Source organism: Macrosteles quadrilineatus, unplaced genomic scaffold (assembly GCF_028750875.1).
Source record: "Macrosteles quadrilineatus isolate MER2022 unplaced genomic scaffold, UCM_ALF_1.0 Scaffold_8__2_contigs__length_117827958, whole genome shotgun sequence".
Lineage (NCBI taxonomy): Eukaryota > Metazoa > Arthropoda > Insecta > Hemiptera > Cicadellidae > Macrosteles > Macrosteles quadrilineatus.
In genome coordinates this window covers 116,959,746-117,185,299 of record NW_026542601.1, presented here as the reverse complement: position 1 = coordinate 117,185,299, position 225,554 = coordinate 116,959,746, and the positions used below count along the sequence as shown (strand labels likewise).

Sequence of the window (225,554 nt, the reverse complement as noted above, 5' to 3'; positions counted from 1 at the left end):
ACAGCATTGTATTGGGTATTAACCAAGTTTTGAGTATTGCCTTGTTTAGTTAGGCTAGGGTGAATGTGTGCCTTCTATCGTCATGTTCATGTATTGTGTATCTGTGTTAGTTTAAAAGGCCTTGTACTTATACCATTATGCATTTTTGTTTTTATTTTTTATTAGATAGTTATTTTTATAGTGTAAACTTGTTGCTTTTTTATGTACTAGATTAGAAGATGGAAAAGGACATATTGAAGTGTTGTAAGCTTTAGTTACTGTTAGGATGTGTTGTTAAAATAGCTAGTTCCTTTAATAATGTTGTCTAAGAAAATTAAAGATTTTATTTGTTCTGTTGGGATGTTTTTATTCTAGTAACCTTGATGAACACTATTTTTTTCAACTTCTACTTCATTGAACTGATTGCTGTGACATTATAATTTGTTCAAAAATATTAACACCTATTAGCGTAAAGTACTGCAAAAGAATAATAACATTTTGCATTTTTGTCATTGGCAGATTTAAGAAATTTGAAAGAATGTGTATGTTAGATAGTTTAGTACCAGTAATCCATATTACTTTTATTATGATTATCAACAGCATGCCACAAGTCTTGAGTTAGCCAACAGTTAGCATAGGAGCTTAAAATGTATATAAAAATCCAAGTGAGATATCTAAATGAATTTTTAAATAATTTGTATGGTTTCATAACAAACTAAACTAGGTGCTAACAGTAGTGTGCCATATCTATGTATGCACTTATTAATAAAATAAAGGTTTTCCATATAACACCATTTTCTAGCCCTACTTAAGCGATTTTTACAATTAATTGAGGAGTAATATTTCAAGCTTTAAAGTTGTAAAAATTGTTTAAGTAGGGCTAAGATTGAGCTTGATCTAGCACCTTGTGAGCGGTAATTAAAAAAGTAATTCCTTTAGGCCTTCGTCCCCTCACTTTTAATTGATTTCTAGAGTCCATTTTTCAAAGATCTGGAAAAATCTTTGTCAGCATCTACCTAGATGCTGACAAACTTTCTTTATAACTTTCTTTAGTTTAAAAGTTACCAGAATTGTAAATTACCTCAGTTCCTTTAGTTGAATGTTTAACCCCAGTCAAATTGTAAAGAAGAGACTAAACAGTTTATGAAAGGTATTTTACATAGGATACTTTTTTGGCAACTATGAGACCTGATTGAGGTAGATAAATCACTCTGTCTGTATATTATATACTAGCAGCCAGCGTCACTTCATAATCTGTGATATATTTGAATTAATAAATTAATATACAATAATTGAATAATTTTCTATTGCAAATCCTATCAAAACACAAAATCTAACAGAAGTAATTTTCTTCTTAATATTTTATACAAAATAACATTACAATATGTTAATTGAATTCACTAAAACATCACCAACTGTAACGATAACCCCATTTTTGTATGGATGTAAACAAATTTTGAATTTTGTATAAAACTAGCTGTAACCCGCGGGCTTTGCCCCGTTTAACTTCTCAATTTTCAAGATGATCTCGTTCGCATGGCTCAATCACGTCCTTGTTGAAGTTCGTTCGCTACGCTCACTCACCTTTAGGTTGGAGCTCGTTCGCTGCGCTCACTTGCCTTCAGGTTAGCTCGTTCGCTAAGCTCACTTGCCTTCAGGTTAGCTCGTTCACTACGCTAACTCGCCTCCAGGTTGAAGTTCGTTCGCTATGCTCACTCACCTTTTGGTTGCAAATTAGCTGTTGTCATAAATGTAAAAGAAATAATATAGTGCTGCACCCTGTTGGTAATCCTTGTAACTTTAATGCTATTGAACATCATAGAACAGAACCAACTTGTTTAATTGAAACAGCTGTTAAGAGTCATTAATTCCATTTCTCATAAGGTTAACATGGGAAACTCCAGAGCCACTGGGGCAAAGCCGATTGGACGGATCACGAAATTGATGGTGTATAAACCTAATCCATGAAATTCTACACGTATGTACCAAGTTTCGTGGCAATCGGTTCAGCGGTGTCTTAGTTTATCACTGCCAAATATATATATCTTCTTCTATATAAATAAAATTAGAGTTTTGTCTGTACATTGCTCAGAATTATATATTTTTAGGTTATTTTTACGTCTTATACATTAAATAAGCAGAAACGAGTCTTATCTCAATTTCTGTCTGTCTGTCTGTCTGTCTGTCTGTCTGTCTATCTTTCCCTTTGTCTGTAACACTCAAGATGGCATTTTACGCTATCTTCTCCTGGAAAACGAGAGTACCTATCAAGATCCAAGTCATTTTAATGTATTCACTGGATTGGCGAGATTGTCTTTAGCCATTAAAATATGGCCTCACTACTTTGTAAATAATATTACGAACGTTCAAAAATGTAGTTTTGTGCGATTTATGTCAAGTTTTCGTCCAATTTTTATTGCATAATCATCTATGAAATAACGAACAGCTGTTCGAATCAAGATTATTTTTCCTAGCTGTCACTGATATGTTTACAAATGTTGTTTACAAATACCGCAACCTTTTTCAATCACGTTTTGAATGTAAATCCCAAGTGATTAAAAACGTTTTTCTTACATAACGGATTTAATTAATCGAAAGTGCAATAATATAGTGTAATAGTGTAACCGTGTAAATGAAATTAAATAACTAGGCATCATCCAGTTCAGGAATCAGAGATTCTTTGTGTATAAATTGTTCTTGAGTTTTGATAACCAGAAAGAAGACCTTGAATCAGTGTTGTATACGGCTGGGAAACTTTAAATTTAATAATGATCGTCGCCAATGGCTTAGAAATATGGTTTCCACTCATTGACACGGCGCTTCAATGGCGGTTGTGTAAAGTGTAAAGTAAAAAATCACAACTGCAGTGGGTCATTGTAACAGAGGTTTACGGATGATACTAAACTCGCTTTTCTAATGTGTTATTTTCTGTTCCTACCATAGACTATATATATATAGTCAATAGTACCTACTCACCGTGTGATGCAATCGCTGGACCATACAGCCAATAGGCCCATAGCCCATCTCTTGGGTACGTACGCCTACCCAATTATTCATAACAAACTGTTCGACGACGATCCTTGATACCGGTACTTTTCTCTAGAATACACGGCCTACCTACTTAAGAAATAAAATTACAAACGTCCAAAAACCCAAAGTTGTGTGATTTTTGTCACATTTCCTTCTAATGATGTTAGATAGCCTTTACCCAATCATTGTTTAGAGAATAGGTACGTAATCTATTAAATAACAAAAAGTTGTTTGTATGAGGTTGTTTTTTTTTTCAAACTGACACCGATAAGTTTACATTAAAAGTTGTTTACAAATAAACCAATAGGCCTAAATGGGAATTAACTTTGATTGCCGTTTTAAAACGTTTTACGAGAAAATCCAAAACCAAGAGATCAATAACCTCGGGACTTTATTAACTCATATAATTGGTCGGCTGTACTATATTTCTCAACTGTGAACGTTGGTTGTTGGTACCGGTTCTATTCCTTAGAACCGTTGGTACTGTTGGTAGTAGCAAGAATCATTTTTAAGTACCAACACATCACTGTACTTTACAAATTAGTTATCGTTGGTGTTGCACCTTATTTATTATTACAGGCGTATTCAATTTGATGGGAAACGGAAGCCTGGCGAGCTCTGGCCCTAATCCGGGGTCGAACCCTTTTACGCTTCATTAGGCTTCAGTTCGCACACCAACTAGCTTTCCCCCCAAGAATACCTCTCTCCCCAAAAAGTACCTGACCCGTGGGTAAGAGAAGAGGATGACTTTGGTGCCCCGGTGGGGGGAGGGGTGCAAAGGGCTTTGGGGAGGAAACACTTCCGTTACTGAGAGGGCAACTGATGGGATAGTGACCTTCCTAGAATTGAATTCTTATTGTTGAGATATTAAGTTAAACAAAATGTATTGCAGCCAATTCTTTGAATCACTAGAGTAATAGCATAAAGACGATTCAGGAAATGAGCTAGCTATTTCCGTCTTAAACCAAACTTAAGCATGAGTAATATATGGACGGCTCAGGAAATTGCCAAATAGTTTCTAATACATAGTTGTTTCTAGCCTTTATATTTTCTACTCCCTTAGTGCACTGTTTTATTTTACAATAAAAACCAAAAACTTAGCTGTGTTTTTTTGGGAATTTTATTATCACTTCATTATTATTGTATATTTGTTATTGTGAATATTGTTTTATATAATTTATCATCTATTTAGTCAATCAAATTCATAAGAACAATAAATAGTTTTATAACCACTATAGTGTACTATAGTGTACTATTTCTATAGTGTAGTTACTATAGAAATAGTCTTGTTGAGTTCACAATAAAAGTATCTTTAATAATTAAAGTATTTAAATAATGATGATTAAATTTAAAACAATAACGCAGGCCTAGTAACTAGTGTTGCATATACAACATTCGGTTGTGAATTTTCTTGTGCTTTGCCTTGAAACAAAAATTAGTTATATATGAGCGGTCTCTGGAAGATCACGCGGGTTTGGATGAATAGTTTAATGATGCCTATTGATTTGTTTCTATTGTTTCCGTACAGATTGATCAGTTTGTTAAGCGAATTTTCTATTCAAAGGTATAGGCTATTAGCTATCACTGGAGATCTCGTTGTAAGACTCCCAGGACCGATTTACTTTTTCGTTTTGAAGGGTCATAACAGCCAAAAACACCACCCGTCCACATTTTTAGATATATGTCCGTCAGCACGATAACTCAAGCAAATATAATCTGATGTTGATGAAATGTGGTATAAACGTGTAAACTTTCGTTAAATAATACAATAGGCATTTCCCATTTTTGACCCTAAAACATACAGTTTTTCTATTTCTTTCTAAACCATTTTGTAGGGCTTATAAAAAAAAATCATTTAGTACCACAAAGCGTTGGTTGTACGCCTAACGGGGAGATAAAATTCAATAAAAATGGTAAAGTAAATATTACTCTTTGTTATTATTTTTTTTTTTTTTTTTAATCAACTGTTGTAGTTTGCTTGTTCATTGACGGATACTAATCGGGGAAATTTGTTTATTTCATACCAAGCTATCGACATTTTAACCAGCAAACACACCTCTTTACTATCACTTTAGCAGCAAACTTAGGTAATCATTAAATCACTATCATTAGACAGTTTTAAAGGAATATTTTTGTGTAAATCTTGCTAGGTAAGCGAAAATTAGCTTAGTCTGCAGGTTTACTGCGGCGGGAGTACGTTATTTTATTATAAGATTGAATTTGTCTGTTGAAATGACATATTATGGAAGTACGTTGTTCATACAATTAAAATTTTTATAGTATTACATTCTTATCATTCGTTAGGTAGTGTTAATTTCCCCATTATGTGTAATTTTAATATTTAATTCCCTTATTAAATGTTCCCTACACTTAATTTGTCCTCACATATTTGTAATTTGTAAATAAACCTAATGTTGACAAATATTCTTTTCAAGCCAGCACAACACCAACTCCCAAATATAAGAGCCCCCATAATTATTTTAAGAACCCCTGAACATCTTAGTAATAATCCTACAGTATATTAATTACTAGCAGAGTACCCGTCCTTCTTACGGGGCTGGCGTAAGTATGAAATGCTTATTGCAGTTATACTCGTAAATAATATACTACAGTATTTCGTAAATTCGGTAAATTCCGAATAGGTAGGCCTAAATATAATAACAGTTAAAGCAAAGTTAGAGAGGTTAAATTATAATTTATTTTTTACATTTTAAATTGACATATTTGCTTTAATATTACGGTTTAAACTTCCGCGAGGGCCACGTACATTTCCTAATCATGTACTTTTCACTGCTTACGCTTCTTCGAAACTGACCAAAGTATACATTTCATTATCTAAATCATCGTATAACATCATAGTAGCCACTAGTTATCTCTCCCGTGAAATTATTTTACGCACCGACCATGTGTATTGTACGCAGTCTAGGAAACCACTCACGACGTCTGCATTTTGGGACCTGGACAAAAGCCCTGCGGCACATCTATTACGCGTCTAGGAAACCACAGCCTTACGACTACGATCAGAAGGTGCAGTGTTTCCCATTTCGTTCGATGTTTGGATTTAACTTAACCTAAAAAAAATGTTTGAAGGACTAACTATTTATATGATTTGTAGGGAAAATATAATGTGTAACACGAGTGCAAACTACCTCTGCCGCACTCGATAAACTTTCAACACTCGCCCACGGAACACGCGTAAACATTTCTCTCGTGTGCAACAATGCGCCACTTCGCCCACTAGTTACACAAATAGGAATAATAATAAGCCTATAAAATGATCTATCATCATGCGAAATTTCAAACCCAATTCGAGTCATTTCTTGATTGAGTCCTAAACAAATAACGAACACACACACTTACAGCTTTATAATATCAGTACGGTATATAATGATGTTTCGATTGCCAATGTACTAATGCTGCCCAGGTTCTTTTAAAGTCCTATAACAAGTACAGTTGGATTTTTTTAGCTAGAAGCAGTTAAGGTGTGGTGGAATATCTTTGAAGATGAACCTATTTGGCAGTAGTGTGATCATGTGTTCAGACCTGTCAAATTTTGAGGTTAAATAAAAACAAACAAACTGACACAATAATTCTTGGAATTGACAATTAAATAGTTAAATATACTTTTCCTACAGTTACCTAACAATGTATATGTTCTCTCACTTATTTGAGAAAGCAAAGTGGCCAATTCGCTCATCAGTGAGACAATGTTAACATTGTCTCACTCTAATTACTTTGTCTCACTCCAGATTTGCAACGTGAAGGCACGAAATAGTGAGCGCGTAACATGCAGGCAACGTCGTATGCGCGCGAAATACGTTGGCAGCACTGGCTGTAAATCAGCTGGTCAGCTGTTGTACTGTTGTATTTGTCACGTCACATGAAATATTATATTAAAAGTTCACTTCTATGTAAAAATAGGTTATCTTTCTTCACAAATTTATTTGTTTTATGGTAACTGTAGGAAAAGTATAATGTGCAACTCGAGTTCAAAGTACAATTGCCTCACTCGAGAAACCATTCCTCACTCGCCTACGGCTCGTGAGTAAGGATTTCTCTCGAGTGAGTCAATTGCTCACTTTTCTCACTAGTTGCACAAATAACTATTAAACTTACTCTAGCCTACTTTTATATAACTACTTGGCAATATACAGTATAGAATATTAAGGCCTACTGTGAAATAGAGACGTGATTCCTAATTCCAAATCAGCTAATGAATAAGTTGATACTTAATTATTTCCGCCAAATTATAGGTGATGGTTGCTTTGATAATAGTTAATTATATGAGTTAGTATTAAAATATTGAATCTTCTAGCATAAGTTTATTAATTTCGATCATTATATTAATAGAATAATATGGTTGCTGTGACTGGGATACACATAAAATAACCGTTGGGACATACAGTAATTATGATTTACGTCTAGTTTTGAAATATCTTAACATCTAAACATAGACTCGCCTTTTGGGTTTCATGCTAGAGATCAGAATTAAATACTCTAGAGATGACGAGATGAACCTTTATAGACTCACGTTTTGACCCATTCAAATTATAATTAACAGCTAATTGTATTGCTGATAATTCATTAATGCAATCACTAATCAAATAAGTTCACCTCATACAAACAGGATAACATTATACAATAGGCCAAGGAAGCAAGCATAAATTAAACAATGAAATATACTAAATCATTTCATTTGATCTTAAATGGCAATTCTTTCGTAAGTAATACAAAACGGCCTCTAAATGCTTAATTATTAATTGCCAACATGCCAGTTTGTTTGTTTTGATTTAACCTCAAAATTTGACACATATAAACACATTATCGTACTACAGCTAAATAGGTTCATCTTCAAAGATATTCCACCACACCTTAACTGCTTCTAGCTAAAAAATCCAACTGTAGGTAAGAATATTTTTGTATATATACGCTTCATAGGCTACACATATATTTTTAAAATTATATAACAAAAAAAAGATCTATAATTTTAGCATTATTATTAACTTTCAAACGCCAATCAATAGATACTTTCTTGGAAGCTCTGTTTTCTGTTTAGAAACTACTTTGCATCTACTTGTAGTGCATACAACACACGGCCACGCTCTCGTGTTCTTCTCCTCTCGCCACAGCTCACATTCACCCTCTCTCTCCTTCTTCCACCCCTCTTTACTCGACCACCCCTTTCTCCCAGCGAAATACCCGGTATAGTACTGTTGGGGAGAATAGGCTTATGTCGGGTAGTCTTCTCCACTCGCCTCGACACTCTAATGACCCCTTAATTTACGAGTTCGATAAGCCGGGTCGCCAGCGCTCCTACACTCCAATTTGATTGATGTCTTAACTGTACAATTTTGGCTTTTTCTTTCTTGATTCCAAAATGTTAGTTTATGCTAAGAAAACGATAACGCATTTTAGTAAAACATTTATTCAGCAAACCATAATGAATTGTTTAAACGCTTTACGTTGTTTATGTATCAATAGTTCGTGGCCTATTTTGGTAATATTTACTATAAATTACTAATCGTCTATAGTACTTCATTTCATATAGTAAGCCGTCATTTCGGGCCATCATCGGTCCAAGCAAATATACATTGTTATGATGAAATTTGATGACATTAACATAATATTTCAGATACTAATTTTGCAAGTACTTTGTTATGCTTAACGCGTAGCAAATCCCCTAATTAAGTTCTGTATTTTTGTGTGTATGTCTGTTAGTAAAGCATTAATGTCCTTATTTCTCTGTGTTTCACGAAAAGGACAAAAGTACCTTTATAATGAAAATTGTCAACACGAATAAAGTGTTAAATTGGGAGGTTGAGGTAGTACTTTAAATACTTTTAACCATTGTGGAAGGTAACTTTCAATTATAGGCCTACATTAGGGCTATGCCTCAAAGATCTATAAAGCATTTTTTAGTTTAATCATTGGATTTAACATATGGACCAACACGACCCAGGTTACATTTAATTTCGAAGCATTTGTTTTTGCTTGAAACTGTCAGATACTGTATTTGCGAAGGTTTATATATAATAGTTTTGCCAGCATATCTGAAAATATGCAAACCAAAATCTGTTCTTAATAAAAAAGGTTTCAATAGCTGACTACAATAAGATCCCCGTGCGTAGAACACAGCTAGTCTATTATATTATTAAAGTGATACAATCAAATTTTATGTAAACGCTTAAGGCCATTTACAATATAAAAATATAGGCATATGGCATATCAAAATGAAGCTTAGAGTGTGTAGATTTGCTGAAAAGTATTGATATGGACGAATTCCCTAAGGGCTCTGCCCCACAGGCTGATTTCCAAAGGGCTACGCCTTGCATGTTTTGGAAGTTAACATTATTCGATTAATTTAGTGAACAACAGCTGGCCAATGCAATTGGCAATATAGTTTGTTTGTTTACATTTTTGTTTACTTATTTTTTTATTTACTTTTATGTTCTTAAAGGAGGTACGGTGAATGGACAGTGAAACTATTTCTAGCTGTTTGATTCAAGTGAGTGATTAAAGGTGTTCGAAACACGATGAATATGAGATTAACAAACCATGTATGTTGTTCGTTCCAAGAGGTTATCACCGATCTTTAACAGGTCGCCAATTCATTGAAAAGTATTTAAGTAAAGTATTAAAGACGTCGTGAAAGAGAGCGGCGAGTTCAGATACAACCGTACCCACCTCGGCCACCTTAGACGTAAGGTATGAAGGTTCCACTGCCTTTAACATCCTTTCAGATGACAATTTCTCGAACTTGGGCCCTTTAAATGAAATAGGGAAGGTCAAAGTTGATTAAATTAATTTAGGCTTCTGTTTACCCATGAATTCGTGGGTAGAACCTCTAGTATATATATATATATATATATATAAACATCCTCTTTTATACTTATAGATAATAATGATTGACAACACAGAATTCAGTACAAACTCTGACATTTTAAAAGCCTATAGGTCGAAGGGCTTTCACGGGATCTAAACCCGAAAAAGGCACATCTAGTCTAGAGGATAAGACACCTTTAAATTGATACCCAATATGCCTATAAAAAATAAATATTTAGGGGTCGATTTGCTGAATACAAAAATCCAACAAATTCTTTTAATAGATTGTTGATCTAAAATCAACTTATTTACAGTGTATTGTAAATTTAGTAGCTTTATTCACTTCAACTGTACCCTTAAACCAGTTGTGTATTATTTTGGAGGAAAATATGTGTAGGCCTATTCCATTATATTTGATTTTGAATCTCAAGGTTTGATTTTTGATTCACCCACACCTTTCGCACATTGTTCACTGAAGGTAAGTGACATACTCTCAGTGGCGGATCCAGGGGGGGGGCGAAGGGGGCGGTCGCCCCCCCTCGGGGTTTTTTTTTTTTTTTTACAACGGTACAATATACACATTGCGTATAATAATTTGTCTATGTCACACTAAATTCCTCGTCATCTATTTAGGGGATTACAAGTAGAGGATTGTTTACAAAACTACGTTTAAGGTAACTGAAGCTATGAATTCAGAATGGTAAATAATGAGAGTAGGGATTCCACTTTCGCAATCGCAACGCCTGACAGTTGGCTGCACTGGCCCTGGCCAACCTCTCCCCCCACACCCCGCAGCCAGTACGTCACGCCCTCTCTACTCCTACTGCCTGACGGCTTGACTCCCGCTCTTTTTACCCGCGAAATATTACCGTTGTCCGTTGTCGTAGTACTCGTAGTGACAAGAATTTTAAAGTTAGTGCAAGTGTTTGCGTTGTACTTCACGTTATAAAATTATTCCATTAAATAATCATGAAAATAATATTAGGAAAACAAGTTGATGGTTGTTTTAAACTGCCGTTCTCAAGGAAAGTTGAATGGCTATTTGAATATTTGTTTACTAAACTTTGGACAAAGAAATGGTCTAAAAGCCGTCATTTTGGACACTTATATCACAAAATTTTTTCGGGGGGGACCCCCGAACCCCCCGCTTTCTCTGGGGGGTATTCCACACCCCCCAGACCCCCCGGTTCGCCCCCCCCTTGTCACTGTTCTAGATCCGCCACTGCATACTCTTGTTGTAAGTAGTTCTCGATACTTCTCTGTTTAAGGAAAATATGTGACGAGAAATAGTGGGTGGATTTCCCTGAGGGGCACTGTTTGGATTTAGATATTAAAAGGGATCAAATAGGGTTTCCTTCCTGCATGATCACTCCAGAAGTAATACTCTTCAGGAAAGCCAAAGTTAGATCTTGCTCTAGAAGTGTTGGAAAAAGGCTCTCCTCCATTAGGTTGCCTTAAAATAATGGATTTTGGTGTCCAAAGTCACAATTTATCTTTAAAACCTGTTTAAAAATATACTTAGGCCCTATGTTGATAGATTCTATCTGAGCATAGTAAAGGGGGGAATGGTTACCATTGCACCCCCCCCCCCACACCTTTCAGGACCGCAATGATCTCTAAGGGTGTACATTCATTACAAACACCACATTAGGAACATAAGCTTCACCATGGCTTTCCACACCTTACTTGGAGAGATCTGTAGGAATTACCCGTGGAGCAGACACTCAATATTTTCATAGTCCGGTAACCAAGTTTTCGTAATATACAAATACCATTAGATGCTTCCAAACAAAACAGCTGTTACAACCCTACTTGCGTTGCGACCAGAGAGCACAGTTACGACGTTGTCACTTCGAAGGCCGCGGCCTGGAGTCAAGTTAAAGGCGGCCGTGGGGGCAGAGCTCTCCCGGCTCTGCATAATAATTACCCAACTCAAATTATCCAACTTTTTTAATAATAATACACCTGCTTATAATAATAATAATGCACTCTTTTTTAAGATATCCTCCAAGCATAAATAATCCTCCTTTTTTTAGTAAAATATCCTATTAACATTGTTATTACTAAGAACCATTGATACAATATGCTATGGTAAAATCAATGGTTAAACGTAAACAAGGTGGTTATTTTATAAGATTGGCTGCTCCTTCCTATCATGGTGGAAATCCACCCACCCTACGTTCCTGTTCCTATCACTGGTTATAGCTCAGTGGTGGTATTTACTCAGGGGAGGTATAGAAGAGGCTACGATGACAGCTGTGGACTTCTTATTAGCTGAAGGAATGCCATTACCGTAACAAAACGGTTAGTGGCCATGGGCCTCGGTGGTCTAGTGGTCAGCGTGCCGGGCTGATATGCTGAAGGTCCCAGGTTCGAATCCCGCTGGTAGCACTAACTTTTTGTCCAAGATTTTTTCATTATCAGCAAGTTTGGTTGGTTTGGTTCGGTTATGACAGTTTAATTTTATTATAAGTCATTATAAAATTTTAATTTAGCGATTTCTAGTTTTATTTAATAGGTAAACAGAATTATTTTTTCATTTTTAATCATTTGTTATATTATTTCATTATCAGCAAGTTTGGTTAGTTCGGTTAGGTTATGATAGTTTAATTTTATATTTAAAAAATTATAAAATTGAATTTGAGGCATTTATAATTTTATTTTAGAACAGAACTATTTTTGCGATTAGTATTAGTAAACCTTCATTGCCAAAGTGCTCTCTACTACAGCGCTGTTCACGGAGGAATTTTGAACTAATGCCTCATTCGTACCTCCCCTAAGTCAGACCCCTCGGCCCTCAGTAGTCAGTGGTTCCTATCCCTATCGACATGAAACAGCTGCTTGTGCTTATGGTTCAGCTGATCAGCTGATTTCAAAGCCTAAAGTTGGAATTGGGACACCGGAACAAAAAATGACATCATAATAATGACAATATTGACACTTGCACTACTTAATAGTTCACTTGACATTGATAAACAGTAACAGTAGTAACAGATAAACATTGCCGCAATGATTTGACATATATTTGGTACACTGTGTATATCTTCGTCTTCGTCTTAGATTTATGATATGTTTTTTGTAGACGGTTATGAACTGATATTGGCGAAACCCAATTAACAGGTAGGCCTGATTGCACAATTTCAATAATTTAGGCCTAAGTTGTTTAATAGTCTATTTATCACATACTAGGCCTAAACCTGTTGGTTGCTTATGTGGGCTATTAAGCTACAGCTACAGCTTCACAGAAGTGTATTTTTTGCTAAGTCCTATGATTATGCTAGATTCCAAAGGGTACAGTTTCTTAACTGGGCTACGCTAATATCGATTGAAACTATCGATTCGATTAGTAAAACCTTCATGCGATTTTTTCACCATCAGCAAGTTTGGTTGGTTAGGTTAGGTTATGATGGTGGACATATTAATAATAGATATTTAAAAATATTGATTCTCTATCTTATTAATAAATATTTTCAATTCGATAGTTTCAATTGATATTAGGGTAGCCCAGTTAAGAAACTGTACCCGATTCAAAGATGTCATCCGGCCATTAGTTTCCACAATAGACTACGTCAAATAACTTATTGGAAATTGTGTTGATTTTCTTAAAGAAAAATGTTTGATTCCAAAACAAGCTAGGCCTAAATTTGAAATAGGCTAATGTGGAGACGAGATGAAGACCAGCATATAAGGAGAAAACCTGGTAATATTTAGATACCATAAATCCTCAAAATCAATTAGGCCTAAGCATCAGAACAACAATAAGTCCTAGGTTTGTTTATATTTTTTAATATTTTTATCGTGAATTTAATGTATGTTTTGGTTACCGGTATTTCTTTTTGTAAGTTTTGATATTCATCCGATAATATATTGTAGGCTCTATACAGAACTGCAGCCGTACCTAAGTATAAAGTATCCAGCTCCTTCGTAATCTTACAAAAAAATGATCACATCAATTTATGACTAGGCTATAGTAGGCTATGACTAGTCAAATAGAACTGGAGGGTCGAGGTAATGTTTTTAAATAGACCAGCTGTTATTAATCAACCGCCAGTTCGATTTGAGTTAACTATCAAGTCATTACAAAGTTATAGGCTATTGTCTGGATAGGAATGCTGAAGGTTATATTTTATTTCTTAGTCTACCCAGAAAAAAAACACTTAATAGTCTAGGCCTAAATGTTAATACCATTGGCTTGGTGGTCTAGAGTTAGCTTTCTGCCAATATTAAGCTTAATTTGTAACAATATTTTTAGATATGGGGCAAAACCACAGCTCATCATTTCCTGGGAGAAGAAAGTCAATTCGAAGATCTCTACGATCCCCTTTCCCAAGGCGATCAAGAACGACTCAGTCTCTCAGTGCAACTTTCAACTATGTAGATTCAGACGTTAAGGTAAAGAGCTACAGTAACTTACTAAGTTATGTTTTATTAGTTGTTTTGATTTTAAAATATATCATTTTGTATTTGCTAAGTGAATAATTTATTTTTATTTTTACATTTTTTATACATATAGAGCAAGACACATAGAAGCATTGCACGACGTCCAATGATTTATTTGAAGCTATATTTTTTGACTTGCACCACAACCCTAAAGGGCTGGCTAGGGAGATTCCAATCGCAGAACAGTGATACAAAATTGTTTTTGGGAATCCCTAGCCCGGTTTGACTTTTGATTGTCTTTTTCCATGTAGGTAGCCTAGAAACATTGAATCATCAACAATCTTAATTTGAGTTAACCACAATTATTTAGCATTGATTTTATATGAAATGCTAGAGACCAGGAGATGATCTAATTTAAATTTATGCCATGATTTGCACTTTTACCTCAAAATACAACATTACGCAATCATGATATTTGAGGTAATTGACCCAGCTAACGGTCTTATAAGACCAAGTTGGAAAAATGCGAGGTCATTGACCTTTTATTTCACATCCATCCGGTAGTACTGTTTCAGAAGAGAAGCACGTTGATAATTATTATAAATTTATGTTCTCGTTGTTTAAAACAATTATTTCACAAACCTATAAAACATTAGATAACTCTTGAAGATAACAACATATAAAAACATCATTATTTTTCTCTTTTTGTTCTTCTGTTCTCTTTTGGGGTTTCCTCCTTTCATCCACACATTCAACAAGTTGCCATGTTACTAATCACCCCATTAGCCTCCTGTGGAGCAATTATTTTTCATACGAGATCCAAGGTACCCGTAGGCTATCGTAATTAAGGAAAAGTTTTTTACTTCAGTGCGTTATGAGATCTATTTATCTTGTTCATTTTATGTTAACTAGTTGTTTCATAAATAAAAATGCATTCTGTATGTACAAGTTTAATTTCTTTTCGATTAACTGTACGTACACAGAAATATCGAAAAAGCCAAATTATGGGTCCGGTCCGCACAGCGGGCTAGATACGATACAAGACCTTGGGATCTTGTAACACAGTGAACGTGTTAACCGTTTTAACCCTTTGAGCTGCCCCAATAAGCTTAATTTTGGATTCTTAAATTGTGATACCAACTAAAAAGTACACTGTTTTTCTTATGAAGTGATGGATGGTACAACTTGATAAAATGTTATTAGGGGATATTAATGTATATTTTTAGTGGGGTCTCTGAGGTTGATGTTCTAAAAACTGCCGCCATTTTGTCCTGGGTTGATATAGAGACCCCTGGTTTTCGCCGATATTCTTTAAACTAATTGCTTTTAAAATGAGGTGTCACTTGATGAGTCTCTACGTTAAAAATGTTTGAGCTGCCCCCAAAAAACACATTTTGGGTTTTCGGACAAAATTTAATACCAACAAAAAAGTGAACTTTTATGCCATAGAGGTGTGCAGAATTTGGTTTTCTTGGTGTAACCCACTAAAAAGTTTATGTTAAGTTTATTTAAAACCTCTTTAACTCGACAGTTTGTGTAACTCGACAGTCAACAGCTGAAAGGCCACACAAAAATGTAATTTTTTAGAACTCTTAGTTTTAATTGTTGAATATTTAACATTTCTTTGAAGATTGTTTACTAAAAAATACTTGTGTAAGTAATAAACATATATGTAAAAATTAGTCTGTTATTTATTAATTTATTAAAACCCATTAAACATTTCAATGTTCTAGTTAACTCAAAAACCCCCAAACTCCCAAGGCCCACAAATTGTCGATTTAGTGAGTTTTTACTGTACTGTAACTAAAATTTTCAAAAGTTTTCTTGTTCCAGAATAAAAGCTCTTGGGAAACATGTAATGCCTTGAGCAATAATTAACGAGTTTACCGTTGTAAATTCATTTAGTCCATTACATAATGACCATGTGTTGTTAACTAAATTAGTTCATAAGTGATTCATTAAATGAAGCTTTCAGTTAGAACCGTTACAAATGTTTTTTTTCTAAATAAGTTAGCGTGCTACAAAAATATCAAAAATTTTAAATTTTTTGTTGATATTAATTGAATTTAGGGATATATTTGTATTAATTTTAGGACCTTTTCTGTTTATTTCACTTTCAATATATAATTTGTATATAATACATGTAACTATAAACAATTAATTTGAAGGTTTAAAGTTTTGGCACAATTTTATCACCTAGGCTAACACAATCCAAAAATAACCTAATCCTAAACAGCATTTGTTGATAATTAATTATAACATACTAGCTTTGGGCCTGTCCCTCGTTTGAGGATTAAGTAGTCAGTTCCAGCTGTATTTAATTCAGTACCTACAGTTGGTTCACATGAGTTAAAAATTTTCATGAGCTGCAGACAATACCATTACCATATGCGTGCATGCAAATTCTGAAACTTGTAATGGGAAAAAATGTCACCTTGTTTATTAATTACCTTCTTTACCATGTGAATATATTTCACACATTTTTCATCAATAAAATGGCAACTTCGACGATGTGAAAAGCCTTAATGTCAAATCGGGGGATGGTTTTCAGGCTTGTAACTTTTTTATCTTGTGAATAAACATATGTAAACATTGGACGATTTCTGTGAAATTTAGTATAACTAGTGTACATGTTGCTCGAAATCGAGCAATCACAAAGAAGTAAAAGAGTTATTTAAAAACAAATAACTTATTTAAGAACAAATATAAGTCATAAATTCCAATGATTTTAAATAAAAGGAGTCAGCTCTAAGATTACGTAAATAATGATAATACTCACAATATACTTAACAGTTCAATATAATCAACATTTCTTTTAAATGTTTTATCATTTTTCAAAAGCTGATCTGGCTTTTAGTGTATTGTACAAATGTTTCCCACTTACAGCCGCAATAGGTTGTCCATGCTAGCTGCATGGTATCACATATTGTTGCCAGTACGTTTACAAATTTCAGTCTTTATTTTAATAGCACCAAAAGACCATTACCTGATTTTCTGCATAACCTATATGTCTTAATTTTACAATTAACATTTTAATTTCTGACAACAGCTGGAGTTTAATAACAATGTTTGTTTCCCATCTTAATCTTATGGAGAAATACGAAACTTTAAAGGACCCCAGGGCCTCACTCTCTCATTATTTCCCTAAATAGAAAGTTTCCTGCACAACTTCACGTTACGCTCTTTCCAATGACACGAAAAACATGTCAATCGGTTCAGTAGTTACGGAGGAGTAATTGTCACAAAAAATCTGCTTGCGTATTAAATAAGTAATAGATATTAACAGGGCATTTTAGATAAACCCTAATATTGCATTGTTTTATTTGTGTTTATATATTAAAACAAAAATAATTGCTTGACTCCCTTTTGTGTGACCTCAGTTGAGGGGCAGTAATAAAAGGACTAGCTGTCAGGTGAACAATATCCGGCTTAGGACACGGATCTCTTAGTTTGCCATGTGATATCCAAAACTATAACTGTAGTTAAACTTTATAACATCTCAAATCTGTAAGACCTGTAGTTTGTATTCTAAAATTCCACATATGAATAAAGGCACACTGAACAAGATACTCCTCTGGGTTACTTTTAAAAACAAGTATTTTTGTTACTTATATTCCATTTACTAACTTTATGTTAGTCCACATTTTGTGAACTTTGGACACAAACAGTTGTATTTCCTAAATCAAACGCCTTAAGGTTTCTATTTTTTACAGGGTGACCAACTCAACTTGAACAACGCGACGGCCGAGGAGCTGATGACTCTACCTGGTGTGACTCGCGCGATCGCACAGAACATTGTCGAGTATCGGCAAGCCATCGGTCGCTTTAACAAGGTGGAGGACTTGGCGTTGGTGTCTGGTGTCGGAGCCGAGAAACTCGGAACTATCCGACCTGAGATCTGTGTACATCGTAGGAAGTCCAACAGGTAGGTTCTCATCCTCAGCTCTAACCCGGACTCATTTATACATGCATACTTCAGGCTAGACTTAGAAAGTTGCGGCATTTTTAGATAAAATCTCTGCTCTACCACTGGACCAGCTCGCTCCACAACAAATAGGTAGGAGCATTGACTTTTGGAGTAACTTATACATCCCATATTTATGGGCCAGGTGTAGCCAATTTTGTATTCAAATAAATTTAAGTTTAATACGCCTCTTACAAAGTATACCTCGTTATTTTTTGGTACAATGACACTTGATGCAACATAAGAGATATGATGGGGTTTACAATAAGTAGTCCTTTCATTTTAGGCTTGAAAATTTTCCGTATTCGAGAGAAATCAGTAATTTATATCAGCTCACTCTTTCGGTAACTTCAATCAATTACGTTAATTTTTAATCTAAAACTAGCTACAAGTTTTTTGAATGGAATTTCCAGTTTAGTCTACAGTCCCGAGTGTGATTTTAGGACACTGACACATTTATCGCTGAATTGGTGATGTACGGCAACATTGAATGAAAATTTAGTAAAAAATTAAATTGGTTGGGCAGTTTGTGGTTAGATTGTTTTTTTTTATTAATTCTTAACACTAAAAACAAAGGTGAACACAGATGAGCTATGTCTTTCGTCATTTACAGTAAAAGTACATTTTAAAATGTTTTACCATTGTTTTCAATCCCATGGATTAATTTCAACATACAAATTTACATATGTTAAATAACAAGCTAGGTTACCTAGATTTTTATTTCCTCCTCTACCACGAGTCCTTGAACCTCAGTTTAAGTTGTAACAATAACAACATGAGTTATTTAAGAGCATGTCATGAGGCTGTCCCAACAATGGATGAAGTACATAATTGATCAAGGTCTGCACTCTGCAGGTTATTGACTGGAGTATTGACCAGTGAACTGTACATTGTTTCGGAACCTTGTTCTTGTTTCAAGTTTATTTTTAACTATCAAGTTTATTTTTATCTTTAACAGGAAATACAACCACAAATAATATTTGGTTTGCTTGTCAAGAGGGTTTTTGTAAGCTTCTTTTGCTAAGTAATTTTTTATAGTTATTAATTTCTAGTAGATTAATTTTATTTTCATTTCAAACATTGTGTTCTAAAAGTTTGCACCAATTTAATTATTACTCTCAAATATGCAATTTTTTGTTCAATGCCACAAGATAGGCTGGACTCCCAACTATAAATAGCTATTGCATTTTACTCTCGATGAAATCGTGGACAAAAGACTAATAAACAGTTACCTACATTAGCAGCAAAATCAGTACTGCTCTCTATGTTGTGTGAAGAATGGATCATTTTGGTGGAACATCAGCGACCAAAACATTTACCCTGGCAGAGTTGAACAACTTAAGGCATAACCTGAAGCTGTGGAGGAGTTTTAATGTACACCATAATCACCTATTTCTAAAAAAACTTAATCCATGGTCAACCTGGAACCACTAGAAAATTTAAGACCGGCTGTTCAAATTTTGGGATTTTCAGCAGCATTTATTACAACAACAACAAATTATAACAAATTATTCCAGACATATCCAACTACAGGGATACGAATTACGAGACGCATCTATGGGTTCACTTTAGGCTGATCAAATGGTCTTCAGTGAAGTAATAACTGAATGAAAGACTTTTGATCTGTTATCTGTAATTTTACCGTTGTGATTCTTGGTTTTATTAAATGGGCCCAGGCCCAGAGGGGCATGAAATTTTCTGATTTGTTGGGGGTGAAAATCCCACTGCAAGGAGGGGTGTAGGGGATGCTATTACCTCTTGGGCTCATAGTGCGTCACATGCAAACCGCGGGCGTGTCTTGGTGTTAGTAGATGACAATGGTTTGTTTGTAATGATTCTTTGACAAATCTAGAGAGAATGCCAATCTTGGGAGGAAGGTTTAATTACCTTTCTTTGAGAGGTTTAATCACCTAAACTCTACTTTACATGATCATGTTTCCTCACAATACAAAGTTTCATTTTTATTTTCTAATGTTTTTACTAATTTGTCAATTAAAAAAGTAAAAAAGGCATTTGATTTCTGTATAATACAATATATACCAGTTCTTAAACAAGTCCTACTCTGTCAGCAGTAACCAGTCTTCTCGGGCCCAGTCTATGGACAGCCTAGCCAGCAGTGAAGGATCTCCGCGTCCCCCGCCACCCGTTGACATCAACAATGCCAACGTCTTCTCTCTGATGACTCTACGCGGCGTTACTCAGGAGTTGGCGGCAAACATTGTCGACTACAGAGAAAGACGAGGTCCTTTCAATGCACTCCAGGATCTGCTCAGGGTCAGTCTGACTTAACATCTCTTTTGGTTTTGCCACATTTTTCACCTCATTATAAAGGATTGGGCCAAACCTTTGTTTCTTTCTATCTAATTTTGATTTGTTGCTAGAAGCATCATTCATTGCCCACTGAATTGTGTCAGGGTTTAGAATATCACTGGATGTCAAACCAGCAAACTATGGCTTTGAAGGTGATCTCGAAAACCGTTTGGCTACTCAGATAAATACACTTTATTTGTCAATACTAGAGGACCCATGCTGCTCCGCAGCTTTGAAATAAATATCATATCCGAGAAATAATCAAATTTATGATTTTTTGGGGAATACAGTATCTTGGACTTAACTGATTCAAACGTTCAATAGCTCAATTAAAGCCTATAATTTACTGATTATTTTGAGTCTTAAACATATAAAAAAACCATAAACAATACTGGAGCTATTAATTTAAAAGCTTTTCTATTTATCCTCTATACTCCTCACTTGTCCAAACCATCTTAAGTCTTGCTTTTTCTACTCCCCCTTTTTAAGCTGTCGTCAACTACCCATCTTCTTACCCATTCATTTCTAATTGTACCACTTTGATTTTTTTCACCCTCATAGCTCCTAAAAATACACACAACAACAGACCAGGGTTTAGGCTGTTAATTTACACTTGTGTCTTGCAGGTGAGAGGTATGAGCGCTTGGCTACTCAGTAATCTCCGTAGTCAGGTAGTGGTCGGCCCTCCTCCCCCCGGCACGCCCATCCCACTCAACAAGAAGCTTAGTCTGACACTACTCAACGGAACCTCTCTATCAAGGTTTGCAGGTAGGACAGACATGTCATATTTATACACATATATCAACAACCGATATACATATATAAAAAAGAGCCATAAAGGAAATCAGGTGTTCCAATTTCAAAGGAAGTCATTTACAATCACAAACAGGTGTGCTTTAATTTTTGATGAAGTTACTAACAACTAAGTCTACTAAAGATATTGGGGGAACAAGCTGGTCTAGTGGTAGAGCTCTGGGCCGTAGCCTGAGGTCCTGGGATCAAATACCGCCAATCACAAATGGATTTTATCTATGTGATAATACCACGACCCTCTAGTAGTAGCCTGAAGTCATGTGTAAAACATTTCCAGGCTAGAACCTAGTGTCCTAGGATGTGAAGGTGGCACATATTGCAGCCGGCTAAAAATCTACCTTTCTCCATGTTTTTATTTTTTTTATAACCCCTACTTGACATTTTTATTGCAGTTGTCTACCTCTAATCGAGACAAATAAATAGAAACCAGGCCCTTCTCCACATTTAAAAGATTTTAGACTGTCCAACGTCTATCTGACTACCAGAGAAGCTTAACTATAAATTACCTGAAATATTTGAAGTAGAAGGTCATCCTTCCAAAAAAACGTTTACGTAACCCATAGAAACATAAAATACTGTCAGTTCCCGTACTAAGACCATGATCATCAGGTAAATTTATCTCTGTGAACATGTTCCCAGCAGACCGCAAGCCCCAGATGAACGGACATGTCCCAGTGAAGGACATATTCGAGCTGTTGTGTGCCTACTCGCAGCGGCCCCTGGTGGACGATGTGTTCCAAGGTATGAGGGACGGCCGCTCAGCTCTGCGGCTGGCCTCATGGAATCTCACTGCGATGACGGTCGACAAGATAGACAACCCAGGGGTCAAGGAAGTGGTCTGTCGCACACTGCTAGAGAACCGGTGAGAACACTAAACAATGAGGTGTATCTTGTATCATGAATTGATTTGTATCAGTTCAATTTCACTAGCAGATAGGTTAAGGGGGGGTTTCTAAAACATAACTTTTCCCTTTTGCCATTGGGTCTTAATACAGTAGACTCCCTCTTATCTGGACATCGGTTTAACCAGACTACACCCGGCGGAAATTACATTTCTTTAACCAGACAATTTTTATCAGCACATCGGTTTAACCGGACTAGATCGGCAGGAAGTGGGCGGAACTGTAACGACTGTTCTCGTGGGAAAGATTTGAGAACAGTGACCACGTGTCCAAATGCAATGCTCTCCTAAATTTAAGTCAACTACTGTATAGAGTATGCATTTAAACGGTCATTTTTAACTAGTTTTCGTGGACGTCTGTTTAACCGGAAAACCCGTTATCCGGACTGGCCTCGGTCCAGAGGAGTCCGGATAAAAGGGAGTCTACTGTAAGTGACTAAAGTAGGGTCTCGATCATCTGATCTTTGGTTATCCAACCCTCCGCATTATCCTACCTTTAACACATTGAAGTAGCCTACCATATGCTTGTGTGTTTTCCCTTCTGCATGACTGTAAGCCATGGCTTCTTAGTTTTAGTGATAGTGTTTTTACTAGTTTTTTTATTTTTTAATTTGTCATTTTAGCTTCAAAATGAAAGTGTTAAGTTAAATGTAGCCTACTTATTACGTAGTTATTAAAAGTTTAGTACCGGTACTCTAAAGGTTTTCGTTTAGACACAACTTTTAAAGTTTTTAAAACTGCTTCATTATGTATTTCTTTGCTGCGGCTGCTCTAGGTGGGAAATCGAGACTTAACTGTACTTCATAGTTAAACAGATCTTTCCTAGCAAGATCTGTAGGTGTGTGGCTTGTTTTCCTTACACATACAAAATAATTCATCTTCTATATCCACCTCAAGTAGGCAATGTTAGGAGCCACAATACATCTAGTCAATGAAAATTCAATACATTGGCAACAATTGTAGGGTTTGTGGTTATATTGGCATACCCCAGATATACATGAGAAATAACCTAAGACCTAGCTAGGAATCACCTCTTTCACTCCCTATTTCATTAGTATTCAGTTACCCTTGCAATAGTGTATTTTTAGATGCTCATCTGAGCTTCAGCTGTTTATGAACACTATTATAATATACTCAGTACTGACACAAATGTATCAATGTGTAAACAAACACACAATTTTTTATCTAGTGCTGTCCTTGTATTAGCCTATACAACAAAGTAAAATGTGAAATTTCAAATTAATATTTTTTACAGATTCTCCCTGGTGGCTACTCAAGAAGTATTGGATCCTGCAGCCTCAGATAAGGTAAGAAATACTATTACTAGAGTTTGTTAAATATTTCCAACTATGGCTGGGTAGATAATTGTTCCAACTCATACCGACGGCATGTACTGTTTAGTGGTTTTTGGTAGATTTGAGATTTAATTGCTATTGGATGGTTTTGTTTGGTAAAATGGCCTTTAGGAATATAAAGAAATATAATTAATTGAAACCACAGAGAAGTAAGATACAGAAAACATGCTTATGAAACAACCATGCGATTTTAGCTCGGGAATGGTGGTGCGGAAATATACTAGTGCCGAGCCAGGAAGAGCCCGAACAGCTATTGTTTACAGTTGATACGAGTACTCTTCCGTACTGGTTACAAATACTGATTACATTGTAATCATGATTACTCTGTCTAGGCCTTTAGTTTAACATACAAAACCATTTTGTTACCGATTCCTTCTGTCTGTACTCTGTACTGTACTCGTAAAGTCACCTGACAACTGAACTAGCGATTTAATTGGCTCTGTAGTACTCAGTTCCTTATAAAGCGCTCCTATTGGCCCAAAAATACTGAGTTCCTGTCTCTGCTGTTACTTGTTACTTGTGATACACTCCTTGAGGTACACATTATAAGTGATTACTTTGTACCTGATACTTTGTATTTGGAGTAACAGATACTTCCGATACTGACCAGTACTGATTACAAAATACTGATTACTGTAGTACCGTCACAGCACTAGCGAGAACGCTATACTACGTGGTGGTGAGGGAGGAGATGAGAGCGGATGGGGACGACCAATAGAATTTGAACTAGACACAAACAACTGGTGCTAGACACGACTTAAGTTTACCTTTGAATGTTTCCTCTGTATCTTACTTCTCTTTTGTTGAAACTTAACTAATCAATAAATTGCTCATTGTGTGCTAACCTAACCACATTTTATATAGAGAGAAATTACACACACTCCTTACAGCGTGGTGAGCAAGTTTAATAAATACCTTGCAACAATTACAAACTCAGCTTATCTCATATCTTGCCTCAACATAGGGCCTATGTATTTGTATTTGATTGTCTTAAAAGGTCACTGCATCATGTACAAAAGTGCAGGAATCATATAAAGTCATTTTTTCAACAATTATCTTCTACTCGTTCTTAGCCTTAAACTAGGCTATACACTTTTTGTGCCAACTCAATATAATACTATCCATATACCTAAAACTCGAAACTCCATGGTAAAAAATTAAAAGTTAATTTAATATCTTTTATTACGCTCTAATACAATACCCAATGTGTTTTATCTTCTAGCTGTAAATGTCCTTGTGTTACAAATACCACAGTAAAGGTACTCGTAATCTGAAACACATTCATCATATTACATTAAATCCACAACAGAATTTGTGAATTGCAGTAAACCAGTCAGAATAAATTGGTAATTGGTCAAGCTCATTAATTCTATGATTCAACTGACAGAGTGTGAAGAACACTGATAGTGGAGGCCTTCTGTTGTACTTTTTTTTTACTTGGCCTAGCCCAAGATTGTTTTCCACATTACTTCAGACCAGGCCTAGAGGTGCAGCATTATCACTTAGATAAAATCAAAATCCATTAGTTTTTGGCAGGATTTGAACCTGGGACCTCGGGGACCAAAGACCCAGGCTCTACCACTAGGCAAGCTCGCTCCCAGTATAAAGCTCGACTGACTCATAAAGAAGTGACTTTTTTACTGTATTCAAATACATTTAACCTCCTTTATATATTTTAAACCTATTGTAATTTCAAAATAAAACCAATATTAAAACATACCTCCTCCATTACAGTCGTTTTCAACCTTCAGAAAGCACGGGTTCCCAAAAGTTTTGAGGTATCCGTCAGAGTTGATGCCACAGATGGGTAGGTAGTCGAGGGGACAGAACTGGTTACACTCAGATTCTTGTGGGCGTGGGTACGGGTACGGGCTTGGGTACGCCACTGCGGCAGCTGTTGATAATTGTAGATTAGAACCTGGTCACCAAGCTCTGCTTAGAGAGTAATATCAGAACACCCGTGTTTCAACGTTATTTGAAATATTTGCATCCAAGTTGTTATTAAGTTATCATAAAGTGGCGCGGGTACACCTCATTCTCCTGTATAGTATCTCCCTTTAAAATTCCTTTAACTTTACAGTACTTTATTAGACACTAAATTAAAATAAAATTTTATCAATATATATAACTTATATATATGTAAATCAAAATTTGAATCAAGAATATTTATCTAAGTTTACATCACTAGTACTATATTACAGACGTATTAAACTCACCTACGACTGTGAGTAACAACAACGCTCTCATGTTAGATATAAGTTAAAACTTAACCGTTACAAATCGCCACACAATCAACTTAAATAACTTCCAGTTTTGCCACGCACAGTATAGCTTCCTGTACGTACAGAACGCAAATTGTTATCTGGAACTCAATTGCACCTCAAATATTGATAACAGCCTCGTTAAATCATTTTTATTCTAGATACATTTTCTGTCATTTCTTTTCTGATAAGAGGTAACTTGTTAGGCCTAAGTATACCTTATTAATGTAATTTTTGCTGTAAGTAGTGTATATGTATGTACTAATTATTGGTGTAGTTCAAAACTATTGAGGAAGGGTAAATAAACAGTACTTTTTTAATTTTTAGTTAAATCTATGTTTTACATAATAGAGCCACGGGAGAAGAATGAGAAGTATTAAAGCGACATTAAAATACTTCAAACCCATTAAATTCCAAGAGCTAGGTTTGCTACGCAGAAATGTTTACATAACCAGAATTAATCTCATAAAAAGGATTTTTTGAGAGGATAGCAGGCTTACCTGAAGGGTAAAGAGTCCAAACTGGCACAGGAAACACAAAACTTTACACTTTGTGTATATTGTGTAAAGTTTTGCGTTTCCTGTGCCAGTTTGGACTCTTTCCCATTCAGGTAGGCCTGCTATCCTCTTAAAAAATCCTCCTAGGCCCTTATGCTCTATGTTACACCCTTGATCTTATAAAAAGTTCACTCTCAATGAAAATGCCACTATTATTCATGTTATTTGTGGATGCTTATACCAGCAAGTTAGTGTATAGTATAAGGTCAATTTTTTATTCCTCCTTGTTAAATTATGGATGGAATCAGTGTAGCTCTTACTAGTGGTTTACTTGATTCAATCATAAGTTTGACAATTTACAATATTAAGCATTAAACACTCGATCACTATTTGTTCATTGAGCAACCAACATGTTAATTTGTTGATAGTATTTCAGTAAAAAACTTGATAATCGATCTAAAGATTTAGTTGATGGTTTTGTTATCAAGTTGGTTTTCCTACGACCAACTTAAAAACACCTAAAAGCGAAGTTAACACATTTTACGATTTCAGATCGCATGTGAACTCAACGAACCACGGTTGAGACGAGTGCAGGAGTGGAGAGGCAAGAGAGGTAAATGGAAAAATACTACGACTCTGTCCGCAGATGGAAAGGTAAAGTAATAAATTTACATTTCTTAATACTTTTAAGCAAAATAGTTTAAGTTACCTTGCTGCTGGACTCATCTTCCGGCGTCACCGCACGTGTCTCATTTCCAACACTGGCCGGTTTTTCAGTAATGTACCTGTTTATCGTATTTTTATCAAAGTGTTTCCTTTGTAGCACAGACATAACAGCATGCATGTGTTTAATTTTTTTTTGTTTTCATGATCAACATTTTCCAAACATGTCTTGAAAATGAATCACATAAATAAATAAGAAAATTGAATTAAGTTTGGCTGGTTTTACCACTATACACTTAATAATTTATAATCAAATAGGTGATAAGCAAGCTATGTCAAAGTGGTTTGCTGGCAAAATAATTTAAATTTTTCTTTAAAACACTTAAAAATATTTTTGCACATTCAACAAAATTTGTTCTTATGTTATAGAGGAGTTGTGGTTTTCTATATGACTCGGAAACTGGTATTGGCATCCAAGACATTCAAATCATCCATGATGACGCTACTGCGTTCGCCATACTTGCACAGTTTGAAGTAAGTAAAATTTTAGAATTGATGATAAATCATCATAATGACCCTTTAAACATACTGTACTTATCTTTATAATCCTTTGTAATTATCTTTATTTCTTAACTTAAAAGTTTTTTTTTACTTTTGATTTGTCTTTTATTTCTTTTACAGCAGGGTGCCAAACAAACATACGGTTTTAAAATGCATTATATGATCCAATTGTATGACAAAGGGTGTAATGTGAAGCACTATTTTCTTTTATTCTTTAATATTTCTCGGGAACCGGAGTTTTGCCAACGGGTGTCAGGTAGATGGGGGGGATGCCTTCGGCCACCTCTTGGTGCGGAGATTTGCCAACGGTGGTGGTGGGAGAAAGAGAGTGACGGAGGAAGGGAGAGCGATTGTCAGGGACAGGGTTGTCTACGCTTGGCAGTTATGCGCTTGTCGCAGTGGGTTAGGTTAGGTTAGGTTAGGTTAAAAATGCAATACATTTCCTTTCACAGTCAGGGTTGCATAACTCCATTACTTTGAACCAGCGAGCACAGAATATCTTTGAACACAGTCAGCATCCTGCCTGGTTTGTCCACCCCTAGCGGAAGCCACCCTCACGGTCAGGTGTAATCTCTCTCTCTCCCCCTCCCCCTCTCACGCAACCCACAACCGTTGGCAAAACTCCGCAGTATGTGGAATTCATGGATGGGGACCCTTTCTACCTGATACCCGTTGGCAAAACTCCTACACTCATATTTCTCCTTAGCTGTCTCATAATGTAAAAAAAAAGTAGGGTCTAGCTAATCGAAACCCTGCTACTACCAACAACTTAAAAAGGATAACTAGTTTGTATAAATAACAGTTCTACACTAAAAACGTGAATACATGAGTTTAAGTTCAAGGTCATTGCCCTTCAGCTACTTTTCATATTTTACTGTTTATGTTGTTCAAAAGAGGTGGGGACATAATTTACTAGTGATCCCTTGGGTAAAAATAAAGAGAACAAAAATTGCTTTGTTAACCAGATATCCGCCATTTTGTATTTTTCACATAAACATTTTTATCTTTGAACATTTTCAACTGAACTTTATGAAACTTGGTATGTATGTTAAGATAAAAGAGACCCATGTTAGGATAAAAGTTCAACTTGATCAAACCTAAAACTTGAAAATGGCAGCTATTTCAATTGTTTTTACTTAAATTACTAAAAAGTGGCTGATTTTATGAAGAAATATCAAGAACACTTTTATTTAGCATTTTTAATTCCCTATCGAACGATACCAAGTTCAAAAAGATCAAATAAGACATAGCTGAAATATTAAGATTTTTAGTTGTAAAATGGGGCAAACCTGACTAGCTTAGCCTTATTCTACCCCATTTTACAACTAAATACTGTAATATTTCAGATATTTCTTATTCATCTTATTGAACTTGAAATCGTTTCATAGGGAATTAAAATTTCTAAATAAAAGTTTTCTTGACATTTTTTGTAAAATCAGCCGTTATTTAGTAATTTAAGTTTAAAAAATTAAAATAGCCGCCATTTTGAAATTTTAAGTTGAATCAAGATGAATTTTTTCCCTAACATGGGTCTCTTTTACCTTAACATACATAACAAGTTTTATAAAGATCGGTTGAAAAATTTCAGAGATAAAAATGTTTATATAAAAAATACAAAATGGCGGATATCTGGGGAACGAAGCGATTTTGGAAAAATGTTTAGTTTTTATTATCTCACCCAAGGGATTATTAGCAAAATTATGTAATCTGACACTTATTCAAAATAAATCATGGCTCTGTCTGATTGGAATTTTAGCTCATTGGAACAGGGTTCAATCAAATTAATTCTGATTTTCAGAACTGTATTTGTACTCGCTGCTGATTGAGAATTATTTTATAGTTTAAATGTAAAAAAGATTGTAGATTTAATGAAAGCACTATTTGATTATGGAAAGATTAAATTTGACGTGAACATGACCAGTTGTGTGCACTGTGCAGGTGGATGCAGGTAGTGTCAGTTTGATGAACATTCACCTCTCCGCAGACGACATCAAGGTGCGAGAGTTGTGTCAACGGCTGCTGTCTCAATGTGAACCTGATATAGCTATTGGTGACTTTACACCCTACCCTGACGCTGGTGAGTGAAGATCAACACAGTTTATACAGTCAGTTACAACAAACAATACAGGACCAAAACATTGTACAGTGCGGCGATAAGACCGCCGCATTTGAGACAATTTTTGGCTGCTGAAAAAAAAATCCTGAATGAGTTAACAGAAAGCTGCCAACAAGCTGAAACATTACTAAGCAGTTTCTGTAGTTCCAATTTTTTTTCCAGATCATCTTTTTAAGATACAGAACTGTTTCAAAACTCAGCTTACGGAGGTTTGATGTGTATATTTGGTTTTATCACAACCATGACACGATGTCAGAGGAATCAATCAGTTAGGCCTGAATCCACTTACAATTTGAAGGTTAAGATACGTAGGGTAATTGAATAGAAAATGTGACCCCCTAGAAAATTAACCTCTTACATAGTCACCACCTCATTTGTCACAAGATTTTAACTTAAGTCAAAAACTTGATGGCAACTCTAGCTCCTCAAAGTAATAATATTAGTTCTAAATATTTATGTTCCTGATTAACATTAGGACAACCTTTTTTATAAACCACAAATGTTCAAATTTGCTTAGTTCTTATGTAGGAGAAGCATCAACAAGAAGTAGTTTGTGGTATGAATGCAAGGGATGGTCCACATTGGTACTATACTCGATTCACAATATTTAGGCGGTTTGAGGGGAAATACCCCCACCACTTTTTTGTACTTAATGTACGTTTCTAATCGGCTGTTGAGCTATAAGCTATTATTTTAAAGGTAAAGATAGAGTGGAGGGGATAGATTTCTTCTCCCACAAACCGCCTAAATATTGTGAACAAAGTATAATTAGTATTCACGCCTTGTCTCTTGATTTGCTACAAAGCTTGCTCACAAAGTAATGGGTACTTTCGTATTATATCAACCACACCTAAATTGGTAAAATAAAACCCTTTGGTAAGGTTAGGTTAGGAAGATTTTGTTTATTTAAACTAATTAAAACCTTATTAGGCAGTTGATTTATCGGTGTGGTTGGCTTAATACGAAAGTACCGAGTAATGTTTAAGAAAATCTCATACGGTTTTGATGATAACTGTGTATATTTACTATCCTGTATGTATGTTCAGTATGAGTGTATATCGATAAGCTTAGGAAGACGTATTTTATTATATTCCTATTACAGTATGACCAGTTATTCTAATTTGTTGCTTATACTGCGATCATTTTTGCAGAGTTTGTTGAGGAGGGCTACACAAGAATACTGCAGACTCCCACCATCACCAACAGCATGGCGCCAGGAACCTGCGGTGTCAACTATATGGACAACATATACCTTAACAAGCGCTCTCTCTCTAGATATACAGGTAACGTAAGATTACACGGATATGAAAAGTCAAGGAAGTTAATCATTTAAACTCCAAACATTATATCAGTTATCTTTATAATGTATATTTTACCTGATACTCAAATCATTTTTCAAACATTTTTTTCCGAACACATACACAGTCAAGATAAGCAAATAAAGTAGCAAATTACCTGATTTGAGGTGCAACAGGTCAGAGAATCCACCTGAGCTGTGCTAGAAGTCTCTAAACCAAACTTGTCTACTTTGGGTCAGGTAAAATATATCAGGACAAAATCAGGTTGCTTTGGAAAGTATTGATTAAAAAAATATTTATTGTTAAAATATAATTGGTTTATAGCCTACAATACTAAATATCATCCTCTGGCCATTTTGGAGAAATCGAGAACAACTGTTGCAGTCACAGCAAAATTGTGAATCCCTTCATGAATACTTCTGAGGTTACCGTGAAATCAAGAACATCTTCCGTAGTCCCAACGGATTCGTGAACATCTTTTAGGATCTTGCAAATCGTGCAGACATCATCATCGGCTCCCTCCATGTGGAAAAACCATGAACATCACCTATAATTGCAGCGAATTTGTCAATTTTTAATCATGCGCTTTTTACGATTGTGATAATGTAAGCTCGGCTCAAAAATGAAGCCCTTCGCACGCCTTTAGCATGAAAAACATGACCTTAGCCCAAAATTTATTCCTAACCTAAACAGATCCCTTAGGCCAACTTTTGGCCCAATCCAACCCAAAAATATTGGATAGTCGCAGACCCTTAACTATCACAGCAATCACTGCCACAAACAGGTGTACTCCTCACCGGGCTTACCAGACCTGTCCGAGAAAGTAAAACCTTCAATCTACGATCAAGTTTCCTGGCGAGAGAGACTACTCTGCCATTAACCATACCTAACAGTCCACGTCACTAACTGCTCTGGTCAATCAAAAGCCCAAGTAACATAGTACTAAACTTAACAACTCCCATGCTACCTAAAATTATTGACTTTAATGAGGTAATTAGAGGTAGAAAACAAGTTTTTTCAAAAAATGTTTTAGACTAAAGTTATGTATTTTTCAACGTAGAATCCGATTCTGTAATCAAAATTGGTAGTTTACATTTTAAAAAGTCAACTTCCGGTCTGAAAAAGCCACTTCCGGTGTGGTTTTGGATTTGAAATTATCACAATTTGGTAGACCGTGCCCAATTTAGCTAGTTCTGTATTATTTTTTGTTTGTAAGAAATGGTTTCCATCGTTTTGAAAGGGGTGTACGGGTGGTTTTGGACACCCGGTATATATGGGGAGGTATGGGGAGTTTTTACAGCTTTAAACAGTTAGAGTGGAAAAGTATTAGGTTGTGTCATATCTGGGTTTTGTTTGGATCTGTTACTTTTATTTGTTTTGCACCAGCATGAGTGTGACATAGGTCATACTTGGATATATTTTGTGTCTGTAGCACAACTGCAGCATGGTTTTGAATTAACTAATCGCCTGTCATTAATTGATCATCTGTCACACAGGAGTGGCTGGTATTGTGAGACAAGGGTTAAACCACGTGGCTATACCACGTGGGTGGCAGTGGGGAGGTCCTGCCAGTGAGCATTGCCCTGTCTGGTGTGAGCTCTACACTTGAGCTCTCGGCCCCGCCGCTGTTGGTTAAACTGCACCTTCGTCTGCGAGGTCTTCCACTGAGACACAACTCGCTGGACGATCAATTTGCTTTCGCACCACACACGGTAACAACAGGTGATGGAATCTCATTTCAGATGATGATGAGGATGCTTGGCGAATATTTTAATTTTGTTATGCTATTCACTCGGTTAATGTTATCAGATTTGATTCTTACGTGTCTTGTAGGATTTAATTTTGATTTATAATTTAAACAATCGTTTGTTTAGAGGTGTATTACCCCTAGCGCTATTTCTTTTTTTAACTTTTTCATAATTATTTATCTTGTTAGCATTGGAAGTAACTATAAGAGGTCAGTATTTAACAAAACTCCAATCTAATCTGTTTTCCTAATGTAACCCAATTTTCCTATATGGAGTATTATCCTAATGTATTATTTATTTTGCTTATTTTTATCAATATAAATTCAAAGTTCTTAAACACTTTGATTAATGTACTGCTTGATAGTCCTCGCTAATACTGTCCATTGACGGTTTTAAGTATTTGGTATAAATAAGGACCAGGTATCCCAAAGTTGTATTTTATAATATTTTTTTTCAATATTCAAACTACTAGAATAACTTTTAGACATGTGAACATCTTTGCCAATATCGTGCAAAAATCGTTATTTACTTCCTCTCTGTGTGACGCAGAGTTTTAACCCTTGAAATATGTGTACTTATTGGATACGTTTTTGATGCGTTTTTCCAAACACTTTAAATCTAGAAACTTGTTTTTTGGTCATAATATAGTCTACAGTATAGTATTAGTATGACTTGTGGTTAAGTCTCGTAACATATAATTATCCTAGGTAGCCACAATATTTTACTGTATCATCACTTTGCGTTGCTATATTATTTTCATTAGTATTATATCTGATACTTTAAGCATTTAAAACTAATTTAAAAATTTAAATTTAAAAGGTTATTATTAGTACACCTAATTTTAGTAAGTTTGCTTAACGTCAAATTAGGTTAGCTTATTATAGTTGTACAGCTATAAAAAGAGATAGTTAAAAAGTACCTGCATTTCTGATGGGACATGAAACTAATCTTTCCTAACCTTAAAAACGTATGCAATAAAATTATTGCGATCAAGATGACTTAAAGTACATAAATTATTTTATAAAAGTAATATTTGTTACATAATTTTACTGTTTTATGGAAACAAGTCAATTTATTTATACTGCTAGTCAAATATAAACATATCTTTTGATTGAGTACTGAATAATAAAAATCCTTTTATACAATAATTTCCGTAACGCACAAGCTGAATGTGATTTGATGAAAATCTCTGTGCTTTAAGTGTTGTAGACGTAAGTATACCTATGTACCTTTTTCAATCAGTAGCTATCTAATGTAGTAACCTTTTCTGAATTACCAATTTTGTTGGCAATCGTATACTAAGTATGTTAATATTGTAGTTAAAAGTGTTAGGAACATATTTCTGAATTTTTTATATCCTTTTAAATTAGCGAATCATTCAATTTTTTTGCATTTAATCTTATTTTGTTTTTGAAAATGGTTTTGCAGCTGTGCAGTTTTATTGTTGAAGCAAGTATTTTAAATGTAGGAATTAGAAACAGCATTCAAAGATTCCATTTTCTGAAATTTCCATGCCTGTAATTCCACTCTTATCAGAACAAATAATAGATCCTTCAGAATGTTTTGTAAGTATAACAATGTTTGAGTTTTTTTTTTTTAGATTTACTTCACACTCTTGGTATCTTTAGTTAATACACATTTTATTTTATTTTTATTCCATAAAAGCCGCATGATTCAAATCCAAAAATCCGGTGGTTTATGTATTGAGAATTCAAAAACAAAATGCCTTCTTACTCTTTTGCCTGTTTATTTTTTCTTACACTAATAATGTGCGAGTTTTCTATGTTTGTTTTAGTATTGGATTTATAACCAATTGTGCATTTATATATTTATTATTAGTTAACACTGTATTTAGCCTACATATTTTTAGGTGGCTTTGAATTGCAATTCATAAAGAATCCTTAGTTGGTTTTTCTAACAGAGTGGACTACATCCATAGAACTAGTTAATATTTAAGTTTTTAGAATTTTTGTTACGCAAATTAAACTGCATTGGATATGTGTTGTTTGTCAATGTTATTTGTTTGTTTTGCAAATTGTAAGCCACATTGTGTGAGTTCTTCCCAAAATCACAATTTGTATTGTATGTTACCATATATATTCTTCATATTTGATAGCTTTGACTCTATTTTTTCATCTGTTAACTATTTATTGAAAGAATAAGAGTCTATATCTTGTTGTTGTTATGTCTTCATGGAATATGGTATAGGTAAATTATGATTTTATTGCAAATATCTTTATTTCGGTTCTTAACATTAAATGTTTAAGACCAATGTATGGTTTTTTCTTCATAACTTAAAATATGTTGACTGGTGCTTGAAAGGTGGCTGTTATAATTTTAATGTTTATCAATGTCTAGTCTTTAAAAAGTGTGCAATTATTTTATATTACTCTTTTGATATATGTTAAGTTGATAAGGTATTTTTTTATTTAAATTTACTATAAAACAATACAGTTGAGAGCTTTTCTATATCCAAGCTACAAAGACATTGTGAGCTATTGTTTTTTAACCAACCAATATTTAGTTTATATTTTTAAGTTGGCGTTTATTGAATATTATTTTTCTCGCCGGTTGAGTTACCCCAAAGTTTTAGATTGTTATAAATTCAAATCGTTTATTTATACCGGTTTCCTCTTTCATATTCAAACATTTCTGGATGAAACCAAGCCTTCTATAAAAAAACAAATGGATCGGATATCAATAAATGTGGCTTGGTTTCTTGGTTATAAGCCACAAATATAGGTAATAAACTGATTGTTTGTAATAGCTATTTTATAACCTGCGATAAGACTGTCCCTGGCCTGCTCTGTTATGACAATAGTCCTTAAACCAAAAGAAAAACATATTGATGATTCATAATTTTGGTTAGAATGCCTTAAGTTTTTTTTTAGAAAAAGGGTAAATCAGGGTTAGGTGTAAAAATTTTTAGGAGTAGAAAGCAGTTTAACTCGACATAAAAGTAATCCTGGTAATTAGAAAAAAATCTGTCATAAATGCATTTAAAAATAATATAGGTTTTAAAATATCATATCTCTAATTTAACTGGTCTGGACTTTTTAGTTTTTGCCATAGGGAGATGCTTTAAAAACTTATTTTGGATTTGGAATTTGGAGTTGCTCCTGCTGTAAGAACCTTTCTAACCTTAATCAATAAATTGATTTTTCATTTTAAATTCATTGATAACTAGATTCAAATGGTTATCCATTACATGAAAATAATTTAATTAACGAGTAAAACATTAATTATATAATAACATTCATAATTCTCAGTCTGCCATATTTTACAAAATTATGTTTTAAATTACTTAGGCTACAAATCATCTTCCTTTCCTCACTATCGTCAGATTTAACAAATACTGTGAATTCAATATACCTATTTACTATGTAATTCATGGACTGTGATTTTAAGCTTCTTATTAAATCTTACTTAATCATTATTTTGATCCAGTCAGCTTAATATTTTTCTACCACATAATTATGTACCTTTGTAGGGTAAGATATTGAAAAATATATGGGTTTTCCATTTTTATACGTTTATTGTATCAAACATTCTTCAGGACGAATATTGTATCTTTCATCAGGGTAGAGATTTTTATGGAATAATATATTTAATAGTAGAAGCATCACTGTAGGTTTTCCACTAAGTCTGTAATCAGTTTAGTAGGTATAGATGTAGGTTAAATGGAGTATTAAACACTATAGACTGTAATTTAGGTAATTTTGTACAAGTTTTTAATTATATGTCAAACAGTTAACCATGTTTAATAGGTTGGTAATAAAAATAATTCAGTCTTGAAGTTTTGGTCCAAAAATGACATTTTTATTAATTTACATTGGCAGTACAGAATATTGTGAGCTTCCCGTTTGATTCTGTAAAAAAACTTGCAAGGACATGATTCAATTATTTTAAACTGTGATGAATTTGGGAATGGAAGTCTAGATTTTCAAAGGTCGGTCAAACCAGGTTTAAAATCTTGGGTAGATAAATTGACCTTTCTATTTTTGCCGTGGCGGAGACTATTATTCAGAGTGTTGTTTAACCTAGGGCGGAGTAAGAGAGAGTCTACTATAGTCCTCGCCACCCTAAGTTGAGGCAGCCAAAGGCCGCACGGCGTATATCTAGTGCCGCCTTTGGCTGCGTCAACTTAGGGTGGCGAGGACTATATATCGACTGTGTTGTGAACTGCAATATCAGGGTGTATACCTTTTAAAATTAATCTTTTTGGGGTTACCTTATGAAATTAGTTTTTAATTTGTTTAAAACTGTTATCATAGACAAAATATTCTATCATTAAGTACTGGGTTATATTAAATTTTATTGTTGTATTTTTGTTGTTTAATTTTTACAATCCCTTCTTAAATGGTTCTCAACTTGTTCTTCCTGGTCCCTTGTATTTCAGTACAGAACATTATACCATAAACTAACCAACACAAGTAGACTTTCCATCCCATTGTAAATTTTGAAGCTCGTTTTTCATGTCTGGTGACCATGATCACTAGTGTCGACTTTACATCATTTTATGGTTAATTTTATGATTTGTGCTTTACTGTTTGGTTATATAACTAGGGGAAGAGTTACTGTTTTTTATTAGATATTTTTGTTTAGTTAAACGAGGTTTTAAATGTCTGAAATAACAAGAAACAAATTGTAAACAAAACACAACCACTACAGTGCACTGGAACAATAAAACTCCCTTCTAGGATGATAAATATGCTAAGGGAGTATGTATGATTTTGCAGAGTTGGGAAATAAAATTCGTCATATCACTTTGCACATTTATACCCCGTATTATTTGGTAGTGGGTGGTCGACTTCTTATTAACAGTACTGAAAGAGACCAGTGGATATTGAGTGAGTGAGTTGCTTATTAGCCAATTTCCCATGTTGGGAATAATTAAAAAACAACTCTAAGCTGATTATGGCTATAAACTGATAGCTAGTGTCACCCGACATGAACTAGCCACGAAAAATGTGCTTCAGAATTTACAATGGGGTGAGTACTTGTGTTGGTTAGTCTATAGCAAAACCTTCTCCCTGCCTTTTCAGGTTTAAAAGCACATAAGGCGGCAGAGAAATAAAACATTGGTTTTGTCCATCAAATTTGCAAGCTCTCAGAAAAACGTAAAATACTATAACAAAATTTACGAAATATAAAGAAAACATTTGATTTCAAAATAAGTCGAAATACACACATTACATCATTGAACACAAGTTATCGAATGGTGGAAACACGATTTTGAAGCTTAGGATGCTCTCCCTGTGTTGGGTCAGGACTGTTGTTGGGCCTCGGATCAATCATTGACTATGGAGTTCTATGAAGTTTGAATAGTTTTAGGGTTGAAGCGTTTGGTCTCCAGTGAGAAAGACAGCGTTGTGGGATCAAATGTGTCCTTGAAAAATGGAAATTTAAACAACTATTTCTTTAATCTTAAGTATTAAATCTACAACTGAATATGTTACAATTTTAAATTTTCTTTCTATGATGTACTAGAGCTCGCCCCGTGGTCAAAAACGACCAAAAGTATGTATTGTGCAATCTTCTCTATTTTCACCACACGTTGTGATTAAAACGTGATTGAAATTTCTTCCTTTTGTTTTGATTTTCTGTTTATATTTTGTTGTTATTTCCTCACCAGCGTGGCAACCCATAAGGTCTTCTTTAATTTTAAATTAATTTTTTGTTCTAATTTTTTAGCCTATTTTAATTTTAAAGGAATTCAAATATCTTCTAAAAGTATTCTTAGATTTTCCCTGCGATGTACAGGAGCTGAGAAAAAGGTTTTCAATAAACATGCTTGTCTAATATAATACTCGAGGTCGTCCAATGGTCGAAAACTCAACCAAAAATATGTTATAAACATACTTCTTTATTTTCACCCCTTGCTATAAATAAAACATGTGATTAGAATGTCTTCTATTTGTTTTGATTTTCTGTTTATATTTCGTTGTTATTTTGTCACCAGCATGGCAACTTATAAGACTCATATGTTTTATTTACAGCGTGGGGTTAAAATAGAGAAGTCTGTACATTTTTTTTGGTTGAGTTTTCGACCACTGGAGACATCTAGTCTCTTTATATTATAGGCAAGCATGTTTCTTATAAACATTTTTTCTCAGCTTGTGTGAAACCTAGGTAAAATCCAGCATATTGTTAGAAAGATATTTTCCTGTAGATGTGCAGCATCCCTTTAAAAATTGAATATATAAGCAGAAAAAAAAATAATTTGAAATTAAAAAAAAATAACATGGACTTTATGGGTTGCCATGCTGGTTACGAAATATAAACAGAAAATCAAAACAAATATATGAATTTACAATCTCATGTTTTATTTACAGCATAGTACAGAGTGATGCATCAAGGATTTGGGCATCATTAATTATTACGCATGATCTTAGCCCGTTTCAGCACAGTATAGTGCCAACTCGTTCTCAGGATTCATATACAGATGCACATAGAATTGGAAATCTCCAAGGAATTAGTAATTGGAAGTCTCCAATTATAGAATTACACAAGAGTGATCCTGTCTGTACTAGTAGTAGTTGGTTCGTCCCATCTTGGAGTATGGGTCTGTTATATGGTCTCCTTATCAAATTGGACACATCCAGATACTAGGCCTACTACTGGCAAGAACACAAGATTGTTTCATTAGGATGTTTTTGGACCTAGGCTTGGCTTCAGATACCGGGACACCTATCCGTGAGCTAGAGGTGCAGCTTCCTTCATATTCAACCATTACATTAAGATCTTTGGTGCTGTTTTCCTCAAACTGCTGATCAATGCCCTTATTGACTGCCCTGAACTTCTCCACAATAAGCGCAATATTAATCTTGTTGTGTGCCCAGAGGAACACGCTCCAGAACTCTCCACTTTCCAGCAACACTATCAGCCAACACTTTTTCTTTTTGCATACTACAGTGGCCTGTGCAGATTGAGATTGCAGCGAACAGGAAGTCAGATGGTGCGCTGATTGACTTTTTTCTGGTTCAACATCTTCTTTCAAAAGGAGGGTCGGCGTGGTGCTAAAGTGAGGGTTTGTGAAAGTTTTCATTTCATGGTTCCATTAATGGGCTACAAAAAGTTATATGAATTTCTTATTGGTTAGTTGTTATTGTTTTTGCTCAGCATTTAAATTTGTTGTTTGTTATGTTATCACATCATTATTGCTATTGCTGTTATTTTTTTGTTGGTTGTTATTTCACATATTTTATTCTCTCTTTTCAACATTTAAAGCTCCTATTGTCTTGTTTTAAAACAGTCATAAGTTTAAAAGTTTTGTAATATATAAGATTATTTATTTATTTATTCTTTCAACGGTAACACCATTTTTACATTGGAATATTGGAATATACATTGGATTAAATCACTTTACAAACATAGCATAATTATATATTTACCCATGATATATATATTTCTATCTGTTCTAAAATGGTGTAACCGTTGGGAGAAATATTTTTAATCTATGGTTCGATGTCTGAAATCCTGCCGACGGATCGTTGTATTGTATCAAAGAAATTATTCGATGATCAAGCAATAAACACCTCTAAACCTTAACATTAGTCTGGTAGGAAATTTAATACTGTCATATACACTGTTCTTATATACCAGTACAGCTACATGAGAAAGAATTTAAAACTTTCTCCTGTTTATGTAGGACACGTCTCGGGAGGGAATTTTCAGTTCCAGCTCCAGTATTGCAGTAGTGGAGTAGTGCGGTTGGTACAACTGAGTGCAGGACACTGACTTTACGTTCCGTCCAGGCCCATCTGTTTGGAGCTGTCACAACTAGTGATGTTAGATACCGTGATTTAAAAATATCGGTGACTTCGTTCCAGTGACAAAGAAATATCGGGGGAAAATATCGGTGACTGAAATATCGGTGACAGCTTTTAAGACCGCACTGGTTTGTCACTGGGGCATTTACTATCGATGCTGTGGCGATACGTCCCTTGACGATTTAGAATCAGCTGTTTGTCACTGAATTTTAAATATTTTGGTCAATTAGGTACCAGTACCTTTGCTTTGGGGTTTTAAAGGAACATCTACTTGTTTGCCTACACTTTGTGAAATAAAATATATCGTAGCATTGACAAACTAATAAACTTTGGTTTGATATTAATTAAAATTAAAAATATATATAGGCGGTCCATAGATACTAATAGACATAATAGGCCTAGTTGAGGAGGTTAATATTGGCATTTGAAAGCATTTAGAATACGTTGAGTTTGAATAATGTTGGTTGGCGTTGTTGTCCGAAAATATTGTGTATTGTCTAGTGTCGGATGTGACTCATGTGAGGTGGTTGGTTATGCAGGGATTGGTTGATACGTGAATACGCGGGCACCTCGTCACAGGTGATTTTGTAACAGATTCTGATATCGTCAGAGAGAACAGTCTGCTGACACGCCCCTCCCTCCAAGCCGCCGCGCCATCGTCGAGGAGCGACTTGCCGCTGTCACCGATATTCCAGTCACTGTATTTTTGAGCCTCTTGTCACCGATATTTCAATGACAAGCAGGTATCTCAAAATATCGAACATCCCTAGTCACAACAACAGTCTGTTGGTTTTCCAGTTTGTTTGTGTTTATGTGTTCGTGATGTTGTTACTTTATAAAATAACTTCTTTAAATTAAGTGTTCAAAGTGTTTTAGAACTTAAATAAGTGAATTTGTGCGAGCTATTTATGTAAAAACGCTATGGGGTTCACTAACCTTAATATTCAACTGTTACAGGATGTGTGTAAACTTTCTTTCATTGGGAATGTTTGCTCCGGTTAAATTATTGTATTTTTACGCAACTAATTTAAAAATCAACACGGTTTCTATTCCCTAAGATGACGACTATTTTTTTATAAAAGGCATTTTTGTGATCTTAACCTCAAAAAGCAAGTATAGAAAGTGTAGCTTTGTTGCTAGGTTGTGAAACAGAGTTGTGAATGAGAAAACACAGTGTTTGCATTCCAGTGTGTTGTGTTAGAGGATTAGGCCCTACCTAGTATTGGATTACTTACAGGAAACATGCCGAAGGAAAAATGAACCTCGATGTATCATCAGATAGCCTGGTAAGTCTTTATGAGATAGCCTAAGTTAACTTAAAGCTAACTTTGGCTGGTTGTATAAGGATTTTTGTATATAGAATGTTTCTGCAACCCATCAAATTGTACTTCATTAATTGGGTACAGCATATCATGCATTAAGTTAGTTCACTTGATATTCCAGCAGGAGCAGATCGTTAAAAAGAAAGCCTTTTGCAAAAATCTTTGCCAGCTTAAATTTGTTTGTGCAATAAGTTTTTTTGATCATTTGTACAACAATGTATCCTTTCAGTGTCCATGCCAGTGGCATTTTGAATTACAGTAAAACAAAACATTTAACTGAGAGCCTAAATAAAATGCTCGGTTTTGTACATTGTTTTTCATTGTAAGTTAGGTAGGTGGTAGGTTTACACCTATAATGTTGATTGATTAATTGTTTAGGGACGAAACTGTGGGGTTTATAAACTTAGGCTACTTAACTTATTGCTCCAGCGGATTGAAGATCCCAATGTTATTACCTACACATTTTATGTAATTTATAACACTGAAAAAAAAAACATTAACTTAATGGCTTTTTTTATGAACTTTGTTGTTACTCTTTGAAATAAAACATCTCGCTAAGATAGCAGTTTTCCATACATGTCTGAGAACCTAAATAAAATGCTCGGTTTTGTACATTGTTTTTCATTGTAGGTAGGTGGTAGGTTTACACCTATAATATTGATTGATTTTAAGTAGATTAAGTTAATTGTTTAGGGACGAAACTGTGGAGTTTATAAACTTAGGCTACTTATTGCTCCAGCGGATTGAAGATCCCAATGTTATTACCTAACATTTTATGTAATTTATAACACTGAAAAAAAAAAAAAAAAACATTAACTTAATGGCTTTTTTTATGAACTTTGTTGTTACTCTTTGGAATCAAACATCTCGCTAAGATAGCAGTTTTCCATACTTATGTATCATTAACTTAAGAAATATTCAGTCACTTAATGTTTGTGAGCTCGGAGAAAACTTTGCACTCTTACTTTAGAAAAAAATCTAGTTTCGGGTGATAGGCCTACCTATATTTAAATTAATGTAACTTAGATAAATAGGTTCCCATGGTCACGTTACCCTATTGTAAATAATTACCAAAATATGTTTAAATTGAAAAATAGTTGTTACGCATTATAAGTTGCAAACTTATAAGTTACTAACTAGGTACGGTATGTGTAAATTATGTATGTAAGTTACTCACAAAAAACAGTTACCTACTCAAGTTTCATTGTTAACAATGTAACTTACGGAACTATAGAGTTACTAAATACCTAGTTTTAAAATCTACAATAAAAATGATCTAAATTAGCCTTTTACCCATTTGAAGATAAAAACTTAAGTTACCTCAAAAATTACATTCCAATTCTAGTCTGTTTGTGTTCAGTGAGAATGTTTTAAATTTTTTAACTTCTTTTTATGATTGTTTGCTTTTGTTAAAATTAATTATAACCCACACATTTTTATGAAGAAAAGTAGGTACTCACACACCCACAGTAGGCCTATTGTTTTTATCGGATAAGTTTAGGCCTAATCATTCATTCCCCAATCTGGACCTTTCATTGAACCCTCAGTGCATTAAATTATATGCTTGGTCCAATACTGACCTGTTTATCATAAGAATTAATCTAACTTTCTAACTTTGATTTGTTAACTAACCTATGAGTCATTCTTTTATCTGTTGAAAATATGATGTTGGATAAAACTGTAGGTTCGGACTATACAAGTATTTCCTCTAGCGTACCATTTTTCTTGTTTTTGAGCTGTTGGTAAGGGTCTACTCATGTTTAAAATAGGAACCCTGCAGATGGTAAGTGAGTATTTGTGCCTCATATTTTTATTTAAGGTAGGGAAAACTATCGAAGTTGTATTTTTGATGAGGTTGACATGTAGAATTGCTGTAGCCTATATTACAATCAAGGAAGCAGTTAATTCAACCTTAGCTTTGTTGTGAAGCTAAAAAATATCTAAAACTACTCATGTCGCATCTAATTTAGTTACAATCTCTTAGGTTCTATTTAATTCAGTACCGTACTTACAACTTTCTTCATACATTTAGTATAAAATGTTTCTAAAAACCTTTCTGAATAAATTATTTTTCCCGTAGAAAATACACAGTGAAAAACATTAATACCCCCCAACCCCACCGCAGCAGACCTGCAAACTAAGCAAATTTGTATTTGCCTGATTTGATTTTCACTTAAATCTAGATTTAGTAACAGCTTTAATGAATACCTGTTTGCTTCTACGGAAAGGGCAATAAAGTGTGTTTTTTAGTAGAATATTAATAGCTGATTGTAAAATAAATAAATTTGCCACAAGTTTGTTTAAAATATATCCACAAGCAAACCACAACTCAGTTTACTTATTGAACAATAACATCGGAATTTTAAGTTTACAATAATTTTCTAAAAAATGTTAGTAACCAATAGCCCTAACCCTAACCGGACAGCAACACTTCACCATATCAAATTACAGTATTAGTTTTTTAAGCTCTTGAAAATGGCTTAAAAGAGAGAAATTGTATGTTTTAAGGAGGAAAAAATGAGAAAAACCTATTTTTACGCCAGAAATCCCTCATATTTAACTCTGTTCTTTTGGTCTGATGATGCTGATTTGCGAATTTGTCAGAATAAACGTAAGTTTACAAGTTTGTACCAAATTTCATCGAAAACACAGATTTTTGTGTTTCAACGCCATTGAATATTTCAGTGAATTTCCCATAGGGAATAATAAACTATTACCGTAGGTCTCATGGTAAGACCTGGACCCGGGTCTGATTTACTTTTTCATTTTGATGTCTCCAGAGGCCAAAAACACCCTCCGTTCAAATATATATATATTTGCCTATATATCATAGACTAAGTAGGCTATGTTTTATCTATGCCTATCCTACAGTATATGGGTCCGTTAGCATCATAACTCGAGCGAAAATTATCCAATTTCGATAAAATTTTGTACAAACGTGTAAACCTACATGTATTCAAACAAGTTCGCGAACCAGCGTGATGGGACCATCGGAACGGGAAATATTGGGGGTTTTATGGCGTAAAAATTGGGTTCTCTCATTTTTGACCCTCAAAACATAAATTTTCCCAATGTATCTCTAAACCATTTTGAAGTGCTTAGAAAAAAATTTTGTCTATTGAAGTGTACTTTTGTACGGTTATTGGTCCGGAGAAAATTCAAATAATATTGTAAACGTAAAATTCTCATATTATTCTTAGACTTAGGCTTTATAACATTTAAGAACCGTTTCCATAACTATTTATTTTCGGATAAATATAAATACGAATCGTTATTTTCAGCGTATATTAACAACTCGGGCAAATGGAAATTCGCTTAGTCTGCAGGTTTGCTATGGCGAGGGTATTTAATATTTTGTAAGTACACGGTCCAAACCCCGGACTTGTTACGTGTGTACACAAGGCTTTGCTCGGTTCGTTTCCGCATGTGTACCAACCGTCGTTGAAACACCGGAGAAGCAGCAAGCAGCGGGACTCGAGAGTGCGTGACATACGTGTGGGAATGCGTGTGAATACGCTACACGCCACACGCCATCAACCACCAACACCCGCGCAACCCATGTAGACTCCTTCATACGCAGTATTGAGCAAAACATAATAATAACCCCGCCGATAAAACCTGCAGATGAAGTGAATTACCTGATTGGATTTTCAATTAAATCTATTTAAATAACATTAACATTTAACAAGTAAGCTATGTTTGCTGTTACAGGGAGTGATAAAAGTGTGTTTTTTGCAAAATTGTAATAGCAGCTTAGTATAAAATAAATAAATTCGCGAAGTTCGAAATAAAAGCATTAACATGTACAGTAAACACAACAGATTGCCTACATTATTCTCCACAAAAATAACGTGGGAATGTTAAAATTTAAAATGTTTTTTTAATTCTATCCGCAATCAATAACTGGAAAAAACACTCCAACATAAAATATTATTTTTTAAGTTCTTCAAAATGGTTTAAAGTGAAATTGAGAAATGTTATGTTTTTGTGTCTTATTTATATGACATGCGCAGTCTACGCTATCAACATGTACCCACCAACGCAGGCTTCAAATTATTGTACAATAGGACGAGAAGTCAATGCTTTATGGTGTTTGACGTCAATATCAATTCATTCCTGTCTTTTGAAATATTTAAACTGATTAGGTTCATTCGTTTTAGCGAATTTCCCATATAGAGATCTCAAAATGAAAAATTAAATCGGTCCCGGGTCCAGGTCTTACCATGAGTACTATTACCGTAGGTTCATTCGTTTTGTGTAATTTTAACAGTCGAGCACCTTTTAATAGTTTTTTCCTAAGATAGGAAAAAGTTAGTAAAAGTGTATTTTTTAGCTACCCCAATATTGTACCAAATAGTCTTAGAGAGTGTGATAAAATTCCCAATTCTTAAATACACAAGTCGACACCAAAACCTCTAAGATTTACAGTATTCTTCACGCCTTAATTTTCGCTCAAGTCTCTACCCGCAGATACCGCGCAGGTCAAAAGTCGCCTCTGTCCTGTCAATGAATACATTCATTGGTCCTGTATCCTGCCACGTCCCCAGCGTCGGAAGGTCAGCCCCATCGATATATAACTACTACTGGATTGCGCGCTGTCCATAAGAGCTGTGTAGAGAAATTCGGTCGCGTACAGGTGTGAGTGGTGGGACGTATCGCGGTGTTGCAGGCGCCCGGTAGGGGCAAAACAGCAACTCGCGCCGCCACCCGCTGCTATTCCCGCCAAAAAAATATTCTGCCACTAGCAACCCCGCCAATTCTATAATAGTTTTTTTTTTTACAATTCGAGGTCATGTACGAAGAAGCAAAAGTAAACCACCTGTGAATGAATCATCCTGCCAGTTACTAGTGGACAGATAGCACTTTCACGTGGTAGTTTGGTTAGCAATGTATGAATTAATGAAATATGAAATAATGATTTATTCCACCATAATTGCATTACATACAAATGAAATAAAAACTTGGAATTACGTTGCCACAGCATCCAGTTAATGTGACAACGTTCAATAAAAATTAACAATATAAAGTACATTCTATAAACTTTCAGTCCAGTCCACACATGAAAAACACCTTGCCGCTCTCTGTGGCTTCTCGATGACAGTTGTTAAATCAAACAAAATAACAATATTATTACAATAATAGATATTTAAAATAAAAATATATTAAAAAATGAATCCTATATAAGCAGTATAAAATCATGTAAATCGACAATTTAAAACAAGATATGCAGATTGGATAATTACAATACAAAACGTTAAATTTGCAAAGATTTAGAAAAAAATTCTTTATGTTACAACACTATTTTAAAAATCTATATTTGGCGTCTCAATTAACCACTTTTTTTATTTGAATAGAAAATGACTTTAAATTTGCACTGCTTTTGAAATCGTGAGGTAATTGGTTGAAATATTTTGGCCCACTGTACTGATAAGACTGTCTAAATATTGATTTGTTTACTTTTGGCAATCTAAATAATCTTTGACTGCTGCTTCTTGTGTTGTATGAAAGATTGTTTGTTCCATTATTCCCACATCGAATATAAAAAAAAGTCTTAATACTTTATAAAAGAACAGGTGTTGAATTGGAAGTATTTTTAAATGGACAAATAATGGATAGGAGCTATCTCTCTTCTGAGACGGAAGGTCAAATTTATTTGCTACAGTCATGCTAAAGAGCAAACCATTGCACTGTCAAATGTTGGTATTCGTCAAAGCTAACAAAATTAGTACTTTTTAATCATGCGTGAAATGTAGGCTACTCTGTGTGGTACTGTATTCAAATACAGTAAATGGTTTTTATACAACTGTGCTGTATTTTTATTGTTTAATTTATCAACCTTTTTATAAACCCATAACCCAAACCATCCAAGCAATTTTTTTAATACAAATACTATGTTATCGCCCAACTTTATAACAATGTAAATACACGTTGTACTGTATAGCAATTAACTTATTACTAACTTATATAATTTCGGTTTTTAATATAACTATATAAGTGAGTCAAAATATCCCCCGATGAACATTTTTCGTGAATCAATAGTTAAAATAGCGTAAACAAATGCTATCACAGCGTCAGTGCGATGTAAAACCACATCGCGATGCGATGTAAAACCAAGCACCGTGCGGGTTTCTTGCCCCTTTCTTGCCCCTACCCGACGCCTTCAAGTGCAGAACGCAACCACTGCTTTCGGCTCGGGCTAGCGAGCTCAGCCAGCAATCCAGTAGTAGTTATATATCGATGGTCAGCCCAGACCCGGGACTCTGTCTCAAGGACGTCCAAGTTGTAGAAATCCCCGCACCGGCGCCGCGCCAAACACTTTCTCTGCCTCTCTACCACGTCATGACGTCATTGTCACCGACTTTCAATCGATCGTTGTGTAGAAGTTCTTAGTGAAACCACAAGAAGGGGTAAACACTCTCTGTAGGTTTAGAGGTACTTTATGGTGAAACCAAGTCGACCTTCTGTGATGGTATCGGTGGCCTTCCAGAACTAATTAGAAGTTTGAAGGATTTAGGTGTAGAATCAAATTTTATTTTGTCACACACCATGGTTTATGCAGTAGGGGTGTTTTTGTCCGACGCAACGTATCTATTTTATTATTTGTTTTCTTATTAACGGCTTTTCATATTGTTTGGGGTAACTGTAATGTTTTCTGAATTTTATTTGGTACATTAGACAATTTACAGATTCAACGGTCCTTTTCGTGATACAGGAACATTATAGCAAACTGGTGATCGTTCTGTAAAACTGGGATGTAAACAGAATCACAGTAAGATACCAACATTTGTGAATAATCAAACCTCCGAAATGTACTGGAAGAGGCAATGTAATGGGGATTGGGTGGGGGAAGGTTTAAATACTTATTGGTTAGGTCATAGCCCCAATACAGTGGAACCTTAACAAGACTATCGTGGGGATTTCTAAATAAGAATTGTTTTTCAATGACTTCTTACTGAGGTTTGCAATAACATGGGATTGGGATGGGGGGGGGGGTAAATTCTATGAGATTTTAAAATATTATGATCGAGGTTCAACTGCTTAACTGTAATTTGAAAGAGGAAACAAGCGTGTTTAAGTTCACTTGCTGGGATGTCTGATTAACTTGGTTTCACGTACCCTCTCCACTCTGAATAGGTGTATGATTATGTTAATGAAAGGCGAATCAGTGTCCTCTGCAAATTCTTGGAGGGAAAGTTTTTTTCAGTATGATTTGCGTTAAATTTCAATATAATGATGTGTTTGTAATTAATCAAGCGCAAATTGAAGCTTTCGCTGGTTTCACCGTCAAAATCACAAAAATTTTGGTTTAATTTGAAACGTGACTAATACTGGTAGCATGTTTATTACTTAGCTCGCAAAAAATATGAACCATAACCTCTTTGAGTGCAGGAAATCGTAAGGTCTACTGCTTCATTCGGTGTACACTACTTCGATTTTCACTATTACTCTTTCGATCGATACATCACTGTTCACTCGTAATTGGTAGACATACGTTTGGCAATGAATACAATATATCAGCCCGTACATTAAGAAGTTATTGTTATCCAGTTTCACTGCGTTAACCAACGGCCTGTGGTTCTTACCTAACATGGTGTTACGTCCCAAACTAATTACTGTATTGCAGTAGCACTATAAAACGTGGTCTGACAGTGTGAAGTCAGTGAAACACTTAATTATAGGCCACTATTACACTAACACTGTTTAAACTTATTGCAGGCTTGTATAGACAAGCGGTATTTCATAGTTGTTACAAATTCGTATGGATATTCCATATAAATATATATGATTGACTCCTTTCTTCTATTTTTTAAATTTTATATTTTAATCACCTGTGGTGTTTGAGGGTTCTTGGTTAAATCATTTTACAACAAATAGTATATAAGTTGTTATAAGGCTAAATTAATAACCTTCATATCACAATCAGTCAGTGAGGAATCGTCCTTCGCCTTCGCTCATTTTCCTTCGTGGAGCTTGAAGTTTATCTGGATCGTCAGATTTCAGATGGTGTACTTTTATCCCGCTACGGTAGATTTGAACCAGGTGACTCCGCTAACGGATTTGCTTTGACCGTCACGTAAGACGTCAGACTGTAACGTCTAGGTCTGGCTTGCCGTGACGTGACGTGTTGGTTTGAACGTTACACGGGGATGAAACTAGCACAGACGTTAATTGGTGGAATGGAAAAAAGTAGCATGTCTTCCTGCGAATCTATACTTATAAAAGGCAAAGCCCTCACTGACACACTCACTCACTCACTCATCACTAATTCTCCCACTTCCCATTTACCTAGGAGGCTGAAATTTGGTACACGGATTCTTTGGGCATTAAATAGGAAAACTAAGTTGTTTTTATTCTGATCGGACTCTCGGGCTCCGCCCCAGTGGCTCTGGAGTTTCCCATGTTAACCTTATGATTTTTCATATTTAAAAGGAATTAATGAATCTTATCAGCTGTTTCAATTAAACAAGTTGGTTCTGTTCTATGATGTTCAATAGCATTAAAGTTACAAGGATTACCAACAGAGTGCAGCACTATTATTTTTTTTTTATTTATGACAACAGCTAATTTGCAACCAAAAGGTGAGTGAGCGTAGCGAACGAACATCAACCTGGAGGCGAGTTAGCGTAGCGAACGAGCTAACCTGAAGGCAAGTGAGCGCAGCGAAGGAGCTCCAACCTAAAGGTGTGTGAGCGTAGTGAACGAACTTCAACCAGGACGTGATTGAGGCATGCGAACGAGCTCATCTTGAAAATTAAGAAGTTAAACGGGGCAAAGCCCGCGGGTACAGCTAGTGCTATCATAAATGTACTGCAGTTTGAAATAATTTCAATGTAGAATGTTCACGAATCATGCAGTTTTCGTTGTTAGGTTCGAAAGTGTACTTTTTCGTTTTAGAGCCTCAAGAAACCAAAACACTGAATATATTCAAATTGTTACAAAAATATTCATTTACTGATAAATATACCTACAGTAGAGATAGGCTATGATCATAGAAAAAGCTTGCAACAAAGCCACATTTTTGAAAAAAAAAAAAATTATTACTGTATCATCTATTTTATTCAGTCCACTATACCACCAATATTTATTTTAAAAGTACTAACTGTAATTAAGGGGTAGCTCTGTATAAGAACCATTCAACTTGGCTTTCCGCGTGACAAACCTTTTAATATGTCGCTGTGATAGTTAATATTCTCATCCCAATCTTCTCGCCTCATGTTGCCATCCCATGCTCTGGACCACGTGTCTACTGTCTATTGTCTATTGTGATCTCGGCTTTCACGCTCCTGCTTATTGTTTTATACTTCAGTGCAATGAACTTGATATTCAATTTTTATTTCTCAACAAAAAGTAGTTAGTATTACGTTGCTTCTCAATTTATAACATGTTGTGTTGCACCAGCCTTAAAAATACCTTGATAAAAAGGTCAAGTTCATATTTGATTTTTTTTAAACAAGTAATTGTTGAACGTATTTTTACCACAGGAGCAAATTGCAAATTTTTTCACAACAGAACGTTTTCCAGTTTTATTTCGTTTCTTGGATTCGTGTTACATCTGCCTTACCAGTTGAGTTGCAGTTTAGAAATTACCACCATATACTTATACCGGAAAAACCTTTAACAGAAGTTGACGTACGTAAGTTGACATATCCTACTAAGAAATCATTAAAAACTGTATAGAGCTAACTGATTCACGCGTGAATGTGACATAACTGAGTGAAACAGATAGAAAATTACAATGAAATTAATATCTGTATAATAAAAAGTCCCTATTCTTGTTTGACTCATAGTGTTGCATTAGTTCATCGCAGATAAAACTGTAAATTCATGTTTTATGTTAACCCTTCAACGTCGTTTGACGCACCAAATACAAAATCGACATGTTCCTACAAATTAAAGTGGATTAGAGCCGGGGTAAGTGGAGACGGTGAGTTGCTAGCTGCAAGATGACTGTAAGTACTTTCCAGTTGCACTTACTGCCTACTTACCCTGGAAAGTATCCCTGCAGACGAGGTAATAACTCTGTCTATAAATAAATCACTCCGAAGGTTGGTAATCATGATAAAATAATTGACCCAACACAATAAGACTATTTCCAACAAGCAAACCATCCTATCACAGCACGTGATTGATACTGCATTGTTTACATACGGCAACACGTTGTACACAGAATGTAGCCTGATACTGATACGTTATCGGTCTTTGCCACCGCCACCTGTGGAAGCTGCTATCAGCACGCATGCGTCGGTATCGCAGTTGCCGCCAAAACTGACGTCCCGTCCCGACGTCTCCCGCCAGTTCTCGTGTCGCAGCCGACGGTGTCAGGTGTCGCCGCTATCGCCACGGAGTGCTAAACGAGAATTTGTGTTTGGTTATGGGAAAAGTGTGTACTGAGTGATTATTTAGTGGTGAATTTAAGTGCGGTTTTATTCTGTGAGGTTTAGTGCCATTTAATTAATTATTTTGTAAACTGAGATAGGATTCTGTCATATTGTTTATCATTTACCAACTCTGGCATTGACATTTTGCAATATAGCCCAACTTATTTTAATATTACACACACTACACACAGGATCTATTTTTACAATAAATTCAATATATTATCTTTTTCTGACGTAAAACGCGGATTTTGAAAACTTGACACATCAAATATTACAAAAACACAAATAAATCGATTTGATCTCTATTATGACAACATAATACATTGTTAGTCTTGTTTCTAATAATTTTACTTTGTAAAAGTTGTAGTTTTTAAAACCATCCGTTCAATGGTTTTTCCAAAACTAACATGATGACATACACAAACTCTCAGCTTTTGGTCAGGGTTTTTTTTATATTTTTGGTGCTTTAACACACTAAACCCCCTGATTTCTTCATAAGCTAGTGGAAAATCAATTATTTTACCTAAACAAACGACATACGAGTCAATAGGCAGTGTTTGTAGCAATATGCAACTGTTGATGTTGCACAGTGTACAGTATTTGACTATTGACATACCGACTGATAGTACAATCGCAGCTAACACTATTACAGATAACAGCCAGCTGGCCGATAACGTTTGTTAGATTGCCAGATGATCTGTCGATCTGTGTTGCGAAACTTTATTTTTGTCCCCACACGTGATTTAATTAGTGTTTGTTTTTTATAGTGTTGTTTTTGACACCTTCTATCAGTGATAGGTTAACGGGTTAAATAAAATGAAAATAGTGTTGTGAAAGTGCATTAAAGTAAATATTTTGAAGTGAAGACATTTGAAGATCATTTGGCGCAATGAACCTTTAAGAGGGGCGTAGCATGCTGTGGGCGAACCAAAGAAATCTCTTCCACTCGGCCCCTGATTTGAGAGTCGTCACCCCCAAAAAGAAGCCCCCGACGTCAAACGGTAGTATTCTCAAGGGGTTGTTACTACATTGCCACTGTCCTAGTCCAGGTCGACGACGGAACACCACTCGCTGGTATTTTAAGGTAAATTAAGTGTTGGTTGAAGTTAAGTTTTGTTTTGTTTCGGGAATATAGGATAAGCTGCCGCATCTGATCATTTAGGACGGTGTGTGTTGTCGTAAAAACCCATGTAGAACTTTTAAGAGTTACATTTTCAGAGGTCCAGAATCTATCTCGGACTAGGATTGAACCAGTAACCTTAAAACTAGAAGGCCAGCACTGTTTCAACTATTCGGTTATCCAGACAATCGATTAGCTAATATTAGCGGTCCTGTGTTTGGATTACGAGTGAAGACTATTTGCATAAATACAGTATTCCACAATACATATCTGTAGAAAATACCCCACCAGTCAAATATACAATTTCTGGTAGTACGTTGACAAACGTAAACTTAGGAATGTTTCCAAAACCGCACTATTTTTGTCGATTTACGAAGGTACTTTCGTATTATACCGACCACACCAATAAATCACTTTCCAAAAAAGATTTTAATAATTATTTTAAATAACAAATTCTTCCTAACCTATAACCTAAAGCGTTTCATTTTACCTTAGGTGTGGTCCGTATGATACGAAAGTACCTTTACTTACTCTAACATAATTGGTGAATATTTTTACAATGTTACCTAGAAATACCAACGACATTGAAAAACAAAAGCGAGCAAATGAGTGTTCCACTACAGCTAGAGCGGTACAATAGAGACAATTACTGGGGTTCTCACAGGCCGGATGTGTATACATAATACAAGGTCACCAGGAACATCCTTCATGGCAAGGGTATGTTATCAGACCGCGTTGATAAGGGGAATCAGGAGCGCAGGACGAGGTAAAGAACCGGCGAGGCTGGGTTTAACAAGTTCTGTTTGAGAAAATTCGTGGGTCCTGGAGCATTTTCAAAGCGTGTTTTTTTGGCTCATTTGAAAGCCCAGTGCCTACGTCACCATTGACTGTTTTGGCCATTGGAATTTCAGTAACCCACTTCACCTTTTCTTTTCCTTCACTTTTCACATCTCACCGTCTACGTGCCTGAAAAAGTTTCCAATAAAGGACGTTTTAAGGATTAATAGACCATCAACCTCTCATTGATTCTCCCTAATAATACTGTAATTTCCTTTCCTTAACCATTCGTAAGAAGTACAGTAGAAAATGTGGAAAGTTTTTGCTCATATTCAAAAAGGGAGACTAAACTGAGTAGAATAAGGCTACTCTTTATTTGAAGACTATATAAAAATTGAGGGTTTCAACAGTTAAAATACAGAATGTTTTAGGGACTGGTCTAAGGTTAGGGCTCGGAATATTCTTATGGGAATAACAATGCAGCCAATTCACTAGGGTTTTAAGTTACCGGCTACTTTTGATTTTTAATTTCTTCCATCTTTAAAATTATAACAAATTGTTTTAGTATATGAGCTACATGATTTCGTTCTGTATTGTAAATACAAATACTGTAATTATCATTTTTTAGATACTAAATCCATCAATTTGACTTTGCTTCTATTTTGTGAGAGTGTTGAAAATGAATAAGAGAAGAAATAATATTTCTGCCCCACTCGTTCTGTAGTTCTAAGGGTGAATTTTCCACTATACAAAGGTGGCAAAATGCAATTTTGCGCACTCTAGCAGAGCATTGCCCCAGAGTCTCAGAGACAGACTTATTTAGAGACTTGTTGTTCTCAGTTTTCATTAGAGTTTTGATTAAGTTGCTTGGGCTGTGACCCTCGTATTAATTAGGCAGCGTGTAGACGAATTAACTCCACTTTGTGCCTAGAGCTCCATTCAAAGATATAAGATCTGTCGCAGCATCATGTTTGAGAGTAAATTTCTTTTATTTTGTGATTATAAATGTGTGTAGGTTTTTTTATTGGAATAATATTTGGAGGAACGATAACGAAATAATTTGAAAATTTAAGTCAGTTAAGTACCTAATTAGAAATCAAGCAATTTCACATTGCATATACGATATAAGGTAATTTGATAAAAAAACAAAGTTTAGCACTTATATAACTTGACTCTTTTTTGAGATATGTTTTTTGAATTAGTGTGGAATATATCTGGCGTTTTGGTAACTTTTGTGAATATTTATTAAAGAATTTATGAGTTTTAACCTTTTTGGTATGTGCTCAAAGTACCTATTATTCATTAATGATGTTACATAAATTATGATATATCATATAAAATCATATCATAACATATTAAATGAATGAGATGTTGTTCGAAAAGTAGATACACTTATCAATTTTCTCCTTAGAAATATTGTATTTCAATACAATATTTACCCATAATTTTAGCCAACCCTGTTTATAAGTTAGTATTTGAACGAATAAATATTTTGATAAAATAAACCACTGTAGAGTTCAGTTTAATAAGTTGCACACTTAAACACGAAACATTAGCTCAAACAATGTAATTTTAACAATTTCTCAAAATTTTACTAAAGTTTTTTTTTTTTTTTTTTTTTAACTATGACCACATTAGGATTCAGAGCGTCTTTTGGGCATTAACCATAGATATTTTTAAATTTGTCGCAGGTCTGAAGTCCAGCATTTTAAAAATATATTTTTAAATTATCATATTTCCTTGATTGGTTACGTACATTCGTGTTCTACGTAGATTACCATGAGCCTCTCAGGAGTTCTGATTGGACAATACAGCTTATGCCCCCCTTCCCCCTACACTTGCTCCTCAATATGCTGTGGTTTGGGATAAGCTGGTATTAGGGAGGCCTGATGTTATGCGATGGTATAATATATTGTCCAATATTGAAGTTCGTTAATATTATCCAGTCATAGTTCAACATTGAGTACATTGATTTTACTTACCCACATGTTAACAAATGTCAATATTTGGTGATGTAATATAGGAATAGAGGGATACACAAATCGAAATACAGTATAGTGTGTTTTGCTTGTGTCTTTGACTATAATGCTTGTGTTTAGTTGGTAATGGGTCTTCCTCGATGTCTGGGCTCCGAACCACTTGGTTGTGGTGTGACTGGTGTGTACACTGTTACTGTTATTTTGTTACTAGTGTTTGACAGGGTGTGAACCAGTTTTTCTGGGGGGGGGGGGTTCCTTTACAAACGTCCAGTTCATAATAAAGCTCGTGGTAGCTTATTATCCCAAATGTATTTTTCAATTTAGGTGACAATATGTGAACAGTGTCTGGTTTGTAAATTGAATAATCAGGCATTGTTAACAAGTGTGTTGTGTGAATAAAAAAAAGATTAAAATCGAAGTACCAAATGGTTGGATACTAAAACGTATATTCAAAGAGAACCCGTATTAAATTAGGAAATTACAGTGACTCATGTTGAATGAGTGCAAGAATTGAAATTAACGTATGTTCATATAATGGATTTAGTGAAATATTGATACGAGACAGAGGCATTTAAAATAAACAAAATTATTCCAAGATGTAATACCCTTTAATATCTTTGAACTGAAGTGTGCTGCAAATCTACACTAGATTTAATCCTTAATGAATGTTGCATTGTTAAAATTCAATTTCACAGTCTTGCTTCTCACTGCACAGTAAATTGCTACACGTCTAGCTGAAATGTGTTAAATACTTTTAACTTCACGTCATAAGTAAATTAGATGACTAAATAATGTGTAAATTATGCATAAATTAGGTAAATCACGTGTAAATGACTTCATCGTCGTTGAAATTTAATAGGCTTACAGTAATTTTATTAGGCATACCACATACAGAACGATGTAGTTCCTGGTGAATGTTTTTTTCGATTCTTACCTCAAACCCCTGTTTATGATTCTAAAAGTATCAGTATTCCTTTATAAGTATGCAATACTTGTTGAAATATTCTTCAAACCGTTTACAGTTAACGTTACATTCAATAAAAAGCATAGTTATATCTACTCGCACTTCCATATAAGCAAACAACTGTCTATTTTTAGTAACAAATGGAAAGCTATATTCCTAGAAAACAAGGGAGACTGAATGTTTTCTATTCTTATTTGTTCTGAAGCTGGGGAGGGAGACAGGATATTTCTGTCATCTGAGAAGTGGATAAGGGTTTTACGCTGTTTCTCCCAATCGGATAAAACAAGGCTTTAGGAAAAGTGGCAATATCTTCATGGCGTGGGTTTTAGGGTTAAGACTTTTGAGTCGCTTACATATTTATTTTAAAAGTAGCGTATTAAAGGTAATGTATAGTTTTAAAATTATTTTTTTAGCTAACCACAAATTTTTGATCTTCAAAAAAAAATTGTCAAAAGAAAATTGGCGTTGCCACTTTGAAAACTGATGTTTGTAGTTGGCTTCGAATAAATCGTCATTTTCGTAAGCCGAGACAAACGTTAATTTGATCTAGTATTATTTTAAGTGCAACACTTTAGGAAAAAATATGTATTCTAAAATACAACAACTCAAACTAGCACGTTTTACCTACTTTAACCCCAATCAATAACTCTTTCCACGAAGATGAAGGTCTCAATCAAGAAAGTATCGCGAAAACAAGGCTAAGGCACTGTTTGCAACGTAGTAATCATATGACACACAAATACAGGTGTGTGGCAGTCATAGCTTTAACAGCTGTTCTCCATGTGTATAGTGAGTGAAGCAAGAGTGATTCACAACAATCATATTGTTGTAGACCCTGCATGGCAAGGTCGTCTTAAAATTAATACAAGTTTTCAGCTACTTTAAATAATATGATTTAATAAACCTTTGATCTACTCAAACCTTGATGGTTAAGTTAAATTTACTCAATGATAAGTGCACATTCTCTAAGCTTTTAAACATTGTGGTCTCGTATGTGTTATACTAGCGGTTTTGGGAGCGAGCTGGTCTAGTGGTTAGAGCGCGGGACTTAGTTCCCTGAGGTCCTGGGTTCAAATCCCGCCAAATCACTAATGGATTTTATCTAAGTGATAATGCCGCAACCCTTAGATCTAGCCTGAAGTAATGTGAAAAACAGTTCAGGGCTTGTGCCTAGCGTCCTAGGACAAAAAATACTAGCGATTTTAGTATATGCATTAAAGAAAGGAAATATTTTCTTACTATGTGAAATTCAAGTTGGTTAGTGGTTTTTATACAATCCGGGTTAGCCTATAATAAAGTGATCTTGTTATGTATATTTTTGAAAAGTCCTTTACTGTAAAATATGTGTACGGTACTTCAGAATTTAATTGAACCAATTAACAAATTAACTAATGGAATTAGTTTGATGCAATAGTTGAATTACTAGTTAAACCAGCCATGCTTGTTGCATATTTCTATTTCTATGCATTCTATTTGTTGACTAATCGGATCTCTTTTGGATTTATTATTTTTTATCATAAAAATTGCATAATGAAATAAAGACACAATTAAATCCACGCCCAGGTTAAAACAACACGGTCACATTGAATTAGGTTTGCTACTAAGAGGTTTGCTAACACAAAGTTAGGATCATACTAAATTTTAATGTTGTAAACTAACGAATTTTGCCAAAGTCCATGAGTTCAGGCAATCTTTTAATCTTCATAGATAGCGTTAGAATTAAGGCTACGGTCAGGCTTAACTGCAATATCATATTCGAGGTGTAATCGTGCCATATTACCGGATCTTGTGCTCAAAGTACCTATAATGTGACAAAGGTTTCATCCATTAAGACTATGATATTGTTATGAAGGTAATATATTGCGCCACACACTTTTATTTTGTCTGTAACGAATTGTTCAATTCTGTTAACCTACTTGTTTATTTGATTCATCATTGCTTTTAGGGTTGATTTTATGACAATATAAAATTAGGTTTACGTCATTAAGCCAAATTTTTAGTCTGGGTGAGTAGTTTCGAAATCACGGCATCTTGCTTCATAAAATCATTAGAGCACAATGTCGTTGTCAATACACAAATAGCATTGACTTTATATGTACACGGTGTGGATATAAAGTCAATACAAATTAGTCAAAATATAACACACACGAACACGGATACGATTTTGCTACTTGATTCTACTTGTCTATATTTTTAGGAGATCGGACTAAACCTACATTTTTGTAAGCACTCAAAATTTAACTTGTAAACAGCAACAATTATTTTGGGAAAAAAACATTCGAGATTTCCCCTTCCAATTTACAGCCTACTGAGAAATATTTGTTTGAAAATTTATTTAAATAAAATTGAGTTACATTTTTATATTTAATTTTATTTAACGTTTGGTGTTGAAATAAAAAAAAAGTATTTCGTCATTTTCAAAAATAAAAAATGGCTATAATTTTTTTACCGAATATTAAATAGTAGACTTAGATTTTTTTCTGGAACTACGTTATATATTGTAGGCTATGTACTCAGTAAAGATAAATATCCCGATTTTATGACACAACGTGACAATTTTATTGCAACAGAGCCCATCAGACCTCTCGTATCAGGTGACAACTATTTTAATTAAACTCGGTGGTTCTTGCTTAGTGAGGTAACATACCCACATGGAATGTTTCCGTCTATATGCAACCTTCGTGCTGAATTACATGTGTATTCATGTTAAAAAAACTATTACTGTCGACCATATAAATAGTAGTTAATTGGTCAACGTGAAAATTAGCTAGAAACTAAGCTCTTTAAATTATGAAAGATTGAGACCAATCTCGATCAAATGTTCTAGTCATTGCCATACTTGTCTTATAGGCTCCATCCTAAAATAACTGATTAGCTTAGTGGTTAAAGCGCTTGCCTTCAAATAATAATGTTGCCCGTTCCATCAATAGAAAGAAATTAGATTTTTGGTGAGTCAAAACTGAACCCATCTGTCTATAATCGTTGGGCTTTAAAATTGTCATGACTAACGAACCAGCTTATCACCTCCAGTAACAAGTCTATCATCATAATATTTAATCATCAATGAAATATGCACAATTTATGCGTCAGTGTCATACAACTCTTATCTAATCCAGTGCAATCGATGTTTGGCGATTTAAGTACAATAGCCGACAAGAACGATCGTTTCTTCCACAATTCTTTAATCCTTTCTCCATGACTTCTCCGTGACTTATTTCCCTCTCTTCTGTCCATTTCGTTCCTGGGACGAAACTACCCACTTATTTACCTTAAGTCTAAAAATTTCATATCTTCTAGTTAATTTTTTGTTTTTTGTAAATAATATAATTTGACCTCTGGGCCAATGGAGGTTATTGATTTGACTTTTTACTAGTGAGAATTCTATTGGCAAGTCTTGTGTGGGGAAGTCTTATAACATGTCCTAAAGTGTTTGTTTACGCCTTTTTAAGTCTACTCCTGCTGCCAACTTTGATATGTTTTTGTGGGTTTTAGCGAATTTCCCATATAGGGAATAAGCTATTACCGTAGTACTCATGGTAAGACCTGGACGCGGGACCGATTTTTTTTTCGATTTGAGATCCCTAGAGGCCAAAAACACCATCCGTTCAAATTCATATATATATATATTTATATATATATATATTTATATATTTATATATATATGTGTGTAAATATATATATATATATATATATATATATATATATATGTGTGTGTAAATATATATATATGTGTGTGTGTCCGTCAGCACGATAACTCGAGCAAAAATGATCCGATTTTGATGAAATTTGGTACAAACGTGTAAAAGTACGTTTATTCGAACGAGTTCGCGATCCAGCATGATCGGACCATGGGAACGGGGGTTTACGGGGGGTTTTATGGGGTAAAAATAGGTTTTTCCCATTTTTGACCCAAAAAACATAAAATTTAGCAATTTCTTTCCAAACCATTTTGTAGAGCTTAAAAAAACAAATAATTTAGTATATTGAAGCGTTACTATGCGCCTAATGGTTACGGAGAAAATTAAAAAAAATTGTAAATTTAAAATTCCCATGTTATTCTTATGGAGAATAAGTAAACTGTTGTAGTTTGCTTGTTTGTGAACATATTTTGATCAAATTTGGAAAATGTTTTTATTTCTTACTAACTATTCACATTTTACAAAAAAAAAAAAAAAAAAAAAACAGTTTTACCCTCCCTGATGCAGCAAACCTAAGTACTTGTTAAACTAATTCTATTTAAATCAAGAATAAATGTTATATTTTTAAGTAGACATTTCAGTGTAAATCCAATCAGTCAAATGGAAATTCGCTTATTAGTCTGCAGGTTTGCTGCGGCGAGGGTATTTATTGATTGCAGTCGGTATCCTTCGTCTATTAATTTTACGTTCTTATTTTAATATTTCAGCCGATAGCTTATTAAGGTATTTAGGTAATAGGTATAAATTATGAATACAATGCCATATTGTAATAAAACTTTTATAACAAAGTAATCCAAACAAACTATCATATACAGAAATTGTTGGGGGCGTAATGGGTGAAAATGAAAATAATTAATAACTCGAAGGACCAGAACTAATTAATAGTTCAAGAGAAAAATAATTAAATTAGAGAAAATGGCGAATCTGCAATTTGAAGGGCACTGAGGTCCCGAGATGGAATAAAATGTCTTGTGAGGGGCAAATGAGATTAGTTTTAGAGTCTAATTAAAACACACACAAAACTTTAAGGTTGTACCTTGAGTCCAATTATCCAAAGGTGGAGAGTATGGCAGCGGCGTCGTCTATGGTGGAGCGATGGCGGATGGCGGAGTCCTTAGACCGAGTGCTTCTGTTTTGTAGAATTTTGGAGAACGCAACGCACCCAAGTTCATGATCACAAAGAGCTCACTAATACGCGGAAGTCGCGGTGAAAACGTACGGAAAGTCTAGAAGTAATACACGGACGCGGACACACTGTCTTGAGGTTTGAAGAGTCTGAAAGCACTAGATCACAATTTAAGTAATTTAATCACAAACAAAAGGGGGAAATTAAAATGTATATATAGTTAAATGTACTATAGAGGAGAGGGAGGCCAGATATAATTAATCTATAGCCTAAAAATACGTTTAAGAGAGGTAAAATGGGCAATTAATGTCCCGAGATACGAGAAACGGAATACACCGTGAGTTATGGACGCCGACCGTGGACAGACAGACGCCGATCGCCGGCTTCACACTTTGAAAAATGCAATTGCGGTTTAGAGGGGTCTAGGAATTCGATGGCCAATAGGAAATGCGATTGAAGCAAACACGGCGTCAGGTGATTCATGGGTATGTAGTACAGGAAAATAGGCCTTACTGTGGCGGGAAATTCGAGCAGGCTTAGCAATCTCATTTGAATATTGAAAGCGGGAGTCTATTTACAATAAATTGTTACTGAGACTAAATAATATTACAATAAATGTGGTGATTTATATACACATTAGCATGATTAATTAACCAGTGACTTAATTAACATAATGATTAATTTCTAAATACTCTAAAAATATGAATACCGAACATTCCGGCCCCCTTGAAGCATTACAGCTTCAACAGACAATTAATTAAAAAACACAAGAGCAAACGTAAACCACACTTAAATCTAATATGTACATAGAGTAGGTTTCTTGGACTTAGTCTTCATTGCATGGCAGAGGGAAGACCTTGTGAACAGGCCGTGTGAAAGTCCCAGAAGCTGTCTTCACTGTGACGACTCGAACTGTTCCATCAGCGCCAGGGTGAGTGGAGACGATGCGTCCAAGAGGCCAGGTGAGTGGAGGTGAATTGGAGTGAATGAGCACCAAGTCTCCGGTCTTCAAATTCTCATGAGGGGTGGTCCACTTGGATCGCTGCTGGAGGGAGTGGAGATATTCAAGCTGCCAACGCCTCCAGATACGCTGGTGAAAAGCCTGGACAAGCTGCCAACGCCTCCAGATACGCTGGTGAAAAGCCTGGACAAGCTGCCACTGACGAAGACGATTGAAGGGCACTTCAGACAGGCGAGGTTCCGGCAGGGCAACTAATGGAGCTCCGATGAGGAAATGTCCAGGGGTCAGCACAGAAATTTCGGAAGGGTCTGAACTAAGAGCTGTAAGAGGGCGCGAGTTTAGCATTGCCTCTACTTGAATGGACAAAGTTTGAAATTGGGTTAAAGTTAAAATGGTTTCACCAATTACCCGTTTCAGATGGTATTTTGCACTTTTAACGGCACTTTCCCATAAGCCACCTTGATGAGGTGCAGAGGGGGGGTTGAAATGGAAGTTAATTCCTTTGGGGGTGGTGAAATGAACAATTTTGTCCTGCGAATCAGGTGTAAGGATGGTTTCACGGATTACCTTGTGTAATTCCGAGTTTGCACCAACAAAGTTGGTTCCGCAGTCAGAATACAGATCGGAACAGAGTCCGCGTCTCGACACAAAACGTGTGAGAGCGGCAATGAAGCCTGAGGTGGTAAGATCGGTGACTACCTCTATATGAATAGCTTTGGTAGCCATGCAGATAAAAATACACAAATAGACCTTAATCTGTCTAAGAGCTTTGAGACTGCAAACGCGAACACTAAATGGTCCGGCGTAATCTACGCCTGTAGATGAGAATGGACGAGTAGGATTGACCCGATGAGCAGGTAAATCACCCATTAGAGGAATTTTGTTTCGTGGTTTATTTTTAAAGCACACAAGACACTTAAATATGCGCGAGCGGATAACGCTCCTGGCCGATAGAATCCACACTTTTCGGGCGAGTAGTGATTGAGTTAGTTGCGGACCTGAGTGCAAGTGTACCTGGTGGTAAAAGTCTATAAGCAAATTCACTACAGTATGAGACTTGGGTAGAACAATAGGGTGACGTATGTCATGAGCAAGCGAACAATGTGACAATCGGCCACCGACGCGTATGAGACCATTAGGGTCGAGGAAGGGGGTGAGTTTCTGTAATTGTGCAGAACATATTGAGCCTTTGTTCAATAATTTAATATCCGCACTGAAATGGAGTTTTTGCACTAGTTTAAAAATTGTCACTTCCGCTAGATTTAATTCACTGAGTTTTAAGTGTCCAGAGAGTTTGTTTTTAGACCTGGAATAGTTTATGAATCGTAGTACATAAGCTAGCACACGGGTTAGTTTCAACCAAGATGAATATTTAGACAATAAGTCCCATTCCGAAGGGGCGACTGTTGCACTAAGTACACTAAGAGGAGTTTCTTTAATTTCGTCCGTGGGAGTGAGTTCAGACGGCGAAAAACATGAGGGGGGCCAGTTGGCCGCAGGGAGCTGTAACCATGGTGGGCCAGTCCACCATAAGGGATGGTCAATGAGAGATGAGGCTAGAATTCCTCGTGAGGCACAATCAGCGGGGTTTTCCGTCCCTTTTATGTGCCGCCACTGATAACTGGGAATGATTTCTTGCACTTGGGCTACACGATTAGCCACAAAGGTCTTTAGTCTGTATGGAGGGGTTTGTAGCCAAGTAAGAACTACAGATGAGTCACTCCACAATACAGTGGTATTCGTAGTAAGAGAGTTAAATTGTTTTTCACAATAATGCACTAGTTTTGATAAGAGGTGAGCTGCATACAATTCCAAGCGGGGTAAAGTTACCTTTTTTAACGGGGCAACACGAGTCTTAGACAATATTTGTTTCACAATGACTGTTTTGTCACTAAATTCACACCGGAAATACACTACAGCGGCATAACCGCATTCCGATGCATCACAGAAACCGTGAAGCTCGATATCAGATGAGTGGGCGAGCGGAAATGCTCGGGGGATCTTAATTTGACCGAGGTGGTCTTTAGTGTTACTAGTGAACACATGCCACTTATGTGCGAGATCAGAAGGGAGAGGGTCGTCCCAATCAAGACCTTGAGTCCATAGTAATTGCATGAAGCATTTTGCTACCATGATTAATGGGGACAAAAATCCACAGGGGTCATATAGTTTGGCAATAAAGCTGAGCACGGAGCGCTTAGTCAGCTTTTCAGACGGGGGGTTGAAAGCGTAACAGAAACAGTCTTCTTCAGGAGACCAATGGAGACCTAGGATGGAGTACTGGGGAAGCTGAGCGTCTTGCAGGAAACTTGGAGTCTCTAGATGTTCCGAAGCAAATTTTTCTAGAAGAGCAGAGGAATTGGAGGCCCACTTGCGAAGTTCAAAGCCACCACGATGTAGAAGTTGGATAAGTTGGTCCTGTAGTTCAAGAGCAGCCTCAACGGAGTCAGCACCCGTGATAATGTCGTCCACGTAGGTGTGATGACGTAGAGAGTGAGAAGCCTGAGGGAAGGCATCACCTTCGTCTTCCGCTAACTGCATTAACGTTTTAATAGCAAGGTAGGGGGAGCTGTTCATGCCGTAGGTGACGGTAGTAAGTTGAAACGTAGAGATTTCCTTTGAAGGGTCGTCACGCCACAGAATCAGTTGAAACTTTTGATCGTCAGGGTGCACTTGTATTTGGCGGTACATTTGCCGAATGTCACATGAAAACACAATTTTATGAGAGCGGAAGTTCAAAATTACGTCACAAATGTCAGTTTGTAATTTACGTCCTGTCAAAAGAATATCGTTTAAGGAGTGACCGGAACTGGTTTTGCTACTGGCGTCAAACACTGTCCTTAAATTGGTCGTGCTAGAGTCCTTCAGTACCCCATGATGAGGTAGGAAGTAGTGTGGGTGTATGTCTTCAACAAAATCTAGTTTTGTCATATGGCCGAGAGTTTGATATTCAGACATGAACGTCTTATACAAGTGTGAAAACTGGGGTTGAGCTTTAAATTTCTGCTCAATAGACAACAAGCGCTTTTCAGCAATGGGCCTAGATTGGCCTAGAATGGAGGGGTCCGTCTTGAACGGAAGTCGCACAACATAACGACCTGATTGATCACGAGAGTGTGATTTTTTATAGTATTCATCACAAAGAAGCTCTTCCTGTGACTTAACCTGGAAGTGAGGGGGTTCCTCCTGTTGCCAAAAACGTTGCAGGGAAGAGTGTAGTGAATTATCACTAACAGAGAGAAGAGAGATCGCAAAACCTGACACGGGTTCCGAGTTAGTTGCACAGGGAGCTTTACCCATCAGAATAAAGCCAAGATGAGTACCTATCACATGAGGCATGTGCGTGCCGAGGGAGTAACTTTCATGAGTCCAGAGGAGGGGTAGCAGAGAACTACCTATAAGCACGTCAATGCCACCAGGCAAGTGAAAAGTAGGATCAGCTAGAACATAGGGCTTGATTTTTGTTAGCACTTCCGGTGATATAGGGGAGCGAGGTAAGTCGACGGAAATCTTATCAAGAATATGGAATTGATGGTCAGTGGCTATTACTCGACCTGAGAGAGTTTCAAGATTCAAGTAAGTTGACCCTTTAGTACAGGAAGCCATTTGAGAAAGACCAGATATTTTGAGTTGAGAAGACTGGCGTTTTATATTCAGGAGATTCGCAGCGCGTTCTGAGAGCAGATCACACATACTGCCAGTATCTAGTAGAGCACGAAACACATGAGAGATACCCTGAGGGGAAGTCAACTTGACCAAGGCGGTGCCGAGTAATACAGTATAATTACCCGAAGTCGTACATGAGTTATTTTGGGCAGAATAATTGCTTACATCCGCGACAGTGGCGGAGATAGAGGCTTGTGAATTAACATCACCAGTCTGAGTGTGAGATGGACCTGAAGTGGTCGGGGAAGTTCTTTGACCTTGAGGTCGAAAAGACATCTGAGAGGTTTGATTATTATCACCAAGGTGTAAGAGAGAGTGGTGTCGCTGTTTACATGTGCGACAAGTGAACTGAGAGCCACATTCTTTGGAGCTATGTTCACCCAAGCAAGAAAAACAACGATTATGTTTTTTAACAATGGCGTGTCGCTCTCGAGGAGATTTATTTTGAAATACGTCACAAGTGTAAACTTTGTGATCATTTTTGTTACAAACAAAACATTTGTTATAGACAGGACTATTTTTAGTCTGAGAGCTATGAGAGGGGGGAGCATTAGATCTCGAAGTAGCTACCATGGCTAGGCCTACGTCAGACCGGAAATGCACCTTTTTTGGTATGGTTTTGTGAGGTGAAGGTTGAACGCTTCTGTGGGCCGATGACATGTTATGTATGTTAGCATCTTCTGTCTGCGAACATTCTTGGTTAAGAAATTTTATTATTTCACCAATTTCTGGTAATGAATGAGTAACTGGATCTTCGGTTTGACTGGAACGGAACGATTCAAGTTTTTTACGTAGTTCCTGGTCCATTTTACGCAAAAGGAGTGCGGACAATAGGGGGTTGTTGTCACTAACGTCACAATTTAATGCCTTAAGAGCTTGTGTGTGTTCCGTAAACAGGTTTACAAATTGGCGCAAACCTTTGAGTGAAGTTGCCGTAATGTTTGGCAGGTCCAACAATTGGTTAAGATGCAATGATTGCAATCTTCGATTGTTGTGATATCTGTCACGTAACAATTCATAGGCGACTAGATAATTAGGAGCGGTGAGATTTAAACTCCTTATTAAATTGAGAGGCTCTCCATTTAAGACAGAGAGTAAGTACTGGAATTTCATAACAGAGGATAATGAAGCATTACGGTGGATTGCAGTGTCAAAAAGATTGATAAAACATGTCCACGTTAATGGATCGCCAGAGAATTTTTGTAAGTCCAGTTTAGGTAATCGTACTTGTGAGCTTGGATGAGTTTCTGAAACAGAAAACGATTCACTGAACGCGGAAGGGGTTTTTGGTGGTTCTGAGGGAACCAGGGTTTCAATCGTAGCTTGAATGTGAGAGAACATGTCTTCAATAGCATCTTGATCATTGGAAAGAGTCTTATCATCGATCCCTTCATCTTCCAGAACGAAGGCACGTTGAAGGTTATTTTCAAATTCACTGCGTTTCTTTTTTATTTCCAACGCGTAAGCGGATAATTTCTTAAGTTGTAATGGTGTTAGAGGGTCGATTTGAGTTGATAATTCATCTACTGTAGCCTTAAGTTTTTCAAAACGTGATTTAATCAGCGCCGTAGAACGGGTGTAGATTGCGGACTTAAAATCAGATGCTTTAGGAGGCATTGTGAAGTGTTCACTTGAAAGTATTCACACGAAAATGGAAGTTGTGGGTACACAAAAGGCTTGTAGCTAGGCCTATGAATGGTATTAGCTTAACAATGTAGTAATTAATTGTCCGCTGAATAATATAGAGATAAAATATTATAAATATCTAAAACATATATCCACCTACTTTGTAGCTTAATTGAGGCAAATAGTGAAAAACACTAAGTTATCAACACGTTAAATAGCAATAAAATATTTTTAAATGAGTGTGGCAGGTTTAATTCGATTTTCAAACCATAAATCAACAATTGAGCTTAGTTGAAAGTATTCAAGTACGGTAATAATAATGCACAATAAAACAAGAGATATGATAGAACAAATGAATGAGTCACATGAAAGTTCACCGTTATTTACAAAAATAATAAATGGATCTAAATAAGTTTAATGAGAGTAGGCCTCATTAATGAAACAGTGTAGAATAATCCTTAGTAAACAAGAATTGCAACATAAAGAGTAAGTTATTACCCTAATAAATGAGAAAGGAACATAAAATTATAACCATCAATGAAATATGAATCACAATACAAACACGCCAGCTAACAGCTCTGTTTATATGTACAACACTAGTAATAAGAACCAGTAAAAACGGTTATTTTGAACTATTTATTAAAATGTTAATTGACAAGATAAAATTACCTTAAATATAATATCGCACGTTTGTCAACCAAAATTACAGAGATGAACTAATTTAACTTTACTTCATTTAAAATCAAAATTCAGAAAGCATAAACAATGTTAAATAACAATGACAAATTATTGTTTATTTAGTATGATATTCAAAAGAGCAATATTGATTCAAAGAATAATAGTAAATACCTAATAATAACCTAATAGTTGGTTATTAATAATATCAATCAACCTTATTACACAATACACCTTAAATGAGAAAATGTAAACAACAACAAACGCTGTACAGTGAGTGTGAGATATGCGTCTGCTACTAGTGTCGGCCGTCTGCACGCGACTAAATCCCGCAACTAAAACTAAATCCCGTTTTCGGGATAAAAAAGCCAAGTAGGGAAAAATTGTCTACTACTAGAGAGAACAGCAAATTGTACATGATTGTGACCTGCGCAGACGCGCGAGTGGAGAGAGATTGCTAAACCACGCCCACGAACGGAACGAACGCGAGCCGATATTTTACCAATATGGCGAAAATTGAAAATTGCAGATCGCTAAAAATATGGTTGATAATGAAAATTGGCTGAAATTAATTACCACAGGACTTTAGACAATGAATCCGGCTCGAAGGACCAAATGTTGGGGGCGTAATGGGTGAAAATGAAAATAATTAATAACTCGAAGGACCAGAACTAATTAATAGTTCAAGAGAAAAATAATTAAATTAGAGAAAATGGCGAATCTGCAATTTGAAGGGCACTGAGGTCCCGAGATGGAATAAAATGTCTTGTGAGGGGCAAATGAGATTAGTTTTAGAGTCTAATTAAAACACACACAAAACTTTAAGGTTGTACCTTGAGTCCAATTATCCAAAGGTGGAGAGTATGGCAGCGGCGTCGTCTATGGTGGAGCGATGGCGGATGGCGGAGTCCTTAGACCGAGTGCTTCTGTTTTGTAGAATTTTGGAGAACGCAACGCACCCAAGTTCATGATCACAAAGAGCTCACTAATACGCGGAAGTCGCGGTGAAAACGTACGGAAAGTCTAGAAGTAATACACGGACGCGGACACACTGTCTTGAGGTTTGAAGAGTCTGAAAGCACTAGATCACAATTTAAGTAATTTAATCACAAACAAAAGGGGGAAATTAAAATGTATATATAGTTAAATGTACTATAGAGGAGAGGGAGGCCAGATATAATTAATCTATAGCCTAAAAATACGTTTAAGAGAGGTAAAATGGGCAATTAATGTCCCGAGATACGAGAAACGGAATACACCGTGAGTTATGGACGCCGACCGTGGACAGACAGACGCCGATCGCCGGCTTCACACTTTGAAAAATGCAATTGCGGTTTAGAGGGGTCTAGGAATTCGATGGCCAATAGGAAATGCGATTGAAGCAAACACGGCGTCAGGTGATTCATGGGTATGTAGTACAGGAAAATAGGCCTTACTGTGGCGGGAAATTCGAGCAGGCTTAGCAATCTCATTTGAATATTGAAAGCGGGAGTCTATTTACAATAAATTGTTACTGAGACTAAATAATATTACAATAAATGTGGTGATTTATATACACATTAGCATGATTAATTAACCAGTGACTTAATTAACATAATGATTAATTTCTAAATACTCTAAAAATATGAATACCGAACAGAAATATAAACTTATTTAACATTTTATCCAAATTTTATGCTTGTAATTCACTTATGAATCTATTTTCAAAACTCATAAAAACTAAGCCTCCATAAAAGTAGAATGAATACAATATGGATTTAAATAATGAGCTTTTTATACATAAAATTATCTGAATGAGTTTCCAATGAGCGACGATTTTTTTCTCGACCCACTGCGGACTTTAAAGGCACTGACGTATTAAAGTCATTGTACGAAAGTCACCTCTAAGAAGCTCAGGTGGTTTTACAGTTGAGTCGAGTGATGCGGTGCGATTGGATGTTGAGGGGGGCAGGGGGGGGGGGTTCTCCAATTTTAAAAGAGCCCCCTTCATCCTGCCCATCAGATGTATTGTGCGAGTAGTCATTGTTTGAGGAATATTACGGTGAACCTTACATTTCAGCAGTAGAAGTTTTACTAGCTTGAAATTGACACATGTTTCAAGACCTTGAAATTTGTAGAATACATAATTACTTTTACATTTTTAATTGGGATGTTGTTATTTGAATTTAAAAAAATTTTAAAATCGAATAAAACACAAACATTGACACTGCCGTACAATGTTAGTGAAAAATTATTTCCATGAATTTATGTCTAAGTTTGAAGATGTTGTTCATGCAAGCCCACATTCAAACTATATCAGAAAAATTAAAAAAAAGTATTTTTGTCAAATTACACTCTTCCCTTAGGAGGTTGGATTTAATTACAGAAATACTTTACAGTAAAGGGTTTTTATCGTTATATTGCACAAATAATAAACAATAAACATAGTTTTTATTAACATATCTGTACGGTTTCGTATAGCCGATGCCCCTTTTTATTTTATTTTTTAGTTGGCAACATGTGTATCATAAAAACCTTGTTTCTCACATAAACATTTGAAATTGTGTTACCAACCTATGGAACTATGTTTTCCTTGTCTTGTTTTGCAGAACCTGTCAAATATATGAATTAATACATATGTATTTTTTCAGGTATGTGAATCATAAGTTCGTTGTATAGGTATGTATAAAAATTTATCTATTAGCGAATTTACCATATAAGGAATAAGCCATCACCGTTGGTCTCATGATAAGACCTGGACAACAATTTTAATTTTTTTTAATTTCTTCAGTAACTGTCAGGCATACAACAACGCTTCAATATAGGACAAAATTATTTGTTTTTTTAGCTCCTCAAAATGGTTTGGAAAGGATTGCAAAAATTTTATGTTTTTGGAATGAAAAATGGGAAAACCCCATTTTTACCTTATAAAAACCCCCAACATTATCAATAAACCCTTGTTCCCTAGTCAGATCATGCTTGTTCGCGAACTTGTTCGAATAAATGTAGGTTTACACGTTTATGTATTTTTATTAACATAAAGTGTATTTATTTTTTTATTTATAACTTTTTTATTTTAATTTATAACTTTTTTATTTTAATTTGTTTAACTAAGTACAAATTAACTTAGCAGAGCTGATATTTTAGGCTCGGTAAATACGCGTTATCAAAGCACTAACTGATGTTCTATCATGTCATGTTATGGAAGAGTGGATTTTCTATGTTGATATTGCTAACTAAGTAGAAGCTAATATTTCTATGCGGATCACTGCAATTGGATGTTTTTGTGCATAAGATACTTTTGATTCGAAAAAAGTATATTTTCCCATCCAAGGAGGTAATTTCCTCATTTATATTTCTATTCTAATCTATAAAATGTAATTGAGGTGTCTAGGATAACATACATAACGTGAAATTTAATTTTTTTACGGCAAGGAAAATGTAGCACATAGATTCAAGTAAACTTTCTTTTGAAGGACAAATATTTTAGGATAATGTAGCACTAGGAGATGACCAAGGTCAACCTGTGAAAGCACGGTTGTAAATGGAAACAGGTCGGTGCTCGGAAGTCCACTAATGGAATCTACATTTACTACTTCGATCTGTTGTGCTCCTCTGCCTATACAACCACTGTACAATGTAGTTTAAACTGTAATTTGAGTTCGCAAAACATTATCAATGAGTTTGAATTAATAAATACAATTTAAAAGATCATTGAGAACACTTTCCACATCACGCTTTGTAAAATAAAACTGTTTCTAAAAAAATCTGCAAAGGCCTGTGTAATTTATTGGACATAGAATAGAATTGCGAGCTGGATAAAGTCTCTTACATTTTTCAATCCGCTTAATGGATCTAATAGAGGCCCTATTTTTAATTTAGTGATAAGCATTGGGAGAAAACTTGAAACAAATTTCACAAAATCGGGGTTTTGAACGTCCGTATTTTTTTTACAAAGTAGTGAGGCCATATTTTAATGTCTGAAGACATTCTCGCCAATCTAGTGAATACATTAACATTATTTGGATCTTGATAGATTATCTCGTTTTTCAGGAGAAGGCCACGTAAAATGCCTATTTGGCCGTGACAGACAGACAGAACTAGAGATAAGACTTGTTTCGGCTTCTTTAATATATAAAACGTAAAAATAACCTAAAAATATATAATTCTGAGCAATGTAAAGACAAAACTATACTTTTGTTTATATATATATATATAGATAGATGGATAAATATGTTCCCTATGGCGATACAGTATTCCTTTTCAATCAGCTTAATGGACTTAATAGAGGCCCTAGTTTCAATTATAAAATACATCAAGAGGTCCGTAACTATTTTAATTTCACGTAGGAAGTATGGTGATGTAAACTAAACTAAACTAACCAAACCAAACTAACCCTGATGTAGGACCTGACCTTACTTGTGTAGTGCAGGTATTAATAGTGGAGGTCATCTTTTTAAAAACCCCCGTGTGATTTTACAATTTCCGAACTAGGTTTTTAGAACGAAAGTTGATTTAGAAGTTATTTTATTAGAAGTAGTTGCGTGAATAAGGTTGTTATTTTACTTTTTTTTAAGTTTGAACAAACTTAGGGCGTACGATGGACAGGTTTGTGAGGAATTTATATATTTCCTTGTCTGTGATCCAATCGACAAACTATTAACATTATGAGGATGACCTAGAAAATGATAACTATCAATAGTCCCAGCAGTTAGATGATTTGAGTTTAAATTCAATTGTTTCAAATGACTCTTGTCAATGACTACTAAAACCTCTAGGTTTTCGTAGTCACTGCTCTCGTGCATCATTAACTGGAAATAATGCATTTTGATATTTTTCAAATAAACTTGTACGGAACTTCGATATAGTTTTACAGTATGTTGTCAATATTTTAATCGCGTATATACGCACTAGAATAACCTATGGTTCATATATACATTATTATGTAATTTCTGTGCTACTTTAATTGAAAAGAAACCACATAGTAATTTTTTATACTAAATTTTCAATGTTCTATTCGCTTAAAAAAAAATATAGTAGCCCTAAATAGTGAACTGCAAAATATTATATATGGCAAACCAATGATTGGAAAATATACCTTTATAAAAATATTTCAAAATCAATTTACTAATTAAATTGCTGAAAACAGATCTGTCATCAGGGGCAACAGGTTAACTTACTAACATAATTAAATAGGCTAATAGTTTAAAATAGCTTCTTTATCAGCATTGTACGTGTTTTTAAATTTACGCATTGTTATAAGTCCAATAACACTTGTAAAATTTTACACATACTGTTAATTCACAAGACGGCAAATGATGGTGATCTATTTCGATTGGACTCACCAATAATAATCATACCCAATAGGCGAATAATAATTTTAGCAATGTCAGTATGATCTAACAATGTAGAGCTCATTTCACTGAAACTTGAAAACTAGTCATACATTCACACGTTCCTTTATACACTTTCCTCTATCACAAATACACAGTTTGGATGCGCAGTTAAAGGAAAACAATACAAAACCAATTATTTGAAGAATATTTGGAGAAATTCCCATGACCCATGTTGAGGTGTGGAGTTGTGTGAAAGTATCACAAATGGAATGTGGTATTGGAATGTCTGATATGCTATTGATAGCGACGCTGCCCAATTGGTAAAAATACAAATTACCATAACAATGATAATGCGACTATTTTTATATGCTTGCGTATAAGGGAGCAATCGTAACCGTAATACGTAGTATTTTACATGTAAATAATAAATGTAGGGATTTTCTATGTGCTTTGACGTGACGTGATGTTATTGTATTGCATTTGTTTTATGCTATAAAGTGTCATAATATAAAATATTGTGTAATTTCTTATTATGGACACAACTCGAACATTGGAAAGGGGGTAGCTACTTCGTGGTGGTAGATCTACATTTAGAAGTTCAGGGAATATACAGGTTATTTTATTAACGCAATCCAAATATTACAAGCACTGTGAGACACTTGTCTTAACAAGATCAAATAGAGTATGTATTTAGGTCTACGATTTTTGTCTACTACGAATCCGGTTTCCTTAAATTTGGATTTGTCAATAATTTGATTTATTAGGTTCTGAAATCAAACATGGAAACTTAATTTAAAATCTTTCTTTGCACAAAACAAATTATTTACTTTTAACCTATTCTCCTAACTCATTGAGCTTGGGAAAACACAATGTTGAGTATTGTCAACAATAAATTTTCCAATAATACTAATCTTTATTGGTAACTATTACAACAATGCTTATCAGCTGATCAGTAATGAAGTAAAGAAAACATGGCTACTACCATTAAATATGCTTGTTTTGCCGTTAAACAGAGACTCACAGTATTTGTAATGATTCGATAAGTAGCCAGTGAACACGGTAACATGTAATATTTTATTTGTTGTGAACAGTTCAGTTAATATTTAACCTTTACAACAACCATAGTAGCGACTGCTAAATAATTTAAGACATTTAGCTTAGTTTTATCATTTATTTTGCAAACTGTTTTTTTTTTCATGCTACAATGCAATGTCTACTTGCGTACATCATCATGATACACATTGGATTTTCACTCCAATGTTTAACAGTAACAATTAGTGATGTATTTTCCTCATTTTCGCCCCAACTTAATTCCTGTATACATAACGCCAACTCGAAGGAAATTTTAACGCAGTATGTTGCTATCGTTAAGTGTGTGTGGGAAGCCCGTTCAAAATCATATTCCAATTAGAATGTGTTATTCGTGGTTTTGTACACAAAGGCTGGGAATGTTTTATTATTTGCGCTATTTTGGTAACTTTGTAACAAGTATTTCCCAGTATCGAATTCAAGAGTTTATTTTGGGATGTTGTAACATTTGATAGCTAATCGTATAATGTTTCGGACTTTTCATAGAATTATTAAAGTTTCATCGGTACGGTGAAAATTGAATGCTCCCCTGTGTTTTTATCGTAGTAGATTAATGTAAATGTGAAGCCATTGTAGCTTTCTAAAAATTTTAGTTTCTTGAAGTTCTTTGTATTTTTAAATAATTAAGTGAAACTCCATTAAACATTTAATATTCTACCTTACTGTTTTGATAACGAATTAGTTCAATCATACTAATGAGAGTGTGTTTTATTCTGCTGTTGGTTTTTTATAAAGTCCGGGTGAACCCTGTTATTTAAAGTTGCTCAGTAAAGTAATCATATATAGAATTTAAAAATAAGTTATTGGTCTTTCATTTTTATAGTTTTTCCAAGAAGTAAGTATTTAAAAGGTCCACAATTTTAATTTAAAAAAAGTTTATGGCGTGATTTTAATAATGAACTTTATTAAACGTAAATGAAAAAAAACAACCAAACCTCCCAACGTTGGCATATGAATGAAGGACGCGTAAATATGTTTTAATAAACTGCAGCTATCTTAAGAATTCCATGTACTGAATGCGGTATGCGTTAATTTAAAAACCTACAAATATTTGTTTGGAAATAGCTTATACGGATTATAAATTACAATTGAGTGTGTTTTTAGTTCTATTTGTTCGTTCATATTGTTCACTATTTTGCTTCAAAACTTCTTTTAAATTGAATATTGACTTAGAACCTCAATATTAATTCTCTTATGGGGATTATTATATATTTTTTGTTATCAGCGTTGTCTTTTTGTTTTGGTTCGAAATAACATTATGATAAGGGTTAAATATATTAAAGGGATTTTAAAATGACTCCTTATCAAGGGTGGCTTGTTATCGAGGTTCCACTGTACTGTAATCTTTATCATTGGATTTTGGCCGTGTATTATTAACACTATTCATCACAGCTGAGATTTTGACTGTAGGAAGGACTATCATGTTTTATTTAAAAAGGAACTGATTATGAACTGAATTTCACTATAAATAAAATTGCTCTGCAGCACTGTGTACCTTAGGATCATGAAAACCATGTGTTTGACAAAAGAGCTTGTGGCTAGTCTACACCGGCGGATATACTTTAACTTTGTGTAGAACTGGATATGATGTTCCTTTGATGCTGACAGACTAGCTTAGTGTATATACATCTCGCTTTTACATTGATCCTGGGATGGTAAAGAGGTTGGTTTCACTGGTAAAATCCTTGATACAACACCTCCTAAATCTCAACTTAATACACATTTCTCACGTCTTGTGTCGGTTGCGGTGTTTTGGTGATATTTTATTGTGTTTACATAAGTACGGATATTATTTACTACATCACAACGAATGGACGGCGATTGAATTATTTGTATTGTTAATTTCAATAAAATATAATTAGGCGTGGACAGTTTAGAGAAGTTCGGACTCTAGTAAGAATAGTAGGCCTAGGAGAAACACAAGATGTATGGAGTAAAAGTTTCTTCCATACATCTTGGGAGAAAACCCCTTTTTAATAATATTAGCCATGCAATTACGGCTGTTTGAAAGTCTTATCGAAGTTTAAATCTTTGATAAACTAATAATGATTGTTTAACCCATTGATTAAGCGTTAAATTTAATAATCGCCGATCTATCTTATGTCTTGCTGAATTTGATCTTGTAAATTTGAAGTCACATTTATAATTTGACTAGCAGAGTACCCGTCCTTCGTACGGGGTTGGAATATAAGTATACAATGCTTATTGCAGTTATACTCAAGCTTTGCGTTTGCAATAAGGGAGGACACAGTTTGATAAAATTTGCTTTTTAAAATTTACAGTATTCTATAGTATTACACATATACCATAGCCATAATGTTTTACCACTTCACCTAAACAATAGAAAAAAATAAATGATCAACAATTCGCAAAATATCACAAATTATTCATGAAATGAAAAACATAAACATAACTGTAAACAATCCTACTTTGACAGTTCTCATTGCGAATCACAGTTTTTTGTTGCTGCTTGGTTCAAATTAGCTGTTTTCATAAATGCAAAAAAATATAGTGCTCCCTGTTGGTAAATCTTATAACTTTTTAGTGCTTTTCCATATCTTAGAACCAACTTTTTTAGTTGAAACAGCTGACTAAATTCTTTAATTCCCTTTAAATATGAATACTCATAAGGTTAACATGGCGAATTACAGAGCCACTGGGGCGGAGCCCGAAAGGATTTTTGAGATAAGAATATGCCTATATGTTAATCGGGAATGTAAGCTATCATCATACCAAATTTCAGCCCAATCCGTCCAGTGGTTTATGCGTGATTGAACTTCAAACACACAAACAATCACACAAGCTTTCACATTTATAATATTAGTAAGATTACATTTTTTTATAAGGTTTTAGGTTTTATACCATCAGGAAAACCTTATAACGTATTGCGTATAATTTCATTAAGGTAGTTAAATCAGTCGTATGTGAGGCTTTATTGGGTGGTAAATATTTCAATTTACGTGTTTAGGAAGGTAGCAATAATCGAGTTTGCATTGTTAAAAATGTACTGGTTACTAGGAAGAAGTAAATACTTCAAGTATACTTTTAAATTCAAAAATATTGCTCCGCAGAAGACTGCAATAACATTATACAAACTTCGCTGTAGTATATTAGCCCGCGCACCCGGTCACTGAACTATGTGTCTCGGAAAAAGGAATTTTTCATGTAAATGGAACATAATCAGTTTATTTTTATTTGGCTAACTAATTATTTGTTACTTAACGTTGCTTATTTAGCCTTTTGAATTTGTATTGCTTTGACAGAATTTTTGTCATAATTAATTTCACTACGAACTAGTAATATTACTGTTTAATCAGATTTATTGACATATCTTCTATCAATATGACATTACTGTTGGATTGTTGGAGTTATGGAAAAAGTTTAAGTAAAATTGATAACTGTTATGACCTAGTATTTCAGTTTAACACATAATGGGCTGTCTTTATCTAAATAAAACTAAGAAAATAATTGTCAAAGAATTTACCACATAATATCACCAAGAGCTTTAAAGCTATATGTCTGGTGGTTCGAAGCCCATCTGAAACGCTACAGCCAATCTATTTTGTTAGTTGAGAAGGACATTTAGTGGAGAAACAGTTGTATTGTATGATATCGACTGTTTGAAACATTTGTGTCCCGTTATATTTTTAGTGGAGTCTAACCATTCTGTATATTTATTTAGAGTCAGAAGATTCATTCTTGGTCGAATGTTACCATTGAATAATGACTTAAACCCAACGTGGTTATGGAGCGATATGGTATAGTGGTAGCGGGTTCAAATCCGACAAATCATCAATAGATGTTATATAAAGTAATACCGAAACCTCCTCTACGTCTAGCCTGAATGTGAAAAACAACTGTAAGCTAGAGCCTAGTTAAAAAATACAATTAAAGTGGTCGCCAACCCACATGCCAATACAATCTCTTGTCAACCCGGTTTGACAAATGGGTACTCAGCGTTGTCATTAGTTCTTGTGACATTTGGTTATGACAATCGAAATGTGTTTAGCTTAACCCTGCAAGCAAAATCATAGATTAAGCATACTGCCTTGTATGCTTAATCTACGATTAAGGGGGTATGATTAATCTATGGTAAAATGTACAAACTAACAATGGGAACCGTGATTTTTACACTACATCGTGTTATTGGCTTGGTTCCTTTGTAAAGCCGGGTTTTCCTAGGCGCGGAGTCGGCCAGCGGAGAGCGGACAGCGGAGAGCGGACTCAGCTTGTCTTAGGTAATTTAATGTTACTGTTTTCCTAGCAGCGGAGCGGAATGCCATGTTAATTTCAATTCCGCTCTCCGCGTTCCTCTCTCCGCTGGCCGACTCCGCGTCTAGGAAAACCCAGCTTTAGTTCGTTTAAACAAAGTCACTAAAACTGTCCTTCCCAGGAACTGCGGCATGTCGTGCTTCTGAATTTAATTACTTCTGTCTGAAGTCTGAGTGCGTCTTGTGTTTTAAGAGACACGTCTCGTGTTTGAAAGACAACAATAATAGCTTACACACGTAAACTGCAGGTAGCGCTAAATCAAACTCAAGTTTTCACTATTAAAAAAACTAATGAAGTAAGTGATCTTTTCCCTCTTAAGTTTGTGTTTAAAAATATATATACAGTAGTTTGGTCGTTGGTAGAAGGAAGTTCCCTTGTGTTCCATACAATTCGTGTTATTATATAAAAAAATCTACAATGTCTTGATCTCGCACTTAAAAAGAAAATTTTTGATACTGTAAAGGGTCCCCTTGTTTACATCGATTATTTATCTGAGTGTGGGCTAGTCCGTTACTCGATCAGAAATATTCTACTTTTACCCTTCACTGTGTATGTATTTTTCTACATCTACTTACTAGAATAACGTTTTTACACTGTCAGTCAACAAATACATCCGCGACAATATAAGTACACCATCTTTGTCCAAACGAATGTTTTATAGTCAGTGTACTTGTATTTACTTTTTAAGTTAGAAACAAGTATGTATGGATACTAAGAACACTCATACTCGTCCACTAATTATGTTTGTTCAAAAGTCCGTTTCTGTTTTGGTTACTGCACATTTTTAATTTACTCGCCCGGCCATGTTTATACAATAGTTGTAAAAATTAAAACATTACCAGTCCTATTTTACTTCTCTGTGGTATGCCTAAACTGAAGTTAGAGCCGAACTGAAAAACATCATTGAAGTTCCAAAACTCTGGAAATGCATTATGGAAACACAACGGAAGTTGTAGGTGTGACAGTGATAGCTGTGACCTTGGCAAGGTCGACTGTTATCACTCGACCTTGACTGTGCGTTCGCTTATCTCATGAATAGTAACCATGCGTAGCTAGATACGCTTGGAATGAATAAACATACGGTTAGACTATTATTGCCTCCCAAAGTAAGTTGGTTTAAGTAGCTCCTTAAATTAATCCTTGTATTTCAAGGTCATAATGTCTTTATTTATTATAATACTAGTGTACATGTTGCTCGAAATCGAGCAATTTCAAATAAGTACATGAGTTGAGGAGTTACAATTAAACAAATGACTTGTTTAAAAACTAATAACAAATTTCCGATGATTTTAAAAGAGTCAACTAAAAGATTATTAACTGATAAAAATACTCACAATATACATAACAGTCCTATTCCAGTTTAAAGGGTTAATGTTTAACTATCAAACTGTCCATGGACGGGAAAAGGTAAGCTTACAATTTAAGACAAAGTAAAAAGGCTGTCAGCTTTTATAATGTACCGTAGGCCTACCTAAGTTATTTAGTCAATTTGTAGGTGTAGGGTGTAGGCTACTTTAAACTCTACAGAACAGAGTTAGGCAAAAACTGGCAGAACTCTGAAATGGAGTTATTTATCATAGACATACTCATATGCCAAATCCTTAAAATAAAAATTCAATAATTAATAACTTATATCATTAAACACAAACCAACATCCAAAACTATACACATTTTTAATACAACATAGATAATTTACACATTGACTGTTTACAATTAACAACATGTGTTCTTCTTCAGGCATTTGACAGTTCTGGTTGTTTACATTTAAATGTCAAAGCAAATGTAATATTTAATTTCTGACAACAGCTGAAGTTTCAAAACAATGTTTGTTTCCCATGTTAAACTTATGGAGAAATACGAAACTTTAAAGGGTCCCAGGGCCTCACTCTCTAATTATTTACCTAAAATGAAAGTTTCCTGCACAACTTCACGTTACGCTCTTTCCAATGACACCAAAAACATGTCAATCGGTCCAGTAGTTTCGGAGGAGTAATTGTCACAAAAATCCTGCTTGCGTATTAAATAAGTAAATAGATTGATCATGTATATAATAAACAGATCATTACTTTATGCAGGCAAATAAACTATTTTACATACTGTGTTTTAAAATTGGCCCCATAAAGGAGGTTTTGGTACGTTCTCCATCAGTTAAAGTTTTTCCTATAATTTTTTCTCATGTGGAATAAACTTTGTTTTGTATTTCATGATAATATGACAATATTCTCATTATTTTTGTTTTATTTACTCGAGAGCTGACTATTTATAATTTCATAGGTTCATTTAAATTAATTGGTTTTGAGGTTGGTGATATAGCGTACAAATAAATAACAGATAAAAATACGCTCTTTGTTCCTAAAAGAATCTATGTAGATTTAAATAATGTTTTTAAGGAACACAAAGATAAGTACGCTATTGCATATTATTGTAAAAATGTGCTCAATCTAATACTACAGTAAATATTTTAATTTATTCAACGTGCCGTATCTAGATATCCTGAAGCTTTGGGCAGCTAAGTCTTCCAAGCTCGTAACAAACTTCACCATTATCTGGTATCATGTTGATTATACATTTTTAAAAGGCCATTACACGAAACAAGTCTTTCCGAACTTGGAGAAGAGTTGCGTTAAAAACTCACCCGTTTGTTTCTTGAACTTCGATACTACTGCGAATTGAAAATGTTTGAAGTAAAACTTTGTTGAAACTAACACTTAAAAAATTGGCGTTCGAAGCGTTACAATTTCACGTATTTTTCTCTCAATCCTTGAACCACATTGACTATTTACTTTACCACACTATTGATGTAAAGTAAGTAAACAATGCGGTAAAGTGCATTTTCTCTATGCTAAATATTGAATTGGAAAAGCTAGTTTGAACAAATTCGGTCATAGGTAAAAAACGTTTCGTCTTTACATAGTCATGCGGTGTCATCTGTTCTCTTCTCGACCGTTACTCTACCAACCTTCCAAGCTTGTAGGGCAAACATAATACCGTAATCTCAACTCATTCCTCGAAATGTCAGAGACTGAATTACAATTTACCCGAAACGTGTCCGCGATGACTAGAACCTGGAACACCGCTGCAACAATTACATTACAACTGCAGCTGCAGCTGAGTCTATTGTTGCACTGTGGGATGCAATGCATCAGCTGTAGTTCTCAAGCATCTCGCACATCAGTTCTGAGAATTAGCACTACATGTGTTGTGTGATGTAGATATATTTGAAACATGACTGTATATGAGGGGAATTTATGTATATGTGTGCGAGACAGATCAACTATGAATTGTATGTATAGTGCATTGTGCATGAAAACTTTAAATTTAGTTTCACTATTCAACTAGATTTTTTTCAAGTTTCATCAAATTTGAATTAAACGTAATTTTTCAGACTGCGATTACAAATCTTACTTGACACACCCTTACTATCCTAATAGATAAGGTAAGGAAATATTTAACGTTTCTGTCTGCTAAATAAGAGTTTATTTATGTTCTCTATTAATTTTCTATTCAACCAACTTTAAAACAAGTTTATAAAGGTCTAAGGTCTGAGACTACAGTATTACCATTGACTATTGGATACTGAAGTAGACTTCTCAACTATATGGACCAGCTGTAGCCAATTTTTTATTAAAAAAGAACGTAGTTGTGTCAGCCAGTCACAGAATGCGCTAGTTTCTAGAATTCTATTTCATACCTTATTTTTTGTTGCTGACCAAATTGACGGGTCATAGAAGTTGCTATAACTCATCATAAGTCATTCCCTAAGTTAGACTTTTGTAAAAGTCCCTAATTTAGATCGCTAGGTAAAAAGTATTGTGTATTTGACAGAATTTAGTGATTTAGGTCAGCGCAATCTGTAGGTGTCTCAAATCAACTACGACGATTTTGATTAACAATCTGGCTAGAAATTTAACATGGGGATGGAATGTGTATTACTTAACTATTGCTTGTTTTCTGGTTATTACCACGAAAGAGTAAAGCACAAGTCGTAATTCGTTATTGAAATAATGGAGATTAAGCGTTACCAGAAACACACAAAAAAAGGCTTTACAGTAAGGGGAGAATATTCGCATTATCGAATTCGATGATTTTACTTTTGGAAGTCGATTCCCTACATTCCTTAACTCCCAACTCTTCTTTGGTACCAGCTGTTAAACTTGGTATGATATGATGAAAGCGACATCAAGTGATATGCTAAACTGCTGTGCGGTTGTGGTCAGGTCATACCACAAATAGGTTTGGAGCCCACTGGTAACTAGGGACCATTTTGCTGTTGGAAATGCACCGATTAACATAAGTAGAATTCAAGATGGAACACAGCGTAGATTTCTTAATAAATTTAAATCTAACTTATATGCAACTTTTCAATCCTTTTCAGTATACATTTTTTACTAAGAGGCAACTAGTTTGCTAGTCTTTCCCGTTAGATATGTAAACACAGATTTTAGATTTTTAAATGAAGTAATCTTCCATCTTTTCCATTATGAAAATGATTTAATATGGAAGGAAGGGTCGCTGAAATAAATCTTTCAGTTACCTGAGCAGAAAGGACAGAACGTTTATTACTTCAATAATGTCGAATAATCGAACTCTGCCGCTGAAAATGTCTTTTAAAGATTACAGAAATAGCATCTTGATATTTATTTTGTAGCTTACTTTAAAGATATTTTTTATTTGGTTCGGTCAAAATATATATTATTTATTAAGTTTCTGTGTACTTTTTATATTTTGAACACACCAGCTTAAAACGTATCCAGCTGTGCGAAACACATTTGTTTACGTTTAAAATTAAGGCGATGTCCATTTAAAAGTCATTTAATGATCCAATTGAATAATGTTGACCTTTGGCAAAGAGAATTTCCAGGAGACTATTTTTAAACTCTGTTTTTTTTAAATACCAGTATGTATAGTTTCCTAAGTGCAACAACCCACAGCAGATAATGCAGGATTAAAACACAACTTGAACCAAACAGAAAGAAGTACTGTAAATACGGTACATGGGTATGAACATAGTTCTATAAAATCAGGCGATGATACGGTCGTTAGTACCTTTTAGACATTCCATCCCCATGTAGCCAGGTTTTTAATAAAATTTGTCTTAGTTGATGTGAGCCACCTACAGATTGCGCTGATCTAAATTACTGATTTATGCCGATAGCATAATCGTTTTTACCAAGGCAAACTGATGGAATGACTTATTATGGGCTATAGCAACTGTTGAGACCCAGCAACTATGTCAGTAACGAAAAATAAGGTACAAAATAGAGTTTTAGACACTAGCGCAATCTGTGACTGGCTCACACAACTACATTATTTTTTAGTAAAAAAATTGGCGACAGCTGATCCATATAGATGGGATGCCTTTTTCTGTATCCAATAGTCAATGTTAGTACGTAACCGTGATTGCCTAGAGAAGTAGAATCGGTTATAAGCAATGCATTTTAACATAATAACAATAATCATCGTAAATTTGTACTACATTTGTATCCTCAATCCCTTGGGGCCAAATACCTTATTGGATATAAATAAAATTGATAAGGGAGTTAATAAGTAAGTAGATAAGCAATGTACTTCAAAATAACCACTTTTAATGAATCACAGTTAATTGAAAAATATTTTGTTTGGTATGTTTACGCTTGAACTAGAACTATTGCACACTCGGAAATGATAGTTCAACATTACACAACTGATGCTAATTGCTGGGAATGTCAAGTACAGAAACTGTAACGACTGCAACAATGGTGGAAATAACGGTTACTTTACCTAATAGTAATAGTTCCAGAAACAATAACTTACAGTTTCTCTCTTTGTAAATCAATATTAAACATTTCACTGATGAAATATTATAACTTTTGCTTTGTTTGAACATGGTTTATTTTAGTTAGTCTTTTATAGTATATTTCGTACCTAAGGCCGAAAATGAGGTTTTGCTGGCTCGAGACAGTTTTAAAAATCGATCGAGAGCTGCAAAACCATTTCGGTCCGTGGTACGAACGCTATTTTTCACCACACTATACCCTATTACCACTATTCACCACCATTAATGCACACTGATAGTCAACACAACTACAACTTTAAGGTTATGTGAAGAAATAATTTGAGGAATCAGCAAAAAATAAAAATAAATAGTTGCTAGGCAACGGTGACAATAACACAATTCTATTGCAATGGATTTTGATTGTGTATTTAAAATGCATTCATGTTTTAAGTAAGTAAGCGGACAGCTGATTTTGTGGCCCCGGGCTGTAAAAACCTGCTCGGTCCCCAAATTACGATGACAGCTGACATGGCCAGCAAAACGTAACTTTCAGCCACCAATTAATTATATTAATTGTAATACAGCCAAAAACATAATAGTGTGGTGAAAAGGGTTTTTTCGCCACAATACTTTGTTTTGATGGACTTTCCACGCATGAAAGTAGTCCGGAAAACAGCTGTTAGCCGCCTGCTTAGTCAAATGCGGTTTACTAAACTTATTTCTAAAGAAAAAAACCACAATTTTCTATAATAAGTAGTCCATAATATTAAAATGCCAGGTTACGAACGAAAATATTACCGATCAGAGAAGTTATGAGTAGTGGAATTTTATAGTTTTCTCATAGCTGGGTTACTTTAGAATAGTATGGGGAAACATATCGTACGTCACTCGTCCAGAATATGCTTACCGGACTAAATGGTAACGTAATATACTGTTGTTTGTCTATCTGATTTTCCATCGCGCAAACCACTGGACCAAACAAGTTAAAATAGCTTCTACAGTATACCAAAGAAAGTCACAGATTTATCCCGTTTCGATATTTTATCTTCGGACTAAACCCTGTACTTCAAAGTTCTTAGATGAGATTTGGGAAATTAAATATTGATTGGTCACTATCGTAATAAACTGAAAACTTTGAATATTTAAATTAGTTTACGCGTCTCGAACAATATTGATATTGCACTTACAGAGGTTGCATAATGTTTAGACTTCATGTTGCGTTTGTGTTCATTCATCTCGATATTGTTTCTTCTTTTTATATACATTTTACGTGTTAGCCTATTTACTCTTTTTGAATAATGCCAGAAGATTATAAATCATAAACATATAGTTTAATTTAGTTTAAATAATTTTAATAGTAATAAATACAACAATAAACTGTATGCCTACTTTTTAATACAATCGTGCATTTTGAATTTATTAAAAAAATTAAAGTAAAAAATCTTCTACGTTTGCTAGACTAAATGCATTAAAATAGTCTTAAGCTGATCATTACGGAAATCGGATATAGGAGTTTGCTTCCTTGAGAATTTAATCCATGCATGAACGCATTACATGACGCAATGCCAATCTCCCAGTGATTGGCGGATTGGCTGATAGAACAGTCGGGAAAGTTGACACGGGGAAAGTTGCTTAAACATTGTCGAACCGGTCCTGCCAACCTTGTGTGACGCCGTAAAAAAATAGCATTGGCAGCCTGACAAGTCAGTGACTTGGTGATGATGACGTATTATTGGGAGAGTTGTCAAACTCAGAGGAGGTTCTCCTGCGTGAGGTCTGTCTTCGTTTGATTTTATTTGTGGAGCTATTATGCGATGGGATTTATATCATCGCGTATTAAGCCCCCATACACTATCGAACATGCCACCCGACCTGACAACCTGACCTGACGACGGACCCATCATCCAACCTGACTTATGTCGGGTGTTTCCCACACACTATCGAGCATGTTACCCAACAAGTCAGGTGAAATATTAGTTCTGAGATGGATTTTGAGACGACTGTTAGCTGTTTCAGGGGGATTTTTTTAGCGATGATTTTAGGGATTTTTAGAGCCTATGGAACTAGGCTCTTAAATTTTCAATTTTATTTTTAACGAACTTTAAATCACACTCTGGATACAGTTCCTTGCACTTTTCTATCAGGATATCGTGCCCCTATGTGCATGTTTGTTGCAATAGAGAGTTTACTTTTGACAGCCCACAACGCCTTCTGGTCTCTGTAGAGTTAAATAAATTCTGACCAGAACTGTTTATTATTATTAAATGACATTATGGAAAAATGGGACGGTTATTACATCACGCACAACTCGCTAAATACAAGTTTACTAGAAACTGTGGCTAGGCGGGCGAGCAATTCGACGGTTTCTCACCACACGGTCCAACATGTCAGGCGGACGGCTCGAGTCGGGTGGTGCTATCGGACCGAGCATCCGACCTGACATATCCGTCGAGCATGTCGGGTCGGAACCCACACACTGTCCAATATGTTCGACAAGACGTCGGATCCCGACATGTCCGTCCAACATGTTGGATAGTGTATGGGGGGCTTTAGCGTGAGCTACCTACAGATTGCACTGATATAAATTGCCGATTTCTGCCGATTACACGATGGTTTTTACCAAGTCAAACTATTGGAATGACTTATTATGAGATATAGCAACTGTTATGACCCAGTAACTATGTAAGTAACAAAAAATAAGGTGCAAAACAGAGTTTTAGACACTAGAGCAACCTGTGACTGGCTCACACAACTACATTAGTTTTTAGTAAAAAAATTGGCGACAGCTGATCCATATAGATGGAATGTCTTTAGCCATTAGTTATATCATTTACCGAATTACCATACCGAATAGTCTATATCGGTGCCTTTTACAGTTTTGAAAAACATGTCACGTACATTTTAGAAGATGCAGATATATTGGCTTTGACTTTTACATTCTAACATCTTCTTTGATAATGATAATAATGCTTATAGTAGTAATAATAATATTTAAATTTTTGAAAGTAAGTATAATATTTTAAATCTGTACAGGAAGATCGGTTTTCTACAATCGTGACAAATCCCTTTAGTTTTTACATAGACTGATATTCTCACGGTTGTATAAGACGTCGGTTGCTTTATTCCTGGTAAAATCTGAGCCTATAAATTAGGTTTGTCAAGCGTTATCGTCCTCGTCTGACTTTGGTTCACGAAGAAAACCTCAGAGTCCTTTACTTCAGTAAAAGAAATAAATATAGGTTTATTATTTCTATTGTTTAGTAGTAAAAAGAATTACTATGGTTCTTGTTTTACCTATTGTCTGAGTCAGAATAAAACTAATTTAATAGTGTCTCCTTATTTGTAATTTTACTTGGCTGTATTTTAAAGTACGTATTATTTCCCTTGGAACACCATTTTCTTACACCAGAAGATATTTAGTTCGAATCGTATATTGTGTTGTGTTTTCAGTCGAGTAAGTATTTAGGTGTCCAGTGCAGTCTTTTGCTTGCAATATTGAGCGGAGCAAGCATATTAAATAACAATTTGTTTAAGTCAATTATACGTCTGTTACACCAGAGAGAAAAATAATAACAAACTATAGACTGTCAGCCGTGCTGTGGTTACCATGGTTACCATAGGTTCTGGCGCACGCCGCTTGGAGCGCCGTGTAGTTACGAAGTGCGAACGCCTAACTACATGGCGCTCCCAGCGGTGTGCGCCAGAACCTATGGTAACAGAAGCACAACTGACTGTCTTAATTCTTTTTGTCTATGGTTACACAAAATTGGGATGTCTACTTACTGTATCCAAAGTCAATGTTAAATCTAGTTCACGTAAATGATATGTCTCCTTGTAGTCCAGGCAAACTAAACAAACTTACATAGGGATCGTTAAAAAAATTGCAAGAAAACGTTTTATGGTTTTATTTTGTAGAGTTGGGTTTGCAGAATGACATACTAAAAGTTGCCAAAAATTGGTGCACGAGAAAACCACTAAAATCACAATTTAAAATGGCGGCTTTTTCCAACATTGGACAAATAAAAAAAAAAACATATTTCACATGCATTTGTTATGCACATTTTTTGAGATATTGACTTGGGACCACCGCCTGTATTTATTGGGTGGTTAGTACTTCATTTTTATATCAAACATGTTTTTGGCCGCCATCTTGGATCCGCCATATTGGACATAGATATTTTTTTTCAATATAATGATAGTGTTGTGACACATCATTATCAACTACATTTTTACACTGATTTCAGTGCCTAAATCCGTTTTTAAATATCTTTATTCATTTAGAAGATATATTCAAACGAAAACTCTTCACCATACATTTCTTATGGACGTTTCGTAGTTTGATAATTGTTTTAAAATTATTTTTCTTATATCTCCAGTTCTTATTGACGCTTGTAGTTCGTTCTAGGCTTAAAATATTCAGTAATGTATGGGCTTTCATTTGAGCTCTTGATCATTAAAATCAGACGAGTTAAAGACCAGCTACGAACCTCAGAACAATATTAAATTTAACTTCTTAGAAATACATTTTTATTAAAAGACTAGCTGACCCGGCGAACTTCGTATCGCCTAAGTTATAGGTTTCCCCTAAGACAGACCGATGGAAAGAAAGTACCGTTACGTTTAATTTTCAAGATGATCTCGTTCGCATCGCTCAATCACGTCCTGGTTGAAGTTCGTTCGCTACGCTCACTCACCTTTGGGTTGGAGCTCGTTCGCTACGCTCACTCGCCTCCAGGTTGAAGTTCGTTCGCTACGCTCACTCACCTTTTGGTTGCAAATTAGCTGTTGTCATAAATTAAAATAAATAATAGTGCTGCACCCTGTTGGTAATCCTTGTAACATTAATGCTATTGAACATCATAGAACAGAACCAACTTGTTTAATTGAAACAGCTGTTAAGATTCATTAATTCCATTCTCATAAGGTTAACATGGGAAACTCCAGAGCCACTGGGGCGGAGCCCTTTTAAGAATTTCGAAACGGGAAATAGTTTACGTCCGATTCGCATACCTACAGAATTTACACACCAAATTTCATAACGATCGGCGAAGTCGTTCCGGAGGAGTTTGCAGACAAACACTGTGACACGAGAATTTTATATATTAGATTTATAACTCGGGTTGTTAACACGTCACCAAGTTCTTTCTGGTCTCAAATTACTCAGTGAATGTTTAGCTTTGATTTTATTAATCACTAAACAAAATCTGACAATTTTAAAATGAGTCATGGTTCTTAATTTAACATTAAAATGTATTTATTTTGAAATTTGTCTTTAGTTGAGGACATATATCCCGAACCCTAATAACTCCCGGAAAGTAATCCATAGCTTAAATAAAAGTCAATAATTTGGCGAATTATTTAAGACTATAAAGAGTTTTTTTAGTTATTTAGAATTGGGGATATACGTCTTTAACTAAAGACAAATTTCAATATAAATACATTTTAATGTTAAATATGGTCCATGACTCATTTTAAAATTGTCAGATTTTGTTTAATGATCAATAAAATCAAAGCCAAACATTTACTGAGTAATTTGAGACCAAAAATAACTTTGTGTCGTATTAACAACCCGAGTTATAAACCTTTTAATAAAAATATATTTCTAAAAAGTTAAATTTAATATTGTTCTGAGGTTCGTAGCTGGTTTTTAACTCGTCTGATTTTAATGATCAAGAGCTCAAATGAAAGCCCTTACATTACTGAATATTTTAAGCCTAGAAAGAACTACAAGCGTCAATAAGAACTGGAGATATAAGAAAAATAATTTTAAAACAATTATCAAACTACGAAACGTCCATAAGAAATGTATGGTGGAGAGTTTTCGTTTGAATATATCTTCTAAATGAATAAAGATATTTAAAAACGGATTTCGGCATTGAAATCAGTGTAAAAATGTAGTTGATAATGATGTGTCACAACACTATCATTATATTGAAAAAAATATCTATGTCCTATATGGCGGATCCAAGATGGCGGCCAAAAACATGTTCCCTATAAAAATGAAGTACTAACCACCCAATAAATACAGGCGGTGGTCCCAAGTCAATATCTAAAAAAATGTGCATAACAAATGCATGTGAAATATGTTTTTTTAATTTGCCCAATGTTGGAAAAAGCCGCCATTTTAAATTTTGATTTTAGTGGTTTTCTCGTGCACCGATTTTTGGCAACTTTTAGTAGGCCTATGTCATTCTGCAAACCCAACTCTACAAAATAAAACCACAAAACGTTTTCTTGCATTTTTTTTAAGGTCATATCCTATATTTCTCCGATTATTGCCAAACCCTAAGTCAATACTACATCTGTTATACGTAAAGGGGATTAAATTTACTTACGTTTTGTATTATATAAAATAGCCTTGTTTAATAAATTTCAAGTGGTTTTCATCAATCTCTCAAAAACTTTCAATTTTCACCCTGTAAATACTTATCGCTTCATTTTTCTAACGATTAGTTTCGTTTTGCAACCCGAAGTTGTGAAACAATTGTGCAATCAGTACAATGGTATTCTGTGCAAATATTCGACTTTGTCCTAAACCCTGGTTCTCACGTTCTATAGCCGAGTATCTCAGTGGCTTTCTTGAAGACTATTACACTGTGTGGCCTACATATCTCGATGTCACTGTACCACTCATATTGTCACTGGGACAGCCACCGTGGATGATTGTTTTGGTTCTGGCACCCAGAATGTCTTCCGTTACAACCAAAGCCAATTGTATGGAGTAGAGAAGGCGTTGGTATGTTTGAAATATAAGGCTTCTTACTAATATTATAAATCTGAAAGTTTGTGCGTTGCTCAATCACGCATAAACTACTGGACGGATTGGGCTTAAATTTGACATGACAATAGCTTACATTCCAGATTAACATTTAGGCATATTCTTATCTAAAAAATCCTTCGGGCTCCACCCCAGTGGCTCTGTAGTTTCCCATGTTAACCTTATGAGTACTTATATTTAAATGGAATTTAAGAATCTTAACAGCTGGTTCAACTAAACACTTTGATTCTGAGATGTTCAAGAGCATTAAAAAGTTAACATGTTTACCAACAGGACGCAGCACTATTATTTTTTTAAATTTATCACTGAAGGCAAGTGAGCGCAGCGAACGAGCTCCAACCTAAAGGTGAATAAGCGTAGCAAACGAACATTAACCAGGACGTGATTGAGCGATACGGACGAGCTCATCTTGAAAATGAACGAGCATTTGACATAAAACCACATTAGGACAGGACGACGTCTGCGGGGCCAAAAAATGTTGGTACACAATGAGAACTTTACTTTTTTCTATGGTTTAGGTGCAGTGGTAGAACATTAGGGCTATGGTATATGTGTGCTACACTCATCGATGTATATACATCGATGGCTACACTATAGGATACCTTATAAATTAAAGACCAAATTTTTTGTAAACGAGTCCTCTCCCATAACTGTAATAAGCATTTTATACTTCATATGCCAACCCCTTACGGTACGAAGGACGGGTACTCTGCTAGTTGATAATATGTGTGGAAGGGAAGACGTTGATATGTTTGAAATAGAAGGCTTTGATAATATGTTGGGAAGAGAAGGCGTTGATAAGATTGAAATTAAGTTCTCCCCTGTTGGTGGGATTATTTATGAGAATTAATATGTGACAGTTTTCAATCCCATTTAAATATGTCTAGATACTTCTACTGTAGTTTTGAATATACTCCGGTGGCAGAAACATGGAGAGTATGTTAAATGATTGCTGCTTTATTGAGTGTTATTCAAACAGGATAAATAAAATTCACACTTGAAATTAAAAAAAATAATTTGAGTTCCTAAGTAATGGTGCTTTGAAAGCTATATAAATCAAAAAGCTTCATGACCACTTTTATTTGTACTCACTGTATGTAAATTGCAATTTCATAAACATTCCGAATACAAAATAAAATTATAACATCACACTGAAGCTTATAAATAATTCTACACCTCACCGATTTACATATAGTCGAACAGTTATACTAGGCCTATATACATAGATTTAGATGCACTTCACTCAAGTATAATCCTCAATTTATGCTCAAGGTTCACGCTGTACAGTATTAAAACATATACATTTACTTACGCACTCATAATGTACTAGGTGACAAAAGCTACGCACGGTAATTTACTGTACACGTAAATTTATCGAAAATTAACTCGGAGATATAAACATACAAACTAATTTTGAAGTTTGTATTGGCAAGCGAATCGTTGAGTTTCAAAAACATGGATGAACACAAAAACGAAAGGGTAACTCTACTTTAGTTTGTTACCGGTATGGAGTGAACTGTTTGGCAAAATCGCATTAGTCTGTCGCTTGTCTGCCATAGGCGGTTGTTGCCAGACAATTCAATCAATGATTATTGCATGTAGCTGGAGGACTTCAAACGCAACAGTGTTAGTTGTTTTATGAATGCTTTATGTCCAAACGCTGCACTGAACTTTTTTTTATTAAATTAATCTGTTACATTGAGGTTGCTTAACAAATCCTGTTTTGGATATTTTGATTATTATAATTTTAGGTTTTATTGTTGGTGTATCCAATCCGATTTCGATCGAGCACCACTTGCAGGGTTTTGTAATTCAGAGCATTATACCATTATAGTCAATGATTATACACTTCGTGCATGTTTTCTATGATTACAGCATTTGTGTGAATACAGTTTTAAAGTGTTATTAAACTTGTTGTTATTCGTTAACATCATGACTTTCTCTTGAAAGCTACAGAGTTAAACCAAGAATTAAATGTGTATCTTTAAATAAAAACCGCGCTGTCTAAATAAAAACCACTAGACCATGGTATGTGAATCTTTAATTTTCATTTATTTGTTTTTTGAAGTTGTTTATGGTATTTTTTACTTGCACCATTTGGATCCATGTCCAGAATATACCTGTGTGCGGCATTGCTTCGAATTGCTAAAAGCATAACGGAGCACCTTTCCAAAAAATAATGCGTTTCCAAGGAACTGCTAAAGAAGGTTTGGCATTTTCTCAAAACTATTTTTTTCTGTGAATACTAATTGTATTTAATTAATGCAACAACTAATCAATTGCATGTTTTTCTGTTGCAGGTAAGACCTCAAAGGATTTAATGATTCCAGAACGTAGTAAGTTTGAATGTTATTTATAAAAGTATGAAATTAATAGTATACATCGTCAAATTGTTTCTCGAGTAAATTGTAGGAGACACCTTTTTAACCCTATAGATGAACGTGCTCGTCCCAATTTATTTAGATTTTTTTCCACTGAAAAATAATAATGTAAAAAAACAATAGTTAAAACCCGTATTTTCTCGATTTAATGGAACTAAGAAATGGTAAAGAATACTTTGTGCGCTATCAATTTATTTAATAAACAGTAAAAAGAGAAGGTTTTGTTCCATGATTCTATCAAACAAAACGAATTTTGTTTTATTTTTTTTGCCTCCTGATCACAAACAAAATTCTTACTAGAGGTTAAAATACCTTAATCCGTCAACGTGATAATGTCCCCGATGAAAGGCGACTGGTGAACGGACGACCTCTTCGGAGTAATTCAATGTCCATCCCTCGCCTGCAGATGACCCCTTTGATGTGTTGAGTTGAAACCGGTCGCCTTTCATAAGTCATAAGTTCTTTATTCCAGAATTACAAAATTACATTGCATTGGAATAGTCAAGTTTATAATACCAAACTTCATCGGTGACATGATCCTATTGACGAATTAAGGTATTTTAATCCCTAGTATGAATTTGTTTGTGATAATAGTGCGGAGATGTTCGTTTGATTCAAACTCACAACAACAACAAAATAACAACAAAACAAGAAAATACACAACAATACGCAACAAGAAAATAGTTGGCAAAAATTGTATTGTATTCATATTTTGAAATTCAACCTGTGGCCAAAAAAAGGCAAAATTTAAAATCAATAATTTAGGTTGTCTTAGATTCGAATTATACACAAGGTTGTTGTAAGTTTTCGAGCGTTTTTATACAGAGTAAAAACAAACAATAATAAATTAAATTTATTTCTATTGACGTAAAGTATTATAAATTAAAGTAATTTATTTTAATACACATTTTAAGGATGTACGAGGTTTTAGAATGACGAGTCTATTTTAACAAATTGTTGCACGATCTTATAATATATTTAATCAATCGTTGTTTCTTTAAAAAGTTGGTTTTAACGAATACTTGCATTCTATTTTCACCATGTCTTTCTTACCATAAAAAAATTAAAATAAACCAATTAAATATATCAAACTCTCTCATAGCAGATACTTTCTATACGTACAAAAGCTTCTACTGTTAGAAAGACAATTAAATCCAACTGCTTAAACTACAATCAAGCCGTTAAAAACTTTGAACTGCAGCTGGTAACCCAGAATTTCTACAGATTATATTCGTGTTATGTCGCCCGTATGCAATTGCAATGCACCTTTCCCCAGAAAAAAGTTAATGACTCCGCGATAATAGCTGAAGATTGTTCGGTAGATCTTTTGATGTCATGTCAATGAGACTTCCAGTCATACAATAGAATGTAAAATGTCAAGACGTTTAATATCTTTATTCTAGACTTTTTTGTAGCTTGAACGGGTTGGTTTCAAACGTTTCAAATAAGATGTTAGGTGCTTGGAGATATTCGGTGCTATGACACAAAAATGTCATTCGTTACTGTGGGATTCCGTGTTGTATATTCTTTTGGCATCTATAAATTACCCTGTCGCAGCAAACCTGCAACTTTTTTGTGTTCACGAATCGGTGAAATAGTAGTTGATTTACTTCCTACGTAAATAATTTCTTCAGTAGGCTTTTAACGAAAATATAATCTTTGGATTAAATTTGACATATTTACATGATAAGAAAGAAACTGTTAGATAAAGACAGAATTGGAGAAAATTGCTGCAATTAAACATAGTTTACAAGTGGTGTAGGGATAGGGTTCTAAATGCTGTTGTTAGATGGTAATCTGCCGTTATTATTGTTATTGTATGTATTCCTGGTGCAGTCATTAATGTTTGCCCTGTTTTCTGTATTGTTCTTTAGGTAAATCTGTATTTCTCTGAACAATACTGTATCACGGAATGAGCTTCATTAAATAAAAAACATCCTTGTTTAATAACGCATAACTTATAATTCTGATAGTCGTTTTACGTATTAGGCTAATTTTAAAATTTAACTTTTACTCTTTTTTTGCCAAAGGCCTTTCGACTCGAAAAATATATATACGTTATATTGTTTACTATGTTAAAAAACATGTTTATAACTCTTAGGAAATTAAAAACACAACGATTCTGAAGATTCTGAAGACCCTACAACGAAATGTCCCAAATGTAGGTCTTACTACGAAAGAACGGTGACAGCTACTTTCTTGCAGGGATATTCTCTCTAACCGAAACCCAAGTTTACATTGTTTATTTAGTGGGGAGATGAGACATGTGAACATGATGTCGAAATGTCAGGAAGAGACAGTATGAAGATTTCCACTTAGTGCATTAAGATAGACAGTTTCAGCCTTGAAGATAAGTGCGTCCTGTTACTCCCCTGAGCACGATAGCGGGTTTGCACCATACAACATACATACACTGGGGCCGTACTTCCGTCCGCCGCGCGCCGGTCGCTGAAATCGTTTCGACAGTATCGTTGGAATTGTCGCTCAAGTCTAAGATATAATTTAAACAAAAATCCTTAAGACATTAACTAGAATGCTGCTCCGCAGCGTTAAAATAAATATCATATCCGAGAAATAATCAAATTTATGATATTTGATTGAGTAATATAGTATCTTGAACTTAACTGATTCAAACGATCAATAGTTCAATTAATTAACGCCTATAATTTACTGGTTATTGAGTCTAAAACGTATAAAAACCATAAACAATACTGGAGCTATTGATTTCATTGAAAAACCTTAAAAAATAATCTTTATGTTGTTTGTTAACCTTGCGTTTGCTTGAAACTCGTCCGATTTGAATAACTAATAGCTTAAATGATTAAGTCGGTATTTCATTGAAGGTTCTTAGAAATATATAGGATTATATAATTGTAACTGGTGAAATACATCTCAAATTGAAGTAAGAATTCGAAAAATGAATCAAATTGATGTGTTAGGCCGAGTAATACAGTAGATAAATATATGCCGATGCTAGATGTGAAATATGTGCGTGCATACCTTCAATTAGATACCTCAATCGTGAAAATCAGTCGGGTTAAGAAGAGTCAAACGAACTCGGAAAGGAATATGATCTACATCTATATTAGTGTATATACGTATGAATAAGCTGAAATAAACCAGAGGCCCTTGATCATTGGACAATAAATAGTCGTGGACATAAAACTCCTGGTCTTAGTCAAAAGCTATCTTGGATCTTTGGATTGGAGCTCATCCTCCACGCATCTTCTTTAAACACACCCTGCGCTGTTGGCTTCATGAAATTTGACCCAATTAGCTGACACAATAAGTGGTGTATTTTTTTACTTTACTTTATGATAGATTGATTTTTTTTTCAAAAATGTTTCTTACATGATATTTTGTGGACAAGAAATATTATAGCATGGGGCGTGGCATGGCATGTGAGTAGTCCGCCCCATCTCCATATCCACGCGTACTACAATACTGTAGACAGATATGTTGTAGTTGTAGGTCGATACCCGACCAACCGGTGTGAATACCAGCATGTTACAACACAATTGCATCATATGCGATATGCCACAATGCAGGTTGCTCCATAACTACCAGATTGCTTGACTTGACAGGTTTATTATTTGTAATCACATTAATACAGGATTACCCTAAATACCCCCGCCGCAGCAATCCTACAGACTATGCGGGTTTTCATTTGCCTGATTGGATTCTCATGAAAATAATTTTTTTAGAGAATACATAGATTTTTATAAATCAACTTCGATATAGTTTCAATTGCGCAATTGAATTATAGTTAAATTAATATTGTTGCAATTGTTTTTGTGTAACTTTTAAACTACTAAACCACACTCATTAAATTTGTATATATTACTTTCGCCCAACGAAATAGGTAATGTTCAAAACGATGTAAATAACAATCCACTGTCAATTGTTTTAGATTGGTATCCAATGTTAATGGTAGGCCTAATAGTCCTCGAGTAATGCAGGACCTTGAAATATGACCTAAAATGATATTTTGTTAATTTAATCTCTGCTAATCCCCATTTCGGTACATTCATGCCTGGAACACAAATTATTACTTATCATAAGGCTAAAGCTGGAAAGTTGAGACTGAAGAAGAAGAGACTCTGTTGAGAATTATTATAATTAACAGTTAATTACTAATTAATCAAAATTCAATATGCTATTCAACGCTGTTTCATGCAATAACTTTCATACGGTGAACGCCAGCTCGTGCCACGTCCGTTACTTTCTAACACATTACCAGCTGATTTCCAATACGGGAGAGGAACAGCTGATTGTTTTGCGCGGGAAACCCGGTTATTAGGCGGGAAGTGTGGCGCGCTAAGAGCTAATTTGGTATGCCACTTTACCCATACATTGTTATTATCTGGGAAGTTGCAAGGTGTTGTGGGACTTTCCACTGTAATGTTGGAAATAATTGAGTTTTGTAATAATTTTCAATCACCGCCTCAGATAATACAATATTGAGAGGCTATAACAAATGACAGAATATCGACTTAAAAGTTCTTAAATTTGTTTAGTGATTTTGAGATTTTTTTTTATTTGTAGGTATTATATACGTTTAAGGAATAAAAATGAAATAACCGATTAATAACAGTCGGTATTAAATTAAATTAATTTCTTTTCCGAGTGGAACATTGTAAAAAAAAAACATTTGTGAGTCCAGATTGTGAATCTATAAAAAAACGGCACGCTAACAAAGTGCAATGCCTCATGGTTTTACTTGTTGTATTATTTTTTATTTAAATATAATTCGACCAATTAAACTTGTCTTATTGCAGGAAGATGGCGAATTTTCTCCAATGATTTCTGACTTAATGTTTACAATAATTTACAGTTCATGCAATCAGGACTCGGTAAAGAAAGTTCGCTAGTAAAACCGTACTGTCTTTGACTATCTTGTATATGTATGTATAGATAATGGTAAAACCACTCCATTTATACCTAATAATTGTTTCAGCTCTTCAATTTGTAAATAATGCCATATAATTTTCACCTTAATTGTTCAATAATCCTGAAGTTTTCCAGTGTAATCCATTAACTCTGAAGGTTTTTCAGGATGGATTACAACACAGACAACTACTTCTAAGAGTAATTAGTTCTCTATTTATCTCATTTGTGGTTATGACTTGTTTGAGGTGGTTATTCAACAATGGTTTTATGATAAATCTTTACATGGTACTTGTATGTTTATATGCTATACATATAAATAATATTGTTTAACTATTGTCGGTTGGTTGAAATCAATTCGTTAATCCATTTAAAAACAATTTAAAAAATTATAATGTATTATTCGTTTTCGCTTTAAATTTTGACTGATATAAACGCCAAGTGTTTCAATATTGCTTAGATTACTTTTCGTATTTTATTCAGCTGTTATGCATAGATAGCAAAAATGTCAAGTGGGAATTTCGTAATGAAAAAGGCGTGGCATTATTTAGATCCTGTGCGTCGCATTGCAGCGTTACCATGTTATCTTTCATCTGGACGTTTATCTGTTAATTAGTCTACAGTGGTCCTCTGTCGTGGTGAAATCCTTTAACAGACATTGCAATTAGCACTTTAGAAACCTTGGATTTAGTAGGAAAATTGTTAGCTACTAGTTACGAATACTGAAACATACTATGAAAAATACAAATAAAAGATGAGTTTGACAATTTACTGTATAAGGGTAAAATCGTGCTTAGAGTAGTTTAACTTTGGACAAGGTACGTTTAAGGACTACACAAAATTGTAACCGTTAAAGGATTTATGAAGTACGGAAAGGAGTAAATTAAGGTTTAAACGCACTAGAGGTTGGGCAACATAATTTAAGGATTGCTTGATATAGAAGTAAGCTAACGTTGAGACAAATGTGTAAACGCAGGACGAAACGTGTTAAGGAGTAGACGAATGTCCACACCTTAACAGAAAGGCACATTGTGTTAATCATGGCACTGACTTGCAATATTTACGTTTACGATATGTCAAAGGTGTAAAATGGAAGGACAACGTGTAATAACGATTTAGCGAAACGTCATATTAAAGAAAGGATAAAAACGTAACCAAGAAGTTTAAACCGAACATTGATGATTTCTTGAAGTCCGTAATATATAAACGTAAGTTAGAGGTTGGAAAAAATACTATGAGAATGTGATGAAAGTGTAATTTTACATGACAATTTAAAGTCCATTGGTAACAAGACAAATCTGTAACGGCGAGTTGCAGTTTGGGCAAAGTGCGCATACGTTGGGACGAAAGTGTAAGCGTACGTTAAGATTCTACAAATACAGTACCATGAGGATAGGTAAAAGGTGTAATGGTCGTAAAAAATAGGAGAAGAGTTAACCGCATGTTGAGGGTAGTTTGTATATTATGAAATGCTCTGGCATGCAAAACGTTGTTTAAAATAGCCTAGTTGGGGGATGGGAGCCTCATTTTGTTTATTTTCTTGTTTATTCGCTTGTGATTGACAAAAGTCCCATTGTCTGGCCAACCTTCATCCCCATCACGGCGAGACGACTTGTGTTGCACGGAGGTCACACGAGGTAGGTCAAGGTCAGCCTCCTACGTCTCGATCCTGTGTATACTGTCTAAACTATCTATCTCTCTGGTTCAGTGTATCTACTATCGAAAATTTCATTACACTTCAATGTTTACGTCATTGACAACGTAACTCAATATGTACGTGTTTCATAAAGATCAAAAGGTCAGGTGTTTAGAGAATTTCCCATATGGGGAGCTATCCATATATAAATCCCAAAGTACCCATGAACTTTTGAGAAAACTACAGGTTACACCCCCATAAACCATATACTTAAAATGTTCGTCATGACGAGAAACCTTTCTATCTAAGGGAACTTTCCAAATACCTAATGTTGAAAATGCCACAGCATTACTAATTTGTATGTAATTCTTTCAATCTATTGCCTTACTAAAATCAGGTGTGATTATTTGTTTGTAATACTGTATTTTGTTTAGTTTATTTCAGCTTAACTTAATCAATCAATACTTATAAAGTCATACGGGGTGAAGCCCGTGGGTAACAGTTAGTTTTAATGATGAATCCCTTATAAAAAAATATATGTAGCACACAATTTAGGGATACAAATCTTCTTAAATCTATTTTGTAGTAGAAACTGTGGCTGTTTTAGTTCTTTTCTTTGAATATCCTCTTAATTTAGCACAAATTCCACATTATTTCAAATGTGGATCAAAAGATGTGATGTAAAACATTTGGAATATTTTGAATCGAGGTAAGGGTTTGTGTACAGCGAAACTGCGCCTAGTCGATTGAAATTCGCTCCGTGTTTCTAAACCTTTCCAATTTATCTTATCTTTCACTTTACACGTGCTTGCGCTCCTACTCCTGGTATAAATTATAAATTGAATTTTACCGTCTTGACTCAACAAGTTACTACATGTTATAGAGTTAATTCACTTGTTCTTAACGGCAATGACATGGTAAATTGAATTGCAAGATCCTAGCATTGGCTGAGCCAATCATACCTCCAGGTTACGGTTACATTTATGTATTTTGTGTTGTATAAACTAACCAAGAGATCATTATTTATTTTATTTAGGTTTCATGTCTAAAACAAATCTCAAATAGTCAAAACAACTCTTATCTTTATGTTTAATTATTTTTTTTATTTAAATATTAGGTCTACAATAAACCACGTTACATATTTATTTACCTAAATCCAATTATAGGACTCCCGCGAATTCATATGCAATATAGGATATTCCTATTCATTATGAAAATAAAAATTTATATAAAAAATATTTACCTATTGTAAATATTAATGATATTCCAGTAAGGTTACAGACACAAGCGACTCTAGTATTCCTACTTAGTAAATTACGATTGAGTGCAGTGTATTTAAATGCTTGACTCATGAAATTTTGAATCGTGATTTATGCTTAGAGGAATAGGCCCTTTAAAAAAGGCGTCCTACACTCCTCCATAAGGATTAAAATAAAAATTTGAGGTTAACGCAGAAGCATTAAAATTTGTAACATTCGCAAATGTTTCCAAACGTTTTTAGTTATACAGTATCTAATAATAATATAAGAAATAAATCTATAGTCCAATTATGTTGAACACCCTAAAACTTCAGTACTGCTTAACATAAAGAACAAATAAAGATACTTCTTTCTATCCTACAATAAACATAAACTTCAAATATTGTATCTACACTATTTTTTGTTTGTAAATGCTGCAATTTAATTGGACGTAAGTCTGTGTCGTAGAATTTAAATGAATAAATAAATAAAAGTCAACCAAGGTCTCAGACTGAAGAGACAACTCCGTGGTTTGTACCTTCACCATTCTACATAACAACTTTATGAAAACCCAATTACTCGGTAAATTCAATCAACTCAAACTTGGTCTGAGTTTGTAGTAGCAGTTCAAGAGCTTAACTAAGGGAGCAATCAATTTGCCTGGAGTATTTACCTCTTTACTCAAGAGTTTCGCCTAAGATGCTATTATTTGAATAGAAATCAGAGGCAGTTACTGGTGCAACATCGTTTTCCACGCTCATTAAAATTCAACTCTTTCCAGCTCCACTCACCCCCCCCCCCCTCACCATTTACCCCTAGTTCTCCCCCTCCTGTTTTCCTAATTTCAGTTTAAAATCCTCGCACCGCTTTTCACCTTACCTCTAAACGTGATTCTTATCTTTTGCAAATTTCCCGCGTTCAGGTTGGAGACGTGTTGGTTTAATTTTGATTTGTGTCTGAGAATTGCTTTTAATTTAATTTAGGTGTTAAATTTTGGGACACGTTTTAAAAACTTCTACATTATTGTATATTAGTGAGTTTGGAACACCTTTTTACAGTGGGATAAGTAAAACATTTTTTTAGAATTCTGATTTATGTTTGTCCAATCCACAACCAATCGGCTACCATTCTTTGATTTCCCACTAAGTTATGACGGATCAGAGTGCCAACTTAAAAAAAATAAATACGAGGAGAAATAATCATTGAATATCGGCCTTCTATGCTCAAAAACATCAGGTTGGCATTAGGTCAGACTTTTTGCGGAAAAAGTACTTAGGGATTAGGGAAATCATGTTATCGGTTTGTTATTTATGTATCATAAATAATGTATGCATATCTTTTAGATTAATTTCTGCAATGCTATACATATATTGTTAATCAATTTTGCATCTCATTAGACAATTTACATATCTTTAAGTTCGATGGCTATTGACGATTGATATTGGCGGTGTATACATTGGTGGTTTATATTCATTGACTGATGTCATTTAACTCACTACCATTGTAGACATTTACTTTTGTGGAGTTGAGAATAATTGTCCGTAAAGTTAATATATATTTTTTTTAATTTTCTGTTACACTTAAGTTTAAGTTTCAAGTCGTTACATATGTACCGATAGTACCGACATGTTTAGATTACTTCAACATAGGTCATAGACTTCCCATGAACTTCGGAAATTTATCTTACCATTTTATCAAGAAATTCGCTTGAATCTTTAATAACAGTATAATCTTCTTTCAGTAAACAGACAAAGTACCGTAATATAGAACATGTAATACAGTAATTCTATAATGTATGATTTACTGTAATGTTTATCTCTAGAATACTGTATTTCACTATTTCTCAGAAATAGGTTAGTACAGTGTGCTAGATATACCTTGTTATCGACATTATCATTGTTACACAGACCCACAATCAGCCTAGAAATGCTGCTTTTATCTTTATTATATACGTAAATGAATGATGACAATAACATTTATTTGTCGACATTGACACACTTAAAGTCATATAATAAAATCCCGCGTTGCAGCAAACCAGCGGAGGTAGCCAATTTGCGAATTATTTTTTAGTTTTTATTGAAACTATTTAATCAAGAGATGCAGATTTACTGCTATATCCATGCTCATTGTAAATAACATTAAAATAGTGAGAGTGCTTATGCTTAGATTTTTGCAACGAGAATACGAAAATATATATTTTTAACTTGTAAAGCATTAATACAATCAAATAAGGTAATTTTCCAAATTTTATGATGATATAAAGAAACAATCTATATATTAATTTGAAACTGTTTTTCTTTGTGACAGCTATTTTGAGAGAACGGCTGGGCGTAGAAACTCGGTAGAGGTGTCTAAAGAAAGGTCTTGGTCTGTAGATGAGCCATCAAAAGAGAAACATGGCGAATTCCCTTGGGGCTCTGCCCCAGTGGCCTTTGAATTCCCATCCCATGTTATTCTTATGGAGGAAAACAGGGTTTTTGTCTCAGCTAATTTGAGAGAACGGCTGGGCGTAGAAACTTCGTAGGGGTCTCTAAAGAAAGGTCTTGGTCTGTAGATGAGCCATCAAAAGAGGAACGAGGTAAATTCCCTTGGGGCTCAGCCCCAGAAGCCTTTAAAGTTGCCTCTTCAGATTTGTTTACATTACGACCATATGCATAATTCTACACTACTTTTTAATGAAACAGCTGTTGATATTTAAATTGTGATTTATTGAATTTGACAAAATGAAGTACAATATTTGCAATGGGTTTTTCTGATTTTAAAATGGATTTTCTTCTGCATCGTGTCATTTTTTGCAATATAATGTTCTATTACCAAATCAGTGGAAAATCCTAATATCACAGTAACTCTTAAAATTATTTCTTTTGGAGTTAACTTATATCTATTGTATGGGTTGGTTTCTGCCTTTTAGCGAATTTCCCTTAGGGAAGTAGCTATTACCGTAGGTCTCATGGTAAGACTTAGGCCCGGGACCGATTTACTTTTTCATTTTAATGTCCCCAGAGGCCAAAAACACCATTCGTTCAGATTTTTATATATGTAAATATATATATATATATATATATATAGATTTATATATATATATATGTGTCCGTGAACACGATAACTTGAGTAATTTTTATCCGATTTTGATGAAATTTGGTTTGAAGGTGTAAGGCGGGATAAACTTGAATGAGTTCGCGATCCAGCATGATCGGACCATGGGAACAGGGTTTTATGGGGGGTTTTATGGGGTAAAAATTGGTTTTTCTCACTTTTTACCCTCAAAACACAAAATTTCCCAATTTTTCTCTAAACCTTCTTAAAGAGCTTAAAAAAACAAACAATTCAGTATATCAAAGTGTTTTTGTACGGTTATTGGTTACGGAGAAAACTAAAAAAATGGTAAATTTAAAATTCCCATGTTATTCTTATGGAGAATATTGTAAAATGTTGTAGTTTACTTGTTTATGGATATATTTTGATCAAACTTGGCAAATTTATTTATTTTATAGTAAGCTATCAATATTTTACTAAAAACACACTACTTTATTAGTTTCCTTGTAGCAGCAAACCTAGGTACTCGTTAAACCTAATGTTATTTAAATAGATCAATTGAAAATCAATTCGGCCAAATGGAAATTCGCTTAGACGGCAGGTTTGCTGCGGCGGGGGTATTTTACCACTTCTTGGAGATTGTACGTAGGTGATATTCGTTGGCATATTGCATCTGTAGACGAAACTTGGGCTGGTGTAATAATTAGAATGGAAAAGAGCGAGAAATCCTGGACAATTTGATATAGGCTAAAAATAAAACTGAATTAACACTGTTCTACATTTCTTGAGCAATCATTGAAATGACCGCTTTGCAAACAATGGAAACATAGAAAAAGTCATAGAACACAACCAAGTAGAAGAAATAGAAATAATTTGTAGAAAAAACTAAAAAAAACATGATCAGCTTTTTGAATAAAGATAAGATATTTACAAAATATTTTGATTATATCTAACTGTTGTGTAGATTGTGAGTATTTCCATAATCTTTGAGTCGCATGTAATGCTTCGCAATTGCTCGAATTCGAGCAACAGGTACACTAGTACTTAGTTAAATCACTTTTTATCTAGGTAACCAGAAAATTGTATACATAAATATGTTTATTTTTTTATTTTATCAATTTAAATATTTTGTACTTTTCTATTTGCACAAAATAGTTAATCTACATCTTGGGTCCCTTCTCCTACACATGTTCAGATAAGACTGGTTCGTGAGGTAAATACAAGATGTTGTAACTTTTAATTCCTAAACGATAAGTATAAAGACAAATTTATTGAGCCAAATGAGACTCCAAATTGTGCTACTAAGAACGTTTCCAACAATATCTGTTAACTTACACATTTTACTCACGAACTCAACGCATTTCGTCACACCAGCGAAAAGCAGGTTATTTTTGACGAGTGTTATACCCACCGGGTATGAGGACTTAGGTATGTTCTGTGTGGTGGAGTTGCAAAGTCGAGTACTGTACTCAAGTAAAGTTGTAGATTCAAGGTGAGTTCGCAGGATGAGGTCACATTTGACCTTTGGCACGAGAGTCGTGTTGGTCTTGTGCCTGGGCGGAGTCACTCCGTACATTACTTCTGTAAGGAATAATTCCCTCGGCAATTTCGTTCTAGACTCTTTCGAAGCAGAAGGGTACCAAGGAACCTATACCGAAAATTTGTAACAAGAATTAATTTATAAGCGTCCTCCCGTTGGGCCATGACTACTTTCATTTACTATCGTCATCCCAATGAGAAGCCCATTTACATTTTCAGTCCAATGTACATTTTTAATATAGATATTGACACTTAACCAACATATTCCACTGCACAAAGTATTTAATGCATTTCGTCACAGCCCCACGCCAATGGTAATGACGAAGAGAACGAGAGTGCATTACAAACAGCTGTTACACGTTGTGTGGGCCTGGTTGATGGTTAGTTCTGGTTGTCTGGTTATGGTTGCACCGATATTAATTGCCTGTGTGGTTGTATGGTTGCGCTTACTGCTCTCTGTTTGCTCTCTCCATGTTATGTTGATGCTCTTGCTGCGAGGTAATCAACTAATAGAAGCTGGATACGGAACGTTGCAGAGTGTATTGGCTCTTTTGTTGGATTTATAGCAGAGTTTTTAGACACATATAAATGTAGGATTTTGAGTAAGTCTATGTTAAACCTGCATTTCTATTTGCCTTTTGCCATTTTCATCTGTATTTCACAATCATAAAGTAAAGTATAGAGATAGAGCTAAATAGGTTTGGCAACTATTTAACCTTTCGCAGTAGGTATATTATCTGGTAACGATCCCCGACTAAAGCCAACTTTGTACAGTTAAAACGTAATACATAGCTTTAGAAATTGAACATATATAGCGTCGAAACACTTAATGAGCAACATCTATCTTAGTAGTAGTGTTTTGTCTTTTGTAGATTATTACTAAGCCTTGGTAAAGAAACAATAACCCGGCCGCAGCAAACCTGCAGACTTAGTGAATTTCCATTAGCCTAGTTGGATTTACACTAAAATGCCTCCTTAAAATATCACATTTATTCCCTATTTAAATAGAATTAGTTTAACGAGTACTTAGGTTTGCTGCAACAGGGAGGGTAAAAAGTTTTTTTTTTTAATTTTAATAGTTTAGTAAGTCGATCAAAATATGTTCATAAACAATCAAACTACCACAGTTGACTTATTCTCCTTAAGAATAACATGGGAATTTTAAATTTATTTTTTTGAATTTTCCCCGTAACCATTAGGCGCACAATAACGCTTCAATGTACTCAATTATTTGTCTTTTTAAGCTCTACAAAATGGTTTGGAAAGAAATTGTGGAATTTTGTGTTTTAGGGTCAAAATGGGAAAAAGCATATGTTTACCCCATACTCCCCATAAACCCTTGTTCCCATAGTTCCCGGGTCCAGGTTTTACCATGAGTAATACGGTAATATCTTATTCCCTAAATGGGAAATTCGCTGAAAATAAGCTTTGATATTACGAAATGGTATTAGTTGAAATTTATCATTTTAATAGATTTAAGCTCAAGCTCATACAGATGGGTATCCGGAACAAATTATTAAATCCCCTAAATTTGTAAATACTGCATTTTAATGTTTAGATTTAGCTGCCGTAATAAGAGCATCGTATGTAAAGAATACCTATTTCAGTTTTTAGGAAACAATAAAATCCCGTATGTCTGGAATTTCTTGGAGGGAGATTTCCAATACAGATCTGTTTTACTTGAAAGATCAACCTGCGTCTTCAGGTGGGCTCTGATTTTTCCGTCATTGTTACAAGCGTTATGAGTTATGAATATGCAATATAATAGTTGTGAACCCGATCCCCGAGGGCAGAACTTAACACGTTTTTCTATAGATCAGCTACGACTCTATTTGTACTTTAAATTTTGGAACTGGAGCCATAACTCTTCAGCAGACACTGAGGACCATGTTCTGTAGTATGGTTGTGTGATTAATTACAACTTTAAAGTACTGTCAAAGCCGTGAAGGTGAATTTACAAAAGGTCACCTTCGACCTTTGGCCCGAACCGTGCTGATTTGGGTGGAGTCACACAATTTTATTCGACTTTATTTTTCGATTATCCCTGGTATCCATTGCTCATTTCGATCTAGGCGCTACCTAAAAACATACGATTAGTACATTTAATGTGCGTCATTTGGAATTAGGCGTTAATGAATCCTTAAAAAGCGGTACTGCCGATTGGTTAACTGCATAGTGACCCTGGGACTCCTTTTATATGTAGAGATCGTCGTACATCTTTTGCAATATTAGCTATGTGTAAGTAATGTGTAAGTAATATGTTTGCAACATTAATAACTATGTTTTTCTATAAAAAAAAACTGAGCTTAAGTCTTTAATCAAAAAGTTCGTGCCGCTAGGAGAGGGTTTATCGAAAAACTGGGGAAGTTTATTTTTGGCGAAGTTTCTTTCATTCAAGTATGTGGTTGATAGGTGTGCGGCTTTCAGTCTGCTCAAAAGTTAGTGATCCTCATTAGCCTCACACGTAGATTCTGAGACCTAGTAAGTAACAAGATACAAAGCATTTATTTAGGAAAGGAAATGTCAACGTATTAAATCGTAGTGTTTGATGTTTGTATTTGTTGTTTGTTTTCCATCGCTGTAGACACGGGCAAGACAGGGTAAACACACACAGACATTGTTATCATTGTGTGAACTCTGTTATCAGCAGGTTGCAGTGTCGATGTTGACTACGGATGTTTGTAGGGTTGTCGCGGAGCGTGTGAACGATAAGAGGGTGTAGTTTCTTTGTCACCAGTCTCAACTTCAATCCGTTTTACTTGGTGTAGTATAACTCTCTAAACTATAAACAATCTCTTCGGTTTTGTTTGTTTCAATGGTGGTTGTATAGCGCTTCATCAGGTAAAGGGTGGACCAAAAAAACAGGGACAATTTTAAAATGTTATTACTCAGCTGTTTTAAAGGCTGGAGAGTTCATTGATGCGACAAAAGAAAGTTTATTTGATGCCATTTAGTGTATAGTTACTATGGATCATCAATGGTTACCGCAACATCGTGCCTTTGTCATGGATACTTTTTTGAAGAATAATTTGACTTTCATTTCTACTCAACGTCAATTTCGTTTTCACATCAACATTGACCGTAATGGTGCAACCCCAAAGCGAAAATCTATTTAAAGTTGGGTAAGTAATTTCTAGAACACGTCTTCTGCACTCAAAGTCAAACCTAGTAAGATACCTCGGACTGTTCGAACGCCGGAAAACATTGAAATGGTTCGAGCGAGTGTCCTGCGTCGAGCTTCCAAAGCCAACCGTTTGCAAAACATTGCATTGAAATTTAAATTTGCATAGGTTTAATTTTGAGTACAAAAGCCGTGTTTAGGGCATTGCTTACTCATCTTTGAGTAGTTTATTCGGTTTGGGACTGCACCATTATGGCCAAAGTTGAAGTGAACACGAAATTGACGTTGAGTAGAAATGAAAGTCAAATTATTCTTCAAAAAAGTCTCTATGACAAAGGCACGATGTTGCAGTAACCATTGATGATCCATAGTAACTATACACTAAATGGCATCAAATAAATTTTCTTTTGCCGCATCAATGAACTCTCCAGCCTTTATAACAGCTGAGTAATAACATTTTAAAATTGTCCCTGTTTTTTTGGTCCACCCTTGCATTTCATACATTACCTCTGAGTGAGCTCTAAAAGATGAACTTCTTTATTTTAGTTAGTGTTCCAACACGCACTAATTAATAATATTTCTCTTGGCCTAATGCTATAGCTTTGACTATTAAAACCCTTTGCGGTCGAATGGCGAGTATAGGTCGCCGCCCGCCATTTTGCCGATTGCTCAAAAATGGCGACCTACAAGGACCAAAAAAATTTATTCAAAAATCAAAAAAGTTAATTTTTTTTCGAATGGCGATTATAGGTCGCTGGGCGCCATTCCTGACTGCTTGAATGGCAAGCTAAATTCACCGGAAAATGTGGAAAAAATTAATAAAAAACTAGACATTCCATCTTCATGTTAAATTTGTAGCCAGGTTTTTTATTAAAATTGTCGTAGTTGATGTGAGCCACCTACAGATTGCGCTAATCTAAATTACTCAATTCTGTCGAGTACACAAACTTTTTTTACCAAGTCAAACGTAGGGACTTATGGTAAGCCATAGTAACTGTTATGACCCATCAACCATCAGTATCCAATAGTCAATGTTTACAGTAAGCAATCAATCATTTTGTTTTACAGAACGTTTTGATTTGTTTAGCAAACACACATTCTATTGTCGAATTTTCCATTTATTAATCTAATAATTATAAACAGAGTGATTAGTGAAATTATTTAAATCAGCGATTACTCAAAATATTATTTTTCCTGGTTCCTATAATTGATCCAAATGTAATTTTGTTATCGTCTTGTATTCCTCGTGGTGTTTTCTATAAGTTAAATATTACACAATTCCACTTATGTTTAATAACTTCTAATATTGTCAGTGTTGACGTCAGTCAAATAAGTTGTGAACGTAACTTTACACGTAAGTTTGAAATAACAACTTGTGTATTTGTAAAAGTGAAGTTTAGAGACTAGTTCTTGAGGCAGTTGTTTATACAACCATTTGCGAGGTTTTTGCACCTTTAAATTTGCATGTAAGGTTATTTTTTTATTATTTTAGAAATACTTTCTAGTTACCTAATTTGAATACTGCTAGTAATTATTTACAAATAAACCAACGACATTAAAATACAGTATTTTTAGGTAGATCACTTTTTACGTGCGAACTAGAGGTGAATGGAATAACGCATCAACATCAAAATATACGTTTACAGTGCTTTATTCAACGTCAGTCAGTTTCCACCATACGAGAGCCACACCATTCATCAGCCCCCTCCCACCCCCACACACCACACTCACAATTTACAAGCCACACTTTTGTTTGTAGATAACATTTTGCCAAAATCCTCTCCTCTGTTATATTTTTGAATCCGTCGGTTCTGCCAGAGCATTATAACAGGCGTGGGGGCTTGTCATGTTGCATTTTCCTGCCCATTGAACTATGCACTCATCTCATTGGCGATTTTCACGTTTTTTTTTTGTATTATTTTTGTTAATGTTTCAATACAATTTTTGTAGTTGAAGATTATTTACAGATATCAGCATCGTCACAAAACTTTACACATAGATATGCCAAATGTTTTTTCTAAATACCAAATTATGCAGAAATCTGTAAGGGACCTAAAGTTGTTTTACATCAATACGATACTTATAATAAAAGTGATTTCAATTCTAGTTATGCTTAAGTTGCAATTGAATTGCTATTGTATTCCTTGTCTTACTAGTATCATTGACTTTTGGATCCTGAAGTAGACCCCATCCATATAAACTTGCACAAGCCTATTATAAAATAGTTGAATGAGTCATCTCACATGACACTACTATCTCAAAATCTATTTCGACCGTCAGTTTTTTTACTGAGTTAGTTGATGATTAAACAAATTATACAGCTTTTGATATCTCCATTCATACTTGGCTCAAAAAACTTCTTTGTATGGTCGCCATTACATTGAAAAAGTATTAAAGTACAAAATATTTCGTGATGCTTCTATTATTAATGTTACCTTTCATTTTTTTACAGTAAGTTTAAGTTGGGTTATGTCTAGGAAAGGTTTTGGTCTACCGTTGTCTTATTAGATGAAAAAAAAAACTATATTTTTACCAAATGTTTGCTGTAGGTCAAATTGCCGAATAATAAATTCAAGGCTGAAAACATAGTCATTGTTATGTGAAAATATACTACGTACATTGTTCACGTTTAATAACTAACAAAAATGGTGGTCCTGCAGTAGACAGTTCAATGTCTAGATAAAAATTACACATAAATGTTTAAATTGGTAACATAACATAAGTTACCAACTTCATACTTTTAGTGGAAAAGATAGGACCCGTATTGGCATGTGTATCGATCCATTACACGTTTAGACTGCTCTAAAAACATAATTTCAAAGGGCGAAGGTATAATATCGGTTCTGGAGCGCGAGGGCTTTGTACCAATCATACTGCATTGCTAAACGGCGATTTATATTGTTCTTTCATGATATTACCTTGCCTTTTGTCTGCAATATCATCGGTAATTTATACGATCTAAAGTACTTGCTTGTATTGATATTGGTCGTGTTATAGTTGAGTTCCTGTTGTAAGAGATAGTATTGTATGTATATGAGTATTTTTGTGACCAAATTGTTGTGAGACTCGTATAGTCTGTACGCACTTTGTGTATTATTTGTCAAAAGTTTGACACTAGTAGGGTAAATTAATTTGAACAAGACGAATAATACTTTTAGTGGAGGGAACACAATAACATAATAACATAAGTACACACGTACACAAATACACAATACACAAGTTTTCACCTGAGAGCCTGATACAAACCTCCAGGACATTTCAAAGACATGAAGGTGTGTTAGGCAGGTTCATGATCTAACTCCATGTAGCCTATAATTTCAGCCAGATAAATTATGTTTGTTTCCATCCGAAGCAAATAGAAAGAAGATGTAAAGGGTTGTAGCTCCGAGAGTACATCTTGAACCTGGGACCGACGTCTCCAGATAAAATGGACATTCATAAACACCTCTTGTATGCTACTATACATTGTAGGAAACCCCTATTTTGTTTTTAACCTAAGAATGTAGTACAATGCAAAACAATTGGGCGATTTAAAAATCGTTTTGTTTGAAGCATTTCTGTGAGAGGGCTGTTATAGTAAGTTACAGATATCATACGTTTGACAGATTTAGTAATTCATGTCGCGTGTATGAAGAGTTGACCTGTGTCAGTTAGGTAATCCCTGTAATGTTCAGCATGTAACAAGTGAGTCACCGATCGAACCAACCCTCTACCACCCCATTGTGTACCGAGGCACCTCCCTTATCATATAAATGACTCATCATGGTGAATCATCTACTGTCGCGTGTATCTAATTGAACAAAGTCTGCTTTCAAGGGCGGGGTTCTGAGAAATAATACTCTTTCGGGTTTACCTGAAAATATTATGTTGAGAAAATAGGTGCGTTACGATGAAATTAAGTTGTATTTGAGAGATTTTGGTTTCTACAGTTTTTATCGACACATGTTTTTCGTGGTGAATATTTTTTGATGTAAAACAGGGGCTTGACAATAGAAACATAAACATGAAAAACTACAATGTTTAAACTTTTTTAATTTTTTCTCATGTGTGTATTAATATTTACACCTTCTTCAAAATTCCAACAGTAAAAGATAAAAAGTATCAAATTAATCACTCATATTCGTCCAATATCATCTTCAATCCGAGTCTTTAACCGTGGCCTACCAATAGAATTGAAAAATACTTTTAAACACTGAAATTAAATATAACTTAAAAAGTTAAATGCTTTAGAGCATTAAAAACGTTTAGCCTAATGTAGCTTCAAATTTGGAGATTAATTAACTAGAAAAAACGCTCGTCCAGATAGGAACATCGATTGTTTCTATGAAAGCCGTTCAACAAAATGTAACAGTTGTTTTGAAGCTGAGGACATTACTGTGATGTTAACCGTCCATTACACGTAATTACAGTTTCAAACGAGGCATTATACCAGCTGGGTTGAAAAATAACACGTTTAAACACTAGCCTAACACCATCGGCTAAGCGATTATAGCTTTGTTTAGTGTTAAACACTTTCAGTATATGGTTACTGAACCGGACAACCAAAGTTCGTTGCGCGGGGATTTAAAGCTAACGTTGTTTGATGAAAATTAAAATTTAATTGTGATGCGACAAAGTTTAAATAGTTTTATTTTTTACTTTTTGTAAATGTTTGCAGTTGAAAATAAGTTGTGTAGAGAGTTCAGGTTAGCCATAATTTATGGATACTACATCGCATTGTCGTTATACACTGTTTTATATATTTGTCATTCTTTTATAGATCTGCAAAACTCCATTTCGATTGGTTCCCCCTAAATATTTATTGGTGATATAGTCATATATCAATCATATATATTCACTTATACTCCACGTTTAAAGTCAAATTCAAATCAATTAACGTCATGTCGTGCAACACATTGACAATGTATGAGAACGTCAAAATTACTTTAAAACATAATTGCTTAGGAATAAATACAGTCCATTGATTTACAATTTCAATAACCTCGTTACATGCGTTTCAACAGTTTCTTAAGATCTACAGGTTCTAAACTTTTAAGGCGATGTAGTAACATATTGAACAGTCTTATTACTAGCCCAAAATAATTATCAATTGTGCTCTGATAATTTTATTGGTTTATCCTAAAATGATTATTTAATATCGTGTTATGATGATGACCTATTTTGTTTGTAGTAAAATAACACTTGATTTCAAGAGTTATAAGACTTTTAAGAACTAGCATTGAGATGTCTGTTAGCACTTTAATCTCTTAAAGTTTGCATTATAATGTAATATAATATTATTGTGTACCTAAATTTTAAAATATGTCATCACATCCATTTCACATTATTTATGTTCTGTATTGCGTCATAACGTGAATAACCTACTAGAAAACTAAGTAGGTCGCAAGAAGTCTTCAGTAATTTCTGACTCACAATAGACAGCTTACCCAAAGTGAAAAACTCCATGAAAACAATAGTGTATGACATCACGTAAACTAGTAAAACTGAGTGACGGACGCGCCATTGTATACTTACTGAACAATGGTGTTTAAATACTGCAGTAATTTACAAGAACATCTACAAACTTTAATGATGTTCGGGTATGAACCGATTTCAAAAGCGTTTGAATATATTTAATTAAATATTTAGCTGGCGTAGACACAAACAAAATGCATTTCCTTTACATTCTTTGAATATATTTAATTAAATATTTAGCTGGCGTAGACACAAACAAAATGCATTTCCTTTACATTCTTTTTTATCATTACACACAGAAAACAATAATGTTAATAAAATTTTATTATTCTTTGCAAAATATACTGTAATAAAACAACAAAGGTTAATGGCAGATACATTAGTAATACTGCAATTAAGGTCAAATTTAGATCTTTTAATTTGTAATAACATAACAACTTATGAGTTTATAAAATGTCTGTTTGAAAAAAATGTTGTCAAGAACTATTTTTAATAATTATGTTCATACTATTGATTTATTATTATTTATTTAACCAAGTGTTTTCCAAACCATCCTAGCGACTCAATTTTATTTCCGGAACGCAACTGGGAAAGTTTAACATAAACTTGAGTGGAGGATGAGTGTAGAATGTTGTGAGATGATCAGTGAAGTTTTGTTACTCCTTGCGATCAGAAGTTGTTTCTAAGCACAATGATCAAGAGTATCGAACCAACAAAACGTTCCTAGAATTATCACAACCTGCAACTGTTTTTATTGTCTGGCGAGCACTATACTGTACTTAGCTACAATACTATTCAAGCCGTACAATAGATTGCTACTATCTCACCCTACCAGTAATTTTATCTTCCCTGGTTGCGCCTATTGGCCCAGTAATTCCGCAAGATTCCTGGGATGCTGGACATCCTCTGTATGTCCTGGGAGTCTTCCGTGTTGTTCTCTTCGCTTCTCACGGTACGGCGTTTCGTCAGTTTGCTCCACATATTGCAACATTTCCCCATACACTTTGGTTCTTTCATTATGTGAAACGTATGAGGCAAGAACTGTATTTGGTCCTTGTGTTTGGTGCAGAGGAAAAGTTATTGAATGGTTAAAGTTTGTTGAATCGTAGACATCGTGAATACACCTCAGGGTAAAATTAAATTCAATTTTCTTCCTTAATAACTCCACTCTGTGAATACAATTTTTATCTTGTAAAATTATTTCACCAATATGTTGACCAATTTATGATCAATAAAATATGTATACCCTGGGTAAATTATTTAACAAATTGTATTCATCAATAAACCAAACTTATAATTTGAAAATATTACAAATCCAATGTGCTAAAGTATCCGATTAAATAAGCATTAGATCCATTCAACTCTCTGAAGAATTAAATTAGGTCTTGTGTTTGAAATAAGCTAGTTTAGAACAAAATGCTTTCACATAAGATACTTTTGTACAGGAGAAATTATAATGCAAAATTGCATTTCATTTAAACATTCGTTGGGAGACACAGTGCACAAGAATAATTCCATTATATGATTTTACATTCCACATTCAAGTATGTAGCATAATTGCAGAAAGAATCCTTTTCCGTTTTCAATGAATAAACTCCATCGTTTATTTGAAAGCTGGAACTGCAGTGTAATTAAAAGTTTTTTCTTTCATCGGTTGAATAGGCTACCTTACAAAACAAGTTGAACCAAAGCCACTTTTAAAGTCATTCAATTTTATTGTACGTTTAATTGCTTCAGACTGTTTGAATTTAATGTTGATTATAAAACACCACTCCATATTTATTTGTTCTGGATTCTTTACAGTTATACGCTGCAATTGTATAAACCAGAGAATCAGTGATCATGATAAAATAGCACCCGGCATACTGGATTTTTAGTTATTAATGGTAGTTCACTGCTATGTTTACAGTAGGTATACATATATTTATACTAGCTGTACCCGCGGGCTTTGCCCCGTTTAACTTCATAAGTATTCGCATGGCTCATTCACGTCCTGGCTGAAGTTCGTTCGCTACGCTCACTCACCTTTAGGTTGGAGCTCGTTCGCTGCGCTCACTTGCCTTCAGGTTAGCTCGTTCGCTACGCTACCTCGCCTCCAGGTTAAAGTTCGTTCGCTACGCTCACTCACCTTTTGGTTAGAAATTAGCTGTTGTCATAAATTTAAAAAAAATAATAGTGCTGCACCCTGTTGGTAATCCTTGTAACTTTTATGCTATTGAACATCATAGTACAGAACCAACTTGTTTAATTGAAACAGCTGTTAAGATTCATTAATTCCTTTTAAATATGAAAAATCATAAGATTAACATGGGGAACTACAGAGCCACTGGGGCGGAGCCCGAACGGGTTTTTGAGATAAGAATATGCTTTAATGTTAATCGGGAATGTGAGCTATCATCATGCCAAATTTCAGCCCAATCCGTCCAGTAGTTTATGCGTGATTGAGCAACAAACACACACACAAACTCACAAACTTTCAGATTTATAATATTAGTAAGATATGTGTCTGTTAGCACGATAACTCAAGCAAAAATGGTCCGATTTAGATTAAATTTGGTATAAACGCGTAAACCTACTTTTATTCGAACGAGTTCGTCAACCACATGATTTATGGGAACAGGGTTTATGGGGTAAAAATGGGGTTTTCTCATTTTCTCCCTGAAAACATAAAATTTAACATTTCTTTCCGAACCATTTTGTAGACCTCAAAAAAAAAATAATTTAGTAATATTAAAGCATTGTTTTGTGCCTAACGGTTACGGAGAAATTCCAAAAAAGTGTTAATTTAAATCATGTTATTATTATGGAGAAAAATAAACTGTTGTAGCTTGCTTGTCTATGGGCATATTTTAATTACATTTTGAAATTACTACTATCAATATTTTACCAAAAATGCCTATTTACTTCCCTGTAGCAAACCTAAGTACTCATTAAAATTAATGATAATGAAATTGGAAATAAATCTGTAAATTTTAAGGGAATAGTTTAGTGGAATTCCAGCCAGGTAGATGTAAATTCGCTTAGTCTGCAGGTTTGCTGCGGCGGGGGTATTTTTGTATTTTCACAAGAACATTATATTAGCATTGACTATATAACACTAGTGTATATAGTGTATATAGTAGTGTTATATAGTCAATGATATTAGCCGGCCGATGTATGCAGATACCATTTAAATCGCCATACATCCATTACATCCATGTGTAATTTAAGTAGTTTTGATGGTCCTGCCTTTGAAAGCTAGTTGGCTAATCGGTATGTCCTTTAAGTTCCTCATACTCTTATGGTAGACTTTGGAAGTCTGATACTGTAGAAGTGTGATGCTACTAAACAAAGATAATTCGATAATGTGATAAAATTCATTTTTAACTAGTAAAGCCGCCCCTGTACGCTTCTTTTTGATTTTGTTGGCTTAAGAAGTTTATTACACTAATGAATAACAAATACTTCCATAAATTTGAGCTCTAGTTGTTCCCGGATACAGCAATAAAAAAATCTAAGTCATTGTCAGCTGTTTTATGGCGAATACTGGTTGATGGAATTCCCTTTGGTTTTTTTTTATCTGTTACATGTAATTGAGTAAAATTGCTTTGAAAAATTCTCCCGACTCCAGTAAAAAGCCTTTTATTAACTGGCCAACATGTTCGATAACTTGTGAATAAATCGTTTGTGATTTACTTTTACCGGTGTTTCTACTCGTACAGTCGATGGTTGAGGCAGTAAAATGCTGTTAAGGTTAAAAGGGTGTATGTTTCGATATGCTTTTCTACTGTAACATGTGTTTGTTGAGCTTTTAATCTTTATTGCTTCACGGTATCACAATGCTGTTCTGCTGTTAAAGGTCACGTTTGAAAGATTTAATTTATCTGAGATTGATTTATTAACTTGCTTATCTAATTTCAAATTGTTTGGGAACAATATCCCTCACTTCCAACTCTGTATTCTGTAAATGAAGCTCGATCTAACGTTATTCTGTTTTATAACACACATTTACCTATGATTAAGGTTTTTATAATTCTATTTGCAAGGGTTAGTATCATCGTCATAATCTATATCAATTATTTACCACACCTTTCCCAGTTTATTTGTCGCTTTTAGTTTAGTTTCGCCATATTGGGTTGTAAGTTCTATGCTTGAATATAATCAAATTAATTGTTTGTTGCAGGTAATTATCCTCATCCTGAAACGGTTTAGTAAGTAAATATTACAAATATTACCAATTAAATTTAAATTTAGTAACCGTAGAATTAGTAGGAGTTCGTAAATAGAGATGGCAAGCGCTACATCAAACATCTTTAAATGAAAATGCATTTGCACCTATGAGTGGAACGTATCCCGTCAACCGGCAAAGACGAATTAATATTCTATGGTACGATAATAACCTGTACTGATAAATTGTAAGGGACAAAAACGGGATGCGGCCCCAAGACATCGCTGCAATACAGTCATACGAGTGGATTCTGTCACTGACCTCCAAATTTTGTTTAGGGATTTTTGACCTACATCACATTCTTTCAAGCCTCCAAATATTCTGCACAAAATGTTTGTACAACAGAAAAATTAATCACTCAATTAGTTCTAATACCGTTAGACATGCGTTTATACGAGTTTTAATCTTTCTTCGCGTCTTCGGTGGAGCACAGGTCCTCCCACAGCGCGGCAGGTGGCCATAAAGGCGGGAGAGGGTGAGATACTGGCGGGAGATGAAGGGAAGTATCAGATGTTCCCCTCACACATCACCGACCTCACGACAGACCACCATGCTGAACTCTGGTTATCCTGTATGTGAAGTACAATGTATAGCTGGGTATCTGAGTGGTTATAGTGCTATAGCTTTCTAAGGTTGTCGATTCGATCCTGAGAAAAGGCAAACATTATTTGATGGTGAAAAACTGGACCCGGCTATCCTTGATCGATGGGCTTTCAACAAAACTATACAGATCAACTCACTCAATTCTACACTCATCCTTCACTCGTATTTGGGTTGAAATAAGAGTTGCTTCCCTATCTCAATTAGTAATAAATGGTGATATATAATTAAAGAATTGTTTTTGCCTAAAAATTTCACACCTCACTAGTCACTAATTTAAATCCAAGATATGGTTTGATAAGTTGAAGGCAGACCTCTAAAACAGCGTAAACATCAGTTTCCACCTTAGTCCATCATAAAGGACTTGAATACAGTATACCTTTTAAAATCCATGTATTGTATAATCTATACATTTAATGAACAACGCTATTTGCAGCTTTAGCATTCTATACAACAGTTTGAATCCCCTCTGATCCATAAGCTGTATATTCTAAAATAAAAAATCCCTTTTTCATACGGGCTTTTGCACGTTATCTCTAAAAGTCAGGCTCCACCCGATTTTCATGAGCCCACACAACTGCATTCATATGGCCCTGGGGTAGTAGAAATGTGTCTCTAATTCGCCAAACTCAAATGTTTTCTTCTTATCTCTACATATCTTTAGTTTCATGCATTTCAGTAACTCTATTTCCCGATTTTCTTATTCAATTTGGTTTGAATCCTGTTTGATGTAGGAAAATAAATTCCACCTGACATTTGTTTATGTCCCCAACGAGTTCTGCCCACGTTCACTTTCGTTATCAATAAAGGTCAGTTGACACAGTTTATTTGTAAGCTGTTTCTGATAACATTTTTATGTTAAACAACGAAATTCGTTGAACGTACTAAACACCTAAACAGGTTCAAAATTGTTTAATGCGATGGATAGAATAGACAACATTTAATCAATTAAAATGATCATAGCTATAAAATATTAATGCTCTATCTGTTAAGAATATATATTGTAGAATAACGTCAATGATTTTAGCCGTTATTTAATTCAATGACCTAACTCCCAGTATGGGGAGTGCCTGCATTTTAGTGGCAGCAAAACGGCTACGTCTATGCCCAGCGGGTTTGCATTTTACTCCTATTTCATAAATAACTAACCAACGGTGTCAATTTGTTTTTTTATGTAGTATATTTTATTTATTTGTTTGGTAATTAACTGTTAGTAACCCTTTACCACAACATATTAGTAAATTAACAAATTAATAAAGATAACCTGGTAATTTTACTGTGAAATTTTTATTTCCTAGAACCCACTTTTCAGTGGCATTGTATTTTACTTGTTACTTGATTGGATTATAATAATTCTGGGGTCTGATAACGTTGGGTGGCGTTTTTTAATGATTCTTTGGACTCTGTTAGTTAAAAGTTATTTAAATAACGCATTGCTAGTATTATGTTACAACAATGTGTTGGTACAACGGTTGAGGTAATTGTTGTGATTGCGGTAATCAGCTGTTGTCATTTGGCGGTGGCGGCAGTCGTACCAACCGCGTACCTTTGACGCGAAATTTCCCTGCACTCTGTGTTCTCATACCTCAAACAAATGTTTATCGGAACAAATAAATATAAGGACATGGATGAATGGTTATAAAAATCGTCCTTTCACACGTACCTAATTTTGTATTTTACAAACTATAGGCTAATACACACAAACGTGGTTACCTACATACCTTTTCATTACTAAGGAATTTATATTATTATATTTTGTGTTACTGGATATATCGGAAGTTAGTTTTAACAGTTTTAAATAATAAAGAAGGTAATGGATGCCAAACGGCCATCTAAATTATCGGTAAGTTCAGTCTGAATCTGAGGACAGTTTTAGCACTCCAATAAATTAGTTTAGATTATTGTTTTGTTTTTATTCATAAGCCATCTTGATAAAATTAGCTTAAAATCATTATTTTGATATCAATTTATTCTATCTGTAGCCTACAGTGAAATTAGGGTAACCACGAAAAGCATGGCTTATGATGTACATCACAATTGAATTTGTATCCAAAACCAACAGTCGAAGGACACTGATTTAGTTCCTGAACAAATTTAAACATACATTATAACGAATTCAAATGTGACATGATTGGATAAACCCTAAGCGATGGCTACTTTAACAATTACCTTTTCTGATATAATACCGGGTGTTTCAAAACGAAGTGGGTTTTAACGCTTTATAACTTTTATACTATTAAACTTACCACCAAAAAATACGCATCATATGTCTCCAACTTTTTTTCACCACTAGAAATTCGGAGGTTGCTTGACGTTTTTGCAAATAACTTTTAAATGGTGAGGAAATCGACCAAAGTGGAAGGTAATATTCCGAAAGAGAATAAAATTGCCGACAATCTACTATTATGCATTTTTTGAAAATATTCAAGAAAGGTACCAAAAGTTGCCTCAAAAATGAAAAAATTGAAAATCCCCGTCTTCAATGTAGACAATAAACATAGCAAACATTAAATTTCACACTTTTTTTATTTTAAGCCAAATTTAGGCTACATTTATTGAGTATTTTCATGAATTGCATAGTAGTAGATTGTAGGAAATTTTATTCCTAACCTCGGAATACTACCTTCCACTTTGGTCGATTTCCTCACCATTTAAAAGTTATTTGCAAAAACGTCAAGCAACCTCCGAATTTCTAGTGGTGAAAAAAAGTTGGAGATTACTTTTTAACTTTGTACAATTAAATCTACAGTTCTGCTGGATCAATTTTGTTAAATGATGTGTCTTTGGAAGGCATAAACTCTTTGAGCTGCTTTTTCATTTGATGCATATTTTATGGCGGTAAGTTTAATAGTATAAAAGTTATAAAGCGTTAAAACCCAGCTATTCATTTTGAAACACCCGGTAGTATACAAGAGGTAGTTTATAAAGCATTATCGAGGTCGTACCGCTGTCGACGAGTAAACAGGCAAAGTGCGGGTGATTATTTGTCCTACGAAAGTAAATAAACACCATAGAGTGCGCTTTATTTACTCTAAGCAACTAAATTCACATTTTCAATCAAACTTCGTCACAATGTTAGCTTTTAGACAGTTTACGGAGATTTCTCTTCTACAGTAGACCCATGTAATATTTTTGTTTGATAGAACACATGATATTCCAGATGGATTTAAAATGCAAATGGTGCTGGTGGAACGAACCATAGACAAATGCGCATTTCTGGAATGGGTTAGCATTCAAATCTGAAGTTGACTGTTTCGAATCCAATTGTGTCCGATAGTGAACCCAGATGACATTCGTTGGACTTGTAATCCTACTAATATTATAAATGAGAAAGTTTGGATGTATGTATATTTGTGACAAGTAAAAGCGAAAAATACTGGTCGGATTGGGCTGAAATTTGGTATGATGATAGCTCACATTCCCGATTAACATATAGAAGCATTCATACCTCAAAAGTACTTTCGGGCTTCGCCCCAGTGGCTCTGGAGTTTCCCATGTTAACCTTATGAGTAATCATATTTAAAAGGAATAAAAGAATTTTGTCAGCTGTTTCAACTACTGTACACTAGTTGGTTCTATGATATTGAATAGCATTAAAAAGTTACAAGGAATACCAACAGGGTGTCGTATTATTATTTTTTTACATTTATGACAACATCTATCATATTAAGGCCATACAGGTTAAATTTTGTAAAAAACTCCAATTGAAAATAAAAATAAAAAATTCTTCATTTATACAGGCAAAGTATACAGGCCAATGGCGTGGTTTAACCCAAATAACATCGGTGGATATACCAGCTGACGACTGTTTGACACATATGTTTATCACCAGTTACCTCACACAGGTGATGTGCCGGTTATCACTACGCAACATAGCGATTAGTGATAGTGACTCAAGGTCGTGTCAGAGTCACTGTCAGGGAGGAGTCATGATGACTCATCGCCGAGACCGACACCAGTAGAGTGTGCGCCGCGGTGCAGGATGGTATCCTAGTGGTCAGTGATGGGTTCTGTGTTCTACGTGGAGGATCTGTTCGCTCCAGAGGACCTAGGCGAGTTGGTACATTGTCCTTACTGCGGATCTGGGCCTTGCTACTGTTGTCCTGGCGGAGAGGTAAATAATTGTGAGGTTTAGAGGTTATGTTAGCTAATGTTTCCTCAGTAAATGGAGTTTCTTATGCTGTGAATGGTTGCAATATGGTTAATGGTTAATCACTGCTTAGGTTATTTGAGTGTCAATCGAATACACGGAAACGGAACGGCTTCAGGTTAAACAACAAGTAAAACTGCATACAGTGGAAATAAACTTAAATACATGTCGTAATACTCTTTGAAATACTTACTTTGACCTTGAAAAGTTCATCTTTGTAGTTGGATTTATCATAAATCAAGTAAGATTATAACTAGATGCACGTCAATTACTTGTAAATGTTTTGCACGATACATACAGTAGACTTGCATAAATATATGTTTTTATGTAGAAACATGCATAAGGTGAGGTTTACCAATAGCATTACCAGTACAGTAGTTTTAGTAGGTCTATTGACTACAAACCATAAGTGATTGACATTAAAAGCTGCTTTGACAACCTCACGTTTAGCTCGAATGATTAGATGCCCTAATCGGTCATGGGACGGTTTGGTTCGCATATTTCACGCATTTGAAAAACAATCGTAATGTTTCCTATAAATCCTAGTGCTGTTAACACTTTTCCATTGCGGTAAGTGTTTCACATAGCATAATAAGTGTGTTCGATTTTTCATATAAACTTTCACAAGCTTAGACACGGGGAAAACAAGATTGGTGACAGTCTTTTTACCTAAAGAATAATACATTTTTTAGCAAGGTTAAGTTGGGTATTTACATGAGAGGAAGGGGGGTATATAATAAAAGTAGGACCTACTAAAACGCGTATAATTTAGAAAAATCTTACATTATAATTTTTATTGTTCCTAATTATTGAGTGATCAGTTAATTAGTTATTATAGCCTGATCAGTTTGTCTTGGTCAGTCCTAAAACTGACCACTTATTATTTTAAACTACGCACCAGACTTGGCGTCATGGCTTTTTGATGGTTCTAAACTGGACCCAGTTATCCTTGATCATTGAACCTTTAGCGGTCCTTGATAAATAGTTAGCTTAAATAGCTGTTCTCGGTTAAAATTTGCACAAGAAACCTCATCCTGCACTCATCTTTCATTCATATTGGGAACGCGGGTTCAAATATGCTTTTGGTGTCCTTTTAACCGAGCTGAAATAGTTATGGTGATTACACTAGTGTATCCGTTGCACGAAATCGAGAAATTCTCAAGTAATAAAGGAGTTAATTCTAACAAATAACTCTAACAATATTTGTTTATTGATTTTTAAATTCCACTTATTTAGTACATTCTGGATGTTCTCACACTGTTAACACAAATTTCAAATGAGTGCTTTAAAATTACACAAAAAACATTACAATCGGTTAAAAACTCTAGAGGGAGTTCTGTTTAGAAAATAACCCCTTTCAAATTAACTATGCATTGAATTTATATTGATTAACTTAAATAACTCCAGTGCACCTCTCTTCAGTTCTTAGTGTGAACAAGTAAGCTATATAATTTGGGACCAACAATTAACTTCTTCCCGATTTTTTAAATATCCAGCAACAAATAGTTTTAGTATGACAAGATAGTGAATTCTCTGTGTATTCGTTGTTTTATTAAAATTATTAAATTCCATAACAACACTAATCGTAAGGGACATTTGAATCTTAGGGAAAATGTTTCTCTTGTAATGTTTTGCGATAACTCCCTCACTTTAAACTCGATCTAACCCCAAAACCATCTTACTAGACCAAACCTTTTGGGGGACTGTCACCAACCTAGATAACACATAAGATAGAAGACAGTCGAAAATTTAACTGTAAAACAGTTTTAAATTCATCCTGTTCGAAACCAAGTTAGGTGTGTACCCAACCTAGCCTAGACCATGTTTGTAACAATGTAGTAACGCCCTACAGAGGTCGTGGGTTATTGTTGTTCCTGCCACATTGTTATTGTTATTGTTGCTGTGGAGGTTGACAAAGGAATACTCATTACACGGTTCGTTATTGTTATATTGTCCTGTGATACCCGTGTAAATGAATAGAATGTTGAAATAAATTACGTACTAACTTTACCGTATAAAGGGTTGGTTTGGTCTTTTCAAGAATATGAGATAATCTTATTACAGTACACTGATGAAAGTAAATAACATTTATTTGGTGCATTTTCTGTAATGGGAGGTTTGGACTTTTTTACATACAGTATTATACAATTCAAGGCTCAAAGAATGCAGTAAGTATACTTTTCTGATTATTTAATACCGTAAGTTTGTTTAATAAGGTTATATTTCTGTGTTTAGTTTTGGGATTTGTACACATAGCCTTTATGGAGAACCCGATCGCTCTTTGTAGTAAAATGTGTTTACTTCAGTGTTAAACATCAAGACTTTTAATTTATCTCCTATATTATTTGAATGAGTTAATCTGTAGCGTCGTGTATAAATAGTGTAATCTTTCTTAGTTTTTTATGTTCCATCCCATCACCTAAATAGCAAAGTCTAAAAGTATAAACATTTCACAAGCAGTTTTCTGATAGTGTTCTAAAATCGGAATTCTGTTTTGTTGTTCACTTCGTGTTCGGTTAAGTTTGAGCTAGCTGAAGGGACATTATTATTTTCTTTCGTGGTATAGATCTTCTTCTAGTACTTAGTTTTGGTCTTCTAGTATAGTTTCATTGATCATATCCCTGATTCATTAAATTCTAACTGTTTAAGGCCAGGTATAAACCTTAATCAATCTCCTCATATCGATTCTCTTATGAATTCAGAATATTTAAATTTTGGATTTTTCTCCTGTCTAAATGCTACAGTGCTTTTTTATACAGTGTATATGTTGGTGAACAAATTGGAAAAAAGTGGTACCTATGCATCAAAACTCACATTACGCATACTGAACTGAATGATGAATAAAATTGCCCTTAGCTGGTCCTTACAGATGACTAATACATAAGGCAGTATGCTTGATTTCCATAGATATGAATAACATGACTTTTTATATATTTTGATATCTTTACTGTAGAACTTAAAAGATTTACTCTGGGATTCTGTGATATATCTGTACACTAATTTCCACGACCGTCTGTCGAGATGGATAAAGTTGCCGGGAGATAAAGCCTTATATTTCCCCTGCGACGGACATTTTTACTTCCCTCTCTAAGTATTGAAGATGATTCCGCCTCAGGGAAATGCAACGATTCTGAGACTGTTTTTTATGTGAAGAACCTTATAATATTAGTATATAAACATGTTATTGGATATGAATAGCAAGTTATTGCATGTGAATATCCGAAGTTTTATTATCTTTTCAAATAGGATGGTTGCTAATCATGTAATAAATTTCTGAATCCAACTTTCCGAATGTGAATAAATGGTAGATACCTAAAATTGTAAGAGTTAGTAGGAGAATTGAACAACCAACAAGTTTTTCTCTTGACATTTCAACCAGGAGTTAAGCTCATAGCATGATCAACCCAATAGACATTTCGTACTGAAACATGTCTTTACTCTGGTATGTTAAGTTTCAATGGCTACAAACCCGTTAATATGTTAGTTTAAACCGTTAACAGTTAAAAAATGCTCCTATAATCTTGATAGCTCATTTTTTGGTCTGTAAAATAGTCTTTATTTGTTTGGGAGGTTATTTTTTTGGAAATTGATTGTTGTACTATGTAACAATAAATACTAGAGATCGTCCAGTGGTCGAAAACTCGACCAAAAATATGTAATGTACAGACTTCTCTATTTTACCCTACCCTGTAAATAAAACATGTGATTGGAATTCCTTCCATTTGTTTGATTTTCTGTTTGGTATTAATTTAAATAATGATTTTTGACTTCGTTATGGGATAAACAAGCGGTTCCCCAACCCACTTGGCAAATAAATTAATATTGGGCTTTGTATATTTCATAATTTTGTTTCCATTTTCGTGAAACCACCAGATAAGAATCTACTTGTTTACATGGGTTGCTAACGGCAGGAAATTGGCAATTACTTATCAGTACATTATATGAGTCATATTACTCATCGGGATTTCGGTGAAGTGTAAGAAACGTTTTATGTGCCATCGCGCAGGTAAAAAATGAAGAAGTATTACTGTAGTAGAAGTATAGAAATAACAAGTATTGGTAGCCTAGATATGTTTATAGCAAAATCAGTAATTATAAAATAATAAATTTGAGACACACGTATTAATGTGTTTACTCGCAATTGAGTTTGTTAGCAAATTTCCCATATAGGGAATAATCTATTCGCGAACCAGCGTGATCGGACTATGGGAACGGTGGTTTATAGGGGGGTTTTCCCATATTTGTCCCTAAAACACAAGTTTTCACAATTTATTTCAGAACCATTTTGTAGAGCTTAAAAAAAGAAATAATTTTGTATAATGCAGCGTTGTTGTATGACTAACGGTTACGGAGATAATAAAAAAATAATAAAATTTAAAATTCCCATGTTATTCTTATGGAGAATAAATAAGCTGTTGTAGTTTGCTTGTCCATAGATATATTTTTATCAAACTTGTAAATTTGTTTTATTCCATACCAAGCTATCAACATTTCAACAAAAAAAAACATACCTCAATACCTTCCCTGTAGCAGCAAACCTAAGTACTCAGTAAAATCAATGCTACTGTATTTAAATAGTAAATAAATCTGACAATTTTAAGGGAATATTTTAGTAGAAATTCAGCCAGGAAAATGAACATTCGCTTAGTCTGCAGGTTTGCTGTGGCAGGGGTATTTTAGTTTACAACAAAAGTTTTTTTAATTTGAAATTTACAGTTTCGTATTTATTGATTTCTTTTATAAACATTTAATTGTAAACACAAACTATTTTGGAGCCATTGGACAACGAACCCCGCATATTCTATTATTTTTAGTTTTAACAATTAATCTTCAAAACTGCCACACATAGAAGTGTTAAGTATAGCTTAAGAGTTACCTTTGCGCTGGGTTAAGTTTTTAGGTTAGCGCGCATTGTCTACCACAACAATGAAATGTGCGTTGTTGTCGCTGATTCATATGTACTGCGTCTCATATTTGCTAGAAGTGCTGAATTTCTTCGCAGTGCTACTTGCACTGAAATGCTTACTCTGTGTATGTTCATGACTAAATGAATCATGACATGACTACTCGTTGCCGATTATTCTATTAGAATTAAGTTTGGAATTATGAAGAAAGTTGCCAGTAACGTTGTTTCGAGTAACAAGTAATGATAACGTTACTATTCTGACCAATTTATCTCCTGTTTAGAATCCTTTATCAGTCAAATAGTATTTTAATATATATGTTCAAAACGTGATCAAAAATAAATGTTATAAATTACAGTATAATTTTTGTGTCAGTCTTATGCTTCAAGTGACTAGTGCAAAATGTCCAAAACATGTGTAAATTGTATTAAAAACAACCTGTGTGTCGAAAAAGTGACTTGAAAATTTTTGTCTGATTTTTATTACATTACGTAAAATATTTTTGATAGGCATCTTACACGTGTAAAAGCGGCTCACATTTGTTCTTACATTTGAAATGGTGGACTCCAAAATTGACCATTGCAGGATAAATAGTGAGGCATGAATAAATAGACTAACTAGAGTCTTACTCTGCCAACGGCCTGATACTAACATGCTGCTTTAACAAACTAAGAAAATCGTGTACATCGTTAAAAACATATCCACCTACAAGCAGTTTTATAGGAAAATGTTCAAGCCAGCAATCATTGTACCTTACCCAATAGCAAGTTGTCAATAGGCAACCTAATAGGCAAAATTGTCAACCCATTGTGTTTTGGCAAAACGATTTATCTTACACCTGTCGCAAATTTTAGCAAATTGGACATTTTGATTGACTGTTGTATGCTGATGAAGCGTCAGTTTAGCCTTGAATTGCGCAATAGAAGGATGGGAACCTGACCATTCCCACGACATGGCGAGGGCGGTGGTGTGTGATAAGATATTACACCTAGGTGTTGGACCGTTTCCTGCCAGCAAAGTGATACACGTCCGTTGGATTGCAACGTTTCTTTGTTTCATCTGTATATTGTATTTCTCTCTTTCTGTATTCTCTTCGCTGAGTTTCTGGATTAAGACATTGTAGACGTAGTTTGATGAAGATGGGAGATGAGTGTAGGACGATGTGAAAGCGTTAGAACTGAGTAATAACAGTTGATAATCCCGGGTTTAACTCATGTTTGTATGTTGCATCAAAGGTTGTATATTGTGCTTTGTCAATTAAATTGTTTACAGATTGAAATTGGTGTTGTTAAGTGGGTCGTTTGAATAAGTAAAATTAGAATTTGGGAATTTTTGTTACCTATTAGGTCGTTGAGGATGCGGATTTTTCGTTGATGTACGAAATTTATCTTTTGGTAGCTCGGGTTCAATTCCCGAAAACCACGAAAACATTGTATTTTGGGACTCGGTATAGGAGGGGAGTTTACCATAAACTGCAAGTCTACTTTTGTAAAAAAGGGTACGTTTCTTGAACTAGGAGGGCTTATTGAGGAGTCCAAGCATTTTTAGTTTTTCTGTGGCCTACAAGGAAAATAGGTTCGTGTTGACACAAAGTGATTAAATTATCATTAGCCTGTCTGAATCTTTCACTTCTTTCTTCATATCAGAGATTATTCAGTTGCCCAATGAAGGCACTACTATGTACTGTACTATGTATTGGTCTAGTAGCTTTAGCCAAGAATTTAAATGCAACGATGAATAACGGAAAATTGCAGAAACTGGGCGAATCTCAACTGACTTTACCAAAGTTACCGAGTAATTAGTAGTGGGTGGCTTGACCAGCTCAGGTCGTAGTGGACAATCAAGTGATGAGGTCGATACAATAGCGATAACAAGCTTCAAGGCCGAGTGTGGGAATCATTATCCAATTGGACGTGAACGGCCTCCACGGTCCTGCAACGGTGGAAACATCGGTGAATCATAGGACTTGGCGCTATACCGCTCCATCGTGCCTGCCCACCGCCAAACCTACGTGCTGTGGGAGCTTGGCAATGCTGTGTTGCATGGACATTGTTTGGTCCTAGTTTTGGTGCGTAGGGTTTTCTAGATGCAATAGATCTATGTAAATGTTGATGTCTTCCTGTTTTCATAGAAATAATTTTTAACTATCCGTACTAAAAGTATTGCGTGAATAGGAGAGTTTGAGGGGAGAAGAAGACTATCAAGAGAGCTTTCAAGACGTGTCCCTTTTATAACCAGCCGTGATAACAGTTTTTGAGGTTATTCAAAGCGCATTGAAAATACGGAATAAGGTAGGAGTGAAGACAGGCTCCTTGTCGCAGAGGTCAGAGATGAGGTTTTGCATGACGTCGTGGAAAGAAAGGTTACTAACTTATTGTTAACTGATACTTTAATACTTTCTTATTAAATGGCGACGATACAAAGTAGGTATTTTAAGCCAAGTATGAATGGAGATGAGTGTAGGATGAGTGGCGCGATCTAATAGTCTTGTAAGTGACTAAGGCCGACATTCCTTAGACACAGCTGTTAATTCATAGCCCATACAGCTAATGGCAACTAAAGGACCTACAGTTTATAGTGGAATCCGAACCACATTTTTGCCTTGGTTTATATACGAATTGGTCTAATTATCAGGATAGTACTGTGGATAGTCGTAGAACTCACGATACATGTACGCATAGGTGTTAATAATTGAACACCTTACGTCTAAAGTATTAAAACGAATAACATGGAAACAGTCAAATTTTACTTTATTTAACTTATTCTCCCCCCCCCCCCCCCCATTAAACTGACTCGAGTCGTCCTGTTAAGCTTTGCAACAATTGGAAGTGGTCTGTTACTCATCTCGTGAGCTGCAACTGTCGTAACATCGCGAACGGCTGGACAAAGCGGAAGCTAATAACATGAAGAATCCCGTTTAATGAATTGTTGCCAGAAGTTCTAATTGGATGTATTATTCATCTCTTCCGCCGCACTGACGACTTCCTGACAAGTAGTTCCGTCCTGGACCACGGGTATTGTGTAGGGATCCAAAAGACATCTTAAGGGGAAAAACTACGAGACGATTTTCCTTTCGTTTGAGAAATCATTGAGAATTATTAGGGAAATTTATAAATGTATTATTGCTGTGGAAAGTCCGTCCGACCTACGCGGAACATTTTTGCTATGTAAATCCCTGTCGATGTCAAGGTATTGGTGCATGTTTATGTCTACACATAATAGTAATGAATAAAGATTTGTTAGCCTATACTTACTGTGTTGTTATTACTGTATTACTATTTTAAATGAAGAGTTGGAGCAGGTATCTTTCCTAAGTAAAAATATTGTGCTTACCAAGTTTGTAAGTTTAGACCATAATAGCCTTGAGTTTAGACTTCTCAATCGTGCTCGCTCTCATATCTTAAGGTTCGCTGGTTCGATCCAAGCAAGATCGATCCTAAAACCAGATACCATTCATCATTAGGCAATTTATGTAACAAAGAATAACCAAGGAGACCAAGGTTTGGACTACACAATGAATGTAAACACTCCAATGTTGTTAACAGAAAAATAAACCGAATTGTATTAAAAATTAATTCATTACTTAAACAAACTATCTATTATGTAAACATGACAGTCCTGGACACAACCTACGAATATATTATTCTAGTTCCTTCCAATTCATAAGATGTGATTACACTAACGTAAGATTGAATTAAAATGGAGTTTGAAAGATTTCACTAAAAAATGTATGAAAGTATACGCGTTCCCAACTAAAACTTGACCCAGAAATTGACCTGGAAAGTGTTTGAGGTCACAAATTAATGAATGGCCCCTGGCGTCAGTTGTTGCATCATTGTTACCTCAGAACAGCTGATCACCAGCTGATGTATTGTTGAGCACGATCAGCTGTTACGCTACAGTCTACACCTGTCAAGTGTAACTAGTCTTGTGTTGTCACCCGTGTAGTGCAGTCTTTGTTGTGAGTCGGTGTCTCTGATATCTTTTATGTTTTTCATCACCTCCGTTTTCCGTCGAAAAGGAAGGAAGGAATCTTGTCATAAGGTGATATTTATATTTGAGTTGTGTTTATAGCAGATTAGTAGTTTTACCGTCCTTTTAATAAGGTATACACCCAAAAGTACCTTTAGCGTCAAATGAAAACTATCTCACATGTGCTCGGATTACCACTGATTATACAGTATTCTATTTATAGCCAGTGACAATAACATAAGTTAAATATATCAATCAGATGTGTGACAAAGTTGTAAAATAAAAAGTCAACATTCTGACTTTCTTACTTTTTTATGTACACCAAACAAAAAAATTATCTATGATGAGTGGACTCCGGGTACCGGCATGTCAACCGAAGCTTTTTGTGCAACAGATCTAAGTAAGTTTGAGACCGTCAAAAATACAGGAACTTTCTCAGGCTTTTCGCATTGTTCGTTGGTGTACAGAGATACAGACATGCAATTGGATTTGTGGCGAATGGTTTATTAATTGACAGATTGTAAACTGTTTATAGGTTTTTAAGGGTGTTGTGTAGTATTTTGAAGATAGATCAATTTGTGTTGCACTTCCACCTGTAGCCTTACTGACTTGTTCTGACTTTTGTTGTTATCCCCAATCTGTTCGTAAATCATAAGACAAACCGATTTCATAAGTTTACAGTTATTTGAGGATAAAAACACGTGAGATGAGATACCATTACATGGTTCAATGGTTTTTGGTTTGTCATAAAATGTGTATAATCTTTATAAGAAAATTAAGATAGTTGATATTATTTGACTTATTTTAGGAAAAAGCAAAACACAATTTCCACAGCTGCTTAGCTTTGCCAGTAGACAAAGCTCAAGGTTGCCAATTTTTTTTTCTTATTATTTGAAGAAAAGTTTTAGTTCGTCCATTATATACATATTGCACTTTTTATTCGTTTTTACACGGTTAAAAACAACCAAAAACTTGAAATAAATACAATGAAAACCTAGAGTTTATTTTAAATAGGAAGATATTGCATTACATTCCAGAATGAAATTATAGCACAATTGGTTATCTATATCTGGTATGTAAAGGAAAATATAATGCCAAGCTTTTAAATCTGATCCACTGCAGTAGTTATTTATTTTTAGCCCCTACTGTAATAGACTACTTACTTTACTCATGGGTCTTGATTATTGGTTTGATTATAATAGTTGTTGCAATAATTTAGTAATTATGTATTTTTCCTACAGTTACCTAACAATGTACATGTTCTCTCATTCATTTGAGAGAGCAAAGTGGCCAATTCGCTCATCAGTGAGACAATATTAACATTGGAGACAATATTAACATTGTCTCACTCTAATTACTTTGTCTCACTCCAGATTTGCAACGTGAAGGCACGAAATAGTGAGCGCGTATCATGCAGACAAGGTCGTATGCGCGCGAAATACGTTGGCAGCAATGGTTGTAAATCAGCTGGTCAGCTGTTGTACTGTTGTTGATCGTGTTGATCATTAAATGTCATATTAAAAGTTCACTTCTGTGTAAAAATATGTCACGTTTCTTTACTAATATGCTTGTTTTGTTGTAACTGTAGGAAAAGTATAATGTGCAACTCGAGTGCAAAGTGCAATTGCCTCACTCGAGAGAAATTTGCTCACTAGTTGCACAAATAACTATTTTCCCTGTAGAATCAAACGTGCAGAATATTAAATTTCTAATTACTTTTTTACACGTTTAAATAAAAGACAATTTTATTTACACTTTTTAGAAGTGACATAATGTTAAATTATACTTATTCTTTGTTAAGTGATATATTAAGCTAAACAATATTTTACTTTTGTTACAAAAGTGGCATTAGCTCAATGAGTAGTTAAGTGTGTTAATCGGTGTGTTTGCCACAGCAGCAAACCCAAGAATAAATATACTCATTATCTATTATTTATATGTGTGCAAGTATAAATTTGCGCTGTTATATTATATTCTTTTTTAAATTCTCCAACAGAAAATTCGACAAAACCTTGTAAATTGGTTAGTTAGCAGGTTTGCTGTATCAATTACAGTATACACCTGTTGCCACTGAAAATATACTATTTAGTTGACTCTAGGTGTTACATAATGAGTTATGCCCATACGTGAACTGCATTTCCTTGCTCAAACTTTCTGTGACAGTTTTCTTTTCTAGTGTTGAATGTAAACAATATAAAGTGTACAGAGACTTTTAACACTTGTTGACACATTTGTCACACAAACTACACAAACATTAGTGAGTATGTGCGTCATAACCTACTCCATTTGCGGCGAACTGTTGACATTGTCTTTGACTCTATTACTGCTCTTGTTAATGTATTGATGGATTATGGGAAATTATCATACACATCCTGTTCAAGATTGTATTCAATAGGACTTGTACGTTTTGATTGGCACCAAACAAAGGTTTTTAATGTTTTTATGACACTTCACATGTTTTATCGAGTGTGATTCTTTTCAAACCAAGTTAATAAAATACTCTATAAATTTGGAATATTTTGCAAAAAATCTGTTTGAAATCTAAAAAAATCTTGCCTATGACCACTACATTACAATATTTTTTTTTCATTTTAGGGTCTCTAAAATTCAAAATCCACTCTTGTTTTAGTTATGATACAGTATGTTTTATAGCCTAGTTAAAAATAACTTATGCATATTCTTAGGGTTTTGTTGACATTTGAATCAACTTTTTAAGCTACATCATCATAAAAACACTGTCTGTATTGCGTTGTATACTTTTAGCTTAAATCCATAAAACTAGTATTCTTCTTACCAAATTGAAGTACACGTTGAATGTAATTTATCGGGATGTTTGAAGTTAAAATTCATCATGTTATGCACCTTTTTTCATGCAAATTAAAAAAATTAATGGAATTTACTTAGGCTGTTATTGAAAGATGAATTTACTATAGATCATTATTATAAAGAAAGTGTAATTTTGTTTGTAGATTAAAATTAGTTACTGAATTAAAAATGAAACGTTTTGTAACACCAATTAGAATTTTTCTAAAAATCTAACAATTTTGTTTTAAATTTTGTAATTTAAGAGATTTTTTTGTTAAAAGTCCTATACCGTATCATGGTAGAGGGGAGTTTTAGCTTGATGGATCAGCGTCCTACTGAGACTTCGCTTTTTTTCCGCGAAACAAATTTACAGTTCCGTAGGGAGTCCGAAGATGGCTTTTCATTTCGCCCCTTAGACTTTCCTCTGAGCGATATTGCTGTTTATATTCATCGAGAAAATGAGAAGTCTGTTGATGCTTTGGAAAATACAACTCGTCAAAATCTTTACGTAGAACACAGTTTGTACAAAGAGGGCAAATGTGTCTGGTGTGAGAGGACAAATGGAAAAAAATCAGATCTATGATTAAGTTTTGTCATTGACAGTTCTATTTCTTGAAGTGGAGAATATCTATTGTTTGTAAATATAAATAATGACTTCATATTGTTCTACTTATTCCTTATAGACTGCAAAAGGTATGAACGCAGGTTGGATAAATAAGTAGAATACTAATTTGTATATTCTATTTTGTAAGATTTTTTTGTATGTTGTAGATAAAGATAAAACCTCTGTGTTTAAAACTTTTTCTAACCATTCTTATTTTATTAATTTTTTAGAGTAGTAATTTTGAATTTGCTGTTTGAGTTATACAATTGAATTATTCTATTATAAAAAAACTGTTTTTATGGAAAGTTGTAAACAACTTGATTCACCATGAACTTGTGAGCTTTGCTTTTTAAATTAAACAACAACTTCAGGGTATTTATACTATTTAATCTAAAATCGATTATTTCTAAATTGAATACACATTAACGAGTCTTATGCTTTACTATCTACGTATTTATTTAGCATATAGTGTTGTAAGTAAATCATACAAGTTTTTATAAAGAATCACGAGTATCAGACTAGTTTAAACAAAATGTCACACAGGTAATTATCACTTTGATAGACATATTTTGAGCGATCATGTAGCAATAATTCATACAATACAGTATTTAAATACGCACAAAAATAACTCATACAGTATTTTTTATGTGTTAACTTCATTCTAGCATAGAAAATATTACAAATTTATTAAAATGAGATTGTTATGCACTGCTACAGAAAAATACTATGTTAGTGTGTTGGAGTGTTGTAATTTTTTTATTACGAAGATACTTCATTCCTCTGTTCTTTTACATAGAGACATCCGCTTCATTCCTCTATTCTTTTACATAGAGACATCCGCTTCATTCCTCTATTCTTTTACATAGAGACATCCGCTTCATTCTTCTATTCTTTTACATAGAGACATCTGCTTCATTCTTCTATTCTTTTACATAGAGACATCCGCTTCATTCTTCTATTATTTTACATAGAGACATCCGCTTCATTCCTCTATTCTTTTACATAGAGACATCCGCTTCATTCTTCTATTCTTTTACATAGAGACATCCGCTTCATTCTTCTATTCTTTTACATAGAGACATCCGCTTCATTCCTCTATTCTTTTACATAGAGACATCCGCTTCATTCCTCTATTCTTTTACATAGAGACATCCGCTTCATTCCTCTATTCTTTTACATAGAGACATCCGCTTCATTCTTCTATTCTTTTACATAGAGACATCCGCTTCATTCTTCTATTCTTTTACATAGAGACATCCGCTTCATTCCTCTATTCTTTTACATAGAGACATCCGCTTCATTCTTCTATTCTTTTACATAGAGACATCCGCTTCATTCTTCTATTCTTTTACATAGAGACATCCGCTTCATTCCTCTATTCTTTTACATAGAGACGTCCGTGAGTTATGAAAGATACTGTCGTTTGTCACACTCCGCTGGTGACATGAGAAACCAATTACGTGTGTACTTTGTCATAAAAGAAATTGGATCATGTGCGTTGTTTTCTCAGGATCGGAAGCATGCAGTAATGAGTGTTAAGTTCTATAAACATTTCAATTTATTCAGTCTCTAATTCTACATAGTGTGTATATTTTTGGTCCAACTATTCGCGGATTTTGATTTTTTTCTTGCTAATTAATTTGATCTTTTTTGGAGGGGTGTAAGTTTGATAGTATTTCCTTATTCAATAATGAGTTTGCAGAAAACGTATGGATATAAATTGACGTTGGCTTTTAAAATGCATGGATTTTATTACAGTTATTACAATATTCAACAAAGTGATTGTAGGTAGTAATTAATGCGGGTAAAAATTCAAAACTCTTTCTCAGATTTCAGCACTGTTGGTTTTAAATGAGAGAGCATAGCTCAGAGGTATTATTTTAGACTGTTAGGAGAAACAGTAATAATAAAATACTTGTTATGATGGAAAATTTCCAAAATCTGGTTGAAAATCTAGATTCAGAGCCGCAACTTATACTGTACACTATTTAATTGACTTGGTACACATTAATCGTACAAGTCCAGGCAATGTTTCCTTTTATTTTGTTTAAATGGTTGGGGCTCACCTCAAACACTTATTTATTACAATTATCAAACAAAACTCACAATGTGAGCCGGTAAAGTTCAAAAGTTAACTGTATTGTTACATTTTTTTACGGAGAACTGGAACATAAACACAAGACATCGCTGCCTTGGTTATATTATGTCGTGATATTCAACTGATCCACCAAAATCAGTTTTTAAATCGTAATGGATTGTTTTTGAGGTTTTGTACACTGGTAGACGCTCCAGAAAACTATTAGTAATTAGCGTTTGGTTATAGCCAGCAAGAGGTGTGTTCATGTGTTTATACTTTAAGTAGACAAGTTGATAAATAGTTTATACAATATTTACGTTTGGTTTGTGTTTACAGCAGCCTACCTGGAGATTGTGGGAGGAAGAAAGAGTGGATGGTGCCGTTTACACTGTCTATCTCAAGAAAGTCCGCTACCATCGGCCCACCAAGTCTGTGTCATCTGTGAGTATACAGTTTTGATTTACATTCTTTTTTAGTTCAGTTCCTCTGTAAAAAGTCTGGCTTTATTTTTTTTTCTTGTATTAGTTGTAACTAATCAAGTGAATTTGTAAGTGCTCAAGCAAAACGGCTGGCTACAGTGTAACGGCTAAAGTTGTTTAGTTATTTTTTTAGTAAGTCAAAATTAGTATTTAAGTGTCATCAGGTGGTGCTTTGGTTACCATCTAACCAAGCTAACAGCTCAGAGGGAAAAGGAACCATGTGTACATTTCCGAAACCAACCACTAGTACCACAAGAACCACTAATAATAATTTGATCATTACATTTACTCAATGTGAAATGTTTCAATTATCAATACAATGAATTATATGTTTAACGATTTCTAATAATACCTGAGGCTAAAAAATTGCTGTCGCTGTTATTTAATGATAAGAAATAAAATCTTAATACTATGTAGATTTTTTTCCTATTAAAACTCCCAACAGTGTGTACATTAACACTTTAAATATTAAAATTACTTTTTAATATTTAATGAACGCAAAAGCTGTTACATTATTGAGAAGCTAAGCAATCAACTGGCAAAACAGTAATCAATTTTCTAAAAGTTTCAAAGTTCCAAAGTCGTTTGCATTAAACCCTGGCCTCAGGCTGCCTTTAAGCTGGGTGGTCAATTTCATGCCACATAGCACACAGTTTTAGTCCTGCCTTCTTATAGTGGAAAGCTACAAGAAAACGGGTTTAAATTGTAATAATACTTAGTGTAACTAGGCTTACAGAGGTGTATTACATAATTTTAATAGTATTGTTAAATAAATAATATTGTAACATTAGTATGTCTAACAATAAAAAAATAAAAAATGGTCCTTTCTCTTAAGCGCGTTTAAATTTAGGCTACAACTGAGCGTAATCACACGTTTAAGTATTAAAAATCATTAGTCAGATTTTGGGCAGTAATTCTAAAGTCAATCGTAATACGAAAGTACTAAAACCAAGTATTTTTTTAAATAACCAAGCTGAATTTATTCTAAATCAATAAAAGGATAATGACTTTCTTTGGTTTCCCATAGTATAATTACTTTTCGAAGAATGTATTCAAAGACATTTTCTTATACATTTATTTTCTTTCACCAGCCAAATTTGTATGCTAACCTTGTCTTCTAGCATAAACTTGTTTGAAGGCTAAATATGTCTGAAATGTAGGTTATATTCAATAAGTGCGGTGTATTATAAACACCGGCTCCCGTGCGAGAGAAATAATGTTTGCAAACTGGAAGCTTGGCAAAGCACTTTGAAATAGTGTGTGGCATGAAATACTGCTTGGGAAAGCGCTGAATACATCAAAGGGATGTCCCGGCTTTTCTGCTGATTACGACTAAAAGTAATAAACTGTCTTTGTCTGGGACTGGAATTAATATAATTTCATTCAACGCAACATATTGTGTTGAAAATTTCATGTTATTTTCAATAAAGTTTTTAAAGTCGTACACAAACTAAAAATGGTATAGTAATCATAATTCACCATATATCTGGTAACATTTGCAACTGAAAATTTAAAAATAACTATTATAGATAGTTAAAATTTAATTGGTACCTGAACTAATTTAATTGGTATATGTTACGAATGGTAAACTTATTTTCCATCATACAAAAGTCTCGTCACATTTCAGTTGTTAAAACAGTTTTTCTTTTTTAGACACACATTTTATTACTTTAATAATTCAAAAGAAAATGAGGAAATTGTTCTTAAGGATCTTCTACATACCCATTAACTAACCTAATACGAAGAACTTGAAGTAAAATGGAACTTCAACATTTCCCCAATCAAAATTACCTGATTCCACTAGGGTTTCTTTAATTTTCTTGGTTACAGCCAAAACATATTGAGTGAGTGTCCTAGTGTCCATACTTAATCGTCAATATGTGTAACGAATAAACTAGATGTTTTGTGATAAATGCATTTTACGCTGAAACTAACGAATAGCCGTTGGCAATCGAATTAAGTTGGAATTCGCTAATTAATTAATATGAGTCCCTGGCGGTCATAAACCAATTAGTTGCCATGTACAGCCTGAGTTAATCTATTTACGGGTAGAATTTATTATTGCTTGTTCAGTTGCATGCTGTGTTAAACTACCAGTTATGTGGTTCAATGATTGTGACAAGATATGAGTGATGTACTAATAACGACATTGAGGATATTGCATTATTGCATTACCAATCATTGGATTTTGGTTTGCTACTTTTGGATGTTAAATATTTTTCACATCACAATGAGATATTGGCACACCACAATGTATTGTACAATACATATACGTATTGTACAATACATTGATGTGGTTGCATACAAAAGGACTGATGAAGTTCTAAGTAACGAAACTAGTCATACTAACACACAACACAGTAAAGTAAACAACACAGAACAGAACAGAACAGTAAAGTTAAGTTAAATCAACTGAGGTTGGATAAGCTAATTTTATTTGATCGATAATATATTCCAACCAAGAATCATAATGAATAATATACAATGAACAATTAACTATACAAACTTTATTATCTTCTCTGTAGCAGCAAACCTAAGAGCTCTTTAAACTAATTCTATTAAAATAGGGAATAAATATTAAATTTTGAAGGAGATATTTTAATGAAAATCCAATCAGGCAAATGGAAATTTGCTCAGTCTCTAGGGTTGCTACTGCGGTGATATTTTTAAATGTTGATACGTCTTAATAACATAATAAACTATATGAGATAAATGTTATGCATGGCTTACTAGAAAGAAATCCTTTTAATAACGTTGTATGTGTTCTTAATATGTTAATGTTTGCGTTACTAGAGAATCTGTTTACATTTACGTCGTAAAGTAACCTTCTCCAATACAAACAGTACAAATGATTTGCTAGGTTCGTTTTCAGTCAAACATTGTCTAGTAAAATTAAGTGATGTTGATTTTTAAATTTAATATGATAATTTGGAGTTAATATTGTAATACGGGGGCTCTTATTTACCCCACGTTTTAATTTGAAGTATCAACTAATTTAATAAATATATTAAACCTTGATTATAAGTGAGTTAAGAGTCCTAACTTAGAAATAAATATATATTCGTTCCCGGTGTTTTATGTCGAACAAAATAAACATAATCAAAAACAAGGATCCTTTGAAGGAGACTTCTTTTTGTAAACAAAGAACAACATCATATTTGCCAAGGGCCTTAAGCATTCTGTTTTCTTTGATACTTCTTCTGAAAGATTTTTCATCCTTTTAACATAAGACGATTTTCTAATCAAATTCTATAAAATGTTCTTTTACAAATTAGATACTTTAAATTTATATGAGTTATTTTTTATATTTTGGATGTGATCATATTCACATGATAATGTTGATAAATCAGTTTTAAGAGCTTTCCACCTCAGCAAAAACAATCAAATTCAGTCACATTATCTAACTGACATTTTATAAATGTTAATGCACCAACCCCACCAGGCTTGATAAACACACATCTGTATTTGTTATCGCTTTATATTATTTCTGTTACCTGTTCGTGACACATGAATGACATGCCCTACGTATTTGAACCTTTCTGTGATTGGATTGGCTTGGCGTGTTTACTCACTGGCAAGTTAAACTGGTATTTTGAACAGCTCTTGATAGAGAAAATTTCATTAAACTGTTCGAGAAAAATTACACATACCTTCTCACTTTATCCTACAAAGAAACCCATTAAGGTTAGAACGTATAATTAGCAGGTTGATAATAATGTTTATCTGGTTGAGTCCAAATGAATGATCTAGGACACCTATCAGATGTCATGAGTAACATAACTGAAACGTCAATTACAATAATTAACAAGGATAGCTCAACACGAAGGATTGAACTCTGTGCTTGATGATTGTTTAACCCGGGAAAATGCTTTTAACGGAACTAGTTAACTATACTAGAATATTGGGTTTACAAATGTTATTAGTGTTAACTCAGAACCCTAACTCGGTATATAATTGTGTAAAAAATTGGTCAATGGTATATTTTCAAGCTATTTTTTACATTTGATTAATATCTGAAGATAACTAATACAGTACTATGTTAAAATGTGAAGACGGTTTTTGCCCAATGATTCTGAATCAACCAATTAACAGATTTTTATGATTTTACTTTTGAAATAGAGATAATTATGAGTTAAGAAGAGAATGAATAAATGAATTCTCACAGTAAAACTCCACATAATTCACCACATAAATTCATAATAATCATTACGGAATTTGAACAGGTCTGTTTTTCAAGTAGAGTGGCCAGTTTTAATCGTTTACAATGATTTTTTTCATTTAGTATAGATTGGAGTGAGTTTAATTAGAATGTCAAAGCACATATTATAGGCTAACTTTAGTTTCAGTTATTTGGAAATTAAATTTGAATAATTTTTTTTGTATTTGCAAACTAAACTGCTGCAAACACTCAGCCTAGAGTATGTGAGATGAATTCAGCATTTGGATAAAGATAACATGTATGTCGTGGTAATTTATCCATACCATAATATAATCAATTTAATTTTCTTTAAGTATAGCAGCCAACTGTAACATTTTACGTTTGTTTCAGTAATTTGTTTTAACCGGTTAAACTAAAAGCTGATTTAACATTCAGCTAATGTAACGCAATTGAATAAAGATTGCAAATAAATTAGTAATTTATATACGTTGTAGCCTATATGGCAATTTACAAACGAAGAACACAAGAAAATCCAACGGGTTCTAAGAAAATCCAAGTTGGTACAACTGTTAAACATTTGATTATTTGTTTTTTTTGTATAGTCTAAGATTTAATTTAATTTCAGTTTTCTTTGGCTAACATACGGGATAGTTTTTACTATATCAGGGTGTTTTTTATATATATATTTTGAGGACTACTTAGTACTTTCCTATACACTATTGAGACACGGGTTGACGGCTGGTATTATATATATAAAATGATTAACGAATTCAGTTCAAATTAATTATCTTTTCAATTATTAACAAGTTAATGAGTTATTGAAGTTCATTAGAATCTCAGCCATATTGAGCCAAGCTGCAGACTGTAATCCTCAGTCTGGCTCTCAGAGTTGATTATAATCCTGCTCTGACCTCATGTATTGGAACACATGATGGAGTTACTAATTGCAATTATTTGCAAGTTCATTAGTTACATTTTTGTACAACTTTTTCTTCTAATTATAAAATTGTGTTTGTTCCTTCTGATTATTATATAGAGAAGGATTATTTTCGTGGGATTTATGTTTTTTATAACACATACATTAGTAAAATTTGTAATTTTGGGCTTTACCAAAGCTACTTCATCGATAAGTAAGGTTGGATGTGCAGAATCTTGGAGGGTTAAAAGCTTTACTTATATAAGTTACTTTTTAGTAGTTTTCATAAGAAGCCATCCAATATAAAATGTGATTGTCCATTTAATTTTACAATCTTTAAACACTTTAGGTACCGGGTATGTTATTATTTTAAACGTGCGTGTATTTAAAATTTATTCATTTTATTTTGTTTGTATCCAAAAGAAATTAAAATTACAAAAAATGGCATGTTATGAAAATCAGCCGACACAAAATATCCAAAAATACAATAGCCTTTGCAGCCCTTATAGCCAAGTTTGTTGAATGTTTCCGTTCTTTGTTCGAAGGCCAGTTGGGTTATTATCAGCTACAACTTTGCCGAAACTCGTATCTGGTTTTGAACTCCCACCTGAGCTAAAGTTACTATAACTTCAACTTAACTCGTATAAGGGTAGGCTACTATGTCCCCTATTCCTGATAGCTTATTGTCTTTTTCAGTTTCATTTATAAATATTTTGAATGTGTTACTCTAGGTTTATACGTTTTTTTAATAATGTCGAGGAATTTATGTTAGTGTGAAATTCCCTCAAGAAAATTATCTTGTGAAAATTTTCGACATTTCCTTAACTAGGAGTATTTTATGAAAATAAAAAAATCAAATTACTGTCAGTAACAAACGTACTGGTAATAATTGACAGCTTGGCCTGATGCATAATTATTTTGCGTATGATGAGTATTTATAAGGACTTTATTTATATTATTGGCTAGTTATTTTAACTTTTTCAGCAAACAATAAATTGTATGATAAATCAAATTACCTTATTTATATACCGTATTTAAGCACAGGTGTTTGGCTAAATGGGACTTCTAAAGGTTACCAGTTCAATCCTAGAAAAGTTCAACTATTTTTAATGGGTTAAAAATTTGACCAAATTGTCTCTTATGATTGGATGTTTGTGGCTGATGAACCAACTAATTTTAGTCATACGAGGTTGACATCTCTTTCTTTAAACGCCAATCTTCACCACCCACATCTTCACATGACATCCCAAAAATTGAATTTACCCAAATCAATAACTATGCTATAACCAGTCTCATAAATTATCTATCTCTTGTTAAAAATTGTGTTCGAGCATAAAAATATCTGATTTAATTCTCAACTAATTTATTTTATACTTTGACATCATTGTAATACTCGTATATGGTGGTACAATCCTCTCGTGCACGTTCAGTATATCACTGTGATGTGGTGTGTGCTGGAGTTCATTAATAATCAAGAACAGTTACAATGACAAAGGTCAAGAGTGAGGCAGTGTTCATGTCATGAACATCTCTCGTGTCATTGTTCATTGCTCAACCTACCACTTTGTCTTTCACATTCACACACATACATTCACCACTAGTTATTTAGTAAAACCACTTGAGGTACTTAACGAATATTGTAGTTGTAGTGTGGAAATATTCATTATGTTTTATTCTGTTACTGCTGTGCATATAAACCCCAGAATAAATACATATAGGCCATGTAAAAAATAAATAAATAAAAACAACGACTGTCAAGTAGACAAAAATTTACATTGCCATTGATTTATGTTTTATACGTTCTGTTCAAGATTTAAAATAGTTATTACAGCACAAAATGATGCTGTTAAGTATTCTGATTTATATTTATTAGCGACACAAAATTAAACGTCATCTGATTGTCACATTTCCTTTCTGGTTTTTGTATAAAAATCCTCCCTAGATCCAGCTAAAGCGAACTAAATTTATTTTAGTCTTTATACTATTTAATGCAAACAAAAAGGTACACCTGTATTCAAAAACAAGTAACTAATATTAACTAAAAAGACCACTTTACAAGTGCATTTTAATTTTTAATTTGATGAAAGAACCTTTTGAAATTTGTGTTGGAATGTTGTTAGTTGTTGGATAATTTAGTTAGGTATAACAAATAAAAAAGGCTTTTAACATTAGGTGGAAAATAAAACTGGTTCTGTGGTTATTCTTTTTATTGGCGATTGGTGATTTATATTAAAGTAATACTTATCATTGTCAATATTACACTAGGTACATTTAGGTAAATTATTGTTTCAAAACGCTTGTGCCAAAAAGTGTATATTATAGATTAAAGTAACTAAATAATGTTGTTTGGAGTTATTGTAAACATTAGGATGCTTTTAAAAAATTAGCGGTTTGTATTTGATACCAAAAACTGTATTAAGTTCCTATAATTTTGCTCCAGTTCCCAGGTGAAGTACATTGATTGACCTTGCATACTAATTGGACATGCATACTGGAGGGGTTTTAGAAGCTTCTAACCTGACAAAAAAATGTTCACCTGTCTAAGCAATCTGAATTTATTTTAAATCTTCATAATATTTGATCATATAAACTCTTTAACTGAACTGTTAAGCCAAATTATAGAAGGTCCTTAGCGTAAGCCTATATACTTTTATTTTAATAGTCCCAACTTTTTTATCCCAATATATCATAACTGCTAATGAAAAATAGCATGATTAAAATTGTATTTTTCAATCAGTTTCAATTAATTGTCGATGAATATCTTATTTCACCTCAATCCTTGACTGTTGCAATTCATCGTCTATATTCTATCTGTGAATAGAATCTCAATAAATTAACTAATTTGTTCTAAATTGTTGTTGTTGTAATTTGTTCAATTTCGCTTTCAACGTTGGGTGTATTTAAAATTAAGGATCCTTGTATCTCACTCAAAATTAAATATTTTGATCTGTTTCCAATCAAATTGAATTAATTTTCTTAACCAAAATACTATTAAAATTCTTAAATATTCTAAGAAGTGATTCAAGACTTTTTCGATATTAAATTGACGAGCTGGTGGCCCAGTCAGTCAATGGCAGGAATATCGTGGGTTCCGATCCTGGTACTAACTGATTACATTTTATCAGTACAGTTCACAACTGGCTTTGCTGAATGCACAGGCCTGAGCTCTATGTGGACGGGCAAAATGTAAGGTTAAATAAGGCCGCAAACCCCCCCCCCCCGCCCCCCTAAAAACAAACTAAAATCATATCATAATGTTTTTCAACCACAAAGAAATTTTTTCAAACCTTTCTCGCACAATGTTAGGGTTAGTAAAATTTTATGAATTTTACAAAAATAAAATGCATTTAAAAATAATCCAGATATAATAATATATTTTTAGGTTTTTGTAACAAACAATAGTGGATCCACAGTGGTATTTTGCTGTGTTGGACCTTGGGTGTGCACATAATATATCTGTCAATAACAAAAGGCCAGCTGTTTGTGATTTATTGCTACAATTTTCTGCAAAACATTTCTCTGGGCAGCAAAATATTGCAAAATAATATGTTTGCTTTGTATGGAACTCTTGTAACCATTGAATATAACCACTAGAATATTGGGATTTTTTTCAATTTGCAACTCTATAGAATTAAGACAATAAGGGGGTTTCTCTGTTACACCCCTTTTTCAGCTGTCCTACTTAATCGATTTTCACGATTGAGGTGTCATTTCAAAGCTTATGATCCAGCGCACCTGGGAATGGTCATTCAAAAGTTAATTTCCTTGAGTTTCAGTTATTTCTTGAGTTCACTTTCAATGATCCAGTGTTGCTTACTAACTTTTTGTATGATGGTTGGATGGTAAAATTAATAAATACTTAGTTATGACAAAATTTATTTCTTGATCGTTTCGCCAAGAGGGGAGATCATTAAAAGGAATGATTGAGTGTGTAGACTCTTTTTAATTCACTTTTGTTTCCTCAACTTAATATATTTGTGTTTATACTTTCCGGTTTTTTTAATAATTAAAATATCTATCTACATTATTTTATATGAAGTTAAATAGATTTTAAAAATGCTACAATCATTTAAAGACCAGGAGTTCAATTACAAAACTGAAACTGCGTTGTTAAAAGTTTGTAAGAAAAGTTGAGTTGTAAAAAATGTGAAATGTTTACCATTAAGTTTAAATTTTATGCAGATTGTATTCAAGTTTTCTATCAGAAGCCAATATTGGTGGTAAAACTTTGCTGTTGTGGTAGGTAATTACCAAAGACGCGTAGTTGGAGGCTACAAAAGTTGTGACGCATCCGTTGTTGGAAGTTTCAATCAATTTGTGGTTGCGGTTTGAAAGTTGGAGAGTCCCATTACAAGTTTCATACTCGGCGAAGCTGTTTGGGTCGAACTTGAGTCAATATGTTTTGCATGGATCTTGTATAAAATAATGCTTTAACTCAGTAATTGTTAACTTGTTAACATTATTGCGTGTACAAAACATAGTTCCGTCTGGTTAATAAATAACCAGACGTTATGTATTAAAATAAAGTGTCATCAGTTTTTTTTTTATGTTCACTAACTATTCAGTATTGAATTTCAAAAAGATCCTAATGTGTCCTTTGCTACAACAATTTTACTAAATACCTAAAATATTCTCCAAATTTATAAATCAACTTCACTATCAATCACAATCTTTGTGAAATGAACTTCACATATATAATATTATATTATTATATCAGGCGTTACTATTGTTACTGAATTCAATCTATGCCTACCCATCACAGTACTAAGAGTAGGAAATTTGATCTAGATTTTTAATACGTGATTGATCTCTTTACCACTGGTATGAAAAACAAAACGCATTATTTCTTAATTGATAAACAAGCTGCTGAGAAGTAAGTCACTTTATAATAAAGCTAAGTTGATATAGTTATTTGTGTAACTATTGGTGAAAGTGGCACTTAGCTGCACACGAGAGCAATGTTTAGCAATGTATGAGGAATGATCTCGCGTGCAGCAAAGGCCTTTTTCACTCGTGTTACACATTATATTTTTCCTTTAGTCACTATAAAGCATATAAATAATTAGTCTTTCAAACACTATACAACACGTTTTTAGGTTCAGCTGGCAACACAAATGGTGCCCTAGAGAAAGTAGTACCCGCGGTCCGTATCACTCCGCTATTTTTCCTCGGCAAGAAATGTGCTCCGCGTTTTGAGAATATAGTTCCGTATGTTTTTGTAATTTGAACTGGTTTCCGCGCCTAAAAAAAATGCTTTAAAGGTATTTTCTTGTTTATTAAGATCGTAGTAATGTTTTAAAAACGTTTAAAAGAAAAGTCCAGAAAGTTCAGAAATACCGAAACTATAAACACGAAATGACAGGTTAAATCGTAGTTATAATAGTCAATCAGCTGCTCATAGTATTATTATCTTTAAGTGTTGCCAACCTATTTCCAAACGTACACGGATTACGCGCATAATAGAACCCATCGACATATGATAGAACCACAATGTTTTGTGTTGTTTCGTTGGAATCCCGATGTGCGGCAAAGTATAAACCGTACGGCAAAGTATAAATATGCAGCAATTAGCAGCTTTCTGTACCTACTATAAACAGTACAAGGAAGCCAGCTTTGTTGGGTGACTGTAGGAAAATTGTATTTTCAACATTATTGCCACCAGGACTGATGTAGAATGATATGATAGGTTATGTACCTTTTATTCATTCTCCAGTCCTAATTTAGTCAAAGGGTGACTAGTTTCGGGTCAGAAATTACCCATTTTCAAACCCATGTCATCAAATTGATTGGTCCAAAAATCCGAAACTAATCACCTTTGACTATATTTGGACTGGAGACGGTATAAAAGGGTACGTAACCTATCATATCATGATGATTGTAGTTGTATGATGGTTAAAAACTGTATCCAACTGTTTTTACCCTTGGTCTTTTAAATGAGCAGTCCATAGCACCTCAATCATCCCGCATTAGTCTATTTTATATTATTTAGTTAAAATATTCCTGACTGCGATTCCACTTTGAAGAAAGTGCCGTAAGTAACTGAGTCTTTATGATTGTACTCTTTGTTCCAAACTAGAATTAAAAGATAATACATCTGGAATACCTGTATAAATCTATTGTAAATTACCACTTATCCAAAAGTCTACTATTCTTGATGTAAAACTAAATTTTTGATTATGAAACACAATTATGAAGTTTCTTGCATTCACTTTTGTTGCAAAACTTAAATGCGAGTATCTTCCTTTTGAGTTTGTGGAGTTGAATAGAGGCTGCTATGCTTGACAAATGTATACATCGGAAGCCGAGAGAGACGCTACACCAAAGATTGACACTTACCCTACATTATGAGTAGCTTGTAGCGTCTACTTGATTCACTCAGTGTTCGGAACAGTATAGCTCACTTGTCAAACACAGGAGCTGCTTTCAATTTCAAATCTTTTCAGAAAATTGTTTCAGCTGAATTTGAACACTTGTCTAATGACATCATTATCATGAAACATAAAGGAGGTATCATATTTTCTCTGTTCAGAAACTAAAAACAGAATTCTATATCTCAATTTACACCAGTAAAAATCCTGAAAATAACTTTAAATTCGAGCCTTAATTGCTGTATTATTGTTCAAAGCTTACCATTAAATATAGAATTTTACTTTATATAAAATGTCAAATTAAGTAGACATATTTTTGTATACCATATTCACCATAACAAATGTTTCATAATCAATGGTATCTCCAGGGGATAAATGAGCGTACTTAGTATCATAAAATACTACTAATGTATAAAATGAAATTTTTTTAATCAGCTGTTTGAGAGATAAATTTGCGAACATATGAAAAATACAAACACTGTAGATTTCATAGAGACCAACCAATTTATCTCCTAAAACTCTACCACTGAATTTTTCTATGCCAGAGGGGGAGGGGTAGGTTGATATTGAGACGGGCATAGACTAGATATACAAGTATGATTATCGTCATCATGCCAAATTTCACTTTTTTTGGTCCAGTGGGTTTTGCATGGTGAAAAGACACCTTTCCTTAAAAGTATAGATTTTAATGTTAAACCATTGCAACTTTTTTGTTTTTCCCTATAAAACATCATAAATACTCTCACTGATTGCCCATGATAAAGGTGGTTGATAAGCCAACCGGAGAAAGCATTTGTCCGATTTTCTGATAGCATTTATTTTTTTACGGCAACATTTACCAAAATAGCTGTAAAATCCTACTTGTTGTTTTGTGATAGTTTTGCCAAGATTGTGGTAATATTAAGATATTTCCAAGATATTCATGTACGGTAGATGGTGTGAGATATAAGGGAAACGCATGTATTGTCACTTCTCCTGTCATGTATTGAAGCTCCTTTGATGTTTTACAAAGCTCACGGCTCACCTCGTGCTCTCTACGCTCCCAATTATGCTCAGTCTCTAATGATTCACCGTGTTAAGCTCGGTGTTTCGTATCAGCTCGCTGAGCGGAAAACTGTTTCATCCAAAAATATCCCTGAGTAAAATATTTCTTCCATTTTCTCTCCTCCATCCTGTAGCTGGTACCATGTGCTTTTTAATCAGTTATGCAAATAGTTTTATAGTATTTTGTGTTTAAGTGTTTGTGGTTGGTATTAAAATTTTATAGTTAAAAGTCGCTGCAGGGCCGCTGCTGATATTTATTGGTTTTTTTTAATATGCTAAATATAATATGAGGTATGACATCACCATCAGTAATTTAAACTTAAAATGTGATATAGATTGTGTCATTAGTGAAGGGATGAAAGAAAGAGGCAGAAACAACATTGAGAGAAACCACTAGACGCTAGGGATATTACATTAATCCAAAGACAATGAATTGTCAAGATAGCTCCAACATATAACAAAAGCAGTGGTGGTGGAGGAAGGGTCTTGTCCCAATCATGCCTATTTGTTCTCTTACACTTAAGATCTTCATAATTTCTTACCCACATGGGTCAGTGTAGAGTTTGACGTTTTTATAAGAATTGGCCATACAATTAGTTTGCACTTGGGCTACGCGATTGGCCACAAAGGTCTTTAGTCTGTAGGGAGGGGTTTGTAGCCAAGTAAGAACTGCAGATGAGTCACTCCACAATACAGTGGTATTCATAGTAAGAGAGTTAAATTGTTTTTTCACAATAAAAAAAAGTAATTATTCTAGATTTAAGTTATCACAGTCTACATTTAAACTTTGAATTATTACGTCTTTCTACTTATTGCCTGCAAGGATGGGTGATTCCATCAACTATTGCAGAATGGCTGGATATCAAGGTGTTATTCCAACCTCAAAGATATCTCCTAGATAAACGCATGGTAGGTGAATGATGTTGTTTGCATTTTTTATATTCTTTAATGTACACTCTAAGTATCATACCTGCTATCTCCCAGCAATGCTAGTTGCCACCTAGTTAAGTTAAATGCAGTTAAATTAGTCAATCAATTATTTATATTGAATCCATCCACTTTTGTTTCAGGATTCGGAAGATGAGATTTCCCACCTGGAGTGGGAGACTGTGAAGGTGAGGTTTATCAAGGCAGGGACACTACAGCGGCTGGTAGAGAGTCTGGCCACAGACGAGGGAGAGTTAGAGTCCACCTACATCAGTGTGTTCCTGGCCACGTATCGCACCTTCGCCACACCCAAGCAGGTGCTCAGTCTGCTGCTAGATAGGTGAGTGGTGGCCGTTATAATGTAATAGAATAAATAATACTATTCCCTACCTGTCACCTACTACCTTGGTTATAGATGATTCAGAATACCCTATTATCTATATAAATAAAATTAGAGTTTTGTCTGTACATTGCTCAGAAATATATATTTTTAGGTTATTTTTACGTCTTATACATTAAATAAGCAGAAACGAGTCTTATCTCAATTTCTGTCTGTCTGTCTGTCTGTCTGTCTGTCTGTCTTTCTGTCTTTCTGTAACACTCAAGATGGCATTTTACGCTATCTTCTCCTGGAAAACGAGAGTACCTGTCAAGATCCAAGTCATTTTAATGTATTCACTGGATTGGCGAGATTGTCTTTAGCCATTAAAATATGGCCTCACTACTTTGTAAATAATATCACGAACGTTCAAAAATGTAGTTTTATGCGATTTATGTCAAGTTTTCGTCCAATTTTTATTGCATAATCATCTATGAAATAACGAACAGCTGTTCGGATCAAGATTATTTTTCCTAGCTGTCACTGATATGTTTACAAATGTTGTTTACAAATACCGCAACCTTTTTCAATCACGTTTTGAATGCAAATCCCAACCAAGTGAGATTAAAAACGTTTTTCTTACATAACGGATTTAATTAATCGAAAGTGCAATAATATAGTGTAAATAGTGTAACCGTGTAAATGAAATTAAATAACTACCGTAGGCATCATCCAGTTCAGGAACCAGAGATTATTTGTGTATAAATTGTTCTTGAGTTTTGATAACCAGAAAGAAGACCTTGAATCAGTGTTGTATACGGCTGGGAAACTTAAATTTAATAATGATCGTCGCCAATAGCTTAGAAACATGGTTTCCACTCATTGACACGGCGCTTCAATGGCGGTTGTGTAAAGTGTAAAGTAAAAAATCACAACTGCAGTGGGTGATTGTAACAGAGGTTTACGGATGATGCTAAACTCGCTTTTCTAATGTGTTATTTTCTATTCCTACCATCGACTTTATATATATAGTCAATAGTACCTACTCACCGTGTGATGCAATCGCTGGACCATACAGCCAATAGGCCCATAGCCCATCTCTTGGGTACGTACGCCTACCCAATTATTCATAACAACCTTTTCGACGACGATCCTTGATACCGGTACTTTTCCCTAGAATACACGGCCTACCTACTTAAGAAATAAAATTACAAACGTCCAAAAACCCAACGTTGTGTGATTTTTGTCACATTTCCTTCTAATGTTAATAGATAGCCTTTACCAATCATTGTTTAGAGAATAGGTACGTAATCTATTAAATAACAAAAAGTTGTTTGCATGAGGTTGTTTTTTTTTCAAACTGACACCGATAAGTTTACATTAAAAGTTGTTTACAAATAAAGCAATTAATGGGAAATAACTTTGATTGCCGTTTTAAAACGTTTTACAAGAAAATCCAAAACCAAGAGATCAATAACCTCGGGACTTGATTAACTCATATAATTGGTCGGCTGTACTATAGTTCTCAACTGTGAACGTTGGTTTTTGGTACCGGTTCTATTCTTTAGAACCGTTGGTACTGTTGGTAGCAGCAAGAATCATTTTTAAGTACCAACACATCACTGTACTTTACAAATTAGTTATAGTTGGTGTTGCACCTTATTTATTATTACAGGCGTATTCAATTTAATTGATGTCTTAACTGTACAATTTTTGCTTTTTCTTTCTTGATTCCATAATGTTAGTTTATGCTAAGAAAACTATAACGCATTTTAGTAAAACATTTATTCAGCAAACCATCATGAATTGTTTAAACGCTTTACGTTGTTTATGTATCAATAGTTCGTGGCCTATTTTGGTAATATTTACTATAAATTACCAATCGTCTATAGTACTTCATTTCATATAGTAAGCCGTCATTTCGGGTCATCATCGGTCCAAGCAAATATACATTGTTATGATGAAATTTGATGACGTTAACAAATATTTCAGATATTAATTTTACAAGTACTTTGTTATGCTTAAAGCGTAGCAAATTCCCTAATTAAGTTCTGTATTTTTGTGTGTATGTCTGTTAGTAACGAATTAATGTCCTTATTTCTCAGTGTTTCACGGAAAGGACAAAAGTACCTTTATAATGAAAATGTCAACACGAATAAAGTGTTAATTTGGGAGGTTGAGGTAGTACCTTAAATACTTTTAACCATTGTGGAAGGTAACTTTCAATTATAGGCCTACATTAGGGCTATGCCTCATAGCAAAGCATTTTTTAGTTTAAGCATTGGATTTAACATATAGACCAACACGACCCAGGTTACATTTAATTTCGAAGCATTTGTTTTGGCTTGAAACTGTCAGATACTGTATTTGCGAAGGTTTATATATAATAGTATTACCAGCATATCTGAAAATATGCAAACCAAATTCTGTTCTAAAAAAAGGTTTCAATAACTGACTACAATAAGATCCCCGTGCGTAGAACGGGCACACAGCTAGTTTTATATAAGACAGTTTGAACGGACTATGCCAATGATTGAGTCTACCTATTAACAGCAAGCATCACAAAATAATGGTAATACAATACTGAGAATACTATATTACTTTTGTAACTTAGTCTGAGCTGTTTAAACAAACGAATCAAATAACGCTTATTGTTTATTCGTATAAACAGCGAGCATATTGAAATAATAGTATCTTGGAAAAGATTACTGGGAATATCCTACTAATATTATAAATGAGAAAGTTTGGATGTAGCGATGTATGTATGTTTGTGACAAGTAAACGTGAAATATACTGGTTGGATTGGGCTGAAATTTGGTGTGATGATAGCTCACATTCCCGATTAACATATAGACGCATTCTTATCTCAAAAGTCCTTTCAGGCTCCGCCCCAGTGGCTCTGGAGTTTCTCATGTTAACCTTATGAGTAATCATATTTAAAAGGAATAAAACCATTTCGTCAGCTGTTTCAATACACAAGTTGGTTCTATGATATTAAATGGCATTAACAAGTTATAAGGTTTATCAACAGAGTGCAGTTTACTATTAATTTTAATTTAAAACTTCATTATAGAATTTCTTTTTCTAATTTATGTCAATAGATACTTTTAGTGCAGCCGAATTTTGTTTCTAAAAGCGTTGGTGGATGTGCTTTTTTAAACAACAAATGTAAAGATCAAAATGTATTTTGTGTCCTCTTCCCGTTGCAAAGAACGGGTACAGCAGCTAGTATATTATATTTGTAACTTCTGAATTGTTAGAAAGAGCAAGTGAAATAATTGTGTCGCATCATTAGTGACTGGGTTTTTGTCCGGTAACAAAAATAATATTGTTTTTCACCTGCGTCACTGTGAAGCTAAGGAACGTTCCCTACTACTATTGCAAAGTAATGGTGTATCCCATCTCTACTACTACAACTAGTGGGTTCAAATTTGTATCTGAAACCAAAACTAGTTTTAAAAAGAAAACAAGTTTTAGTTACTACAGTCTACTTCTGGTTCTGATGTGTTTGTTTCAGCCAGAAGTCGTCATCATATTTCTATTTCATAACTTTTCAATCGTAAAGTAAAAGGGCAACTTTTAACCTGTTATGCTACCATCAAAATTGATCCAAGGAAAAAGTAGGAAATTGAAAACGATTGTAAAACACTCTATGATTTCTACTTCTGGCTGAAAGAAAACACATCAGAACCAGAAGAAGTCAATTGTACTAAATAAAACTTGTTTCTTGTCTAAACATATTTTTTAAGATATCAAGATCATAAGGAGTTTTATTTGCTCTTTTAGAATAGTTTTTACTGAATACAACTGATTGAGAGTTCCATGAGAAATTATCATTAGGTATTACCAAGGGAATATCATTAGGAATTAGAAATTACCTATTTATTACTTTTTAATTACAATTACAATGCTTTTACTTCACCATAAGGAAGACAGTGTACCGTGTATTCAATTTTGACTTCTTTCAGGTATGAACAACTGGCCAACAACGAGTTGGACCTTCCAGAAATGGTTTCAGACCAACACAGGAAGTGAGTGTTTCTAGCCATAGTCCACTTGCAAATGTGGGTAGGGTAAATTATAGACTGTAAAGTAGATACTCAATTGTTATTGTTATAGCTGAGCCTGGTGTAGACGTCAGAGCTGATTATTTTCACTGAAGTCTAGATTTTACTATTTTAAATGTATGTTGTACACAAAAAGTGTATACCGATGCTTCTAGGTGTCGAGATTGCTTCGGCAAAAAACCATAAACAAACCAAACAAGCAAAAAAATTTCATGAATGTGTAGTTAATCTAGTAATTATCATCCTAGTTCAGTGTTAGAGGGATGGGTTTTTTTGGTTGGTCTAGTATATCCAAAAATATGTAGAGTTATGACCACTTTTCATCTGGAGTCAATAAAGTGCTTGAATTAGGGAGCAAATAATACAATACATTGATTTGTAATTCCATCAATATAGCTTAAAAGACATATACACCATAAGAAATAAACTCTAAATTCAAAAGAACTTTTTAAATAAACATCTAACCATCGTACCACCAACTGTCTCTAGTTTGACGGGTTGACACATTTTTCTTACATTCTATCCCGACTATCCCGCAGGACCCTGGTGCTGGCGTTGCACGTGTGGCTCGACTCGTACCCGGAAGACTTCAGAGATCCTCCCCTGCACGCCACGCTGCATCAGCTGCTGCACTTCACACAGGCGCATCTACCTGAGTCAGAACTGCAGCACAAGGTCAGGCATCGTCTGGAGAGGTTCATCAGGGAGGATGAGATGCTGGGTGAGTGACAAACTACTGAGAACACTGTCAGTGACGTGTCATTATGTCAAGTACTGATATGCACATTTATTTCACACACAAAAACATTTTCAATTTAAATTTCCACAAGTCAAGACAATTTCCAAGTAAAATCAATTATGAAAGTATCAAAAATTAAGAGATCATTCCACTATAATAATTCCATGATCTGTACATGGGTAATAATAATTGGGTTAATAATTCCACGATGATATATTTTAGTAACAAATCAGCTACGGTTGATCGATATGGATCTGTCTGCTTCACCATCAAAAAGTTTTAATGGTTTAATATATACCAGTAACGCGGTAACTAAAGTGTTCCTTTAAAGGTTAACTTTCACAAAAGTTCACTTTTTTTAATTTGACTCTTTTAAATGTTCTGGTTGTCAATTCCAAACGTCCTTCATTTTTGCTAAGCATTGGCTTAAACAATTATCTAAATGGTTATTGCCCAAAGTAGCCGAGTGGTTATAGTGCTTGTCTTCAGATCTGAAGGATGTTTGTTCTGGAAGTAAATGGCAAGAGACATTTTACTTTAAGTTGTAAATTACATATATCTTGTTACAGAGTCCTGTCCACTGTTCACGCCAGACAGTCTGTACCTACACTCTAACGGGACTCACGCACCACCCTACAGCTTCCCAGACATCCCTGAGCGACATTTCGCTGAGCAGCTGACAAGGATGGATATGGTGAGCTGGATTTACATCTGTTGCTCTTTCAATATTCTTTTCATATACTTTTTTGTCAGTAAATTACCTGTATGTTTCAGATTTCAAATAAATATCTAGTAATGTTAAAACTTGATTTAATAATCCTTATTTGTGGAAAAACAGAAACATTGTTCTTGCTTTATCCACTTATTTGATTATTTAAAAGACTGGTTAAAATCTTTGTCAAGAGAAGAGAAAGAACAACTGTTAAAGCTGTAAATTGGTAGAAAAATAGGCTTCTCTAAGACTTTTACTGCCTAGCCTAAATTACTCACTTTTCATGGAATGTCCACAAATGACAAATGCAATGTATAGTGTAACAATTAAAGCTACAAACTTCAAACAACTGCACAATCATAAATAACACTGTCGTAATGTTCTGTGTAACTATATACAGATTCTTAACAGTTTCTCCCAAACATCTGAACCATCAGATGTGTGGTGACTGATGAGTTAGACTTTACGTGGTTATTATATATTTCTGTTACATGTATCTTGCTGAAATTCAACATGTCTGTGTAGAAGCTGCTGCAGAGGCTAGTACCTCACCAGTGTCTCGGAGGCATCTGGTCACGCAGGGACAAGTCACGTAGCCAGGAGGCGGCTACAGTGTTGGCTACGGTTAACCAGTTTAACGCGGTCAGTCTGCGAGTGATCAGCACGGTGCTGATGGACCCTAATTGTCGGCCAGTGGAGAGAGCTACGCTGATAGCCACTTGGATAGACATTGCTCAGGTGTGTGTGAGATGTTGATGCGCTCTCCAGTACAAGCGCGGCTAATAGTAACACCAGTACACACGTGTGGACTGACAGTTCGCGTCTTACTTCTTACTGGAAACGCTCTTTTATATACCTAATAAAGTTCATATAGCATCAACATTTTTAATCAAAATATAGGTAAATAGAAATATATACATTTCAAAATAATTACAAATATTTCAAATTGAAAATGTCCTGTTGAAAATCAATCAGTCAATCACTGGCCTGATCTTCACCCTCTTGAAACATGACGTGCCTAACTTTACACCCTCGTAGCTCAGGGCCAACTGACGCTAAGACAGTCAAAACACCACCATTGTCCTTGGAAGGTAGTGGGTGAACGTAGATGGAACGTCATGTCATTCGCTCGTGGATTCACTTATTCCTACAAACTTTTTCAAATGTGCGAACTCTGAGTCTGCGGCGTGTGTCCTGGAGGGGTTTAAACATAGTGATTGGCGTGAAAAATTTACTATTTTATTGAAATTACGTTCTTCATTTTCATTTTAGAAATGACAAAAAACATCAGTTACTAAAAATATCTTTTAAGTGCATTATTTCACCTTTCATAAATGGTTTCTGATGTATTTGTCGACTGTTTTGGCTCTACTAACACATAAGAATAATGTCTTCAAGATTTTCAAAACCACTGAGTTAGTAACCAAAGTATAATTACTTTTGTACTGCTCATACTTAAGAAGATTTCATGGACATGATAGGATTTATTCAAATGTTTGACAGTCATTTTTTCATGTTTCAGGAGTTAAGGGTTCTCAAAAACTTTTCATCGTTAAAGGCGATCATCTCAGGTCTTCAGTCCAATCCAGTCTATAGGTTACAAAAGACTTGGCAATGCTTACCAAAGGAAAAGGTAATTGATATTTCTTAAACTAATTCAGTAATACTAGACATTCCATCCCCATGTTAAATTTGGAGCCAGCTTTTTTACTGAAATTGTCGTAGTTGATGTGAGCCACCGACAGATTGTGCCGATCTAAATTACTGATTTCTGTTGAATACACAATCTTTTTTACCAATTCAAACTAATGGAATTACTTATTGTGAGCTATAGCAACTGTTATGACCCATCAAATTGGCCAGCAACAAAAAATAAGGTAGGAAATAGAGTTTTAGCAACTAGTGCATTTTGTGACTGGCTCACACAACTACGTTCTTTTTTAACAGAAAATTGGCTACAGCTGGTCCATATAGATGGGACGTCTACTTCTGTATCCAATAGTCAATGGTAATACATTTTATAGGGAGAAATAGTAATAGGCTACATTGTTATACGTCATTGATCACTTTTATTTTTTTGTCATCATACAACACCTTATAATTTAGTACTTTATTGACAGTAGTAACTCCAATTGAGATTATCCATAACACCAAACTATTAAACAGTTGTTTGGTATATATTTGCTCCAATTGTAGTATTGATTTTCTTTCCTTGGTTCACTCGACAACTGTAGGCTTAAGAGTATTGATTGTGATTGTGTGATGAGTGTGTTGTTTGGCCACCAGGTGGAGGTGTTTGAGGAGTTAGCCAGGATATTCAGTGAGGACAACAACCAGTGGGCTCAGCGGGAGTTGTTGATGCGGGAGGGAACAGCCAAGTTTGCGGACACTGTGGGTGAAAATGACAAACAACTGCAGAAGGTCATCCAGCGGCAGGCCAACAACAGTGGGGTACGTAATATTATCAGAAAAATTTGAGTATCCACCTACAATTTTTGTTGCAAGAATTTAAACATTTTTTAATAAACGTTGCTGATCAAAATATTAAACTGCCATGGCCACTTGTACCCAAGCTGGTACTTGGCCTCGCCAACACGTTGTCGCCTGTTCTCTCGGTCCTCTGAATCTTCCTCTACTAGTCTCATCTTTTCGATATCCTTCCGGATTTGATCCCACCACCTATCTTTTGGTCTTCCTACTGGTCTCGTTCCCCTCGGATCTCCCCTTAGTACCTTTTTCAACAAGTTCTCCTCATTTCTCCTCAAGATATGGTCCACCAACCTTAGCCTTCTGCTTTTGGCCTCCTACAATTATGGGGTCTCGGAATTATTCTCTTAACTCTTGGTTTTGGCGGATTCCCCATACTCCATCTTCACGTACTGGATCGTATATATTGGAAATATTCACAATATATTTTCAAATTCTTTCTAAAACTGTCTTTTTCTAAAAGTTTTGAAAATTAAATTCTGTTTGTCAATTACAGAGCATCAGTCATGGGACTATTCCGTACTTGGGAACATTTCTGACAGACTTGACCATGATAGACACAGCCATTCCTGACACACTGTACGAAGGTCTCATCAACTTCGACAAGCGCAGGAAAGAGTTTGAAGTTTTAGCTCAGGTATGTGAGTTTCTATTTGCTAAAATAAACATTTTTTTGTCTTTTTAGAGAAGCTTTCTAGATATACTTTACCAGAAACTCAAAATATATTTTTGAAATTAGTATCTCTAAGTTTTGTTGCATAATTTAGCCAAAAATTTCAATTTATATTTTGTCTGTTTTATATTCAATACATTTTGTCTACGCAAACAACATTCTCATTCAGATGCTAGGGTTTGATGTAGGCCTAAATACAAATTGGAAAAACAATTATAGCTTTACTTAAACTAAATAAAGTCAATTAAGGAAGAAAAGGAATTACAACAAACTCGTCTGAATAGAGTCCTGGCAGTTTAAGACACCAAAAACAATGTATAAAACAAACTTAATATTTTGCTTAATAGTAGTGTCAAGAAAGAATAATTCTGCAGAAGCCTAAAAAAAGGTATTGAAATATTATGCTTGTTACATGAGTTTCTTTTCTTGTTCATCAACTTGGTCCCATTTCCTTCATAAATTTAATTTCAAAGCCAAGAGGTTCATTACCGTACAAAAAATATTTCAAAATTTTATCCAGATGTACTCTGGTAAGAAAACTCAATTAGACAGTATTCTACTGGACAAGACATCATTCGCTAAGCCTATGTAGACTTGTAAAATTTGTCAGAACACTAAATTCAATCAGCCATGATCTGTCATCTTATTACAAGGTTTCATCTTCCATTGTACAGATCAAGTTGCTGCAAGGCGCAGCCAATGCGTACAACATCCACGAAGACGTAGCGTTTGACCGATGGTTTGACTCCATCCTCACCTTAGATGACAGAGAGGCTTACCAGCTGAGCTGTCAGATAGAACCTCCTGCGGTGCCTACACTCACCGTCACCACTCAGCGACACAGGAAGAAACCTCCCAACAACTGGTGAGTGGAGGGTGTTCAACGTGACGTTTAGAACGAGTTGCCCGTTGACTTTGAATATTAAAAGTAGACATCCCACTTAAATGGATCAGCGGTAGCTAATTTTGGATTTAATTTTGATTAGAGCATGGTTGGATGAGCCTACCACAGAGTAAGCTGCAGTTTGGAATTCTATTTTCACCCTTACATTTTATTACTGTGATAATGTATGTGACATTAAGGATGTATGGTTTACATTAACTTTGTAAAGGAATATTATTTCAACCTCAATATTTGCTTGACAATTTTAGTCCGGGGTCTAAAAAATATGCAAATAAAAAATCATGGTTTCTTCACGGAGCATATTGAATGAACGATCTCTTCTTTTATTTTTGTATTACCTGGAAGTCAAAAAAAAGGGAACACATAATCAAAATTGTCAAGTCGAGAACAAAGTTGTTGAATTTTAATCCAGTGTATCCAACCGAAGGCTTTTGTGGTGATACTATTACATTAGCTGTAGTAAAAAAAAAACTAAAAAACAGCCTCAGTAATACATGAGTTTAAAGAAACCACAATAGCATTGAGTTCGAAAGTAAACCTCTGAATCTCTAAAGAATTCTCAGTTTTTGCTGAGAAACGTGTAATTCTTTAAACCATATATTACCAATTCTTTATTAGGAAAGCACTATGTATCTGATTCAAAAAGTCTACACATCAAAACTAGTTGTCTATAAGTATAAAATACTGAATAATTTTATTTTGTAAAGACAGCAAGATGTAAAGTGCATGACAGTGTTTGTTACAGTATGGGCCACAGAAAGAACGATTCAATAGCGTCCACGACCAGCAGCAGCTCTAGCAGTCAGTTCTACGACTTGGAGAGTTTACCTTCCTCCCCTAGAAACTCTCTTGACAGGAAGGTAAGACTGCTTTTGTAAAGATTACGTTTGTTAGGTCTGTTGTCTGATAGATAGTATTGATATTGATAGTTAGCATTCTTATCAAAGACAACAAAAACTCCAAAGCAAGTTGAATGATGCTTTTGACCACTAGTGTGGTTACTACAATTTCCCATTCTATAGTAAAATCAAAAGCCTGTTTCAATGGATGTTTCAAACCTGGTTGACTTTTAGTGTTTTGATGTCTATAGGTCATTTTATTAGATTAGGATAAATTGTACCATGTTTGATCTACTGACAACCAGTAGTAGTTGATCAATAGAGTGTCTTATTTGGTAATTCATACAGAGACGCTTTAGTGTATGGGCTCAGGGCCAGGGGCGCAAGGAAGGGAACAATTCCCAGTGGCGTGGAGGGGGGAGGGGGGGCGCTATTATACTTTAATGCCTTACTTAATTCTTTACTTTAAAATAGTGACCATACACATATACATGTAGGTATTTTAAGTATTGTCACTCTGGCCCATAGTGTGTCACTTAAAAAATGCAGGCCTGATTACATACATAATTTCCAAGTTAGGCAAATAACCATAAGTAATAAGTAAACGTCAAAACACCCTCTACCAATACAAGAAAAATACCTTGAAGTTGTCCTACAATATGGGGTCTCGGAATGATTCTCTTAACTCTTGGTTCATTTCCAAAGATGTTAAATTTATTAGGGAGTATATTTGAACTATGTGGTGACATAGTTAATAATGAAGCAATAGGAGGCATTATTTCATTGCTTTATCTTTCAACTTATGGGCTTGAATTTTCAAGGCGTCGCCATCCCAGATGTCGTCCTCGTCTAGTAATTCTTCCCTACCCTCCCTGGACGTGAGTGTGGGCAGCAGTGCTACCAACACGACAGGCAACAGCGTGTCAGTCAGTGCTGCCAACCGCAGTCCTGCGTCTTCACAGCTACGGCAAGTCACTCCGGACTTCTACATAATCAAGGTCACCTTGGAAACTGACCTTGTGGAGACTGATGGTGTGTATTGTCTAGAGTTAGGTTTAAAAGAGACATAAGCAATTTTTTATCGGTTCTGATCCCTTAATGACAATTGTATGCTTTCTGCTCAAGCTAACAAAAATTAATAGGCCTACCAATAACATATGTTAAAAGTCAAAGTTCACCACCTCTTTATATGGAACATTCATTCTGCCTAGGTACTGTTTATTGGTTCCTATTAACTGGTCACAATTACACGGAAATATTTCATCCTGACATAGATGTAATGTACTTTTAAAAGTAGGCCAAAATAATTGAAATAAAATATTTTGTTAGAAGTATCTTAAGTAACATTTTCCACTGCACGCTGATGTTTTATGTGTGAGGTAAAGCCAAGCATGTGAGAATAAGTACGACGCTAAGCTGAGGACACAAATTATTGGAGCAAGTGTCAGGAGATCACGTTTGGAGAGATTGTGAATGATAGTTTTCATCTCAAAGCAAAAATGCCTATATCTGTTTGCATTTAGATTGTTAAAAGCTATTTGTTTATTAAGAGCGCAAAGTACGTCATTGTTGCTCAAGAACTGTAGATTGCCGCACAAAGATTTTGCTGAATGCGGCCATACATTTCGGGAGCGGCAATGACTGTGCTTGTTTGTAAATACACACAAGATTTTTTCACTGACAACATATGATCACTTATGTGTGACGCACAGATAAGCTTTTCAGTTGTATAAAATGTCATTTTTAGGTTTCCCTCACACAAATGAGTGCAGGAATGAATAAAGCAGAAATAAGTATTTTTGCGCACTGTTTACAGGTGTGTCATTTCCGTACAGTGGTAGGAGAACCATTAAAAGTAGGTAGATGTGCTGTACTATAGCATACCGTATAAATTAAAAGAACCTAATTTTCTGAAACAGTGTCCTCTCTCACAACTACAATAAGCATTTTATACTTGTATGCCAACTCCGTACGAAAGACACCCGTCCTTCAGAGTTCCCACTTTTCTAGTTGGTTCATAAAGGAGATTCCCTTAACTATTTATAAGGTGTGATTAGCTATATGGTGTATTTTTGACGCAATGTTATTGCAGGTATTGTGATGTACAAGAGTATAATGCTGAGTAACAATGAAAGAACACCTCAAGTTATCCGCAACGCAATGCTCAAGCTGGGGATTGAAGGCAACCCTGACAACTACACTCTTGCTCAAGTACTTCCAGATAAAGGTAAACTTTACAAAAGTCTTATAAATCAATTTTAAATTGTAATTCTTTAAAGTACTTGGACCTAATCACCATTGTGGGATTTGCTTCAAGATGGTTCATGGACTCCTGTTGAGTACCTGCAAAAAATATTTCTGTATAACACTTACCAAAAAAGTCTCTCCAAAATACCCTTTTATAAAAGTCAATGGGATAAAGCTATTAACACTTCTACCTTCTTATAAATCACTTTGGTAAAACAACGGGTATAACATATTCAGAAAATATTTAAGACAGTTTTCATTTTTCAAAGAATTTTCTAACAATGAAAAGTTTGTATAACTTAGAACCAACGAATTACTCTGGAAAGCAAATCTAATATGACCAATGAAAAATAAGAGCTTTGGTGAATCGATGGCTCAGTCAGTAGCAAAACGGACCATGAATTCATATAAAAAAGGTTGTATCCTTGTGCCCACTTGCCACTAATTTTATTAATACATTTCACCCTTGTACTGTAAAGGCTTACTCCTTGCTTCGCTGGATACATTCCATGTACAACAAAAAGCAGGCTGCCATACTTAAAAAAATTATATCAATCAAACTTGTTAAAAAAGGTGTAAAATCTTTCTTGTATTTTCTATGTATTACTTAAAGTAATTTACTACTTAAGCATAACTTTTATTTAGCACCTAGAATTGTTCACTATTTTTAACATTTTTGTAATGTTTTCTCAACAGAAATGCTACTGCCGGCCGACGCGAACGTGTACTACGCTGTCAACACTGCCTTCAACCTCAACTTCATTCTTCGGTCCAAGTTGAGACTATTAGACAGTCCTGCCACGCTACCCAAGCCTTCACGGACCAAGAACGGAAAAAAATTCCCCCTCTCCGGCTCGTGATACAGGCTTTAACGTGGAACTCTTTGTTTCACTGCCTTAATAAGTCAGACTTAAGATATATTGGTGAAAATTAAGGCACAAACAGTGTTTGGAAAATACTGTTAGTTCTTACCTAGATATTTTCACCCTCTATTTTATTGGAAATTTTAATTAAAGATATTTTTTTAGAAACGTACCCTGGAATGTAGTCATACTGCCAATGTGTAAGATTTTATCGTTTAGTTATAAATAAGGAACTGAGAAACGGGATAGAGACTTTAGCTAGTTTCATAAAATTTGCATAACAAATGTATACCATTTACCCTTGAAACTTCCCCTTCCTCAAAAATTACAACCCAATATTCACAACTGTGGTTTCATTTTGAACCATAAAATGTATTGTGATACTGTACTCCATTATTGACCTTTTTACTTCCCCTTCCATGTCCTTTGGTTTGTATTGGCCTTGGTTCTTATGATTAAAATGTTATTCCTTTCTTTATAACCTTGCTACTTATCAGTAATAGTATAAGTAAATAATACTCATCAATTGTAAAAGATATTTGTTGATTAGGTTTGTTTCAATTGAGTAGGTAATGGGTTTAAATAATGTTATCAATTTATCATATTGTTACTGTACAAGTCATTGTTCTCTCAAGTTCAAAGCGTTATATGTCTCAGTTTTTTGTTTTATTTATTTTAAAAACATAGGTCTTACTAGCAGCAATTAATTTATGGATGTGCAGAACAAAACCTACGCAACTTATTTGGATCTCATTGACTTCTAGTGACCAAAGCTATGTTGTTATGAAATGTTGAGGTTGTTGTCATGGTGTTGTTGATATAATGTTAGGTTGTAACTGTGGAATTGTAGTGAGTACTTGTTATTTGTCACAAATATTTATTTAAATTGTGAATAAACTGTCTTTTAAATTTTAATAATGATAAACTGAATCTGTACAGTTAGTTATAAGAGTTGTTGAAATTAAATTTATTTTTGAGGTTAGTGCAATGTAAAACAGTCAATTACAATGGACTATTAATTATTTTTTAAACTACTGCAATTTATAGTGTTAAATAGGGATGGACGGGTTTGAATTTTTAGTTCGGGACGGGACGGGACGGGATTTTTATTTCCTTCCCAATTTTCGGACGAAATGACTTCGTCTCCTGCGTTCGCGGACCTTTTGCTCGCAATAGCGGCGTCATCGGCACTCGCGAAGCGGTAAAATCGCCGACGATCGGACCAAATCCCGTCCCGAAAAATTCCCGACGGGACCCGTCCATCCCTAGTGTTAAATATTCTTTACATACATTAATTGTAATTGTTTGTATTGAATATCTGAGTTTTATAGCTGTCAAAATGTAAACGTGATATAGGATTTCCAACTGTGTTCATACTTGAAACAAACATATCTGCTACAAGTTCAAAACTAATTTTTTTACGTATAAATCAAAATACTGTAGCTAAATTTAATCAAAGAAAATGTGTAAAATATCAACTTGATTATTTCAGTCTAACCAAATGTAAAACTAAACAACAAAATAAACTATATACAGTATGTCCTTTGTATTTAGTTATAATACAAGTGTTGAAAAAGACAAGTAGATGATGACCAACTTTGTTGTGTTAGGGTATGTAAAAACTCTGTGATCTTGTAAAAGTGTTGATAATTTTTTCTCACACATTTTTTGTTTGTACATTTTTATTAATCCCTAGAAATAAAGATACACGTTAAAAATATTTAACCATACCCTAATATAAAGTATTCACCTTGCAATTTGGTTAAAAAACAAAGAAAAATGATGGATGACAGTTTTCTGCTCACTAATTGTTTTAAAACATTCTTTATAATATTGTTTCTTTGGCTTTATATTTTTGTCCTTTAGAGATTTATTCAGATTAGTTAGTTGTTTGATTATTTTCCTCAAGACTTCTAATAAATGCTAAAAGTAAATTGAGAAGCTAGTATCCAATAAAACCTATATTTCACTGAAAAAATCAATCAATTTCTTAATGTCCATCTTTTCTAGTTATTCTTGAATTTAAACAAGGAGTAAAAATTATCTATTGCTGTTAAAATGTTTTTTAATTTATTATTGTTGTACTATTACAAGGAATTGATAAAAGAATAAGCTTCAAGATTTGCTTATAAACATAAAGAAATTATGTTACTTGTCCGAAAGTGAACATTATTTAACAAATGGAACTGTCTAAACCATATGTTTATGTTAAGTTCAGTTTCTTTTCTAATATTCGTGTGATTTACATATAAACGTAGGGATAATATTTTTTATTATTTTGAAAGAAGATGCATATTCCAAACTGATTTGATGTAGCCTATTATTCTTGATAAATATGTATTAATTCTGTGTGACTATGTTTACTGTTATAAATGTACTTAAGTGCTTACACGTCTGTGATAGTTAGAAACAAAACATTAAGTGCAATGCTGCAAGTTCCAGTATTTCAAAAGTCCTAACATTCGAGACAGCAGAAGTATTTCACAGTATTAATATAATTGTTGTTTTGTTATTAATGTGAAAGTCTTAAAGTATATATATTTTTTGGTTCTATTTGATAGTTATTAGTTTACTGTTGTAATTTATTTCATGAACAGTTGTTGACACTCTGAGTCCAGAATGGAAAGCAACAAAATTCACACTGCCTGATTCAATTATTAGAAATTACTTACTTTTAAAAATTTAACTTTTTAGTACAGTATGGATTAATGAAAGTCTAAATATGTCAACTTATTAATACCATACTGTATTTTCATAATAATATATTGAAAATATTGTATTTCTTTTAGAAAATATTGTTTTCTAAAGTAAATAATAATTGTTATTTTTCTACTAAGCCTTTAGAAAATTATAAAAGTCCAATCTTTAGCTGTATGATTTTAATTTTAATTAAAATCTGTGTTCCATCCTGAAAATATTTACTACGGTATACAATTTATTTTGCTCTGACAATAATCACCCTTTCATTTATGTTTTGTAATTACATGTAATATATGTATGCAAAAAATGTACAAATGTAAATTTGATGCTATTTAAGTCTTTTGTACATACAAAATGTTTTATAAATATAAATAAAATGTCTTATCTTATATATTTAAATGTGTGCTTTATTATTTATTTCATAGTTAGTTAAATTTGTACTTTTAACACGTTTAGTGAAAAATTGATACTAGGGCCTACAGTAATATTCTGTATATAACTGTTTAATCTCTATAGAAATATAACTACTGTATCTATTCTAAACAATCATTAATTTGGATACTGTTAATTAATATTTGGACCGTTCTCTTTCGAAACGTAAAAAATGCCACTAGCGTAGAAACACAGAAAAAAATACAGAATTTGCTTAACAGGGACAACCATTCAACTGCAGTTAAGTTACAACTGGTTAAGCGGTCAAATGGTGATGTTGCTACATTCAGTAGACTTCCTTCTTACCCGGACTCCTCGGGACCAAGGCCAGTCCGGATAACGGGTTTTCCGGTTAAACCGCCGCCCCCAAATTCAACTCGTTTAAACGGACTGTTTAAATGCATAATGTATACAGTATTTGACTTAAATTTAGGAGAGCATTGTATTTATACACATAATTGCTGGTCTCAAATCTTTCCGACGAGAACAGTCGTTTCAGTATCGCCCACTCACTGCTGATCTGGTCCGGTTAAACCGATGTCCGGTTAAAAGGTGTAAGGATAAGAGGGAGTCTACTGTAGTAGCCTACTTTGTAATAAATACACTAAAAGCGCTCAAAGGAAAATAAAACTTCCAGGATGACTTATAAAATGTTATTAATTTAATTAAGAACTTTTAGTATGCACTGCAACTGGCTTAATCAAACTGGAATAAAAATAAACAACATTCACGTATTTTTAAATGTTACCTGTAAATCTTACTCGCCATCGATGTTTGTGCATCTAAAATTATCTTAATTCAACAAATCTATCTTGTAGCATTTGTCTAACCAGATCCAATAATTAATCACATTTTATGCTAACGTCTTCAGTAACAGTTTAACATGTCAAAGACTCTCAACAACACGCTCATAGATCATCAACCTTGAATGGTAATGGGTTCAAGCTTGTTGTCTACAACAGGTGTTTTAAAGTACCGACTTAAACCTCGTTATCAAACGCATCTGTTGGTAGCTGTGATGTGCGAGTCATGTTAGTTCTATTTTGTTATAACTATGTTACTTTATCATGCATTCTTTCTTCTGTCGTTTTCAATATTGACTGAAGCTACATTTCAAGAATTGTGTAAGTACTGTACTGTTTTTTTTTTTATTTTCATTAATTTCAACACTTATAGATACCGTAGATACTCCTTTTTTAGATTTATCATATTGATGAATCATCTGAAGACAATTTTTAGGTATCTATATGTTTGCAAACACGGATGTCAATGTCTTCTCTTTATTTTTGTTTCTTTTTTTATTTCAAATTAGATTCCATCAAATAGATGAATGCTCTTTGTAAACTTCCGATGGCCTGGTAATACAACCTTAAATAAACCCCACAGTTTCTATAATCCAACCAATAATTTGTTATTAAATTTTTCAAATTATTACTGTACTCTTAGTATTTAAAGAGCATGTATGTTATTAGAATTGCAATATAAACTATTGGGACTGGTGTCTATAACATATGAATTGATTTTATATGAGGCCTTAATAATCCAAGGGGTAAAAGGTTTGGCCTTTGGAGGGATCCACGGCTAGTGCTCCCAAATTTTGAAAATTTACCTCGCTTATAACACCATTCTAGTTAACTTTTAGCCTCTCAACTTCACATTTGAATTACTTCCATTATTTGATAAAGCACTTGAATAATTTATCTTGTGTCAGATGAGCAACACCAATATGTACAAAAGCAAACAAAATTGAAATAATTCACAGTCACTTCACTGACCACTCTCTTTGAGAGAGAGAGCGGTGTTGATGGATGAGTGATGCCAACCTAACTAACAGGTTGGTAACGAATTGGGTTACTGTACTGAAAATTGTATCAAAGACACATTTCAAGAGAATTGTAAGAGACATTTCATTCAACAAAAATGCTTTTACTGTACCATTTTGTTCAATAAAATAAATATATAAAGTGTTGACTAGATGGGGGGAAAGCTCAGAGAACAATATAAAGAAAATACACCCGCCTCAGCAAACCTGCAGACTAAGCCAATTCCCATGTTGTTATGTTGTTTATGTTTATGTACCTAATTGAATTTTCAATTAATCATGTTTTTTTAATTAGCAATAGATTTAATGAAATGTATAATTAAATTTACAAGTTTAACAAGGCCAATATATAATAATTTTATTTTTTTTCACTAATGGATACACTACAAAATTAATAGACAACATGCTAAAGCTAAATTAAAAAGACGGAAAAATCAGAGAACTACCCACATTTCAATTAGGTCAAAATAAATCATCACAAAATTTAACTTTCAGACCTATTAACCTACTGAAATCAAAATTAGGCAATCCTAAAGATAAACTCAAAATTTGACCTGTCTGGAATTTATGAAATTAATTTTAATGATTGTAACTTGAAATATATCGGCCAAACAAAAAGAAAAATCCAAACAAGATTCAAAGAACACCAAGCTCATGCAAAATACAGAAGACCTAAAAAGTCAGCCCTTGCTAGCCACTATTTTCAATTTGGGAAACCTTAAACTTTTAAAACAAATTATAAAACCTCAACATCTTAATGCGTGGGAATCTTATTTTATAGAAAAAACAGATCAAAATTATTTGTTAAATAATGAAGACGGCCCAATTATAAACTCGGAATTACTGAAAATAACTACATCAAGAACAACACTGTAATATATCCAAAATTCAAAAGATTATTTTTCTAATATTAATTTTTATATATTTTTCCTATGTCCTTTACAAGTTATGTTTTAACTTTGTTTAAGATTAATTTATTATTAAGTAAATATTTACTTTTTGTTCCAGTGTACTAGTGCCTGAAGACGGAAACCTAGTTTCTGAAAGCGCTAGTGAATAAAATAAAATTATTATACATGGGCCTTGTTGAACTTGTAAATTTAATTATACATTTCATTAATAATTGCCAATATCTCCAATATAAGTTAACAATAGATAATAGATATAACAAATACAGTAGCTAGGTTTGCTTTGCTGCTACAGTGAGGGTAATCAAGTGTTTCATTTAGTGAAATATCCAGCTCAGTATAAAAGAAATAAATTTATCAAGTTTGATCAAACTATATTCATAAAAAAAGCAAACTACAACAGTTTTTGTACATCAGTTATTCTCCATAAGAATAACATGGGAAATTTAAATTTACAATTTTTTGAATTTTCTCTGTAACCAATACCTAACTGTACAAAAACACTTCAATAAACAAATTTTTTTGTTTTTTAAGCTCTTCAAAATTGTTTAGAGAGGAATTGGGAAATTTTATGTTTTGAAAGTAAAAAATGAGAAAACCCAATCCCCTTCCATAAAACCCTGTTCCCATGACATTCCAATCCTGCTGGTTCACGAACTCGTTTGAAAGAAAAGTAGGTTTACACGTTTGTACCTAATTTCATCTAATTTGGATCATTTTTGCACCAGTTATTATCGGACTAACGGACATATATGTATATACATATATGAATTTGAACGGACGGTGTTTTTGGCCTCTAGGGACATCAAAATGGAAAAGAAAATCGGTCCCGGTTCCAGGTCTTACCATGAGACCTACGGTAAATAGCTTATTCCCTATATGGGAAATTCGCTAAAAGAACGTTTTACAATACAATTAATTACATTAGATCCAAAGAAGTTGAAACTAGTAAAAATGTTCATACATTTGGAATTTTTTACAAGTCTTATCCTATGATAGTCTCACTATTTAATACTCCATACAAGTGATAGTCCCAACAGAAACTTAAGTAAATCTGATCCATCTCCTCTATTATCGTAAAAAATTTTCATTCCTCAAAAGTTTAAAATAATGGCTGAGTTTTAACGTTTAGAAAAAGTCTCAAACTACTATATTTTTACTTAATAGTCATAAATTTAAACTTTTATTGTAAAAGATAAAGATACCTATCAAGTTTCTTCTGATTCTTTATTCAGACAATGCGCTGAATGGGCCTCATTTGAGGACGAGAAACCGCTTTTGTGAAAGCTTATTCCCAAGATGCCCTCCGATCAATTGTCGTCTCCATGATGATGTTATGCGTGGTTACTGCTGCGGATGTGCCAACGAGTATGGTGAGAAACATAAAATGTAAAAAAATATAGTCTAAAGGGTCTACTATTCAAGATAAAATCCAAACAAAAACAGATTTAAATGTGCAACTACAAAATAAACTATTTTAAAAACATTTTTAATTTTATTGAAACTAGTTTAATTTACCTACTTGAAAACATCTTGTGATTTACAAAAGGGGATACATATTATAACATTTAAAGGAAAGCCAATTATCAGCTAGTAAGGATTTTTTTGAAAATGATTATAGAGTTCAGCTAGCTTGCCTGGGTAAAGCTATAATTCAACCTACTTCCTTAAAAAGTCCTTCACCTAACAGGACAAAATATCAGTATTGGTATGTTTTTTCACCTTTGACTTATTAATGTTGATTAATTTCCTTGTTTCAGATATAATCCCAGGTTTCTACTGCACTACTGAACATTGGTGTCCTCAACTGTTGTGGTACAAAAATGCTTTATGTTTTAGCTACAACCATCTCATGAATTGCTGTTGTTGACAAAGCAATCAATCATACAACTTTCGACTTTAACAGTAACACTGATGATATAGGCTGTAAATACTGATGATACTGTACATTAGTATACAAGGAGAATGAAAAATTGTGTTACCGGTACAGTGAATTTGATCTTGGACGAATCAAAATTGTGGCTAGTGGCTAGTGTTTCAAACATAGATGTGTTGGATCAATGGCCTACCCAAAAAAATGTTAGGGGCTTGTATCCCCTAAAAGCATTTAAAGTTCACAGTTACACATGGTGCTGGTGTTTAAACTAACAATAGGGATGAGTAAATAATAAAATACAGTTACAGTAATTTGGGTCAGCCAAAAAAGTCTGTACTTTTAAACATGATTTTAATCTTTAGGCTACCATATTAATTTAATATTTATTATTTATTTGTAGTAGGCCCTACATGTTAAATATCACTATTTTTTTTATATATTTCAAACATATGAATCCATACTGATACTCCTTACAAAATAATTTGTTGCCTATGACTTAAACCTGAAAACGTATTTATATTTTGTTTAAAAAAATTTGTAAAGTTATGTTTACTAAAATATGTCAATATTTACTAACACTAGGCCTGGAAATAGGCCTAAAATTAGTAGGTATTACAAATTTTACGGTTTAGGGCAAAAACATTTGATGAAAAAAACGACTACCCATTTATCATAAGTATTTATCAAAAACATAAACAATTTGGTTAGTAGTGGATTCAATTTTGATGTAAATGCAGCAATTTAAAAAAAGGATTTCCAAACAACAGGAAATTAATAATCAATTACTTAAGAGCAAATTGGGGTCAACCCTATTGCACAAAGAAAGATCATTTGATAAGACAGGTGTAATCTAGTGAATGAATTCTGGTCGAAGTATGGATTTTCTAATTTTAGAGCGAGAGGTCGACTCTAGGTCATAGTGCTGTATTGACGTAGGATCCTGCACGCGATCCAAGGACGGGATAGACTCAACGACCGATCCTCAACCCCAGTGCCAAGCGAGAGCTCAAGGAATGAGCAACTGAGAGTGCCGTGAAGTTTGAGTTCGAATTTGTTCTTGTTATACGAACACATCAGTGCGTATACACATAGGTTTTATGTTTGTTTCAATAATGTCAGAGCAGAAGATAGCCGTTACCGAGCCTGACGCGGCCCAACGGACGGAAATAGTGAAGGAGATAAAGAAGAACGTCGCATCACTGAAGACGTCCATAGATCAGATCCTGCACGACATGGAGTATATAAGAACTACCAAGCTGGAAATTCTCGAGAAATTAGACTGTGTTAAAAACGACGTAGACAGCATTCAGATCCAAGCAACACTCGGAAAAGCCAAGAAAATTATGAAAAAGTCGGAGGAAAACCGTCGCAAACTTGAGTTGGTGTTGAAGAAAATGAACGAATGCAATTTAGTACACACATTCACCTACTATACAGATCCGGATATTTTTAACTTTGATCCAAAGTCTAACGATGTTAAAAATGTCAAAGAAACGCAAATAGCATCGAGCCAGGAGAAAATTAAACTTCTTCTTTTAGAGAATAACAAGTACACGCATACGGCCGAGGATAAGGAAGAAAAAGAAGTGGTCAAGTCGAAATCGTGGAGGAGGGATTCTGCGTTGCGCGAATTGCAGTGGGCGGTGAAAATGAAATTGTACAAGTTACGACATCATTACGATAAACTACCGTTTGAGGAAGTCGAAGAAAGGACACTACTTCCGGTATCTTGGAGAAGACCTTCCGGCGAACGAGCGTGAATACTAACTTGAGAAGCCTAAGTGAGGTTATCTCCACAAATTACGTCGAATGCTGTGCTTGGTCAGTCGTGAATAATTTTGCTGAGTGAGTTTTCACGAAGTAATTTACAAAAATGTTATGAACCTATATTGGAGTGATAGTAAACTAAATGACAGGGAAAGATGGATGAGCAATTGTTTCTGCTAGTATAGTAGAGTAGTGGAGCCAAGACCTAGAGATATCTCATTCTGTTGTTTGTCTAAAATCATTGACCGATAAACTGTGTGTGGGCTTAGGTTAGACCATTGAATATAGTTAGACTGTGAAACTGAAACAGAAAGATAAAAAATGAAATATAGTACTGATTTGTTGCTTTATTTGTCATTTCACATTTTATTTGACTAGTTTCTTAATGTATAGCTTCCAGCTACATTTTTTGCCAATTTCTTCACTCTTGTTTTAGTTTAATCAAGGAAAAAACTCACACAAACATTATAGCCTATTTAGTTCTAGAAATTTGTATCTCATAACAGTCAACTCCAAGAACACATTTTGAAGTCTTTATAACCCATATAACACAGCAAAGCTACTATTTTCAGGTAACTGAACAATGAATTAATGATTGACAAAAATTATCTGCAGACCAGTATTTAAGTACATTCATTACAATGTATAATTATTATACATTAAAAAAAAAAATAATCTAACTCATTATTTTTGTAAGAAACCTAGTTTTAAACAATGATAAGGAGTTAATAAGTAAAATGTATACGATTTTTTGTTGGAAATTTTTCCCATATTCTAGGTGATAATTAATTACCACCGAGATCAAAGTTTGATGTAGGTACAGTATTAAAAATATCAAGCATAACTTGTTTCCAAAACATTAGTACTGTACTGAAATAGTATATTTCACTACGAAATGGGACTAAGATACTTTTTATCACAATGAAAAAAACACTACTTCATCAAACTTATAACTTTGTTGATATCAGGCAAAGTATTGTTTGTGTAGCGAAAGTGATGTTTATGTCAGGAAAAGTCAGCTGATCACTGTTTTTGGTGTATGGAGATTGACGATTTTCGGAGATCTCAGCTGTATGGAAATGGGCTTTTTTTAGTACAGAGTGATGAAATAGTAGTTTACGCAACGATTGCGTTAAGTGAGTCTTTACGACACGAGTAGAAAATTTAAGGCACGAGCCTTGGCGAGTGCCTTAAAAACTTCTACGAGTGTCGTAAAGACTATTAACGCGAGTTGCGTACACTACTTTACTTACGACCGTTTTTTAATTACTATCAATCTGGATTTAATTACTAACAATAACTACTGATAACTTTTTAGAGAGGTTATGTTTTCGTGTATTGTCATTGCCACTGAAAGTGATGCAACGACTTGTTGTATAATCAGCTGATTTCCTGTAATTACGTGTTTGTTAAACTTCGTTAAATATTACATTGCTAGCAGCATTCTTACCATAAATAATATTGTATCAGGTACAATTCGGCAAATATTTCATTTATTTTTGGACCTCCACCAACTTAATTAAGAATACGCGAGTATCAACATGAACAATTCGGATCAACAATTAAATTGGTCAACTGATCAGCTGATCAGCTGATTAGTTGACGTTCGAAGCATTACAATTTTAATTCTTTTCTCTCAATACTTGAACCTCATTGGTCCGTTACCTGTGTGGATATGAGAAAACTATGCGGATATGAAATGAAACTATGCGGATATGAAAGTAAACAGCTGTAACGTGAAACTTTTCAATTCTAAGAACTGGACTGAAATGGCTACTTTAAAAAAACGGTCGTAGGTAAATATTATTTTCCTACAGTCACCCGACAAAGTTGGCTTTCTTGTACTGTTTATAGTACAGAAAGCTGCTAATTGCTGCATATTTATACTTTGCCGTACGGTTTATACTTTGCCGCACATCAGGATTCCAACGAAACAACACAAAACAGCGTGGTTCTATTATGCACGTAATCCGTGTACGCTTGGAAATAGGTTGGCAACACTTAAAGATAATAATACTATGAGCAGCTGATTGACTATGATAACTACGATTTAACCTGTCATTTCGTGTTTATAGTTTCGGTATTTCTGAACTTTGTGGACTTTTCTTTTAAACGTTTTTAAAACATTCCTACGATCGTAATAAACAAGAAAATACCTTTAAAGCATTTTTTTAGGCACGGAAACCACTTCAAATTACAAAAACATACGGAACTATATTCTCAAAACGGGGAGCACATTTCTTGCCGAGGAAAATAGCGGAGTGATACGGACCGCAGGTACTACTTTCAGTACTTTCTTTAAGGCACCATTTGTGTTGCCAGCTGAACCTAAAAACGTGTTGTATAGTGTTTGAAAGACTAATTATTTATATGCTTTATAGTGACTGTAGGAAAAATATAATGTGTAACACGAGTGAAAAAGGCCTTTGCTGCACTCGAGATCATTCCACACAATGTATTTTCTTGTTTATTAAGATCGTAGGAATGTTTTAAAAACGTTTAAAAGAAAAGTCCAGAAAGTTCAGAAATACCGAAACTATAAACACGAAATGACAGGTTAAATCGTAGTTATAATAGTCAATCAGCTGCTCATAGTATTATTATCTTTAAGTGTTGCCAACCTATTTCCAAGCGTACACGGATTACGTGCATAATAGAACCACGCTTTTTTGTGTTGTTTCGTTGGAATCCTGATGTGCGGCAAAGTATAAACCGTACGGCAAAGTATAAACCGTACGGAAAAGTATAAATATGCAGCAATTAGCAGCTTTCTGTACTATAAACAGTACAAGGAAGCCAACTTTGTCGGGTGACTGTAGGAAATATTTTCCTACAGTCACCCGACAAAGTTGGCTTCCTTGTACTGTTTATAGTACAGAAAGCTGCTAATTGCTGCATATTTATACTTTGCCGTACGGTTTATACTTTGCCGCACATCAGGATTCCAACGAAACAACACAAAACAGCGTGGTTCTATTATGGACGTAATCCGTGTACGCTTGGAAATAGGTTGGCAACACTTAAAGATAACAATACTATGAGCAGCTGATTGACTATTATAACTACGATTTAACCTGTCATTTCGTGTTTATAGTTTCAGTATTTCTGAACTTTCTGGACTTTTCTATTAAACGTTTTTAAAACATTCCTACGATCTTAATAAACAAGAAAATACCTTTAAAGCATTTTTTTAAGGCGCGGAAACCACTTCAAATTACAAAAACATACGGAACTGAGTGAAAATTTAAAAACGTACGTTTTCAGGAAATGCACTTTGCAAATTTTTTTCCCCTTTTTTCAAAACTTTTATTATTATTATTTTATTAACATTTGAAGTTTCATAAAATGTCCATGGTAACGCAATATCTTTGGTAGTTTTTTTTTTTTAAGAGCATCTTTAGTGGAAAAACACAAAATCCTGTCACGACCATAACAGACGTTTAAATGAATATTAAAAATAGTTAATATTATTTTTATAACTATGTTTTGCTATAAACTAATTTACTTTTATGACCATTATACAATAAAAAGGTCACTGAGCTTTTGGTATATTTGGTCTTTCTAGAAAAAAATAAAAAAACTCAAAAAATTGAAAAAAGCCAATAAAATCTTTTTAAGTTTGTATAACTCCGAAAAAACTTACCTGAGACCCAAAAAATCGTTATGTTTGTTTAGAGGTGTGCTTCTTTTGTGTATAAAACATTGAAATATGACGATATTTTAATTTTTGAAATTTTTATGATAGAAATCATAAACGTGATGGTCAGGGACAAGCGGTACGGTCGTGAATTTTCTGAAATAATCTAAATCTTTCTAAACAATCCTTCAATTATACTGTTAGTTATAATAAAAATATGTGTTTTTGAATTGAACTAAACTGTTCAATTTACAATTATATTAAAGTTATTGTCACGACCAAACACACTATAATCCATAAGGCTGGATTGGTCGTGAAAAAACCTGCGATGGTCGTGAAACTTTGGTCGTGAAATTACGTGTTATTTGGCTCTGTTCTGGCGGTAGCCCTGCACCTCATGTTCGAGGATACAAAGTGGACTTCTAGGTTAATCTAGCAATTGAAATATCTTATAAACAAAAATTAACACCATGTCTACTTCATCGAATGACTACGTACGGTCATGGACACACCAAAATTACAAAAATCACAATCTTTCCTTTATTAATCTTGTAATTCCTCCTTTCAACTCGAAACGACCGGCACTACAATTCTGACGTACACCCCGAACTAGTCTCTAAAACCAACTGACTCCATCGACGCCAGGCTTGCCACCGTCGTGCTCCAAAGTTTAAAAATTTTCCCAAATGGTCGTGACGCCAAATCGAGGGACAGACTTATTTTGTCATGGTAGTCAGTTTGCAATGACAATAAAATTATAATATGCTCCTTTTTTGTAAGTTTAATAACCATTGATGACATAAAAATATGGCTTTATATATTTCGGCATGAATAATTAGTCTTAAAACAGCGTGAAAGTTGGAAAATGTACCCTAGGGCACGTCATGGTCGTGAATTTCGAGACTTTAAAAATACGAAAAAAATACCTAGAACCTATTAAAAACCAAATAAATGTGTGTAACATGTTGCCCCCGTCCCAAAAAATATTAAAACACATAATTATAAACTACAAATCCAGTATCTACGAAGTAAAAGACCAGGGACATGAAAACGTACGTTTTTAAATTTTCACTCAACTATATTCTCTAAACGCAGAGCACATTTCTTGCCGAGGAAAAATAGCGGAGTGATACGGACTGCGGGTACTACTTTCTCTAGGACACCATTTGTGTTGCCAGATGAACCTAAAAACGTGTTGTATAGTGTTTGAAAGACTAATTATTTATATGCTTTATAGTGACTGTAGGAAAAATATAATGTGTAACACGAGTGAAAAAGGCCTTTGCTGCACTCGAGATCAGTAAACATTGCTCTCGTGTGCAGCAAAGTGCCACTTTCACCACTAGTTACACAAATAACTATTCATGCTTTAGCAATTAAATAGACTAAACTGGTCTGCTTAGTGGAATCATTGACTTCAATGGTGGAAACAAGATTTTGTCTGTATGGCTGTTCTCTACTGCTTGGGTTTTTTTTAAACAAACTAGTGTTTTCTGCATCCCCCATGTTATATCACCAATGTGTTGATATTACACACATGCTGAATGTGCAGTGTCCAGATGTAACAGCCCTTTAATTCTAGAGCAAAACCGTATGTATTAAAAATTTTAACTGACTTTTAACTACAGTTTAAAGGTGGAAATAATTCAAAAAACACATTTAACTGAGTGGACCTGTCACAATCATTTAATGTCTTACAATCACTTTCCAAGAATCAATTGGATATGAAAACATAGATAAATAACAAGAAAAATTACAACAAACAATATGTAACTCAAAAGGGTAAAAATATGAGTTATACCACAGAGGAGTAATAAAGAGTTTATACTTGTTACTTTTCTGTGGTTATACATAACAAAGCTTTCAATCTCTACAACAGCTTAATAATACATTCTCAACACAAACTAATTTAAGAAGATAACACTTTTTTTTACAAATTTTATATTGATTTTATATATATAGGTAGAAGGTCAGAGTTACCAGGAAACTTCTGAAGCTAATGATAAGATTGCATTTCCTTTTTTTATTTCAATAAATTTTTCTCCCAAAAACTCCACCAGAAATCTTTAAAGCCTTGATGGTAGAGCCCTAGATTGAGATTGAAATGAAATGGAGCTTTGTTAATCTTGGATACCTAAAATTATCCTATTTTGAACAACCTCAGCTAATTTGGTCCAGTAGGCTTCCGATGATGGAAAGACTAAATAGACTCTTAATTTGTATATTCACCAATATACTTATGGATAATATTAATGTAGTGGCTTCCCAACCCTTTCACCCAAGGCCACAGCTTATCTTAATAGAGACTATGTTTGGTTAATTGATCTGTTTCAAAAACTAAAAAAACCTTGATTTTACAGCAGCATTTAACAGTATTAGTTGTTACATATTTGCATTTATTTTAAGAGGGTTCCATCCACGTAAACATGGTCCTACAAAAAAGAACCTCGTGGATTTATTAAAGTATTTATCGAGTTATGATAAACAGGTTATTTCAACTCAATAAATACTTTAATAAAGCCAAGAGGTTCTTAAAGGTAATGAATATTTTATGATCACTATAAAATATTCAGAAAGATCCAAACTATGCACTGGATGAACTGAAACTTCGTAATTGTTTTTTTAAGTATTTATAAAATCATTTTGAAAATCCGTAAATTGGTCTTTTTTACATGGAACTTTAACTTTTAAATAACTTAATAGTTCAAAATTTAATTTTTTCTATCCATTGCAAGCTCTGATATGTTAAGAACACTAAAAGCACACAATCATTGAAAACAAATTAGTTTTAGAATGTTGAGAGCTTGTACAATAAATAGAGGCATGTTCAATGCCTAACTATATTTTAATCCGCATTATCCGCCATCTTGAATTGAAATTCAGGCTGCCGGGTAGAACCCTCTTAAGGTTCTAAATTTAAAATCAGCTGTGAGATCTGTTACAATCAATAATATCCCGGCATGCGCCAGGGATTTGTACCAATGAATACAAACCCTTTAAGAAGCGAAATACTAAAATGGAAAATAGTCAGATAGGAATTTTACTCTTTCTCTCTTTCTCTTTCTAAGCAGATTCTTTGTCTCACTCTCTCTCACTCAGTCAGCTGACTTGGCCGCACGCTCGCGATAGTCTACTTAGCGGCCGCCGTGGGAAATATCGAAAATTCTAATATTTCCAGACTGAATTTTTTACAAAGGCATTGCGCTTCTTAAAGGGTTTGTTTTCATTGCTTGTACAAAAACACTTGATGTATTTAAACCTTTAATATTCACAATAACAGAGTTTTTTGTATTAGATATCTATCAATAAAATTTGAGAACAGCATTTCTTCAAAATCTTTATGTATCTAAAACTAAGATTAACACATCTCAACTCAACTAGCTACATTTATAAAACAAACCAAACGTGTTTCATGGTTAACATAATGTAAAACAAATCAAATAGATTATTGGTAGTGTCAGCTTTTGTCTGAAGTAAACTAAGGGTAAACTAGCATAAAAATAACTCACATTAATAAAGTAATGTAAGAGTGCAAATAAATGCTAGCATTCATATTAAGAGCATTTATTATTAGATTTAATAAAATCTAAAAAAATAATAAAAACATTGAGTTTGAACAACTGATTCTAGGCCTATATTTTTATATTTAATTTTGTATTTTGATAGAACAGTTAAATCTGTCCACACAATATTGGTTTTGAACGTATTAACTTCTGATTCATACACAAGCTACAATTTACCATGTTTGTATAACAAATAACCTGATGGCTCAGAACTAATATAAAATCTAATAAAAAATTTTTATAAAAATAAAACAAAAAATAAATATTTCACTAACAAAACAATACTAACTAAAATTAATGACTTATGGCAGCTCAAGCTAATAAGGTACTAAATCTTTCGCCCTGTATAGCTCATGACTAACAAGCACTAGTATTCCTAAAAGTGTTCTTAATACTAAAAATGCCACTGACTCGACTTAAAAAAAGCAAATGAACACACTGTTTGATGTGCAAATAAAACTATCAGATACATTAACTACTAATACAACTTTGTGCACTTGAAAAAAATAACTGCTTGATCTGAAAAAATTACTTTTTTTTATGGGAATTGGATGATAGGTCTGGTCCATCCTATTTGCATTGCTATGGAGTATCGGCTCACTTACTCAATACTAATGTGTGGGAGAGGGGGAAAGAGAGAGAGAGAGAGAGATTTGCTCTACAAATAGGGGAGGTATGGACGAGGTATTTTGCAGGGAAAACATGTTACTAGCGTTGAATTAGAGGGGGCCAATAAGACAGTTAAGAGATTCTGACGTAGTATTTCCACATCCATAATGATTTTTGTGTCAAGTTCACAGTAGATTTGAAATACTACCTATGACTTTAGATTAATTTAGGTGAAACATTATTAGTTTGATACTCAAAATCACGTCAACGTAGAAGTCTCAAGGCTGTAATTATGATATCAAAAGCAGATCATTGAAGATTTAAAATTTAGTAACGGGACAAAGTTAACTCTCTAACTGGCTACCCTCTGTCATCCTTCAAACTCTCTCTTAATCTCTCCCCTCTCCTAAATTTATGAAATTGAACTTGAGGCACTCTTGGTGACCGTAACTACAGTTCTCATTTGAAAATCAGTCACTTTGAGCGACAACTGTTTTTACTTCAGTCAGGCCTATTGTCCAACCCCTGTTTGTAGTCAGAAAATTATAAACTACTCAGATAAAAGTTTAAATTTTAATAAATTTAAGGTGTAAACTAATAAAATTTTATGTTTGACAATTTTGTTATCAAGCAATCCTTTCACTTTTAACTGAAAGAATAATTTCACGCAATATGTAGCATAAATGCTACTATAATAAAGTTACACATAGCATAACACCTCCACAGATTCAACAAACAATTAATTAATATTCAAGGAACATTTATGTTGACAGTGTACTTTGACCAATCTGATTAACATCCATAAACACAAATATGTGTTTGTTTAGTTGAGGACAAAATGTATAATTTACATTTCTCAAACCTGGGACAGTCAAATCTAATGTTTAAGATAAATCAACGTTATTTCTCATTAAAACTTTCTTGGTAGGTAACACTAATATACCAAATTGACTTAAAGGACTACCGTATTTGGTAAAGGGACTTTATTCACTCTTCTGATGGTCTGTCAATTCCTTCTTTTTCTTCAATGGATTGTTTTTGCACTCATTGTAGAGATTATTCAAATCAAATGCGGCTTTTACATTGTCCTGAAACAAGTGTTAAACGAATTAGTGAACAGAGAAGTGTTAAAAACATTGAAATTTAGTAGAATACGATAGGGTGTCTATTTGAGGAAATAAAGTACTACTATTTCCTATTTTACAATTTTCATTTATCTAATTACGACAAAAAAAATTAAATCATACCTCAGAGAAGAAGAACTTCTGAAGCTTTCCTTTAGCATCAATCATTGGTCTCCTCATAACTTCTTTGCCCTCTTTAAATAGAATCACTGTAGGAAGCTGTCTGCTCATGGGCGAGTCATTTACATAATACTTTTTACCCGCATCTGGGTAACGTCCGATGTCAATCTTGCCAAAATTCAGGTTCTCTAGATGGTATCTAAAACAAATAATCCAAACATAGTACATGTCAGCAAAACAGTCTGGTACCACCTTGTAAAATATGTCAAAGACTATCTATAGTAAGAGAAAACATTCAGTCTAAAACACCTTTGTATTATAAATCTGATCTAATTCAACAAACTTCTTAAATATTCCCATTTGAGCTTTTAATATATCAATATATTGTTTACATCATACTAGACAGAAACAGGTACCTTTCCATCCGTATTGATAGGCTGAAAAGTTGCCCTTTTCTGTGCCTACACACGGAAAAAAAACCTAATGTACTTTTATCCGTGCACTTAGTCACCTGATGAAATAAACAGCTAACTGCAACGGCCTATTTTGCTTCTGAAATATAAAAATATTAAATTTATTTTATGTCCTAAATAAATTGTGGTATGAGTTTAAAACATACTAATTTTTCTGTACAGTATGATGTAAAGTATCGTACTTTACTCGCCCAGTAAGCTTTACCCTACTCAAACAAAAACGCACGGGAACTGTCGTGCTCACACAGTAAAACACCACTTACCGTAATATACTATTACAGTGGGGATTATCTATAAGAAATTTAATAAAAATATTTCCTTTAGTGTCTTCTAACATTATTGTTTTATGAATTTTTTTAATGATATAGGGCACCAAGTAGATGAGTTACAGTAAACAACCCTTTTAACTGCATCCCATTAAAACAAAATCAGGGTTAACAAAAGTGAAACGCAAATGATAAACCCCAACAAAAAACAGGATCACTGGACATTACAAGAGGTATTTTTAGCCTTTTGTTCACTAAACAAAAGTAAGTTTGACAGTAAACTCACTCTACGGAGAGCTGGGAGAAGACTGGAGCGAAGTTGACACAAGCAGGGTTCCAAGCAGTGTAAAACGTCACTAGCCAGCAGATCTTCTTGTTCCTCATGATCTCGTCTTCAACTCCTTGAGCTGTTCGGAAATACACTACGTTTTCTGGCCCTTTGTAAGCAGGTTCTGGCAATAAAAGGCCAACCACTGCAAATAATATGTAGGAGAGTTTTAATGAAAGTGAAAATTTAACCTTTAAAAATATGTAATTTTAAATTTCTAAAAATGTTAGGTAGGCCTAATGTTTTAGTAATCTTATAAATCATACAGAATGTGGCCTTGTGAGCTGACATGATTGTTGTTTCTACAGCTCATTGTGAATAAAAGTTCTCTGATGTACAAATACAATTTGTAGGGCTAGTAATTTAAATAGTATTCATAGTTTTCAATTAAAAACATTAGGCCTACCAAAGATTAACCCAATGTTGAAAGACCTACAATATCACAAAGTGTTTTTTTTTTTACTTAGCCTATTGAGCAATTAGCAACACAAGACATATGCAAGACAGATTCAATGTCTGCAATGTCCTCATGACTAACTTTTAAGTAAATCAATTTCCCTTTAAAAACTTTCAAGACTATCCCTGCAGGCCTAGAGCAAAAATATGTATAAAAAATTATTTAGCCTTACTAAGCCTTTGATTTTGAGTACGACTAAGATATACTGAATTTACTGGTAAAGGTTAGGTGTTGAAGAAGTGATTGGTAAAATCAAAACCCTTAGTTCTACTATTCATTCAATCATGTGCATGCTGTTTGAAAGCGACAATACCAGCAAGGCCAAAAACCTAGAGTTTTCAGTATTAGGAGAGTAAAAGTGGTACATATTAAATTAAAACTTACATATCAAAAGTATCCCAAAAAATATTCCCATCCTAATGTCAGCATAAAACCACAGTATTAAATTTGCGACTTTGGTGTACATGAAACTTGAAGACAGATAATTGATCATTGTGACACTTCCAGCCTTCCGTGTTCGTATCATGACAACAATCATGAGGAAGAATAGGATTTCTGATTCTCTCTGGAACAAAGCAAAAAAAGGATAAATTAGTGGGGTACAAGTAAGAGAGATCACACAACTGAATGTTGTTTTTTGGAATTTGCTCTGAAACAAATAAACGCACAACAACGCTTCAAAATACACTCTTGATAATTAGAAATTCATGGACCTAACAAATCAATTTCAATCATGGAGAGTTTTGAATTATCAAGAGAAAAACTTAGGTATCGTGAGAAAAAAAAAACATTCAAATTTATGTAGGCTAATATGTTCATTTTATAATTTTGTAATGCTTTGAGTTTCCCACAGTGGCATCCACTCCAGCAATGTTGTAATTTTTTTTACATCGTGGGCAACGTAGTGAGGGAAATGAAATGTTTTCACTACTTCTTACTTCACTCTAGTAATCAAATTGCCAACCACACAATTACTGGACAAATTCAAAATTAAATTGAAGCAGTACCTCATCAACAAAGCTATTTATTCTTTCAGTAAGTTATAGCTTAGACAAAAAGAATTAAATATTGACCGTCAGCTGTGCTGCGGTTACCTGGGTTCTGGCGCACACCGCTGTGTAGTTACGTAGCGCGTACGCCGTAACTACATGGTGCTCCCAGCGGTGTGCGCCAGAACCTATGGTAACCGCAGCACAGCTGACGGTCAATATTTAATTCTTTTTGTCTAAGCTATAACTCACTGAAAGAATAAATAGCTTTGTTGAGGAGATATTGAAGTGTGCGCCAGAACCTATGGTAGGTAACTACAGCTCGGCTGACAGTCTATGTTTTTATTTCTTTTTGTCTATGGTAGGAGGGGGTTCTCCTATTTTGGCCCAACCCTTTACAATGACCTCCCCTATCAGATCAAAAGCCTTTCGGCCTTGGCTTTCAAAAAAAAGGTTAAAATACATTGTAAAGCAGGCATGTAATTTTTTGTTGATTTTTTATTCTTGTACATAATTTGTTTAGATATTTGACTTTTAAATGTTTAGTTTTAGTGACGTGAGTTATTCTGTAAACCAATATTGTATTGAGAAGCGCTCAAGAATAAAGGCATTTTGATTTGATTTGATTTGATTTGATTATAGGATGTACCGGTAGGCCTAATGTTAATTTTTACATTGTTAATTTTAAGAGTCCTTGGAGCTGTTCCTGATCATTGTGATTTAAATAAATTATCCTGACTAATGAAACCACTGATCTTAGTCAGTAACAAAGCTACACAGGTCATCACCATTCTACACTCATCCTTCACTCATACTTGGGTTAAAATACGCAACTAGGTGGCGTCCCCATCTCAATGATTGATAATTGATAAGAATTTAAAATTGTTCAACACCTGTTGTAGACACTATTTATGTAGCCTATGTATTCTATGTTACAAATAAATAACTTAAAGACTTTGAATTTAGGCCTAAATGTTCCCTTTAATAGTAAATTAATATAATTAGCCTAATAAAGAATTAAGAAGAATGGCTTAACTTACCGACAAAAAAGCACTTTTTAGAAAATTATTATATTATTCATTGTATGACAGCTCACAGTAACAAATGTGTGATAAAATAAACAGACTGTTATTTAATTGCCAGGCAGCAAACTAACTAAAAAATATGTTACCGTATCTCACAAATCAAGGTACCAGTAACTTAGAAATAAAATAAATAGTTTTATGTGCAATGCCTAGGTGGCATGTTAGTAAAAAATACACATGCAATTCCACTCACACTAAATTACTGGTACAACCCACTAACTTAGACTGGTAAACTTGATTACGGACGTTTTTATCCCAGGGCCCTGCAATTTAGTATCTGTCCTACACTCATTTGAATGAAAAATATCGATATAGGCCTATAGATTATCCGATATATTAATTATTTCATTCGCATAACTTAGTTGGATTAGGTTAACCTAACTAACCAAACTTGGTAACTCATATCGAAAGAAATAATCGATATATTCATTCGAATGAGTGTAGGACGGATAACTGAAGTTACTTAAGTGCAGCCCCTACGTCCTAGTGTAGCCTAAGTTACTGTAGTGTAAGTTACCGCTCAATCCCATGTGTAACACCTAACGAGAACAATGTAACGTGAGTGTGACCCCGGCCTTAGGCTACTCTTAACATGATAGACAATTGCCAGCTGCATCGGCATTAGGAGATAAATGGTGGCTCAGTCGGTAGCGTCACGGACTTTGGGCCCGAGGCAGCAATGTCTTGGTTTGGCAAGGTCACAACAAATTAGGCCTACCTTACCTAGATATCATCTGTAGATTGGACCTTAATATCTCTAGGCCTAGATTAAGATTTACTTACCGAATCGAATTCACACTGTGACTCTGATCGTGGAAATGTGTATTGGCACAAGAAGGGTAACTTTTTGGCAGCAATATAAGATGCACTGAGTAAAATATTGATGTAGTAATAAGGCTTCATAAGAAGCCTGACGTCTTTATTAATCTTCATTTTTACGTCTCTCTTAAATAAACGGATTCCTACAATTGGCTCTGTACTACCTTAAATAACAGCCTACTCAATGCTGTAGATTAAAATAATTCTCATTAACCGTCGGAATTCGCTTTACAAAACAAAAATTCGCTATAACAGTTAATTAATTAGACCATACAAACTATTCACGATTAATGAAGATAATATTGAGGTTATGGCTGTTATGATTATGAAATGTGAAAAGAAGAAGAAAGTATGAATTTAGAGGAGCAAAACAACTAAATTCAATTACGTACAAAGACCTGCAAAATTTGTTTTAAGTTAAGACCACTGTTAAGACGCAGCTCAATGGTTGGTCATGCATGATTTCATTAAAGCGAACTTTTTTTTATAGTAAGCACTCCACAGCCAAAGTCTTGAATCTTAAATTTATATTATTTTACTAAATTATAGCGTAAAATTTATTGTTTACACATTTTATTAGTTCCATGCTAATAATAATGTTGTATCTATTGGTTTTTTTTTTTTTTTTGTGTCCTTAATCCTTGACCGACAATGTCGGATAGATTGCGTCATAGGCACATTAACATACTATTTATTAAATATTATTTAAAACTAATATTTACAAACTTCTTACTAAACAAACTATTTATTAACTGGGCTGTGGCGATTTGATTTCCTAACGATTTCCTACTGTAGTGCTGTTTTCAGCTGACTTTTAATGGCACTTCCCTTAATTCCTCTAAAGAGTAGAGGGGTCTTTTTACCAGATGGGCCTGCAGTACTGCCCTGAATTTAGTCCTGTCTAACTCTCTCACTCTTTTTGGCAGCGTGTTAAAGATCTTGATTGCTGAGCGAGGGTAGCTTTTGATGGAGTGGCTAAGCCTACACCGCGGCAGATCAAGGTCCTGGGCCTTTCGAGTGTTATGGCTATGCTGGCTTTCCCTCATATCAAAAAGGTGGAGGTTGTCTTTTAGGAGTAGCAAACTGCTTAGGACATATTGGCTGTGCACTGTTAGTATTCCTAGCTCCATGAAGAGAGGCCTGCAGTGTTCATCAAAGTCTGAGGATGTAATAATTCTTACAGCCTTCTTCTGTAAGAGGAGAATGTCCTGAGTTAGTGGTGCGTGTCCCCAAATCGCTATGCCATAGGTGACATGGCTATGGAAAAGAGCATGGTACACATTCAGTAGATAAGGCTTTGTGATGTTGTAACGGAGCTTCCTCAAAAGACATAGTACTCTGGAGAGTTTAGTACATACCTTATCTATGTGCGTATTCCAACTTAGCTTGGGGTCAAGCCAAAACCCAAGAAGTTTCACGGCTTCGTCTTTATGTGAATCAAACTTTAGGGTGCACAGCAGCGATTGGGTTTTGTCCTCATTTAGCTTGAATCGGTTCATGTTGAACCAGTCTTTGGCCCGTTCCAGTAGTAGGTGGTCAGCCTCCGTCCGAACCTGTCCAATGTCCTTCCCCTGTGATATGAGGGTGGTGTCGTCTGCAAATAACATGGTGGATCCATTAAGCCACAGGTCGTTAATCATCAAGCTGAAGAGGATTGGGCCTTTGGTTGGTTACAAACTACGGTAAAATTAGAAAGCTGCATGGCTAAGCCCCACAAATCTAAACACCTGGTTTTTTTTATCATAAAAATAGTTTCAGATTCATTAATTGTAGGTTATGTTATTGTTTGATGTGACTTAACTTACCCTATCTGCATTTTAATTCATTTATGTTTATTTAAATGCAAGCATAGTTAAAGTGGGGTTTTAAAAGTATTAGGCTTTAATATGGGTTATATAATTTTAAATAATCTTTCCCTTTCAGAATAGGTATTTAAGTTAGACCTACCTTAGATTTTATGTTATCATTAGGATTTTTAACCCTCATAGGTTTTAATGAACTACAATTGTAATTAGGGCTATAATAGTAAGATTTATTTATTAAGATGTATACAACAGGTTGTAAATTGTTTTTTTGTCAACACATTTTATCGAAATATCATAAAGCCATTTCCAAAAATCGATTTATGTCAACAAATCTTCACTCTTCCATGAACATTTTTGATAGAAATGCAAAGCTAAAACAGAAGGAAAGAGCCGGACGAATGGAAAATGTAGATACGTACGACTATTTAAAAGATGAAATTGGTTATAGGTTAGCGGATAGAGTTTTTGATGTTAAACGGACTTTCAAGTGTGCTCTTGATCTTGGATGCAGTCGGGGGTATGTTTCCAAAAATATCATCCGAGATTCTGTAGAAAAACTTATTATGTGTGACACTAGTGAAACATACTTATATCAAGCGAGTCCTCCTGAAGATGGTGTTGAGGTGGAACGGTTGGTTGTTGATGAAGAAAAGTTACCATTTGAAAGTGACTATTTTGATCTTGTTATTAGCAATTTATCTTTACATTGGGTAAATGATTTGCCTGGAGCATTTTCCCAAATAATGAGGGTCTTAAAAAATGACGGAGTGTTTTTGGCCTCAGTGTTTGGTGGAGATTCGTTATATGAATTAAGGTAACTTAACTCAGTTCTTTATATAAGCCTTAAATTTTTTGATATCTGCAACTAACCATATGTTGTATTATGGCAAAATAGAACCTTGATCCTGACCTTGGTTCTTTGATTTTTGTTCTTACTGACAGCATTAAAAAATTAGAGATCTGACTCAAAAGTGCATGGGGTATCTTTACCTCTAGCTGACGAACTTAAGGTTTGAGTCAGATCTCTAATTTTTGTAGTGTTGAGCTACAACTTGGCTTAAATTCACATGCAGCTCGTAAAAATGCCCAGCCTCACCCCACTTGCGAGAATTGCGCCGATTTTAAAATCTGCATTTTGCTGCAGATTCATAGGCAAGGCAATTGTCGCCCGGAAATCTGTAACGTAGGCCTACAGGTTGTTATCAGTCCGCGCACACACAGTCGCTTGTTGTTCTCCTCAGGAGTCAGTCAAAGTCTCAGCGTGAGTTGTGTTGTCGTAGTTTTTCTTTCATAGTTTTTCTTACTTTTTACCATGGCAGTGGCAGAGTTTGATACTGAACTATTAATAAATTAAATAGAAAAAATGCTGCAGCTGTATGGTAAAAAATTGAAAGAATATAGTGTCAGGAATTTGAAGGTAAACAGATTCCTCACGTAAACAAGTCTGCAGTTTATAAAACTGTTCATTTAAGAGTCTCTGACTTACTATAGGATGAACCCATTGTTTAGTCTATATGTTGTCTTAATTTTTTCTTAGACCTATTAGAAGAGCACAAACACAGGTTAATTCTACAAAGTCAATTTATTAAGGATAGCTACGCACTTGAAAGCATCCATTTCTCAACTAAAAAATCGCCACGTGTGGCCGATTGAAAAATCGACCGTGTGCGCCAGCAATAGGCTTTTAATACATGTTTATGACTAAGGAAACGACTGATCTTGGTCAGTAGCAAAGCTACACAGATCATCTCACACCATTCTAAGTTACACTCACGTCTTCATAACTTATTCAGCTTTAAATACGGATCCATGTGCGCCGATATCAAGAACTAACCAGCGACTTTCAGATTTGAAGGCGAGCACTATAACTACGGTACTCTGTTACCCAGACAATTATTTACATATTTTTAATCAAGTAATATTTTTTTAACGTTTTAGATGTTCCCTACAACTGGCAGAGTTAGAGAGGGTGGGAGGAATTTCCCCTCACATTTCTCCGTTCACAGCTGTTCAAGATATTGGCAGCCTCCTGAACAGGGCTGGATTCACAATGTTAACAATTGATACAGATGAAATAGTTGTAGGATATCCTTCAATGTTTGAGCTCATGTGGGATTTAAAAGGTAAGCTTATATTGATGTGTTCATAATTCTTTGAAAGTAAAAACAGTGTGTATTTTTCATTCATCTTGGTAATATCAGAGATATTTAATTTGGCTTTAAGTGAAGAATATACAAATTTCAGTATGTTCTCTGAATTATCTTCATTTACCTTAATTTAACACCCAAATGTTAGACTCAGTTAAAGCACTTGAACAGAACTATACTCGGGAGTTAAGGTAGGTTATTGTAAATAATAACAAGAGTTACATTAAAACCGCTCAACTTTGTGTGGACTGATGAGGAGGAGATTTTATTTAGGCAGTGGGGGAAAGGTGGCTCTATGTGGCGACTAATGAGTAATGGCATTATATTACATCATGGGAATGGCCACAAGCTTTTTTATTTAAAAACATCACCTAGTTTCTTGTATTGCCAATATATATCAGATTATGGTAAACAACTATCTTCAAATATTAGCACACAACACTATAAAAGATTTACGACAATCGTGAAATCAGTTTTTAATTCATATTGTCAAATATAGCACAAAAACAAAAATTAAACAATATTTTTCAATTGTTTGTGTTTGGCAACTACTGGGAAATACTTTATAACTTATCCAACAATATTATAAAACACCCCCGCCGCAGCAAACCTGCCGACTAAGCGAATTTCCATTTGTCTGAACTGACTTTCATTAAATATATTTTAATAACACAAGGTTTAACCAGTACCTAGGTTTGCTGCTACAAGGAAACTAATAAAGTGTGTTTTTTAGTCAAATATTAATAGCTTAGTGTAAAATAAATTAATTTGCCAAGTTTGATCAAAATATATCCATAAACAAGCAAACTACAACGTTTGACAATATTCTCCATAAGAATAACATAGGAATTTTCAATTTTTTGAATTTTCTCCGTTACCAATAACCGTACAAAAACACTTTTGCATACTAAATTATTAGTTTTTTTTTAAGCTCTTTAAAAAGGTCTAGAGAGAAATTGGGAAATTTTGTGTTTTGAGGGTCAAAAATGAGAAAAACCAATTTATACCCCATAAAACACCCCGTAAAACCCCGTTCCCGTGGTCCGATCATGCTGGTTCGCGAACTCATTCAAGCTTATCCTGCCTTACACCTTTAAACCAAATTTCATCAAAATCGGACAATAATTACTCAAGTTATCGCGTTCACGGACACACATATATAAAAATGTTAACGAATGGTGTTTTTGGCCTCTGGGAACATCAAAATGAAAAAGTAAATCGGTCCCGGGCCTAGGTCTTACCATGCCACCTACGGTAATAGCTACTTCCCTATAGGGAAATTCGCTAAAAATAATAATAGGTACGGTAGGCTATTAAAAAATTATTTGGCGTTTTCAATCACACTGATTATACGACGTTTGATGGAACCTGTCTCTTGACTCTCCGTCTATCTAGGGACTAGCCAATAGTTTAAGGTCAGTTCCAGGGTAGATGTTTAGGAGACCAATTTCATGATTCAAACTATAATTAAATAATTACATTTTTATATTTTCAACTAGACCTAGTTGTAAAATTCTAGGTATGGGTGAAAGTAATGCAGCAAGAAACCGAAGTCTACATCTAAGTAGAGAGAAGATGCTAGCTGCTGCGGCCATCTACCAGGAGCTTTACGGAGAGAAGGACAAAGTTCCAGCTACGTTCCAAGTCCTCTACATGGTCGGATGGAAACCTGATCCAACGCAGCCGAAACCAGCAGCTAGAGGTTCTGGTGAAGTGTCTCTTAAAGACCTCTACAGACTCGACGAAGTTGTTAAAGACATTAAGAAAATGCCTTTGGATGATGGTGATAAGAAAAAATAGTTTTTTGTGTTGGCAAGTTATTTAGAGAAGAATATATTTCTGTGTTAAGAATCTAATCAAATGTATTGTTTTTCTGTTTTAAATCATTAGAACAACCCTTATCGTCTGTGAAACCTGTAGCTATACTTATAAAAATAAACACCCGACACCCATTTAAAAATATTATCAGAATACGATTCATGGCTTGTTCCTCAGTTGTTTGAATGTCAAAGATCTAGAGCTACCTGCTCCAGTTTTTGTCTCAAATGATGGAATGACTCCAGATAGAGTTAATTTTGTCATGCTCTCCAAAACCATTTTTTATCTATACTATAATATGAGTAAAGTTTGCGCACAGTGATTTCAAAAACGGCTTCTATGATTTCCCCAAATTGTTATAAATATCTTAGTTTTAGGCTAAAAACAATATCCATGCTAGCCACTGTTCTGGGAATACAATAAAATAAAAAGAATACAATTTGTAAATTTGTAAACTATTCAGAAAAATATAGCATTGTTATCTATATATCTATCTGTTCTGGGAATATTTGTTTTTCTTAGGTAATAAACTATAAATGAAATTTTAGTATTTTTAATATAGTCTTATGGAAATCTAGGTAGCCAAGACAGCTTTATGAAAATGTAAATAAATGAACTGTAACATATGCTTATGACAAATCATTTATAGTACACCAGAAAATTACTAAAGACAGTAGGCCTACAAAAGAAAAAGATATTTGTATGAATGCCATTCAGCAATGGGTTATTTAATAAGCTTGGGATGTTTCTCTAAGCAATAAAATAATTATGATTGTTCAAAATCGTATAATATTTTACCACAAAAGATTAACACTATCGCTGAACTAAGAGTATTGAGGAAACCCCAACCAAGGACTTTCTGTTGACGTTGTCCAAAACGCATGTAGTGATTATTAGTATAAGATTCCATCCAGTGACGCGCTTCTTTTATGTTTTTGATCCATACCGTTTCTGTTCTTATATCTTGATCCCATATAGCACACAACTTTACGATGCATCTATAACGGTAATTAACTAGGATTGCTTTCAAGCCAGTTGAGCGGAGCATTTCATTAGTAATCATGTTTCATGGTGTTTAATAAAGCAATAAATGAAAAAAATGTTTATAGATATAATACAAAATACGTTCCCACACTCTCCACTGCTAGCCCTTACTACTTCCTATGTCGTGGACCTGTTTCCCTCCCTTCCCATAGCATTTTTGGATTGCCGATACATTAATCTATCTAATTGCCACAAACGGTTCCCACACTCAACAGCTTTAGCCTTTACTACTTCCTTCACCACTTCCTATGTCATAGACCTTTTTCCCTCCCTTCCTACATCATCTTAAGATTTGCAAATACATAAATCTAACTGACACAGATGGTTCCCACATACCACACTGCTGGCCTTTACTACTTCCTTCACCATTTCCTACTTCGTGGACCTGTTTCCCTCCCTTCCTAGAGCATTTTAAGAATTTAAGATTGCAGATGCATTAATCTAACTGCCACAAACGGTTCCCACACTCCGCACTGACAGCCTTTACTACTTCCTTCACCACTTCCTATGTCGTGGATCTGTTTTCCTCCCTTCCTAGAGCATTTTAAGATTGTAGATACATTAATATAACTGCCACAAACGGTTCCCACACTCAGCAGCTTTACCCTTTACTACATCCTTCACCACTTCCTAGTCGTGGACTTGTTTCCCCCTCCCCATAGTATTTTAGATACAATATATTATCTAACTGCCACAAATGTCTCCCACACTCCGCACTTCTTGCCTTTACTACTTCCAAAAACGATTTACACCTTTATGTCCTATCGGGATTTCTCGATTTCCTCAGTTCTATTAAATACCTATGCAACCAAAGTGAAAATGCGTAGTTCCAAATGAAAGACTAACTTAGTAGACTATTTAAAAACTTCAACAATATTTAAAGTATTTTTTCCAGGTGGCAAATAATGAAAAATAAAATCAACATGCAGTCTTTGCACTGATCTATTGATCTAGAATTGTGGATAGTTATAGGCTTGTACTGTGGATGTGATACTTCCTGGTGTGGATTAACATCCGCAATAATGAGTACTACGACTATCCGCATTACTATCCTGATGATTGATCAATTCTTTAATTAAGCCAAAAATGTGGTTCAGATTCCACTATAAACTGAAGGTCGCCTTAAGAAAGGTAATTTCCCTTGTTAAAGTTCTTTGAAAATAATGTGCTACCTATTAGATAGGGATAGCCATTTACAATTCTTAAGTTACCCCCAGCAACCCCTATTTGGGGGGGGAGGGGGTGAATTTAAAAATGCCACCAAAAGGTACTTTACCATAGTAACGTGTATCGATGAAGCTCGTTTGAATACATGCAGCCGTTCAAAATAGGTATTAACCAGCGGGGAATATTATGGGACACCCGGTATATATAGCCTACATTTTACAAAATAGGCACGTAGCACCATCAACATAGCTTAACACCCCAGGAAACCTTCGTTCTATATGTGTATTCCCCTTTGGATTGGAGAAGATCTCTAGTTTCCCTGTGAAGAGTCCCGTCAGCAAAAAAAAAAACCCCTATTGCAATCAACACTTGTTTCCATTTCGGAATGTTGTGTGGGGCTCTTTCATTATAAACCCTTAAATCCTGAAGACACGTAATATATCAACGTAATATCGTATATAATAACGTAATATAGATTAAATTATCCTGAAACTCTCAACAGATAACACGAGAAAAGGGGGGGGGAAGTGCATGTGGTGCTTGTAAAATCATCTAGGTATTCCCACAGAGCATGTGGGTATTCCATGATAACGATGCGCACAAACCGACTTCAAAACAACAACTGATGAGGCGTGTTCCATCTTGAACACCCTCGGGGATCGTGGTGACGTAAACGTAAACATCACCCGCAATCACGAAGATCTTCACCCGCTATCCGTAATCCGTCGAAATTATAATCATTTCTCATGATCACGGACATATTGTCATTGGTTCCCGCATCATCGGAAACATTTTTGTTTTGCTAGATCTCATGATTGCGATCTTCGCGGTCAGTGAAACATAATCATTGTCTCGGCGGCATGAACATCCCCCCCTCGGCAATTGTGAAGACATCTTTCAGCTGAACCATAATCATAACAATTACCAGTGAGCTGATTAATACATTGCTAAAAACCCCGAAAACCTTCACCTTAAACCACCAAAATGTTGTGAACCTACTGTAATAGGCTCTATATCACTATCAATTTTGAGCCCCCATTACATAGCGACACCCATCTCACCTTCCCCTAGCTACGACCCTGTTTATGGATCGGCTGAAGACAATTTATAACGTTTGTTCCGTCCATCAAATCCCAAAAAAAGCGATAAAAATGTAATAAAATCGTCGTAGTGCATCCTGTATTTTAATGACATACAATTAATAAATTACTCTCGTATTATATTATAACCATACTATTATTACATTATTACAAGTAGAAAATTTAATTTGTTATGTGGTGGAATCGACTGTACCCCTCAACCTTACTTTGCTAAACAAACGCCGTTGATTTAAGAGGGCAGTTTATTTTCCATATACACTTATTTTAGTATCGTAATTTTTGTATATAAAATATAAAAAAAACTTTAATATTGTATTATGAGTAAGGATTTTAAAAATAATTTATATTAAGTGATAACATCGCTAAATTGTTATATTGATTTAATTTCTTATACAGTATGACGTGAAAATTTGTTAAGACGTTGGCACTTGGCAGTCTCTGGATTAACCAAGTCAGCTGTTCAGGATTTGATGAATCATGCATGAATGATGCAGGGTCAGCTGTTATTTGTTAATATGCGTCGTCGTCAGTCAACTAGTCAACCTGTCAAAAAAAGTTGTTTGGCCTTCAACTTCATCTTCATATAGCTAAGCCAACAAGAAAACCAGAGGGAATCCATCTATAATTTACAAACTGCTACGAGTTCAAAGTCCTTTACTTGATAGTCCTAATAGCTAATTCAATTAGTTTTTTGAGGAGGAGGAAACAAACGTGTAGCGTTTAGCGTTAGCGTGTAGTATCAAATCAGAATCTACAGAGCTTGCACACCAAGGTAAGGTTGAAGTAGATTTCACCACCCAGAAAATTAAATTTGCCACTTGTAATAACGTAACGATAATGATACTGTGGTAATAATATAATAGGAGGGTAATTATTATATGCCATGAAGTATAGGATATACAACGACTAAAATTAGAATTTTATTTTTGGGATTTGATTAAACTTATTGCATTTTCTCCCCTATAGACCTGACGAGACTTGTTGGGGAAGCCTCAACAAAACTATTTATTGGGGACTGTGAGACCAGGCTAACATTTGTCAATTGATAACAATTTTAGTGTAACACATACATTTTTATTAGTGGATTGAACACAAAAAATATTTACCTAACATTTTTTCTCCCTGCTTTGTTCGGGGTGGGCTATTTGAAGGTTTTTTTCATTGTTTTAGCTAGGTATTTGATGAAACACACACAACTGCATGTAAGTTAATTTTGCCTTAAAATATGACACACCCCTCGGATATTGATATAGGCCTAACTTAGTAGAGATTTTAGTAAGTTAAGTTTGACATTTAGATACTGAAGTAGACACCCATCTATTTTGACCAACCATAGAATTTTCAAATAATTATACTACAGTAGGCGTAAGTTAATCTAGCCTAAGTTTATTTTATCTATTTTTTAAATTTTTCTATGTACCTTAAAAACTATATGTCATTCCTTTGTTTGTGTTACTTTTGATAATGTGCCACTAAGTAGTTTAAGTGTCCAGTTAATTTAAAACGTACTGCTGTGTACTTGTCACTTTCAAGTTTTAACTGAAAGGGGGTACAGTTTCTTAACTGGGCTACGCTAATATCGATTGAATCGAATTGAAAATATTGATTAATAATCGATATTTAAAAATATATCTATTATAAAATAAACTATCATAACCTAACCTAACCAACCAAACTTTTATGGAGTAGGCACTAGTTCATGTTTAGTCGCAATTATCTCTTTATTCAATTCAATAAATTAAACTATCGGCTAGGTTTGTGAACACAAAATGCCTAGTACGGTATTAGAAAATCGATTAAACATATGACTATCCTAAGCTTTAAATTTATCTTGTAGTCTAACAATGATAGATGTATGAGTTAATTGATGAACCTAAACTATCCTTTACATTTAAGTCAATATTGTTATCTTTATATGTAGCCTACCTAGTGTTCTGTAAATTAAAAAATATTGCTACAGTAGTTATAAGGTAGGGCCTACTACAAACCTGGCATGATGTGGATCGGAAGAGTGTCAATTTAAGAAATACCAGGTTTTTTAGTATCGGTAACCAAGATCTGTAGTAAGAATAGAATAGAAACTTTTATTGTGGTTAAACATAATACATGTAATAGACAGTGTCACATTTAAAATAGGTAGCTTAAATTAAGTCACATTCAACATGTTTGTCAAGATTAACTTACTACCTACTTAAACAGAATTGAGTCGTGCAATGACATGAGTTGCCACCAGGGTTGCTCGCAGGGTCGTAATCAACACTGGAGAAAGATATCCTTTACATGTTAGCTGATAAATCCCACACAGTTCAGGTAATTTAAAATAAAAATTTGTTTCAGATGACGTTTTTACGATATGTGGCAGTAGCTGTTCTGCTCTGCGTTAGCTGTTCGGGTGACCCACATCCTCATTTTATCATCGATTCTGCTCCATATGTTCATCCTCTGTCTGATGATTTCATAGATTATATCAATTCCATGCAGACTATGTGGAAGGTATGTCATATGTCAAGAGTTTTAATAGTTTGATGGTATATGTAAGCACTATTCAAAAGCTGGCTATAAAATATTTCCGAGTGTAAGAATTCAGAATACTGTAGGTAGTATAGTCCGATTAAACACACATAGACAGCACTGCGGCAGGTGTTCTGCTTGTGTACGGTCTACCTTATTCACTCAGTTTTGTGGAAACTTGGTCTATTTCAACTGTGAATACTATTGCTCCGAATTGTGATTTTCGTTTTGTTTTAGCCTAGATTTAGTTTGGAATTTTGAGAGCTCGGAATCAAAATTTGTTACGGAGGGTCTGACCACTTGGAATTAGATTTACTCATAATTAATAAGTACTCGGATAATTCAACTCTGTTTTTTTGCTTATTCAACACTAAATGTGAGGCAGTACCACTGCTCACACATGCAAAGCTATACGTTGCCGGGAGCCTGAGGTACCGCTGTGACGTCACAGCGGCAGAGTGGAGGGGAGCCAGCTGGCATCACTTTCTGAGCTCGCGTGGCCTAGCCCTTGTATATCTCTAGCTCTGGTTTTCATCTGTATTACGAAAATAGCCCATTTCCATACAGCTGAGGTCTTTGAAAATTTTCAATTTCCATACACCAAAAACAAAAAATAGTGATCAGCCAACTTTTCCTGACACAAACATTACTTTCGCTATTCGCTACATAATCAATAATTTGCCTGACATCAAGAAAGTTAAAATCAGCTGAATTTTACACCAAAGTAATTTGTACAGCCGTATTGTGTTTAGATTAGAAAAATGAATAGATTACAAAATATCAGATAATTTTTTTTAAGTTCGATGAAGTAGTTGTTTCATCGTGATAAAAAGTATCGTTCAATACTCATAACGAAGGTCTCATTTCGGGGCTCAAAATGGGTCATTTTTGTTACTAGTGACTAGTAGTGAAATATACTATTTTGCCACACTGTTTGATTTTCCTTGACTTTCCACACATGGATTCAGTCCGAAAAACAACTTTTTGACACCTCTTTAATCAAATAGGATTTCATCAAGTATTACTGTACAGTAATAGATTTTTCCTCACACTAGGTGATTTTAAACATGCTTAGTTATTAAATTCTCATACATTTATGTAATAAAAATAATTAACTATCAACATAAATACCTATACTAAACTTAGTGGGCCTACTAGGCTATAGCCTAAAGTAAAAATCGTAAAAGATTAATATTCTAATGGTAGTGAATTACAAAAAAATTACCATTCATAGAATTTATGAGTATTTAGTGAACGTTAAGTTCTTAAGTGGGTATGAACATAGTGTCAGATTTTAACAGTTAGGTTACCGTATATGAAGAAATATCCATACTCATTCAATACGGTTTTACCGTGTAAAATTTAAAAACTGTAAATTTGCTACGCTGATTACTGTTGCTTTTATTAGTAATTTGGAAAATATACCGTAACGTCACTTAAGTTTTGAAATTGCTAGATAAACGGTTTTGTTTTGCAATCTTTCCATTCCTTGAACCTTGATAAAGCAACAAATGATTTAGCTGTTAAAGTGACTCACAAACATGGGATAATGTTTTTTGTTCCTCTAAGATACGTATAAAGTGACTCTATTTCAACGGAAATAACTGATAAGTTATATGGAAAGGGATAAAAGAGCTGACTAATGCTAACAATGTCTTCCACTTAGCCCTAACAAATCAGCCTTATTATAACAAGAAATAGTCTCTGAATATTTTGCTTATGCGCGAAAAGTATTTTAACAAATTTGTATATATCCTGGATCTTACTCATTCAATATTTGTGTGCCCTCAAATTGATGAATCAAAACAAAAATAAATCTAAAAACAGTTTATGCTGAGAGAAAACAAAATAATTAAGCTGTGAAATATTGAGAGAGAGGTGTTTTATATTATTGCTGTAATCTTTACCAAGCAAACCAAAGGTCAAGGTAATGGTGATAAGCCATTGTGTTCCCAAGAAGTATAATGAAGATAATTTTGTTTTGAGAGAAAAAAAACCATTTCAATTACAATTTATTTGATTTTTTTTGGTCAATTCATGGTTAATGTTCCATTGTGCTAAGTGTAAAACCAATAAAATTCATTTAAATCAACCACAATAACTTGTAATTTTGAAGAAGGAAGTCTTTCAGTTGTGTAATAAATCAAATGATATTTTTTGTATTACAATTTTTAACTTATATATATAATTTTTTTGCTAGATAGAACTAGCAATTTTTTTGGTAATGTGCTAGAACTAGAATATTATGATTTGTGACATATTAAACCAACCTCCCAAACAACCAAGCTCTTTGAGAGGCCGCCAACCTCTAAAAAAATATGTATACATATAATATATGTGCTTTATTATATTTTTTTACTTTTTCTATAAACCTTAACAATTTTTACCAGTTCTTACAGCTCTACTGGTTTGATATATGTTTAACATGAAACAACTTTAATTTTAGTTTCATACAAAAATAATACTTTGATGTAAATTGACAGTAGTATTTTGTACTAAAACCATGAGTGTGACTGAACATTTACAGCAATGGTTATTCAGTAATAGTTGTATGTTTGGTTAGGTTGAGCATTGAATGAATGACAAGACATACATTTTGGTCATTTGACAATCCAAACTCTAGACATTTATTTATTGGTTTTGGAAACGGGCTTAGGACACATTGAATCTCGTAATATGCTATAAACACGGCCTGACGATGGAAACCTAGTTTACAAAAGCACTTGTGAATTAAACAATTTATTACCTATATATTGGCCTTTTTGAACATTTAAATATTACTAGTGGTCGTCCTGTGGTCGAAACTCGACCAAAAATAATTAATGTACAGACTTCTCTATTTTCTCCCCACACTGTAAATAACACATGTGATTTGAATTTCTTCCATTTGTTTTGATTTTCTGTTTACATTTTGTTGTTATTTCGTCACCATCATGGCAACCCATATGCTCCATGTTAATTTTTTGAAGTTTTCAAATTAATTTTTTGTGCTTATTTGTTAGCCTATTTTAATTTTTAGAGGCATTCTGCACATCTACAGGAAAATATCTTTCCAACAGTATGCGTAGATTTTCTCTGCGATGCACACGACCTGAGAAAAAAGGTTTTAAAGAAACATGCTTGCCTATTAATATATAGATAGATACATTTCACAATTATGCTCAGAATCTAGGAATGATGATAGACTATTTAAACTAATAGTTAGTCACACAAATAAAAAAGACGGTTTGTTTCTCATGGAACCAAGGAAACCAATCACCACAATAATCTAGAGTACAATAGATTAGAACTTCTCAACACTCTTTCAACTGTAAATCTCTACAATCAGTCGCTTCAGAAAAGTCTATTTCACAATTTTTAATGTAGGTTTTTGCTGCTTGTAGTTTTTTATTGATACACAGTATATATATCAGCATACGCTTATAGTCTACTGTAAAAAAAATGCTATGTGTATTTTTCACTTCTACACAGTGGCATTTATTTTAAAAATCATTGTTATAATTGTAACTATGGTCATTTATAAAGTTGTGTTACCCTGTATTTATTTATTCTATAGTTTTGGTTCAAATAACGGAGACGGGCGGAGATGGGACTTATTTGTGGCCAAGTATAACTTATTTGTGGTTTGTGGAATAAGGTTTGTATTAATTTGCCTCAGGTGGGACCAATCCCAGACCGCCTTCATTATTTGAAAAAGCTATAGTCCCGGTGCCTTGGGTGACAATTAATCAAATTTTACTAAACAATTTTTTTAGAAAAAAGCAATGAGATTTAAGAATTGTTTAATTTGTATAATACATTTTCACAATAAAAAATATCTGTTTGATTTCAGGCTGGTAGAAATTTTCATGAGAAAACGCCCATGAAGTTTATCGAAGGTTTGATGGGAGTTCATCCAGATGCAAACAAACCTGAAAACAAGTTAGAAGTGAAGAAACATCTGTTGGGGAATGAAGGGATTCCTGATGCTTTCGACTCTAGAGCTAGATGGCCAAACTGCCCCACGATCCGGGAAATCAGGGACCAGGGATCTTGCGGCTCTTGCTGGGTAAGTGGCTTAGTAAATGTGTGATTGACATAAACAATAACAGTGAAAAGAGCAGATCAAATATGACTTAAGCTATGCCATACAATCCAGACGTTTTTAAAATAGTGGGAAAAGAATTGACTCTGCTTAATGATCATGTTCTCTATCCAATTTTACAATCAATCAAAATAAATTTTGAAACTTTTTGCTCAATATTAGGTCATGAATTGTACACCTCCCACAGAAAAGTACCGGTACGCTTATAGGATGATTAGACTTTCAACTCTGATATATTGTGCTGGAAATATGCATCTGCTAAAAAAGGCAGAGTGGAAAATTAAGACTAATATAGTTTGGCATGAGAGAAAAATATGAGAAGAGAGAATTCATAAGAAAATAGAGTTGATGATATAGGGAAGGAGACAGAAAGGGATACTTAGAAGGAGGTAAATAGATGAAGTGAAGAGGATATGGAGGAGAAGAATAAGATTACAGATGTCCATCACACATATTTTAATGTTATCAAATAATAAGAACTTTGTATAACAGTGATATCATGTGAATTAAAGTGTTCATGTATGGACTGTACAGGCCTTTGGTGCAGTGGAGTCTATGTCCGACCGTCAGTGTATCCACTCCAACGGCAACAGCTCGTTCCACTACTCTGCCGAGGACTTGGTCTCGTGTTGCCACACCTGCGGGTTCGGCTGCAACGGAGGGTTCCCAGGGATGGCTTGGCGCTACTGGGTCCACAGTGGGTTGGTCAGCGGAGGCAGCTACGGGTCCAATCAGGTCTGATGTCTTAGTCAAGAGTCGTTGATAAAAGTTGACACCAATTGCATGCTTCTGTAATCCACTTCCAAGTTGTAGTCAGTGATGAAGTAATAAACATAGTTGGATCAAGCCATTGAGTGTGCTCCTGTAAATTTGAATTCTGTATAATATACAAAAAGGATTTCTACTGCTGGTTCGTGTAGATAAAATGTAAAACGTCTACTTACTTCAGTACCCAAAAGTAAACATTACAAAATACTTGAGTAGGCAATTTCACTAAACCAAGTGTGTATTTAAAAAATAATCCCTGACAATTTTTGTACAATACTTGGAGTAGGCTACCTATACTGTATACTGAAGTTATGACTCGCTAATAATTAGCAATATATTTATATACCACAGGACTATCCTGATAATTAGACCAATTCGTTAATTACAAGGCAAATGTTGTTCGGATTCCACTATAAACTGTAGGTCCCTTAGTTGCCATTGGCTGTAATTAACAGCTGTGTCTAAGGAAAATGTCGGCCTTAGTCACTAACAAGATTATTAGATCGTGCCACTCATCCTACACTCATCGCTATTCATACTTGGCTTAAAATACCTACATTTGTATGGTCGCCATTTCAGAATAAAGTATTAAAGTATAAAAAACCAATTTACCTGTGTGTTTACATTCATAGCTAATCATTAGCTAATGTGATTCAAGCATACAGGAATTGTGAATAAATATTGATGTTATGATGCTAAGTAAAAAATATTGCTAATTTGATTATGTGTCATAGTGTTAAACATGTGAGATTGAAGTTGATTTCCATTAAACATCGTTTCATGATAATTGTACTTAAGAAGTAGGATCTATGAATTAGTTTTCAAAGTATTAAGCTGTACATAAACACCTGAACAAAGACTCAATCCAAGATGAATTGTCAGCATCGTCTGTCAGTTGTAACCTTGTAACCTTAGCAAGTTTGAAAAATATTTGTGTTTTGATTGTTCTCATTTTCTCATTATTTTGTTGTTATGCTGTAGGGATGCATTCCCTATGAGATCGCTCCTTGTGAACACCATGTCAATGGAACCAGACCTCCTTGCGCTGAGGGAGGAAAGACTCCCAAATGTGAGAAGAAGTGTCAGGCCTCTTACAATGTTGATTACAAAAAGGACAAGCACTATGGTAAGATTGAAGGATATCAAATCCTTGGCCAAAACTTGGAACCCCCTCCCCTTTATACTACTAAAGAAAGGAAGTTCTGAAGAAGTGTTCTTGATTTTCTCTTGATGTTCCTACTACTGTATGTTCTCGTTCTGTTAAGGAAAACAGTTGATAGTTCTCCTGAGAAGCAGTTAAGGGGTGTTTTCACTCCTTAGGGAATAATTTAGTATTCTAAGTACAGTTTAAGATCAGGAATCTTCTCTAAAATATTTGTGTTGTAATTTATTTTTAAGAGGGAAACATTAGGAACTAGTAGACAGATTTTTACATCTGTATTGCAATTATGCATTACCAATGCATCTCTGATATTTTAATTTAACATGATATTTCGCCTCTACAAGGGACTTCTTCAGAAAGTAGAAACTAGGCATTCAGACTAGACATTTAGATCAGAGTTCTATGTTTATGTTTGTAGGTCAGAAAGCATACAGTGTCGAGGGTGAAGAGAAACAAATCCAAGTTGAAATTATGAGGAATGGACCAGTGGAAGGGGCCTTCTCCGTCTATGAGGACTTTGTTCAGTACAAATCAGGTAACTATAGTGAAATATTTTGTTGTGAAAGAGTTTTTCTTTGAGTTTTAGTAGGCCTAATTTTCATACATGCATAGAAAAGAAAATAATGTATATTTGTCGCCCTATTGATTGCCGTTTTTATTACAACTTATGGAAAATATTAGCTTTGTATCGTTTCCACTATTCAGTGTGAAAAAGTTATAATCATGATACCAATTATTTGAATTAAAAGAAAATAATTTCACTACACTAAGTGGTTGATAGCCATTGTAAGTAATATTTAGGTTGAACTGAGCTGTACTCTATGAAATTTAGATCCAACAAACTTATTAACAGCCAACCATTATGAATCCCAAATAAATAACAAATCTGAAATGTTAAACTTTCCGTTAAAACACAGACCAGGTGAAAAATAATCAGTTCCACATTAATTAAAAGTTATGGAAAATTTAAAAATGAAAGAACTGTCTTAACCTCCAGTAGTTTGATTCAACCTGCAATTAAGGTTTATTTTTGTTAACAAGTGTTTTATAATACTAGGTGAAACCCGTCGAAATCGACGGCTAGGCCTAGTTGATTTAGATAGCTGTGATATTTAAAACAAGTGTCACATTAGACAGGTGCTAAAAACAATTAATTACAGTTGTTTGGCTTCAAACGAGATGATTATCACTGTTCTGTATTGCATGTAGGAAAAATTATATATAACATAATTCCAACTATCAGAAGGCTTAACAGACACGTCTTAAAATAAAAAAAATAGTGTAAAACAGTAGGTGTAGAAGGCTTGACTAAGCCTATTTTCTATAAAATACCTGGAATTATTTTTCTTACAAATTTCTGCTTAAGTGATTTATTTCAAGGCACTTTGAAAATTGATCAAGGAAGCCTTATTTTTACAATAAAACATTTGTTTTGTATGCCACTGGGTCCAAACCCCACACAGGGACCAGTCTTGTTATCTAATTTCAACTTTTTGTTAGCCCAAAGGCAATTGTCATCTGGGTCTAGAAACAACCCTTATTGAGATCAAACTGGCAGCCTTTAGATTTAACCTCTATGACCACACAGATATTCATAAAATCACATTGTTTATGTCTAAGGAAGTGGATTATTTAGTGTGGATGTTGTCTGTGTGTCGCAGGAGTGTACAAGCATGTAGCAGGCAGGATGTTGGGAGGACATGCCATCAGGATACTTGGCTGGGGCGAGGAGAACGGTAGTCCTTACTGGCTGGTCGCTAACTCTTGGAACTCTGACTGGGGCGACCATGGGTAACTATCACAATTGATGGGCTAGATCTAAATACAGTAAAACCATGATTTACTGAATTTAAAGGAGTTAGCCATTATATTATCTTGAAGGTGGGGGGGGGCTGAAGCCTCAAATCACTTTGTTTAAATACAAATCAAAACCATACTAATGTTCCAATGACAATCTCATATGTATTTGCATTACACTGTGTGGTAGGATCAAAACTAATAACTTTATCGTAATGTAAACATCTATTGAGATTCTAAATATTAACTCAGGGAAGAAAGTAAGCAATTAAACTGTAAATAAAAACTAATTCAACAGCTGGTGCATCTTAAATATTTTAAATGTGATCAAATACAGCCCTTTAACCCTTTCAGTGCTATGAAACGATTTATCGTTGTTTTAAAAAATCTCTAAGGGATATAGAGAGGAAGGTTATTTAAAAAAAAAATAGCAAAACGGCCATTGGTGACCTGCATGTTCATAGGATACACTAACAACCACTTAGCTAAAAGATTCGCCCAATCCGATGATTTCGAGGTGTATGTCTAAACCAAGGATTATGAACACCTCACTATGCCCCAGTGGTTGTAGTATATCGCTACAAACACACAGGTCACCAATTATTTGCCACACAGGACGGGATTCGAACCCGAGCAGACGAATGCCACTGGCCAAGTGATACACGCCCTAGCCTTCTCGGCTATCTGTGCTTGAAGACTGAGGAGTCAAAAACCGGTATTTAAGCTGTCGCCACCGATTGCGAACAGTTAGCGCTACAGATCGTTGTTCAATGCGTTACTAGGTAGCAGCACCAGTTAGTCACGGACTATTTAGATGAAATCTTTTAGTTTAAACACAACAGTGATCATAAATGTGTTCCTGAGACTTTGCTGCAAAACATTAGTTTCCCTAAAATGGCTATATTACGATAACCTCGTCCAACTAAATCAAGGTTAAATTCAATACTACATTGTAAACTATATGTCTTTTGATTTTATGAGATTTTGGTTTCAAATAATGCTATCAGAACATAAAAATGTATAGGAAAACCAGGAAAATTACAACAAAAACTAAGTTTTATTTAATGTTTACTACAAACACCGGGATTTATCTTTCTTATATATTTTCTTATTGTGTTATTATTTAAAATTAGCCTAATTAATAAAATAGTGACAACATGACAGTTCAAATTCAACAACAGGTAATGGAATTAAAAGGCAAACAAAAAAGTCTTACAAAATATGAATTATTGGCCTAGCACTGAATGGGTTAATTGAGATTCGTTCCCTGAGGAGAGAGTTTATCGAAAAACTGATATTGTTTGGGCATCCGGGATGTTTCACATCAAGACCTTTTATTCAATTATGTTGTTTTGAGACTAATAGATTATGTAACAGTTAATCGGTTTTCATTATTTGTAATGTGGTTTCTGTTTCAAATTCCAGTTACTTCAAGATTCTCCGAGGATCCGATGAATGCGGCATTGAAAGTCAAATCAACGCTGGCATTCCCAAATAGAAAGTGCCATAACTGATTATTGACTGAAGATTTTGTTCCAAGCTGATCTTCTGATGTTTATTTTTTATACTAAGTGGGTTACTCGTGGCCAAATAATCGTGTTATTGCATGTATATGTGTCTACCATGCTGTGATTATTTTCATATTTTATCAAGTGTTTTGTAATTTGATACACTATTGTGTGAATAAACATTTCTTTAACAAGGCGTGACTAGTTTTCTTACCTGTTTAAACACTGCCAAAGTATGTGGCAATTAGTGGCTATATATGTAATAATATGTGGCGTAATTAACTTTATTGCTATTGGCAACTGTACATTGCATAGCAAGTTCTTTAAAAGTCATAAGTCGTTTATTCAGCAAAATTAACATAAAATTCATTAGCTACCGGTATGTCAAAAACATAATGAAATATTTACATAAACTAAAAAAATCTCTCATCTAAATTAAAACTGTCAACTATGCCACTGTATTTACACTACCAGTTCTAAGGCAAAGAAACTCACGAACAACACACGCTGCACTCACTTTTAACACGTTTTCTGCTGTAACTCATCCCCATGCAGATCATTCAGTTTTTCTCCTAAAGTTTATTTTTCTTAAAGTTTGAGATGAACCATCAACACATGTATAGTATATGTTTGTCCATTTTCTTTATGGATATTTTTTCTTCTTCTGGTTCTCTATATATTTTACCACAAAAATTGATTCTGTGTTAGTGTTAATACTGTATGAGGAATATTCTCAACTAATTCTGCTTACTCTGAATATCTTGCATGAAGCGATGAAGCTCAAACATCAAGTCTCTGCATGGTTCCACAAACTCCATCTTTCTCCAGCCTTTTTATTTTTTTGCTAACTTATTGTCTTCTGCAGGACTTCTGATTGGAGTCAGTTATAGAAATAAGCACAAGAAGAACCCATATTCCCCAGAATTTATCTACTCCATCACACCCTTCAGAACTCACTTCAACCACTTAGGGGCGGTTCACGAGCTCGGGACTTCATAGTCCGCGACCAGACGTTGGTCCCGGACTATATAAGCGACGACCAAAAAATGGGTTCACGAGTCAGAGCCTAATGATGTGAAAGCCGGGCCCATTGTAGGTCGAGACCAAATCCATAGCGGAGCCTAATGACAGGGATTCGCTGGGGATTCACAGGGAATTTTTGTTGAGACGTTGGTAAAACAGCCTGGAAACACATGTCAAGCCACTGCTGCTGACATACGCACTTTCATTCTTCCGTACAATAAGATGATCTTGAAAAAAGGCTGAACCAAAACGTCCAAAACTGTTATTTTTCACGTATTTTATTGTCTCAAAGCTCGCCTATAATAATATATCAAAGTTAATTGATTTATAAACACAAGCCACATTTGTACGAAATCAGATAATAAAAGTCTTAAGCGAAATATATTTTTCTGTGTACATTATTGTAATTCAATTAAGATGCATGGCATAAAATAACCGGGTATTTATAACCGGATGAATGCCTATTTTGCATAAATGCCCGATCATTTAGGATGGAGATTTTTGGATAGGCTAATTTTAACTAAACTCTTTTAAATTGTACAATTATTGAAACTAAAATGTATTTAGAGGTACTGACTATTTAGATATAAAAATCGTATGTGTGTGCTGGTCTTAAATCGTGGTTGTAATCTAAGAATATTCTTTCCGTTATTCTTACACTCTTTAATAGCTGTAAAATGTTGAAATAATATTCTGTGGTTCGCTCGTAATATTATTTATGTAAACAACTATGGTTTTTATTTACATTTTGTGTTGTTGTGATTTTTATATCAGTTTCATAGGTGAGTGAAAATTTAAAAACGTACGTTTTCATGTCCCTGGCCTTTTACTTCGTAGATACTGGATTTGTAGTTTATTATTATGTGTTTTAATATTTTTTGGGACGGGGGCAACATGTTACACACATTTATTTGGTTTTAAATAGGTTCTAGGTATTTTTTTCGTATTTTTAAAGTCTCGAAATTCACGACCATGACGTGTCCCTAGGGTACATTTTCCAACTTTCACGCTGTTTTTAGACTAATTATTCATGCCGAAATGTATAAAGCCATATTTTTATGTCATCAATGGTTATTAAACTTACAAAAAAGAAGCAAATTATAATTTTATTGTCATTGCAGACTGACTACCATGACAAAATAAGTCTGTCCCTCGATTTGGCGTCACGACCATTTGGGAAAAACTTTCAACTTTGGAGCACGACAGTGGCAAGCCTGGCGTCGATGGAGTCAGTTGGTTTTAGAGACTAGTTCGGGGTGTACGTCAGGATTGTAGTGCCGGTCGTTTTGAGTTGAAAGGAGGAATAGCAAGATTAATAAAGGAAAGATTGTGTTTTTTGTAATTTTGGTGTGTCCATGACCGTACATAGTCATTCGATGAAGTAGACATGGTATTAATTTTTGTTTATAAGATATTTCAATTGCTAGATTAACCTAGAAGTCCACTTTGTATCCTCGAACATGAGGTGCAGGGCTACCGCCAGAACAGAGCCAAATAACACGTAATTTCACGACCAAAGTTTCACGACCATCGCGGTTTTTTTCACGACCAATCCAGCCTTATGGATTATAGTGTGTTTGGTCGTGACAATAACTTTAATATAATTGTAAATTGAACAGTTTAGTTCAATTGAAACACATAGTTTTGTTATAACTAACAGTATAATTGAAGGATTGTTTGGAAATATTTAGATTATTCCAGACAATTCACGACCGTACCGCTTGTCCCTGACCATCACGTTTATGATTTCTATCATAAAAATTTCAAAAATTAAAATATTGTCATATTTCAATGTTTTATACACAAAAGAAGCACACCTCTATACAAACATAACGATTTTTCACGTCTCAGGTAAGTTTTTTCGTAGTTATACAAACTTAAAAAGATTTTATTGGCTTTTTTCTATTTTTTGAGTTTTTTAAATTTTTTTCTAGAAAGACCAAATATACCAAAAGCTCAGTGACCTTTTTATTGTATAATGGTCATAAAAGTAAATTAGTTTATAGCAAAATATAGTTATAAAAATAATATTAACTATTTTTAATATTCATTTAAACGTCCGTTATGGTCGTGACAGGATTTTGTGTTTTTCTACTAAAGATTCTCTTTAAAAAGAAAACTACCAAAGATATTGCGTTACCATGGACATTTTATGAAACTTCAAATGTTAATAAAATAAAAAAAATTATAAAAGTTTTGAAAAAAGGGGAAAAAATTTGCAAAGTCCTTTTCCTGAAAACGTACGTTTTTAAATTTTCACTCAGGTATTACAATGAGTTAATATTTAAGAAAACATTGTATTTTTTCTTTTAGCATAGTTTCGAACTGAAAATTTGATTTGATCTGCTTTCAGTACCAAACAAATAGCTACCACCCAAGCTTTACTAACATCCAATAAATCACCAGTTTCTCGATGAAAAGTGCCATCAGCCAAAAATATTAGTGCTACTAATTTTTTTTTCTCAATTTAGAATACTGTAATGGATTTTGCTGTGGGGAAATCCGTGCCTTGGAGTTAACGCCTCAAATGGCTCATTGACGGCATCTTTGGACAATCTAAATCTATATTTAAATTCATCAAGTCATAAAAGGGTCATGATAACGAGCTGGTCCTATGCGAGGTAGTGGAGTGATGGTACATAATTGTTAACGTATTACAGTATAGATATTTCATAGTCATATTCAATACACACTGCGGTACAACACATGACGGTGATATCATCGCGAATCGTACTTAACGACTGACGGTTTGCTTGATGTTTCCCACGGCAAAAAACTATTTCAAATTATGTTAGATAACGGTGGTTTAAATGTGGCTGATTAGTTATATTTATATTCTACGCATAATTGTATCGTTAAAATTGTAATAACATGGGGTTTATCAGTAAAAATATCTTTGTTATGATACTACTTTGTTCCGTGCATAATTTATCCGTCGTTTTATGTAGTTTGATGATTTTTTTCATGTTTTATGAGCCTTTTTACCATTTTTACATATTTTTTTAATATGGCGTTGTGGGTAATGAAATTGTTCGGAATTTAATGAGGAACCATATTTAAACATTAGTTTTTTAAAAATTTATAAAAATAAAGGAGCTAATAAGATAAAACCCGCATGATGTCACCTTAAACCTGCCTCCTACCAGGTCTGAGTTGGAGACCAAACACCATTGTTCTTTTGGGCCCGAACCATCTCATTTGGGCTCGGACTTGACTCGTGAACCCACCGGGACTAATGATCAGAGCCGGGACTATCTGTAATTGGACTCATGAACCCAACTTTTAAAACCGGGTTTTATCCCTGCACTAATTGTGTGCAGCCTATCAGTTTGGTCCGCGGCTTATATAGTCTCGAGCTCGTGAACCCGATACCGCGGCCCAAATACCGGTTATTTCCGGATTCTGGGCTCGGACTACGATAGTCCCGAGCTCGTGAACCGCCCCATAGAGTTCCCCAATTTTGACTGCAAAGTTTTACAGCATTTATTTTTAAAACATTTTTATTAGCTCGCTTTCTTGTCCGGTACAAGTTTTGCAATCAAAACCAATATCCCGATGAGCTAGATACTTGAAACATAGCTCATAAATGGATGACAATGCAATATTATATCATTTTATTTTCATATTTCCCTTCAACTAAGCCCCATGGGCTTCCGAAGTTTCAATGTTTACATTTTGGAAGAATGTAAATAATATCAATTGGAGTCTGCTGTAAATGCTTTAATTTTACAGTTTGTTCAAAGAGCAGAGAGGTTAAGATGTACAGTTTCTGCTTCCGAGAGATTTTAAAAATATAAACAAACATTTCAAAGTAAAGATAAAAGTTCTGATTACAGATAAAATGGTATTGTTTACGTATTAACAGGTCATATAAAACCTCATATAGCCTAAAACATATAAAACGTTCATATAAAACATATTTTACACACATTAAAAACTAAATAGTAGAAAACAATTAATATATAAACAACTTTTTAAATACCGGTACCACGTTTATAAACAATAAAAAGTAGAAAATAATTTATGAATATGTGGAGAGAATAAATACTTGTAAGATTTAAAATGAAAAACGTGGTGTACATGCAATTGATGATAATACAGAGGGGGTAAATTAGCTATTTCATGTGCCCCACGTTTTTCGTTTTAAATCTTTCAAGGATTTATTCTCTCCAAATATTTATAAATTATTTTCTACTTTTTAGTGTGTTTAAAAACGTGGTTTTAAATAGTAGTTTACTATTCCCTAAAGTAGGCTTTTTTGGGACGATTTAACGAAAATTTGGTTAAGTCACAAAAACGCATTTTAGGACAGTTACAAACAATATTTTTCATTACACTGTCATATATTATAGCAGAAAATACAAAATATAGCCAAAAATACAGTAACCCTGAATGAATTAGGTTATGTAAGAAACAAACAAAGTTTGTTTTGTTGAAGCATTTTAAAAGATCAGTATCAGAACAGCTGATTTGTTTTTGAGATAAGCTTTGACATAACCATATGATTCAGTCCAAATATTCCGCAAACAGCTATCTTTAGGGACTCAAAATGATCTGTAAGACAGCTGTTTTTGAGACAGTGTAATGAAAAAAAAGTTTTTATATATTAATTATTTTACTTATAATCATTGTTTCTTCATAATATTGCCAAACGGCTAAATCATTATCCAAAATAAACTTATCACACACTTTTTAAAAAAGTTCTATATTTCGGCATTAGCCTTCTTCAGTAACAAACAAACAATAACAACAAATAGAAGTGTTTACCACACTGTATAAAGTTATGATCAAACCAATTTGGACATACGGAATTCAACTTTGGGGGACCTCGAGCAAATCCAACATCGAAATTCTTGAACGATTTCAGGCTAAGGCACTGAGAAGAATTATTGGCGCACCCTGGTTCGTATCCAACACTACAATTAGGAATGACTTCAAAATTAAATCAGTGAAAGAAGAAATTACAGACCTTAGCAAAAATTATCAAGAAAAATTAGAATATCATCCGAACAGTCTTGCTGTTAATCTGCTGGACAATAGTCAGTGCATTAACAGGTTAAAAAGTGTTGTGCATGTGCTGGACCTAAACTACAGATTTCTGTAAATGTTTAAATGACTGATCAAATTTTTGGCAAGACTTGTTGATGAACAGGTGCTTGCTTCCTGACATTGTTTGATATATGTTTTACTTATTGTTCTCATGTTTGAAGTTTGAACAGATTGTAAAATAAATTATGATAAAAAAAAACCACACTGTATCAGATGGTTTTAGCAAAAATCCAAAATACATATAATTTATAAAGAAGAAAAAAGAAAATTTTGATAGAAAGAAAGAAAATACGTTTTATATACTATCTCAAATTTAGACCGGAAGGTGTTTTAGATTTAAGTACCGGTATTCATTGATGAGCTTGCTCAAGCTGTCTTAATTTTAAGTCTGATGCGTCTTTTGCCAATTTTCTTATTCCCTTTAATGAATAACATTGTTCAAAATTTTTGAATAACATTGGTTTACTTATAATCAGTCATTTCATTGCATTGTACAACTAAATTGTTTCTTTAGAAACAAAATGTTACTGATTAATGTGATGTTTACTTTAAACTACTACTTGGTCCTTATAAAATGCAATACCTACTGTACAGCCACATCTACCTCTACAAAGGGTACAGAAAACCTATTTATGTGACTAAAAGAAATCAAAATGGTCTGTTTATAGGGTTTATTGAACCACTATCAGATTAGTCAGACCTGGAGATCTACAAAAGGCATTGATGATTTCCTTCTAACAAAAATATAATCAGTGGAATTTGGCTGTCTCAAACACATATTTGAAATAGTTCCTTTTATGTTCAACAAGACAAGAGCACAGCATTTATTTTTTTATCTTATCTACTGTGCAATTTCTAAAAAAATTTCACAGATATGTCAAAAGCCTTTTGCAATATTTATAAGAGCAGAGTGAGCATAGTAGCATAGATTAAACCTACTCCCTTACTATTGGTTGTATACTATATTATGCGTTTTATTTATGATCATATTTTTAAATAAAATTTGTGAAGTTTATTTCTAACTCATAAGCTATAACATATCTAAAATGCACTTAATTCTCTTTCTTGCAGAATCAAACAAAAGTATACTTTACTTTAACTAAAGAATAAATCTGACAGGTTTCAGGAAATATTTGCGAGAAAATATAATCAGGTAAATATTTACTTAATCCACGGGTTTGCTGCGGTGGGGGATAGGATATATTAGTATTATTGCTAATTTCACCAACTAAAGCAAAAGCAGCAAAACGGTTACTAAGATATCCCGAATTCTCGCTTCCCCGACTCTCGACTGGCAGGCTATCTTTAGGTAATTGTGTTAAACAACTCAGAGCCACTCAGATAACGTAAAAGCTTCTTTACGAGCCCAACAGATAGCGCTGGCTGTCTGGCTCCAGCAGACGACAATAGTGCTTTATGACAATCATCGGAGCCTGCCTTATGGGTTATGGTGTCTGGTGGCCAAACGTAATAGACTTGATAGTCAGTTCCATTAGTTCCAATAAGGTTGGAAACCTCGGTTTGTAAACCGATTTAGATTGTCGGGTTTAGTTCGTGGTTTTCGAGTATTTAAACTCGGTTTGTAAAAATGTACAATAATATTTTTAGTCAGATTTGTAGGTACCGTGAATAATTGACTTGTAAATATTTTAGAGAAATTCAAACAAATTCATCAGTTTGAATCAATTGCTTCCAGTATTATAATTATGTAGGGGGTCCCATCATTGTTAGGCCAGAATGTTTAAGCATGGACAATATGGTTTTAGTGTCGAGAAAATACAGTGTTCAACAATACATAAATTTTCAAGGACAGTGAAATATGCAAAAAAGTATTTAAACAAATTATCAAAAGTATTTTAAAAATATTTTATAATATAATGAACAAGTAAATTTCGACTCCAGTTGTACTTATAAAAACGTATTGGCCGGTGCTTCCGGTATCAATTAGGATATAAGTAGGGAAGCCATTCAAGATTCTTGGAGTATCCAATCGAAATCGATCACCACTTACCATTTTCTTTTTTTGTATATTTACCGTCTTGTGAGTAACGGTATAAGCGTAAATATAATGTTTTAAGTGTTATAAGACGTTGTGGGGTCTTGACTGGAATTAACCCAGCTAGATCCACATTTAATAAATATCGTGCTGATTCCACTACCCAATAGCACTCACGTAAACCCTGCCCAGCGTAAGCCAGCTTTGATAAGTCGTAAATAAATTCATTAACTACATTTTTATTTAATTTTAACTACCCCTCGCCATTGAAACTCGCCTGCAGCAACTTGCCCTAAACATGATATCGATAATTGTAAAGTTAATTTAGTTACATCAGTTAATTTATTGTTGGTTGGACCTGCCCTAATTTAGAAAAGATACCCCTTACCCCCTTTATCCCCCAAAAGTTTACAATTAATTAGACATTATCGGTACTTTACCAACTGTTGACCAAGGATCAGGACCTCCTTCTTCTTCGGCGACGGATCTCAGACCAACCTGCTTGCCGGCGGTTGGTCTTTTCCGGTTGGAGCGCTAGTCTCGGTCCGACTAGAGCTGTCTGCCTGCCTTTGGATCAGCCGATGGGGTTGACTCTTACCTCAATATATATAATTATTGGCGGTGATGTGGGTTACTCCCACAGCTCTCCCCCGCTCCCCAAAAAAAGGAGCTGGAGCTAGCATGCTGGATCTGGAACTTCTGGTTAAAAGGGGGCAAAAAATTAGTGTTTGGGGTTTTGGTAGGCAAGGCTGCTGCCATGGCTACACTAGACTGCAGTTCCAGTGTTGGCAATTTACTTAGTTGGCGGGGCTTAAACAGTTTATTATAAATATACAAATAGGATAGTAATCCATAAACAAGTAAATAAATATCAATAACAAATAACAATGAATAAATAGTTTGAATTATAACAATGCGATGAAACATATAATTCTTAAAGGTGTATGATCCTGTAGGGCGCTTTTATGCAGGTTCGCTGCCCTAAGGTTAGCATGTTGATCGCATAACTGACTTAATCTACTTAAAACTACCGGTTTGAAGATGAGAGATGTGTTTGTGTAAGGATTGGTGTGTTAGTGTTGGTGAGCGTGTATCCTCAAACTATTTCGAAGTAGGTTGAGGGGAACAATCCGCTCTTCCCCACGGTCATTAGCCCCTGAACTGCGCTAAAAGATGAAAAAAGTTAAAAAAAAAAAAACTAGGCACAGTTCACGGTCTAAAAGAAAATAAAATAATTTTAAATATGCGCAAAAAATGAATTTACTCTAAAACCAATGACGTGGAGGAGAGCTGCAGCTCAGGTTGTAATGGGCGATCGCTAAACCCTGCCGCCTTCTGAAGGGCGTGCCTACGCGAAACACGACCTTAGTCACAGTTGGCGACAGGTGCAGGCTCCATCACAACCCTGTGTGTGTATGTGTGTGCTACGGAGTGAAAAATTGTACAGTGTGGACTAACCTAACTTAATCTAATATCACCAGCTGAGAGGGTTCATGAGATGCGTGAGTTTTTGATTTAACGGGTGGGTGGGGGTTTAATTGATGTGGTCGTTCGTGGAAGTCCCTGATTCGGGTGAAAATAGTGCTTGAGCTGAGAGACATGAGCTCGCCTCACAACCTTTCCTGTCTTTGGATCCATTAAAATTACTGTGACAGGTGACGTGTATGCCTGTATAATAGCGGGTTGTGACCAGAGTGGAAGCAATTTAGCATTGATTTTGTTGATTGCCTTGCTCTGGTGGTGTAGTCTAAACATGACCCAATCGCCTATCTTGAAGGATGGGGGGTGTCTTCCCTGATTGTATTGTCTTTCGCGGGCTTCTCGTGCTTTAGTTAAATTTTGGTGCGCTTGTACCCATTTGTCCCTGGTTGTTTGGGGGTTTGTGTTGTAATTTAGTAATTGGTCCAAATCCCAGTTTAGTTCTAATGGATGATTGATCTGAAAACTTAAAAAAAGGTCTGCTGGGGAATATCCGGTGCTTGAGTGTTTGGCTGAATAAAAGGCTATCTGGAAAAGATGGATATTTTGGTCCCAATCAGTTTGATGATCTGAGTGATAAATTCGAATGGCTATTTTGATATTCTTGTTCACTCGCTCGGCATGGCTTGGGTTTGGATAGTATGGAGTGGTGGTTATGTGGCGGATCCCTAACTGAAGACACATGTCTGAAAATTCTTTAGATGTAAAAGACGAAACGTTGTCTGACACCAGATATTTTGGGAAGCCGAAGTAAGCAAAGAGGCCTGAGCGTAGAAGTGAAACTGTGGTTGCTGACGTTGTGTTCTTGGCCGGAAGAAAAATTGCAAATTTTGAAAATGAATCGACAATTGTGAGAAGGTATTTATTTCCTTTCTTGGAACGTGGTAATGGACCAATGTGATCTATGAAAATTTTTTCAAATGGTCTTGTCGGTACTTCGGAGGATAAGAGTCCTGCTCTAGAATTTAGGGCTTGCTTAGATCGTTGGCAGAAGGTGCAGGTTTTGACCATGTCGGTTATGGTTTCCTTAAGGGTTGGGGACCAAAAATGCTGCTCGATTCGAGACCAAGTCTTTTTGATGCCTAAGTGAGCTGTGGTTGGGGCTAGATGATAATATTTAAAGAGAAGTGGTATTAATCGGTCTGGAATAACTACTCTGGGTTTGGTTTGGCTTGGAAATTTGTGTGTCAGTACGTTGTCTACCATTGAATAGTTTGGTGGTGGTTTTTTTCCTTTCAATGACTTAATGATTTGTTGTGTAACTGTGTCTTCTGACTGATGTTCCCTAATATCTTTAAAAGCGTCTGGTATTTTAAATAAAACATTGATTTGATGTGGGTGATCTGATGTGGGTGAACAAGCTACGGGTGATGTGATTGGGGGTGGACAAGCTACGGGTGATGTGATTGAGGGTGGGCCTTCCTCGAACATGCGAGAGAGACAGTCGGCTACTACGTTGTCTTTTCCCTTAATATGATAAACTGTGAATTGGAATGAATTGATTAGTGTGATCCAACGTGCGATCTTGCCTACCTGTCTAGGATGGTTCAAAAGCCAGGTTAGTGCGTTAGAATCTGTATATAACTCAAAATGTCTGTGTTCTAAATATACACGGAATTTCTCGAGGAAGTGAGTTATGGCAAGCGCCTCTAACTCGAAGGCACTATAATTTTTCTCGTGTATGTTTGTGGGACGTGAACCATATACCACTGGCAGAAGTGCATCGTCGTACCTTTGGGACACTATTCCACTAATGCTAGTTCTACTGGCATCTGTATGCAAGACAAAGGGCAGATCAAAATTTGGCATCTTAAGGACTGTAGCCGAAGTTAAAGATTGTTTCAATGAATTGAAGGCCGTTTCCTGCTCTTTTCCCCAAGTGAACTTTTCACCCTTCTTTTTGAGTTTGTTTAAAGGAGCTGATATTTCGGAGTAATTGGGGATAAATTTAGAATAGAAGGCGGTCATACCTAAAAATCTGGACAACTGTTTGAGTGTTCTAGGGGTTGGAAATTCATCTATGGGTTTGGTTCTAGTGTTGCTAATTGATAGGGAGTTGTTTTTGATTTGATGACCTAAAAATTCGATTTCCTGCGAAGCTATCACCATTTTTCCGGGATTGACTGTGAGACCTGCTCGTTCGAGGCGACGAAGTACCTCTTGGATGTGCTGAACATGTTGTTCAAAGGAGTCTGAATAGATTACTAAATCATCGAAAAAAGAAAAAACATATTTAAATTTGATATCACCTAATACTTTGTTCATCAAATCGTTGAGTACTGTTTAACTATTAGGTCTAGTAGTAAGTTACAGGTTACAACTATAGCTTACCAAGGTTAGATGTGAAGTGACCCGGACCATAGTGAGTAGCGTTCCAAGTGATAAGTGCATAGAGTAAGTACTTGTTCTATTGCTGTGGCTTTATAGGCCTACACTATATGTACAACATCCTTCCCTCCAAGGATTTTTTCAAAAAACTCAAATTTCTTCTCTTTATGTCAATAAAAATATCTTCTAAAATTCAAATAAAAATATCTTCTAGAACTTCAAAAAACTGCTTCCGAAATTTCAATAAAAATATTTTCCACTCTTCAATAAAAATAATTCTTGCAAAACATAACTAAAAATAAACATCTTCTTCTACCTCATTTCTGTTTTAATGTTTGTAACGTTCGGGCGTTTTTATGAGACGTCCTGAACGAGTAGTCTTCATTTGGGCTCTTTCCGGTGTAACATGGTCTCTGATAGGTTCATTTACTTCAACGTGTTCTGTCGACTGGGAAAATGGAGTATCGTACATGAACAATGACTTTTTTGCTGTGTGGCTGCATTTAGGACTCGGACTTGGTTTTAGCATTTCTCGGTTTCTACGGTACAAACCTTCAGGTGTTTTAATAATGTAAGATCTTGAGGAAGGTTTTGACACAACTGTGCCCATCGCCCACTTGCTATTGGTTTGCTGTGGTTTAGTTTTTACCGCTACTCCTTGTCCAATTTCTAGATCAGGCAAATGTCTTGAACTCCTGTCATACTGGTACTTATACATCTGTTTTTTCTTGATCAACCTATCTCTCACTTGAGTCTGAACATATGGTTTGAAGAGCTCGCTTTTCATGGGAACTAAAGACCTTGTTCGACGTGACATTATCCGTTGAACGGGACTGCTGGCCACACCTTTACTTTCAGTGTTTCTCCACTCAAGAATGGCTAACCATATATCGATATCTTCTTCTTCTGCTTTGTCAAAAAGTCTCTTCAGTGTATTTTTTGCAATCTTGACAGTTGCTTCGGCTTTAGCATTACCTCTCGCATGATAGGGCGAAGATGTTACATGGGAAAATTCCCATTCTTTGGCAAACTTAGTCCAATCTTCACTTATAAAATTTTTTGCATTATCTGTAACCAGTGTTTTGGGGATTCCCCATCGGCTGAAGTTTTTCTTGGATATCTCAATCAATGTTGACGATGTTGTATCCTCTAGTTCGTCAAGTTCCCAAAAATCTGAATAGTAGTCAATTGTTACTAGGTAGTTTTTCCTTCTTAGCGTGAAAATGTCCATCGCTACACGCTGCCAGGGTAGATCAGGTACTTCATGTGTTTGCATTGGCATATGTGGTTGATTTGGAGAATTTAGTAGACAGGCTGAGCATTGTTCAATGTTTTGTTTAATATCTTCTGACATGCGGGGCCAGTATAGCGCCTCACGAGCTTTCCTTAGTGACGCATCCAGACCTGGATGACTTGAATGTATTCTCTTTAGCATCTCTTTTCTCATAGTGATAGGTACTACTAGCCTATTCCCTCTGAAGACGAGGCCGTCATGTGCCACAAGTTCATCACGGAAATTCCAATATTCCCTTAGCTGTGCGCTCACCTCTTCTTTACTCCTAGGCCACCCAGCAGTAATTACGGTTGTCAGGGCCCGCAGAGTTACATCCTGTGCTGTAAGATCTTTCATCTGTTTAAGACGTTCTGGTGTGACATTCAAATGTTGTGTTGAATCTATGTTTTCTAGTGCTTTGAAACACCTGTCTTCTTTTGTGATTTGATATACCTGATAAGTCTCAATGTCTTCTTGGTTCTTGATTGAGTCATGAGATACTGCTGCTCTTGATAAAGTGTCAGCAATTGTCATCTCTGAACCTTTCTTATACTCTAGTGTGAAATTGAATTTTTGTAGTTTCAAAAGCATACATTGTAGTCGTCGCGGTGCAGTCAGCAGAGATTTTTTAAAAATTGAAACCAAAGGCTGATGGTCAGTTTGTATGGTTACATCTTTTTTCCCATTGATGTAGTATTGAAATCGTTTACAAGCAAAGAGAATAGCTAAGCATTCCTTCTCAATCTGAGCATATCTTCTTTCTACAGTTGACAATGTCCGGGACGCAAATGCAATGGGCTGACCTGACTGCAAGATCGCTGCACCAAGACCGGTACTACTGGCATCACATTGAATAGTTACTGGCTCCTTCACATCAAAATATTTAAGAACTGGAGTTGACGTGATGCATTTCTTAACATTTTCAAACGACAGATCATGTGTTTTATCCCAAATCCATGGAACATCTTTCCGAGTAAGTTGCCTTAACGGTTCACATATTTCCGAAAGAGATGGCACAAATTTAGCCATATAATTTACAAATCCAAGGAATCGTTGAATATCTTTAATATTCTCAGGTTTCTTCATGTCTAGTATCGCCTTCACTTTGGTCATGTCAGTTTTAAGTCCATCTTGAGACAACACATGCCCCATAAAAGTTACTTCTTTTTCTCTCAGTCTCATCTTCATCTTGTTGAGTTTTAAATTTGTTTCTCTAGCCCTAGCTAATAGTCTTTTTAACTTCTGGTCATGGTCCATTACAGCTTCCGTCTCAGAATCTCCACATCCGTAAACAAGGATGTCATCAGCGATAACCGCAATACCTTCGAGATCACAAACAACCTCGTGTAGTCTTCTTTGAAATTCTTCAGGAGCTGGGGCAAGCCCAAATGGAAGTCTTTTCCAACGATATCTTCCTTGGGGAGTCCAAAAAGTAGTAAGCCTACTCGATTCATCATCCAGCCTAACCTGCCAAAACCCATTTTTGGCATCCAAAACTGTAAAGACCTTTGCCCTTGCCAGTTCAGGCAATATATCATCTATGGTAGGCAATTGGTAATGTGGGCGCTGTAATGCACAATTTAAATTTCTAGGATCAAGGCAAATTCTCATTTTGTCATTTTTCATTACAACCACAATATTACTGATCCAATCTGTAGGATTTGTTTCTTTCACAATAATTCCCTGACTTTCTAGTTCATTAATTTTGTCCTTAAGTTTTTTTCTAAGTGGAATGGAGATCCTTCGTGGCGGATTCTTGACTGGCACTACACTCGGATCAACTTCTAGGTGATACACACCTGGAAGACAACCTAGACCGTTGAAGACATCTTCATATTCGGCAATGATATCTTCGGAATTACTAACTTGTTCAACTTTACATAGCTTAGCGTTAACTTGAATTATTCCGAGTTGTTCACATGCTTCTGCAGACAAGAGAGGTTTCTGGTAGGCCGATTCATTGACTATTTTAAAAGTTAATTTATGAAACTTATCATCATGAACAAGCTTAAGCTTTGCTTCACCAACGGGCTTAATGATTTTACCACTATAGCACTTCAACAAAGTGTCAGTTTCTCTGAGAACCATCCCATCAATCTTATTTAGGCCTACAGTAAGCTTCTCCAAATCATTCTTATGCATTATATTACAAGAGGCTCCAGTGTCGAGCTGACACTTCAAATAACAAACGTTA

At 34.5% G+C, this 225,554-nt stretch overlaps 6 protein-coding genes and 1 long non-coding RNA gene across 13 annotated transcripts; 5 read left to right on the top strand and 2 right to left on the bottom strand.

Annotated features, from left to right (window-relative positions):
* The first annotated feature begins 12,879 nt into the window (after positions 1 to 12,879).
* Positions 12,880 to 32,823, top strand: LOC129001155 (endonuclease/exonuclease/phosphatase family domain-containing protein 1-like). Of its 3 annotated transcripts, none has more exons than XM_054428365.1 (12): positions 12,880 to 12,951; positions 14,084 to 14,223; positions 17,925 to 18,136; positions 20,248 to 20,449; positions 21,112 to 21,253; positions 21,938 to 22,160; positions 23,455 to 23,506; positions 26,865 to 26,966; positions 27,405 to 27,509; positions 29,475 to 29,613; positions 30,804 to 30,935; positions 32,447 to 32,823. In XM_054428365.1, exons 2-12 carry the CDS (start codon positions 14,086 to 14,088, stop codon positions 32,557 to 32,559), a joined length of 1,560 nt encoding a protein of 519 aa, XP_054284340.1. In that variant the 5' UTR covers positions 12,880 to 12,951; positions 14,084 to 14,085; the 3' UTR covers positions 32,560 to 32,823. The 3 variants fall into 3 exon arrangements, with proteins under 3 accessions (XP_054284340.1, XP_054284341.1, XP_054284339.1); XM_054428366.1 differs by having other exon boundaries at positions 20,245 to 20,449; positions 21,941 to 22,160; XM_054428364.1 differs by having other exon boundaries at positions 20,245 to 20,449.
* On the bottom strand, positions 24,719 to 25,908 carry LOC129001157 (vasotab-like). The gene is made up of 3 exons (XM_054428367.1): positions 25,771 to 25,908; positions 25,275 to 25,448; positions 24,719 to 24,824 (listed from the first exon to the last, which is right to left on the bottom strand). The coding sequence occupies exons 1-3, from the start codon at positions 25,799 to 25,801 to the stop codon at positions 24,766 to 24,768; spliced, it is 264 nt and encodes an 87-aa protein (XP_054284342.1). The 5' UTR covers positions 25,802 to 25,908; the 3' UTR covers positions 24,719 to 24,765.
* An 8,497-nt stretch (positions 32,824 to 41,320) lies between the features above and the next one.
* On the top strand, positions 41,321 to 167,467 carry LOC129000823 (ral guanine nucleotide dissociation stimulator-like 1). 4 transcript variants are annotated; one of them, XM_054427853.1, is made up of 15 exons: positions 41,321 to 41,756; positions 138,920 to 139,024; positions 152,620 to 152,816; positions 156,764 to 156,826; positions 157,402 to 157,583; positions 158,171 to 158,295; positions 158,839 to 159,051; positions 159,836 to 159,946; positions 160,600 to 160,764; positions 161,297 to 161,437; positions 162,148 to 162,338; positions 163,111 to 163,237; positions 164,038 to 164,248; positions 165,309 to 165,443; positions 166,160 to 167,467. In XM_054427853.1, the coding sequence occupies exons 1-15, from the start codon at positions 41,727 to 41,729 to the stop codon at positions 166,321 to 166,323; spliced, it is 2,160 nt and encodes a 719-aa protein (XP_054283828.1). In that variant the 5' UTR covers positions 41,321 to 41,726; the 3' UTR covers positions 166,324 to 167,467. The 4 variants fall into 4 exon arrangements, with proteins under 4 accessions (XP_054283828.1, XP_054283826.1, XP_054283825.1 ...); XM_054427851.1 differs by lacking the exon at positions 41,321 to 41,756 and adding an exon at positions 53,027 to 53,255 and having other exon boundaries at positions 163,123 to 163,237; XM_054427850.1 differs by lacking the exon at positions 41,321 to 41,756 and adding an exon at positions 53,027 to 53,255.
* Positions 167,468 to 170,478: 3,011 nt separating this feature from the next.
* LOC128999325 (uncharacterized) lies at positions 170,479 to 174,445 on the top strand. The gene is made up of 3 exons (XR_008491276.1): positions 170,479 to 170,582; positions 173,424 to 173,561; positions 173,949 to 174,445. It is a non-coding gene; the product is annotated as an uncharacterized LOC128999325 (long non-coding RNA).
* A 6,692-nt stretch (positions 174,446 to 181,137) lies between these two features.
* LOC129001507 (thioredoxin-related transmembrane protein 2 homolog) lies at positions 181,138 to 189,603 on the bottom strand. The gene is made up of 5 exons (XM_054428825.1): positions 189,266 to 189,603; positions 186,793 to 186,973; positions 185,910 to 186,096; positions 184,888 to 185,083; positions 181,138 to 184,728 (listed from the first exon to the last, which is right to left on the bottom strand). Exons 1-5 carry the CDS (start codon positions 189,413 to 189,415, stop codon positions 184,624 to 184,626), a joined length of 819 nt encoding a protein of 272 aa, XP_054284800.1. The 5' UTR covers positions 189,416 to 189,603; the 3' UTR covers positions 181,138 to 184,623.
* Positions 189,604 to 191,166: 1,563 nt separating this feature from the next.
* Positions 191,167 to 195,698, top strand: LOC129000167 (arginine-hydroxylase NDUFAF5, mitochondrial-like). 2 transcript variants are annotated; one of them, XM_054427106.1, is made up of 4 exons: positions 191,167 to 191,229; positions 191,555 to 191,920; positions 193,045 to 193,229; positions 194,773 to 195,698. In XM_054427106.1, exons 2-4 carry the CDS (start codon positions 191,670 to 191,672, stop codon positions 195,051 to 195,053), a joined length of 717 nt encoding a protein of 238 aa, XP_054283081.1. In that variant the 5' UTR covers positions 191,167 to 191,229; positions 191,555 to 191,669; the 3' UTR covers positions 195,054 to 195,698. The 2 variants fall into 2 exon arrangements, with proteins under 2 accessions (XP_054283081.1, XP_054283080.1); XM_054427105.1 differs by lacking the exon at positions 191,167 to 191,229 and having other exon boundaries at positions 191,238 to 191,920.
* Positions 195,699 to 198,965: 3,267 nt separating this feature from the next.
* LOC129000741 (cathepsin B-like) lies at positions 198,966 to 210,407 on the top strand. The gene is made up of 8 exons (XM_054427722.1): positions 198,966 to 199,154; positions 200,720 to 200,875; positions 204,726 to 204,941; positions 205,512 to 205,712; positions 206,727 to 206,871; positions 207,326 to 207,442; positions 208,569 to 208,698; positions 210,130 to 210,407. The coding sequence occupies exons 2-8, from the start codon at positions 200,720 to 200,722 to the stop codon at positions 210,200 to 210,202; spliced, it is 1,038 nt and encodes a 345-aa protein (XP_054283697.1). The 5' UTR covers positions 198,966 to 199,154; the 3' UTR covers positions 210,203 to 210,407.
* Positions 210,408 to 225,554: the final 15,147 nt, after the last annotated feature.

Excerpts from the sequence above, each read along its gene's own strand:
- LOC129000167 (XM_054427105.1), top strand. The coding sequence starts at position 191,346 with ATGTATACAACAGGTTGTAAATTGTTTTTTTGTCAACACATTTTATCG. Across the intron at positions 191,921-193,044 it reads GATTCGTTATATGAATTAAG|ATGTTCCCTACAACTGGCAG; the intron begins GTAACTTAACTC and ends TTAACGTTTTAG. Across the intron at positions 193,230-194,772 it reads GCTCATGTGGGATTTAAAAG|GTATGGGTGAAAGTAATGCA; the intron begins GTAAGCTTATAT and ends GTAAAATTCTAG.
- LOC129000741 (XM_054427722.1), top strand. The coding sequence starts at position 200,720 with ATGACGTTTTTACGATATGTGGCAGTAGCTGTTCTGCTCTGCGTTAGC. Across the intron at positions 204,942-205,511 it reads GATCTTGCGGCTCTTGCTGG|GCCTTTGGTGCAGTGGAGTC; the intron begins GTAAGTGGCTTA and ends TGGACTGTACAG. Across the intron at positions 205,713-206,726 it reads GCAGCTACGGGTCCAATCAG|GGATGCATTCCCTATGAGAT; the intron begins GTCTGATGTCTT and ends GTTATGCTGTAG.
- LOC129001155 (XM_054428364.1), top strand. The coding sequence starts at position 14,086 with ATGGGGCAAAACCACAGCTCATCATTTCCTGGGAGAAGAAAGTCAATT. Across the intron at positions 21,254-21,937 it reads CTCTCTATCAAGGTTTGCAG|CAGACCGCAAGCCCCAGATG; the intron begins GTAGGACAGACA and ends ACATGTTCCCAG. Across the intron at positions 29,614-30,803 it reads TACACCCTACCCTGACGCTG|AGTTTGTTGAGGAGGGCTAC; the intron begins GTGAGTGAAGAT and ends TCATTTTTGCAG.
- LOC129000823 (XM_054427850.1), top strand. The coding sequence starts at position 53,085 with ATGCTGTGGGCGAACCAAAGAAATCTCTTCCACTCGGCCCCTGATTTG. Across the intron at positions 53,256-138,919 it reads CCACTCGCTGGTATTTTAAG|CAGCCTACCTGGAGATTGTG; the intron begins GTAAATTAAGTG and ends TTGTGTTTACAG. Across the intron at positions 165,444-166,159 it reads TCAAGTACTTCCAGATAAAG|AAATGCTACTGCCGGCCGAC; the intron begins GTAAACTTTACA and ends TTTTCTCAACAG.
- LOC129001507 (XM_054428825.1), bottom strand. The coding sequence starts at position 189,415 with ATGAAGATTAATAAAGACGTCAGGCTTCTTATGAAGCCTTATTACTAC. Across the intron at positions 185,084-185,909 it reads TTCTCCCAGCTCTCCGTAGA|ATACCATCTAGAGAACCTGA; the intron begins GTGAGTTTACTG and ends TATTTGTTTTAG. Across the intron at positions 184,729-184,887 it reads AGAAGTTCTTCTTCTCTGAG|GACAATGTAAAAGCCGCATT; the intron begins GTATGATTTAAT and ends CACTTGTTTCAG.
- LOC129001157 (XM_054428367.1), bottom strand. The coding sequence starts at position 25,801 with ATGAGAGCGTTGTTGTTACTCACAGTCGTAG. Across the intron at positions 25,449-25,770 it reads GTTGTTACTCACAGTCGTAG|CTGCCGCAGTGGCGTACCCA; the intron begins GTGAGTTTAATA and ends AATTATCAACAG. Across the intron at positions 24,825-25,274 it reads AAACGACTGTAATGGAGGAG|ATTACGAGTACCTTTACTGT; the intron begins GTATGTTTTAAT and ends AATGTGTTTCAG.